The sequence below is a fragment of the Chiloscyllium punctatum genome, chromosome 2 (genome assembly GCF_047496795.1).
Source record: "Chiloscyllium punctatum isolate Juve2018m chromosome 2, sChiPun1.3, whole genome shotgun sequence".
Classification (NCBI taxonomy): domain Eukaryota; kingdom Metazoa; phylum Chordata; class Chondrichthyes; order Orectolobiformes; family Hemiscylliidae; genus Chiloscyllium; species Chiloscyllium punctatum.
In genome coordinates this window covers 51,168,221-51,416,910 of record NC_092740.1, presented here as the reverse complement: position 1 = coordinate 51,416,910, position 248,690 = coordinate 51,168,221, and the positions used below count along the sequence as shown (strand labels likewise).

Below are 248,690 nucleotides of genomic sequence, written 5' to 3'. Positions count from 1 at the left end.
CCTCTACATTGGGGAGACTGGGCGCCTCCTAGCAGAGCGCTTTAGGGAACATCTCTGAGACACCCGCACCAATCAACCAAACCACCCCGTGGCCCAACATTTCAACTCCCCCTCCCACTCTGCCGAGGACATGGAGGTCCTGGGCCTCCTTCACCGCCGCTCCCTCACCACCAGACGCCTGGAGGAAGAACGCCTCATCTTCCGCCTCGGAACACTTCAACCCCAGAGCATCAATGTGGACTTCAACAGCTTCCTCATTTCCCCTTCCCCCACCTCATCCTAGTTTCAAACTTCCAGCTCAGTTACTGTCTCCTTGACTTGTCCGACCTGCCTATCTTCTTTTCCACCTATCCACTCCACCCTCTCCTCCTTGACCTATCACCTTCATCTCCTCCCCCACTCACCCATTGTACTCTATGCTACTCTCTCCCCACCCCCACCCTCCTCTAGCTTATCTCTCCATGCTTCAGGCTCACTGCCTTTATTCCTGATGAAGGGCTTTTGCCCGAAACATCGATTTCACTGCTCGTTGGATGCTGCCTGAACTGCTGTGCTCTTCCAGCACCACTAATCCAGTATTTGGTTTTCAGCATCTGCAGTCATTGTTTTTACCTTGTAAAACATGTCACATCCTGAGATAAGTAGCTTATTGTGATTGGTTGCTTGCAAACTTATACAAAAGAATGCAAAATGCTGTCTTGTCCTTGTTATTGGCAGTGTGTTGATATTAAGCTTTCTTAACTTATTCCATTGAATTTCAAAATATATCATCCGACATCCTCTTCCTGCAAGAGCACTATTTTGAATTCATCCTTATTTCCTTCTTCCTCCATCTCCTTTCCTTCCTCCTGTCCTTCAATCCACCCTCCCTCCCTTCCTTCCTTCCTTCCCTTCTTTCTTCTTTCCTCCCTCCCTTCAACTTTATCTTGAGCTCATTTAAAAGTGCTTTGTTGCCAGAAAACATTTGGTAAATCAATTCACAGATAAGAACACAGAAGCATTATGACAGAGAGGGAGACTCTTCAGCCCATCATGCCTGCATGACTCTAAATGAGCATTGTAACTCAATGCCAATCTCCTTCCATTTCCCCACAATTCTGCACATTGTTTCTATTTAAATAATCATCTAATGACCTTCTGAATGCTTCAGTTTTACCTACTCCAACACACCTCCAGGCAGTACACTCCAGATCCTAACCACTTGTCGTGTGAATTTTTGTTTTCTCACATTAAATCACCCTTGCTTCTTCTGAAAATCATTTTAAATCTATCTTATCATCCTTGATTTTATTAGATGTGCAAACAGTTTCTTCCAATCCACTCTATCCGACCACCTCATTTGGAAAACTGCTACCAGTTTGTTCTGCTATAGATGCATGTTTTGTTAACACAGATTCGCTATAACACGATTGACGAGTTGGGGACACTGTTTCTAAAGCACAAAGTTTTAAAGCGGTATTGGTTATAATGTGATTCCGGCCCCATTTGTTTAAATGATGCTGCTATTACATGATTTTTTAATAACATGGAATTGCACAAGAATGGAACTACCGCGTTATAGTAGAACAGACTATGGTCCCATTCTCTCCAACTTATTTTGATAGCTAAAATGCCTATCATCAAACCACTCTCATAAATCTCTTCTGCACTCCCTCCAATGCATATACATCCATAAAATAACACGGAACATAGAACTGTATTCAATACTCCAGGTGAGGTTGTAACAAGTATCTTGTATAAGTTCAATTCCACTTCTTTGCTCTTGTATTCTAGTCTCTATTAATGAAATCCAGGAAACTGTATGCTTTATTTACTGCTCTCTCACATGTCCTGACAACTTCAATGATCTGTACATGCATACAACCACATCCCTCTGCTTTTGCATCCCTTCAGAATTGTGCCTCTGATTTTATATTGTCTCTCTATGTTTGTGAGGAACAAAGCTCAGGTATCAATAAATTTCATTCTGAGTCAAATTCTGAAACAGCGAATTTTATTGAAACATTCTTGCAAGACGGGTGGCTAACACGTAGGCACACCAATCCAAAAATTACTTCACAATTTATACAGTTTAACTGAGTCTCTCTCGGTACTTCCCCGTTTATTTCATTGGTCTAGCATATTAAGCGTCAATCCTATCACTATTCCTTACTGTATTCCACCCCTGCCTAGCTGCGCTCTGCCCTTGTTTACTTCTCCCACTATTCTAAGCCTGGTGCCCCTTACTCTTGTTTGTTTTATCCCTTATTTGTAACTAACTTGGCTCATTCTGGTGCCTACGTGAAGGCAATCTGCTGAGCTGGCATGGCTCAGTGTCCTTTTCTTCCTACTATCCTCCTTATCTACTTGTCCTAACATATTCCATTGTTGATCGTCCTAATCTTAACTGACTCCCTTCATATAGTTTCATCTTTGCATGCAAGTTTAGCAAACTCAGCTCTTTGCTGAAACAATTATGCAATTGTGTGTTAGCTCATCACCATGCAGAAGCAAATATAGCTGCAGAAGCAACATTGCTTTACTTACATCCCACAATGTTCTTCCTACAGAAATGGGCAGCACGATGGCTCAGTGTTTAGCACTACTGCCTCACAGCACCAAGGACCTGGGTTCAATTCCACCCTCAGATGATTGTCTGTGTGGAGTTTGGACATTCTCCCTGCGTCTGCATGGGTTTCCTCCAGAAGCTCTGAGTTCTTCCCACAGTCCAAAGATGTGCAGATTAGGTGCATTAGCTATAATAAATTGCCTGTGGTGTCCAGGAATGTGCAGGCTAGGTGAATTAGCCATGGGAAAAGCAAGGCTACATGGATATGGGGAGGGGGGTGGAGATGCTCTTTGGACGGTTAGTGTGGACTTAATAGGCTGAATGGCTTGCTTTCATACTGTCAGGATTCTATGAAAATGCATCACTTCACACTTTGCATTGAAGTTCGCCTCCAACTACCCGTCTACTTCACCAGCTTGCTGATGACATTTGGAGTTCTACATTGTCCTCATTACAGTTTACAATGCTTCCAGGTTTGTTTCATCCAAGACCAATGAAACTGTCCCTCATGCACTAAGTTCTACATTGTGACCATATATCAGGAAAAGCAAAGGTTCCAATACCAATCCCTGGGCAACACCACTACAAACTTTCCTCCAGCCTGAAAAACATATCCATTGACCCATTCTGAGGAAGGGTCACTCAACCCAAAATGATATAATTAATGACCACATGGAAAAAGGTAGAGGTTGATTGGGAAGAATCACCATGAATTTCAGGATTCTAAAGCCCAACCTCTTTTGCCATCTTTTCAGCCACACATTCATGCCTTATCTTCCTCTTCCTGTTGCACATCTGGAGAATAATCCAGAGATGAATACATTTGAGGTCCTGCTTGCTAGTTTTTTCTTCCTAGCTTCCTAAATTCTGATTGCAGGTCTACATTCCCCTCCTACTTAAGTCATTAGTGCCAATGTGGAACACGACCACTAGCTGTCCACACTCTCCATGAGAATGCACTGCACCAACTCTGTAACATCCTTGACCCTGGTACCAGGAGGGCAATGCACCATCCGGAGTCACATCTATGGCAACAAAAACACCAGCCTGTTCTCCTCACTAGTAAATCCTCTATCACTGCTGTTATGCACTTCTGCTTTCTTCTATCATGGGGAGCTGAACGACTCGTGGTGTGACAAACTTGAACTGAATCACCCAACTGAAATAATCATTGACACAGTACACCATCTCATTTATCAGTGAGTCAAGAGGTCAGTTTCAAGTCCCACCTGCTCCAGATGTGTGTAATAACATCCCTGAATAGATTGTTTTGAAAATATCTCAATTCTAGCTGCTATATCTTGAAAACAGGAAACAATTCACATAATCCTCAAATATTTGCTATAATGCCTATTTATCTGTTATAGAACATTATCTGCAGCAAAGTAGAATATCACACATAACAATGCAGTAACTTCAGAACATCTCTCAGAGTTGAATGCTCTCCTTTGTCAAGTTGACCAACTAGGGCATCACTAGGAATGGGTGTCATAAATAAGTTGATTTTAGCATTCTAACTACCAATGCACTCCTTTGCTGTTGTTGATCGGGTGAGATAGTATACCTATGTTTGAAGACCGAAGATGATGGAGCAATGTCTCTCTTGTCAATGACTAAGTTGACCTTATCAGTAAGAGTTTTCATTGAAAGAGTTTGACTTGAAAAGCTAGCTATTTTGTGGTAGATAACATTAATTTTTAGGAGTTCTGAGATCACTCCCTTCCAAATTATCCTGAGATAAGTTAGTTTTATCCTACTGATGATGTGTTGTTGCAATAATAATGCTGCTCAGTCCACACAGAACTGTAGGTTCAGACATTTGGTGTTGTGCGTGGCTAAGGAGCCAGTGATATGAGTTGTGGGATTGTGGGATTGTGACTGAATGGGGGGCTTCTAAGTCAAAATCCCAGCTAAATGTACCCTGGCACCGTGGATTGCTGGTTGGCCTTAGATATCCCAGTGCGCTCTTGTGTGCTATTTGATTCAGGGCAGGAGTGTGGCTGTGCAGAAGTTGTCTCTCTCCTGCAAACACACAACATGTTTGTGGGGAACCTGGTGCTAAATTGTGCATAAATGACCCGATTTCGGCTCAAGGTTTTATAAGGAGCAGAGCAGCTGTCTCACTGCTATTCATTGAAAGTCGTCCCCAAAACCAACCTTTTGTTACTTTTTTTTGAGCAGTTCAGTGGTTAGCACTGCTACCTCACAGCACTGAGACCTGGGTTCAATTCCGGCCTTAGTAAACTGTCTGTATGGAATTTGCACATCCTCCCCATGTCTGCGCGGGTTTTTGCTGCATGCTCCAGTTTCCTCCCACAGTTCAAAGATGTGTAAGTTAGGTGGATCGGCCATGCTAAGTTGTTCGTAGTATGCAGGATGTGCAGATAGGTAGATTAGCCATGGAAAATGTGAGGATCATGAGCTGGTTCTGGGTGTAATGCTCTTCAGAGGGTTGGTGCAGACTCGATGGGCTGAATAGTCTCTTCTTGTACTGCAGAGATTCTATGATTCTAGTTGTACATTACTGGCCTGTCCATGGAACAGGATATGTAGAAATGAAGATGATTAAGGAATATGAGTTGTTGACTGAAATGTATCATTCTCTGTGTAGGACAATATCAGGTTATTATTGCTTAGCTAGTCTGTGGGACACTTTGGGGAAGGAAATGGTGCAATGAGATCTCTGAGTCCTCATGTACCACTCAGTGCAAGTCAGCATGCAGACACAGCAGGCAGTGAAGTAGGGAAATGACATGTTCCTAGACAGAAGATTCGAGCATAGGTGAAGGGATATAACTGTACAAGGCTTTGGTGAGGTTACAACTGGAATATTGTGTACAGTTTTGATCTCCTTTTCTGAGAAAGAATATTCTGGCTATTAAGGGAGTACAAAGAAGGTGCAGACTGATTCCTGGGACATCAGGACAGACAAAAGGGCAATACTGGATCAGTTAGGACAATATTCAATGGAGTTTAGAAGAATTCTATTAGAATTCTCATACAAGCCTATAAAATTCTAACAGGACGAGACAAGGTAAGTGCAGGCCAGATGTTCTCAATGACTAGGGAGCGCAGAATCAGGGGTCACAATCTAAGGATATGGGGTAGACCATTTTGGATAGATTTGAGGCTAAAATTCTTCACCCAGAGACTGGTGAGCCTGTGAAATTTTCTGCTAAAAGAAACAGTTAAGACCAAAAAATGAAGACTTTCAGGAAGAAAGGACTCAACACATCAAAATAAAGGGGCAGCTTTCCCATTTCACTAACAACTTAGTGAGGTAGATTCTCCAGGATCAAGTCAATTGGATGCACTTTGTCTTATCCAAATCCAGTCCTCAAGTTGGTGGCAGGTAGTCCATCCCTTATAATATGCTTATTATAATTTTTGTAGCACTTTGAATAATCAGTGGCTTGCTAGCTCATTGAAGAGGGCAGCTACATAATTGGCGATCTGAAGATGCATACATAAATACAGCAGAAATCCTTTGTTAAGGACATTAGTGAAATAGGTGGTATTGATGAAGTTATTGGACTCCATTACTGATACTGGGCCTTTGCTGAAGTGCCCACATTCCACAAATGAGTATAAAAACAAACCCTCCGTGGCACAGTCACTGCTGCCAGTGCTGTGGAGCAGGATTCCCACTCATGTGACTACACTAACACTAACTCAGTTGTACTTTATTCCCATTTTGACTGCAGTTGAACTTCAATTAGAAATATTGTAAAACAGATTGACTATTCACTATTTCCCACTTTACACTGTTACTAAAAGAAAAATCTATACCTGTAATGCTTGTAAAATTGCAACTCAGTATGAGAAAGCTAAAACTGCGGTTGGATGGAATTGAGATACAAGCCCAGTCCTCCAGGATCTCATTCATGGGTTTCCAGACTGTAGGTTGTGACCCCCATTGGGGTCATGGGCTGATCATTTGAGCTATAAGCTCTCATGTAGTAATAGTGAATCAAGATTCTGGATAGAATGTGAACTTTCTGGCCAAATGATTTCTGAATGGAACAACTTCTCAGTCCATTCATCAGTCATTCTTTTAGTCACCTGACTGACCATTTAATTCTATAGTCCGACGAATCAATTAGGGACATCCTTGGACATTTCTGGGAAAGGAGAAGAATCTATAATGTGCATTACTGTCAATGGTGGGACAGTCCCCGATCTGCACTGAAGCTCCATTACATGCTCACATGAGACCCTTAGCTCTGAAACCTTATCAGAGCCTTCAAGACTATTGTAGACAAAGCTATTTGCCTCCATTCAACAACTACCCTGTCTGGCTCAACAACATTCCCTTATTCCTCTCACAATTCCCAATACCACACCCCTCCCTGACAATTGCTACTATGCGAATTTCTCTTCCCCAAATGCAATGAAAACTGGGCTATTGAATGTTTTTTTAGGGTGAGTTGGATAACATTTTGATAGCAAGAGAGTCAAGGGTTGCGGGAACAGACAGGAAAGTATCACCCATGATCAATGGGGAACCAACTCAAAAGGCCAAGTGGCCTAAGTTCTATATCCCTATTACCATTCTAGCATCATTTTACCCTCAAAATGTAAACAATGATGCATTTGAACACCAGTGCAAGGTTTGTGTCTTATTTCTATTTACATATCATCAATATAGTGCAGCAAGTTAGTTTCATATTCTTCAGGTTATCTTCAATGGGTTCATTGTTTTGTCAAGTTGAGAAGAAGTTTTAAAGAAAAGGGCCAACTTATGCATGTTTCATGGATGCGAAATGTTTGTTTTTCACTGCAGGACTTATCGCAGATGTGTCCTTTTCAGTGGTTCGAGCAGATGTTATGGGATTTGGAGCATTAAACTTGAAGCAGTCCAGAATACAAGTGGGCCTCCAGTGCCGCGCGTCATACCGGAACTGGGCATGGTTAATAATTTTTTCTGGCATTAGCTGTGTGCCAAAACGCCTGATTACAGGTCCGTTGAGTCTAAGTCACAAAGATAATCTTGTACCCAAACAAAAAAGATTGTTTTATATTCTAACCTGAGGCTGTAAACATTGCAGTTGCAAAAGCTGAACTTCAGTAAGTACATCAAGATATTAACTTTAAGTCACTTCAATTACGAACATGGTACATGTTGAAACCATTACTCCCTGGCATGAGTTATTCACTTTCTTTGTCTGCAGGGAGAGAAGGAGGTGATATGTAAGCACCAGCATTGACTTCATATGCCTGCTGTTGCTACAGCCAGAATTCTATGAAGCTATGAATCTGGGAACGCATTTTACAGATAAGTGGCAACTTTCCAAAATGGCATGTTGGCCCTGGTAAAAGTGCAGCACTTGCCACATGATATAAAAGAATAGAAGAATGTATTGTGCATTGTATCTAAAAAGTACATTCTTAGTACTTCGAAATCATTCATTTTCATTAGAAAATAATAATTCTTGGAACAGGTAACAAGTAAATAAGTAACAACTTTGGTTGAATTCAGAATTGTTTTTAAGATAGTGGTTCACATTACAATTTATTAATTACCTTTTCTCTCATTGTTTTGGGATTTACTTAACTCTTCGACCCAAATGGATGGTTCGGGAAACTCAAGTGAAAATGCACCCCGAAGTTTTTTTGTCATTGCAATGTGTAACAGTCCCTTGGTCTACATTCTTGTCAAAAAGCTTAGAAATAGTCTGTGCTGAACATAACTATACAGAAGGAAAGGTAACAGAGAATATCTTCTGGAAAGCTTCAGACTCGGGTTCTATTTCCATGTAATCTGCATCACTATGACATGGTACCTTGTACACATCCTCGGTAGTTATTCTCAGGTCAAAGGTATAGTTAACCCTTTACTTCACATAGTCAGGCAGTGGACCAAGTGAGGATAAACAAGTAGACAAGCAGGAAGACGATGACAAAAATTTGCTCTGACACTCTTAGCCAACAGCTCAAATATTGGCATTGAATGAATTTTGGAGGAGAACATAGCGATTGAATCTAAACATGGGGAAGCACTGGGGACAAATGAGCTGCAGCGAGGGCAGTGAACAAGGGTAGTCGAGATCCAATGTAGATGTGCTGGAAAAGCACTGCAGGTCAGGCAGCATCCGAGGAGCAGGAAAATCGACGGTTCAGCCAAAAGACCTTTATCATGCATTTTGCCCGAAATGTTGATTTTCCTACTCCTCGAATGCTGCCTGACCAGCTGTGCTTTTCCAGCACCACTCTAATCTTGACTCTAATCTCCAGCATCTGTTGTACCCACTTCTACCTCTCCAATGTAGAGAATTCCCGTGAGAACACCAGTGAGATGGTCAACAAAAGAAGACTGATACATTAGCGGATTGAAATATTTGGTGCCATTGCCAGACCCATCAGAAAGCCAGGGGTCAGTCAAGAAACTTTGAGGAGTCCAGTATCAACTTGGAATAGAGCTTTATGCTTGTTTTATGTGAGGAACTTGAGACCATTCTTGCCTGTGTGGAAGTGGTGGTTAAAATTCCATCAGCAAAGCTATGGGTCCTACTGTGCTGCAGCTTGTAATGGTCAATGTTTCAGCTCCACTACATCACAAACAGGAGCTAACTAATTTTTGGATGTTACATTGAAAGACCATAAGGCATAGGAACAGGAATTAGGCCATTTGGCCCATCAAGTCTGAACTGCCATTCAATAATGGCTGATGAGTTTTTCCCACTTTCTCTCCTTAACTTTGGATCTCTTTAGCAATCAAGAAATGATCTATCTCTATTTTAAATATTCTCAATGACCTGGCCTCCACAGCCTTTTGTGGCAATGAATTCCACAAATTCACCACCCTCTGGCTGAAGAGGTTTCTCCTTTCCTCTGTTCTAAAAGGTCCTCCTTTTACTCTAAGGCTGTGCCCTTCAGTCCCCACCTCTCCTACCAATGGAAACATCTTCCTGACATCCACTCTGTCCTGGCCATTTAGTATTCTGAAAGTTTCAATCAGATCACCCTTTCAACCTTCTAAACTCCATCAAATATAGTCCCAGAGCCCTCGAAAGTTCTTCATTTGTTAAGCTTTTCATTCCTGGAATGATTCTTGTGAACCTCCTTTGGATCTGCTCCAGGGCCTAAAATTGCTCATAATATTCTAAATGTGGTCTGACCAGAGCCTTAAAAAGCCTCAGAGGTACATCCCTGTTTTTATCTTCTCGTCCTTTCGAGGTAAATGACAACATTGTATTTGCCTTCCTAGCTACTCACCCAACCTGCAAGTTTACCTTAAGAGAAACCTGGACAAGAACTCCCAAATCCCCTTGCACTTCAGATTTCTGAATTTCATCCCCACTTTGAAAATATTCCCTGCCCCTCTATTCTTTCTACCAAAATGCATGGCCACACACAAAGCTCAGACAAGCCATGTAAGCTGACTTTGCACTCAAACTACTCACATCCAAAGCTAAATTCGTTGCCACTATCATTCAGTTTTCTGCTATTATAACAGCAGGCATCAATGTTCAAAGGTACAGCAGACTCTCACAGTAATCCAGCATTGTTTTCTTGAAAACCTTGCTAGGTTTGTTGACCTATTGCCTGGGAGTAGTGACAGTGACACCACAGAGCATGACATGTAGCCTGCATTCACGTTTGCAACTTACATCTTCTCAGAAGGGCCTATAGAAGGGCCTTTACTGTTGTCTATCAGCCAACCAGCCCAGACTGATGCCACACATGCAACATTCCAGCTGATGAAAGAGCACTACGTAGGAGCATAAGGATCGACAAAGGAAAACAGTCAGTAAGCTAACTAGAAAAATGAATGGGGATCTCAAAAAAACCTATAAAATTCTGACTGGAGCAGACAGGGTAAACACAGGAAGAATGCTCCTGGTGACCAGGGAGTTCAGAACCAGAGGTCATGTTTTAAGTACACAGGATAAGCCATTTAGAACTCAGATGAGGAGAAATTTCTTCACCCTAAGTGGTGAACCTTTAGATTTCTCTGCCACATAACACAACTGAGGCCAAAACACTGAATATTTTCAAGAAGGTATCAGATAAAGTCATTAAAGCTAAAGGGAATATAGATATAGAGAGAAAGTGGGAAACAGGGAACAAAGTTGACTGATCAATCATGACCATTTTGAATGGTGGAGCAGATTCAAAGGGCCAAATATCATACTCCTGTTCCTATTCTCGATGTTTCTATGCTTCTAAGCAAATGTTCTGAGGTGTTAACATGATGCTTATGAGCATGTAACATGATTTGAATCATGGGTCTTATTTGAAGCACTTAGTTATTGGTGGGTTTTATTTTTACCTTGTGGTCGATAGACACTCTGATCGTCAGTGACAGAGTGAAAACTGGATGTATGGCTGTTGGGGCAATGGAATTTAAGGTTGCATTCATCGGTATCACAGTTGAATGAATTGATAGTGGCCAGCCTGCCCAGTGTTACGACACAGGGCAAGCCCTCCTGTTTAATTTAAACCAGCAACATAGAAAAGATTTGTCCCATCCAGTAATCTGTAAAAAAAATCGAGGGGCTAAGAACTATTTAAAGTAAAAATGAACAACTTGATTTCTTAAAGTATAATAGAAAATAATTAACTAACAACTACGGACATGTCCTTATTATAACCTACCTTTTACCTTCCCTTCTATAATACTAGTCCAATAAAACTCACAATTAAGGTTTAGAAAACAGCACTTCTTGTCTCAAAACAAGGCAGCTTTTGGTTCTTCTATTCGGATCTTCCTGTGTCTTCTTTTCTTCTTTTTAGGAATTTCTGCGTCACAGATTACTGATTGAAATGGTACCTTTTAAGACAGCTATTTTTCAGACAGTCTGTTTACATGCTGGCCTTGGCAGTTCTATCCCCAACTGTTCAATTATCCCCCGGTCTGATACCCCAGAGCATCGGATTTTAAGATTGTCAATATAATCAATTCAAACTTGGCCGGAAGTTGGTATTTTTCGGGGTATAATTTAAACTGATTTGTCTAATTCAAATCTGTTTTTTGTTGTTTCCAGGCAACCAGCTGCTCCCATAGCTGGAACACATGTTACGTTGTGTCTTATTGAGAACACTTGGTGCTGTCACTGTTAGCTTTTAACTCTCTTAAAAGGTATAGTTCACCCACCCTTTATAACACCTCCCTCCTTAAGAAAAAATGAACCATCATAATGAAAAGATGCTTAATGTTTTTCTTTACTTTTTATCCGCATTACCCTAACATAGAGATGACTTTAATATAAGTTCACCCTAATTTATTTCTATATTATATATATATATAAAACATTAAATAAAGACAAATCTCATCTAAACTCTATCAGTTAAATGCACAATAACGCATCTGTGATTACATTCTTCTGACCTGCAACATGTATGATTTTTAAATTAAAAGTCTGTAACATAAGACTCTAATTAAATTGTCTGATATTTTTGTCTTTAAAGCATTCTAAGAATGTAAGTGTATTGTGGACTGTCTCCGACACATGTGGTCGATATGGTGGCACAATGGTTAGCACGGCTGCCTCACAGCACCAGAGACCCGGATTCAATTCCCACCTCAGGCAACTGTCTGTGTGGAGTTTGCATATTCTCTCTGCGTGGGTTTCCTCTGGGTGCTCCGGTTTCCTCCCACAGTCCAAAAATGTGCAGGCCATGTTAAATTGCCCATAGTGTTAGGTGAAGGTGTAAACGTAGGGGAATGGGACTGGGCGGGTTGCTTTTCGGAGGGTCAGTGTGGCGGAAGGGCCTGTTTCCACACTGTAAGTAATCTAATCTAAGTCACATTAAAATGTTGCAAAGCCAGTACCAAACTCAATAGTTCCTTTTCGATTGTGGAGTTTCCTTTGGTGAATGTGAAGCATTCTTTCTTCAAAAAATAATGAACTGACAGTTCAATCCCATCCTCATCTTCCCGTAAGAGTACAGCTCCAACTCCAATGTCACTAGCATCGATGGTTACTTTAAAAGGTTTTGACAAGTTTGGTGTAGCTAAAACTGGTTTGGTAGTTAATATTAATTTCAAATGATCGAATGCCTCCTGGCATTGTTCTGTCCACCTAAACTTTGTGTTCTTTTTCAGCAAATCAGCAAACGGTGCCACTATACTGCTGAAGTTTGGAACAAACTTCTGATAGAATCCGCTGAGTCTGAAGAATCAAAACACCTCTTTCTTTGAGGTTGGTTGTGGAAATTCCTTGATGGCCTTCGTCTTTGAGTTCCATGATCGATGTTATGTCCCAAGAACGTTGCCTCTGCTTTTGCGAATTCTGTTTTATTTAAGTTTATCACCAGTTTTGCTTCTCATAGTCATTCAAGGAGCTCTGCCAACTATACCATGTGATCTTTCCAGATCACCTACTAAAGTGACCACTACATTGTCTAATAGACTGCAGTTTGTTAACCCAGCCACAACTCTGTTCATGAGTCTTTGAAATGTGGCGGGTACGTTCTTCATTCCAAAGGGCATCACTTTAAACTGATATAGCCCATTTGGGGTTACAAATGCAGAAATTTCTTTCGCCAACTCTAATGAAGGTACCTGCCTGTAACCACGCATTAAGTCCAACTTGGTGATGTAACTGGCTTGTCCGACTTTCTCATACAGTCCTACGATCTAGGAGTTGGATATGAGTCCAATTTTGTAACGGCGTTGACCTTCTGATAATCCACGCAGAATCGTTGAGTCCTGTCTGGTTTGGGAACTAAGACAGTCAGTGAATTCCACTCGCTCTGGCTTGGTTCATGATGTCTTCACCAAGCATGGCCTCCACCTCCTTCTGGACCTGTCTGGCTTTGAAAGGATTAAGCCAATAGGGGTGTTGCTTTATCAGAACAGCATTTCCTATGTCTACTTCATGTATAAAAGCATTAGTCATCCCCAACTGATTCTTACATATGTCCTTGCACTGCAGGAACAAATCTTTCAACTCCATTCTATGTTCCTGAGACAAAATCCACATCATCTGGATTTCATTCCTTACTCTGCGGGGCAGTAACTAACACCTGTTTCTCCAGTTCTTTCTCTCTAGTGTAATATCTATCTGGCATTTTTACTAGATAGTTCACCTGACTTAACTTTATCTCAATTTGATAGGGACCACTAAACCTGGCTTTGAAGGATCTCTTATCACTGGTAACAGGACTAACACCTTATCCCCTTAGGAAAATATCCGAGTCTCAGAGCTTTTATCTGCCACTTGCTTCATTCTATACTGTTCCCTCCTTAGAGACTGTTTAGCTAACTCACCTACTTGGTTTAATCTCTCCCACACCTCCGATATATAATCTAAGCGTGAGATCTCTGACTTTGGTCCGGCCAATTTTTCTTTAATTAATTTCAAAGGGCCTCTCACTTCATGCCTGAATATTAACTTGAAGAGAGTGAACTGAGTCGATTCATTTGGGGCATCTCGAATGGCAAAAATTATGAATGGGATACCTTTATCCCAATCATTCAGGTAATCCTTACAGTATGCTCTCAACATGGTCTCAAGGTGCCACCTTTCTAACGCTCCCTGGGATTCAGGATGATACACATTGGATTTAAAGTGCTGTATACCTAAGCTATCCATAGCCTCCTTAAACAGCTTAGCAGTCAAATTAGGCCTTTGGTCTGACTGAATCTCTCTAGGTAACCCATACCGTGTGAAGAAAGTTACTAACCCCTACACTAGCCTTTTTACTTTGATATTCCATAATGGAATTGCTTCCAGAAATCTGGTAGACACATCCATTATGGTCAACAAGTACTGGTTCCCACTTTTAGTTCTCAGGAAGGACCTACACAATCAATTATAACGCACGTGAAAGGTTCTTCAAATGCAGGAATTGGCAGCAAAGGTGCTGGTTTTATTACCGACTGTGGCTTACCTACCATTTGACATTTATGACACATATGGCAAAAGTTAACCACATCCTTGTTCATTCCAGGCCAATAAAAATGTTTTTGTACTTTAGCCTGAGTCTTTTGTATCCCTAGGTGACCTCCTATAGGTAGTTCATGTGCTGCCTGTAACACTTCCTGTCTGAATGCTACCGGCAACACAATCTGGTGCACTTCGGCCCATTTTCCCTCCGCACTAACCAGCCATTTCTGTCTTAGGATTCTATCTTTCAGATAATAACCATCCGGAATATTCTCTGCCTCCTTTTCAAAGTTTGCATCCACATATATATCTTTTATTGTCTTGTCATGCTGTTGCAAGTCCCTTAGCCTTTCAGGACTAAACACTTCTGTCTGACCCTTTGCCTGTTCAGTTTTTTCTTGCACCATTACATCAAACAGGGTATCCGCTAACAGAACCTCAACTCCTTCATCTTTCTCTTTACTTTTTGCATCGTGCTGTGACTTATTAAAGTGGGATCTGGTAAAAACACAGTCTGGGAAAATACTAGGACATTTCTGTTTTAACTCCTCAGTTTCTTGGTCTTCCTTGGGCTTCTCCACAACAAGGGGTGTCACTCCCACCTTGGATCTTGCCAAATCATTCCCAAGAACAAACTGAATTCCTGGAACTGACACTCTGTCAATCACTCTCACAGTAATTTCTCCAGTCTTAGGTTGGCACTCCAACCTAATCTTCCACAGAGGAATGCTACATTTCTGTCCATTTATCCCACAAATTACCACACTCTCAGATACCAAATCAGAAAGAATGCATACTCGCTCATCCCTTACTATCAGCGCCTGGTTAGATCCTATTTCTCTCAAAATTATAACTTCTTGTCCTTCTCCCCCTTATCTTTCTGACTAAACTTTATCCACAGAGACGAATTCCTTGTAGAGATCAGGTGCTAACTCCATACCCAGCCCCTGTCTAGGCTGCGCACTCTCCTGCAGCCTCTTGCCTCTTCTTGGAGTCTCCTTTACTACCTTCACTAATGCCACTGGCTTTGCTTCTTTTACCACATTTTTTTTTCCACAGCACCTTCTTTTAACAACCAGCACTATGTCTTTATGTGTCCCACCTTCTGGCAGTGAAAACACCTTTTCCCAATGCCCTTCTGAAATCACTGGCACTGTAATTTTCTGAGTCCCACTCCATTACAGTGAAAACACCTGAAGCTTTCACCTCCTGTCTACCCTCTTGGGCTTCTTTAACCTGTGGTAAAATATAGCCAGTGCTCTCTACTCTTGGTTTAGTAGTGTAGAATCTCCCTTTCTCCTAACTTCTATCCTTTACAGGACGAAACTTTGGCTGGAAGCTTGTCTTATGCACCAACATGTCCTCATCTGCTAATTCTGCTGCCCTTCTCATTTCCTGAACATTGTGTTCCTCCACATGAATTCTTACCATCTTCTGGAAGTGAGTTTTAAACTCCTCTAGCAGAATAATCTTTCTTAGAGCCTCAAGTGTCCTATTTACTTTCAAAGCACTTATCCATCGATCAAAATGACTATGTTTAACTCTTTCAAGCTCAACGTAAGTCTGATCTGGCTCTTTCTTTGTGTTTCTGAACTGCTGTCTGTATGCTTCTGGTGCCAATTCATAAGCAATTAAAATAGTCTGTTTAACCTCTTCATAATCTCTTGACACCTCATCTGACAGTGCAGCAAATACCTCAAGGTTTTTCAAGGAGCCCAGGTTTTGGTTCCTTGTCTTTTGCCCTTGTTGTAATGCACATTCCCAGTAACTGAACCATTTTCTCCTTAATCATTTAGTGTTCTGCAATAGTTTTTTGCTCTCAACCTTTGATTGCACATTAACCTTTCAGATCCTTTCTCATCAAAATTAGTTATCTTCAAATTTGGATGTTCGAAGTTAGATTGTTTCTTACTCTTCTGCATTACTTCAGTAAACCAAATCATACGTTTATAAGTCTTACTCAAGTGTTTTGCCACAGATACTTGGTCCCCTTAACTCAGCTTATGTTCCATCACCAGATCCAACAATGCTTCCCTTTATAGTTGGACTGAGAGTATACCAATTAAATAAGTTCTCCTGAGCGCTAAAGTTTTTCGTCCTTGCCCTTTACTTTAAAAATATCACAATAAATATTTAGATAATTAAAGTGCCCCGATATCTCCACTCCATAGGTGTTGTAAATCTCTGTGATTTTGATGCAGATTCGATTCTCTATTTTTCTTTCTCTCACTATCTGAAGACCAATGGTTTATATTTCTTGATTCATGCAAGGCTTGTGGACTTCACTGGCTGAACCAGCATTTATTGCCTATTACTTCTTGCCCTGGAACATAAGAAATAGGACATAAGAAATAGGAGCAAGAATAAGTTATCTGGCCATGAAAAAGCTGTTTTCTTGATAGTAGTATTCTCATTTATCTGCTGCCATTATCCTAATAGATGTTCATAGTCATGGGTGAATTTCTGCTGTGCATATAGGAACAGGAAAAGGCCTTTCAGCCCTCAAGCCTTTTCCATTACTCAATTAGATCATGACTGATCTGTGGCCTATCTCCATTTACCTGCCTTTGGCCCACATCCATAATATTTTTAATATTGATGATTACCATGTATTTAATATTGCTGTATAATAAATAATGTTACTTTGAAATCTAAGCCTGAAGACAATTCTTGACTTTACTTCTCCTCAACCAATCTGGACATACCCGAAACTCATAAAATGGTATGACACCACACAATAAAAGACCAGATCCCAGGATAAGGCCCAAACAAAGTCATGCAGCCCTTGCTGAAGTGATAGAAACCTCTGGGTTGATAACAGCCACAATTCTGTCCGAAACAGCAGGGCATCAGAATGAAATCAGATATGCACAGAAATCTGATGAAGAATGTGATCAGGTCAGAGAATTGTCTGACATAAAATACCCAGTATCAATGTCAAAACTCCTAGTCTCATACTTCACTATTTAAAGAGAGGTTATCAAAGTGCAGTGGATGTTTTGTTCATCTACACTGAGAGAATAGTCATTCTGGGAGTTCTGAGATTCAACATATTGCAACAATTGCATCAATAATAGTTGGGCATTACATTGAAACAGAGCAAAATATACTGTTCAGCGGCTATGTCTCTCAACATCACTCGAAGAAAAGATATCAATCTGTATTACTTATGCTTTTGATCATCAAAAGACAAGACAAGAATTTATGTCGTCTTCTGTCCCATTACAATCATGGAATGAGTTGAGATGGCATGTGGTAATCAGCAGGACGTTTCTTTGCCCATGATTAACCTATGCCACAAGACTTTATGCAGTCCAGAGTTAATATTGAGGACTCAAAGGCAACTCCATTTGCCATTAACTCTGCTGGGCCTGTCTTGCCAGTGAGACAGGAATATCCTAAGATAGTGATGGTGATGCCTGGCATATTGTCTGTAAGGCATGATTCCATGATTATGACTATGTCAGGTCGTTGTTTGATTAATCTCCTAGGTTTAGCTCTAGCCTTGAGATATTAGTAAGACGGATTTGACTGCGTTGATAGGGCTAGGCCAGCAATTATTGCTCAACACTAGTTGCACTGGAGTAGGTGGTGGTGAGTTGCCTTCTTGATTTGCTGCATTCCTTGGAATATAGGGAGACCCACAATGTTAGGAAGGGAGTTCCTAGACTTTGAACCAGTGACAGTGAGAAATGGAAATTTTGTTCCATGTCAAGATGATATGTGGCATGGAGGGGAAATTGCAGGCAGTGGTATTCCTCATCACAAGGACTTTAGAAGTTTGAGGACTGACAACTTTTCAGGCTAACTGGTAACATACAATGAATACAATCTTGTTTGTCTCACACTTATCCCAGGCAGAAATAACAAAATATTTGTTCCATGTGTAACAGGAAAGGCCCTCCACAAAGAAACACCACTAGATGGAGACATTGTGATAAGATTGCAAAATATTCAGTGGTTTGTATTTGTTCATTAGATTAATACCATGTGCAAATGACACAAGAATGTTTTGGTGACTGAGTGATGTATTTCAACATAGATTGTGTCAATACATTGAGTGCTTGGCAAATGAACTGTAAAGGCTGTCTCAAAGCTTTTCAAGTGGCTGTTTCTTTGTAAACAGTCAAACTGATCTTGGAATTCATCCCACATTTGCTTTCTTGTTAATATGCCCTGTAATTAATTGGATAGAAACATTCAGCACATTAGGACTGCTCCACATTTCAACATGATCATGGCTGACCCTTTATCTTCCACACTGCCATTCATCCACACTTTCCCGATACTCCTTAACACTTGTAGCTTCAAGATGGCTATTTATTTATTAAACATATTCAAAGACTTGGCCTACAAAGTGGTCTGTGGTAGAGAGTTCCTCATGTTCATCGCCCAAGCGTGAAGGCATTTCTCCTTCTCTCAGTACAAACGATCCAACCCAATATCCCAACCCTGTATTTCCTTCTTCTGGATACTCCTGTCAGGAGAAACATCAACTTTGCATTCAATCTGTCCAGCCCTGGAGTTTTACAGGTTTTAATAAGAATCCCTCTCATTCTTCTAAACCCCAATAAATATAGACCGATTTGACCTTGTCTATCCAAACCTGTCACCTCACAAATTCGTCTGATGAGACTTTACTGCACTTCCTCCATAGAAATTATATCGTTTATTAGATAAGGAGACCAAAACTGCACAAATACTCCAGGTGTAGGTTTACCAAGTCCCTGTGAAGATGCAGCAACTTCCTTGTTCTTGTACTCAAACCCTCTTACAATGAAGGTCAACATGTTATTTGCCTTCCTAATTGCTTGAGAAATCTGCATGCTTGCAGTCAGTGACCAGCATATAAGAACATCCACATGCCTCTTTTCATCAACATTTCCCAGTGTATCACAATTTAAATAATGCTGTACCATTCTATTTTTCTAACCAAAGTGAATATCTTCACACTTATCCATGTTTTGCTATATCTGCCATGCATTTTCCCAATTGCTCAACTTGACTATATTGCCTTGAAACCCTTTATATCCAACTCACCACTCACAATCCCATTTAATGTAGCATCATGAGAAAACTTAGAAATATTACCATTGATTCCCTCATCCAAATTTTTTATATTTATTGTGAATAGCTGGGACTCAAGAACTAATCTTTGCAGTATCCCACTTGGGATTCCTTTCAAATTGTCTGAACTTTTCTTTATTCAGTCATGAGAGTAGGCATTGCTGGCAGGAAGAGTATTTATTGCCCACGTCTAGTTGCCCTTGAGAAGGTGTTGGTAAGCTGCCTTCTGAAACCACTGCAGCCTGTGTGCTGTAAGTAGAACTTACACTATTTCCACTCAAAATATATAATGTTAAAATCTTGAATTAATCATACAGAACCAATTATGGTGTGTTTCAATGAATGTTCTTCAAATGTACAAAATATCTAAACTTACAATCAAAAGTTCTGCTAACAAGTTTAATAGCTATGATTTTCATTGGCTGTTTTCAGTCTGATTTTCATCTGGTGATGTAGAGAGAATGAAGTCAGAAATTACAAATATATTCAGGTTTTTTTGTAGTAATAGTAAATTTGCAACGCCCTCCAAACCAACAACTTTTACCACATGTATAGGCAGAGCACACACAGAGCAGGACCAGACACAGGACTGTTGGGTTAGTGAGGCTTTATATTTGAGTGGTTGCTTTAACCTAAACACTACTCAGGTAGTAAAATTCTGGATGAGTGGTGCTGGAAGAGCACAGCAGTTCAGGCAGCATCCAACGAGCAGTGAAATCGACGTTTCGGGCAAAAGCCCTTCATCAGGAATAAAGGCAGTGAGCCTGAAGCGTGGAAAGATAAGCTAGAGGAGGGTGGGGGGGGGGGAGAGAGTAAAATGGGTGAGTGGAAGCGGAGATGAAGGTGATAGGTCAGGGAGGGGAGGGTGGAGTGGATAGGTGGAAAAGGAGCTAGGCAGGTCGGACAAGTCCGGACAAGTCAAGGGGACAGTGCTGAGCTGGAAGTCTGAAACTAGGATGAGGTGGGGGAAGGGGAAATGAGGAAGCTGTTGAAGTCCACATTCATGCCCTGGGGTTGAAGTGTTCCGAGGCGGAAGATGAGGCGTTCTTCCTCCAGGCGTCTGGTGGTGAGGAAGCGGCGGTGAAGGAGGCCCAGGACCTCCATGTCCTCGGCAGAGTGGGAGGGGGAGTTGAAATGTTGGGCCACGGGGCGGTTTGGTTGATTGGTGTGGGTGTCTCGGAGATGTTCCCTAAAGCGCTCTGCTAGGAGGCGCCCAGTCTCCCCAAAGTAGAGGAGACCACATCGGGAGCAACGGATACAATAAATGATATTTGTGGATGTGCAACTAAAACTTTGATGGATGTGGAAGGCTCCTTTAGGGCCTTGGATAGAGGTGAGGGAGGAGGTGTGGGCACAGATTTTACAGTTCCTGCAGTGGCAGGGGAAAGTGCCAGAATGGGAGGGTGGGTCGTAGGGGGGCGTGGACCTGACCAGGTAGTCACGGGGGGAACGGTCTTTGCGGAAGGCAGAAAGGGGTGGAGAGGGAAATATATCCCTGGTGGTGGGGTCTTTTTGGAGGTGGCAGAAATGTCGGCTGATGATTTGGTTTATGCGAAGGTTTGTAGGGTGGAAGGTGAGCACCAGGGGCGTTCTGTCCTTGTTATGGTTGGAGGGGTGGGGTCTGAGGGCGGAGGTGCGGGATGTAGACGAGATGCGTTGGAGGGCATCTTTAACCACATGGGAAGGGAAATTGCGGTCTCTAAAGAAGGAGGTCATCTGGTGTGTTCTATAGTGGAACTGGTCCTCCTGGGAGCAGATACGGCGGAGGCGGAGAAATTGGGAATACGGGATGGCATTTTTGCAAGAGATAGGGTGGGAAGAGGTATAATCCAGGTATCTGTGGGAGTTGGTGAGTTTGTAAAAAATGTCAGTGTCAAGTCGGTCATCACTAATGGAGATGGAGAGGTCCAGGAAGGGGAGGGAGGTGTCAGAGATGGTCCAGGTAAATTTAAGGTCAGGGTGGAATGTGTTGGTGAAGTTGATGAATTGCTCAACCTCCTCACGGGAGCACGAGGTGGCGCCAATGCAGTCATCAATGTAGCGGAGGAAGAGGTGGGGAGTGGTGCCGGTGTAATTACGGAAGATCAACTGTTCTACGTAGCCAACAAAGAGACAGGCATAACTGGGGCCCATACGTGTGCCCATTGCTACGCCTTTGGTCTGGATGAAGTGGGAGGATTCAAAGGAGAAATTGTTAAGGGTGAGGATCAGTTCGGCCAAACGAATGAGAGTGTCGGTGGAAGGGTACTGTTGGGGACGTCTGGAGAGGAAAAAACGGAGGGCTTGGAGGCCCTTGTCATGGCGGATGGAGGTGTAGAGGGATTGGATATCCATGGTGAAATTGCGGCATTGGGGGCTGGGGAAACGGAAGTCTTGGAGAAGGTGGAGGGCATGGGTGATGTCTCGAACATATGTGGGAAGTTTCTTGACTAGGGGGAAGAGGACAGTGTCGAGGTAGGTAGAGATGAGTTCAGTGGGGCAGGAGCATGCTGAGACAATGGTTTGGCCATGGTGGTCAGGCTTGTGGATCTTGGGAAGGAGGTAGAACTGGGCAGTGCAGGGTTCCCGGACTATGAGGTTGGAAGCTGTGGGTGGGAGATCTCCTGAGGTGATGAGGTTCTGTATGGTCTGGGAGATGATGGTTTGGTGATGGGGAGTGGGGTCATGGTCGAGGGGGCAGTAGGAAGAGGTGTCCTTGAGTTGGTAGTGTCTCCTACCCAATCTCCTCTTTTAACCAAAACAAAAGGTTTTGTGCGCCAATTGGTAAGGTGACTGGTTTATTTCTTTTTAGTTTTTCCGTAGTCTCATTGGGAATTTAGAATAGTGGGAGTGGAGGTTAGGGCAGTTGAATGTTCCTCTGAAGAATGTGGGAGGTAAGGGTCACCAATAGTGTCCCTGCTGACTGTATCTGTGGAAAGTGCACCCAACTCCAGCTCCTCGAAAACTGCGTTAAGGAACTGGAGCTGGAGCTGGATGAAATTCAGATCATTCAGGAGGCAGAGGGGTTACAGGGAGGTAGTCACACCTCAGGTAAAAGATGAAGGTAAATGAGTTACCATCAGGAGACAGAAAGGGAATCTGCAGGCAGTGCAAGAACCCCCTGTGGTCATTCCCCTCAACAAGTATAATGTTTTGGATACTGTTTTGGGGGGGGCGGGGGGGAAACTTACCAGGGGTAAGCAATAGGGCACAAGTCTCTGGCACAAGGTCTGTCCTTGTTGCTTGGAAGGGAAAGCTGAAGAGGACCAGGGTATTAGTCATTGGGGACTCCATAGTTAGGTGGACAGATAGGAGGTTCTGTGGGAATGAGAGAGATTCACGGTTGGTGTGTTGCCTCCCAGGTTCCAGGGTTCATGATGTCTCTGATCGTGTTTTTGGGATCCTTGAGAGGGAGGGAGAGCAGCCCAAAGTCATGGTCCACATTGGCACCAAAGATATAGATAGGAAGTAAGATGGGGATTTAAAGCAGAAATTCAGGGAGCTTGGGTGGAAACTTAGAGCTAGAACAAGCAGAGATGTTATCTCTGGTTTGTTGCCTGTGCCACGTGCTAGCGAGGAAAGGAATAGGGAGAAAGAGTTGAACATGTGGCTACAGGGATGGTGCAGGAGGGAGGGTTTTGGATTCCTGGATAATTGAGGCTTTTTCTGGGGTAGGTGGGACCCCTACAAACAGGATGGTCTTCATCTGAACCAGTGGAATACCAATATCCTGGGGGGAGAATTTGCTAATGCTCTTTGGGTGGGTTTAAACTAATTCAGCAGGAGGATGGGAACCAAAATTGTAGTTTGAGTATATGGGTGGATGAGAGTAGTGAAGTCAGAATGAAGATTTCAAGATCACAAGAAGGCAACAGCAGGCAAGAGATTGGTTTGACATGTGTCTACTTAACCCCAGGAGCATCCAGAATAAGGTGGATGAACTTGTGGCATGGGTTCGTACCTGGGATTTTGATGTTGTGGCCAGTTCAGAGATGTGGGTAGAGCAGGAACAGGAATGGTTATTGCAAGTTCCAGAATTTAGATTTTTCAGTAAGAACAGAGAAAATAATAAAAGAGGGGGTGGTGTGGCACTGTTAGTCAATGACAGTATTACGGTTGCAGAAAGGACGTTTAAGGATTCATCTACCAAGGTAGTATGGGCTGAGATTAGAAACAGGAAAGGAGAGGTCACCCTGTTGGGAGTTTTCTATCGGCCTCCAAATACTTCCAGAGTTGTAGAGGAGAGCATAGCAAAGATGATTCTCGATCAGAGGGAGAGTGACAGGGTAGTTGTTATGGGGGCTTTTAACATTCCAAATATTGACTGGGAATACTATAGTTCAAGTACTTTAGATGGGTCAGTTTTTGTCCAAAGTGTGCAGGATAGTTTCCTGACACAGTATGTAGACAGGCCAACAAAGGGCAGGGCCACAATAGATTTGGTACTGGGTAATGAACCCTGCCAGGTATTAGGTTTGGAAGTCGATGAACACTTTGGTGATACTGACCACAATTCGATTATGTTTACTTTAGTGATGGAAAAGAATAGGTGTATAACGCAAGGCAAGAGTTATAGCTGGGGAAAAGGCAATTACAATGTAATTAGGAAGGATTTAGGATGCATAGAATGGGGAAGGAAACTGCAGGGGATAGGCACAGTTGAAATGTGGAGCTTATTCAAGGACCAGCTATTGTGGACCCTTGATAAGTACATACCTGTCAGGCAGGGAAGAAGTGGTCGAGCGCAGGAGCCGTGTTTACTAAGGAAGTTGAATCTCTTGTCAAGAGGAGAAGAAGGCCTATGTTAGGATGAGATGTGGTGGCTTTGTTAGGGTGCTTGAGAATTACAAGTTAGGGAGGAAGGACCTAAAGAGAGAGCTAAGCAGAGCCAGGAGGGGACGTGAGAAGTCATTGGTGGATAGGATCAAAGGAAACCCAAAGGCTTTGTATAGGTATATCTGGAATAAAAGAATGACTCGACTAAGATTAGGGCCAATCAAACATAGTAATGGGAAGTTGTGAATGGAGTCAGAGGAGATAAGGGAAGTGCTAAATGAATGCTTTTTGTTAGTACTCATATGAGAAAAAGACAATGTGGTCGAGGAGAATACTGAGAAACAGGCTAGTAGACTAATTGGGATTGAGGTTCATAAGGAGGAGGTGTTAGCAATTCTGGAAAGTGTAATAATAGATAAGACCCCTGGGCTGGATGGGATTTATCCTAGAATTTTCTGGGAAGCCAGGGAGAAGATTGCCGAGCCTTTGACTTTGATCTTTATGTCATCGTTGTCTACATGAATAGTGCCAAAAGAATGGAGGATAGCAAATTTTATTCCTTTGTTCAAGAAGAGGAGTAGAGACACCCCTGGAAATTATAGACCAGTGAGCCTTACTTCAGTTGTGGGTAAAATGTTGGAAAGAGTTATAAGAGATAGGACTTATAATCATCTAGAGAATAATAAGTTGATTAGGGATAGTCAGCACGGTTTTATGAAGGGTAGGTCATGCATCACAAATCTTATTAAGTTATATGAGATGATATGAGTTATATACAGGTAGATGAGGGTAAAGCAGTTGATGTGGTGTATATGGATTTCAGTAAGGCATTTGATAAGGTTCCACATGGCAGGCTATTGCACAAAATACAGAGGCATGGGATTGAGAGTGATCTACTGGTTTGTATCAGAAATTGGCTAGCTGAAAGAAGACAGAGGGTGGTGGTTGATGGGAAATATTCATCCTGGAGTTCAGTCACTAGTGGGGTACCGCAAGGATCTGTTTTGGGGCCACTGCTGTTCATCATTTTTATAAATGACCTGGATGAGGGCAGAGAAGGATGGGTTAGTAAATTTGCAGATGCCACTCAGGTTGGTGGGGTTGTGGATCGTGACAAAGGATGTTGCTGGTTACAGAGAGACATAAATAAGCTGCAGAGCTGGGCTGAGATGTGGCAAAAGGATTTTAATACAGAAAAGTGTGAGTGTTTCATTTTGGAAGGAGTAACAGGAATGCACAGTACTGGGCTGATGGTAAGATTCTTAGTAAATGAGCAGAGAGATTTCGGTGTCCATGTGCGTAGATCCTTGAAAGTTGCCACCCAGGTTGATAAGGCTGTTAAGAAGTCATATGGTTTGTTAGCTTTTATTAGTGGAGGGATTGGGTTTCAGAACCATGAGATCATACTGCAGCTGTACAAAACTCTGGTGCAGCCATATTTGGTGTATTGCATGCAGTTAGCGTCACCGCATTATAGGAAGGATGTGGAAGCTTTGGAAGGGTTCAGAGAAGATTTACTAGGATGTTGCCTGCTATGGTGGGAAGGTCTTACAAGGGAAGGCTGAGGGACTTGAGGCTGTTTTCGTTAAAGAGAAGAAGTTTGAGAGGTGACTTAATTGACACAAAAAAGGTAATCAGAAGGTTAGATAGGGTGGACAATGAGAACCCTTTTCCTTGGATGGCTAATGGCTAACATAAGGGAACATAGCTTTAAATTGAGGGATGATAGATATAGGACAAACGTCAGAGGTAGTTTCTTTACTCAGAGTATAGTAGGGGGCATGGAACGCACTGCCTGCAACAGTAGGAGACTCGCCAACTTGAAAGATATTTAAATAGCCATTGGATAAACATATGGACGAGAATGGAATAGTGTAGGTTAGATGGGCTTCAGATTGGTTCCACGCATTGGCACAACATCGAAGGCTGAAGGGCCTGTAATGCTCTGTAATGTACTTTATACTATGTTGTATGTTCCATGCTGCACTTCTGAGTGGCAATTTTGCAGGTCACGTACGCTTTGGATCGCAACACCATGTGTATTTTTTTTGAGATCAGGGTAACATTGTCAGTCCTATATGAAATCTTTGAATTCTCCTCCACAACCACAGTATTTCTGTGTAATGGTGTAGCATGTGTCCTCTGTAGGAAGCCTGCTCAGGAATTGGGAACATTCTTACAGGTACGTCGGTGTTAAAAGGTATAATAATTTCACATTTTACTATTAGATGCTGTTTTGTAGCATTTTGTGTTCTCATGGCTTTTGTAATAGTGCTCTGTTATGAAAAGTTAAATTGACCATTGCATGGATTTCAACAGCTTCCTCATTTCCCTTCCCCCAACATTATCCCAGTCTCAAGCCTTCAACTTGGCACAGCCCTCCAGATCTGTCCATCTCTCCCCCCTCTGACCTATCACCTTATCCCTCATCTTCATCCACACATCACTTTCTCAGTTACCCTCCCCTCCCCCAAATCCCCCCATCTCCCATTTATCTCTCAGCTCTGGCCCACAAGCATCATTCCTGATGAAGAGCTTATGCCCAAAATGTCAATTCTCCTGCTCCTCAGATGCTGCCTGACCTGCTGTGCTTTCTCAGCAACACACTCTCGACATTGTATGGACCTGCAATTATAGAGTTGTAGAGTCATAGTGATGTACAGTAAGGAAACAGACCCTTTCGTCCAACTTGTCCATGCTGACTACATAACCTAAACTAATCCAGTCCCATTTTCCAGCACTTGGCCCATAACCCTCAAAGCATTTCCTGTTCATATACCCATCTAGATGCTTTTAAAATGGTGTAATTGTACCAGCTTCCATCACTTCCCCAGCAGCTCTTTCCATACATGCACTACCCTTTTTATAAAAAAGTTCCCTTTTAAATCTTTCCCTGCTCACTTTAAATCTATGCCCTCTAGTTCTGGACTCCCCTACCCCAGGAAAAAGAGCTTATCTATTTACCTTTTCCATGCTCCTCATGATGTTATAGACCTCCATAGAGTCATCCCCTCAGCCTTTGACACTTAGGGAAAACAGCCCCAGCCTATTCAGTCTCTCTCTGTAGCCAAACTCTCCAACCCTGGCAACATCCTTGTAAATTCTTTAAGTGTTGTGATTAGAGTATTTATTAGAGTACATTTCTCATTGGAAAAAGTGCCATAATACATTCAAGATTGCATAAACATGCTGGAAAACTTTCTTGCCATGTTGTGATTTAAATGTGCAGAAATCATTGCCTTTGATTAAAAAAATTGTTTTGCTATTGAATATTTTAAAAAGCCCAATGACTTGCTCTATTGTAGTGTTTGAGAGGCAGTTTGTTTTGAAATGGAATTTAAAAAAAACACAATTTCATATTTCAGCTTTATTGTCTGCAGCTGCAATGGCCAATTTGAAAGCTTGGCTGAGTTTCAATTCAAAAATGATTGGAGATCACTAGGTAGTCTATTGTTGCTGTTGGTAAGTGCGATAAAAGAGTGGTTTAAATGAGAATTTAAACAGGTTGTAACAACACTATCAGTCATTGATCTGGCTTCAGAAGGGATCCTTATTTGTTTTCATAACTGAATGATCACTTAACAAGATTTACATTAGTTTTAGTGGATTTTTTTCACTTGAAGTATCAATGGAATTGTGTAGGAATTACAGCTTTAACACCTTGTTGATGGTATGGCACAGTGGTTCAGTGGTTAGCACTGCTGCCTCACAGCACCAGGGACCTAGATTTGATTTCATTCTCGGGCGACTGTGTGCACCTTACACATTCTTCCCATGTCTGCATGGGTTTCCTGCAGGTGCTCCAGTTTTCTCCTGCAGTCAAAACATGTGCAGGTTAGGTGGATTGGCCATAGGAAATGCAGATTTGCAGGGATGGGCTGGGTCTGGGTGAATGCTTTTTGGAGAGTTGGTGTAGTTCCGATGGGCTAAATGGCCTGCTATAGGGATTCTTGGATTCTAATTTTGTTTCCAAATTTTGAAGAAATTACTATCCCTTGCCTGTTGAAGACTGTGCATAATGGATACTATGTGAGAGGCTATGGAGGATGGCATGGGAAATATGAGTTGATATGGAGGACATGTAGGAAATGGAAAGGAGATAAGGTAACATGACAATATGAGGGCATGACAGATGCATGGTGGGTATAACGGACAAGGAGATGGGTAGGGACTGAGGAGTGACGTTTTGAGGATTTAAGAATGATGTTGGAAGCTGAGCTGTTGTCCATGAGAAGAAAGACAGGTGTTCGAACCAGCCTATCTATGGAGCCACACTCCTCCCACACTGCGTCATGACTTGCAATACACAATCGCTGCCCACATCTCTCAGAGTCAAAATATGACAAGAACAGGTCTCAGTTACTGAACACAAGACAAAACCCCAGCTCAGACACCAGTATTTTAGGCCATATGGATCCCATTTTGGGTTCAGGATCTATACTGAAGCGGTTGGTGGTGTTGGAAGCTGATTTACTCAAGTTGCTGGCAGAGGAAGAGGGCACACAAACTGTAAACGTGCAGATTAGGCAGATCAGAATGTGAGTCCATTTAGTTCTAGCATTTCCATTTCTGACCTTCAGCATTTGCCATCTCTAAAACTTGCACAGGAGAACATGCAATGGCAGCAGGAAAGATTGTACACAGACACAATTTAAGTGGATTGGCAATTATTTCCAGATTAATTCCTGATTGATTTCTATTAACTGTTGTTATGTCAGTAGACAGATTTGGAGGCTTATTAAGTTGCTGCAAGGAATGGTCTGGCATATTGTTAACCCCTTGGCTCTGAATTTAAGGGATTAGCTCAGACAACCTGCTCCCAAACATGCATTCAGTGGTTTATTTTTCCCTTGCTTTGATGTTTAACTTGGAGCATGAGCAGAGAATATACAAGGGAGGGAAAGTTGCTCCAAAAAGGAGGAGAAAGAGGAGGGAAATGGGCTATAGCAGAAGGCCTGATCAACCCAGATCCTTCAGGGAGCAAATCACCCACCTCAGCCTCAGTAAAGAACAGTGTCTGATTTCTGTGTTTGACTAAGGAAATGATCGAAGGGATCTGTCAGCTGTTTTAGACAGACCGGCTGCTTGATGGGATAATGGAGATTGCATTACCAGTGTCTGCAATGGTGCCTGCAGCCATGAATTTCTTGAAATCGGCACATTGCAGATTGGACAGGAGACATTTTTAATTTCTCGCAGTTTAACTTTCTCATTGTGGAGAGTGTCACTGCCTGTGCATCTTACTGGGTACAACGTTTAAATTCTGAGAAGTAAAACAGATGTAAATATTCATAGTTCTTTGAAGTCGCAGGTAGATAGGACAGTGAAGAAGGCGTTTGGTATGCTTTCCTTTCTTGGTCAGAGCACTGAGTACAGGAGTTGGGAGGTCAAGTTGCGGCTGTACAGAATATTGATTTGGCCACTTTTGGAATATTGTGTGCAAATCTGGTCTATATAAAGGATGTTGTGGAAGTTGAAAGGGTTCAGAAAAGATTTACAAGGATGTTGCCAAGTTTGGAGGGTTTGAACAACGGAGAGGCTGAATAGGCTGGGGCTGTTTTCCGTGGAGAGTCGGCGATTGAGGGGTGACCTTATAGAGGTTTATAAAATCATGAGGGGCATCGATAGTTTATATAGTCAAGGTCTATTTACCCTATAGACAAGGGAGTCCAGAACCAGAAGACATAAATTTAAGGTAAGTGGGGAAAGATTTAAAAGGGACAAATTTTTCACACAAAGGGTGGTGCGTGTATGGATTGAGCTGCCAGAGGAAGTGTGGAGGCTGGTACAATTGCAACATTTAAAAGGCATCTAGATCGGTATATGAATTGGAAGGTTTTCGAGGAATATGGGCCAAGTGATGGTAAATGGGACTTGATTAAGTTAGGATATCTGGTCAGAACAGATGAGTTGGACAAAAGGGTCTATTTCCGTAATACATATCTCTATGACTCTATGTCTCTGTCAAAGTGTCCACATATTATAACCAGCCTGGGAAATGCTGATTAGATCCTCCTGCCTGTTTAACACACACTGCTCTACAAGAAAGTGGAAAATATGCTGTGAATGTGGGCAATGTGATTGGTAGAATAAAAGTTTGAAGATTGAAGCTAATAGTATCTGCAAGCTCTGAAGGTGCGTGTAAGAATTGCAGCATACCTAGGTGAGGATGGCATTAAAAAATGTGAGAGCTGAGTTGTGACAGTGTTTTAGGGTAAGTGAATGAGGAAAGTGTATACAGTGAACGAAATTATAGTTCATATAGAACATAGAACATAGAACATAGAACATAGAACATAGAACAATACAGCGCAGTACAGGCCCTTCGGCCCTCGATGTTGCGCCGATCAAAGCCCACCTAACCTACACTAACCCACTATCCTCCATATACCTATCCAATGCCCGCTTAAATACCCATAAAGAGGGAGAGTCCACTACTGCTACTGGCAGGGCATTCCATGATCTTACGACTCGCTGAGTGAAGAACCTACCCCTAACATCAGTCCTATATCTACCCCCCCTTAATTTAAAGCTATGCCCCCTTGTAATAGCTGACTCCATACGCGGAAAAAGGTTCTCACTGTCAACCCTATCTAACCCCCTAATCATCTTGTACACCTCTATCAAATCACCCCTAAACCTTCTTTTCTCCAAAGAAAACAACCCCAAGTGCCTCAGCCTTTCCTCATAGGATCTTCCTACCATACCAGGCAACATCCTGGTAAACCTCCTCTGCACCCGTTCCAGTGCCTCCACATCCTTCCTATAGTATGGCGACCAAAACTGCACACAATATTCCAGAAGCGGCCGCACCAGAGTCTTATACAACTGCAGCATGACCTCAGGACTCCGGAACTCAATTCCTCTACCAATAAAAGCCAGTACGCCATATGCCTTCTTCACTGCACTATTTACCTGGGTGGCAACTTTCAGAGATCTGTGTACATGGACACCAAGATCCCTCTGCTCTTCCACACTACCAAGTAGTCTACCATTAGCCCAGTAATCCATCTTTTTATTACTCTTACCAAAGTGAATCACTTCACACTTAGCTACATTGAACTCCATTTGCCACCTTTCTGCCCAGCTCTGCAGCTTCTCTATATCCCGCTGTAACCTGCCATATCCTTCCTCACTGTCTACAACTCCTCCGACTTTCGTATCATCCGCAAACTTGCTCACCCAACCTTCTAACCCTTCCTCCAGGTCATTTATAAAAATGACAAACAGCAATGGTCCCAAAACAGATCCTTGCGGAACACCACTAGTGACGGCACTCCAAGATGAATCTTTGCCATCAACTACTACCCTCTGTCTTCTTCCAGAGAGCCAATTCCTAATCCAAACCTCCAACTCACCCTCAATGCCATATCTCTGTATTTTCTGCAGTAGCCTACCATGGGGGACCTTATCAAACGCCTTACTAAAATCCATATATACTACATCTACCGCTTTCCCCTCATCTACCTCCTTCGTCACCTTCTCAAAGAATTCAATAAGGTTTGTGAGGCACGACCTGCCCTTCACAAAACCATGCTGACTATCCTTGATCACATCATTCTTATCCAGATGTGCATAAATCCTATCCCTTATAATTCTCTCTAAGACTTTGCCCACAACAGAAGTGAGACTCACTGGCCTATAGTTACTAGGATTATCCCTACTCCCCTTCTTGAACAAGGGAACCACGTTTGCTAGCCTCCAGTCCTCTGGCACTACTCCTGTAGACAAAGAGGTCACAAAAATCAATTACAAAATAAGACATTTGTCATATACAATCAGTTACCTCAACTACTTGTGTCAGGTTAATTAACATCTTGTGTCATGTCCCAAAGCCTGAGCTTACATTAAGTGCAGCAATTATCTGTTCCCATTGCCTTTACAGTGTTTGTCCGGATGGCCTCCTGGGACCTTGCAGACAGAAAGCATCTCTCGATTTGACTACCTCCTGCTTCAATGCTTCTAATGCTAAATTGAAGAATCTTGAAGCACGATCTCTGCTATATCACTACAATCTCTCTCATAGCAGGCCACACATTCTTCCTCAGTCACTTCCAGCAACGTTTCCCCAAAAAATACATCTCTTCCTAAGGAGTACAGATATAGTTAAACTCATAGTTACTTTTCATGATATTTTCAATTCATTCTAGAAATGTGACTATTACTTGAAAGATAAAAATTGAATGCCTGTCTCCAAGTACCCTTGAGAAGGTGGTAATCAGTAAGCTTCTTAAACTACAGAGTCCATGGTATAAATACATTTATGGTGCTGTTAGGAATTTGTGGGTTTTGATTCCTAGATAGTGAGGGAATAGCAATATACTTATGCGTCAGGGTGGTATGCAGTTTGGAGGAGAACTTACAGCAGTGGGGTTCCCACACCTCAGTTGCCCATGTAGGTGGTAAGAGTGGTCACTTTGAAAGATTTTGTTGAGGGAGCCTTGGTGAGTTGCGAATCTTGTAGAAGTTACGCACTGCTGATCTTGTGCATTGTTGGTGGAGGATGGGATTATTTAAGGTTGTGGCAGATCAAGTGTCTATTTTGTTTTGGAAGGTTTCAAACTTTTTGAATGTTGTTGGAGATGCACTCAACCAAGAAATTGGAGATTATTCCATCACACTGCTGAACTGTAGTTGGTGACCAGCTTTAGGGTGTTTGGGAGTGAGTTACTCATACAGTGTTCTCAGTCTTTGACATACTTTTGTAGCAAATTTATTTTTGCAGCCTCTGGTCAGATGAGAACTATTCAGCAATCTACTTAGTGTTGGAAGCACATTGTAATCATGCAAATGAGCATTGGAAGTGACAAGAGTGATCATTTATCACAATGCCAGTATCCATTTTCATTCTTTATTGAATTTTGCACTACTGTTTTGGTCTTATTTATTGGAAAATTAAATCAATTTTGCCCCTTTTCTCTCTTAGGTTTCTTACATGAAATCAAAATAACTTGGATTGAGGTAGCTTACATAACCCACCATGAGCAACCAACTTGTAGTAATATGCTACAATATAGAAAAAAAATCTCCCAAAAAACAGAGATCCAACTAAAACACACTTGCAGAGCCACAGAAGATACTCAAAGACGTGACTTGAAAGTATAACCAGAGGTGAGTTTTAAGGAAGCTCTTGAAGGGAAATTTCTTCTTGCAAAGGGAAGAGGGAAAACAGAAGAAATTAGGTCAGAGATTCCAAAACAGTGGAGCTGAGGGCTCAGACAATAATGATGAGACAAAGCTGGGCATATACAGGCTGTACTGTCCTGGCTCAGAAGTAGCTGCCATCATCATAAGAGGCCCCTTTTTTCATTTGCCACCAACGACTGTGGTGATATTTGAATCTGCATCCCCTAACCATTAACCTGGTCCCGAGATTGCTTGTCTGGTGTCATTACTGAGGATCCTGTATGCTTTATTTCATGCTCTGCCAAAATGTCCTGATACCTTCAATTATTTATGCACATATATATCCAGATCCTCAGCTCGTGCATCCCATTTAGAATCATAGCCTTTATTTTACATTGTCTCTCTGCATTTGACCTACCAAAGTAAATTATTTCACACTTCTCTTCATTAAGTTATATTTGCCCCCCAGTTGGCCTTGTGTTTCAACTCGTTTATGTCCCTTTAAATTTCGACACTATCATCCTCACAACACACAATGCTGTTGAGTTTTGAGTCATTGCAGATTTTGAAACTGTGCCCTGTATATCATGGCATAGACTATTAGTATGTATTAGGAAGAGCAAGGGTCCTAATATTGACCTCTGGAGAACTCTGTTGTAAACCTTCCTACAACTCCAAAGATGTGCAGGTTAGGTGAATTGGCCATGCTACATTGCTCACAGTGTATGTTATTAGTCAGGGGTAGGTCTGGGTGTGTTACTCTTCAGAAGGTCAGTGTTGACTTGTTAGGAGGAAGGGCCTATATCCACACTGTAGGGATTCTAATTCTAGTTTTAATTCTTCTAACTCAAAAGTAGCCAGTAACCACAACTGGTTCCTTGTGACCAACCAATTTTATATTTATGTTGCCATTATTCTTTTTATTCCACGAGCTCTAACTTGGTTCGCAAGCCTGATAGTCCATACATGACATCAGTAACATTAGCCTCGTCAATCCTGTCACCGCATCAAAAATGCCAGCAAGTTTTTTAAACACGAGTTGCACTTAACAAATACATTAAAGCTTTCTTGGCAGATCATCCGAGGTGTAGATGGAGGCAAGGGATATTACAAAGGTTGACGTAGGCAGTATTTGTGATGAAGAGGCTTGGGAGATGTATTGTCTTACAGTCAGTATAACTGAACATCTTTAAAAGACATGACAGCGGGGGGGATCCAAGATGGCGGCGATCTGTGGCGCACTGCAGAGCTCCACATCGCAGCACAAGCCAGACAAACCTTTAACCCACCTAATCCAGACCATCGCGGTATCTTGGGACTCTGGAAAGATCGTGGAGTCCCAAGAAACTTATAAAAATTAACTTACCTGTGTTTCCAGATGTCCAAAGATGCTGAAAAAGAGAGGAAGAGCATCTGAAGCCAGGTCTGCAGTTCAGCCTGCAGAATGCTTAGAGCCGATTACTCTCCAGAACATGGTGAGCAAGCTCCTGAACTCTCCCGAGATGCTGGGGAAACAGATTGAAGAGAAGCTGGCTCCAATCTCTCTCATGCTGCAGAAGCATGAGCAGCAGCTGGGAGACCCGAAGAAGAGGACGGATGAGGTGGAGCACAGTGTTACAGTGGTGGAAGCTGATGGCAGTTCATTCAAGGATAGGATACAAGCCCTGGAGATGCAGGTTCATAATTTGTGTGACCAAGTGGATGATCTTGACAACAGGGGCAGGAGAAAAAGCATTCGGATCATTGGTCTGCCTGAGGGTAAGGAGGATGAGCAGCCTGTGGAATTTGTTGAGGATTGGCTGCCAACATTCCTTGACTTGGAGGCTGGCATGAGAGAATTGAGGATAGAGAGGGCTCACCCGGTTGCAGCGCGGAGCTGGGGTCTGAGTCAACGTCCTCGTCCTCTCCTGGTGCTGTTCCATCATTACCAGGATAAGGAGAGAGTCATGGAAGCTTCCAGAGTCCAGGGGAAGGATCTGAAGGCCCTAATTTACGAGGGCTTTAAGATCATGTTCTTTCAGGACTTCTCAGTGGCGGTGATCCAGAAACGAAAATCTTATGACAGTGTCTAGAGAAGACGGAGGGAGCTTGTGATTCAGTATTCCCTGAGGTATTCGGTAGTGCTCCGGTACACCTTAGATGTACATCTCTTTGACACGTTGGAATAGGCAAGAAACTTTGTGGACAAACTAACCTAATTTGAACAATTTCAGTATGTATAAATAGTGTTGTTTGGGTAAATGTTTATCATTCTGTCAAAGAAACGGAAGAAGTCTGGTTGGAGCTTTATCTTTTTTTTTAACTCTATTGATAATAATTTGGCTTAAACTATGTTTGGCGGTGGTTGAAACGTAATTTTCAATTTCTAAGTTAGGGTATACTAAAGGATGGGTGGGGTATGTATTCCCCTTTTATTTAAAAAAGTGTTTTTTATTCATATTGGTTTTCTATGGGGTGTTTATTCTTTTCTGCTTGTGTTTGTGGTGCAGCTTTAGCTGGGAGAAGTGAAGGTGGTTGAGATGGTTAGATGCCTACTTAAGGGCAGTGTGGGATGGGTAGTTGCCCCCTCTGGGCAGGGGGTGAGTTCCCCTACTCAGTGCTGTTGGTGCTTTATATGTTGGTTTGTTTTTTGGTTTTTGTTGTTTTTTTATTCTCAATACTTTTGTAGCTTTGTTAAATGTAGTGGCTTTAGTTTATGTAGTTTTTATGTTCGGTGGATCATATGACATTAAGGCTCAGCAGTTTGTGGTTCGGGTTCTTCCTCTCTGGAATTTAAATGTATTACAGAAGATTATGGCTAATGACTTGATTAAATGGTGTACCTGGATATTCAAGGGAAGTCACTCACCAATTAAGAGGAAGAAGATACTCTTGAGTCTTAGAAAGGAAAAGGTGGATATTACTTTGTTACAGGAGAAACATTTGGACGACAAGGAGCATCTGAAATTATAACATATTGGTTTTGACCGAGTTTATTTTTCATCATTTAATACCAGAAGTAGGGGAGTGGCTATATTGGTTAGCAAGAATCTCCCATTTAAGTTGTTGGAGTGCATTAAAGACACACACGGGAGGTTTGTAATTCTTAAAGCCTTGATAAATGGGGAAGAATACAGTGTTTTAAATGTTCATTACCCTCCAGCTCATCCCCTTAAAGTTTTGGTAGACGCTTTTTCTCAACTGATAAGTCTCGAGTCCCAGCATGTCATTATAGGGGGAGATTTTAACTGTGTCATGGATCCCACAGTAGACAGGTTGCCCAAAGGTCCCTTGATACGCTCTGTACAAACTAAACAGTTAGTGGGTCTGTGTGGGGAATTAGGGTTGGTGGACATCTGGAGGCATCTCCACCCTACAGGTAGGGATTTCACGTTTTTCTCCAATCCGCACAAATGTCACACTGGGATTGATTATTTTCTGACCCCTGCGGTAACCCTGGATTTGGTGGCATCTTACACGATTGGTAATATTACCATCTCTGATCATGCTCCAGTGTACCTTATGGTTAAGATTAAGGTCGTTACAGTGGGTTCAAGGTACTGGCGAATGGATTACTTTATCCTCAAGGATAATAAGTTTGTGAAGCATTTCTCTTGGGAATTTCAGGCTTTCCTATACATCAACAAAGGCTTGGTTGATAGCTCATCCATTCTCTGGGAAACTGCCAAAGCCTATGCAAGTGGGTTAGCTATTTCATATTCTGCTAGTAGGAAGCAGCAGAAGGGTGAACAGCAATGTCTCCTTGAAACATGATTGAAGGCAACCGAGAAGGCCTACTTTGACAGACCCTCACTGGTCAAACTACAGAGGATTACAGCGCTATGGTCTGCATTATAATCCATGCTCACACAGACGGCAAAGAAGGAGCTGGCTTTTGCAAAGCAAAGGTTATACGAACATGGTGACAATCCAAGCAAATGCTTAGCATATCTTGCCAGAAAGCAGAGTGCCCCACAAGCCATTACAGCGATTAGGGAAGGGTTTGGGAACCTAACATGTGATTCTAGAAAGATTAATGTGGCGCTCCAGAGATTTTACTCTAAGTTATACCAGTCTGAGGATTGTGAGGAGGGGCAGGCCAAAATGGAATCCTTTTTTAGGGATCTGAAGCTCCCAGGTATGACTCCCGAACAACAGTCCTTTTTCAATGCCCTGTTATCAGAGCAAGAAGTGCAGGAAGCTGTGAGGCAGCTTCAGAGTGGAAAGGCACCCGGTTCTGACGGACTTCCTTGTGATTTCTATAAGGAATTTATAAGTATACTGTCTGGCGCGATGCCCAATATGTTTAATGATTCATACAGTCATGACTGTCTCCAACCAGCTCTGAGAGGCCAATATTTCACTTACCCTTAAAAAAGGGAAGGACCTGGAAGATTGTGCTTCATACAGGCTCATCTTGCTCTTAAATGTGGACTTTCAAATCCTCCCTAAGACTCTTGCATTAAGGCTGGAGAATGTGTTACCTTCTATTTTAAAGAGGATCAGATGAGCTTTATAACGGGTCACAAATCTTACAATAATGTTAGGAGCCTGCTTAATGTAATTCAAGCATGACAACAGCAGTCAATACAGGGATTGGTTATTTCTCTAAATGCAGAGAAGGCATTTGACCGAGTTGAGTAGCTGTACCTTTTCTATACTCTAGAGAGAAGACTTCAAAAGATGGGTAAAGGTTCTCTACATGGCCTTCTCGCAGGGGTCATCACCAATGCGGTACAATCTAGCAATTTTAATATTTTTAGGGGCAGCTGGCAGGGCTGCCCCCTATCACCACTGCTTTGTGCGTTGGTGATTGAACCATTGGCAGAGGCCATTTGTGGGGATCCCAATATATCAGCTCCAAAAGTGGGGTCAAAATTACATAAGATTTTGTTGCATACGGATAACGTCCTAATTTTTTTGACAAATCCAGCAGTTTTAGCGCCTCGCCTGATACAATGCATTCATATGTTTGGTGCTTTTTCTGGGTACAAGATAATTTTGGAAAATCAGAAGCCATGCCTATGGGTGGTCTTATAAAGGAGCTAGCTCTTGACGGCAACTATAGATTCCCATTTAGCTGGTCACAGGGAGTTTTGTATATTTGGCTTATTCATTATTCCAGTTCTGGATCGATTGTTCAAAGCCAATTATTAAACAAGATCTTCAAAGATGGGAGGCACTTCCAGTCTCATGGTTGGGTCGGATAGCCCGCTTATTAAGATGGATATTCTCCCCTATTTGCTGTACCCTATATGATGCTCCCCCTGATTTTAATAAGCAAACTCTCAGGAGGCTGAACGGCTGGTTTAGCTCCTTTATTTGGTATCATAAGCGGCCCCTCATTAAATTAGCCAAACTGCAACTGCCTCATAAACTGGAGGGAATGGACCTTCTAGACATTAAGAATTACCAATTAAGCTCATTTTTGTCCTACGTGAGTGATTGGGTTTGTGGAGATCCTCTTTCAATATGTCTAGATATCGAAGCCTCCCAGGCGAGGTGCCCCCTTACCAGTTTGCTGATTTTGGACAAAATGAGGACAGTTAGGGAATATTGCCATTACCCAATAGTCATCAATATTGTTAAAGCATGGAGGGCAATTCAGCAGAGGGAAGGCAATATTGGCAAAACATCTTTGTTTACACCTTTAGTGGGTATGCTGGGTTTTCAACCAGGGATGATAGATTCAGGATTTAAACGTTGGGCAGCTAGGGGTGTGTCTTGCATGGGTGATTTATTTGACGGAGACATAATGATGTCCTTCGATCAGTCCTTCAATGGAAGTACGAGTTGTCTAATAGCGATCTCTTTCATTTTTCTCAAGTTAGGAATTTTATTCAAAAAAAGACCACACTTTTGATTGATTCCTGCAAATCCAACATGGGGGGTGGGGGGCGGGGTGTGCGGGGGGGAGGGGGGGGGTGGAGGCGGAGGTGGGGAGAGCTGCTAAGTGCTAAGAGTACACTTTCTGTCAGTACTTTATATCATCAATTGGGGGTGCCCCAATTGACTTGACTCTGCAAGATGTGGGAAAGAGAGCTGGGTGTTAAAGTCTCCTCAGAGGCATGAGAGGATATTCGGGAGAATGCAAGGAAGATATCAATTTGCAATAGGACCCATGCTTTACAGTTGAAGATTCTCCACAGGGTCCACTTGGCTCTGGACCGTATGTCAAAATTTAAACCAGGAGTATCTTTAGCATGTCCCAAGTGCAAGGTCTGCATGGGCACTCTCACCCATTGTCTTTGGTCTTGGGATAGGCTTCAAACATATTGGAGCGCTGTGGTGGGCGCAATGGAGAAAACTTTGGGTGTAAGGGTGGAGAAGGACCCTATCTCTCTCCTTTTGGGCCTGCCCACTGTACTTCCTGCACATGTGCATAAGAAAAAAACTTTTCAATATTCTTACGTATTGTGCAAGAAAGAATATCTTGCTAGGTTGATATCCGAAAACGCTCCCCCTCCCCCCCACCCCCCAGACCTGTCAGGTTGGTGGAAGATTGTTGTGGAGCATATTCCCCTGGATTTTCTCACAAATGTGGTACACCACAAAACTGAGAATTTTTACATGACATGGCAACCCTGATTGGAATACCTTGACACAGAATTATCTGCCACGCTAACAAGGGTTTTAATATAGCCATAACGATTGTGTTTTACGAGTCCAATATCCAACGAGGAGGAACTGTGAATATTTGAGCATTTTGTTTGGCTGGGCTGAGTTATTACTATTTATTAGATTGTTATTGGTTATTTAATTATTTAGTTAAATAGCCAGTTTGGGTTTCTTTTTATTCTTTTTTTATATGTGTTTTATTTGAATTGTATTGTTTTGTACTTGTTGTAATATTTAAAAATCTATTCTTTCAATAAAAGTATATTTTTAAAAAAGACATGACAGCTATAATTACCGTACTATATCATGTGACTGAGGGTCCAGAGTTCTCATACTCTAACTTGCATTGATTACTTAAAGCATAACATTCTATTGGAAGCATTCTCCTCTGGCTTAACCAAATAAACCTAAAATTAGTCCAGATACTTATTTATCTGAGGAATGGAATGTTTGTATATATAGTGTATAACATGCAGATCAGCCATGATCTCATTGAATGATAGAATAAGTTTGAGGGGCTCAGTGGCCTCCTCCTGTTCCTAATAACTAGTTGGAATAAATGTCTGTTGGATTCTTCAAAACCACATTTAAAGCCCAGTTGCTTATGTTGCAGAAGGTAACATAGGCATTGCCACATCAGGACAAATACACTGTTGGAGGCAAACTCACACCAGTGTGGGTTATGCATTCTTTTAGAAATGGCATCAGAATCTCAGCTTTTGGATGTATAAAACACTGATGATGTAATGAGTCTATCTTAACTTGTTGAAGTAGCTAGAAAAAGTAAGGGGCTTGTATGGTACTTGCCTGTCAGCTGTGACATTTATATTTGCTATATCACTGCAAATGGAGCTACTGAATTTCAGATCTTTACTGCTTTTAACAGTTAATCTTTCTGAAATACCCTGGCAATGGAGATCCACAGGCTGACAAATCTGTCTGGCTCCACCAGCCCATAGGCTTCATTAGTGATTCCAGCAAAACCCATGGGATTGGGAGGATTACAATTAGCTGTTCTCTGGCTCCATTCCACAAGGCAATCCCAAAGATGTTGTCCCTGTAACCTGAATTACATATACTGTGAGTTGCTGCTGATTTTCCAGATTATTTGATGGACATTCGGTATCAAAGAATGCCAAATCAGTGGTTGATTCTTGAAGTTTTAACATTATATTTCAAAAAACTCTTGGGAGAAATTTCCTGAGGTATCTGCTCAGGTATACCTGACTGTATAGGAGTAGGAGTAGGAGTAGGCAGTTGGGCTTTTGAGCGTGCTCCATCATTCAATATGTTCATGGGTGCACCCTTCTACCACTTTCTCCCCATACCTTTAAATCCCTTGAGATCTAAGAGCTATATCAAATGTTTTCTTGAAAACATTTAGTGTTTTGGCCTCATCCACAATCCATGGCAAAGAATTCCACAGGTTCACCACCCTCTGGGTGAAGAAAGTTCTCATCTCAGTCCTAAATGGTCTATCTTGCATCCTTAAACTGTGAAGCCTGGTTCTAGACTTCTTGGTGATTGGGAAAGTCCTTCCTGCATTTATCCTGTCAAATGCTGTTAAAATTTTATAGGTTTCTATAAGATCACCCTTATGGTCCCAACTGATCGAGTGTATCTTTATATGTCAGTCCTGCATCCCAGAAATCAGTCTGGTAAATCTTTGTTGCACTCCCTCCATAGCAAGAATATCCTATTTTTGACAAAGAGATCAAAAAAGCACACAATACACCAGATGTGGTCTCACCAAGCACAATTGCAGCAAGACATTGCTGGTCCTGCAATCAAATCCTCTCATTATGAAGGTCAATATAACATTTGCCTTTTTCACCTGCTGCACCTACATGCTTACCTTCAACAACTGGTATCTCCATCTTCCTCACAGGGTCACCCTCCCATCCAACTTTGTGTTATCTGCAAACCTGGACATATTTCATTTAGTTCCCTTATTTCTATCATTAATGCATTTTTGAATAGCTGGAGCCTAAGCACCTATCCCTGCAGTATCCCATAAGTCACTGCCTGTTACTCAGAAAAAAGACCTGTTTATTGCTCTTGTTTTATCCTTTTTGACAACTAGGTCTCTATCAATAGCAGTACACTATCCCCAATCCCATAGCCTTTAGTTTTACCCCTTAGTAACTGAAAACCTTCTAACAGTCCACATAAACCACCTCCACCTCTCTTATCATCTTGAATTATATCCTTACAAAATTCCAATTGATTCATCAAGTGTGATTTCCCATTCATAATTCCTTGCTGCTTGTATCTAATCTTGACTCTGTTTTCCAAGTGCTCTACTGTTAAATCTTTCAGAATGGACTCCAGCATTGCTTACCATGTGGCACCTCAAGTATTGGGAAACGTGGCAAAATTAATGGAATGAAAATTGGCATTTTTGTTTACTGTCACATACTGCAAGCCATCCAACTTTTCAAAAATAATTGTGGCAAAATCATCCAGATTATCTATTTGCAGACCCATATTTGTTATAGCCTACTAAGTTCTGTGATTCATTTAATCTCTTTCAACATAAATTTAAAAGGGACCTAAGGAGCAATTTATTTTCAAGCAGAGGGTGGTGTGCATATGGAATGAGCTGCCAGAGGAAGTGGTGGAGGATGGTACAATTACAACATTTAGCAGACACCTGGATGGGTATATGAATAGGAAGGGTTTGGAAGGATATTGGCCAAATGTTGGCACATGGGACTAGATTAATTCAGGACATATGGTCGGCATGGACAAGTTGGGCCGAAGGGTCTGTTTCCAAACTGTACATCTCTAAGACTCCACATTACAAAATTTCAGAGAGCATATGCAATTCCAAGAATTAATTTTTAGGTGAATGATGTCCAAGTATAAATACTGTATATCCAATAAAGTCCCATTTCAGATCCACTGATCACTAAAAGTAACCTATTTTGCTATATGGATAACAAGACCAAAAACAACAGGATCACTCAAACTGAAGTGGGGCAGATGAAAGGGGCATATCCAATCTATCACTACCTTAATTCAGCACACTATCTGCCTCTCTCTCTTTCTCCAGATGCCAAGTCTAAGAGAGTAAGCATTTCATTAGATTGTACTGTTGTTAAGCTTGAGCATGTATTACAGTGTCATGCTGGAAAAGCACAGTCAGTCAGGCAGCATCCGAGGAGCAGGAGAGTTGACGTTCTGAACATAAGTCCTTCATCAGGAATGATTCTGCAGTCCTCAATTACTCCTAATGTACTACAGTCAAATGCTCTTCTGACTGTTGGGGCAACTCTCCCATTCTTACCACCTGTCATTGAGTGTATTTAAAGGACTTATAGGGTGATCATCAATCATTTGGGTCACATTATAAATGCACTTTCTGTGACCTTGAAATAGGACTTGAGCATGGAGTTTCTGGCCCAGAGGTAGAGGATGCTAAATATTGCACCACAATACCTTCTTATCCAGTACACTAAGAAGTTTAAAAGCTCATAAGGTTAGCAAAGGTGAGTTCAATGACTATAACCAGGACCAAGATTTCAATCCTGCCTGGTGGCAAGTACAAAAGTGGGCAATCCTTTAAAATAATCCTGAGGGGTGATGTGTCAGTGTATCAGCTCCTCTTGAATATGCCGCTGTTTTCAAAGCAAGGGCAGGGAAGTCAGAAACCTACTCATCTCCAATTAAAGCCCCATTAAACAGGCTGAAGATGGCTAGGCCATTTTCCATGCGTAAATCACCAAAGCCACTTTGCTATATGTAGGTGCATGACTGTTGTGGTCAGTGCAGGATGGCGATTATTTTACACAGAAACATGTTTGCCACCGTGATTTATTGTCAGATCAGATGCACTAATAATTCTTCACAGTTTGGCATTTCTCTCTGTACAGTAATGAGACACCTCCAATATGCTGTCTCCTCTCTCCTGCAAGGCAGCAGCAGCCTTTGTAAAGATTATCACCTGTCCTTGAAAATTATGCTCAATCTATTCCAGAAATGTCAGCAACCCAACTCAGCCATCTATATTTGAATAGTGTGTTGAGGGAGTAATCCACATGAAACATCGGATCACGACCTGAAAATTATCCGTGTGTGCTTTGCTGACAGTAGACTGAAAGCCGCTGTCTAACCAGTTAAAATCAGTGCAACTAACAACTGACATTAGATGCAAGTTAACAGTAAGAGTCTGTAAGCTAAATTATAAAGAACATGAATATTACATCACTGGAGAATGCTGCAGTGCATGAGGACCCTTTGAAGAACCATTTCCTTGAATGAACAGATGCACATGTCACATAGCCTTGTCTGTGATAGAGAATATTCAACCATTCTGTTCTCTTGCAGAGAAAAAAAATGTGCACATCATTTGCAGGAATAACAGGCAATTGGAAACCATAAGGGCATTAAATATAGAAGCACAACTAGGCAATTTGGCTCATCAAGTCTGCTCCACCACTCAATCATGGCTGATGTGTTTCTTAACCCCATTCTCCAGCCTTCTCCCAGTTCCCTTGATCCCCTTACTAATCAAGAACCTATCTTTCTCTGTCTTAAATAAACTCTGTGGCTTGGCTTCCATAGCCTTCTGCAGCAATATGTTCTAAAGATTTACCAAGTACTGGCTAAAGAAATTCCTCTCATCTAAAAGGGTCATACCTCAGGTCCTAGTCTCTCCTACTAGAATTAAAATCTTTTCCACATTTACTATATCCAAGCCTCTCAATACTCTATAACTTTCAATGAGATCACCCGTCATCCTTCCAAACTCCATGAATACAACCCAGAGTCCTCAACCATTCCTGATATGACAAGCCCTTCATCCCCAGGATAATTCTCATAAACCTCCTCTAGACCCCCTCCAAAGTGTCCTTCCTGAGATATAGGGCCCAAAAGTGCTTACAATAGAGACACTATGATGACGGTAAATGGAAAACAGGAGAAACACACAATCAAGGACAGGAGTAGGTCACTCAAGTCTTCCATCTTGCTCCAATATTCAACAAGATCATGACTGATGAAATTTGAACCTTAATTCTACATTCCTGCATATCTCTGATAATCTTCCAACCTGTTGTGAATTAAGAATCTATCCAACCCTGCATTAAAAAAAATTCAGAATTCTATATTCGCTACCTTTTGAGGAAGGGAATTCCAAAGGTTCACAACCCTTTGAAAGAAAATATGTTTCTTCATGAAAATATGATTTAAATGGTCCACCCCTTATTTTATAAACTATGACTGTATTATGACTTGTACATAATAAATTACAATGTGTAATGACCAAAACGCTTTTTAGTAACCTGATACTTGTACTCTTTTTAAGAGATTTTCATTTATAGAATAGAAAGAATCCACAGATTGCAAGAAACACTATCCACTCTGCGGTGAATTTGTCTTCAAAATAAAGTAGAGAGAGAAAAAAAAGACCAATAGTAAAGCCCTAAACAATAAGAATTAATAATGAGTCATTCACCTGAATTTGGTTCGATCTATTAGCTCCCACATTGTAACTTGGAAATATAGATTGCTGAGAGAAGGAATGGACATTGGGTAGTGTATAAGGAAGGTAAAAACAATGACTGTAGATGCTGAAAACCAAATACTGGATTAGTGGTGCTGGAAGAGCACAGCAGTTTAGGCAGCGTCCAACGAGCAGGATTTCGCTGCTCGTTGGATGCTGCCTGAACTGCTGTGCTCTTCCAGCACCACTAATCCAGTAGTGTATAAGGAAGCCTGTGGCTGGGGCCACAAAACAGAGATGGACATTATTAGGTGTATCATTGTGTATTTCATGAATGCTTGAGTAATCATTTCAAGGATCCTATTACGAAGAAAATGGGTCAGGATCATCAAGCATCTGTCTGAAAATATACAACAAGTATTAGCAATGAACAATGGATCCTGGAAATCTGAAATACAAACAAAGTATCGGAGAAACGGAGCAGATCTGGCAGCATTTGTAGAGAGAAGCAGAAGTAACATTGAGTGATCCCTGGACTCTTCAAAATTAACACGGCTTCTCTCTGTACAGATGCTGCCAGACCTGCTGAGTTTCTCCAGCACTTTCTGTTTGTGTGCAGCAGTTGTCAGAACAAAGGAAGGAGTTCAGCGCAACGTCAGAGTGGGATCCTCAACAATGCAGGGCAACATGAAAGACTTCATGGGATAGATGCAAAAACACTGTTTTCCCTTCTGGGAGAGTTTAGGACCAGAGGGTAAATACTCACAATAAATGGTTGCACATTTATGATAGGATGGAAAGGAATTGTTGCACTCAAGAGGGCTGTGAATCTCTGGAATTCTTTTTCACAGACAGCTCTTGAGGCTGGATTGTAAGTATATTCGAGGCCGAGAGAGACAGATTTTTAATCACTAAGGGAATCAAGGGTTTGGGAAAAAACAGGAAAATGGAGTTGAGTATTATCAGATCAGCCATGATCTCATTGAATACTGGAATATACTTGATGGACTGAATGGCTTACTTTCTTTCCTATATCTTATGATCTTGTGGGTGATAGTTACAGGAACATTTGACTATATGTCACTGAAAACCAAGGCCTGAAGGGATGCTATCATTTCCAGTATGCAGGCTTTGACTAGTTGCTTTCAGTCTTTGTATAGTGAAATGTAGGAAATTGGCAAAGCAAATTCCACTCAAGCATGACCTCCTGAGCACTATTTTAGACAGTATACAGAATACATAGCATTCACTTTCCTAGTACAAAGCTGCTAATTTCATCATTAATTGGGCTCAAAAATCGCTGATTAGCTGAAATGTTAAATGGCTCAGATCCCTCTACCCAGAGTGCTACAGTGCCCCCATGATGCCAACTGATTTTATGACCTCACATTGCCCTCCAACCTGCTGACCTGCTCCTATAGAGACCATAACATTCTGGTCACTACTTCCAAATCCTGTTTCGATTGATGGAAAAATTCTGTCTGCTTGGAGAAGAGTATTTGAATTCTCTCAGGATCCTCATCAATAGATGGCTTTCAACCAAAGTAGATTGGATGGGTATTTACCTAGAAATGTTTATGGGATCTTACTAAGCAAATTGGCTTGAACATTTGCTCACAAAATTTACAATGAAGGTTCTTTGAATGTAACTGTTTGATTTTGAAATGTCAGGGCATATCCTCAGCTAATGAAAGATATAGTAGAATAATGCATATTTGCTTTCCTGATCTCTTTTTACTTTTATTACTGTGTAGACACTGTGGACACTAAAAGAACATAGGATCAATACCAGAATGTTTCTTTAGAAGACTATGTACATAATGCATGGCTAATTCCCAACCAGATTTGCCAAGTTGCTTAGACACACTCATTTTGGCTCAAGAGGATCTCGACCAGCTATTTGCTACTTGTCTGTGTGTGCAGGAGCTTTTATTTTAAACTCATTGGTATCTCAGAAATTCTGTATTAGCACTTGGATTTTCTACAATTCTATACAATGGTTCAATGGCCCACATTCCTCTACTCAATGTCATCAAATATTTGTTATAATCCTATATGAGTCAAGATCAGGACACTGTTCTGCCCTCCCAGGACTGACTCACTTCCCCTATTAAGTTATTCACTATACCCAGTTCACTAAGTAGTAGGAACCAGATTGAAGGAACTTCTTACAGGGCTATATTTCTTCTACGGTCAGTACCAGTCCGGGCGCAGTTGTCATAGGACATTCCAGAGTCTATTTCCAATAGGTCTTCTGTAATCAACTTGCTCCCTGCGTCAATTGTTGAGATTTAGAATTTTCAAACTCTCGTATAAATATATTCAAAGTAATATGCATAATCACATACTTGCATGATCATTCATATTAATTAAGAATTTCTTGCAGTTCCATTTTAACATTGTTTCAATCATCTGTAAGTCACATTTTCCTTTATCTCCTTTCAGATTCTGAGTCATCATTAGTGTGCTTATCCGCCCACACACAGGAAGCATGGTGTGGAGTTTAGTTAATAGATATCTCACCTGACCTATGAAGGTCAACTTGTCTTTCAATCCAAGATAAGGTCAAAAGTAGTATTTCGGAGAGCTTTGGCTTCAACCTTTGATATTAATCCTTCCACAACTGCACCTTCTGGATCTTTCATTTGAAACGGAGACCGTATTATCTGCCTGAGAAGCTAAAGCTACCCATCCTAACATGGCAAACATACCCTGATTGATCTCTTTCAGCAGGTTATTCTAGTGAGTTTGTGAGGGACTATCCAGAAGAAGCCAGTCAATCAAATACACCAGTTTGATTGACAGGAGATATTCATGTTCAGAAATAGAAGATATGTACATACCTATCAGTAAATGAATTGGAAATTCGCAAACAGAATTTGATAAACTATTGAATTAAAACAATTCACAGGACCTGGGGGGAATATCAGAGAACTGGAACGAATTGTACAGATTTCCTGGAGGCTGAATGGCCTCCTTTGTGCAGTATTCTTCAAAATTTCTCTGATTCTTTTCTTACATACACAAAAATGTTACAAAACATATTATGCCATATTTCTGTCAATAGTTTACTTTGGAATGTTAGTTATTTTGTTCTGTCTTTTTATTTAGACTACAGTACTCGAGAAATTAGCTCACAAAGCAGAATTTGAATTCTTGTAACATTAAATTGGCTACAAGAAATTCAAACCTATTGATGTTTCACATCAAATACATGAACAGTGCATATACTGCTGTCTAACCTATCTGAGAAGCAGTATTCTCTGATTTCAATGGTAGTGAGCATTGCAGGCATAGCCTCAATAGAAAATTGTGGTACTGAGACAATCACAGAATTTTGAATCTAATTTTATCCTGAAGAGAAGATGTTACACTGTGAACTGCAAGAAAATGGTCAGTCAGTAATAATCATAGCTCAAGACAATTATGAAAACATGTCTGATAAATACTAGAGATATCTTATAACTGATAAGTAATCACAATTCTCAGGCTATGCAGAGCTTATTGAATAGTAAGTCACACCATTTACTGGAAAATCCTGCAGCATTGGAAAAGCTATAGTACAAGTATTTCATGAATGCTTGGCAAAACCAAAGACAATTTTGTGTTGATAATTTCTAACTTCAACAGGAAACCTAACCAAATTTTATGTTGCAGATGAATTAGAACATTTCAGGGAGGATATTTAAGGTCATTTCATTTTTTGGCCACATTGCTACAATGATCTGAGGTACTGAAATTTAAGTCAAAGAAGAGAAAAAAGGATAAATATACTGTATCTGGCAAGACAATATTACAAAGTTGTACTGTACTATATCACCATTATGTCAGAAAAAGAGAATTGAGTAAGGATGTATAATACAGGAAAATCACAAAACAAAATGGTTAATGATGTTCAGGTCAATGATCTGCTGAGGAGGCAAATTGTATTTGGTTGGATTTCAGAGCTCCTGTCCTACTATAAAGCGAACTGGTATATCATAAATTATGTAAATTTACAAATGGAAAATGTTGCGCTTTTTAATACATTTCAAAAGGTTGATTCATATTGCCAAACCTGGTTGGATAGATTGCTGGAAGTTTAACCATATGGTTTTGCATTTCCAATGACCTACATGCATCACTGACAAGTTCATCCTCACAGAACACCACTATTCATTATCCGATTCAATAATTGTTGACTGTCAAGTCACATCTTCAATTTATTTTATAACTAATCAGTGGAAGTGTCCAAAGAAAGTGAAGACAACATCCATTTTTTTAAGTTGTCTGTTTTTTTTTCTCCCAGGTTACACACAAAAATGTCTTACAGATTAATATTCAATTCCTGCAGGCTTCAGGACAATCCAAGAGCATTGGCAATGATGTAAATTAGGGCATCAATATACAAGAAAATAACTAATCGTCACTGCATCCCAACATTGCAATATAGCCAAAGGCTTCAAATTTTTTTTAATATTGCTCTTCAAGTCAGTTCTATCAGTAGGTCTAAGGCATGAAAATAGAAACAGCATGATCAAAATTTGGTTTGGTTTCTTTGGTGAACCACAGTAAGTAAAAAAAGTAACAAAAAGGTTTTCACTATTTCATTCACAAAATCCCAAACGTTCACATTATACACTATACAAGTTAAAATATAAATACAGCATTGTTCTGTGTGCATTGTCAAGAAATATAAAGCAAAAAAATCATACAGTGATTTTTGTTGATGCTGATAAAAAGAGGAAACTGAAACGGCTGAAGCAACCAACATATTTTCTATTTAGAAATTAATTTACTGCTGACCATATTAAGTTTCATTTTCAGAAGAAGTCTTTGTTCTTACCACATGTTAACCATTGGATTTACAGGTCATTTAATTCTTTCTTTCTGCCATAATCTCTCCATGATGGATTTTAAATCGATGGGATTTGGTTCTTCTCAGTATAAATTCTAAGTGGTTTCTGTACAATCTTTCCAATCATATCCACAGATTTGAATGATAATTAGACCTCGAGAATATAAAATACATTGCAATGAAATCTGAATCAAAATGATGTACTTAGATCTTTTCCCACAGTGCAAATTATAAAAGCCGGTGGTGCTTTATACAGATTCCCAAGGGTTAACAGCAGAAATGTTACAAAAATATATAGTTCATTTCTTCTCAATCCCATCCTTTCAAAGTAAATAAAATCCTAAGAATTAAACTACATTGCCATATGTGATGACCAACATATGCTACACAGCTGTCACATTCAGACATAAACATTCATTTTAAAAAATGCACTAAGATGGTTATATATACAAAAATTAATTTATTTTTTTGTTTTTTTTTACAAAAAAAGTAGGTTTATATTCACCCTTAGAAAAAGGCAGCTCCATATTGTAGTATGGTTAGTGAGGGCTGCAAAAAGCTGCCATATCTGAGAAAGTTAATATATTAGCACTTGTGACCTCAGAAAGAACCAACTGTCTTTTGGTAAGGTCATGCAGCGTCCTTTTGCACTTGCTATTCTGATTGCTTGTATCCAGGTGAGTTAAAGAGCAGCTTCACAATGCAGTCTCTGGGCTTGATCCCACCTTGCATCCTTAGAAATACAATACATAGGGGTCTTGTGGCTGTAGAAGTGAGAGATTGATTGAGGAAGAGGATGTTCAATGTTTTTGAATCAGACAATTAATCATCCAGGTTCTGCAAAAACAGGTTTCACTCACATTAATGCACCATAACTGCCTCTATTTTCTGTTCACCTAAAAATGCTTATTATAGTGATCAGTATATTTGGAGCAGCAATCAAAATGACACTTGTGCGACCACCAGATTACTACAAGCAGCATGTTAACGCCTTCACATCCCTGAACATGACTACTTGAAGCAATGTAAAATTTGGAAAGAAAGTAAGTTGAAATAGCCACAAGGGGTCACTGAAACCACAGGTAATCATTTTTCATATACTGTATATCAAATTGGGTCGGTTAGCTCCCTTGGCCAGATGGCTAGTTTGCAATGTAGAGTAAGGCTAACAGCATGGGTTTAGTTTACACACTGACTGAGGTTACCATGAAGGTCCCCCTTCTCAACCTTGCCCACTTGTATGGTGACCCTCAAGTTAAACCACTCCCAGTTATCTTTCTCTCCAATGACAGCACAGACCTCTGGAACTATGGTGACTTAACCTATGTCTCAAATGAGTGCAATAAATAATGAAATGAATTTATAAAATATATGCCAAAGTTAGCCCAGTAAAGTGAAAAGATACAACTGAAATGGTAATTTATGATTGATTTGCAAAAACTGCTGAAAAATGTAACTTTTCCACATGTAAGAAACAGAAAACTAATGACATGAAAAGGTGCAAAAATGCTCTAAAATATTTTATATTGTTAAAATAATCCTGCAAAGACATGTGCAGTATATGCACGCATAAATAAAAGGAGTTGTTCAATATTTGTGAAACAACATGGAGAATTGCAGAACTGTAAAATGCTGAATGTTAGAATTATGAAATTACAATGAACTATGAACAAACAACAGGGCTTCAGCTTCTATTCAATTTAACTTATTCAGATCATCATGAAATGAATGATTTACAATTGTTTTAACAATCACATTTTTGAAGACACTGCCATTTGATCTTTCCCGATGTGCTTTGTCTTTTAAGAAATATTCCCCATCCCAATGTGTTACTAATGGCACTGTTTGGATCAGATGTGGCTCGAATAGCAAGGAACAGTTTCCCACCATTCAGTGGTGCAGTCAGTGCCCTGAATGGAATTTCCTGATCCAGCGATGATGGTGTCGGATCGGTTCTTGCGAACTTTTCATTCCTTTTCGGTACAATCCGTGAAAATACCTTCGGGAGTTTCGCTGATACGTTGAAGCTATCGGGTGCAAGGAAGAAAAGAGAGAATTAATGGAGTTGACAAAAATAAATCAAATGATGAAATATTTGCAAACACTTTGTAAATGTGGGTTAAAATCATCAAAAGACAACTAATGCCGTAGGAGGTGAAACACACCACCTGTTGTGGTACTGAGATACACAGACTAAATTCTGCATGCAGCCCTTGGCCAGCATTGAGTCTGTGGTAAAGTTAAGATGCTGCATGTGGGTTCAGTCCTTTTAAACAAGGGAGAAGATAAATTAGTCAAATTTCCAATTCTAGTCTTTATTGATTGATTCCTACTAGGAAATGTGGGACCATGGATATTGGATTCAGTCAGAAGTAAACTTGACTGTTATGCATCTTTAAAACTGGCAGAATACCTCATGAAGTAAGTTAATTGGAAGTTATTTGCTATGGAACCAAACCCCACCATGAGCAGGTACCTTCTCAACAAGATAGGACTGCATCTTTCCTACAGGTCATTTTAAGCTAGCTGTCCTCAAGCATCATTCTACTGGAAGGAAAACCAATTACATGAGCTTAAAAAGTAGGTGGCTTTTTCTTGAATCTGGATTTAGTTAAAAGTAAAATAAATATATAAAATAGTCAGTCTTAATAGGTCACTCCCAACAAAATATTTTTGTCACACCTTATTTCTTATGTTTTGCTGCAATGCTGTGAATTCAAATAGTATTGTTTACATTCCCAACATCAGGACTAAGTAATGATGTACTGCTTTCTGAGAGAATGAATAGGAATGTGACCCAACATGTCCTTTCACTTCAAACTTACAGGTGCACAATAATATTGTTCAGATTATGGCCTCAAAGAAATATGAACCTTATTTAGGAGTTCAAATCATTAATAAAATTTAAAGCCCAAACTAACTACAAGCTATGATTTTACTGAAGTTAACTTTCCAAGAATAAATACCAAAGGAGCTGCTTAGTATGAACCTGGTAGTAACACTAGTGTTATTTTATGTATTGAATTTTGTACATCAAGTGACATATAAGCGGACTGGGGAAGGCAGCAGGTGTCATTTGATGAAATCCACAATAAAAAAGAAAATTAAGTGAAAATAATAAAATCAACATCCACTTAAGCAAGTTACAACAATCCTGAAGCAAATACATATCTAGCAATGCACAGGGTCTGGGAACAGGGGTATAAATCTCATTTTGACAAGTGCAACAACTTAAATTCAATTACTAAATCTGAAATATAAAGCTAGGTCAGTTATGCGGACTATAAATATGTTGATGATTATTGTGAAAAGCTGGTCCACCAAAGTCCTTGAGGGAAGGAAATCAAAATCCTTCTGAGAAATCACGAGTGGTGATAAATACTTGCTTTAGATTGTGTTGGGGCTGTTTTCATGCAGTGATTAGCTTGGAGAAGTTTTCACTTATCTACCTGAATTAGAGGAAAGCCTGCTAAGAATTGTGATTTGGAGATGCCGGTGTTGGACTGGGGTGTACAAAGTTAAAAATCACACAACACCAGGTTATAGTCCAATAGGTTTAATTGGAAACACTAGCTTTTGGAGCACCGCTCCTTCGATCAGGCGTTCCTTCATCAACCACCTGATGAAGGAGCAGCACTCCGAAAACTAGTGCTTCCAATTAAACCTATTGGACTATAACCTGGTGTTGTGTGATTTTTAACTCTGCTAAGAATCAGCTTATTAGAGGCAAGTTTGCTATCAACAAAATACCTAGCTGATCTCTCTCATTTCTGAATGAGAAACCTCCACATCAGTTCAGGTTAAAACCTATTTGCTCTTTTGAAAAAGTGATGGCAAGAACATGTTAAGATAGTATTTTCTGAGCAAGTTGTGTCTGTACCAATTGTGCAACTTCAGAGGCAACAGTGCATGATTATTGACTACCACATATGCGAGAACATCATAGTAATAGGTTCCACAATACCCTATACTTTATCCTTTTGTCTCTAAGTTCTTTGTACACAATTAAAAAAAAATGTACAAAATAATGGGCTCTATACTGCAGGATTTAACAGGGGTATAGAATACAAGAGAAGGGTGATTGTGATGAATTTATTTCAGACACTGGTTGAACCTCAGCTGGAGTATTGGGTACAGAATGCACTGCCTGATAGTGTGGCACAGGTCGGTTCAGTAAGGCATTCTCAAGAGGGTATTAGATTTTTATTTAAAGAGAGACAATTTGGTGGTTGGGGCGGGGGGGGGGGGGGTGCTATGGGAAAAAGCAGGAGATTAACACTGACTTTTAAATCTTCAGGGAGGCCAGTGTAGACAAAATGGGTTGAAGGACCTCCTTCTGCATTCTAACAGTTTTCATTGGCTAAGAGTGTGTGATTTGTGAACATTTAGAGGAGTATACATTTTTATTTTTATATGATTACCTGTTAACCAATTAGTGCAATTTTATTGAATACATTTTATTTTGACAATAAACTAATAACATGTTTATAAAGAAACCTGATTGTTTGACCGTCTTCCTTAAAACCAATATAGTTAAGACATTTAATTGGTAATCTTGCTACCTTAATGAAATATTTTTACCTTATGTTTCGACTTGTGGACTGGTGGGACTAGAACAATCATGCAATCCTCCAGCCTCAGCAGTAACAATATTTTAAACATCAAAAAAACTTTTCTCCTTTTTACTTTCTATTTTCCTCTCCTCCAATCTCATAAAGTATTTACGCAACTTACGTGTTATGCAGGCGACTTTTGGTTTATCCCAGTATCCATTGGTTCGACACTTAATGACTGGAAAGTGGCGTTGGATAAAGCCCGCACTGCAGTGGTACCTGATCATAGAATTTATTTCATATCGAGGTTTCAACTTCCCAAACATCCTAGCATTCTTCACAACAGGCGGTTGACCACAGGCAACTAAATTAAGAAAGGAATGTCTTCTGTATCATTAATGACAACTTATTAGAGGAAATTTACTTCTTAACATACAAAGTAATGGCAATCACTTTATATACCATAGGCTGAGCAGAATTATAGAAGAAAATTAGGAAGCAACTTCTACAATTGATGAGATAACAGCTAAGAAACTAGTATAAATAAGGTTTTAAAAGAAAACTCTGGTACAAAGTTGCAAATCACCTATCATTTTCTATAAATATAAATAGAAAGATATAAATAGAAAGCAGGAGACAACAGCTTTGCTTCACTTGGAGGTTGCCACTGATGATGTTACCTAGCCAGGTAATGAAACGTCTGGATATCAAACCTACAGCTCAGCGAGCAAACCTACACCCTCAACCTCAACCTGAGCTACAAACCTTCACAAACCTTGCAATAATTTTCTATAAAGTAAGGAGTTAGCATCTAATGTAAAAATCTTTAGTTATTGATAAAATCTGTCTTCTATTAAGTCCAAACCAAGGAGGAACAAAACACTATTCTGCTCATTTTAAGGTTATAGGGACTAAGGCTTCGACCAGCAGCTAACATAATCGTAAAAAGACTATTATATCTCTGGTACACTAAGATATTTTAAATGAAAATCAGAGCATGTGTAAATACTCTTAAGATTGAAGGACCTAACATTTAGCAATGAACACATTCTGAAAAGCAGAGGCCTAAATTATTATAGTAAAACCAGTAAAAGAACAGAACCACATGTCAGTTTGTACTCTCGTCCATTATGTAGTCATCACTCCTGCGAAATGTCTATAAATCTCAAATGATGTCAGGGTGAGTTTAATTTTAATGCCCTCTAGGGTGAAAAACCTGTCATCACCCGGCTGAGGTGGAAGATACTGAAAATGAAGCACTGTAATATTGCAGGGATCCATTTTGCATGGAGGGGATGCTTCTGAAGGATGAGTGAAAAATATTTTGACTACATAAGCAGAATATCAAGGAGTTTTCTACTTTTGTATTCTAGGGGCATATAGCAGCATATTATGTGCACCCTTAGCCTATGACTTTCCATCCATTAAAATGAGTGAATAAAGAGTCACAGGTTTGGGGTATGCAGATCACTGGTATATGTTTCCAGTATATAAATGAAGGAATGTCTTCACAAACCTCTTTACTACATATTGCTGTTATACTTTATGCTTTCATTTATGGGTAAGGTTTTGAAGAAATGTTGAAGGATAGGTTTGAGAAAGAAAAGGGGTAGAGCCAAGTACATGCAGTCAATGCCAGATCTTACCTGTGCCTTTTTTACAAGTGTAGGTTAGGTGGTAGTTACATGGAACATCATTCCACTGGCCACCTTCATGCCAGATCATAACAACACAGTCTTCTCCAGTAGAAAAGAAACTGTCAGGCTGGTGTGGGCGCCAATTTTCGTATTGCTATGTGAGAAACAAAAATGACAAAGTTAAGATAAAAGCTAAGTACTGCAGATGCTGGAGATCCAAAATAAAAAAGAAACAGGAAGTACTGGAGAAACTCAGCAGGTCTGCCAGCAACTTCAACTTCAAAGAAGAAAAATCAGATTCAAAATGTTAATTCTGTTTGTGTCTCTACAGATTGCTGAGCTTCTCCAGCACTTTATACTTTTTATATGACAAAGACTTTGAATGGAATCATCTGGTTTATCAATAACAATACCCATCACAGTATTATAATGAGTGTGCAACAGTTTTTGAGAACTGAATTAGCATGGTGACATAGTGTGGTACAGGTGTAAATGAGCTTCTAGACCCTAAAAGTAGACATTGTTTTTCTGCGTTCTAATTGCTGTGATGTTGATACTGGCAAACAGCCATGCCTAATGTTAATTCAATTTATAGCAATTATAATGAACTGTCACACTCAATGCAGAGATTAAGTATATGTAGACAAGGCAGATACCAGAATAATAATATTTTGTTTTGAAAGGTAGAGTAATTTCATTGAGAATTGAATTTTGAATAATAGAAGATTTACTAAACTGTAACATTCTCGATTCAGTGTCTGATGGCTACCTTGTGTTCAAGACAATAAGAACATACTTGCCACATGGTCTTTGTGCAATAGATACAATGCTTCATTAGCCCTGTGCTTTAACATTGCAGTGACCCTTGCTTTGAGGACACAGACACTGGTGTTTTATGTTTTTGCGCTATAAAAACATGGGCCTGACTCATATCCTGTGAAATAAGATTTACTGCCCATCTCATATCTTGTAGCATATGATTCACTTTCTAAGTGCCCTCTGTCTAAAGCAAGTGATCACATTTTCTTGGAATGCTTTCATTTGATTTCAATGGATGCCTGCCATTTTTCTGGAATCAGCTTCTTTTGTATCTCAATGCACAAAGGCTCTAGCTTTGAAACATTAAACTGGAATTTATTTTACCGAATAAATGAAGCTCTGAAGATAACGTTTTGCTTAGACAACTTCAACATGACATTGAACAATTATATCTTTTTAGGTATTGGTTAATGTAATAGTCTTTGCCTGCTGCAATTCAATAATAATACTCAAGGTATGAACAGGCCAAGAGGTAATAATTCACCACATTTGCAATACAATTTGTACTCTATTCCTCTATTTGCATCAACAAGCACATCCATTCTCCTGATTCCGTGGTCACTAAATATGCTACATATGTTGTGAATAACTATTCTCAATTTAATATCTCAGCTCCCACATTTTGCAGGAAAATCTAAGCTCTAGTTTCACCATAAAGAGGCTGGTATCTTTAAAACTGATTTACTTTACAGTATGTAAATATATATAATTAGCTTGCTCAAATTAATCAATTAGAACAAGCTAATTAGGCCATCAATTGAACATCCCATGTAACTGAAAAGATAGCAAAATAGCTGCATTAGTTTACGAGTGTCACAAAATGAGTCACTAATGCATTTAAGATAAAAGAGAAATAAAATACATTTTAAAAATAGAAACTGCTGGGAATTCTCAGGCCCTCAGTCAGCACAGAATGAGAAAAATAAGTTAACATCTTGCTCACAAACGAACTTAAAATTTCCAGCATTTTAGCATTTTTAAAAAATCTCAGATAATTGCTATCTTCATTTTTTTGTTCAGTCCTCAACCTATGTATTTTAATATCAATTGTTAATAAAATCCAACAGCATTAGTGAGATAGAAAACAATGTATATTGCTCTTTTTTGGGGTGAGTGTTTATCAACTTGCTCAGTTTTACTCCTCTCATCCATGCCAGAAATCCTTATGTATATGTGTTTAAAGTAATTAATATCTGCCACCCATTTCTCTTAACCTTAACAATGACATTCACAAACCTTAATCATGTGATTTGCAAGACACTAACATTAGTGTCACATTATGAGTCTTGTGCTCAATCATGAATTGTGTTTTACCAATTTAAAAATACAATTTATACAAAACAATATTGTTTATATAAACACAATTCTCACAAATCTCAACCATGCCTCATGATTTTTAATTCAAATTAATCATTCTCTTCAAAGCATTCCTTCCTCAGTTGACCTTGTTTCTACAATATCCTTTAATACACGTGCAACTTTTCTGTCTAATCTAGATTACAAAATCTCCTACCTCGTTCTGTAAAACCAATGTTAAATCATCAGGTACTATACCCCCGTATCAAAACCCCTCTCTCAACCCAGCTGTTTTTAAATTGAACTAACATGTTATTAATGTCTTTCCAGCACACTGCCTTTTACAACCATGGCTTCGACCACATCCCAACCAGACTTTTTTGTGTAAGATTTTGCTTCCAATGCAACACCTTAGGTCAATTCTTAGATTAAAGATTGCACATAAGTTGTTGAAGTTATAAACTATAATACCAAATCGATTTCTTCAATCATAATATTTTACTAATTTGCATCAGCTCTTTACTTAATAAGTTTGCAGGAAATAATTATAATGAGTTTTATGTGCAGATGCAACTTTAAAATGAGGTCAATGTTTCTGAAAGCATTGAGATTTCAGAATAATATTTTAAACCATGGATTCTGAACTGTCTTGGCAATGTTGCTTTTTATGGCCGTTACTAGACTGTAATAAGTGCCAGGACAATAAATCAGACTGCAATGCCTAGTCAAAATTTGGCCAAATCAGATAAGGCAACTTATTAAAAGGCTATTCTAACTAAGCTGCTTAAATTTAGCTGGAATTATATACCTAGATAAAATTTAAGGATTTTCTAGTAACCGTAACTTTATTTTACTTCAGAATTATGGGTTTTACACAAGACCTATTTTACATTTTATTGTACCTTTATCCGATCATTTACAATGCTATGGCTCAGTTAGCCAGACAACTAGCATGTAATACAGAGTAATTTGCGTTCAATTCTTGCATCAGCTGAGGTTACCATGAAGACTTGTCTCATCAACTTCTCATTTTACCTCTCTCTCACAGACACTCACAACCACCGCCCCCCCCACCCCACACACACACACACACACACACACTCCCACACTCAGACATGCACCCCCTCACAGACTTAAGACACTCTACACTCACTACACACACACACATACACTCTCTCTCACACTCACAACCCCCAACCCAGATACACACACACACACACACACACACACAGACAAAGATGTACATGCACACATATATTTTGTGGGGTGAATTTATACTTGCAGAATTACATTGTACTTTGCTCAAAAGCTGCATGAATTCATGTAAAACTCTGTTATCTCACTTTTTAGATTAGAATCAATCTACACATCATGGCATAGACAGAGAACACAGGGGGCCAACACCTTCAACATATTGTCTAGCTATCACCCATTGTTACATCTAACCTGAGAATGCAATTTTTAAAAAAAAGGTTTTGTGATTTACACATGAAAGAAGTGAAACTATCATGGTATTCAAACAGATGAAAGACTCACCAAACAATCAAGGTATTTTTCAGTGTATAATTTCAGTTACATCACACTGTAAAGTTTTGCTATAAATTCTGTGTTTTAGGATTGAGTCCTCCACTATCACCTGATGAAGGAGCGACACTCCGAAAGCTAGTGTGCTTCCAATTATACCTGTTGGACTATAAGCTGATGTTGTGTGATTTTTATCATTTTACCTGAGGTATGATGACCCTTAAATTCAATCACCACCGCTCTAATCGGGAAGGAGCACGATGCTCCAATTGGACTATGGTGATTTTACCTTGATGCCCAGTGAAATGTATTACAAAATCTTAAATATTAATGCTATTTTCCATTAATGCCATTAATAAACCTGCTCATCTGAACTGAGAGGTAGCTACCTGTTAGTAATTCAGGCTTTCTGCTAAATAGGTAACAACATTTGGGTCGGAAGGGGGGAACCCTCTTAAAGTTCAAGAGCATTACACTTGAAACAGGCAGCAAACACACAGCATGTTTCAAAAAGCATGTCAGCTCAGGTCATGTACATTACTATAGGCACATTCCATTTGATGGTCCAGAATGTATTTGACTAAAGCAAGAACACTGACTGAGGGACAGCTTGTTTTATAGCTTATGATTTGGTACTGGGTGTAAGCAACCTGCAAAGTTTTCCATGGACTAAATGAATTCAGACCACCCATTCACACCAGAATGGATTGATACACAGTGTGAAGCCAAGTGGAACAGGAGATGTGGGGAGTCTCACACTTCACGATATGTTACATCAATCACACCAGGACCTGATTCGCAAGTTATACTGCTCCTTTTCTTTGAATGTGCACCTGAAAATTCTTGAATCACTGCAAGAGTAGCAATCTAATTGGCTATAAGCTGCAGTTGATTTTATCTTAAGTGTGCTGCACTCAGATTGTGCCTCAATTCAAGCACAAACTAATTTCTAGACTGTGAAGTTTCCTTCCTCGTTTCGCACATGGTGAAAACTAATTTCATGACTTGACACAACTGAATCTCTTAAGTACTGTACGTACTATGAGTAAATTGATATATATTTAATGATAAAGTGAAAAATGATTTTACCTTATCTCTGTGGTGCTAAAATATATTTGCTTCAGATAAATATATTTAATGAGCTCCTAGTGACAACATATGTAGGTTTCATTAAGGCATCACTAATTGTTCAGTCACTAATTAAGAATTGAGTTCTATCTGCCTCTGTTCTCATCTATCTTCCACAAATCTTCATAACTTCATAAAATTTGTACAGTTTTCAGGAGACTGCAGTGAATGTTTCATGAGTGTTCTTTAATTATGTGTACATTAATTTGTACATAAAATAAAAATGATTATAGATGATCACCTTTTAGCAGTATGGTTTACAGAAAAGTAACATTGGGAAAAGATTTCTTGTGCAATCCGAAAATTCAGTGGGAGCACATCCCCACTGATATCAGCTGCCCCATAGCTATTTGATGCTTGTGGCAGAAATTAGGTTAGGGGAGACTTCCAGTGAAGAGGAGGTTCTGTCTTAGAGAATTGCTGCTCAGTTGGATGGCAAGCAGCTCTGTCTTCCCAATGTTACCGAGATCGAACAGTAGTCACTGCTGGAATTAGAGACAGTCCCTGAAGAAGAGTAGGCCAGAATGTCAGTAAATCCAGAGTATCATTGGGGCCTGGATATGATGTGCCAGGGAAGAAAGTGAAGGCTTTGCAGCAGATGGGCTTGGAAGGTCAGGGGTGGAAGGATTAAAATGGGACATGACCTTGAGGATAGTCTGCTTCTGATGGAAACCACCTCCCCCCAGAGCAAGTCCCTGCCTGCAATACCCCACCTTCCTCTGACCAACATAAGCATCTGCAAGGAAAGCTACCCAGTTATCTGCTTAGCATGGGCCTCCACTTGCTGTGGGTGTAATAAAAGTTGGGTGGGATGATGCATTTTAAGTGACTGACAACCTCAACAAACTCAAGGCTGGCAGACCACCAAAGGCCTTCACCATTCCCAGTGAAAGTTTAGATCATGTACATACACAATGGGCAGACCATGTACCATATTCAACAAGTTACCTCCTACCTCACCCCTGACTTCAAATTTGCCAGCAAGAATTGTTAATAACTCCCACAGATGGAATCCCCATTTATTTTCTTCAAGAAATTTGGTATTTATCCCTACTATTTTTCTAATGAAGGTGGGTAACTGTTTAGTGATATATGACAAAAACTGAAGAGACTGAATCTCAACTGGGAAGAACTTTATGAAAAACCTCCAGTGCATTTTTGATTAAACATTAAAGCCTGTTCATGCTAACAATAGAAAACTACATGGTACAGTTTAATTTAAATTACTCTGCATGACAGCATAGCATAGTTGACAGCAGGGTATAACATTGACAATGTGATAGAGAGGGGTCCTGCTGTTATAATGAGAATCATGCCAATAAATCTCTGTACTGTCAACACCTGTTCTTACTTGGGAATGAACATTCATAAGGGGAAATTTTCTCTTCTGTTCGGCATCAGGAGCCTATCACAATTTAATTGTGCCCTCCTGTCTTTCACTGCGAGTAATATTCACCAGGCACTGAAGACTATGCTCATGCAGTTTGCCTGCTTTCCATGCAGGTGTTGACAGGGTTAAGTGGTAGGGCTGTCAATTACCAGAGCTTGACTGTCCCTGTTGGGTGGAATGCATGAGTTGTCAATTGGGCTGCCAAACAATAACTTGATTACTTCAGATGATCCATCAGTGCGAGTGAAAACTGAAAATGCTTGCTGTAAATTTAACTCCTGCTGGGTTACAAGATGACACTAGGAGTAACTGTTGTAAAATCTCATGTTCACTCATCAAAAAAGAGGAAAGGAGAAACAACAAACAGAACTGTCACTTAAAAAAAAGTCAATATTTAAATTTCATGCAAATTCTTAAGTTTCTCAATTAATTTGTTTCATCAAGACCACTATAGATTGTATAGAAAGTCATCTGCCTTCCTTAGCTTTTGGTCTCCTTGAATTCTCCCAACTATGATTCTCCCTACATTAACAGGGCGATTGAGTTTAAGAGCCACAAGGTTTTGCTGCAGCTCTTAAAAACCATAAACCATAAAAACCATTAAAACTTAGTTAGACCACAGTTGGAATATTATGCCCAGTTCTGGTTGTCTCATTATAGGAAGGATGATGCTATAGAGAGGGTGCAGAGGATATTTACGAGGATGCTGCATAGATTGGAGGGCTTGTCTTATGAAGAGAGGTTGAGTGAGCTCAGGCTTTTCACACTGGAGGAAGAAGGAAGAGAGGTGACTTGAGAGAGGTGTACAAGGTAATGAGTGGCACACATAGAGTAGATAGCCAGAGACATTTTCCCCAGGGCAGAAATGGCTGTCACGAGGGGTCATAATTTTAAGGTGACTGAAGGACAGCATAAGGGAGATGTCAGAGGTAGGTTCTTTATGCAGAGAGTGTTGGGTGCTTGGAATGCACTGCCAGCGGTGGTAGTAGAGTCAGAGACTTTAGGGACATTTAAGCAACTGCTGGACAAGTACATGGACGGCAATAAATTGGAGGGTGTGTAGGTTAGGTTGATCTTAGATTAAGATAAATGCTCGGCACAACATAGTGTAACAAATGGTCTGTACTGTGCTGTACTGCTCTATGTTCTACATTTATTATACCATCTCCACCACAAGATGTAGGACTTTTGCTTTTGCTGAAAAAACATCCCATTGTTCACTGTGAAACGTGGAAGGGTGGAGATGCTACATCCCCAGATCTTTTTGCTTTATGCATGCAATTATCACTGAACATGCTGGATGGTGGTCAATAGGTTAATTTCAATATTAAAATATACCATTTAAAGAGTATGATGTATACTCTTTGACTCCTGTTCAGAGCAGTCATGACATGACGAATTGTATAAAGAAAACTCAATTGTTGTCTGAAGTGCAACTCAATTTCACTATGCGGGAGTTCCATTTAATTTTATTTTGCTGTATTTCCGACTTGTAGACAAATTTATTGCAGTGACTTAGGGGTTTCCTCACTATATGCAAGTTACAATCCTTTTCAGTGATACATTTTCTGTCAGTTCCATCATGTGGGGCTACTTAGCAGCATCTGGTGATTGCTGGAATCTGCAGCCAGAAAGCGTACAACATTTAGGTAATTTCAAATGTGCTTTTAGTAATCAACTTACCAAGGGATAATTACCCTATGAAAATGGGAAGCTGTGAATTCATATGTGCTAATAGCTGGTACATCTCCAACAGCTGTTAAAAACTTGTCAAGGTTACTGCCAGTCTGTAAAAGTCATTTCAGTCAAACTTGGATTTTACTATGGTGATTTATTTACTAACAAATATAATTTTAACACAGCCCTGCTTTAAGCTGTACCTAACATGGATGCTGGAGATCTGAAACAAAAGCAGAAATTGCTGGTGAAATGCAGCAGGTCCAGCAACATCTGTGGGGAAAAAGTTAACATTTTGAGTCTGGTCTGTGTATAGGTGGAGATGGAATCAGAGAGAAAGAGAAAGAGACAGATTTAAACCTGGTAGGCAGATATAGAGATTATTGATAGTTGGCCATTAAAGTTAAAGTTAAAGAAGACAATGTCAAAGTGAGGATAAACTGGACAAGCATAGGAGATGGTTGTGGATGGGGACAGTTCAAGTCTTTCCAGGAAGAAGCAGAGAGACCTAGTCTTCACACTTCTGTCCTCACCCCTTCGCTTCCTCTCCTGTCCCCAATAAAGCCTCCACATACAGAGGATCAGAAGAAGCCATTTCCGTCACCTCCAGCAGGATATTACAACCAGATACATATTCCCATTCCTTGTCAGCATTCTGCAGGGATTGTTCCCTCCAGGACACTCTGGTCCGCCCCTCCTCCACTCCCAACACTTCCCCTCACCCATGCAGGTACAGAAGGTATAACACCTACTTGTTTATCTCCTCTCTCCTCACAATCTAAAACTCTAGACACAGGTGAAACAGCGATTTACCTGCATTTCACTCAATCAAGACTATTACATTTGCTGGTCACAATGCAGTCTTCTCTACATTGGAGAGACAAACACAGACTGACTTACTGACTGTTTTGTGGGACATCTACAGTCTGTCTATAAAAAATGACCCTGACCTTCCAGTTGGTTGCGACTTCAATACACCACTGTGTTCCCACACCAACATTTTTCTGTTGCCAGCCTGCTGCAGTGTCCCAGCGCAGCTCAGAGCAATCTCGAAGAACAGCATCTCATTTTCAACTTGGGAGCCCTGCAGCCTCTGACACTCAACATTGAGCTCAATAATTTTAGAGACTGATTCCATTCTTCCATGTTTTTAACCCACTCCATTCCCTGGTCTTGTCATGGCATGGGATGCTTTCAGCACAGCCAACCCATTCCTTCCTATCCTTGGGAATCATTTATTCAGCTCCTCTCTGTACTGGCCCTCATCAGCTTACCCCTTTCATACCCCTGTCTCCATCTCCATCTACCCACTCACCTCTCCCCCCTACCAACAGCACTCCCTGGTCTTCAGCATAAATACCAATTTCTCCAGACTCAAAACGTTAACTCAAAATGTTAACTCTGCTTTATCCCCACACTGATGCTGCTCGGCTCAATAAGTTTTGCCAGAAATTTCTAATTTTGTCTTAGTTGTAACTGTCTGGTGAGCAATGAATAATACGATTTGTTTAAGAATCGTCAGCATTTCGACAGACTATTCAGATCTGTTTGGGGAATTGTTTTAACAGTTCCTAGAGCAGATGAGAATTAAAATATGGTACACATTTGGGCCAGGCTGGGTTGAAGTATCCACATGTGATCCCTGTTTGGTGCCATGTTGAGCTGCTGGGTTGGGAAAAGTTCCTATTCATTACTGAAATTGTGTGGAACGAGCTCAGTTATGATGCGCTCACTCAATGACTATAGCACTGGAATGAAGAATGGCTGCATATGCCAAATGGCAGGCTCTTAATGGCACCCCAAAACAGTTGGCCACTAACAGTTAGGCCCTGGAAAGAAAGGAAAAGGAGAATGCAGGAAAATCTAGCACACCTCACAGTCTGATGTCTCCACAGCATCTCAACTGATCCACCTGTAATTGCTATATTGGTTATGCTCGACTTGCAGAACTGGCCATGGTCCAGACCTTGGGCTGCAAGAACTGAGCTGATTCCTGAACACTGGTTGAACCAAGCGTCTGACTAATTGTGGCCAATTCCCTTGGTGTGGAATTGGATGAGATCCTTGACAGGCTGTGGTGGTATTTCCTGATTGACGGTCATCCCCCTTGACCTCACTATGGACAGGTCTCTTTTAGACTTGCACTTAAACCATTTTCTTGAGGCACATGCAATGTGTTGCCATGTAAGCTGCTGCCACCTGTTGGTCTAACATTGAAGTAGCACAGTGCCACACAACGACATTGATTGATTGGTTCTCCCCACCCTAACAAGCTCTCTGCCCCAACATCTGCACTAAGCATGCAATATGAAGTATACGAAGATGGGCAGCCTCCAAGTATTCACAAAGTGAGTGAGCTAAGAACCAACAGATGCATCTTGTGCAGGTGCACGAGGTGCACATCTGTCCCTGCTTGCAAAGTGCCCTGGCAGAAGCAAGCAAGTCACAGGTGTTACTGAGTTTCAAGATAAAGCATGAAGGAACTGAAGTCGCTTGTGAGTTTATCCAAGAGCAAACCTGATGAAGCTGGTGGCTTGTCAATGCTGACTCATGTGAACTAAGGGTCAAAGACTATGATGGCCATGCAACGCACAGGGGCATTGTGCTGAACAGACAGTTGGATGATGATCAGTAAGCTGTGTTACTCATTCTGACTTACATGTCAGGAATTCTCTCTAGGGGAAAGAGGGCAAGAATTAGATGTAGCATATAAATGAGGTAAGATAGTGGCAGGGGTTGGGGTAAGAAGTTCCACATAAAGTCTTTGGCTTTTCCAATATTCTTCCATTCAGGTAAAGAGTGACTGCAAGCAAGAAATTGGAGGATCACTGGAATTTATATCCATCCATGACCTCGAAAGGTTCCACAGTGCTTCACAGTCAATTTAGAGCAATTTGGAAATATAGTAAATACATTTCAATGTTTTCAAGGACAAGCTGTCGGAGGAAGAGGAAGGAAGTGTGAGCTCCAAAAGCTTGTGGTTTCAAATAAACCTGTTGGACTCTATAACCTGGTGCTGTGTGATTTTTGACTTCAAGGAATAAAAATAGGAGAAAATTTGGGCAAAAATTTGTATTGAAGTCATTTTCTACTACCATTAATTAATGAGAGTAGCAGTGTTCTTGGTGTTAGTTGTGAGAACAGATGAGAGAAAATGGGGCTCTTCACTTGAACTAAGTCAAGAGGAAACCTTTTCAACGTGCTAAAAATTACCTTTTTCAGAGATACATTGAGAAAAACAAATTTCCACTGACCAATCAATAAGTGGGATCAAAGGAATTAGTGTCATAATCCAAATGGATGAAAGGAGAGGTTAAGATGATTGTTAATATATGGTCTCAGTGAATAAAAACACAGATGGAAGCAGAATCAGTCTTTGCTTTCAAAATGGAATATACATAATTCAAGAATATGAGTTTTCACCAGTCTGGTGAAGGGAACAGGGGCTGGATTGGAAAGCAGCAGGCAACACCTCTATAATGAACTGAATAGTCTTTTGCTACCCTGACGGAATCTGTTCTACAATTTATGCAAGTAAAATGATCGTGTGACTAAATGCTAAAAAGTTTATTTGAAGAGAGATAGAAAGTGTGCTTCTATCAAAGATTTTAACAGTTTTCAGCAATTGTAAGTCACTCATGCATTTTCTTTCCCCATCAGTGCATGACTCAGTAATATAGTGCAGATTGGATGGGGTTTTTTTTTTACTGATTTTCCATGCAGTCATTATTACACAATGCTCAAATCGGCCAATTATACTAGACTAATTATGCTGCATCAAAAACAAACATACCATCAAGGAGGCTTTTCTTCTCTGAAGAAACCAACTGAGAACTTCTCCCACTGGATTTCGTCTCAGTGAGGGTAAATCTGTCATTTACACCACTTCTGTGCAATGTCTTGGGAGTTTTATGTCTCAACTTACACTTACAATATTGGTGATCTGAACTATGTTACCACATGCAGTGGTGACTCACCTCTACATAAAAGCTCATTATATTAGCAACTGCTGCTGGAGCACATTGTGTGTACCTCAGCAACAGGTCTTGGGAATGGCTCAGTACAGAAATCTATAAATATCTCTGCCAGATCACCAATAACATTTGGCATAAAGCACTGAATGCTTTTTGGCCTGTACTCAGGAACAAACTTGAAATGAAAGTAGCAGAATCACACTGAAATACCTTATATAGTCAAATAATGCTAATAATTCAAACAGCATAATGTGTAAAGTCAGTGGAAGTGCAAAGAATTTTTAAGGGAAAGAATTATGTTCTAAATGTATTTCTGCCAGGTTTTTAATAATGCGGATTGTTTGATGTTTCACCTTATAAACTTTAGTTTTTAATAACATGCTAAAGTGTCAACAGTGGAGTTTCTTTTGGCTCTTCATAACTCAGTCAAACTGTAACTCTTAATTTATATCTATGTTGTATTAGTGGTTCACAATCAAATGCTAGAATGAACAATATGAAAATCATTATGATTCATAGTGTTGCTGTACTGATCATAATTAAGAATGAGCACAAAAATAGTTTGAATTGAGCCATCATAAGTCAATTAAGAAAATTATTTGGGCAATTTACTTCCAAAGGTAGACTGCCACATGTTTTCAGTGCTGTAAGAATTTCTCTTCCCCTTTTCTTGTTTCTTTAATTCTCAATAGCTTGGAAAGATCAAGATAGATACAGGCTGCTTGGTACATAGTCCTCATTCTTTAGTGAGGGAGTCATGGCCTTGGTAGATATATATCCGATTAATTTCTGATAAGGTAATGTATTATGTGGCTGCAGTGAGGATTGTGATTATCGCACAAGTGTGTTTGCCTAACCTATTGCCATTAAGTAGACAGGTATATGGGTGTTAAGTTTGCTTCCATCTGATAGCAGTTATGGTACAACAGAACATGCAATTCACAAATAATTACATAATGAATTTGTTTTATCTACAAGTTTAACTATCTCCACTGGGACGTTTAACGGTTCTTGATGAGTTAAAGAACCACATTTCCTAATGCAATCTGAAAATCCTTTCTCTGTATTTAAATGACTCAAATTTCTGATCACATGAATTACAGTCAAAATCAGAGACTGCAGTTTATACAAGCACATTTTCTTGGTTATAATAGTCAAGGCTATTACATTAAGTGATATTTCAATGTACAAATGCATTATGTAATCATAAGCAATTCTTTCATATGTTTGTTATATTGAAGAAACTAACCCATCTGCGGATTAAAGTTGGCGGTGTAGTTTTTATAATGCTTGTGCATTTAACAATGATACTTGTCTAGAACCTTGTGGTTAGGCCACACTGTCTGCTCACAGATCCCTGAGGGGTTTCTCACTTGAATGATATAAAACTGAAAAAAAATTTCAAAGACTAACCAGAGGGCTTCCATCAGTCCAACGGAAATCATGTTCAAACATTTTGTCATTTAGGCCAATCCATTGGTAGTCCTGGCCAATACCTATGGGGCAGATAAAACAAGGAAAGGATGTGTTTAAAAACAATTCCATGTATGGCAATGATTAATCCAGCAACATCAGGAAGTTTATATGTATATATAAATTGCCCTTCCTGTTCTGTAGATCTCAAACAAAAATCTTGATGACTGGGTGTCTTTCATCCAATCTTTTTGGAATTTCTATCTTAATATAAGTAAACTGCTTTCATCGTGCTTTCCTACCCTCCTTCTCTCCCGAAATTTTTAAAAAATTATCTTTGTTAATTGTCGTGGTTTGGCTATTCCACATTTCTGTTTATTGGCATTGTCCTAGTATGATTACTGAGGTACTGGTAACATTTCTGGCTGACTTTGTTATACAGGTAAAAACTGAAAGACCTGCAGATGCTGGAAATCAGAAATAAAAACAGAAATTGCTGGAAAAGCTCAGCCGATCTGGCAGCTTCTGTGGAGAGAAATCACCAGAGTTAATGTTTCAGGTCCAGTGACCCTTCCTCAGAATGCATGAAATGTTAACTCTTGATTATTCTCACAGATGTTGCCAGACCCACTGAGCCTTTCCAGCAATTCCTATTTTGGTTTATATGAGTATTGCTAGGCTGCACTAACTTGTAATAGTAGGTACTGTTGTCAGAACCATGTTAAATCTATTATTAGATTACTTACAGTGTGGAAACAGGCCCTTCGGCCCAACAAGTCCACACCAACCCTCCGAAGAGCAACCTACCCAAAACCATTCCCCTACACCTAACACTATGGGCAATTTAGCATGGCCAATTCACCTAACCTGCACATTTTTGGACTGTGGGAGGAAACTGGAACACCCAGAGGAAACCCATGCAGACACGGGAAGAATGTGCAAACTCCACGCAGGCAGTTGCCTAAAGCAGGAATTGAACCCATGTCTCAAGTGCTGTTAGGCAGCAGTGCTAACCACTGTGCCACCGTGCCTCCCACGAAGTACCATTATCAGACTGTGCTAATTCTATTACTCATCTGTGATCAATAAGCAATGTTAACTCTAATATTCAAGCAATATTATCCATGGCACTAGGTAAAAACAAGGACTGCAGATGCTGGAAACCAGACTTTATATTAGAGTGATGCTGGAAAAGCACAGCAGGTCAGGTCAGGCAATTACTGATGAAGGGCTTTTGCCCGAAATGTCGATTTTCCTGCTCCTTGGATGCTGCCTGACCTGCTCTGCTTTTCCAGCACCACTCTAATCTAGTATCCATGCCACGATAACTCTATTAGCTAGAGACCATTATCAGTGTTATATTGAAGGTGCTAGATTGTTCATTTTTTAAAACATTTTTTGAGACATCTTGTCAACTCTTTATCACACCCAAAACTGTCAACTGTAGGCATGGAGGAGAGGAAAGTAAGAATGCACTTAGAACTTAAAAACAAGTTAATTAAATACATTTGCACCAGCCCTCACAGGTTTCTGGCCCACGTCAGCTTTAGAGACAAAACGCATTCACAAGGGGTCCATGTGTTAGAAAATTAAGATTCTGGTTCTTAAGAATTTTACCTATGCATTAACGTATGCACTGAAGGATTTTGAATCGAATTACTCACGCTGTTACATGTGATTTTAAAAACCTTATGGACTCTTAAATGCATAGACAGGTTAATGCTCAAAATAAAATGTATTCTGAACCATGCTCCCCTAGTGTTTTGCATCTCAGAACTACTGACCCTTCAGATGTGCTCACCTCTGTCAGTTTCAGTTTTGTCATGCTTCCACTGGGCTGTCAGATGGAGCATGTGCAGAAATGTGATGGCCTCCTCTGAGGAGGTAAAGATCACTGACATGTTCCAGCTGGCCCGAGTCCAGTCATACCCTCCCGCTGGCTGTCAATGGAGTTCCACTGCAGTCATGAGGAAGGCAAAAACCCAGGTTCTGTAACTTGTGAGACAAAGGATGAGGTGCACTCATAAGCAACCTCTGAAAAAAGGAAACGGGACCTAAATGTAAGCTTTCCAAAGCTGAACTATCTTTTATGTTGGACAACTCTGCATGTTATTTCTTTGTGTTTGTACTTTCAGACTTGAGCTTTAGCTTTGACCTTGAATCTATTGTCTTGATGCAAGGAAGTAGATCCATTGCATTAGAAATATCCTCTCAAGAAGGAACCATTTCAGAGGCTACTTTCCCTGGATTGTCGGAGCTGAGGGGTGACCGTACAGAGGTTTATAAAATCACGAGTGACATGGATAGAATAAATAGACAAGGTCTTTTCCTCAAGGTAAAAACAATGACTGCAGATGCTGGAAACCAGAGTCTAGATTAGAGTGGTGCTGGAAAAACACAGCAGTTCAGGCAGCACCCGAGGAGTAGTAAAATCGACGTTTTGGGCAAAAGCCCTTCATCAGGAATACAGGCAGAGAGCCTGAAGCGTGGAGAGATAAAAAGGTCTTTTTTTCAGCGTAGGGGAGTCCAAAACTAGAGGGCATAGGTTTAAGGTGAGAGGGACAAAATTTAGAAGTGATCTAAAGGACAACTTTTTCATGCAGAAGGTGGTGCGTGTATGGAATGAGCTGCCAGAGGAAGTGGTGGAGGCTGGTAAACTGACAACATTTAAAAGGCATCTGGATAGGTACATGAATAGGAAGGGTTTAGAGGGATATGGGCCAAATGCAGGCAAATGGGACTAAATGTATTTATGATATCTAGTCGGCATGGACAAGTTGGACCAAAAGGTCTGTTTCATGCTGTACATCTCTATCACTCCATGATTAATTGTCACAGAACATACGGTTCACAAAAAGTTGCTCTTCATGTGTGAGGATGCTAGCCAAGTGAGCACCCTGCAGGCGACATTCCTTCTCTGCATCTTCCCAAGCTCGCCGGTGACCGAAGTACTTATAGCAGTGTCCTTGGAATTTGTGCCAGCCAAAATCACACACCTGCGTATCTGAAAATCAAACAGACCCATCCATCAAAACGGCATTGCTTTTCCAGACTGTTACACTAACTCAAAGCACAGCAGATACATATTTGCTTTGAATATAATTTAACTTTTAGAAGATACAAACTATGCAACTACCAAGGGGAGATTTACATTATGCAATAAATTAATTTCATTTCTTCAAATATATCATAGCCCCATACAACAGAGTTAAAACATGTCAGAAAAAACATATTAATTTACTGGCAGTTTAGAAGAACCTCATGACTCTGTAAGGATTTGTAGTAATGGCATAAGGGTTATTTTTGACATCCAGTTTCATCCATTTCTGATCTATACCATAAAATGCCTGCACACCATGGCAAATATTTTTGTTTCATTTAATCAACACCAACCTTAGCCAAAACAATTAAAATAGTTTAAAAATAGTTAAATTGTACTGGCTTTAATATTATGCTGTTTCAACTTTTGCTATTCACTGTTTAATACTTTCATGTTTGATTATTTATCCTGCTAATTTAAATAGACAAATAAATTATGCACAAATAGTGATATATCATAATTTCAAGAGAATCAGATTTAGGACAATAACGAGGTGGCTGATTTAAAATGCAAAGAACTCAATCCCACTTTTTAAATTTTATTTTATTAACTCATGGGACATGGGCATTGCTGGCTGGGTCAGCATTTATTGGATATCCCTAGATGACCTTGAGAAGGTAGTGGCAAGCTGCCTTCTTGAACCAATACAATACATATCCTGTACATAGACCCACATTGCTATTAGGGAAGGGATTCCAGGACTTCGACCCAGTGGTACTGAAGGAATGGTGATATACTTTCAAATCAGAATAGTGAATGGCTTGGAGAGGAATTTGCAGATGATAGTGTTCCCTTATATCTGCTGCTCTTGTCCTTCTAAATGGAAGTGGTCATGGGTTTAGGAGTTACTGTATAAGGATATTTGGCGAAGTTCTGCAGTTCCTTTTGTGGATGGTACACACCTTTACTGCTGAACATTGATAGTGTCAATCATGTTGGCTGCTTTATCCTGGATGGTGCCAAGCTTCTCAAGTGTTGTTTGGAGCTGCTCTCAGGCAGTCAAGTGGGGAGTATTCCATCACAGTACTCACTCGTGGCTTGTAGATGGTGGATAGGTTTTGTGAAGTTAGGACCTGAGATACTCGCTGCAGGATTCATAGACTCTGCTCTTATAGCCACTTTATTTATATGATGAGTTGGTTCCTTCTCAGTGGTAACTCCCATGACATTGATAGTGGCATATTTAAAGAAGATAATTGAATGTCATGGGACAATGTTTGGAATATCTCTTATTGGCCACCATCTTTGCCTGGGATTTGTGTAGCATAAATATTACTTGCCACTTAAATATCCCTAACCATCATTCTTGTCATCAACCTTGACATTTAGTGCCATTGTCATCACTTAATTTCCCTCAAGATCAGCCAGACCATTGACTAAATCAAGCCACTCATGAGACAGCATGTTAGCCTGAATGGCAGCATGAATATCAGGTCATTGGGGTCAATTTCTATAAAGCTGTAGAGATACATCTAAACTGGGTCATCAAAAACTGAACATGAGTGAACATAATGCAGACCAAATGCAGATGTAGTTTTAACTATGATGTGAAAAAGGAGGACTTTTCAGGGGAAGCACCCAAGTTGTCACTTCCAAATCTCTACCTGCAATTTTTCTTTGGCTGTTTTATTCAGGGAAGCTCATTTTCAGAAAAAAAAAGAATTGGTAAATGGCCCTACAGTCAACCCAAATGCTTTGTAGTGCCAATGTACCTGACCTCAACTGGGTGGCACTCAGGATATTATTACTGGCCTGAATGCCTCTTAATGAGTGAGGCAATATCTGAATAATTCCTGATTCCAAACACTCTGAAGTTACTATTGTGAAAAAGACACTGCACAGTCAGATTTTCTGATGAGGAAAGGATTAGGTTCAGAGGTGATGCCCCTATAGTCATATGAGACACTTACCTGTCCATGTTTATGTGGAAACACCTGTGTAGAAAAGATACTGAGCACACACAGCACTTAATGACATCGTAATTGTATAATGGATCAATATATTGAGAAGAGAATGACAACACAAAGACAGAATATTGGCAACATTTAAAATTACTTGAGGTATATTTCAATAAGGGCTTGACAATAAATCAAAAGACAAATTAGAGGACAGCTCAGTTTATTTATTTTGCGATTTAAATGTGTGGTGACTTTCAACCTCCCAACAATAAACTAATTACTAATTAAAGCAATTTGTCATCCCGATGATTTTTAATAATTCATTTTCTAATTCCACTGTATCACTGACAAAGCTAGCATTTGTCCTTCTCTAATTGCTGGGTTAATATAACTCAATGCTTTTCTGGTCACATCAGAGGCCATTTTAATTAGGGGAATAGCTTCTAACTGTTGAGAGTTCAATGGGTTTTGACTGTTGTCTGTTTATTGTTATACAGAGTGAACCTTTCCTTGTAACGAGTAGTTTACAAACTCAAACAAAAACTCTGGGTGGCAGGATTACACTCAAATATTGTCACCCTTACAAGGTGTCCAGGTGATGAAAATGAATTTGAGAAATAGCAGCACTCACACTGAGGGCCTTTAAATGGGCATTCAATACTTCCATGGAGGTCTCTGCTTGTGGATGCAAATCTGGGTTGACTTCAATGGCATTGTCCAATGGCACTAGAACTTTGGGGTGACTGTGCATCCATGACCACACGGCAACACACATGCGCACAGTTCCAGGCCCTGTACATCATTGTGTCATACACAAAACCCCACAATGTGTTTGCATGCATTACAGGAGCGAGCTTGAAACAGGAATCAAATGAAATTGGAGGGAAGGGAATGGGTGGGGGGACAAATGGGGCTGAGGCGATGATTGGGTCCACATTAAAGTTGGGGGGAATGGGAGAAGGGCATCATCTGACCTCTGTCGCCCCCTGCTGATCTCTTTCTCTCTCTCCTCCCTCATAATCTCCCCCTCCCCGATTTCTCTCTCCATCTCCACCCACATCCCAATCTCTACCTCATCCTTAAAAGATGAAAATAGTTAAAACTATCTGTTCAAAAATATAACTAAAGTCTGAAAGTGCGTTCAAACCAAAGGGCGGCACGGTGGTTCAGTGGTTATCACTGCTGCCTCACACACCAGAGTCCTAGGTTCGATTCCAGCCTCAGGCGACGGTCTGTGTGGAGTTTGCACATTCTCCCTGTGTCTGCGTGGGTTTCCTCCGGGTGCTCTGGTTTCCTCCCACGATCCAAAGATGTGCAGGTTAGGTGAATTGGCCATGCTAAATTGCCCGTAGTGTTAGGTGCTGGATTAGATGTGCTAGAAAAGCACAGCAGTTCAGGCAGCATCCGAGGAGCAATAAAATCAATGTTTCGGGCAAAAGCCCTTCATAGTGTTAGGTGCATTAGTCAGAGAGAAATGGGTCTGGGTGGGTTACTCTTCGGGGGGTTGGTGTGGACTTGTCAGGCCGAAGGCCCTGTTACTGCACTGTAGGGAACCTAATCTAATCAGCTACAGATATGTTTCTAAAGACAAAGATGTGTATGTGGACACCTTTCAATAAATCTTATTCACTAGCACATGTGCAAGCATCTCCCTAGAGCATACTGCATATGCTTATCGGTATCACCAACTGCAGCCATTTGCAATTTCTAAGTAAAAATGGAGCTACCGCACAGCTTAAATGCAGTTCTTAAAGGAAACATGATTGCAAACCATTCTGTGACAGATTGCAGCAATATTGGAATTGTAGGAGCAACAAGGCTGTTCCTGCTCCCACAGACATACTGCAGCCCACCAATAATCAATAGGCAGATCTGAGGAAGGGTCACTCGACTCAAAATGTTAATTCTGATTTCTTTCCACAGATGCTGCCAGACTTGCTGAGCTTTTCTCGCAATTTAAATTTTTGTAGCCAACAGGCAGGATAGCCTGACTATTATAGTATTTACACTGAATTTTTAACTTCTCACCCAATTTTTAATTTATTGAAAGTGTCGAGAGGAGGCAGTAAATGTGCCACCAACTTCACATCCATTTTGTGCACAGATTACCTTACATTCCCCTGGAGCAGGTTGGACCTAAACCCAGGCTTCCTTGTCTAGAGGTAGATATGCTAACACTTTGCCACAAGAGCTCTCCATTTTAGGTTTATGTTTAATATCACCCTTTGGGTTTGCCAGCCAACTATGTGAACGAAGATAAAACAATGATATCAGATTAAAGTCAACTGAGATAGTTCAGTGGAAAGGGGTTGGCGGTGGGTTGGGGAAATAAATTGGACCAGTCCTCCACTAACTTGTGCTCAGTGTCAAGCTGTATTTCTCATTAAAACCATCAAAGAGACTCTCAAAGCAAGTGGGTCTTCAATAAAAACAAAATTCCATTTCTGGATACAGCAATAAAACTGATGTATGAACAGCAAATGTTCCTCTTGAATGATTAACAGAGGAGAGGGTACAGATGACACACTCAACTCCTCCTATCATGGTGTAAGATCTTTCAGTCATCTAATTTTTAACTATCTACGAACAAATGAGTTGTTGGCAAATGGAATTAACTTAATTCTGGAAAATTGAATAAAGGTTATTAAAATTAACATAAGAAATTGTAATACATACAATTTTAAAGCCTCGTTCCTGACAATAAAGTGCTTCATGAGTTTTGCCTGGTCAAGGTCACAGACTTCTAATTTCACTGAGACTGATTTTATGCGTATCACTTTCAAAGACAAGTATCTGAGGGATAATTTTCTGCTCCTCGAATGAAATATTTCCCAATGTGTTTGAAACTACCTTGCTCTTTTATCTCAAAAGCACACAGTAATTCTTCAGAACAGAGTATTCTCCCCACTCCAACAGTGGTTTAAGATTTATTGCCTGAGCCCGTTTAGAGACTCTTCAACAGCTCACAGGAAGGAAGTGGCGTGTAACAATAAAGCCTGTGGTAACTCTGAGAAACCATAAGCCACGTCTAAAGAGTGCAGGCTACCAACTACGCAATAGAGAAGAGAAGCAGTTTAAAGGAGTCTGTGAGAAAACTATTTAAGATCATTTGTTCTTGTTTTATTGAAGTGAAAAATAAATAGAATATATAGGAATTAAAAACTGTGGAAAGGGAGTATTGGAAATTAATCCAGAACAAATGCAGTTTATAGACTAAACTCAAACCTCAAAAAAGATGAAAGGTATAATTATAGCCTTAGCATCAAAGGAGTGGGGAGATTTTTTTGTGCTATCTCCATCAAAACTGCAAACTTTTTTGACACAATTCATAATCCATTCCTGATGCACAAAGCACACAGTGTTGTTATTTTAAATATTACCGCAAAATGTTGTCTTATTCTCATCCTGTTTAATGTTACTAAATCGAATAATAATAATAATCAATCTTTCCAATACTTGAACCTTGTCTGATTTTGGTTAAAATGGTCTTTTGCAGCTGAGTTGGTAATGATACCTTTTGAGAAACAGATTTTCTTTTGGCTTGAATTTTGCCATAGCCCAGCACTCATTTGTTACAATTGTCGTAAGTCAACAACAGCAACTGGCGTTTATGCAGCATTTTAAACTCATTAAAATGTCCTACTTAGGCATCTTAGGAGATGAATGTACTCATTCTGATTCTATGTTTGAGTGGGGGTACCATTAACAATCTTGAAAATAGAGGTAAAGGGCATGTGCCCAGTTAGGAAGCCACCCCCAACACCTTCCCCACCAACTAATCATACTGGGAGGCTGCAAGGATTTATCTAACTGTCTCCCTGTATGCCAAAGAGTACTATGCTTCCCATCCACACTGTCACACTGTTGTTAAAATACCAGCTGAAGGGGAAATGGTCCTTAATTGCCACTTTTGTGGTTGAATTGACCTCTGATGCGATGACTGTGTGCTGCCTTCCCCAGTCCTGGCAAAATGTCGTGAGAGCATCCCCCCATAAGGAGGTGAGGATGACTCGAGATCTCCCAGCCTCCACCTATCTCCATATAATTTCATGGTTTTTTAAAATTCATTCAACTGACGCAATTATCATTGATAAACCCAACATTTATTGCCAAAGAAGGTAGTGGGTAGCTGACTTATCGAACCACTGTAGAGGTAGTCCTTGGGGTGTTGGAATACCCAAAATGCTGTTAGACACAGAATTCCAGGATGTTAATCCAGCCTCTCAATTCAGTTAAAAGTCAGCCTGCTGTTTAATACATACATGAATGTTTGCCACGCATAGAAAATACATATTTTTTATGTTAGTCTTCACTCTTCTTTTCCAGAAGGTCACAGAACTGTTGCAGTACAGAGGGAGACCATTCAGTTCATTATTTCTGCACCAGCTTGCCAAATAGCCATCATGACTCAGTGTCATTCTATTGCCTTTTCCAAGCAACCTTGCACATTGCTTCCATTTAAATAGTCAGCGAATACCCTCTGGAATACCTTCATTGAACGTGCCTCCTCCAATACACTTCTAGACGGTGCTTTCCACACTCCAGCCACTCGTTGAGTGAAAAACTTTTTCTCACATTGCAAATCTTTTGCAAATGGCAAAGATGTTGATTACTTTAAATTCTTCTCTATCTGCTAAGTAGAGACATGTGAGCATACAACATGTCAAAGTAATTCATGTGATTGGTATTCCTGCCACTAAATTCAATGTCCACCTCTCCCCTACAGACACATTGCAGTTGCAGTGTGCAAAATGTGCAGCCTGTGTGGCATTAGCGTTTTGAGGTTTCTTAAGACAGTACCTCTTAATGCTGTGACCAGCAGGAGATCCAATGCCATAGGAATGCAAGAATCTTCAGGTACCCTCCAAGTCACATAAAATTCCTACATTGTTGCTAGGTCACAATTTTGGAATCCCTTACCTAAAGTCATGGCAATCCCCAACTCTGGCCTAATTGCTGCAACATGCATGTCTATCATTCTATCAACATGCTTGCTTGGATTGAGGCTTAGCAACACCAGAAACCACTTGAAAAAAGGCCAAACTCCATCCACTTTACACATTCTGTTCAGGTACTTTGATTCTACAATAATAATGGAGTTATTGATTAATCTCTGCAATTAATTTCTGTCAAATACCCCAAGACAGTTACAGAAATGAAATGAGGAAATCCTGATGGTATGGAGCTTTCAGAATCATTGGTCCTAAGTAATCTTTTTCTGACCAAGTAAGTTACATTCACCAGATGTCTCAAATTACTCATACATTCCATCTTTAAATATGACTTTTTAAAAAACGACCTTATTTTCATTTGAATGAATCAGTACTGAATACTGGCACTATTTCCCAGGGAGTCTGTTGCACAGATCAAGCACATACGTATGTTTCCAAAGATTTCAAGAGAAATGGTTGATGAATCAAGTTTTGTATGATGAAATTGGAATAACCCTCATTACTTAGCTCTTCATTTTTAAATTTAAAACTGATTGATTGATGTAACTCTCTCACTCATTGATCAAAAAGTAGCAGCTTATTAATTCATTAGAGCTGATTTGCTCAGATCCTCCAAGTTGGTTTTAAACAGCTTTTAAAAATACAATTAACTGTGTGCTTAAACAGGCAGACTGTCCTCAAAGATTAAACAGACATCTGATTTTATAACACAGATGTTTCAATGGCATTTGAAAATCTTCCCTCATTGCAAAGTGAAAGAAATACAAAATCACAACGCAAACTTTGCTGACTTTTACTCAATTGGTTCCATTCACTATCAGAAAAAAGTAAAGGAATCCATTAATTATGCATCAGAATAAGAGGAAAAGCTTTTGTTTGAAGAAAGTGATGTTACAGCTGTGAGAAAATCTTTGATTAATCAAGATGTCAGTTTGTTGGCTGTGGGTCCTCAGCATGTAACAGTAATGTTAATGCAAGTTAGTGTGATTGGATGCTCTGTGAACATTAATCACATTTGGTCAGTCCTGTCTCACACGCACAGGCTTGTTTAGGTAATGGAGCAGTGCCTGAAGGTCAGCAAGGCCACCGCCCAGTTTAAGATGGACTGACAGACCATGTGGGCCCAATCAAGTCAGACAGGAAACTCATTATGATAGTTGAAATGGACAATTATTTTAAAACTTATCCATTATTTACAACAACTCTTCGAAAGAATGATTTGTATGTGGGAATATATTGATGGTGAATAAAAAGCCCCTTTAAGGCATATCATACAAAATGATCTAGTCCTCAGAGCTTAACTCTGAAAAGAGGCATAAACGTACCATTTCCCTCAAGCTACTAGGTTGCTGCAATATTATAGATGCCTAAAAGTGGATTAATCAATGATGGTAAAGAAGCAACTGCATGCATCGCACTCTCTTATTTCAGTCAATTTTACAATTTTGCTGGTTATTTCTAAGTAGATATAACATCTACATAGAGCTGGAAGATCAGCATCTCACTTTCCACCCTGCAGCCTTCAGCACTCAATATTGAGTTCAATAATTTTAGGGCCTGAGCAACTTTGCCCATATCCTTCCACCAACCCCACACACCAGGCCTTGTCATCACATGGGCTGCCACCACAAACAACCTGTTGTCAGCGATTAGCAGCTATTGACTCTCCCATGCTGACCTTTACTCATTTTTCTGTCTGCTCAGTTCTCTCTCTCTCTCTGAGCTTAATCTCTACCTATCGTTTACTTCTCCCCACTCCCCCAACCCATCTTCAGCATATATACCAATCTTTTCCTAGCTACGATCAGTTCTGAAGAAGGTTCACTTGACTTGAAACATTAACTCTGCTTTCTCTGAACAGCTGTGGGCAGACTTGCTAAGTTTTCCCAGCAATTTCGATTTGTGTTCCACATAGCAGGTGCTATTCCTTAAAAGTGTTGGACTGTACGGTTGGTTGATAATGAATGATGAAGCATTATTAGTAGCAAATTAAAACAGATGAGATAAATTATTGGATTTTTCTTTGAATCCTGTATTGTCACATACACCGAATGTGGCACTTATAGTGTCTTTATATTTGAAGTGGAACTCCAGTATGTTGACTATCAGAACAGACCCAGAGGCTACATACAGAGAAAGGATCCCACCCGGGCACTGGCAAATCATCTTACAGAATTCCTGGTGACAGAGTCATAGGGGAGTAGTGCACCCCAGCATCAGCCAAGATACACACTGAGCCAATACTAGTTTCTTACTCATGGAGGAAAATATATTATAACTGCATTTGCTGCGGAGTAAAGATTATACTATACTGTTACAAATTTCACAGTGTGTTGATTCAGTCATAGGATCACACTCAATTAATCAACAAAAGTGAATTCATGTTTTCCTAATTGGCCAAAGGGTTATCCCATCTTTCGTGTGCTTTTCCCATTCTCTTTCTCCACAAGATGGATTTGAGCCATGCCACTACTAGTGCAGTGCCTTCACAGGACAATTTATTTTATTGTGAAAGATTATAATCATCATATAAACTAATGGAGAGAGCAAATTCAAAAGCAAAGTAGATGGATAAGTTGAGATGCTAAGTTTAATTTAAATACAGATTTCTTTCATTTGAATTTTAATGAAAAGGAAGAGGCTGAAGAAGGGAATGAAAAAATGTTCTAAATATTCTAGAGCAGTTAACGTGGTGAAATACTATGGCAGGTCATATTGATAATGGTGTACCATTTCTACTCAGGTAGGACAAACACCAATAACAACAACTTAGTCCTATACAGTATCTTACATGTAATGAAATAACCCAAGTTGCTTCACAGAAGCAATACGTAATAGCAAATCTGACAGTAAGCCACTTTAAATGATATTAGATGACCAAAAATGAGGTAGGTTGTGAAAGGTATCCTACAGGAGAAAAATGTGGTTGAGGCAAAGAAGTGTGGAGAAGGAATTTCAGAGCTTGAGGCCAAGGCAACTGAAGACACGACCATCCATGGCAGAGTAAACATGATCAGCAATACATTGAGAATTAGGGGAGGTCAGTCATCTCCAAGAATTGTGGGATTGGAGATTTCCGAGTAAGGGAGAAGCAAGGAATTTGAAGACATGGATGAGAGCGTTAAAATCAAGATACTGCCTAACAAAAGGCCAGTGAAGGTTAGCAAGCACAATGCTGCCTATGTCCTAACTTGCAATTAGGACACGGACAGCAAGTTAGTCATCCTGAACATCACATTTACAAAGGGTAGAATGTGGAAGATCAGCACAGTGCTTTGGAACAGTCACATCTAGATGTAACAAAGATATAGGGATGTTCTCATTAACAGATGAGCTGAGACTGGGATTAAGTGGAGTATTGTTATAAGGTGTAAAAGGAGGTTTTTAGCATAGTATGATTGTAAGATCTCAGGATCAAATGTGACACCAAGGCTTAAGGTTGCCAGGCAAGAGGTACAGGCTGCTAGATAGGGAATGGATTTTGAACAGATACTCAAAACAATGGGTACATTTACCCCAATATTTCATTTGAGGAAAACTCTGCTCATCCAGAACTGAATGCTAGTTAACAGTTTGATAATTTAGCAACAGTGGAGAAGCCAAGAGATGTGGGGAGGTGGAGCTAGTTATCATCAGCATATGTGTGAATGCTAATTCCATGCCTTTCAACAGTATCACCAAAATGGCGTATGTAGTCGAGAAATAAGAGGGGAGGAGTTGAGGAGAGATCATCAGCATATCAACAGCTTATTGTGAAGCAAAGGAGCAATGATTATACCAAGAAAACTGCCTAAAATATTAATGGATATGAACTAATTTGAGAGCTCAATATAATGTTAACTTACCATAATCCTCTCCTTTAAGAAAAGTGAACCAGCATATTGGACTATTGCCTTTGCACAGCACTGCCATAAATGGACTTCTACATATTTTGAGCAACTCCTACAATTCTGAATTACATGTGACTAACAGATTTAGCATGCATTTCCTGGATAAGCATCTACAGACACAATTCAGATTTGGAAACCTAAATTTTCCCTGAACCATTACCCCCAAAGGTCATTTATCACAAACTTATGTGGCACGAGACATGGATTCAGTAGTATTTTGTGATGACTTCCACTCCTGTGGTCGTATCCTCACACCAGACAGCTATGTCTGTGCTTTGAAATACATTTTTGTCTGGTGTGGTGGAAATCTGGCATGAAATGCTTTGCCCAGAGAGTTCTGCTGGATCCTGAAGTCTGAGCTGCTTTATATCTCAAAGACTGCAGGCAATAATTATAACTTATAATTTCATACCCAAATTGCTGCTGAAGAAACAGATACTTCTCAGGTGAGAAACTGCTTTAGAAAAAAGTTAATCAGGGACTACAGATCATCAGACAAATATAAAGTATACAGACGTTTAGATATTATTTTGTTTTGCAGTCATGTCCATAGTTACTACTACTGTCACTCCTTGGCTAAGAAGCACATTTGTGCAATGTGTGATAGGATTCTTCCCTAACGAGACTTGTCTCCCCGCCCAGAGACTGTCTATGCAAGGATGGAAATCCTGATGTATTATTTGTAATTATGACTTCACCAGGTTAACAGAATATTTAACCCTTATAATGCATGGATTTTTTAAAAATGTGTGATAATGAATGGAAAGCGAACAAATATTCTGAACTCAAAGATTTAGAAGTTAATAATCTGGAGGCTTGTTATTTTTTTTTTAAAAAATCAAACACAATTCCTGTCTGTTATATGTAATCAGCAAATATGTTGGTTGGCTGCACATTCACCCTCACTGAAATGAATTGTATTGTTTGCTGTCTGTGGGATAATTTGGCTCATTTCTTATTTCTTTATGTCTAAATTCATTTTTTTTTATAGATCAAGTGAGTTTTGTGCACAAGAAATTACTCTTCATTGCCACATGATCACATCCTATTTGCAAATTGAAATCGAAGACAATGACTTCAACTGCTGCCTGCAAATTTGGCACTGGCTCAGTTAACAGATTGCTGAAAAGTACAGCTGTAAATGTGCTGAGGAACTGACTTTAGAATAGTGTTCAGATCTCAGTTAACATTGTAGGAACATTAGATTCAAATATAAAATGTCCCGGTCTTGAAAGTAATTTATTAAGTGTATCTTTTCCTCAGATTTTACAAGTACTCATTAAAGGCCTCATCTAAGAAAACATTCTTCTAATCTAAGCCCAAATAGTGAGTGTCAGCAGATGATTTGATTCTGGGGGCATATCACAGCTGGAACAGATTATTAACAACAACAACTTGCATTTTTGGTGCACCTAAAGTAGCCAACTTGCAAGTGGTAAACTCCAACAAACAATGATGCAATTTGTTTTTAATTAATTGACAGGCTATGGATGTTTTAATCAAGGCCAGTGGTTATGGCCATTCCAATATGACTGCGTGATTTGTTAAACCATTTCAATAATCCAAAGCCAACAGTTCTAATCATGGAATACCATTCAAGAATTTGGATAAAAATTTTGGAACCCAAATTATCTCAGTCACTAATTAACAAATGCCTTGTGACAAGTTACTATGTTTTGGTGAATAGATATCTCTGACAAAATGCTACCAAAGGGAGGTTTAAGTTAGAAAGAAAGGCTGGGACTGCTTTCGCTGGAGTATAGGAAGCTCAAAGGTCAAGGACAAAAGGGTAACTAGGGAGAGAATAGGGTTCTTCAAAGATTAGCAAGGCAGCCTTTGTGTGGAGCTGCAGAAAATGGGGGAGATACTAAATGAGTATTTTGCATCAGTATTTACTGTGGAAAAGGATATGGAAGATATAGACTGTGGGGAAATAGATGGTGACATCTTGCAAACTGTCCAGATTACAGAGGAGGAAGTGCTGGATGCCTTGAAACGGTTAAAGGTGGATAAATCCCCATGACCTGATCAGGTGTACCCCAGAACACTGTGGGAAGCTAGAGAAGTGATTGCTGGGCCTCTCGCTGAGATATTTGTATCATCGATAGTCACAGGTGAGGTGCTGGAAGACTGGAGTTTGGCCAACATGTTGCCACTATTTATGAAGGGTGGTAAGGACAAGCCAGGGAACTATAGATCGGTGAGCCTGACCTTGGTGGTGGGCAAGCTTTTTTAGATTACTTACAATGTGGAAACAGGTCCTTTGACCCAACAAGTCCACACTGACCCAACGAAGCGTAAACCACCTAGACCCATTCCCCTACGTTTACCCCTTCACCTAACACTACGGACAATTTAGCATGGCCAATTCACCTAACCTGCACATTTTTGGACTGTGGGAGGAAACCGGAGCACCCAGAGGAAACCCACGCAGACACGGGGGAATGTACAAACTCCACACAGCCAGTTGCCTGAGGCGGGAATTGAACCCGGGTCTCTGGTGCTGCGAGGCAGCAGTGCTAACCACTGTGCCACCATGCCACCCACTGTTGTTGGAAGGTATCCTGAGGGACAGGATGTACATGTATTTGGAAAGGCAAGGAATGATTAGGTATAGCCAACATGGCTTTGTCTGTGGGAAATCATGTCTCACAACCTTGATTGTTTTTGAAGAAGTAGCAAAGAGGATTGATGAGGGCAGAACGGTAGATGTGATCTATATGGACTTCAGTAAGGCGTTCAACAAGGTTCCCCATGGGAGACTGATCAGCAAGGTTAGATCTCATGGAATACAAGGAGAACTAGCCATTTGGATACAGAACTGGCTCCAAGGTAGAAGACAAGAGGGTGATATTGGAGTGTTGTTTTTGAGACTGTAGGTCTGTGACCAGTGGAGTGCCACAAGGATCAGTGCTGGGTCCATTACTTTTTGTCATTTACATAAATGAATTGGATGCGAGCATAAGAGGTACAGTTAGTAAGTTTGCAGATGACACCAAAATTGGAGGTGTCGTGGACAGTGAAGAGGATTACCTCAAATTACAACAGGGTCTGGACCAGATGGGCCAATGGGCTGAGAAGTGGCAGATGGAGTTTAATTCAGATAAATGCGTGGTGCTGCATTTTGCGAAAGCAAATCTTAGCAGGACTTATACACTTAATGTCTTAGGGAGTGTTGCTGAACAAAGAGACCTTGGAGTGCAGGTTCATAGCTCCTTGAAAGTGTAGTCGCAGGTGGATAGGGTAGTGAAGAAGGCTTTTGGTATGCTTTCCTTTCTTGGTCAGAGTATTGAGTACAGGAGTTGGGAGGTCATGTTGCGGCCGTATAGGACATTGGTTAGACCACTGTTGGCATATTGCATGCAATTCTGGTCTCCTTCCTGCCAGAAAGATATTGTGAAACTTGAAAGGGTTCAGAAAGGATTTCCAAGGATGTTGCCAGGGTTGGAGGATTTGAGCTATAGGGAGAGGCTGAACAGGCTGGGGTTGTTTTCCCTGGAGTGTCGGAGGCTGAGGGGTGACCTTATAGAGGTTTACAAAATTACGAGGGGCATGGATTGGGTAAACAGGCAATTTTCACTGGGGTCTGGGAGTCCAGAACTAGAGGGCATAGGTTTAGGGTGAGAGGGCAAAGATATAAAAGAGACCTAAGGGGCAACTTTTTCACACAACGTGTATGGAATGAGCTGCCAGAGAAAGTGGTGGAGGCTGGTACAATTGCAACATTTAAGAGGCATTTGGATGGGTATATGAATAGGAAGGGTTTGGAGGGATATGGGCCAGGTGCTGGCAGGTGGGACTAGATTGGGTTGGGATATCTGGTCAACATGGACGGGTTGGACGGAAGGGTCTGTTTCCATGCTGTACATCCCTATGACTCTTATAAATTTTTATAAAATCATGAGGGGTATAGATAGGGTTAATGGTAAGTGTCTTTTCCCGAGGATAGGGGCGCACATTTTTAAGGTGAAAAGAGAGAGGTTTATAAAAGGACATGAGGGACACATATTTTATACATAGGGTGATTCGCAAGTGGAGTGAACATCCTGAGGAAGTGGTGGATGTAGGCACAATTACAACATTTAAAAGACATTTGGATAAGGACATGAATAGGAAGGGATCGGAGAGATACAGGCCAGGAGCAGTCAGTTGAGACTAGTTTAGTTTGGAGTTATGTTGGGCATGTTTGGACTTAAAGGTCCGATTCTGTGCTGCATGACTTTATGACTCCATCATAAAGTAGGGGGTGTGGCATTATAATTGCCATGCTTCTAAACCCAATAAGAAAGAGTGCAGGAGGGCATGCCAAAAGCAGAAGGTATACCTAAAAATGAGGTGTCAACCTTTGGAAGCCACTACACAGGACTATCTGCACGCCAAGCATAAGCAGCAAGTGACATAAGCAAGCCCAAGGCCAATAGATCAATTCTAAGCTTTGCAGTTCGACCATATTTAGTCATGAATGGTAGAAGACAATTAATCAACTAACAGGAGATGGAAGTTCCAGCATTAGCTCCACCCTCAATGATGAGGAAGCCTAGTATGCAACTGCAAGTGATGAGGGTGAAATATTTGCATTCTTCTTCAGCCTGAAGTGTTGAGTGGATGATTCATCTCAGCCTCCTCCTGAACTCCTCAGCATCACAGATGCCGGTCTTCAATCAATTTCACTCACAAGTTATCAGGAAATGGCTGAAGGCACTGGAGACTGGAACATCTATGGCACTGACAACAATCTGGCAATTGTACTAAAAACTTGTGCTCCAGAACTAACTCGACCTCTAATCAAGCTGCTAATAACATTGCCACCTGTCCACATCCTGGTAATTACTGGCCAAACAGTGGACTCTAGATCATAAGCAAAGAAACAAAAGGAGGTGCGGACTGTACAATCAAACAGCACTTGCAAATGATTAATCAGCTCACTGACTCTCAGACTGAGCTGAACTCAAGGTGTGAGGCAAGAGTGATATCAAGGCAGCATTGGATCAAGTGTGACATCAAAGAGCCCTAACCAAACTGGAGTCAATGAGAATTAGGGCAAAAACTTTGCAATGTTTAAAATCAATACCTATCACAAAGGAAAATGGTTGTAATTGTCAGAAGTCAATCATTTCAGCTTCAGGACATCAGGGGAATGACCTTGACTCAAATATCTTTAACTGCTTCATCAATGACCTCTTCTTCATCAGAATTGGGGATGTTTTCTAATGATTGCATGATGTTCAGTATCCTTTACAGTTCCTCAGATAATCCTTGTCCATATGCAGCAAGATCTGGTCATCAGGGCTTGGGTTGCGAAGTGGCAAGTAATATTCACGCTACAAGTGCTAGGCAATGACCATTGAAAAGAAATAATCTAACCATCACCCCATTGATATTTAGTAATATTACCATCACTGAATCCCCCATCTACATCTTGGAGGTTAACATTGACCAGAAATTGTACTGGACTACCCAGATACATACTGTGGAAGAAAGTGATGACTGCAGATGCTGGAGATCAAGGTCAAGAGTGTAGTGCTAGAAAAGCACTGCAGGTCAGGCAGCATCCGAGGAGCAGGAGTTTCCTGATGAAGTGTTTTTGCCCGAAACATCAATCCTCCTGCTCCTCAGATGCTGCCTGACCTGCTGTTCTTTTCCAGTATAACACTCATGTACATACAGTGTCTACAAGAGCAGTCAGAGGCTAGGCATTCTGTCCTCATCTACAAGGCACAAGTCAAGGGTTAGTCTAATGGAATACTGCCCATTTTCCCTCCCTAATGGCATTGTGAGTCCACCTACATCACATGGACTGAAGCAGTTCAAGAAGGCAACTCACCACTATCTTCTCAAAGGCATCTGGGGTGGGCAATGAATGCTGGCCAGCCAGCGATGTCCACCTCCCATTAGAAAATAAAAAACATTGCTTGGAATGTGCAGCTCTGACAAAACTCAAGTAGTTTGACACCATCTAAAACAAAGCAGCAACCTTCAACATTTCTCCCAACAACAGAGCACCAGAGGCAACAGTAGACACAATCGAAACAGTGCACTGTAGCAACTCATCAAGACTTCTTTGAAGACGCCATCCAATTCTACAACCCTCACCATCTACAGGGACTAGGAAACAGATATATGGGAATACACTACCTGCAAGTTTTCATCCAAGCCACATGCCATCCTGACTGGGAACTACATTGTCATTTTGTTAATCTTGGTGGGTCAAATTCCTGCAACTCTTTCCCTCATAGCATGATGGGTGCAGCTTCCTGCTACTGACTGCACTTGTTTAATAAGGTAGCTTAGCACAACATTGCCAATGAATGTTAGCTTTGCCAGTGAATCCACATCCCATGAACAAATTAGAAACTTGAAGGGTCAGAAATCAGGTTCTATGTAACAGACAATTACGATGTCGATTTCAGAATGTCTACCTACCATAGGCTTTAAAGTGGCATATTCTTATATTCATACAATCCCTGTCATGCAGAAGCAAGTCGTTCAGCTCAAGTCCACACCCATCCTTCGAAGAGCATCTCACCTAAACCCACCCCTCTGTGGTATCCCTGTAACCCTTATTTCCCATGGCCAATCCACCAAGGCTACACATCTTTGGACTGCAGGAGGAAACCCACGCAGACACAGGGAGAATGTGCAAACTCCACACAGACAGTCATCCAAGGCTGGAATCGAACTCAATCCTTGGTGCTGTGAGGCAGCAGTGCTAACCACTGAGTCACTATATTCTTCATTGCAAAGCATCTGGCTTTTGCCAGTTTACCAAATGCTTGAGCAAGATGTTACAATTTGTGATAAAAACATGAAGAATAAATTGCTATTTAAAAGTTGTTTTCCGTATGCCCATCATTACGATATTGTTTCTAATCATCATCATCCCATTATGGTAAAGATATAATGGGTTTACTTGAAATATGTGATGAATTGTTCATTTCAACACTTCAAACAATGAGCTTTCATAATTAATACATCTTTAGGCTTACCTTGTTCACACAAAGCACCACCATAGCTTGGTAAGCAGATACAACTGAAGCAGTTGGCACCATCAATACATGTGGCTCCATTACGGCAAGGATTGGATTGACATTCATCTATATCTGTATGAGATATAAGTGGTTAGTGATTAATTAAACCGAGAATTGCTTTCATTATTGCTGTATCTTGTGTGCACCAGAACTAAAGCAGCCAGCAAACCGAACCATGTGAATTGGCATCTTCAAAGAGCAGAACCAGGAAGTGGCTTCTTTGAAAGTTTAGACCAACTTCCTAAAAGCTGAAAGCATCCCTTAATTAATCAGGATGGTATTACTGCTCAAAACTTTACTGGCTCTTCCTGTGTCTTTATCTAAACAAACAGTGGCACTTAAACTATTTTAAAAAATACTGCCGCAACTTAACATGAAAAAGCTTGAGCTGTCAGATGTACTTGGGACAAATCTGAAACTCAAAGCAAATACAATAAATAATTAAATTCAAACGATCAGAAACAATTCTTCCAGGTAACCAAGGCTTCAAGTGGATATTTTGCAGATAAAAAGATTGTAAAATGTCCTTAAAGGATCAGTATTAAATGGATGTCTTAGGCACATAATGGCTATCCCATCTAGCATGGGATAGCATGGTAAATAAGGGGCATGTGTAGAGTGGATGGAGGTGAAGGTGTGAGGACCTGATGTTGATCATTAAATCAGTGGTTAGCACTGCTGTCTCACAGCGTCAGGGACCCAGGTTTGACCCAGCCTTGGGTGACTGTCTGTGTGGAGTTTGCACATTCTCCCCGTGTCTGCGTGGGTTTCCTCCAAGTGCTCTGGTTTCTTCCCACAGTCCAAAGATGTGCAGTCCAGGTGAATTGACCATGCTAAATTGCCCGTGGGTTACTCTTCAGAGGGTCGGTGTGGACTTGTTGAGCTGAAGGGCCTGTTTCCACACTGTAGGGAATCTAATTTAATCTATTCTAATCTAAATCTGGGTTAATGTTCCAGTAAAAAGTGGTAGACATTCCACCTGCTGGCCTCACCATCTTCCTTGAATGAGAATGTGGTGGCTGTGTACCCTTTAAGTTGACAGATCTCCTGACTTGGGAATGCTTCTGACTTGACCTCCCAACCTCCGCTATGAAAATCTATGATAAAGAGTCTTGGAATCCCTATGGCACAGAAAGAGATCATTCAGGATCAGTGGAATCTAATCTTTCTCACTCAGTCCATTCCCCTCTGAATCCTTTAGCCCGAGAGTTTCAGTACTCTCCATTGTCCACCCCATTTCCTTTGGAAATCATCCATCATTCCCACTTCTACCACCCTCATAGGCAACGAGTTCCAGATCATTACTACTTACTACATGAAAAAAGCTCTTCCTGACTGCCCTTCCCCTTCATCTCACACACATAACCTTAAATTTGTATTCCCAATCCTTGTAAAATGAACTAATGTCAAAAAGCATCCAAAATGTATCAATTCTTTTACATATATCAAATCTTTAATGTGGCAATATGGGAATGTTCTCTGCCCTATTAAATCTGCTTTAATATTCCCTTAATGCATTACTTCCTCCAGTGGTAGTAACTTAAATATGCTATTCTTAATCTTACCAGAGGATGGCACTAGTACACTCTGAATGAAAAGCATGCAGCTTGTTCTTGATGTTTGCTCCAGACAAGCTGCCTCTTTCTTCAGCAAATCACAAGAAGCTCACCTAAAGGTAATCAATTCCTCTGCCTAATTATGAGTAATTCTATGATTCAATGATGAAATTCAATTGGACCCTCAGTATTAAATTCATTCTGAAAGACTAAACGGTTTTGGGCTACAGTTTTGGTTTACTACAACAAGGAGATTTGTTGTCCCTGGGGAAGTATAAGAGGCTGGCTAAAGTTCCTGGGTGAGTAAAGATGTACTTTATTCCCTGTGGACTTTCTTAAATCGTTTCTTCCATGCCTGGAGACATCAGAAATGCCCTGTCACTCCTGTATCCTGCCCCATTATGGCAAAAAGGATGGAAAAGGTGAGATCTGGAATCACTGGATCATTGATGTGTCATCTGAATATGTGGAGGGACTTACTCAATGACTGACATAGCTTTTATTGATAGCAGTTAGTGGAAAGCTTATGGAATTTAGCACAGGCTGATACCTTACCCTCATCCATCAGTGATTCACCAGAATTGGTGTATAAACAGAGGATAACATCTAGCTTAAATACATGGAGTGCATTTGTGAAGATTGTTGCTATGTCAGTGAGATAAGATTACTAGTTGTGAGACTGAATTCTGAATTTATGAACAAAAGATTTGCATATGCTTGGAGCAGATTTGTTTTTTCTCTGACACAGTATATTGAATTGTTTCCCGCAGTCAAGATTTGTGACTTGCATTTTATAGCTGCATCAGACCCAGTAGTACCAGTAACGAGAGTGTACTTCAGATTACATTAACACTGTGCATGAAATGCAATTCCCGTGTCATGATGGAAACAGAATTGGATTGCTGCATTACTTGTGGGTATCACCTCTGATTAAAAAACATAAAATTCCTATAATCTTAGCATTCTAATAATGAATATATTGAAAGCATTGTATATCACTAAAACATTGCAGAGTGTCCTGCCCTTACCTAGTTCACAGTGCTCCCCAGTGAATCCTGGCAAACAGGTACAAATATAACTTGTTTCTCGTGGGTAACAACTGCCTCCATTTTGGCAGGGGAATTCTTCACATGGGTTAACCTGTGCTATGAGAACTGAAAGCATAAAGAACGCATAAGCATGGTTACTTCCTTAGCTGGGTATATTTCCTTTTTGCAGATAAAGAGAAGAAAAATCACAATATGAATGATTACAGCCATATACCATTATTAAATTTAATGGTATATACTGAATGGAATTCAGTTCATTGATGTTTTTACAAGATAGTTGCTTAATTTCAAATGCATAAAATTGGAATACCACTTCTGCAAATCAATCCCACATTTTGTTTTTCATTGAGGAGGACAACCAGGTTCCGTAAAAAAAACCTTCGGCGAACCTGTCACAAAAGGGTTAACATCTTTGCAAAGTGTTTTGTAAGATTGTCAAAACTTCAGAGAAGGTGATAATCAAAAATCTTATTCAGTGACTCTTTTTCTTTTGCATATATGGTTCATTCTTAACAGCAGATAGAAAATAGTTGCAAGTTCAAGCAGAACGTCAAGTGCACAGCCACAGCACAAGCAGAAAGTCCAGTTTTGGAGAAGAGTGATTTTAGGGACAAGTTGCCGAATGTTAATATTGTAATCTTGCTAATGACATATAAGTTCTCTCCTTAGAAACCATTAGTCAGATATTTTGAGCATAAGTCAAAGAAAATACATTTGAGAAGAACAAACGATTAAGTAAGAAAATGACTGAAAGAAAACAAAATCTGCAAAAAGGTGCATTGATTTATTTTAGAGCTTTGTGAAGTATTTCCTTCATGCAAGAGTACAAATATTTGAAAGCTGTTAGATGAACATAACTAATCAAAAAAAATCTGACAACTGATCATTTGTCAGAGCACCCCGGTGGTTTGAACCAATAGCTTGCAAAAGCAGAATTGTCAGTTCCATAACCATGCGCTAAGGGAAATAAGGAGAAACTTTTTCAGCCAGAGGGTGATGAATCTATGGAATTCATTGCCACAGAAGGCTGGGGAGGCCAGGTCATTGAGGATACTTAAGACAGAGATGGATAGGTTCTTGAGTAACAAGGGGATCAAGGGTTACAGGGGATAAGCACGAGAATGGTGTTGAGAAACTTATCAGCCATGATAAGTTGATGGGCTGAATGGCCTAATTTCTGCTCCTATATCTTACGGTCTTCTGGTCTTATGACATATGGGACTCAATCAATCAATTTCCTTAACCAATGAGGATTAAGGATTCAGAGGGAAAAGCTATATGACTGAGGAAGGAGGAGAAATGAGAATTAAATTGGTTATAGAGAAAAATACAAAAAGAGGGAAAGATAAACCAAATCTCCCACCTGAAGGAATGACTCCACAATTTTGGGCCAAAGGAGTCGATGAGCATTGTATTAGCAATTGACAATTAGGTACATGGTATCTTAATTACTGGATTTTAACATTTTGCAGTGAATTTATCAAGCTATTCATGTGCTAAAACAGTAGGTTCTTAGAACAAGAAGGCTGAGAAAGAGACAAGCTTATGTGAAGTAATTGGCAGAGTGGTGTAAAACAAATAGCAAGATCTGAAGATAACACATTTCTTGGTGCAATTAACCTGTTAACTGATCTGCAGTTATGATTTGGAGATGCTGGTATTGCACTGGAGTGTACAATGTTAAAAAAATCACACAACACCAGGTTATAGTCCAACAGGTTTAATTGGAAGCACTAGCTTTCAGAGGGTCTCTCCTTCATCAGGTGGTTGCAATTAAAATAAGCATGTACCAGTAATACATTGTGTATTGGTCAGTAGGTTCCATGACACACTGCAGGCCAGCTCAAATATTGAAGAGTCAGACCTCCATCCCTCAATGGGAGTCAGTCCCACCCTCTGGTGCTTTCTGGTCATTTTGACTGGCTAAGTTTCAGAACCCCAACAGTGCCAGAACTCCATAATGAATACTGCAACCAGTTAGAGTCAAAAACAAAATGCAGATGCTGGAATCCAATGTGGACAAGAGGCTGGAAGAACGCAGTAAACAAGGCAGTATTAAGAGATGGAGAAGTCAACGTTTTGGGTATAACCCTTCTTCAGGAATGAGGGTCAGGGTAGGGAGAGCTCCCAGCCTTCCCCTACCCTCAATGCCATTCCTGACGAAGGGTTATATTCGAAACACTGACTTCTCCACCTCCTGATGCTGCCTGGCTTGCTGTGTTCTTCCAGCCTCCTGCTAAACTGCAACCAGTGCGAGAATGAAGGCTCCATTGAGCCCCAGATCCAGGTAGGTAAGCATTGGATGGGGAGGATTTGGCAACATGAAAGAAGAGGCAAGGGTGATACATTCATGGATTAGTCTCTAATTCTAAAGGATGATACATGTCCACTGTTAGAACTGATTAAAAGAAACATTAGAACACCCCAAAACTCAAAGGACGAATTGAAATATTCATTAACCTTGAGGATTCCAGATACCAATCATGTGACTGTGGTTCCAAGTTAAAATTTTACACCTCAAGGATACCCTAAAGTTTAGACCGTATATTCCTTTCATCTTCCTCGCCTGATGAACTCTATCCACTTTTAAGTTTGGAGTTGTCTGCATATGTGCTTGATACTGTGTCTTTATGAATTTCTCTTTATTTCACTTAAGAAAATATTGTATTTGGTGCCTCATAGGCAGACTAGACTTTGGGTAATCTCTTTTCTATTAGGGAGTAAAGTAGCAATGAAAGGAGTTCTAGAAATAGTGTTATTAGTATTAATAGGAGGGTTAAAAAGAAAGTGCATGATGCCTAAAAATGAGTTCTGCAGTTCCCACTCGATTCTAAATTGTCACAATATACAATAACACATATTGCAACACAAAGGAAGGAGATAAGAGGAATTAAAAATCCAGACAAGACAACGGAGTTACCATGGAAACTAACAAACCCAAGGTCTAAATATTGAAATAAAATGGGCTTGCATGAGTTTGAGAATGATAAATACATGCTGATAATTCTATTCTTCTTAGAAGTTCTTTGGTTAACCAAGATGAGATGTTCCCTTGCATATACTAATATCTTTGCTTGAATCAACCACACTAACTGAGAGTGGTTGTTTTTCACCACAACAGAGAGAGAGGTATAGACACAGACTTAAATGAACATAAATGTTTGTTGGCAGTCAACTGAGTACGCTAAAAACAAGGGAACTAAATCACCCCTCTTCACCTTGGAATAATACATTATCCCCCAAAAATTCCTGCACACTTGCTTCTTTTCTCTCTTCCCTCCCAGCTTAAATTTGTTTCGTTACATTTTAAATGTTGTTCCTTTGTAATGTCCTGCAATCCTAAGGGAGAATCTTATATTAGAAACATAAAACTTCCTGATGGGACTGAACAGGCTAGATGTGGGAAGAATGTTCCTGATGTTGGGCAAGTCCAGAACTAGGAGTCACAGTCTAAGAATAAGTGGAAAGCCATTCAGGACTGAGAGGAGGAAGAATCTCTTCACTCGGAGAGTTGTGAACCTCTGGAATTCACTCTTGCAGGAAGCTGTTGGGGCCAGCTCGTTAGATATATTCAAGAGGGAGCTGGATGTAGCCCTTGCAGCTAAAGAGATCAAGGGGTACAGGGAAATACTGAGATTACCTGATCACCCATGGTGGTATTGAATGGTGTTGCAGGCTCAAAGGGTCAAATGGCCTACTCTTGAACCGGTTTTCTATATTTCTATCCAAATGTTGACTGACTATTTTCTCCACACATGCTACTTAAACATTTCCAGATTTTTCTTTTCGTTGCTGAAACCTAAGATACCTTCTTGGTTGGTCAGTAGTTAATAGCGTTCATATCATTTAATGTTAGTCAATTCAAAGCTAATTTAGGCCTCACAAGCAAACCACTAAAAAGCTTGGCTAAACTACTATTCCTACAAGACAACTCTAATTAATAAGAGCAAAGTATTGTGAATGTTAGACTTTGGAAATAAAAACAGAAAATATTGAAAAAACTCAGCAGGTATGGTAACTTCTTAGGAGAGAAAACCAGAGTTAACATAGTGATTGGACTTAGGGCGGCACGGTGGCTCAGTGGTTAGCACTGCTGCCTCATAGTGCCAGGGACCCAGGTTCAATTCCTGCCATGGGCAACTGTCTGTGTGGAGTTTACACATTCTTCCTGTGCCTGTGTGGGTTTCCTCTGGGTGCTCCAGTTTCCTCCCACAGTCCAAAAATGTGCAGGTTAGGTGAATTGGCCATGCTAAATTGCCTGTAGTGTTAGGCGAAGGGGGTAAATGTAGGGAATGGGTCTGGGTGGTTTGCTCTTTGGAGGATTGGTGTGGACTTGTTGGGCCAAAGGGCCTGTTTCCACACTGTAAGTAATCTACGTTTTGTACTGCACAGATGCCACTAAACCTAATTTATTAGGCCTCTGTACAATTTCCATCAACGTTGTGCTTAAGCTATATTAGGTGTTCCTACGTGAACTGAGATCAATTCTACCTTGCATTTTACTAAGTATTTCATTTGCCAAAGCCTTCCAAACAGAAACTAAAATTTCTCCATAGAATGGAATAAGAGTTTGAATGTACGATCACTTTCAATGCTCAGATTGGCCTATGCTGGGATCACTTCTCAAAAAAGTATAGGTAGAATTCCCATTTTCCATTCATTTGACGGCAAGGATTCTGCCCAGGAATGTTCATGCAGAAAACGTAATTTCAAGCAATATTAAGTTACCAAAAATAATATGATGTTTACACCAAATATTCCTAATGTTGTATTTTTCTTTGCATCACTAACTGACTTTAAAATTCTGGGGGAAAAAATAATCTGACTGACATTTCATACCTGGAACATGAACAGTCTCACCGTCCTCTGGCACACCAGTAATCATTGGTTCACCCGTTTTACTATGGTCCCAAGATTCAATTTCAGAGGTGGTCTTTGAGCGAGCTGTTGACACCAGGGTGGTTTCAGCAGTTTTGTTATCAGTTTGTACCAAATGAAAAATAATTTTACCAGAATCATCAGTACTCTTTATCAATAGTTGAGGCGTTTGTGTTGATCTCGTATCACCTGATCGGTCAGGATGTGACGGAGGAGGAACATCTGTGTGAATGTCAGTGCCATCTGTTAGAGACTGTTCTACAGAAGGGGAGGCAGGGATTGAAGGAAGAGTCCTGAATTCACTTATTTTTGAATGTGTCTGAAGTGACACTACTGTTGTATCCTTGAGATCTTGCTTCACTAATAGATCCAGCTGCTGTGAAGTGTTCTCATGTAAAGAGGATGAAATTGTTGTAACTTTAATAGATTCTTTAATATCCTTTTCAGTATCCTTTTGCTCTGTCGATGGCCATAAAGATGTCGCACTGACTGACGTTTCTTTAGAAATTTCGACATAATTATCCTGTGCTGGTGATGCATCTCCTTCTACAGGTATAGCAGTGTCTGCATCTGGTGGCAACATAGATCCTGTAATGTGTTCTATAGCATGTATGTAAATATCATATAAAGGAATTTCACCCACTGTGCTTGGGGAAGTGGCTGTTGGTGGCACAGGTGATTCTTTTCCAAATATTTTGATGGGCATTGAGGCTGTGGCAGGACTTCCTACTGACTGTAATCTTGAACTCAAATCTAACAAAGACGTTGCATTAGTCACAGTCTCCTCAGTCCTCTTGTCCATTGCGTGTGAAAGTTCTTGCTGACTAATAGTTGGTTGCATAATAATCTGACTTGCTCCAATTTCCTCTTTTGTAGAAACACTGTCAAAGGTCGATGCTGAAGGCAAACTTTCGAGTTCTTCCGTTTTATTTTGCTGTGTGGTTGGTTCCATTGTCACAACCATCACCAATTCTTCATCATGCTTCTTGTCTGGCAATTCTATTGATATACCTTCTTCTGCAGGAGAGGAAGTAAAGTTACTAGTAGATACATGTTCTGTAGGCAGCTCTGTTACAGTTAGAGCTTGTTCTTCAGCAGAATACACAGAAGTTGCTTTTGTTGATGAACTTACTGTGTTAGTAATATCAAAGCCAAGTTGAGATGAAGTCTGTGTTTGGGCAGCCTTATCCAATAAATGGGTAAATGTTCTATCGTCAGTACTTACGAAATCATCCCCAGAGAATTCCTCTTGAAGTAAACTGGATGCTGTTGAACTTTCAATGTCCTTACGTTCTGTCATAGTATGAATATATTCTTCACTGACATGGGCCTTTGAATCATTGACTATTTGATATGTAACTGATTTTTCTGAAAGTGTACTTGGACTATGTACATACTTGAAAGGAGTCTGTGCAGTGGATGTGTGTATGTCACCACCTTCTTCAACTGAAATTATTTTTGACACAGTTTTCCTTATGCCTTCAGTGGGTGAAACTGGTACATGTTGAGGTAAAATTGTAGTCTTAAATATTTGCGACATATCCTTTTTTATCTGTGGTTCAGACACATCTTTCTCAATTTTATCCAAGGAAACAGTTGTGGCAGCTGTGCTCCTGATAACGCTTGGCTCAGGTGTTACTGGTAATAAAGATGAAGGCAGATCTCCGGATCCAACAATATCTGTCTCAATATCACTCAACGCATAAGTGACAACGTGCTCCAGTTCCTCCGTTTGGATAATTTCCAATAGCTTTGTAGTGTTATGAGTTGGCAAATGAGTTGGAGACACCTTATCAGGTTTATCCACGTTTATACTTTCAATTTCTCCTTTTGCATCTTCTAATTTTTTGTCAATATCAATTATAAAGTCTGACACTGTAGTGGTTCCAAATTTCTGTTCTTCTATAATACTAATGCCATTTTCTTTACCATTCACGTAAATTACACTAATGTTTTGAGGTGCTAGAGAACTATCTGTAATTTTATCTTCAGATAATTGGTCATCTCCCCAATCCCAAACAATGTCTATGGTTTTTACTGTCTTGTCATCAGGTTTTATAGTTCCCTCTTGGGTTTCTTTCAGCTCTGCTTTAACTGTTTTTAACAATGCTTCAATTTTTTTATGATCCTCTTCACTCCTGGCAGTACTAGAAATTATTTGTTGTGTATAATTCATTTCATCACTTGTTTGGATTCTCGTCCTATCAACTGACTTTGGTTGAAATTTATCCATTACTCTCTCTGTTGGAACAAGAGTTGGGGTAGTTACCTGTGAGGTTTCTTTTACAGGTATGCTACTGGCAAACACTTCTGGTTCTTTTGATGAAAACTCTTCACTGATCAGAGCAGAGGTTGGTGAAAACTCTTTGTCAAACTGCACCGTTGTTAATTCACCAGAACTTTCTTCTCCTGTAAAAGGAGATACTGTTTGTTTGCTTGCTTCAGTAGTAAATATGAATGGTTCCCTGGGAGTTGATGAAGGCCTAGGATATTCGACAGATGGTTTTGGTTGTGGTTTACCAGTAACCTCAATTTTCTCTCGTCCTTTGAGTGTGGACATGTCAGTTTTCTCCTGATGTGCAGCCACAGTAACGGACTGAATTTCCCCTTCTTGTTGTGATTCCTTACTGTGGATAATTTCAACAGAACTTTCCTGCTCATGTAATGAAATTGTTGTGTGGAAGCCAACTTCCACCGTTTCTTCTCTGCTTTGCATTGTGCCAGCACTTGTTCTCTCAGTTGAGGCTTCTTCACTTTCACTGCTATCTCCAACACCAGGATGAACTGATACCGAAATATGTTCTTGTTCAACTTCTCCACCAGAACTTTCTTCATCTGAAAAAGGAGTTTGCTTGTGGTAAACTTTCATCATTTCTGTGGTTTCTTCAATTGCTGCAGAGGTCCCTGAAGGTTTTGTAATCACTTTTCCAGGCAAACTATACATTCCACTGATGGATTTTGTTAAATCTGATGTAAATGCTTCAGACTTTTGTTCAAATGCAGGTGTAACTGTGACACGGGGAGCTTTTGTTGAGACTGAAAATAATGTATCAAAAGTTTGCTCCTTGTCAACCACAGTTATTGCTGGAGATTTGTCTGATGCTTCAGTAAATATTTTGACCAAAGTTTTTTGTGTTTCTGACTCTATCTCAGGTAAATCAGATGTAGATATTCCAACTTCTGCCTCATGGCCAGCAGTGACAGCTGTATAACGAGCTTCCTCATCCAGTGATGTTTTGCTAATCACTGGGACTCCATGGCTGCGTGTTCCTGAAGTGGAAACATCTGTAACTTCTTGTGTGAGGTTAAATAATCTTTCACCAGAACCTTCTAAACCTTCAAATGGCATTTGTGTCTGTAAATCTTCTTCTGCTTTTGTGCTTTTCTCAGTAACTGGAGATTTATCTGACGGCTCAATATCCTTCACTGGCAGCTCTTCAATCGTAGTGATCACCTTTGTTGCTTCTGTTCTGGCACGTTGAGACAGTTCTTCAATTGCTGGCGCAACAGAGACATGGGGAATGCTCACATCCATTCTTTTTGTTGGGACTGACAATAGTTTATCCACCTTCTCATCAACCCAGGCTGTTTCAGGAGATTTGTCTGTCACATCCATAAGCACTTGAAGAAATATTTTTTCTGTTTCAGATCCAGGCACGGGTGATCCAGATGTGGTCAATCCAGGCTCGCCATCATGTCTGGCTGTAACAGTTGTCTGAAGAGGATGTGAATCTAGTGGGATTTGACTTGTCACTGGAGTTTTTTGGCTACTTAGTTCAGAAGAAGAAAGAACTGGAACATGGCTAACTGTGTCTTTGATGCTAAGTAATCCTCCACCAGAGCTCTCTGTTTCCAGTAAAGAAGAAGTGGACAGTTCTACATCTCCAGCATGAGTTGATGTAATGTTGCTGTGGAGAGTTTCAGCATCTAAAGATATGTTGCTCGTCACTGGAAACACATGGCTGGTCAAAGTAGAAAAGTCTGGACTATCTGGTTCTTTGACGGCAAACATTTCTTTACCTGAACCCTCTATATCTGCAACTGGTATTTCTTTTGGAAAATCCTTATCTATTTTTGTGGTGCTTTCAGTCACTGAGTATTTTGCAGAAGGCTCCATCAACTTTTTCCCTGGCAGTTTTCCCGTCGCTGCAGTCACATATATTCCTTCAGATGTAGGTTCTTCAGACCTTTCCTCAGTTAGTTCTGAATGCATCTTTACAAAGGTAGTTTCTGCTTCTGATTTTATCCTTGGTAATCCAGATGTGAGCACCCTAGCATCTGTAACAGCAGTACTCACAGCTTCTGCATCTAGTGAGGTCTTGCTTGTCACTGGAACTATGTGGCTGCTTGTTTCAAAATCATCTGGAACAGGTCTCACATGTATCTTGATGGTCAGGAATCCTTCACCAGAAGCCTCTATGTCTTTAAATGGAGTTTCTTTTTGAGAATCTTCATCAATTTCTGTGACTTCATCAATTTCTGGAAATTTTTCAGAAGGTTTAGTGATTACCTTTTCTGACAGCACTTCAGTCTTAGTGATTATATCTGTAGCTTCGGTTGTGGATTCTTCAGACATTTCTTTGATTGCTGGTATAACAGACACATGTGGAGCTGGCAGATCTAATTCAGCCAATTGCCTCTCAGTTCCCTTAATGGTCAATATTTCTTCACCTGAACCCTCCACATCCAAAAATTGTGTTGATTTCTGCAAATCCTGATCAGTTGTTGTGATTTCCTCAGTTGCTGGAGGTTTATCTACAGGCTCCACGTCCCTATCTGGCTGCTGTTTCATTTCCTTCGTCACTTTTGTAGCTTCAGTTGTAGTTTCCTGAGACATTACTTCGATTGCTGAGGTAACAGTGATACGGGGACCTGGCGTTTCCAATTCTCTTGGTGTGACTGAAACTAATCTATCAGCAGTTTCCTCCTCACCAACCACAGGTGTTGCTGGAGATTTGTCTGTTCGTTCCGTCGCCACTTTTCCTGTTAAATCTACTATTTCTGACTTTGTCTCTGGGAGTTGTGATGCAGTCAATCCGGCCTCTCTGTCATGTCCAGCCGTAACAGCTGTATGAACAGATTCTGTCTCTACTGATTTTGTCCTTGTCACTGGAGCTACATGTGTGCTTGTTTCAGTAGTGTAAACATCTGGAAAAACTTTGACTGTTTCTCCTTCACCAGAACCCTCGCTATCTGTGAACGGAGTTTGTTTCTGTGAATCTGTTCCTGTGGTTTCTTCAATTGCAGGAGATTTTTCAGAAGTTTCCATTACCGTTTCTGGCAGTTCCTTTTTCTCTGTGATCACTTTTATTGCTTTTGGTGTGAATTCCTGAGACCTTTCTTCAATTCCTGATGTAACAGTGACACGGTGAGAACCCACATTCACTGTTGGGACTGAAGTAACAGTCTTAGTAGCTTCCTCCCCATCAACCAGAAGTGCTGTTGAAGACTTGACTACCAGTTGTGTATGTACCTCGCCCATTTCTGATTGTGTTTCCAGTAAAGAAGATGTAGTCGGTTCCTTATCTCCAGCATGAGTTGCGGTAACATTGATGTGGAGAATTTCCACATCTAAAGGTATTTTGCTCGTCAGTGGACCCACATGGCTGGTCAAAGTAAAAACATCTGGACTGTCTGGTCTTTTGATGATAAACATTTCTTCACCTGAACCCTCTATATCTGCAACTGGTGTTTGTTTTGGCAAATCCTTATCTATTTTTGTGGTGTTTTCAATCACGGAGTATTTTTCAGAAGGCTCCATCAACTTTTTCCCTGGCAATTCTCCCGTCACTGAGGTCACATATATTCCTTCAAATGTAGATTCTTGAGACCTTTCCTCAGTTGGTTCTGAATGTACTTCTACAAAGAGTGTTTCTGCTTCTGACTTTGTCCTTGGGAATCCAGATGTGAACACTCCAACATCTGTACCATCTGTAGCAGCTGTGTGTATGGCTTTGACATCTAATGAGATTTTGCTTGTCACTGGAACTACATGACTGCTCATTTCCAAAACATCTGGAACAGTTCTGCTTGCTGCTTTGATGGTTAATAATCCTTCACCCGAGCTTTCTATATCTGTGAATGGAGTTTGTTTCTGTGAATCTTTCTCTGTTCCAGTGGTTTCATTGATTGCTGGAGATTGTTCAGAAGGTTTCATAATCAGTTCTGGCAGTCCTTTGATGTCTGTCATCATTTTTATTGCCTCTGATGTGGGTTCTTGAGGCTTTGGTTCAATTCCTGGTGTCAGAGTGACTTTGGGAAATCCCACATCTACCGCTTTTGTTGTGAATGAATCTAATGTATCAAAAGTTACCTTCTCTTCAGCCTTAACTGTAGCTGAAGATTTGTCTGCTCTTTCTGTATGTACTGTCACCAATAATGTTCCCATTTCTGATTTTGTCTCCGGTAATCCAGATGTGGGTGTTTCTGTCATTCTATCATGTGGAGCTGACATCACAGTGTGTAGAGATTCTTCTTCAAAAGGCATCTTCCTTGTCACTGGAACCACATGACTGGTCATTGTGGAAACATCAGCAGTCACCTTCTCTGTTTCTTTTAGTATAAATATTTCTTCACCAGAGCTCTCCACGTCTGCAAATTGTGTTGATTTCTGCAAATCTTGATCTGTTGTTGTGATTTTCTCAGTTGCTGGAGATTTATCTACAGGCTGCATTTCCTTTCCTGGTTGCTGTTCAATTTCCTTGATCACTTTTGTAGCTTCGGTTGTGGATTCTTGAGGCATTACTTCAATTGCTGGTGAAACAGTGACATGGGGAACTGCTGTATCCAATTCTTTTACTGTGACTGAAACTAATGTATCACCAGTTTCCCCTTCATTCATCAGAGGTGTTGCTGAAGATCTGTCTGCCAGCGTTGTATATAATTGTACCAATACCTTTCTCGTTTCTGAATGTGTCTCCAGTAATGAAGGTGTAGTCAGTTCCTCATCTCCAGCATGAGTTGATGTAATGTTGCTGTGGAGAGTTTCAGCATCTAAAGATATGTTGCTCGTCACTGGAACCACTTGGCTGGTCAAAGTAGAAAAGTCTGGACTATCTGGTTCTTTGACGGCAAACATTTCTTCACCTGAACCCTCTATATCTACAGCTGGTATTTCTTTTGGAAAATCCTTATCTATTTTTGTGGTGCTTTCAGTCACTGAGTATTTTGCAGAAGGCTCCATTAACTTTTTCCCTGGCAGTTTTCCCGTCGCTGCAGTCACATATATTCCTTCAAATGTAGGTTCTTCAGACCTTTCCTCAGTTGGTTCTGAATGCACCTTTACAAAGGCGGTTTCTGCTTCTGATTTTATCCTTGGTAATCCAGATGTGAACACCCCAACATCTGTATCATGTTTACCTGCAACAGCTGTATGCACAGTGTCCAAATCTAGTGTGGTTTTGCTTGTCACTGGAACTATGTGGCTGCTTGTTTCAAAAACATCTGAAACAGGTCTCACATGCACTTTGATGGTCAGGAATCCTTCACCAGAAGCCTCTACATCTTTGAATGGAATTTGTTTTTGAGAATCTTCAGAAATTTCTGTGGTTTCATCAATTTGTGGAGTTTTTTCAGAAGGTTTAGTGATTACCTTTTCTGACAACACTTCAGTCTTAGTGATTATCTCTGCAGTGAATCCTTGAGATATTTCTTCAATTGCTGCTATAACAGACACATGTGGAGCTGGCGTTTCCAATTCTCTGGGTGTGACTGAAACTAATGTATCAGTAGTTTCCTCCTCACCAACCACAGGTGTTGCTGGAGATTTATCTGTTTGTTCCGTCGCCACTTTTCCTGTTAAATCTACCATTTCTGCCTTTGTCTCTGGTAATCGTGATGCAGTCAGACCAGCCTCTCTGTCATGTCCAGCCGTGACAGCTGTATGAACAGATTCTGTCTCTACTGATTTTGTCCTTGTCACTGGAGCTACATGTGTGCTGGTTTCGGCAGTGTAAACATCTGGAAAAACTTTGACTGTTTCTCCTTCACCAGAACTCTCGCTATCTGTGAACGGAGTTTGTTTCTGTGAATCTTTCTCTGTTCTTGTGGTTTCATCAATTGCAGCAGATTGTTCAGAAGTTTCCATTATTGCTCCTGGCATCTCTTTGATCTCTGTGATCACTTTTATTGCTCCTGATGTTGATTCCTGAGACTTTTCTTCTATCCCTGGTGTTACAGTGACTTGAGGAAATCGAACTGTTTTTGTTGTGAATGAATCTAATGTATAAACAGTTGCTTTCTCTTCAGCCTTAATTGTAGCTGAAGATTTGTCTGCCCGCTGTGTAGGCACTGTTACCAACAGCGTTCCCATTTCTGATTTTGTCTCCAGTAATCCAGATGTGGGTGTTTCTGCCATTCTATCGTGTGTAGCTGTCATAATAGTGTGTAGAGATTCTCCTTCGAAAGGCATTTTCCTTGTCACTGGAATCACATGGCTGATCATTGTGGAAACATCAACAGCTTGCTTCTCTGTTTCTTTGATGATAAATATTTCTTCTCCTGAACTCTCCATATCCACAAATTGTGTTGACTTCTGTAAATCCTGATCAGTTGTTGTGATTTCATCAGTTGCTGGAGATTTATCGACAGGCTCCATGCCCCTTTCTGGCTGCTGTTTCATTTCCTTTGTCACTTCTGTAGTTTTGGTTGTGGTTTCTTGAGGCACTACTTTGATTACTGGTGTAACAATGATACGGGGACCTGGCGTCTCCAATTCTTTTGTTATGGCTGAAACCAATGCAGGTTTCTCCTCAACCAGAGGTGTTGCTGAAGATTTGTCTGCTCGGTCTGTAGCCGCCTTTACTGACAATTTTATTATTTCTGACTCTGTCTCTGGGGATCCTGATGCAGTCAGACCAGCCTCTCTGTCGTGTCCAGCCGTAACAGCTGTATGAACAGATTCTGTCTCTACTGAGATTGTCCTTGTCACTGGAGCTACATGTGTGCTGGTTTCGGCAGTGTAAACATCTGGAAAAACTTTGACTGTTTCTCCTTCACCAGAACTCTCGCTATCTGTGAACGGAGTTTGTTTCTGTGAATCTTTCTCTGTTCTTGTGGTTTCATCAATTGCAGCAGATTGTTCAGAAGTTTCCATTATTGCTCCTGGCATCTCTTTGATCTCTGTGATCACTTTTATTGCTCCTGATGTTGATTCCTGAGACTTTTCTTCCATCCTTGGTGTTACAGTGACTTGAGGAAATCGAAGATCTATTGTTTTTGTTGTGAATGAATCTAATGTATCAACAGTTACCTTCTCTTCAGCCTTAATTGTAGCTGAAGATTTGTCTGCCCGCTGTGTAGGCACTGTTACCAACAGCGTTCCCATTTCTGATTTTGTCTCCGGTAATCCAGATGTGGGTGTTTCTGCCGTTCTTTCATGTGGAGCTGACATTACAGTGTGTAGAGATTCTCCTTCGAAAGGCATTTTCCTTGTCACTGGAACCACATGACTGATCATTGTGGAAACATCAACAACTTGCCTCTCTGTTCCTTCTCCTGAACTCTCCATATCCACAAATTGTGTTGACTTCTGTAAATCCTGATCAGTTGTTGTGATTTCCTCAGTTGCTGGAGATTTATCGACAGGCTCCATGCCCCTTTCTGGCTGTTGTTTCATTTCCTTTGTCACTTCTGTAGTTTCGGTTGTGGTTTCTTGAGGCACTACTTTGATTACTGGTGTAACAGTGATACGGGGACCTGGCGCTTCCAATTCTCTTGGTGTGACTGAAACAAATTTATCAGCAGTTTCCTCCTCACCAACCACAGGTGTTGCTGGAGATTTATCTGCTCGTTCCGTCGCCACTTTTACTGTCAATTTTACCATTTCTGTCTTTGTCTCTGGGAATAGTGATGCAGCCAGTCCACCCTCTCTATCGCGTCCAGCCGTAACAGCTGTGTGAACAGATTCTGTCTCTACTGAGATTGCCCTTGTCACTGGAGCTACATGTGTGCTTGTTTCTACAGTATAAACATCTGGAAAAACTTTGACTGTTTCTCCTTCACCAGAACTCTCGCTATCTGTGAACGGAGTTTGTTTCTGTGAATCTTTCTCTGTTCTTGTGGTTTCATCAATTGCAGCAGATTGTTCAGAAGTTTCCATTATTGCTCCTGGCATCTCTTTGATCTCTGTGATCACTTTTATTGCTCCTGATGTTGATTCCTGAGACTTTTCTTCCATCCTTGGTGTTACAGTGACTTGAGGAAATCGAAGATCTATTGCTTTTGTTGTGAATGAATCTAATGTATCAACAGTTACCTTCTCTTCAGCCTTAATTGTAGCTGAAGATTTGTCTGCCCGCTGTGAAGGCACTGTTACCAACAGCGTTCCCATTTCTGATTTTGTCTCCAGTAATCCAGATGTAGGTGTTTCTGCCATTCTATCGTGTGTAGCTGTCATAATAGTGTGTAGAGATTCTCCTTCGAAAGGCATTTTCCTTGTCACTGGAATCACATGGCTGATCATTGTGGAAACATCAACAACTTGCCTCTCTGTTCCTTCTCCTGAACTCTCCATATCCACAAATTGTGTTGACTTCTGTAAATCCTGATCAGTTGTGATTTCGTCAGTTGCTGGAGATTTATCGACAGGCTCCATGCCCCTTTCTGGCTGCTGTTTCATTTCCTTTGTCACTTCTGTAGTTTCGGTTGTGGTTTCTTGAGGCACTACTTTGATTACTGGTGTAACAGTGATACGGGGACCTGGCGTCTCCAATTCTTTTGTTATGGCTGAAACCAATGCATCAGCAGGTTTCTCCTCAACCAGAGGTGTTGCTGAAGATTTGTCTGCTCGGTCTGTAGCCACCTTTACTGACAATTTTATTATTTCTGACTTTGTCTCTGGGGATCCTGATGCAGTCAGACCAGCCTCTCTGTCATGTCCAGCTGTAACAGCTGTGTGAACAGATTCTGTCTCTACTGAGATTGCCCTTGTCACTGGAGCTACATGTGTGCTTGTTTCTACAGTATAAACATCTGGAAAAACTTTGACTGTTTCTCCTTCACCAGAACTCTCGCTATCTGTGAACGGAGTTTGTTTCTGTGAATCTTTCGCCGTTCCTGTGGTTTCAGCAATTGCAGGAGATTGTTCAGAAGTTTCCATTATTGCTCCCGGCATCTCTTTGATCTCTGTGATCACTTTTATTGCTCCTGATGTTGATTCCTGAGACTTTTCTTCCATCCTTGGTGTTACAGTGACTTGAGGAAATCGAAGATCTATTGTTTTTGTTGTGAATGAATCTAATGTATCAACAGTTACCTTCTCTTCAGCCTTAATCTTCACTGGACCCACATGGCTGGTCAACCTGGAAACATCAACAACTTGCCTCTCTATTCCTTCACCTGAACTCTCCATATCCACAAATTGTGTTGATTTCTGTAAACCCTGATCTGTTGTGATTTTTTCAGTTGCTGGAGATGTATCTCTTGGCTCAAAGTCCTTTTCTGGCTGCTGTTTAATTTCCTTTGTCACTTTTGAAGCTTCAGTTATGGATTCTTGAGATATTTCTTTAATTGCTGGTGTGATATTCCCTGCTTGAGTTGGCACTGAAACTGATACATCAACATGTTCTTCCTGATGAACCTGAGAGGTTGCTGCAGGTTTGTCTGCTCGCTCTGTATGTAATTTTGCAAATGCTTTTGTCTCTGGTGATTCAGATGTGGATATTCCAGCTTCCTCATCATGTGTAGCTGGAATGGCTGTCAGATGGGTTTCACTTGTCACTGCAAGTACATGGCTGCTCATTCCTAAAGCAGAAAGGTCTGGAACTGACCTTACTGGTTCTTTACTGGTTAATGTTCCTTCACTTGGGCTCTTACCATCTAAAGACGGAGTGAATTGTGGTTCTGTTTTTCTGGGTTTTTCAGTAAGTTCAGTGTGTGTTTTTTCTGTCAGTTTTTCTATCCTTGTGGTTGGTTTCATTGTTGCCAGAGTGAGTACTCCAACCCCTCTGTCAGTTCCCGGTGCAACACCATCAGTCTGGCTTCCCTCACTTTGGAATGATCCAATGGTACTGGATATTGTTACCGTAATGTCTGACACAGAGCTAATCCTTTCTCTACTGATAGTCTCAGTGACTGTAATTGGAGTAGATATGGGCAAAGTGCCTGCATACACTTCAGTCAGGGTTGCAGTTTCTAGTTTTGGTCTTTTTTCTGAAACATCAGAACCTGTTTCCGGTTTCCTCAAAATAACTATTTTTGTTGTTGCTTCTTTGACCGCATCAGAATCTACACGGCTAATTGTTTCACGTTCTTCACTCGAACTCTCCACCTCTTTTTCAGTGCTGACTACTTCCAGTGATTTGCTATCTTCACTCTCAGTGGACTCCAATCTCGTTTCTGCTCTAAATGTTGGAACAATGATTTCTGCTGATGACCCTTCTGTTGGCAAGACATCTGTTTTTGTATCTGTTGTTGTGACCTCTACTTCAATTGTACGTGAAGCAGTTTCCTTTGATGCAGTTGTAACAGCCAAATGGTGCTTGTCTCTCAACTGATCCATTGCTGAAAGCTCATCATCTTTCTCTTGAGTGCCTCTGGTTGAATGGGCATAATCCTGTGTGACTGAAGAGATGATCCAGTCTTTGTCATGTTCTACCCCAGAATGAACTTTAGTTGCTTCTTTTGTAATGCCTAGAATTTCAGGTTCTTTACTAGTAGAAACAGTTTCCATACTCTCAATAGTGATTTCTTGTTCCTGTGTTCCAGTAATTCCAGTTATTAAATGAGGCTTGCTATCATCGTGTGTTTGTATAATATCCATATCTGGAATTGGTCTTAGAGCAGGCGATACGCTTTCCAGTTGGCCACCCTTTGCTTCCTCTCCATTTGGTGTCTCACATGGGGGATCAAATTCCATTCGGCTCTTGCCAATAAGAAAGCTGGGCGATGGAGGCACATCCTCTCCTGTACCTGCTGTTGGTGCTTGTTGTCCAGAAAAAGATGGAAACAAGCCAAAGTTTCCACTGCCTTCTATCCTATCGTCATCCACTTGATGAATGTGAATGTGTAATATATTGATCTTGTCAAACATTTGAGATGTCACGTCTTTAGTTGATTGATGATGTGGTAATGACATTGATTCAGTAGAAGTGCTTTTTCCAGTTTCAAGTTCTTCAGGTTCAAGCCCTGAAATTAAATCAATAAATATGTATCAATGAAAGAGACAGAAACATAGGAATAGCAGTAAATTACTCAGCTGCTCAAGCCTTATTTGCCTTAATATCTCAACACCTCTTAGCCACCTCAGTTCCAAGTCCCTGAGTATTCTTAACTAACAAAAACTTGCATGCTACATATTTTCATAGATTGAATACTATTCACAGCAGACAGAAAAAAATGTACATGCACAAAAGATGTATTTCAACTCAACAAAACAGTGAACATCCATTCTCTGATTTGTTTCTCAGGGATTGGTCAATCAAAGTCAAATTGCCTGGTTTAAAACTTAAAGAAAGTATCTCTTTTGTCAGTCATCACTAACTGAAGCAGTGTCCACGGAAACGCCGCTATTAATTAGAGGTATTCTCCTCTCTTAAGTATAAGTGTTACTTTTCCTTTACTTTGGTTTTTCTTGCAACCTATCCTGATGATTCCAGAATGAACAGCTTTCACAAAATTTGCCTTTTTTTTGCAATACTCAAATTCTGTACAGTTAACTGAATATTTGTAACAAATCTCTATTGCTCTGCATTTGACATTTTTAATTAGCCCACCATCAGCTTTGTGAGAGACAAGAGTTCCCGGTTCCCACATTCTGAAATAATGTGCTTCTGTTTTGCTTGTGAAGAATATGAAAGAATGCTGGATGATGTCAAGCTTCTTGACTGTTGTTGAAGCTGCACTTATCTAGACAAGTGGGGAGGATTCTATCACCATCCTGACTTGTGTCTTGTAGATAGTGGACAATTTTGGATGGTCTGTAGGTGAGTTACTTATTGCAATATTTATTACTTCAGTAGCCACTGTATTTATATGTTGAGTAGAGTTAGTTTCTGGTCAATGGAAGCCCTCAGGATGTTGATTTTAGGGGATTCAGCAATAGTAATGCCATTGAATGTCAAAGGGCGATGGTTAGATACTCTTTTATTTGAGATGGTCATTGCCTAGTGTGATATAGCATGCCACTGTTCAGCTCAAGCCTGGATATTGTCCTGGTCTTGTTGCATTTAACATGGGACTGCTTCAATATCTGAGGAGTAGCAAATAGTGCGGATGATAAGGCAACATTTGACCAAATATGGCATCAAGGAGCCTGAGCAAAAGTGGACTCAATAGAAATCAGAAGGAAAAATTTCCACTGGTTAGAATCATACATAACAGAAAGGAAGTTGAATTCCCCCACTATCAACATCTTGGGTAACCACTGACCAGAAACTGAATTGAACAGCAGGTCAAGAAGCTAGGAATTCTGCGGTGAGTAACTCACCTTTGCCTCTCAAAGTCTCTTACCATGTGAAAGTCGCAATTCAGAATGAGATAAAATACTATATGAGCACAACAATATTCAAGAAACTTATCACCACCCAGGACAAATAGCCCACTTGATTGGCACCCCATTGAACCCCTGCAATATTCACTTCCTCCGTCATCAATACACAGTAGCAACAGTGTGTAGAAGAACAATAGCAATCCAGGGTAACAGATGCAAGGAGCATTCCACCTACAACCTCTTCAAGCCGCACACCAGTCTCACGCAAAATTATTTCATTATTTCTTCACTGCTGCTGGTTCAAACTCCTTTCTTAATAGTGCTCTGGGTAGAACGAACTCACAGTTCGAGAAGGTAATGATCCATGGAAAAAGCTCCTCTCTCTGCCCTACTAAAGAACTCTATAAAGGCCTCAAGGGCTCACTAATTTTCAGGGAGGCAGTCATAGTTTGACAACTGCTTGCCTTCAGACCAGTTGCATGGAACTATAAGCCCAGGATCAGTGAAGGGAAGATTTTAAAAGTCAAGAAGAAATGGTTTTCCAATTTAAAAGAGTTTAGCCCAATTGTAGTTAAAATTCCATCACAGGTCAGTGGAGGAGACAGATTGAGAAACTCAAGGGATCCCTACTCTTCTGGCATTGCTTGGCAGTGCCTGCTAAGATGAGGGCACCACAGCAGTGGGTATGGCTGTGTAAACGCCAGCTGAGCACCAGGAAGGATACAGGTGGAAATGGGAGGTTCATCCCCAGAGCTCAAGTCTACTGTGGATAAGCAGCAGTAGGCTGCACGGGAACTGCACAGCTCTAGGCATCAGGATGCCAAAGGAGAGGAACAAGAGGCATGTAGAGAAAGAGATACTACCATGAGCACAGGATCTATGTACAGAGGAGAAACCGCCTGTCAATGACCAAGAACCAGTGGCGTAAGAGGCGGTGACACTTTAAGGAGATAGCCACAGACATAAGTACCCCTGAGAGTGGCAGATCTCTGCAGAATCGCACAGGCGACTGCAGCCTAGTGTATCATTCAGGATAGACGGCCCCTTTTCTGATGTTGGATACCACATTAGGATTACAACTGATGAACCATTGCAGAATCAGAGGGCACTGCAACTGTTACCTTGGGTGGTGTCCTGCAACACCAGCAGGTCATGGAGGATGACCCTATTGCCTGACAAGGTGGTCTCCAATCGGGACCCTTCAGGAAGAGGACTTCCTACCTCTCCCTCGTGTGTATCAGGTCTGTAGCTCTCCATGCCATCTTAATTCCTGTGAGGCAGTGGCAGGCTTTGGTATAACCTCCCTTCCTTAAGACAAGCAACAGTCTCAGTGATGTCTGCCCGAAGCCAGATTCTGTTCCTGCCCTCCCTAGCTTTAATCAGGTGGGAGACCTGTTTCCAATGCAACTCGGGGTTCACCCCCATGAAAATTGCAACTGGACTCAGTTATCTGGTAGAGAAGAGTTTCTAAACTTAATAAAGTCCAACCTCCTGTTTCACATCTTCAATGGGAAAATCCAACCCTGAGAAGTCGAACAGTATATTCTTTGTTTCTGCCATTTCCAGAATTCATTGAATACTGCCTTTGCAACATCTCTTTCACGTTAGAGTGATGTAATTAATTCATCATGACTGGGCATGCTTATAGCTTGGTAATCTCAGGGGTCTGATGTAAATGCTGTGGCAGGGATAAAAAGGTACTGACAGACGCACAGCAGTAAGTTCTAGGTTTCCTGAATGCGAACAGACACACTGTCTCACAACTCCCAGGACATCTTTAAGTTATAATTCTATTCAAAAGTTCAGATGTTGTCCCCAAAGTTGAAATAAATAATGACATCAATTGAACTTTGTCATCAAAAGCACATATTTCTTGATCTAATCTCATTCTCTGTTTTTCAATTATTTCTTGATCTAATCTAATTCTCTGTTTTACAATTATTTCTGCACAACAGTGTCCTATAAACTGGGCCTGCTTGTTCATGCCTGTCTAATCTGCCTTAGGACATTGCTTATCTGGCTAATCTGTTCCTTTCAGATCTCACGACTAAATGGCCTTAGTGCAGCTGTGACAAAAATTAGATACTTTAAAAAAGCATCAGATCACTAGGATAAAGAAACACCTCGAGTTGAAATTATAGTTCTCAGCTCTATAATTGTAGTGGATAATTGGTATGCTTTATTATGCTGTACAAAGGGTAATGGCTACAAATTATATTTAATTATTTATTGAGGCCCAAGATAGCATTGGTACTTTTTGACCTGTACAATCAAATGCTTTTGAAACATTTTATTTCATGATCGGTAAGTAAGTTAAGTAGACAAATAATCGTACTGATCTGTACCAATGTTCTCTGGTAGTTTTCACAAGGTCCTCCTGAAATGCAAAGCCCATGCTTAATGATTCGACACCTCCACTTCTACCAAACAGCAAGGTCATCATTATTCTTACCTACCAACAGTCCCATTACACTACATTGAGTTCTACTAAAAGATGACTAATCAAGAACATTCACTGTGTCTCTCTGCAGATGTTGTCTGATCTGCTAAATGTATCCAATATTTTCTGCTTTTATACAACATTGGAGTTTTCAATCATAATTTCTTTTGAAGTTTGGGCACTCACCAACTCGACTGCATGCATTACATTCCTGCAAAGCAGATTGTAAGTCATTGCAACTGGAGATGGTACAACTCAATATTGTTGCTAAGAATTCAAAGTGTGATTCATAAGGAAGTTCAAAAGTTGTAATAATATAAGAGCAGGAGTACACTACTCAGTCTCTTGAGCCTGGTTTGCCATTCAAGATCATGGGTGAGTTGAGTATATATACCTTCTTTCACCCCATATCTCTTTGGGTAACAAAAGTTCATTAATCTCAGAATTAAAACTCTCATTTGATCCGCCATCAATTGCCATGACAGAAGAGACTTTCAAACTGTTACTACCTTTTGCATATGGGAATGCTGATAATTTCATTCTTGAATGATCTGGCTTTAAATTTTTGCTTATGTTCACTTTTCCTTAAGTTCCCAACCGGTAGTTTCTTTCTATCACCTATTCGTTCCCATTAATATATTGAAAATTTCAATCAAATCACCCCTTAACCTTCCAAGTTCCTTGGTATATAACTCTTGCTTCTGTAATCTTGCTGTATAACCAGTGGAGTCCAGGTATTATTCTGATCAATCTAGCCTGCACTCCCTCCAGGCAAATATGTCCTTATTGTGCTGTTCAGAACGGCTCAAGGCACTCCAGGTATGAGTTTTTGAAGCATCCATGTCATCTATGTAAATGAAACAGTTTCAAGCCTTTTGTACCTCCATTACTTCTAGAATTTTCACAAATTTTAGAAGTGTTCTGTTCTTTCCTACCTTGCCCATTCAATTTACCCTTCTTTTCAATTTTATGATTCCATCTATAATGCTGCCTATCTAAGTGTTTTCAGTAAACTTGGTTATGTGCCTTTCAATTCCATTATCTTAGTTATTACTAAACACACTATATCATTGAGGCTCTAACCACAAAGCTCTGTGGGACTCTACTCATCACATCATTATCTCTCCTGGGGGTCTCCTCCTGCTCAGCCACATGCCTAACTGTGGTAATCATTTGTCCTTGATTGTATGAGCTTCAACATTAACAAAGAGCTGGTAAAATAGTTGAGGTATTTCTCTGCCCACCATTTTACTCATATCTTCACAAAATTCAATCAAGTTTCACCAGAAATGACATACCTTTACAAATCCATGTTGGCCCACTTTGACCAGCTTAATAATTTCAAGGTGTTCAATCTTTCCATCCTTTTAATTATTAAAACTTATAAATTTCCTAACAATAGGCATTTGTTAAGACGTTGGAAGAGCACAGCAGTTCAGGCAGCATCCAATGAGCAGTGAAATCAACGTTTCGGGCAAAAGCCCTTCATCAGGAATAAAGGCAGTGAGCCTATCTCTCCACGCTTCAGGCTCACTGCCTTTATTCCTGATGAAGGGCTTTTGCCCGAAACGTTGATTTCGCTGCTCGTTGGATGCTGCCTGAACTGCTGTGCTCTTCCAGCACCACTAATCCAGTATTTGATTTTCAGCATCTGCAGTCATTGTTTTTACTTTGTTAAGACGTTGACAACCTACTTGCTTTCCTTAGATAAACACATCTGTCTTGAAGATTTGCTCTTTATTCTTCATTATTATTCATTTGCTTACATTAACTTTGATGAAACCCATTTACAGTTTCAATATTAGCTTCCTAACCATCTCTAGAATACTGTTTCCTCCATTGCAAATACCAAGGCAACACAGTTAACATGTCTGCCATGTTATTTTCATGGAAGCCACCTAAACCACTCTCTTTTTTCTAACATAATAGTAAAACAAATTGATTTATGTTCCTTGTAAGTTCTTTTCATGCAGTTTTTGTGGCTTTTACTATCTGTTATGCAACATTTTGCTATTCTTTGGATTATTTGCATTCACTGAGATCTGTCTTTTTGTTTTGCATTCTTCGGTGCTTTTTTTTTGTTTTCTGTTATCCCTTACCACACCTTAGGAAGGACATATTTGCCTGGAGGGAGTGCAGGCTAGATTGATCAGAATAATACCCAGACTCCACTGGTTACAAGACAAGATTACAGAAGAAAGAGTTATATACCCAGGAACCTAGAAGGTTATGGGGTGACTTGATTGACGTTTTCAATATATTAATGGGAATGGATAGATGATAGAAAGCAACTACTGGTTGGGAACTTAAAGAGAAGTGAACATAAGCAAAAATTTAAAGCCAGACCATTCAAGAATGAATACTAGCTTCGTATGGCTGCCTTTTTAACTGGCAAATAAAAGTCTTGCATTCTTGGAGGAATGAACTTGTTCTGTATCTTTTTTTGATATCATTGCGATTCTGTTCCTTTACCAAATAAGAAACTTTCCAGTTACTGTGGATAGGCTCACACCATCCCATTGAAGTTGGCCTCAACTAAATCTGCAATCCTACTGCCTGTTTGTGTTTCACATTTTCAAACAATACATTGATCTCAATCTTATTAAGGTTATTATTAGAATAATGTTAACGCACTTTTCATATGTTACCCAAAAGTGTATAAAACTCATGGTTAATCAAACATGATCATGAGATATAGTAGCAAAATTATGTCATTTGGCCAATCAAATCTGCTCCACCATTCACTCATTGCTGATATGTTTCTCAATCGTTGAGAGTGCGGTGCTGAAAAAGAACAGCAGATCAGGCAGCATCCTAGGAGCAGGAGAATAGATGTTTCAGGCAAGATACTGCCTGACCTGCTGTGCTTTTCCAGCACCATAATCTTGACTGTGATCTCCAGCATCTGCAGTCCTCACTTTCTCCTGATATGTTTCTCAACCCTATTCTCTTGTCTTCTCCCCATAACGTTTAATCCCTTTACTAATCAATAACCTATCTATCTCTGTCTTTATTACAAGAAACAACTTGGCCTTCTGTGGCAATGAGTTCACACAGATCCACACCTTCTGGCTGAACAAATTCCTCCTCATCTCAGTTTGAAAGAATCGTCCCTTCACTCTGAGGCTGTGCCCTCAAGTCTTTGTCTTTCCCACAATAGAAACGTCTTCTTCATGCCTGCTCTATTCAGGCCTCTCAGTATGCTGTGAATTTCAATGAGATCTCCTCTCATCCTCCATTGGGCAAAGGGTCAGATTCCTCAACTGCCCTCATATGTCAAAGGTTGTTCAGCCACTCCTCATTTGATAAGTTCTTCACCCCGGGATCATTCTTGTAAACCTCGTCTGGACCGCCTTCAAGACCCTCAAACCCTTCTTTAGATACAGGGCCCAAAACTGCTCTTATATTCCAAATGTAAGTTCCAACATTCAATCCAGAGCCCGACACAGTCTCAGCAGTACATTCCTGCTCTAGTTTTCGATCCCTCTTGAAATGAATGCTAACTTTGCATTTGCCTTTCTAACTGCCAACTGGACCTGCATGTTAACTTTAAGAGAATCCTTAACTCGAACTCCCAAGTCCTTTCATGCTTCAGGTTTTAAAAGCCTTGCACCATTTAGAAAATAATCTATGCCTCTATTCTTCCAACCAAAATGCATAATTTCACACTTTCCCACATTGTTCTCTACCTGCCACTTCTATCCCCACTCTCCTAGCCTGTCCAAGTCATTCTGCAGCCTTCCTGCTCCCTCAACACTATTTGTCCCTCCACCTATCTTTGTGTCATCTGCAAACTTAGTAACAACGCTCTCAGTTCCTTTGTCCAGATCATTATGCATAACATGAATAGTTGTGGCCCCAAAATGACTTCTGCAGAGCTCTGCTAGGCACCGACTGCCATCTTAAAGAAGACCCCTTTATTCCCACTCTCAGCCACAGTACTCAGTACTCGACAATCTCATCCTTAATAATGGACTCTAAAATCTTACCAATATTGAGGTCAAGCTAACTAGGCTACAATTTCCTTTCTTCTGCCTTCCTCCTATCTTAAACTGGGATGTTACATGAGCCATTTTCAGGCTTCTGGGACACTTCCTGATTCCAGCATATATGGCCCTAATTCCTTTTGGTGTCCAAAACATTGTCATGGAAAACTATCCTGAATACACTCAAGATATTTGCAGTCTTTTTGAATACAAGCATCGCTGCTTATCCCAGGCTGTTCAAAAGTTAAAATTTTACCTTCACCACATTAAGCAGAGCTGCTCAATGCAACATATTTGTACACTTTAAATATTCATAATTTTACAATTATTTTATTTTTTGTTTCATGCTTATGTATAATTGTTATAAATTATGATTCATTGTTTTGTTTGTAGCACCATCACAGTTCAGCACATACCTCCATGAAGATTGTGAATAAATTAGTTTGAATCTACCTGGACAGTGTATCTGTGAATCAGATCATCCAACCCTTACAGATGCTTCCTAATTTCACCCCATTGCAGTGAAGGTAAAAATGTATTATTGAGGATTTACTTAACTTCAATAATACACCCTTTAGCTATATCACCAAGTAACAAAAATGACAGCAGCCTTTCAATTTAAAATTATCATCTCTATCATCATTTTTTTCCTCTTGAAATGACTAAAATGCACTCAACTCAGTACAGGTATCTCCAAATCAGTGATACAATACACAAACCATTTTAACTGAAATCATATGTACAATATTAGTATGTCATTGGATTCATATGAAATATTTTGCCTATGAGGTAGGTCTTTGTTAAAGAAGCAAAATAAAAGATTGTCTTTTAAATGTATTCATTATCAATATTACTGATTTCAGCTTCCTATGAATGTCCCTTAATTCATATTCAGACCAGAAATTACAATCAAAGCACACCCAAATTACACCTTTAGTCATTGTATGCAGTTCAGAAATCTAATTCTGTTTCAGCACATTTGTTAAGTGCCATCTGAAGTTGAGATCAAATTCTTTCCTCTGACAAAAACTTACCAATGGTTCACTTAAATCCCTGTCTAAGGTAAAATTTTTGGCAAATTTAGAATATAATAATTAGCATGCAACTCAACTGTGAATCAGATAATATTAACTGTATAATGACTCATTTCCAATGCTAGGCAGTATAAAATAGAAAATAGATAAACTGTAAGAAATTTTCATAAACTTAAATATATTATAATCTCATTTGTTTTACTTTGGTGCACATTTCAGTTATAATGAGCCGTACATTCTATTTTTGCTTGACAAACTGAAACTATGTACACATTTGATTGTAGTTAGTAGCCTGCTTATTAAATTGTGATATTGTGCAATTACTGACAATGCAATTTCATTTCAGGGAATAAAAAAATTAACATTCCCAAGCTGCCTATGCTAATTAATATTTAACATATTTAAATCTATTAATAAGTGACTTAAATCCTATAAGTCTTGCAGATATTGCTCGCACAACTTTAAAATGTTGTGTAGATATTTAATGGCCACTTTGGTCGCTTGCAGCAGAAGTAAACCCACTTCAGTCAAAGCTTTTTAAACCTCAAGTTCCTTCATTCACTGCCATGACACAGATGTGGAATTTCCTCAGGGCTACTCTCCAGCAAGTAGTGGGAGGAAGCAAGAGGGTTCGACCCAACCATAAATGAAGTTGCCACGGTGGGAGCTCCAAGGAAATTCAAGGCTCAAAACTGTTCAGTGTCTATTCTGTGTCTGTTGAAATAGTGCACTTTCTATACCTCTGTGCTCTTAATCATTCTTGCTCATTACTGTATATCTGTCAATGACTACTGCAGTCATGCCATCAGGTAGAGAATTGTTCAGTACTTTGCAGATGCAAAAAAGCTGAGAAGTACTATTCAGTTCTGATGTGGCAATGATTTGAAATGTCTGACCTTAAATGCACTTCACAGCAGGTCTGGCCAAGTACAAAATCATAACATTTCACTCCATGTTGCTAAGTAACATTGTTTCAGACAGTAGTAGAACAAATGAGCGTGGAGCCAGAGGAGGAGAATGGTGGCATGGTGGTAATGTCACTTGACGAGTAATCCAGAACTTTGTGATGATGTTCCCTGGGGTCATGGGTTTGAATCCCATCATGGTAGATGTTGAAATTCAAATTAAATAAAATCTATAATTAAAGCATTTCTTTTTACTGTTGTGGTTTTGTCACTGGATTAATAATCCAGAGACCCACGTCCAAATCCAATTCGCAGATGGTAGAATTTGAGTTGGAAAAATCTGGAAATAAAAGTTTAATTATGCCCATGAATCAGTTGTTGGGAAAAACTAGTTTTCCAATGTCACTTAGGGAAGGAAGTCTGCTGTCCTTGCTTGATCTGGCTTATATTTGACTCCAGACACATGGAATATAATTGACTCTCAAATGCCCTCTGAAATAGCATAGCAAGCCACTCAGTTGTATCAACTGCTAAAAGGAAAAGTGTGAAATGAACAGACGATCTGACATCCACCTAGGGACCAGAAATGACAAGGGCACACTCAGCCATGTTGACCCTTCAAATGAAAAGTGCATGCCAGGAGCACCAGTAGGCATATCTAAAAATGACATGCTAACTTGGTGAAGCTACAAAACAGGATAACAGGGCTAAATGATCCTACAACCAGCAATGAATGGTGGTAGACAATTAAACAACTGACAGCAGGTGAAGAATCTACAAATGCCCCCAGCACATTAATGTAAGACACACAGCAGAAGTATTTGCATCCATTTTCAACCAAAACTGACAAGTGAATGATCCATTTTACCACCTCCGGAGTTCCCCATTTTCGCAGATGGCAGCCTTCCAACAACATCAAGAAATGCCTGAAAGTGCTGAATGCTGCAATGGCCATGGACACTGACAACAATCACTGACAACAAGACACTGACGACGGTACTGAAGACTTGTGCTCTAGCACTAGCTGCAGCTCTAAACAAGATGTTCCAACATAGCCAGAATACTGGCAACTACCAGCAATGTGAAAAATCGCCTCGATAAGCAGGTCAAATCTAATCAGTTTAATTACCACTCCATCAGTCTACTCTTAATTATCTGGAAAGAATTGGAAGTGTCATACATAATATTATCAAACAGTGCTTGCACATGATTAACCCGATCACTGAGGCTCAATTTGTGTTCTGCCAGAGTCACTCAGCTCCTGAGCTCATTGCAGCTTGGTCCAAACATGTGTCTGCCCATGTGCAGCAAGACCTGGACAACATCCAGATTTGACCTGATAAGTGACAAGTAACTTATGTAATTTGAGTTCCAAGCAATGACTGTCTCCAACAGGAGAGAATCTAACCACCTCCCCTTGAAACTCAATGACAATAGTTCCGCTATAAGTTTCTGTCCAAAACAGACACCATTCTATCAACATTCCTTCACTGTCAGTGGGTCAAAATCATTAAACTCCCCTACTACTAGCATCCTGCCTGTTACCATTAACCAAAATTAGAGTGGTGCTGGAAAAGCACAGCAGGTCAGGCAGCATCCGAGGAGCTGGAAAATTGATGTTTCAGGCAAAAGCCCATCAGGCTTTTGCCTGAAAAGTCAATTTTCTTGCTCGTCGGATGCTGCCTGACCTGCTGTGCTTTTCCAGCACCACTCTAATCTTGACTCTAGTCTCCAGCATCTGCAGTACCCACTTCTGCCACCATTAACCAAAAGCTAAACTGGAAAAGTTGGTCACAACCTATGGGTTCTACAGCGCAATTCCTTACCAGTCCAATGGCAACCTATCATCTAGAAGACACATATCACAAGTTTTTTTTTTGTAATACTCTTGTGCTGTCTTGCAGGTCAAAGCAGCACACTTGGTTGGCACCCCATCCACCAACTTCAGCTTTCACTTCCTTTATGCTCCAATGGCTGCAGTTTGTACCATTTACGAGATGTACTGCAGTAATTCACCAAGCAACATTCAACAATACCTTCCAATCCATGACCTCGACCATCTAGAAAGACAGGACCAACAGATTCAGAAGAACATTACTACCTGTGAGTTCCCTTCTAAGCTACATGTCATCTTGATTTGGAATTTTATCGACATACCTTCACGGTCACTGGGTCAAAAATCTGAAATTCCATTCCTAAGGCAGAAGGGATTGCCAATTAGTACAGGCCTGTGAGTAATAACTGTCAGCCAGTAATGCCCAAATCTCATAAAAAAATAAGTAAAAGATGTATCAAGCAAAGGAAATGATTTCAACCAAATCATTAATAAAGATCAAGCATCTGGACACAGAGCCTGCCTTGACTCAGAGACAAAAGATTCAAGCCCCGCTGTAGCATCTTGAGCAATAATCCAGGCTGATATCCAATGCTGAAAAGTGTGGTGCTGGAAAAGTGCAGCAGGCCAGGCAGCATCCGAGGAGCAGGAGAATCGACGATTTGGGCATAAGCCCTTCTTCAGGAATGAGGCTGGTGTGCCAAGCGGGCTGAGATAAAAGTAGAGATAACAGGCCTATCACCCTCCCCCTCACCTCCTTCCACCTATCGTATTCCCAGCGCCCCTCCCCAAACCCCCCCCACCAACCTTTTATCTTAGCCCATTTGGCACACCAGCCTCATTCCTGAAGAAGGGCTTATGCCCGAAACGTCGATTCTCCTGCTTCTCAGATGCTGCCTGGCCTGCTGCGCATTTCCAGAACCACACTTTTCAATTCTGGTCTCCAGCATCTGCAGTCCTCACTTTCTCCTACCTGATATCCGATGCTGCACTGAAAGGTACCAAGTTCTATGTAAGTGGCCACCTTCTCAAATGAATACAAGTATTCTATAGCAGTATTCACAGAGATGCCTCAAGTCCTTTAATTTCAACATATGTTTGTCATTTGTATGCACAAATTGTTTTGCACCAATTGTCTGCTCTGTTCCCTTACATTACCTACCGCCTCATTTCAGAAGTAGTTCTTCGATTGTAAGCACATCAAGCAGAATATTGTTCTGCTGGGGATGGCAAGGCAGAGGAAGCACTGTGGTGGCATACCTTAACTCTGCTGTCTTCTCACCTCCACAAGAATTAAGTTCTGATTGGAAAGGTACGTGAGTGGGGTCATCTTGCTTAGTTGCCGAATGAGACCCTAAAGTGGTCTAGTAAGGATCGCTTAGGAGCCTGCCCAAGAGTGCTGGGTTTAAACCAGTGACAAGTGCAACTTGCAGTTCCCTATCAGCTGGGAGTGTAAGAGGTGCCCTCGATCATAGGTAATCAGAGCCTGATCAAGGACATGGATATAAGGCAGGGTGTTGTCTACTGAGAGCTTTTCTAACAGCCTTGTCCCCTCTGCCCATATGTCTGATGTCTGAAAACTACAACGACCACCACAAATGAGTCTCTTACCTTGATTCTGAATCATCGGACTCCAGGGGTCTACTTCCAACACCAACCCTGTGACACTGTCAAGCATAGGAGCTACCAGCGTGTGATTAGTCAGCAGTTCCTGGTGAGCAGGATCTCTATTTCTGGGATTTAATCCCAAAGCTAGGTCCGTTTGTATCTTCTGACCTGACTGATTGGCAGAAGATTCAACGGGTCTTACTTTGAAGATGCAAGTCATTGCTTTATTAGGTTACAACGCTCTTGAACAAAGGCTGTCTTTCTTCAATGATCTTTAGAGTCAGTTTTCAAATATTGCATTCCTGGAATTTTGCCGGTCCAAAGTACTGAAACAGTACCTTTTGGAAATTCAGGCAATATTATGCATGATTTTCCAACCAATTCAACAAAAGCAACAAGATGTCTCACTATGCAGTTCCCGCAGACAAGACTGGGAGTGTAAAGTATCTCAGCATTTCTTCCATTATGTTTTCACTGTTTAATTTCCATCAACCAAAAACAAAATGTTTGGTTGAATATGTCAATCTTTTTTGTCTGATATTTTGCTTCTCTCTCATTTGTTTCTCTTATTCTTCTCTTCTTTTATAAGCTACCAATACGATGGTTGATAAATGCTTTAGAATGTTTTACGGGTAAAATATATCATGGAAAAGAATAATAAAAAATAACTAAATCAAGTAGATTAACCAATGCTGAATAACTGCGTAACTGATTTAAAATAAAAACAGCAATATTTATTTTTAATGCATTTAATATACCAGGACAGGCTGTCTGTTAAGTCATTGCTGACCTGTTCAAAACTTCAGAACCTTTGTCTCATTGCTGAAGAGAATTATTGCAAGCTATGGGAAATAAATTATGCGTAGCCACCTGGACAGGTCAATAGTTTAATTCTTAATCAATTGAAGAGACAAAATGCCCTCAAGATTAAATCATCCCTAAAGTAAAATCAAATATTGTTAATGACGTCAGCAATTTATATCGATTCATTTGAATTATGAGCAAATTGGAACCTGATGTTTGAATGCTTATACAGTATGGACGTAAAGGTGATGTAGCATGCAGTCATGGGTAGAGACTGAACTTAAAAGTGGTGTTTGCTCTGTAACAGGACACTGCCAAGCCTTAACATCAGAAAAGCTTCCAGTGTGGGGTTCTCAATTCCTGGATAATCACATCAGCTCTTTCCACAGTGCCTAAGGCTCTGTTTCAGATGGAGGAAATGGCTGGCTGGTGATTTAACCTGTCAATAAATCTCACTGTTAAAAGCAAATTTAACCCATTGTTGCCCACATGTGACAGAATTCCTCTCGCTAACAGTAAGATCCTGTGATTCGTTAAAAGAAAGGAAACATGGGTTTGGAGAGAACAAAGCCATGAGGAGACATGATGGAAGTTTTCAAGATTGGGAGGGGCTGGATAAGTAGAAAGGAAGAAACTCTTCCTGCTGAAGAAGCTGGGTGCACAGATTTAAAGTGATTTGTAATAGAAATAAATGTGAGGTGAGAGAAAAAGACATTTCACACAAGTGGTTTGGGTCTGGAATGCACTATCTGTAAGTATGGTAGAAGCAGGTTCAATCAAAGCATTAAGATGGCATTGGGTAAATATTTAAATAGAAGTAACCAAGTGAGGGTACAGGAAAAAGATAAGAATATGGTTCTAATTCATGATGTTAATTCACAGAGAGCCAGTGCAGACACAATAGGCCAAATGGCCTCCTTCTACATTAGCTCCAGTAGTTTTGATGGATGGGATGGATGGATAAAAAGTATTAGCGGGCAGCTCTAAATGCCCAACTAATCCTGCAGGAGTAGACAAATGTATGAGATAGGAGATTGTCGGAGACTTTGCTGATGACATGGATAAGAATAATGTGATCAAGGATAGTCAGCATGGTTTTGTGAAGGGCAGGTCGTGCCTCACAAACCTTATTGAATTCTTTGAGAAGGTGACTAAGGAGGTAGATGAGGGGAAAGCGGTAGATGTGGTATATATGGATTTTAGTAAGGCGTTTGATAAGGTCCCCCATGGTAGGCTACTGCAGAAAATAACAGAGATATGGCATTGAGGGTGAGTTGGAGGTTTGGATTAGGAATTGGCTGGCTGGAAGAAGACAGAGGGTAGTAGTTGATGGCAAAGGTTCATCTTGGAGTGCCGTCACTAGCGGTGTTCCGCAAGGATCTGTTTTGGGACCATTGCTGTTTGTCATTTTTATAAATGACCTGGAGGAAGGGTTAGAAGGTTGGGTGAGCAAGTTTGCGGATGATACGAAAGTCGGAGGAGTTGTAGACAGTGAGGAAGGATGTGGCAGGTTACAGCGGGATATAGAGAAGCTGCAGAGCTGGGCAGAAAGGTGGCAAATGGAGTTCAATGTAGCTAAGTGTGAGGTGATTCACTTTGGTAAGAGTAATAAAAAGATGGGGTACTGGGCTAATGGTCGGATACTTGGTAGTGTGGAAGAGCAGAGGGATCTTGGTGTCCATGTACACAGATCTCTGAAAGTTGCCACCCAGGTAAATAGTGCAGTGAAGAAGGCATATGGCGTACTGGCTTTTATTGGTAGAGGAATTGAATTCCGGAGTCCTGAGGTCATGCTGCAGTTGTATAAGACTCTGGTGCGGCCGCATCTGGAATATTGTGTGCAGTTTTGGTCGCCATACTATAGGAAGGATGTGGAGGCACTGGAACGGGTGCAGAGGAAGTTTACCAGGATGTTGCCTGGTATGGTAGGAAGATCCTATGAGGAAAGGCTGAGGCACTTGGGGTTGTTTTCATTGAAGAAAAGAAGGTTTAGGGGTGACTTGATAGAGGTGTACAAGATGATTAGGGGGTTAGATAGGGTTGACAGTGAGAACCTTTTTCCACGTATGGAGTCAGCTATTACAAGGGGGCATAGCTTTAAATTAAGGGGGGGTAGATATAGGACTGATGTTAGGGGTAGGTTCTTCACTCAGCAAGTCGTAAGTTCATGGAATGCCCTGCCAGTAGCAGTAGTGGACTCTCCCTTTTTTATGGGTATTTAAGCGGGCATTGGATAGCATTATAGAGGATAGTGGGTTAGTGTAGGTTAGGTGGGCTTTGATCGGCGCAACATCGAGGGCCGAAGGGCCTGTACTGCGCTGTATTCTTCTATGTTCTATGTTCTATGTTCTATCAGCAAGCAGAACTGGCTGAGTTGGGTGGACAGACAGTGTGGATCAGATTGGTGCCATAACATGTGTTTAAATTCTGGTTCCAACTGAGATGGATTCAGGACATGCCTCCTTACCATACTCAGTTTGAGGACATGGTGCTACAAGTTGGACATGCCCTCGGTCATTATTATTCAGTTGCTGTAAATAAACATTCTATGAGGATAGAGCTAACTGGAGTTGTCTTTGCTGCTCCCACTTCACTTATAGACTTATTCAGATTGCAATGGTATTAATTAGCCGTGGTCAAGTAAAATGACACACGAGAGTTCCGCTGTTCTATAAGTCCATACCCAACGTATTAAACTAATTTAAGTAATTGTGGCGATGGTGTAGTGTTATCAATACTGAATTAACAATTTTACAAAAATCAGTAAATGATCTGGGATCTTATGTTCGAATCCTGCCATGGTAGACGGTGGAGTTTGCTGTTCAATAAAATCTTGAGTTGTGAGGGTAAGATGAGCTTGAAACCATTATCAATTGATTAGGGTTCTTGGGTTACAGTGGCAATGTCCCTTCCTTTGGGCCAGAGGCCTGGGTTCAAGATGTTCTGGAGATGTGTCATAATGGTTTGATTTAAAAATTTATATATGGGGCATTTGTGGTGCAGTGGTTATGTCCCTCCATCTGGGTTTAAAACCAATTTTAATAAAAGGGGAGTCAGAATAAAAAAAACTGGAAAAGGTCGAAGGTTGAAAAGGTTATTTATTTTAACTCATTGAAGTTGTCACATTTTACTTTGAATCTTTTACCTGCAATTAATGTATTGTGATAGGTGGTGAAGCTTAGAGGCTGAGTTCCAAACGAACATTTTTTATTGTTTATATGCAAGACAAACAAAAAGACAAATCTGAGAATAGCCTTTATACACTGGGAGCTCAAAATACTGAGCTGGGAAGGAAGAACACAGAAAGCATCACAATCTTTGCAACACAACCACCAATTGTGGGATAATTGATGGGCCTGGATTTAATCAACCAGAGTAATTGTGCACACACTCTATCATTACAAGCTTTCTTCAATCAAAAGAGGCTTATTGAATACATGCAGAATAACACCAGGTGCAGTTTAGATATGATTTTTATACTTGTTAGATATGACTATAAAAGTGGATTTTTATGCAAGTTCAGGCCATTTTTCTGTCGAACGTACCAAATTTGGGCACTCCTCTACCATTTTTTTGTAAGCCATTTACTTGCAGGAAAAAAACTAAATCATATGATGTCTGAATAATTCTGTGATTTAAAAATAACTTTTTTTATCCCACTTTAGTTTTTATCCAGCAGTTTATTTTACCAAACCTATGAACGCTACCTCCTAGAAAGACAATGACAGCAGATGCATGGGAACACCACCACTTGCAGTTTCCCGTCCAAACCATGCACAATCCTCAGAAATACAGAACTATGGAAGCATTAATGCACAGAAGAAGGTGGTTCAGCTCATCATGCTCATATGCCTGAATAATCCAGCTGACTATTCTGATCCCACTTATTAGCACATGGTCCACAGACTTGCAGGTTACAGTACTTCAGGTTCAAATCAAGGTTTCTTGAAATGATTTGACAGTTTCCACCCCAACCATTAAACTGGGCAGCAAATTCTAGGCAGTTCCCCACCCTTTGAGTAAAAAAAAGAGTTTCTTCATATTCCTCATGGGGCGGCACAGTGGCTCAGTGGTTAGCACTGTTGCCTCACAGCACCAGGGTCCCGGGTTTGATTCCAAGCTCGGGTGACTGTCTGTGTGGGTTTCCTCCGGGCGCTCTGGTTTCCTCCCACAGTCCAAAGATGTGTTGGTTAGGTGAATTGACCATGCTTAAATTGTTCATCAGGTGCATTAGTCAGAAGGAAAAGGGTGTGTTACTTTTCGGAAGGTCGGTGTGGACTTGTTGGGCTTAAGGGCCTGTTTCCACAATGTTACCTAATCTGTCAGTAATCTAAATGGGCGGCACGGTGGCTCAATGGTTACCACTGCTGCCTCACAGCGCCAGGGTCCCAGGTTCAATTCCAGCCTCAGGTGACTGCCTGTGTGGAGTTTGCACATTCGCCCCGTGTCTGTGTGGGTTTCCTCTGGGTGCTCCGGTTTCCTCTCACAGTCACAAAGATGTGCAGGTTAGGTGAATTGGCCATACTAAATTGCCCATAGTGTTAGGTGCATTAGTTAGGGGTAAATGTAGGGGAATGGGTCTGGGTGGGTTGCTCTTCAGAGGGTCGGTGTGGACTTGTTGGACCAAAGGGCCTGTTTCCACACTGTAGGGAATCTAATCTAATCTAATCCCCTCTAATGGTTGAAACAATCCCCTTAAATCTGCGTCCCCAAGGAACTGATTTCTCTACAAAGGACAAAGGTCTTCCCTGTCCACTTTATGAAAGTCCCTCATTATTTTGTATATTTTGATTAAATCACCCTGTATAGTCCTCTGTTCTAAGGAAAACAACCTTAGCTTCTCCAATCTTTCCTTATGCTTGGAATTTTCAAGCTCTGTCAATCTTCTTGTAAAATTCCTCAATACTCTATTTTGAATAATTATGGCTTTCCTATAATGTGCTGATCAGAACTTGACACAAACTCCAGATGTGGCCTAACTAGTGTCTTACTCAGTTCCAGTGTTATACCCCTGCTTGTATTCAATGCTTCTTCTAACTGACACAAGCATCCCACATGCTTTCATTTATCACCTTATCCACCTACACTGCTGCCTTCAAAGATCTGTGAATATGCAATCCAATGTCTCTCACTTCCTCTACCTCTTTCAATATCCACCCATTTATTATGTATTCTGCTTTGTTTGCCCTTCTCAAATGCACTATCTTGCACTTCTCCAGATTGATTAATATTTGTTATTTTTCAATCCATTCAACCAAGCAGTTGCTATTCTCTTCGCTATCACACATATACCGAACTTTTGTTGGATTTGGAACTGCATCACTGTTCTTTCACCATTGTGAGATCAAAGTCCTGGAACTCCTTTCTTAACAATACCATAAGTGTCCTGACATCCCAAACCTGCAGTAGTTCAAGAAGGCAGCTCACGACTATCTTTTCCAGGCTTCAACAATATAGATTGGCCTAGCCACATCAGATGAGCAAATACAGTTGTTTTCTGCTTCTTCTTCTGAAACTAGTGATTAATTTTGGGTATAACTTCACAAATAACAGAGCACTCTTGCACTCATTGCACTGAAGAAAACTTGGCAAAGCCTATAAAACCCTTGTTAAAAACATCTCTAACCAAATGTTAACCTATATTTTCTCTGTTCATTCACTGTTTGACTGCTATTTTTTGCATGCATCTGTTCTAAATTCAATATTTCAACATTATTTTTAAAAATAAGAGAATCTATTATTAATACTTGGCCGACAGGTCACAGCCGAAAATCTTCGCACCTAAGATTCAACCAGTGTGAATAGCTCTGATTAAAACTGAATTATTGAAAGTAAAGTAGTTCCAGTTACCAGGTTACCAAAAATGACAAGTTCAATTGCTTTCAATGTTCTAAAGGGAAAGCCCTAAGGTTTTTAAACAAAGGGCTAATCTTAGCTGTCCTCAACATATCTTCCTATTCTTCAATGAAGTTTCGAGATAATGTGTAGTGCAGTGTTCAAGAACTTCACCTAGCTACAAAAACATGTAGACTACATTGTCTTTACCCGATTAATCTCATGTTGTATGAAAGACAAGCAGCTTGATATACTCTTCTACTGCCTTCAAAGGGGATGGTCTATGGTTTTAAAAGGACATAAATTCCTTCTGTGATAACACAAAACCAATTTCCTGCAGGCTTCCCCTATTAATTTTAAAGGTTTTTATGGAAATAATTTAGTAAAAACAGAGAACTTACAAGAAACTTGCAACAGAAAATAAATTTGTGTATTGATATCATGTATATCTTTTAGTGTCACCCTGGTATTTTCAAAGCACTTGCAGTGACCCATAAATGTGTAGCTTCATGTGGAAGTATTCAACGGAAATCATGGTTAATGTCTCATATATGTCAATCTTGCTGCCACCAGGGGAAAAAAATAAATATCAGTTGAGTTGAAGTCATTGCAATTTGGTAGTATCAGAAACTTTAGGAACCTGCCTTTGAAAATTGAAAGATGAGCAGGAACTGGCTAGAGGACTACTGGGACAAGCTAAGATACAAATAGTTGATTCTTTCTCTTTGCGGAAGAACAACTATCAAGCTTTTGGAAAGGAAGTTGCCTTAAGGCAAAAGTCCATTGACAGCTTATTTAAAGAAAACAAAGACTTTTTATACTCCCTCACTATGCCTACATCAACAATAAATAAGGACCTCTGCCACTGCAGTTACATTTTGATTAGGAGCCAGCTGGGAAATTGAGTACAGTTTCAACTGGGCACTAATTGCCAGAATTAAGCACCCCCAGGTAAGATGTTCTGTAGAGCAAAGATCTCTGTTTCTGCTGAACAATGACTTTCATCTCCAATCACAGAAGAGCAACACAGTAATGCAATTATTTCCATTTCCCAAGCCAACACACGTTGTGGTCTCTGTAGCTGCCAACTTGTTGCTGCATGGGAAATTTTATGTTGTGTACTCTAACACACTGGAACTAAGTTAAGACAAGCCAACCACATTATTTTCACTTAGGTCCACTTCGGTCAGCAACAAGAAACTTTCATCCATCAGTCTGATCTGGATTCATGCCCAGCCTTTGACAGTAAAGGACGGTGCTTGGTGCCAATACAGCATCAAGTCCTCAATTAGAAGTATATATTTTAAATATAAAGCTTCTTTGCAGGAATAAATCTATTGTTCAATAACAAAATGAAATTACAAAGATTTTCAAACTCAGATCATTAAAAAAATTCAGCTGTATTAACAGGAAAAGTAGAATTTCCTGATTATACTGATCTCTTCAGATTCCGTTAAAGAATAGCCACAGATTTAAATTTGGGAAATGTTTTGGGGGAAGCATTTTTTTTCCCCTCTCCAATAAGTACTCACCCTTTCCAGTTCAACCATCTTTTCATCACAAATGTATTGGGCTATTTGCATCCATTTTTGTGAAAAAACAATTTTCAGAAAATGAAACATGTTGTAATCAAGCTAGCCAGTATACAGGAGAAACCAATTACAGTCAAGTGTTCCTTAATTACTGTGAGCAGATTGAAGACTCTGAAGTAATATTTTGCAGGATTTATTCTTTGAAGAGATTTTGACTCAGAGGCAGAAGCAATCCCCAGTTTAGCCATTCAGTTACTGTGCACCCCTATTACAGCTGTGAACTCCAATTTGTGACAGTAATCTGAACGTAGGTGCACACAGTTGTTTAGTCAATGTTGTATAGCCAACAGCATTAATACTCCTAAACAGTTCAATGAAATGACTCACAAAGGCAAGTTGTCAGGTGGTTAAAATGATAACGACAAAGGCCAAACAAATTTAAAAGCACTGCATGCACCAAATAACCCTCCACCATGACAGCTGAATAGGGCATTTAAACAGACTAGAGGGTGGTTGATGGTGACTCTGCTTCCTTCACATCACCATCCTGATAAAGTCAGTGACAGAAAGGACTTTGGACAGTCTTCCATTCCACCATAACAAATGCCCCTTTTGAAGCTCATACTGTCATCACTGGTATTAACCCAGTAGTGCGCAGGGAGGCAAGATGGGAAACAAGCCTTTTTGGGATTACTTACGGCTCTGATCGGGTCCTTTCCTCATTACCTGATGAAGGGACTCAGCATCAGGAAAGCGATGTTCCTGAGGGCCACCCTCTCCTTTTGCTGCCAAACCTCTCCTCTCATGATCTCCCTTTCCACCATTACTACCTGTGGTCTGAGTTCCAGTAACATCGCTAGGTCAGGCAGATGTAAAATTGGCAGCAGTCACCAACTCCCTGGTGACACTTATGTTCAATAGAGCTGCCACTGTCTGACTGGTTGGCAGATCTTGGCAGGCAGGATTTCTGCCTGTGGGATTCTTGATCCGTGGGAAATCCCATTGCTTTAAGTATCTAATCTGACAGGACTTTCCTAAAAGAGGTGACACAAATGTCTCACTGGCTTTCCAGCTGGCCAGCAAGATCCCTGCTGACTCCATCAAATATTACCCAGCGATCCTTTTAATGGTGGTCATTTGTGAGAAGGTTTACTAAAGAAATACTTTTGGTTATTACTGTAATTTATTGATTCAGTTCAATGAAATGGTCCTAAACAAAAAAAATTGAGAAAAATGGAAATTATTAGAGACAATATCAAAATTCCCTGTGAGACACTTGTGAATCTGGATTCCTTGGAAGTAGGATCCCCATACACAATGATATCAATGAAAAGAAGACGAGAGATGAGTTGTATGAGGTCAAGGGGCAAAAATCATACAATAAACATTTATATAAAAAGGAGGCTAACACTTCCTAACCGAATAGCAAGTTGGTTGTCTATATAAATGTATTAAATAATCTGGTGCTGTTAAAAGAATGACTACACGCTTTGCTGAAGGCCAAGTAAAGTTGATTCAGTTGCAGGAAGACCCTGCATGGTTTTCCAAATGAATTACAGATAAGCAGAGGAGTGTACTCCGAGACTGACATGCTGGAGTCCTGCCAATATTGAAAGATCAATGACAAAATATGGCTTGAATACATCAGCTAGGATAGGCCTAGAATCAACCCACACAATTCAAAAATCAAAACATCTGAAATGATTTTTAAAATGTTATATGTGTGTGTGTGTATCTGTGTGTGTGTTGATGTGGAGGTGGGGGGAGAGAAAGAGCAAAGTCACCTATAACATATGTTAATGAATTTTCAATTTGCATCCTGTTTGGCTGAATTGTCTGTTGTAAAGATGCCAGTAATGATCTAGCACTGCTTAATTTATTTAAATATACACACTCTATGAGACAAAAAGTTCATTTGCATCAAGTACAATTTGTGAATAAGAGACTTTCAAAAGTAAAAGTCAAGAACAGGATAATTTAGACTGGCTGATTAATCTGTTGATTGATGTTTAATTGACACAGCTTCTTTTGCCTGAAGGCAATTCTTTCTGTTGGTCCTGAGATGCTGGGAAAGAGAGAAGGTTTTTGTTTCATACTGCAATTAAAGTTGAGGCCTCCTGTATGACTGCATGCGACCATACCCTCACCTCCTTTGACAGGCCTTTGTGCAAGATGTAATTCATTCATATTTCAGTTTGTTTGCAGTTAAGGTTAATATACTCCAGCAAAGAATGTGCCTGAAGGCTACCATAGAGATTTCATAAACAAAATGGATATCACATCTTTTTTATATTCTGTACCTGAACTGGAAGTTTGTGCTGAATGAGCAGAAAATTCACAGCACGAAGTCTCATATCCCAAAGAGGTCAAAGGTTAAAACCAAACTATAAAAACACTAACATAATTTAAAGAGAATTTGGCTAAGACATAGAGGTAAAACTAGTTTTAATCATTCTAAAATTCATTCATTTTCTATTTGCCAAAAATTAGACAGCAGAGTAAGTATTTTATATGAAAAACACTTGTTTGAGACCTTTATTTGCTGTTCTCTTCTAATGGTTGTCTCTCTTTAAATCTCCCATCTCTCCATCACTTTTCATCTTTTGCAACTTACAGACTTTGCTGATTCCCCTGATAAGACACCTTCACAGCTGGCAGATCCATCAATCTAAACCTGACAAATCTTAAAACACCGGTAACTAGCTGTTTATTATTGATTACAATTGTTCTTCCACAGTGGAAGTGCTGGGGACCTTGTTTTGATATGGTATTATCATGCCCCATACTATTCCCTCTATGGTAAGATTTTAGTGTTATTGTATTGAGTATGTAGTCTGTACTGAGTGATAGACACCACTCATTGCAGGTTCACAAATTCCAAATGTATTTCAAATGTACATTATACAAACAACCTTATTGGATTAGTTTTCCAAGACTGATATAAAAATTCTGTTTTGCTCTCATTCTTTCTCTAAGTTTCTCATTTCATTTTTCTCAAGATCCTCCCCCTTTTTTTTCTGTGTCTTCAAGTACTTCACATTTAGTGTTTCAGGTTGTGCATTATCAATGTGTATGAATCTGCAATTTCATTGTCAAAATAAGGAAAGCAGTTTAACTAAGTATGTGCAGAAAACTAGCATGCAAACATTAATCCAATGATCCAAACTACTGAAAGAATAATTATCTAAGTGACTTTTCTGCCGTCTTGTTTCCTCTTTCTCTTGCATCTGTGTTCTTTGTCTCTGACTATTTCACCTTCTCTTTCTTTATGCCTCACCCTATTTCCTCTAACATCCCAATGAAGCCTAGAGACAGCTCAAGAGCAACAGTTCCCTGTGGCGTGGAACTAATCTTATCTTCCCTCATTACAATTCTTAAAAGTTCTCCTCTTCAGCATTAGCCAAATCCTCAAGCATGCTTTTCTGAACAGTGTTACACCACAGACGTTCCTAAGGACAAAGGATATGTGCATAATAGGATTGGACTTGGACAGGGGGAAGAACATGAGGCAAGTAGAGATTTATTTGTCCCAGTATATGATCAATAATGCATTCACAGTTACATGATTACCTCAATTCAACAAGCTGTCCAAAAATGGCCATAAACCTTTATAGCTAACAACTGTACAATTTCTATTATTAAACATTTTATAATATAAAATTTATAAAAATATTAACATTGGTAAAAATGTTTCAATACTAAAATAATATACTATTTTGTAGTAAAATGATAACTATTGCTAAAATAAGTTCATTTTTGAAAAAGTTTACAAAAAATTGTTTTCCTTATGAAGGAAGTTGGAGCAATTTCGGGCAAGCTCATTGGATTTTAGAAGAATGAGACGTGATCTTATTGAAACATGTTAGATTCTGAGGGGACTTGATGTGAAGAGGTGTTACCCCACATGGAGTTATCTAAAATGTTTGTGGGGGGTGAGTTTCAATACAAGTGGCTTCACATTTAAGGCGAAGATAAGGAGATTTTTTTTCACTCAGATGCTAACTAACCTTTGGAATTCTCTTCCCCAGGAAGTAGAGTTGCCTGGGTCATTGGATATCTCATGATTGAGTTAGACAGATACTTGATTTACAAGGGAATCAAGAGTTATGGGGGACAGATAAGATAGTGAAATTAAGGCCACAATCAGATCAGATATTACGGAATTGTGGGGCAACTGAAGGGACCAAATGGCCCCTTCATACTTCCAATTTAAGTTTTTGCTATGTTCTTATTCCCAGACAATTTGTTGTCTCACCCAAGTGACACTTCTACTCTGAATCAGTTATATCTTAGATAAATTCAAAAAGTTCATGTAAAATATGCTTCGGCTATAAATCCCTCAGCTAACCTAATAAAGCTAATCAGAAAGGTTTATAAATAGGTTTCATATTTGCAATTTACTTTTAAATTATATGTACATCATGCTTATAATAAAATGTCTAGTCTTGCATCTACTCAAAACTAAAACTGAGAAGTGAATTGTATTTCATGATGAAGCTTGAAGCCAGAGGGTATCATACCTGGTGCTCAAGCTGGGAGCAGTACCAGGCCAGTGCTGAGGCTTGTATCATGAGACTATTTAGGTAGGAATGGGATAAAGCACCATAAAGTGGCTAGAGTTAAAAACTGAGCCCCAGGGTGACTCAGTGAGTCCCTTTCTCACTGCCACAATGGCGTGACCTCCTCAACCCTCCAGCTCTTCCACCATATGGTGAAACAAACTCACTACCTCAACCATGTGACATTCCTCAGCTGCTGTCTTCACAACCATCTCATCCCTCAAGGCCTAAAGGTATACCTTCTACCTGTCTTCACCTATCCCTACTTCACCATCCTGCCCCCACCACCCCCTTTATCTGCAGCTCTCCCTACACCCACCCCCAGTCTTAAAGGAGAGTTACACCTAAAATGTCAACTTCTCTACCTCCTGATTCTGCCTGGTTTGCTGTGTTCTTCCAGCCTCCTGCCTGTCTACCCAGGGTCACTCAGAGCATGAGTGTTTAATTCCAAAAAAGCTCATTACAAAGAAAGTCCAATAGAATAGCAAGAAATGGTCGTAGCCAGCAGATATTTGAAACGACATTTAACAGTGATATTGTTCAAAGACTGTTGAGATAAAAAAGAGACATAAGAGTTGACTCAGGTTTTATAAATCTAGATTTAGAACACTTTTCTTTTTGGCTAAGGAGTGACAAATATCCAACATTACTGAGATCTCTTTTATTGGGTGTTCTATCTCTTTCACAATTTGATCAAACATGCTACACTTTTTTATTCTATAAGTTTTCTGTCATAGATTGCAGAGCTAGATCCAATTCAAAAAATGTAGTAATGTCCTCTGCAATCAATTTCTCTCAATTTGTTCTCCAAGTAGCTACTGCAATTTTATTACTTGTCCCACCATAAGTCAGAACAGTGGTGGTGATTCAGGGCTAGCATTAGTGTCACTTCTTGTTTATGATGACCGGGATTGAGATTGGTAACAGTGATATATAGTCCACAAACTGATCTCCTATTCACTAAGGTTAAATTTTAACTTCATTCCATTCCAGAATTGCACTTGGAAGAACCAATGTATGATTCCTGAAGAAGGGCTGATGCCCAAAACATCGATTCTCCTGTTCCTTGGATGCTGCCTGACCTGCTGCGCTTTTCCAGCAACACATTTTCAGCTCTGATCTCCAGCATCTGCAGTCCTCACTTTCTCCCCAATGTATGAAAAGCCTACTCATTGTCTTAGAATAGTTGTGATTTAGTTCAGAGGTGATTAATCCATTTCCCCTGATGGTATCTTGAAAAAAATGGCAATGATGACCATCACTGTTTAGAATTATCCTTTATACAACACCAAGTCACATCTATGTTACATGTCACAAAACATCTAATGATTCTTTACCTTAGTAATTCCAGATATGGGGTTTGCAGCTGAGGGCAATGTTGAGAATGAAAACAATTCAGTCTGAGCAAATTACCCTGGAAGGAGGAATAAATCCCAGGAACCATCCACATTAAGAAATGAGAATCTTACTTCCCAAAGGTTACTCAATTAGTAAATGAGCTCAGACTGAATAAAAGTCATTACAAATCAGAAAGGTCTCCACTGTGCATGAACTCAGCTTGTCTGGAGCAGCAGTATGAGTGCAGCAAAAGGCAACTAAGGATTATAGGAGAAAAGAAACAGATGACTCTAGTTTATTGATCATGCTTTTGCATGATTTTGTGCCAGAATGTACGTGTGTAGATTTTAAGTGTGTTCACATTCTAATTTCTGTATAATGTTCTAAGAATTTAGTAATCTGTCTAAATTCACCAGCTTGTTCCACACATCAATAACAGTTGCTTGAGCAAAACATTAAACAGTGGCTAACATCCATAAACCACTTGGAGCTTAATTTAGGTAAATACAAGGTATTGCATTTGGATAACACGAACAAGGGCAAGCCGAATGGGAGGCCCCTGGCAGTGCTGGAGAATAGAGAGACCTAGAGGTTCCAGTACATAGTTCAATGAAAATTGCATCACAGGTAGACAGAGAGGTAAAGAAGGCAATTGAAATGCTTGCCCTCATTGCTCAGACTATTGAGTTTAGGAGTTGGGACATCACGTTGAAGTTATACAAGAGGATGATGAGACCATTTTTGGAGTACTATGTATAGTTCTGGTCAACCTGCTTTAGGAAGGACATTACTAAATTGGATTGGATGCAGAAAAGATTTCCAAGGATACTAACAGGATTGGAGGATTTAGGTTATAAGGAGAGACTAGATGAGTTGGGACTTTTTGCCCTGGAAAGTAGGAGGCTGAGAGGTGACTTTATAGAGGTTTATAAAATTATGAGGGGCATAGATAAGGTGAATACCAAACGTCTTTTCCCTACGGTTCAGAAGTAGAGTGCATTATTTCAAAGTGAGAGGATAAAGATTTAAAAGGGATTTGAGGGGCAACTTTTTCACAAAGAGGGTCTTTCTTATGTGGAATGAATTGCTAGAGGAAGTGGTAGATGCAGGTACAGTTACAAGATTTAAAGACACATTTAGATAGGTGCATGAATAGGAAGGGTTTAGAAAGATATGAGCCAAGTGCAGGCAAATGGGACTAACTTGGTTTGGGAAACTTAGTTGGCATAGACGAATTGGACTGAAGAGTCTGTCTCCTTGCTGTATGACACTTATGACTCTAGGCTGCCCCTTTTCAAATGGCCCATATGTTTTCCTAATGGATATTTCTGCTAAACATTGTTAAAATCAGGACCATTCTTCAAACAAATCATTTAATTAAAGTAAGTGAAAGAAGACTTTGTTATTTTTAAAATAATACAACCTATTTTCATATGTGTGTTGTATTAGTCTTATGAATTTGCATTGGAGCATCTTATCCTAAACTCTAAACTAATGTTGATTTTCCAGCATCACCAATCCAATTGTGATCAATGCACCAATCTAAGCATGATGTGGAGGTGCCAGTATTGGACTGGGGTGGACAAAGTTAAAAATCACACAACACCATGTTATCATCCAACAGGTTTACAGCATATTTGGAAGTACTAGCTTTTGGAACAATGCTCTGAAAGTTTGTAAATCCAAATAAACCTGTTGGACTATAACCTGGCGTTGTGTGATATTTAACCAATATAAGCAGCCAAACTCATACAACACCACCTTCTAAATTTACACTGGTTGACTCTATACTTGAAGTACTTGCCCTCAAATGTGTAAAGCAGATCCTAACTTGCATAAGAAAAAGCTATTTGACTGGGTTCATGCATTTTGGCCATAGCTGGTTATGGGCCAATTACTAACATTTAATAAATTGCAATCTGTGTAAAGGTACTGCACCAAATGAAAGTTGTCACAATTTGCAAAACATTTCCTCCCTCCATGCTGGCCCTATTGGAGAAGTCATTTTTGTATGCCTGCTTTCAAGAATATTTAAGCTTAACTCAAGGTGGGTGGGAAGTTTTTATGGCAACTGGTCAAATTCTGTGCAGCGGAAACTATATAAATCCCTAGTGATATCTCTCCAACATGCAGAGCTGGATTTGTGTTTAAGAATTCACAGTGTACTCCTTCACTCACATAACCTCCAGACTGACCTTGTTCCTGGCATCCACCAGGAGCACCTGTAATGGGGGATGTTACTCAGATGAAACACCTGTTCTCCAGAGGGATTTGGACTAGGAACAATTTAAAGGGACTTCAGCCAGGTCTGTGATTCATAGGAAGAAAGGACAGGCATACTGGGAAATAACAAATGCATAATAAACAAGAAATCTCTTTTATTACTGATATGACCTTACATTTGGAAATCAGACTAAATAAATAACATTACTACGAATTGCAAAACCAAGTTTCACCCAACTCTGACCTCTTTTAAAACTGCTAACTTCCTGTGGCTTCAACTGATCTTCCAAGTTTCAACAAGATTGCATCTGGGCTCTCAAACACGAGGTAATAAAATATTAGATTTGAGGTTCAACAATAACTTTACTGTCTATTCATTGCTGGCTACTTATGAATCCACCAGAAGTGTCTCCAGATGAATGAATGCCCCAATACTTTTGAACAGTATAATCTCAAAGATCAGCTTCATGATATGTCAAAAGCATAATTTTGAATGTAATTCAATCATTATGCTGCCATTTATTTATTTATTTATAACTGTTACAGATTTATAAGTTTGTATAAGACTTTTCCGAAATGATTTTGAAATTTTAGAATTCTGTCCAGACGGATCGATAATTGGGGTGGAAATTGTTAGCTGTAAACTGCCATTTCCTTTTGGCCCTGTGACCATAAAATATGCAGTCGTGTACTTGAGAGCTTAATGGGATGCATATACATAATCACACCTGTGGTGGTATATTACAGCTGTTTGTTCTCTTGGGTCCAAGATCTATGAGTTATACAAGCGCCAGAGGCTGAAGAGAGACTTTGAGCCCTTTCGATTGAAAGACCATTCAGAACAATTCATTAGCTTGAGGAACTTCAACTCAAACTATAATCATTACTAAGGTTCTGAAAGTGGGGTCAGCGCTATATCTTGTTGATGTAGCTTTCTGGAATTTGATATTATTTCTGTCAAATAAAATGGGTCATTTGCAGATGATGTAACTGTGACAGAATTGATGTAGTTTTAGTTTCCTTCCCAAATGGTAAAATTATCAGATCATAAGAGATTTCAAAACATTTTGCAAACTAGTAAACTGCTGCACTGAATGCATTTTATTTTTCTTTTGCTACTGAAAAACAATGTGAATGATGGAAACACTTATTTTCAGAGCGCTGCTCCTTTGTCAGGTAGTCGTCAACCACCTGATGAAGGAGTAGCGCTTCGAAAGCTAGTGCTTCCAATTAAACCTGTTGGACTAAAACCTGGTGCTGTGTGATTTTTAAATTTGTATACCCCAGTCCAACACCTGCATCTACAAATCATGTGAATGTTGATGATGAACTGCAAGAAGAGTAGACAGTAAATGAACCCTTCGTGCAAAAGAGATGAAAGAACAGCAGATGCAACAAAAACAAACACTAATAATGCTGGAAAAACAGAGCAGGTTTGGCAGCATCCGTGGACAGAAATCAAGAGTTAACATTTTGGGTCCAGTGACTCTTCTTCAGAACACTGAAGAAGGGTCTGTGGACAAAAAAAGACTCTGATTTCTCTCCACAGATGCTGCCAGAGCTGTTTAATTGTTTATGTGTGCTCTAAGACACGGATTTTACACAGAAGGCAGGCTCAGCACACTTTACCATAAAGGTCGAGACTTGCTCAGCACTACTTGGCCAGCTCGCCCTGCATTAACTTTTTTGGACTTTAGTTATTCTGAAGCAAGACATTCAGCCCTCTCCAGATTCAGAAAGGTCCTGGCTGGGTGGCAAACCTTAGAGATAGGAATAGTAAGGATGTTGAATGCTTTGGATGGAGGACAAAAAAAAGTTTTGGTATAGCTCTGGGAATGAAGGTATTCAACTACAGTCATTTAAAGTACCATATTAAACAATTTCTCTTTGATAAATAAGAATTAATTCCTATATTTTTCTCCAAAATTTGTATATCACAGATCTTCTGCATTTTCTGTATTTGACTATAAAAATAATTTACTTTTGTAGTAATTCCTCATTCTTGTCTAAATCTTCTTAAGGATGGCAGATAAGTATGTCCAAAGACAATTGAAAAATGTCTCAGAATGTTATGATATATTAGAAGTTGGCTCGGCTGGTTGCAAGTAAGCCAAGGTCAAAAATAAATTCAAAATTGCCACATGACATTAATGCTGAGATTGCTCAGCTAGACGTTAAAAATCCAGGATTCAAAGTTCCTCCAAGCCACTTAATCAGATAAAAGAAAGGAGCAGAATTCCCATTCCTTGTGTACCTAATAAAATAGTGTTCCAAATTGCATGATTTGTGTGACCTATCTAGTCAGATAGTTTCTCCAGTCACCCTTGCCCTTGATCTGGCATGGGAAGGTCGAGTGACACATTTCCACACTGCTGAAGGTAGAACCTCAGAACCAAGATAAAACTGATTTGAAATAAGAATGGAAAATGCTAGGCCAGCTCAGCTCAGAAGATGAGTCAAAATTCAGCTCTGCTTCTCTCTGCATGGATTACTGCCAGACCTTCTGAGTTCTTTCAGCACTTCGCAAATGATTCAGATTTCCTGCATCCACTGTATTTTATTTTTATTTCAAAAAAAGAATATTTTTTCACTTTGACAGGAGACATCATGTGCTGAGGCAGAAAGTAACTGCTCTTGGAACAATCTGGATTCAATTTGATGAATTTCGAAAGGTTTTCATGCCATCTGTGGACTAGCCTGAATAGAACTGAAATATGAAAGAATATAAAAAGTGAAATTCCTACACCAGTTTGGCAACTTCCATGCAGAGGTCTCCTTGATATAAGTCTCTTTGGATAATCTATCCAAGGCTCCACTACCAGAAAGAGAATGGGGGCCCAACTGCCATTATGCCTCTGATTTGACTAAATCTGGTGCAGGGAGAATAAATGCGCATTGTGGGCCTCATCGCAGAACTGATATCTTACTGATCCTGAGCCTCAGGGATACAGTTCTAGCACTGCTCCTGTTGTTATGTTGTCTGCAATGAAAAACCTGCTGATTTTTGATTGACCTATTATTTTCATGGAATGGGGTTTCCATCCCCAGCATCATTGATCCCTGGGATGGCCTGTTGCAGGCCACTTCTGTATGCCTGACTGGCATTCAATACAGCAGCACTTTTAATATGAGGTAATACAACTGGATAGGGACGGCTCCTGTCCCCTGTACAAATACAGCCCCTGAATTTCTCCATCCAGCAGAACTAGTTTTTTGTCCATCCTATTAGTTCCTCTTAAAATTTTAAAAACTTTGATCAAATTACAACTCAACATTCAATATTACAAATAACATGTTGCTAGTTTGTGTTTATTTTTCTCATAATTTAACTGCTGGTGGCCAGGTGACATTCTGGTAAATTTAGCCCGCACTCCTTCAAAGTCAATATATACTTCTGAAGCTATGGTGCCCACAACTGCTCACAATACTCCTGCTGTGCTCTAATTAGAAGCTGGCTTTCTTTTTAAACTAAAATTCATTTTTAATTATTTGGGATTTGCTATTTCCTAAATATCTATGTTGGTATCTGTGGTTTATATATTACATACATCTGTTAATATACTGAAAGTTTTACAAATGTAATTCATTTTAAATGTGCCCAGATATATTTTACTTGAAGTTATGAAACATATTCCATTTATATTGCTACATTTCTTATTTTTCAATACAAGAAGTGCCTTAGAAGAGGACTTAATTTATGCATTTTACATGTAGAATATAAATATTTAAAAATCTAAATTAAAACATTAGTGTGGTTCAGAGTATTTTCTTCATTTGTGGGGGAAACACAGAGATGCAAACTGTTTGGAAGATTTAGTTTACAGAGAGTTATTAAATTCTATACACTGATTTTATAAACCCATTCAAGCCTTCCTAATATTGAAGTCTATACATATAGCTGAACAATCATACTTCAGCTGTCAAATTATGCTCACAAAACTGCAACAACTTTCACCAAGAAAAACACAGCACAGGTTCAGTGGCACTAAGATGGATGCAGAGAGAAAGATATCTGAAAGTAAGTGAGGGTGGGAGTTCAACTCTCTAAACAGCAGTTAGAACTTTCAAACAAAAACTGACACTACCTCAAAGTCCAATTGTGAACTTTAGGTGATTGTTACATCACTCACCCTTGCACCAACACTGAGAGCTAACACAGGAGTCAATAATAAAATATTTGAAAAAAATGTGTGTTCTTTCAGCATAAAGAAAATCAATTATATAGGATATCACCACACGCCAATTTGTGAAGAAAGCTGCATTTGTATCTTTTGTTGAAAAGAGGCAGAGTGCACTAAACTAAACTTCAGTAACGATTTGCGTCTGACATATTTGCAGAGACAGAAATCTAAACAAGAATATTATGTCAGTGTCAATGCAGACAACTGGTGCTGTAAAGATATTTTATGGCACCCAATACTACAAGGTAGTTATTGATGTGTGTATGTGTTAAGGGTACGAGGAAGGATTAGATTGGAGTCACTATTGTGCAACTTAAGTTCCACAGGTGGTCCGACATTGTCCTTTTGTTACCAAAGTAAGCAAGTCTGTTGTGTTTGCAAGAGATAATGCTGAAGATTCTAGGGGAAGCAGGATGTAAGAAGAGGATTTTTTCCAGAGCCCACACAGCCATTTCAATAGGGTTAAGTGCTATTTCTTTATATGTAATTATACAGTAATTAGTCGAAACACAATGTGGTCGGTTACTGGAGTTCTGGATGCTGAAAGGAATCTGCCAGTTGTTGTTAGTTATCATGATTTAAATGCTGGGGATGTACCTCGTGAAGGAAACTCGAGGTAGTGAAGTTGACACAGTGAAAAGAACAGCAACTGCCAAAGTACACATGCACACTTCAGATGTTTAATGGCTTGACTGCAACAATCTACAGTCGAAAATATAAAGATTGTTAGAGTAATTTTATAATCTCTCACATGTGCTGTCAAAGTTTGAACTTCTTTTGCACAACAAGCTTCTATACAATCCAATTTGTTTTAACTCTGTTTCAGAATGAAAACCAACTTCTAGGTTTAAAAATATCGGTCACAAAAATGTTCCAACGTTTACTGCAAAAACTCAGAAGAGATTAAACAATAATATCTAACATCTATTGTTAGTCTTAGGTTTGCGGGCACAGACTAATATATACTTGAAATCTGAAGCACTTGTAATTAACTGAACGCCATTTTCACACCCACATTGTCTGGTTACTCTGCAGTAACACCAGAGAATATTTTCCTTCCCATGGAGTCTGGTCGCACTTGTGACAGATCAGAATGGGATGCTAATTTGACAACATCGAGGTTTCTAAATTATATTCCACAGGGAGTGAAACAAAGACCTTTTGTTGAAGTGATGTTGTTAAGTTTCAAACAAAGTCTGATCTGAATTTAAAATTAAATGAAAGTTAATTTCATGAATTAAACTAACACATAGGAGGATGGGTGATGAGCTGAGAGATAGAGTTGGAATTTCTCTGGGGAGGTAATAGTTGCCCCCAGTCAGGTTGACCAGTAATTAGTTTAGATTAGAGTAAAAGTTCATATACGTGAACAAAAGAAATATGACTGATTGTTGGCCCGTTCCATTTTATTAGCATGACGAATTAAAACTGCAGGAGGTTTTATTGTGGTCTGGCATGGAGTGGGAATTTTATTCAACACCTGGGTTGAATTATCCATAAAGCTGTGAAATGTCCAGCAGCAATGCTTAATACCATTGTTTTCCTTGTCAGAATCAAGCACTTCAAAGCAACACCCACAAAGCTCCTGGATACTGTTCCTTTTGTTGCTTTGAGCCCTAAAAATAAGTCCAATTCTTTTAGTCGATTAACCAGAGGAGTCATGTGGAAAGTTACACTAATTCTAACTTTGTCAAGCATGAAAATGTAGCTACACTCTAGTAGAAGGCAAACCCAGGGCACAAAGGTAGTTACTTAATCCACTGACCCACACAGACCCTAAAGCAATCACTGGATGATCTGCAGGATTCCTGCACAGTTTCCTTTTCTACAATGGTTGTCTTACACTGGTAAGGTTTCCTCTGCTGAATGAAACATTTTAAGTCTTTACTGCAGGGTCAACTTTTGCTATTAAATTAATTTATGAGGCTCATGTTGGAGAGGTTGCATGGGGAAACAGTGGTGTTTTCTTATCATCTCAGTCTTTCTTTGACTAAAGACCCAAGATTAACGTTATACTGAATTTAGAATGGCAATGAAGAGCGTCCAACTCTTCCTGTGTTTGTTTTATTACTGCTACAAATCTGCATTTTAAATTGCCCCTCTCTTTTCCTGATGATTGTTCATCTATACCTATAAGGAATCTAAGTTTATTGGTATAATGAGGAATGTTAGATACTTACAAGTTAATGTTGCTCAGCGTACAGGAGCAAGTGGTTCGTTTTACAGCCATTTTCCATGCTGCAAATGGAGAAAAGGGAAAGCTGTTTTTTTTGGATGGCTGCTGGTGCAATGGACACCACATCATTGGGATTTCCAGTTTTGTCGGCATCCTGGAGAGCTGACTTAAACCATTGTTAGCGCTTTTGAATGAGTTTACGAAAGAAAAGGCCTTGTGTCTGCTTAAGAGCCTCTCCTGAAAATTTGTGTGTGTTGACATGTCATGCCACAGCTGGGAATCCCACAGGAATATACTCATGACAGGATAAATACCTGTGAGGAACTGGGGGACAGAAATCACAGGCAGGGGAGGGGTTGCCCCTGCTTCATCTGGAGGAGATTTGGATGAGTTTCAGATGGAGATTTAAAATTGCGTTTGATCAGTTTTGCACAGAAACGCAATAGCTAAATGCATCACTCAATTTTAACTTCTCTATTGCTTGCTTTCCACAGGGAAACGGTGTTTAAAATGCTTCTTATTATGTAGCCTAGGAAGGAAGAGGCAATTTCTAAACCAGTGGTGAAGCTTATGTGATGGACAATTAAAAAAATACTAATCAAGAAACTGGTTTGCATTGACAATGGAGCACATTGCCAATGCACTATATACACTTATTGAGACTGGTGCCAAGATCACAACAAAATCATCTGCCAGCACTGCTGATTCACAGCTCCAGATTGAACAAACAGTTAAAGTGTGTGTGTGTGTGTGTGTGTGTGTGTGTTGGGGGGTTGGTCAAGGCCTCAGGAGAGTCCAGGAAAAGGAAATTGTAAGTTAGGAGGTGCTTAGCACAGGCATTACACACTGTTCAGCAGTAACCCAGAGCAGCGTTGATGTGGAGCAAGGATGGTCAATAAAACCTGTTAGTCTGAAAGGGTTAATGGCAAGGCATGCCAAAAGCACCACCCACTATGAATTATGGACGTGAGTGCAGAATAGCTTAGGATATTGGAGTGATACCTAACATGTGGTCCTCCTCAAAGTCGCTGTAACTTGTAACTAATTGATAACTTATAATAAACTGTCTGGAGTTAACTATAAAAGACTCTTCTTGGTAGACCAAGAAGTGATTTTTCTGTACCAGCAGGTCATACAGTCATAGAGATGTACAGCATGGAAGCAGACCCTTCGGTCCAACCCGTCCATGCTGACCAGATATCCCAACCCAATCTACTCCCACCTGCCAGCACCCAGCCCATATCCCTCCAAACCCTTCCTATTCATATGCCCATCCAAATGCCTCTTAAATGTTGCAATTGTACCAGCCTCCACCACTTCCTCTGGCAGCTCATTCCATACACGCACCAACCTCCTTGTGAAAAAGTTGCCCCATAGGTCTCTTTTATATCTTTCCCCTCTCACCCTAAACCTATGCCCTCTAGTTCTGGACTCCCCAACCCCAGGGAAAAGACTTTGTCTATTTACCCTATCCATGCTCCTCATAATTTTGTAAAACTCTATAAGGTCACCCCTCAGCCTCTGATGCTCCAGGGAAAACAGCCCCAGCCTGTTCAGCCTCTCCCTGTAGCTCAAATCCTCTAACCCTGGAAACATCCTTGTAAATCTTTTCTGAACCCTTTCAAGTTTCACAACATCTTTCTGATAGGAAGGAGACCAGAATTGCATGCAATATTCCAACAGTGGCCTAACCAATGTCCGCAACATGACCTCCCAACTCCTGTACTCAATACTCTGACCGATAAAAGAAAGCATACCAAATGCCTTCTTCACTATCCTATCTACCTGCGACTCCACTTTCAAGGAGCTATGAACCTGCACTCCAAGGTCTCTTTGTTCAGCAACATTCCCTAGGACATTAAGTGTATAAATCGTGCTAAGATTTGCTTTCCCAAAATTCAGCACCTCACATTTAGAACATAGAACATAGAACATAGAACAATACAGCACAGAACAGGCTCTTCGGCCCACGATGTTGTGCCGAACTTCTAATCTAGATTAAGCACCCATCCATGTACCTATCCAAATGCCGCTTAAAGGTATGCAGAATTAAGCTCCATCTGGCACTTCTCAGCCCATTGGCTCTTCTGGTCAAGATCCTGTAGTAATCTGAGGTCACCTTCTTTGCTGTCCACTACACCTCCAATAAGATGGTGACAGCAACCTTCATCATGAACAGCAGCTCATACTGTGGAGGGAACTGGCATGCCCATACCAAGTAAAAAAATCTTTAAATTTATTCTCTGTGTCAGCTGCCAACTGGCGTATTTGGCACAGAGACTGAAACTTAAGCAATTAAGATCATGGCTTGTATTTGTAACAGACCTAATACTAATTTTCAATAGATTCCTGATGAGGGTCTCCTGCCCAAAACATCGATTTTCCTGCTCCTTGAATACTGTTTGACCTGCTGTGCTTTTCCAGCACCACTCTAATCTTGACATTAATTTTCAGCAAACAACTAGGATGCCCACACCGCTAGCCAATTGGACTGATTTTGCCAGCAAAATGGGGAATAATCTTATCAAATTTCAAGGACCTGCATGTTAGACAACAGCATCATATTTACAAGTGTAATACTTACTAATGCTTTTGCACATTTTTCATTTAATTAGAGCTCAGTAATCTGTAACTCTCAAGGCACCATAAATAATTTTAAGAAGGCTAACAGTGATCTACCACCCATATGGAGGCCATGTGCTATTTGTGTGCATCGACAGAATGCAGCCACACACAACTAAAGCAGGCCTGCAAGTTTCATTAGGCTGCTAGGAATGTAGGCACTTGGGAACTACTACTGTCTAGTCAACAGTAGACTACCTCACCTCCGCAAATAAGTTCTAGCAGCCGTGGTTTAACAATTGGTATAACCTCATTAGTAAGTTTGTATCACATTGCTCAACAGGGATCTAAAGCAGCTCTAAAGGATTAATGTGTTTCAGTAATGACAAAATCACATGTACAGTGTTGTAAAAGTAGGTCAGTCATAGGGAGATAAAGGAACAATAAACAGTCTATTGGGGGAAAAAATGTTTTCTAGTGACAAGTTGCTAGAGGAAAAGTAGATCAATCTGTGCTGCAGATGAGACAGAAGTTTTACAATAAGAAATTTTATGATAACAGAACAAAGATTTCAGACAATATTACAAAATAACCTCCCCTGCATTTCATCAAGGTATCTGAACCTTTCACTGCTTTGCTACATTTAACTGAATTCTCCAATTATTCCACATTGGCAGCATTTAAAATGCTTGACAGAATTGATCACACAGGGAACAAATTACAGAAGAGAAATGGTTAAGATATTTCAAAGGCTTGGGTTTTTCCTAATTTCCCTGTGTGCTAGTTTTCTGATTGTAATTAGTGTTGGTAGCTAATGCTTCTCACTTTCAACACATGGAACTTCATAATCTCCACCCTTACAGTTTTGTCTGGTCTCTACCATGAGAATAAAGTTGTTTCATTTGTTTTCATGAATTCATCTTGAGCATAACTCAACCAAAACAGTACAGGCATTTCAGACATAACTTTTTTGTAAGATACACTCTGATGCAACATGTCTCATTTCTTGGGTGGGGAGGAGAAAGAATAACGAAACAATATATTAAGAGAGATGGAGCCACGAGAAAATTTCTGTAGCTGTAATCAAAATCTGGCTCATTGGGGTGTTTTAGTTTGCGATTAGTTTACATCAACAAATTACGGTCATTAAATAAAAATATAAGCCATCTGTTTAAGAATGAACATTTGGAGCTATCTAGAGTCTCGGACATAGACTTGGAATTTTTGGCCAAGTTGTGCCGAATCAGTCCTGTGGAAAGCATAACATCTGTGTCCTGGGATGTATCCTTCTGAATGAGGACACACACATTTACTGAGTCACTGTGAAAACTGGGAAAGTTCTGTACTTAAGTCATACTCAAAGCAGGTGGCCAAGCTGCAAAATTCATCTAGGCAGGATGAATTATTCCTAATTTTCTCCACAGAGTCATAAACATTAACCTACATGTTCTAGGCACAAAACCCAAGCTTCATTCTTGTTTCTTTGCAGAAATGTTCTGTTGATTGATTTACATTTTCTCAATTTTTAAAGCTAATTTTTCATTTTGTAGGAAACAGTTTTGTCTCTGCATCTGCATGTGTAATAAAATGTATTTATTCAATGTTTCTCATCACACACCACCTCCCCTGAATCACAACAAAGATTTGTTTAAAATATTGTTATGGCTTTTCAATTTAATGCTGTTTTACTTTGGTGTCAGATATATTCAATTCTTACAATAATAGAAACATAAGAAAATTTAAAAAGCATTTACTGCTAAACTAAGTGCAGGCTTAAGCTTTGATATAACCAGTTAATCCAGTCACCAGATATTCCACTGTCTTCAGTTGTCCATCTCTCTATTTATTTAAAGGGATTATTTAACAGAATGGAATGCATTTTCATTGTGCACTTTTGATCTTTTAAATAGTGCTTCCTTGCACAGTTAAAACATCTCAACAAAAGCAGCTAAGGTTGCTGTGATTAGCTGCTACAAAAAAAACAGCCGAGCAAATATTTGATTAAGAATGGGAATGAAGAATGAAAACGAACAGGACAGAGATAAGGATCAAGACAAATGTTTGATTGTTCCTTGGAATGCAATAGTGTCTATGCCGCTAGCATCATACAAATTTGGCTTTATAAACTAAGTGGCCAATTGAATGACATAAATGTTAAATTGTTATATTATTTGTAATTTGCAAGTTATGGATATAGCCTAGGCTGCTGAAACCACTATCACACAATCCACCAGCCACACAGTCATAGAGTCATAGAGATGTACAGCATGGAAACAGACCCTTCGGTCCAACCCGTCCATGCCGACCAGATATCCCAATCCAATCTAGTCCCACCTGCCAGCACCCAACCCATATTCCTCTAAATCCTTCCTATTTATATACCCATCCAAATGCCTCTTAAATGTTGCATTTGTACCAGCCTCCACCATTGCTCATTTCTGGGATGGAACTGTACTCCTATGATGAATGCTGTTGCAAAAGCAACTGTTACTGCTAATCTCTCTCTGTTGTTGGGAAATGGTAGGACTCTGACCTGAAGGAAGTTCACCTGATGAAAACGCAGCTGCATTTTGAGTCTAAAGTGTGATTATTTCTAACTTATGAAAATTGGAATGACAGTAACAGATGGCAAAGTATAGTTTTGGGGCAGATAAACCCACCTGTCCTTGCCTGCAAAAGCTCCTTCCAGTACTTCAGCAGATTAATTATCAACTTATCCCCTCATTTGAAAGGCAGGCCGCATTCTCTGGTTCTAGTATGATGAACAAGCTGAAACCACCAGTCCAAACCTGTTTTTCCCAGTTCCTTCAAAATCCTGGGAGAAACAAACTTTTCTTCTCTATTCCAGTTGAGATCATGTACTAAATTTGTGGGTGATATCCAAAATAGGAGGTAGAGTATGGAGACGATCAACTGAAACTGCAAAGAGATGTTAATAAAATGAGAGATTTTAAAATGTGACAATTGTAACTCAGTGTCAGTAAATGTGAGTTGTTGCATCATCAGGAGCAGAATTTTGCAGGTGAAAGGGTTAACCCCCACTTCACTGAGTTGGCACAGAGCACATCCCAATTGATCACTGCTCCCATGCAGCAACCTAGCAATGCAAGAAGCATTAATTGGCTGAAGGCAAGCATTCCTCCTCCTCCCCCTACCCCCCACCCAACACTGGGAGAAAGTCCCAGAGTTTCCAATCAATCTGATTGACATGGAGCTGCATAGTTCCAGAAGACTACAAGCAAAGCGAATGAGCCCAGATGGAGGTACGGCGAGCATTGCATGTAGGGACAAGAGAGAGGATCATGGGATGGTGGGGAGAGGGAGAGAAGAAGAAGCCATGATGGCAAGGCCAGGCAGAGAGGGAGCAATTTGCAGGGTGGGGACGAGTGGGGGGGGGTTGGTGGTGTGATCCTAAGTGGATGACATTTGAGTCCTGAGCTGGGTGATCTGCCATGCTTTCTCTGATCCCTGAACTCCTCTCACTGGCTGAAAAAGGGTGATCGAGGAAGCCCTTTAGTGGCCACTGAGGGATCTTAATTGCATCTTTTTCTGTCTGTAACTGTAAAGTTGAGGACAATTCAAAGGCGGAAACGAAGAAAGAATACCGAAGGAATTTTACAGGCCTCCTCCCCGCCTGAAGCCAATCAGGCAACGTAAACTTTTAGCTTTTTCTAACTTGAATGAATGCAGACTCGGTTCTGTGGAAGGCCAGACGGGTCAGTTCATGGAATACTAAAGGCAACAACTCAGGATGATAAGGCACCATTGGGTTCCATACTATAATAAGGATGTATAGAGAGAGTACAATGTTGATTTGAGAAGACTGCTGATATTACTTGAACAATTGGGTCTTTTCTCATTTGGATGTAATGATTGCATGATAATACAACTGAAGTACTTAAGAGTAGGAAAGGCTAGAGCAGGGTAGGTAAAAGTGGATTGTTTATAGATGCTGAGAATCATGAAAAAATATGTATTGCTACAAGATTAAATGCAAGATATTCAGATCAGATGGCAAGAGAAACTTTTCACATGCACATTTCTGAGTCATAGAATTTACCTTTAGGGTTAGTGAATGAGACAAAAATTATACATATTCAATACTAGATTTGGTAGATGCTTCATTAAAGGATAGAGGACCAGATATGCTACATGTATGGGTCTACTTTAAAATATGTGCAATCATCAACAGGAATAATGGCTCATGACTTTGAAAAGCTAGACAGCAAATCAGGATCTAACACGATCTGGGTGGTTTGAATCACACCCACAAACATTTTCACTCTTGCAGTGTATAGTATAGCATCCAAAGCCTTCAAAAATGCTCCACTATTACAATATGCTATCAGCCATCTGCTGTCTTCTAAACAGAAGATGTTAATTAATATTCTGATTACATACGATAAATAAATAAGTCTCTGATTTTCTTTCCGTCACATGCTGGCGTCCAACTGGCAAAACTTGGCAAGGGTAGGGGAAAACATTGGCATAAATGGCAATTGGAAGGTGGTTTATTAGAAGAAACAAAGAACTTTCTTGGATGGGTGTTACAAAACTGCTGTGTTGTTATGTTTTATGGCTTCATTTGAACCCAGGGATTGTAACTTTCTCCGGGGCAACTGTTACTCTACTTCTAATACGCTATTGTTACTAGATGCACTGTTTGGGTGCTTCGGTTGCTTCTGAGTAGAAACTGACCTACTTTGAAATAAAACAAAACTTAATAAGTCCATTTATAAGGTTAACAATTCAAAATGAAAATAAATTGTCCATGAAAGCCACCCAAAGCGCACACAAGAATAATGATTAAAGTCCAAAGGAAAGGGATGTACAAAGTAATGTAGAGATTTTGATTAATAATAATCATGAATCCCTAGTGGAGTATAAGGGCAATAGGAGTATACTCAACAGGGAAACCAAAGGGCAAAAAAAGGACATGAGATAGCTTTGGCAAAGAGGGTTAATGAGAATCCAAAGAGATTCTACACATACATTAATGACAAAAGAATAATTAGGGAGAGAATCAGGCCCCTTAAAGATCCGGCAGGCAAAAGTGAGGACTGCAGATGCTGGAAACCAGAGTTTAGATCAGAGTGGTGCTGGAAAAGCACAATAGGTCAGGCAGCATCCAAGTAGTAGGAAAATTGACGTTTCATTCCTGATGAAGGGCTTTTGCCTGAAATGTCGATTTTCCTGCTCCTCGGATGCTGCCTGACCTACTGTGCTTTTCCAGCACCACACTGATCTAAACCCCTTAAAGATCAACAAGACCATCTACATGTGGAACGAAAGGAGATAGTTGAGATACTAAACAAGTATTTCATTTCAGTATTTACTATGGAGAAGGATATGGAAGCTGGAGAACCTGGAGAAATAGTGATATTTTGTAAAGTGTCCATATTACAGAGAAGCTGGTGCTGGACATCTTAAAATGCATATAGGTGGATAAATCAGGTGCAGCCCAGAACTCTGTAGGAAGCTAGGGAAATGATTGCTAGGCCCCTTGTTGAGATATTTGTATTATCGATAGCCACATATGAGATGCCAGAAGACTGGAGGGTGGCTAACGTGGTGCCATTATTTAATAAAGGTGGTAAAGAAAAGCCAGGAACTATAGGCTAATGAGTCTTACATCCGTGGTTGAGGGGATTCAGAGGGACAGGACTTACATTTGTTTGGAAAGGCAAAGACTGATTAGGGACAGTCAACATGGCTTTGTGCATGGGAAATCGTGTCTCACTAACTTGATTGAAGTGTTTGAAGAAACCACAAAGAAGACTGATGAAGGCAAGACCAATGGATGTTGTCTATAAGGACTTCAGCAAGGCATGCACAAGGTTCCACAAGGTAGACTGGTTAGCAAGGTTGAATCACATGGAATCCAGAGAGAGCTAGCCATTTGCATACAGAATTGGCTTGAAAGTCGGAGACAGAGGGTGATGGTAGAGGACTGTGACCAGTGGCGTTCCACAGGGAACAGCGCTGGATCCACTGCATTTTGCCACTTATATAAATGATTTGAATGTGAATATAGGAAGAATGATTAGTAATTTTGCTAATGACACCAAAATTGGTTATCTCAGAGTACAATGGAACCTTGACCAGATGGTTTGATGAGCCAAGAAGTGGCAAGTGGAGTTTAATTTAGATAAATGTGAGATGTTGCATCTTGAAATGGCAAATCAGGGCAGAACTTACACACTTTTTGGTAGGGTCCTGGGGACTGTTGCTGAACAAAAAGATCTTGGGGTGCAGGTTCATAGAGAGGGAAAAGATTTAAAAGGAACCTAAGGGCCACACTTTCATGTAGAGGGTGGTGCGTGTATGGCATGAGCTGCAAGTGGTAGTGAAAGGCATGGATACATGAATAAGAATGGTTATAGGGATATGGGCCAAATGCTGGCAAATGGGATGAGATTAGGATATCTAGTTGGCATAGATGAGTTTGACTGAAGGGTCTGTTTCCATGATGTACAACTGTGTTCAGGACTGCAGGAGTTGCTGCAGAGTAGTGTCCCAGGCCTAACTAACTTCAGCTGCTCAATGGAAGTAATGTTTTGGATGAAATCAAAAGTGATGATGTATGATTGCTATGTTTCATTTCCTTCACAGCTCTGCAGATGTGAAGTAATCTGATGGCCATGTGCAAAAAGATGTGAACAAACCTGAGCTGATAAGTGGTGAGTAGCAATTGTGTCATGTCATATAAGTGCCGGGCCATGACCGTTTCAAATAAAGGAGTGGTTAACTGCCTTCCCTTGATACTTAATGTTATTGGCATAATTCCCCTAGCGTCAACAACCTGACAATTACTATTGACCAGAAACTTAACTGGAACAGCCATGCAAATACTGTGTCTACAAAGACAGGTCACTTTGTTGGAAGTAGCTCTCTATTTCAACTTCCCAAAGGTTTCCATCATTTGCCAGGTACAACTTGTGAGTGTAACAGAAAGCCCTCTGAATGTCTAGTTCCAAAACCATCAAAAATCCTTCTTTTGAACATGGATTGGCCCAGGCAAAGAGTCCTGGCTCCTCGTCCAGCACCAATACTTTGTGGTTGCAGTGTGCAACATTTAAAAGATGTACTCCTGCAACTCACAAGATCAGTTGATGAGCCAAGAAGTGGCAAGTGGAGTTTAATCAAAACGCGAATCTACAGGTTGGAAGAATAATGGCAGCCACTGCATTGAAATACTCCCATCTGCCAGTTCTCTCTGAAGTTGCATACTATTGTTTCTTGGAAATATATTGACATTCCTTCAGCAGTGCAAGTTCAAAATCCTGGAACTCCCTACTTAACATTACTGGGGGAGGACATTCACTACATAAACTGCAATAGTTCGAGAAGAAATATTTAATATGAGCTTTTGCAAGAAGGTGCTAAGGATGGATGAAAGGAGGTTTTGAGACTGCACTGAATCAGTTAAAACACAAGGTGAGATTTTGAATTGATCACCTGACAGGAAGTTGGTACTGAAGTTTGGTCAGTCATTATGTATGCCATCATAATTAATTTAAAAAAAGACAATTGTGTGGTTTTTATAGCAATTGTTGAATTACATCTGAAATCGATTATTGAAAACACACCGTAGTCAGTAAAGAGACCATAGAGCCATTCTCTCACTACAGAAAGATGACTGGTGGTGGTTTAACCTGATGGTCACATACCTCAGGTGAGGAGTTAGATGAAGAAAGTGAGACCATCATGATTATCTCAGCTGGTATGGGAATTGAACTTTCATTGTTGTCATTACTCTGCATTAGAAACCAGCCATCTGGCCAATGGAACTACAGGGCATACTGATACAATGTGACAGTTCGTGTTCCTGCAACCTTGCACTATAAAAAATTGCACTACGGAAAACCACTATAGAAAATTGCGCTGTAGAAGATCGTTACACCCGTTCAATAAAAAGTTCACGCTATCCAAATAGGTTCCACAACTTCTCAATCGCATTATGTTCAATTCGTGTTGACAAAACACATATTATACCAGAACGACCTGTAACTGAACCCCATGACTGAACTAACAGACACTCATCTATCCATTAAATCTGCATTAAAACTGGGGCAGAATCAACCTGCAGGCTTCAGAAAATGAAGGGATATGATGCGTGATAGGCATTGAAGTTTAGAACCGACAATGGGGAGAAGATGGCTTTACATCTTGGATCAAACAGACCACAGAGATTACATGTTCAATTTCTGGATTGCAGTAAATTAATTCATCTCAGTAACACAGTTGAAGTGAGAGATTAGTAAGAGGTTCTAAAGCTGACCATGAGCGTGGCGTGCATTGAAAAGAGCTTACAGGTGAATGTTTGGTTAGAGGAGAATAGCATTTAATTCTGATCACAACTGTACCAAATGCCACTATCTTACGGATTGCCACCAAGTTGGAGAAAATATTGTCAGTTCATAAAATTGATATAAATAAGTTTTTTTAAAGCTGATCCATGGGATGTGAACATTGCAGGCAGGAGAGGTATTTATTGCCCATTTTCATGATTGATCTTGCAGAATTAACATGAAATAACAAGATTTGTGCTGATTAGATTAGATTAGATTACTTACAGTGTGGAAACAGGCCCTTCGGCCCAACAAGTCCACACCGCCCCGCCGAAGCGTAACCCACCCATACCCCTACATCTACATCTACCCCTTACCTAACACTACAGGCAATTTAGCATGGCCAATTCACCTGGCCTGCACATCTTTGGACTGTGGGAGGAAACCGGAGCACCCGGAGGAAACCCACGCAGACACAGGGAGAACGTGCAAACTCCACACAGTCAGTCGCCTGAGGCGGGAATTGAACCCGGGTCTCTGGCGCTGTGAGGCAGCAGTGCTAACCACTGTGCCACCGTGCCGCCCATAAATTAATAAATTAAATTTTGAACTGTGCTTTTATTAAAAGGGGGTTGCAGTATGAAAGGAGGGATAATAAATTAAATTTTGAACTGTGCTTTTATTAAAAGGGGGTTGCAGTATGAAAGGAGGGATGGTTTACTGATCTGCACAAGATACTGTTGAGATTGCAGCTGGAGTACTGTGAGCAGTTTTGGTCTCCTTATTTAAGGAAAGATATTATTTCATTGGAGGTAGTTCAGACAAGGTTCACTAGGATGATCCCTGGTATGGAGAGATTGTGTTATGAGTAAAGACTGAACAGGTTCAAAACCTATTCACTGGAGTTTAGAAGAATGAGAGGTGATCTTGTTGAAATAGAAAGGAATCTAAAGGGGCTTGACAGGGTAAATGGATGCTTCCCCTCATGGGAGACACTAGGGGCAGAGGGCATAATCCTTGAATAAAGGGCTTTATTCAAATTAAGACTGAAATGAAGAGAATTTTCTTCTCTCGATGAATTAAGAGTCTTTGGAACTCTTCGGCACAAAGTGCTGTGGGGGCATAGGCCTTATCTATCTCATACTGAAATAGATTTAGGGGAAACAAGGGTTATGGGGGAAAAGAAGGAAAGTATATATGAGGAATACTGGATCAGCCATGATCCTATTGAATGGTGAAGCAGACTCATAGGGCTGAATGGCCTACTCCTGTTCCTATTTCTTATGGTCTTATTGTCTTATAATAGAAGATGTGTCACACAATCAGATTGGTGATATCACGTAGCTTCAAACTTTAGTATTCAGGGGATGGTGCCAGATTCTTCAAGCACTGGATGTAGGTGATAAGAGCATCTTAACAATCACCCCAGGTCAACGTGGGGTGGCACTTGGATGGCACCCCACCCACCACCTTTAACATTTACTGCTTTCTACACTGATGCAGCAGTAGCAGCAGTGTGTACAATCTACAAGATCCACTGCAGTAACTCACCAAGGTCTTGCAATGGTACCTTCCATCTAGAATAATAGGAGTAGAAGATGCAAGGGAACACCCCTCCAAGCTACACACTGTGCAGACTTCCATGATATTGTCATTCCTTACAGGGCTTACCTTCTCTTAGGGGTGGAATTCCCATTTTCAGCTTACTGTGATGGTAGCCAATGGATCATCACTGTTTCTTTTGAAGGTGGGTTCATTCAAAGATAGACTTTTCAACCAGAACCCTCAGCAGTAATTTGTCACACCCCTCCCCCCACCTTCCCCCCCCCCCCCCCCCCGCCCCGCCACCCCACCCCATCCCATTTAATTTACTCAATGGTATCAGTGGTTGATTGCATTTTTGACTGAAGAACTTCAGACATTTGATGTTTCCATGATTTCCTTTTATCTTCTCCCACCCCTTCTTTCCACAACATCCCTTAAGTTAATGGATGCCTTACCAATTCTGGAAAGTTTGATACATTTAAAAAACTAAGCATACTTACACTGCTAATTATGAAAATGTGTCCCAGCTGGAAAGCTCTACATCAGAATTTATAATTGTGACATAGGAATTACATTTACCTCCCTTGATCCCCATATTGCATTTCCTATTTTTAACAGCACAATGAGCAATGGAAGATATTGTATAATGTGGTGTTTATATTATATACACATATATGTGATAAATAATATAGAATAAAATGTGGGGGGATAATTTTGTAGATTAAATCAAGATTGGCCAGGTGGTTGACAAAGAGGAGGAGGGTCTTAGATTACAGATGGGTAGAGATGGATTTGGCAGATGGATGGATCAGCAGCAATGGAATTGAACCCTGATAAGTGCAAGTGATCCACTTTGGAAGAATTAACAAGACAAGTAAATGCTCAATGAATGGCAGGACACTAAGAAGCTCAGAGAAACGGAGGGATCTTGGGGTGCTTGTCCACAGATCCCTGAAGGCAGCAGGTTAGGTTAATAGATTAATTAAGAAAGTACAAAGGATGCTTGCCTTTATCAACTATAGCACAGGGAGCAACTGTGAGAGCAGGGAGGTTATGTTAGTGCTATACAGGATATTGATTAGACTTCAGCTGAAGTACTGTGTGCAGTTCTGATTTCTGCACTATATGAAAGATGTGATTACACTGGAGAAGGTGCAGAACAATTTACCAGTTCTGTTGCCTGTGGTGGAATATTTTAGCTATGAAGAGAGGCTGGATAAGCTCAGGCTGTTTTCTTTAGAAAAGTCTGAGAGAGGAACTGATTAAGGTTCATAAGGTAATGAGGGGATTTGACAGGGTGAATAAAAAGTAGCTGTTGTCCTTAGTTGAAGGGTCAAGAAGAAAGGGGAACAGTTTTAGGGTGAAAGGCAGGAGGTTTTAAGGAAAGGTTTTTCACCCAGAGGATGGTGGAAATCTGGAATGCATTTGAAATCGAGAAGGGTAGTTGAGATGCAAAACCTCATAACCTTTGAAAGTATTTGTATGAACACTTGAAATGTCATACATTCAAGGTATGGGCCAAGTGCTGGAAAGGGACCAGTGTAGATTTAGATTTAGTTTTTGCTGGCGCAGACTTGATGGGCCAAATAGTCTCTTCTGTATTGTATGATTCTATGATGACAGGTGATACAGAAGTTACAGTTTTAGGATTTTTCTCATGAATCTCGCCACTTCCCTACTCCTTGCTCCTCTCTGTAGAAGCTTTCCATCAAAAGCCTGACTATCTTCTTTATGCAGTTCAGGGTCCAAGTTTGTCAGTAAGAACTCTTGTGAAATACTTTGGGAGGTTTTACTAAGCTTTGTAATGGTAACAGGACTATGTAAATACAAGTTGATTTTGTTGGCAGTTTCTGGCTTCCCATCAACAAGGGAAGGCACAGATCACCAAGATGAAGGCTGACAGAAACCGTGAGAAGGCAGGAGGGAGTGTTGAAGGAGGAAAGTTCACTTGTTTTTGAGAGGTCTTAAAAGCAGGACATGGTAGCCAGAGGGAGTGTGTTGATGAGGGTCCTGATATTTAATGATATCAGATGGATGACACAGTGCTAACCCAAACAGTATAAGCAATAGGGATCTCAATCTATGATAAGGATAACAAACAGATAAGTTTAATTATGACAAGTGCACTGTCAAAAAACAAAAATTCTGTAACATAAAAGTTCAAGAGAAAATAGGTGTTTGACTTACAGACAGTGTACATTATTTGAAACTTCTAAAATGTTAGAGAAATATGTCAGGCAGAAAAAATAGCTGGTTGTTAAATTAATTTCAAACCTTTGGAAATTGGCTCCACACTGATCATGTTGTCATTTCATTACATTCAGCGTTTTCCATTGCTCTCGGTCATGCTGCAGCTGCTCAATTTATTTGGACACTTTCACTGGTTACAAAGGTAGATGCCCCACTCCCAATCTCAGATAAAACATATAAAATATCATGCATTTATGCAGTGTATTATAATAACATTGCAAGGAGTAAATGGATTTTAATTTCCTATTACCCTGCCACAGTTAATGCTAGGAAAAAGGAAAACAACACAGATCTGTTAAGTTCTTTCAGTAAATTGATACTGTTAGCCATATCTTGACTAATTTAATAAGAAAAGATTGTTGTAGCCTCTCCTGGCAGAATTTAATTTAAAAATTAGAAAATAGAACAAACTGAATTTAAACAGTATGTTGAAGAAAGGAATCAATCTCATTACAAAAACTTTGCAGAGTTAAAAATATGCTTTTGAAAAGACATTGTGTGTGCACTTTAAAGTCAACAGGAGCTCTTACAAGCTATTCATTAGTGACTGGCTATGTTGTCATTATGTTCTGACGTGAAACAATTGTGTTTATACATGCTTATCCTTTTCTTAATGTTTTATTCTAGAATACACAAATAAAAATTCTGTATCATATATAAAGAAATTCTATATCATGTCTCTGTTACTGTATATATTGTCAAATTATTTAGCAAATAAGTATTCCATGAAAAAGAAAGTTACTACCTAAATAATTTTTTTTGATGACAGAGAAAGGCAGATTTATTTTTTAACATATCAATGTGAACAACCACTGTGTTCCAGTTGGCAGCTTTATTTTACACATGTATTATTACTGCCGACCAGCTGGAGTCTAAATAAAGTCTGATGTGTAACTTACACATACATAATTATTTTCAAGTTATAATGTGAGACTACATCAAATCATTTTTCAGGTGGTTCTTCTATAACATGATGGGTGTATTCTTGTGCAAACTCGCATGATAGAAAAATCATGCTTTAGAAACAGTGCTTCAAGTGTTGGCAGTGTAATTGCGATACTGCTAACACACGTTTTACAAGTTTGCACTTTAGAAACTGTTCCCAATTCGTCAATTGCATTCTTGTGAATTTGCGTAAACAATATGTGCATTATAACAGAACGACCTGTGTATCTTAGATAGCATCACCAGCTCTGGCCTCCAATAGTTAGTATTTGTTTTCATTGATGTTACTGCTGGGGACAGTGCTGCATCTTAAAGTATTCACAGATCAGGTTATTTTGATGTTGTACATGGTCTGGTTCATTTTTCCGCTCTTCTACCAATGGGAGGACCATGACAATGCAGCAAGTGCTCTATCAGATCAACACTGAATACTCTCAGGTTCTTTGATATTGGCAAAAACAGACATAAAATCAGTTCCATATAGTTGTTTCCCTTTATTCAAAGTACAGGAGTGTCAATAGCAAAGGCAGCATTTATTGTCCCTTACCAAGTGTCCCTTGGGAAGATGACAGTGAACTGCTTTCAATAATACAACTGACTGGCTTGCTAGAAAATTTCAGAGGAAGGGTCAGCCAAGTATCTATTTATTTGGAGTCACCTGTGGGCCCCAGACCACATAGAGACAGCTGATATCCTTCCCTGAAGAATATTAGTCAGTGGGAAACTGGTCTGGGTGGGTTACTCTTCGGAGGGTGGTGTGGACTGGTTGAGCCAAAGGGCCTGTTTCCACACTGTAGGTAATCTAATTAGTGAAGCAATGTATCTTTGACAACAATTCAATCATGGTATTTGAACTAGGTCTCTGGATCAATAGTCCATACTCCCAAGATTATTGGTTCATTATTATTATGTTACTATTCAGTGGAGATAAAGCAGCTCATAGTAAACTTCAGAAAAGTCGGATCCACTGAAGCTGCACCTGAATTAAATTATTTTTTCTTCATTTTTTTGTTTTGATACTCTCAGTGACATTATTTGCTCATTTGGAAATAAACCATACCAAACATCTAATTTTGTGACCAAGTAACAACATGGATGCATATGTACCCTTTAACATAGTGCAATGTTCCAGCACAAGGACATCTTTCAGACAAGATTTGACATTAAGCCATAAATAGGGAATATTTGAACAGATGATCCAAAATTGGTCAGAGAGATTTTAAGGTGCCTTGAAGAAGAGAGGAAGGATGGTGGAATAGTTTAAGGCAGGAATTCCAGAGTTGAGGACCTCAGTAGCTGAAAATGTTGGTACCAATAAAAGCAGGGATGCATACAAGTCTTGAAATATAAAAATATAGTGGTCTTCGTGATTAATGGAATTAGAGGAATTCACAGACACAGTGAGCTGCAAGGCCAATGACAGATTAGGTTCCATACAGTATGGAAACAGGTCCTTCAGCCCAACAAGTGCACACCAACCCTCTGAAGGGTAACCCACCAACCCACTCTATATTTATCCCTGACTAATGCACCGAACACTATGAGCAATTTAGCAAGGCCAATTCACCTGACCTGTAATTCTTTGGATCATGGGAGGAAACCCACACAGGCACAGGGAATCAAACCTGGGTCCCTGGTGCTGTGAAGCAGTAGTGCTAACCACTGAGCCACCATGCCACAGGTTAAGTAAATTGGCCATGCTAAATTGCTCATAGTGTTAGGTGCACTGGACCACGAGCCATCATAGTTTATCAAGCAGACCAGCAATTTAAGCTGTGAGATATAGAGTTTTGGATGAGCTCATCTTTATGAATGATGCAGAAGGAAACCTATCATGAGTACGTTGGAATAATCAAATGAAGCGATATCAATGGCACGGGTAATGCTTTCAGCATGAGATGAATAATATCAATCAAGAAAGAGAGTGCAATGATTCAGTTTATTGATAAATAAGGCAGCCTCTGTGTTGCATGCTGCTGTAAAGCAACTTAGGATTGATCAACAATTCCTCTGTGCACATACAACATGAAGGTTTCCTTGGGTTGCAGGAGCACAGGGGCTGGAACAACAGCTTTCTACTAATAATAAAATGTTTCATAAGTTCTCAATTGATCAAAGTAACCACTTGGGTACCCTTGTAATGTTGTATTCATGTGCAGAGTGTGATGAAAGAAAAATTTTAGTATTTAAGAACTTCAACATTCAAAATGATTGCTTTAAAATGGTAGATCATCCTTTACTAGCTACAAAATAATAAATAGATGACAGTCAAGCCACAGACAATTAGTTAACATAATAATGCTTTAAGTATGAAGTGAACTATAGAGGGCAGTAGTAGGTGTTAACTGTTCAGGTGTTAAGATACTATGTGCTTAAAGTTCATGGAATTGTGTTCACAAGAGCTTGAATTCTGATGACCACAGGAATATGAGTACATCATTTTAGTTCCTCAAGCTTGTTCTATTATTCAGTGAGATCATTACTAATCTGTGAACTAATTCAATAAATCACAATTTGACTCATATTCCTTAATAATTTTCAAACACAAATCAACTTCAACTTTAAATTAAAAACATAACAGCATTAATTTAAAGTTTGTGAAAGAGAGTTCGAAACTTCTATTACCCTATGTTAATTTCAATTTTGGAAATCACCTCTGATTTTCAGACTATACACTCGAGTCCTAGATTTTTCCATTAAATGAATAAATTCTCTTTAGCCATGTATCTTTCTTCTCAATACCATGAAACATTTGATTAAATTATTCCTTCACTTTATAAAGTCCATACAATAAAAACATTTCTATAATGTCTCCTTAAAATCCAGGTAAAATTCTGATTAACAGTATTCCCTCCAAAGCCAATAGCTCCTTCCTAAGAATTGCCCACAGTATTCCAAATGTGGATGAAGTAATGCTTTGTAGATTTGATGCATGACTTCTAACCATTAGTACTTTTGATTCTTTACATTGTCTGTTGACATTTTAACGATCACTGATCAGATCTCTTAGAATCCCAATTGTTTCTGACTATTCACCATTCACCACTAGGGTGATCATCTTATGGAATTCACTACTGCAGAAGGCTGTGGGAACTGGGTCACTTATTACATAATTTTTGTAATAGCCATTTCTGGGATCTGGGCATTGCTCACTTACTAGCATTTATTGTACGTCCCTAGTAGCCCTTAACAAGGTGGTGGTGAGCTATTTTCTTCAACCGCTGCAGTCCACCTGCTATGGGTGGATCCACAACATCGTTAAGGAAGGAATTCCAGAATATTGATCCAGCACCAGTGAAGGAACAGTGATATATTTCCAAGTAAGGCTGGTGAGCAGCTTGGAAGGGAACTCGAGGGAGTTAGAGTTCCTGTGTATTTGTTGCCCTTGTCCTTTTAGGTTGAAATGGTTATGGGTCTGGAAGATGCTGTGTGTGGATTTTTGTTGAATTTCCACAGTGCATCTTGCAGTTAGTACACACTGCTGCTGCTGAATGTTAGTGTGAACAGAATCTTTCTCAATCAATCTTTATTACAGATAATAAACGTATAAAGGAGAATGGAGAGAAAACTGGAACATGACGTTGCAATAGAGGTTTAACCATGACCATATTAGAGTCATAGAGAGTCATAGAGATGTACAGCATGGAAACAGACCCTTCGGTCCAACCCGTCCATGTCGACTAGATATCCCAACCCAATCCAGTCCCACCTGCCAGCACCCGGCCCATATCCCTCCAAACCCTTCCTATTCATATACCCATCCAAATGCCTTTTAAATGTTGCAATTGTACAAGCCTCCACCACATCCTCTGGCAGCTCATTCCATACACGTACCACCCTCTGTGTGAAAAAGTTGCCCTTTAGGTCTCTTTTATATCTTTCCCCTCTCACCCTAAACCTATGCCCTCTAGTTCTGGACTCCCCGACCCCAGGGAAAAGACTTTGTCTATTTATCCTATCCATGCCCCTCATAATTTTGTAAACCTCTAGAAGGTCACACCTCAACCTCTGACGCTCCAGGGAAAACAGCCCCAGCCTGTTCTGCCTCTTCCTGTGGCTCAGATCCTCCAACCCTGGCAACACCCTTGTAAATCTTTTCTGAACCCTTTCAAGTTTCACAACTTCTTTCTGATAGGAAGGAGACCAGAATTGCACGCAATATTCCAACAGTGGCCTAACCAATGTCCTGCACAGCCGCAACATGACCTCCCAACTCATGTACTCAATACTCTGACCAATAAAGGAAAGCATACCAAATGCCTTCTTCACTATCCTATCTACCTGCGACTCCACTTTCAAGGAGCTATGAACCTGCACTCCAAGGTCTCTTTGTTCAGCAACACTCCCTAGGACCTTACCATTAAGTGTATAAGTCCTGCTAAGATTTGTTTTCCCAAAATACAGCACCTCGCATTTATCTAAATTAAACTCCACTTCTCAGCTCATTGGCCCATCTGGTCCAGATCCTGTTGTAATCTGAGGTAACCCTCTTCACTGTCCACTGCACCTCCAATTTTGATGTCTTCTGCAAACTTACTAACTGTACCCCTTATGCTTGCATCCAACTCATTTATGTAAATGACAAAAAGTTGAGGGCCCAGCACCGATCCTTGTGGCACTTCACTGGTCACGGACCTCAAGTCTGAAAAACAACCCTCCACCACCACCCTCTGTCTTCTACCTTTGAGCCAGTTCTGTATCCAAATGGCTAGTTCTCCCTTTATTCCATGAGATCTAACCTTGCTAATCAGTCCCCCACGGGGAACCTTGTTGAACGCCTTACTGAAGTCCATGTAGACCACATCTACTACTCTGCCATCATCAATCTTCTTTGTTACTTCATCAAACAACTCAATCAAGTTTGTGAGACATGATTTCCCACGCACAAAGCCATGTTTACTATCCTAAATCAGTCCTTGCCTTTCCAAATACATGTACATCCTGTCCCTCAGGATTCCCTCCAACAACTTGCCCACCACCAAGGTCAGGCTCACTGGTCTATAGTTCCCTAGCTTGTCCTTACCACCCTTCTTAAACAGTGGCACCACATTTGCCAACGTCCAGTCTTCTGGCACCTCACCTGTGACTACTGATGATACAAGTATCTCAGCAAGAGGCCGAGCAATCACTTTTCTAGCTTCCCACAGAGTTCTCGGGTACACCTGATCAGGTCATGGGGATTTATCCACCTTTAACAGTTTCAAGACATCCAGCACTTTCTCCTCTGTAATCTGGACATTTTGCAAGACGTCACCATCTATTTCCCTACAGTCTATATCTTCCATATCCTTTTCCACAGTAAATATTAATGCAAAATATTCATTTAGTATCTCCCTCATTTTCTGTGGCTCCACACAAAGGCCGCCTTGCTGATCTTTGAGGGGCCCTCTTCTCTCCCGAGTTACCCTTTTGTCCTTAATATATTTGTAAAACCCCTTTGGATTCTCCTTAATTCTATTTGCCAAAGTTATCTCATGTCCCAGTTTTGCCCTCCTGATTTCCCTCTTAAGTATACTTCTACTTCCTTTATACTCTTCTAAGGATTCACTCAATCTATCCTGTCTGTACCTGACATATGCTTCCTTCTTTTTCTTGACCAAACCCTCAATTTCTTTAGTCATCCAGCATTCCCATATTGAATAGCACAACTGGTTTGAAGAGCCAAATGGCTCACTCCTGCTCCTAGTTTCTAGGTTTTTGGTTAGAAAATACCCTGTTTTAAACTTTCCAGATCCAAAGTGGATAATATTGCATTTGCCAACATTGAAATCCATTTCATCAAATTTTATCAATTTGGGAAATCTATCAATCTATCAATGTTGGCATATCGATCAATCTTCCATTGTAATTTGGTGCTTCCATCTGCACATCTGACAGGATTGGAAAGACTACCCAGTATTGACCTACAATACCAAATGTAAAATAAAGACCTACAAAGGCCAGTCAATCCTTTAAAACTCTCTTCCCCAATACCTCAGATAGTTTACAAAAGTCAAAGGCTGGCAGACAGACTGATCAAACATCAGTCTTGACATATTCATGGAATCAGACCTTACAGCCAATTTCCAAAATTTCGCCATCACTTATTCCTGGACATATGCTGCTCCATTGACTTACCCAAGTTGGCAATAGAGTGATTGGCAGTCATAGAGAAATTGCCAGAATCCTCAACATTGTCTCCAGAACTCACAAAATTTGATGACATCAGGTCAAAAATCAGTGGAAAAATCTCCAACTGATTACCGTTGACCACCTTGACTCAACTGCTCCGCCATACAACTCACATGTTGAAACTTACTTGGATTATTAACTGAGGGTAGCATAGAATGCACTCGAATGGTTTAAGAACATGGCTACTGATTAAGTGGTCGACAGCCTCGAGTGAGGTGCCAGAAGACTGGACGATGGTTAATGTGGTTCTAATATTTAAGAAAGGTGGTAAGGAAAAGCCAGGGAACTATAGATTGGTGAGCCAGACATCAATGGTGGATACGTTGTTGGCCATTCTGAGGGACAGGATTTACATGCATTTGAAATGGTAAGGATTGATTAGGGATAGTCAACAAGGCTTTGTGCTTGGGAAATTGTATCTCACTAACTTGATTGAGTTTTTTTGAAGAGGGAACAAAGAAAACTGATGAAGACAGAGCAATGGACATGTCTAAATGGACTTCTGTAAGAAGTTCGACAAAGTTCTTCATGGTAGACTGGTTAGCAAGGGTTAGATCACATAAAATCTGGGGGAGCTCGTCAACTGTATACAAAATTGGCTTGTAGGTAGGAGACGGAGGGTGGTGGTAAGAGGGTCATTTTTCAGACTAGAGGCCTGTAACCAGCTCTGTGCTGCAAAAATCGGTGCTTTTCATCATTTATATAAACCATTTGGATATGAATATAGGAGGTATGGTTAGTAAGTTTGTGGATGACACCAAAATTGATGGTGTAGGGGATAGTAAATGTGGTTATCTCTGAGTACAATGGGAACTTGATTAGATGAGCCAATGGGTCGAGGAATGGCAATGAAGTTTAATTAGATAAATGTGAGGTGTTGCATTTTGGTAAGACAAACCAGGGCAGGACTTAAACAGTTAATTCTAGGGCTCTAGGGAGTGTTGCTAAACAAACAGACCAAGGGGTGCTGCTGCATAGTTCTTTGAAAATGGAGTTGCAGGTAGGCAGGGTAGTGAGTTTAGCATGCTTGCTTTCATTGACCAATACACTGAGTATAGGAGTTGGGACCTCATGTTGCAGCTGTACCAGACATTGTTGTGGCTACTTTTAGAATACTGCATTCAATTCTGATCTCCCTGCTATAGAAAAGATATTGTTAAACTTGAAAGGATTCAAAAAAAGATTTACAAGGATTGAATGGTTTGAGCTATAGGGAGGAGTCGAAGAGGCTGAATTATTTTTTTTCCCTAGATTATCAGAGGCCGAGAGATGCCATTATAGAGGTTTGTAAAACTATGAGGAGCATAGATAGAATGAGTAAACAAGGCCTTTTTCCCAGAGTAGGGGAGTCCAAAACTAGTGGACATAGGTTTAAAGTAAGAGGGGAAAAATTGAAAGGGACCTGAGGGGCAACCTTTTTCACACAGAGGTTAGTGCATGTATGGAACAAGTTGCCAGAGGAGGTGGTGGAGGGTACAAATATAACACTTTAAAGGCATCTGGATGGGTATATGAATAGGAAGCATTTAGAGGGATATGTACGAAATGCTGGCAAATGAGACTTCATCACTTTAAGGTACCTGTGCGGTGTGGACTAGTTGGACGGAAGGATCTGTTTCTGTTCCGTATAATTCTATGACTTTATCAGTGAGTCCTGAAGGATGTATCAATGAGAAAGGTTTGCTGCTCATGGTTTGAGTTACTAGATCTGATCTGAATCTATCCCATTGAGCACATCAGTGATGCCACACAACACACTGGATAGTTTGAAAATAGAATGCCTTTTTCACAAGGACTGTGCAGTGGTCACTTCCATAAACGCTGTATTGGATAGACACAGCAGTGACAGGTGGATTGATGAGGACAAAACCAGGTGCCTTCTTATCCTTACATTGTTTCTCAAAACACAAGCAGCAAGCCTTTCTCGCTGAATTTGATTCAGTGCACATGACTTCAAGGTAAAGTTGAACACAATGGATACAGCAAATGCTATGAGCCTAGACAATATCCTAGCTGTAATACTGAAGATTTGTGCTCCAGTGCTAATGGTGCCCCTATCCAAGCTGTTCCAGAACAATTACAACACTGACAGCACTACCCAACAATTTACAAAGTTCGGCATAGTTGCCTGATACACAAAGGCAGGGCATGTCAACTTTATCTTGATATCATGTGCACTGAATCAAATTCAGTAAAAAGGTTCTGCTGTTGATGGTTTGAGAAACAAGGTTAGGGTAAAAAAGTTCCTGTTCACAAAATGTGTCACAAAAGTAACATTGCCAACCAGCACATCATCAGTTTGTTCCCAGTCTTAAGTAGGTTAATAGCAGGAGAGATGTGGAAATTCTGTGGCGTGTAACTCAGGGAGCGTGATGGATTCTGACAGCTCCCACATGTCTCCAGAAATTCAATACCATTGACAATAAAACATTTTTTTAAATGATTCCTCTCACCTTAAACATTTACTCTCTCCATCATCAATACACCCGAGTTGCACTGCTGATTACTGCACACCTTTCTATCTCATTAACAAGATTGGATTAAATTAATTCCGGAAAATAGCTGACGTCCAATCACAAATCCTGGCAGGACATCACTATTCATATCCTGCCAATTAGAGTAAGTATCTATTATTCCTGTTGTCTGTGTTATGTCTCTGAGCCAATTTCTTAACTAATGGTGAGATGAAGCCTGTGTAGCCACTGATTTACCACTAAAGGACCTTAATTTCTGAAAAGTGGAGAAGATTGTCCAAGGAACCTCCTGCCCAGTATTTAATTGCTGAGGTGGTATGAAGAAGTTGAGGATCTATCCAATGAAACTATCCTTCTCACCAACTTCTTCAACATATCCAGGGAGGGGAAAAATGAACATGCAAATTCTTTCTTCAACATGGTTTCTGCCAAACCCGTTGACTATTTCTAGATTGACAAAACAATAGAGAGATATGGGCCAAGGGCTGGCAAATGGGACTAGATTAATTCAGGATAGCTGGTTGGTATGGATGAGTTGGACCGAAGAGTCTTTTACTGTGCTGTACATCTCTATGACTCTAATAGTTTGTCAATATATAAATGCAGAGCAAGAGTCAGCATCTCAGTCCATCGAGCCTTCTCTGTTATTTTATATGATTAAGACTGTGTCCTCTACTTTCCTGTCCATCCCACATTATCTTTAACACCCTTGTCAGTCAAGACTCTATCGAACACAGCCTTATCCTTTGATTTATAATAGATAGATAGGTCATTCCTGTGGGACCTGTAGCTCTTCCACTGTCATTTTCAGTGAATATATTTTATTATAATCCCAACAAAACACTTGATTTCTTTGCTTTGCTACTTCATGGTGAAGTAAATTAAAATGCCATATCCACTTTCTTCTTTATGGATTAACTTAATTCTAGATCCCATTGAACAATGTAAATGCAGAAGGAATGGATTAATTTGCACACAATCTTTTAGGTCTCCCATTAGAGTTAGAAATCAATGCTAAAATTCAATATCAATGAGTGCAACCTATGAATGGCTACACTTCAGATATGAATAGTGCCCCTTCCATGAAACATTAACTATGAGCGAATACTACAGATTCAGAACATTAACACTCCATGTTTTGATCCGATTGGAATTCTATTCTTGTTAAAATCCCTCACAGTTTGATCACAATCAGAACTTCACTAGAATCTTAAGTAAAGGTAAAATTGCCATGGTCTTACCAGACCATAGAGCTGGTCTCTCATTAGCAGGTGAGGGGAGAAGTTAAGAAGAAGAATCCTCCATGGTAACCTCAGCTGATGCAGGAGTCAAACTCACACTGCTGGTGGCACTCTGTACAACAACTCAGTCCCCAACTGTAACAACTACTAGAAATTTGTTGTGTTTTGAAAGCAGTTCCTCCAATCATGCTCAATGTCACATTCCAAGATTTGGGGCCACTTTCAAATATTGAATTACCAAAGTACAATTGATTCCATGATAATACTAAACAGAATTTAGTTCTTTTGTTAATAAATGATTTGATGAGAGGACTATTAGTGTAACACTTGAGTTGAACTGAATTGAATTTATTGTCACATATACCGAGGCACAGTGAAAAGCTTTGTCTTGTGGGCAATAAAGGCAGATCAGAGTTAAGTCGCATAGATAGTAAATAATAGGTAAACAGCAGCAAGAACAAAAACACTTAATGTCCATGATGTGGGCTGCACCAGCTGATTGTGCTTGGTGGATTAAAGAATTAAATTACAGATCTCATACAGAGTACAAACCAATGATGGTGTGGTTATGAATTCAACAGAAGCCTTGATATCATTATCTGAAACTTGAAGCTGTTTCATATATTTAATTATTGTAAATTAAAACCACTCAACGTTCTTTTCTAAGTCCTTGATGAAGGCAACTTATAAGTTCAAGCAATATTTATACTAGTACTGATTTAGCAACAAGCCATTTTGTATTACATACAGTAAAATAGATTTCTGAAAGCTGAATTGTTAGAATAATGGTCAAGTGAAATAAGTAACACACAGCCACAGATTAATTGGTACATCTATAAGGAAGCCAAAATGTAAGGAGAAACTGCACGCAGTATTCAAGATGTGGTGTTACCAACAATCTGTATAAGTGAAGCTTAATATCCTTCCTTTTATGTTCAATTTTGCTTCATCTAAAGAATAGCATTCCAGTAGCTTTCTTAATTCCTTTTATCAGCATTCTAACTTTTGTGACCTGATGTACCAAAACAATTATATCACTCTGCATCTCGAAATTCTGCGGTCATTCTTCATTTAAGAATGACCACGGTGGCACAGTGGTTAGCACTGCTGCCTTACAGTGCCTGAGACCCGGGTTCAATTCCCACCTCAGGCGACTCACTGTGTGGAGTTTGCACGTTCTCCCCGTGTCTGCGTGGGTTTCCTCCGGGTGCTCCGGTTTCCTCCCACAGTCCAAAGATGTGCAGGCCAGGTGAATTGGCCATGCTAAATTGCCCATAGTGTTAGGTAAGGGGTAAATGTAGATGTAGGGGTATGGGTGGGTTACGCTTCGGCGGGGCGGTGTGGACTTGTTGGGCCGAAGGGCCTGTTTCCACACTGTAAGTAATCTAAAATCTAAAAATCTAAAATCTTAAGTTCTAAATTATTTGATGATTCTTTCTGCCAAAGTGAACAACTTCACATTTTCCCAAACTGTACTTCATCTGCCAGATTATTGGCTGCTCACCCAACCTACTTGTATCTGTCAGCATCCTAGTTTTGTACAATTCAAAACATACCTTCCTAACAGTTTTTATGTCACCTGCAAATGGAGCTACCAAGCCATGGCTCCTCTCAGCTAAGTCATTGATTTAAATTATAAAAAGCTAAGGCCCCAGCATACACCCTTACAGTACTCCATGCATTACTTCCTGACTATGAGAAAACACCAATAATGCACACACTCTGTTGTGCCAGCAATCAATTTTCTATCCATGCTAATATGTTACCCCTATACCATGAGCTCCTACTTTCCACAATATCCCTTGATGTGATACGTTGTCAAATGTCTTCTGGAAATCTAAGTACAGTACGTTTTAAGACTCTCTTTATCTACGACATGTGTTGTAGATCAATCAAACAACTTTAAAAAATTGGTTTAACATAATTGCCCTTTCACAAAACCTCACTGACTTTTCCTGATTACTGTGATTCCTTTCTATGGGCCAAGTTTTAATTGCCTTCATGATCAATCTAACACCCTTCTACCACAACAGATGTCAAGCTAACTAATGGTTTTCTGTTTCCTGCCTCCTTCCCTTCTTGAATAGAAGAGTTCTTTGTGCTAGTTTTCATTCTACTGAAAATTTCCAAACCTAATGAATTTTGGTAAATTATAGCCTAAGCATGTATTGGCCATCTTTTAAGAACCTATGGTAAGTTCACCAGAAACCAAGGACCTGCCAGTCCGCTGTTCCATCAGTTTGCTCAGCACTACTTTTCCAGTGATTGGCTTTTCAGCTTGTTCCTTTCATCTTTCCATTTCTTGATTAACAGTTAATCCTCAAATGTTAACTATTTTTTCAATTGTAGAGACAGAATCAAACCACTGGACTTCTTTATCCCCACTTCCTTATTATCTACAATTAATTCCCCATTCTTATTCTCTAGAGAACCAACATTCACTTTCCTCACTATCTTCCTTTTAAAGTACAAGTAGAAACACTTATTGTCTGTTTTTACACTTCTAGCCAGCTTTTCTTCAAACTTTCAGTATTTTTCTCCAACTTAATCTTTTTGTCATTCTCTACCATCTTTTATACTCTATTTAATCATCTGACCTGCCACTCATCTTTGTAATTATTTGCTTCTTCCTTAACACTGAATCTTCCAAAATTATCTGAATGTGAGGAACATTCCAATAGATTGGTAAAATGCTGATATAATTTATCAAAAAGGGGGGGAACCAAAAAGTAGAAAATTGTAAACCAGTTAGTTTAACATCTGTCAGAAGGAAATAGTAGAATCCATTATTAAGGATGTGATAACAGGACATTTGGAAAGTCCAAAAACAATTCATCACAGTCAGCATGGTCTTATGAAGGATAAGTCATGTTTGATTAATTTGCTCAAGTTCTTGGAAGATGTAACAAGCATAATGGGGATCCTGCAGAAGCAGTTTATCTGGACTTCCAGAAGACATTTGATATGCTGCCACAATAAACGTACATAAGGTAAGATCACATGGTATTCGGGGTAATTTGTTAGCTTGGACAGAGGATTGGCCAACCAGAAGAAAGCAGAGAGTCAGGATAAATGGACCTTTTTATGGTTGGTAAGGTGTAGCCAGTGGGCTGCCGCAGGGTTTGGTCCTCAAGCCCCAACAATTTTCTATCTATATTAATGATTTGGGTGGAGGGATAGAAGGTGTAATAGGCAAATTTGCAAATGACACTAAAATAGGAAGGAAAATAAGTTGAAATAAATATTTTCACATGGATGGGTTAGGTAAATGGCCCAAAACTTGGCCAATGAAGTTTAATGTGATTAAGTGTGAGATTATCCATTTTGGTCGGAAGAATAGAAAGGCAACTTACTACCTAACTGGAGAGAAATTTTAGAGTGTTTGGTGCACAGAGATCTGGATGTCCACATGCATAAATCGCAGAAAACTAGAATGTAGGTCCAGTAGATAAAAGAAATGTTAACGGAATTTTATAATTTCCTACTAAATAAATGACATATAAAATAGGGAGGTGTTGTTGCAAATGTACAAGGCATTAGTGAGACTGCATCTGGAGTATTGTGTACAGTTTGAGTTCCCCCTACTTGAGGACATAGTAGCATTGGAGGTAATTCAGATTTACTAGATTGATTCCAGAAACGAAGGGTTTGTCTTATAAAGAGCAGTTTAAGCCTACATTTTCTACAGTTAGAACAGTGAGAAGAGATCTAATTGAGGTACACAAAACACTAAAGGGATTGACAACATAGATGTAAAGAAGATATTTCCTCATGTGTGGCAATCTAGAATGAGTGGTCATAGTTTTAGGATGAGGCAAAACAGATTTAAAACAGAGATGAAGAGAAAGTACATCCCTGAAAAGATTGTGAATCTGTGCAATTCACTACTCCAAAGTGCAGTTGATATTGGGACATTGAGTAAATTTAAGAAGGATAGAGACAGATTTTTAATTAGTAATCAGGTTGAAAGGTAGTGGACAGCAGACATCAAAAGTGGAGTTAAGGCCGAGATGAGATCAGCCATGATTGTATTTAATGGTGGAGCAGGTTCGAGGGGCTGAATTGCCTTCTCCTGTTCTTAGTTCTTATGCTTCTAACTTATTTAATTAACCTCGAATGATGGGTCCTCTGTTTAAGAACTTTACTGTAGGAATATGCTTATTCTCAACTATGATTGGTGATGCACTGAATTCCCTGCTTTTCTTCAACATGCCATGTATCTTCTACATCCATCTGAAACTCTGGACAATGCTTTAGTTTTGTATTTTTCTGTAATAATGAAATAGTTAGTCACTTGGCAGTACAGAATTTGAATATCAATGAAAAAGTACACACTGTCAAATCGTTTTGTCTGTCACTCATCAGGTCATTTGAAAGAATATCAACTTCAAAGGAGTAGCAGTTATAACGCATGAGATAAGGATACTGAACGGTTGCAAGTCAACTCTGATGGATTGTGGTGTTGCCTTGGAAAAAGTTCCAGGAAACTACTGCCTCTATGTTTTTAATTATGATGTACTGTTAATGTTAGTTCTACCCTTCACTAAAGTGATAATGACAACTTCGTACCCCAGCCTATTTGTGAATCTGGAATTCATCATCTACCACACAAAGAGGCAAATCTGCTAATACTCTGGATGTAGGTATACTCGCTGAGCTAGAAGGTTCATTTCCAGACGTTTCATCACCCTACGAGGTAACATCCTCAGTGAGCTCAGGTGAAGCACTGTGGATTAGTCCTGCTTTCTATTTATTTATGTTTGGTTTCTTTGGGTTGGTGATGTCATTTCCTGTGGTGAAGTCACTTCCTGTTCTTTTTCTTAGTGGGTGGTAGATGGGGTCTAACTTGATGTGTTTGTTGATAGATTTCTGGTTGGAATGCCATGCTTCTACATGTCATACGTGTCTTTGCTTGGCTTGTCCTAGGATGGATGTGTTGTCCCACTCAAAGTGGTGTCTTTCCTCATCCTTATGTAAGGATACTAGTGAGAGAGGGTCATGTCTTTTTGTGACTACTTGGTGTTCATGTGCCCTGGTGGCTAGATTTCTGCCTGTTTGTCCAATGTAGTTTGTTCCAGTCCTTGCACGGTATTTTGTAAATGACATTAGCTGTCTTAGTAAGAGGATTAAATTACAACTGCCAGGATGTGGACAAGAAAGATTTCTTAGCAGCATTAGAAACAACACTAAAAGACAACTAACTCACAGAAGAAACCCAGCAAACCATCAGATAGGTAGTTGCACCAACATTAAGCAGAAAAAAGGAAGGAAACACACTCAGTACACAAGAAAGGAAAGCACTGGAAAGACTTAAAAAAAGATAAAAACATTGCTATCCTACCTGCAGACAAATCGAAAAGACTACATTGAAAAAGCGAAGGCACTACTTACAGATAGCAACACTTACTAACAAGTGGCGATAGACCCAACCTCACAATTAGAGAACCGAATCACAGCCCCACTCAAAACAATTCAGAAATCTGGAGACATAAATAAGACCGACTTACAAAAAATGAAACCAGATGGCTCCAACACACTACACTTCTATGGATTACCCAAAATTCACAAACCAGGAGCCTCCCCTCAGACCCATAAGTCTCACTACGTGGAACACCAACTTACAGATTGGCCAAGGAGCTACACCGAAGACTAAAACATTTAGTAGAAGATTCACACCACTCCATCCACTCCACCCAAAATTTCCTGAAGACCATCAAAGACATGAAGATAGAAGAGGATGAAATAATGGTTTCCTTTGATGTAACAGCCCTGTTTACATCAATCAACATTAACATGGCCAATGAAACACTGACTACACTATTAGAAGACCCAAAGACACATACAGCAAACACCACTAACTTCATCAACAAGGACTGTATCATCAAGTTAGTGGACCTATGCCTTAGCACTCACTTCACCTTCAACAACAAAACCTACAGACAAACCAACGGAACACCCTTGGGATCTCCAATATCAGGGTCCTTAGCAGAGGCAGTAATGCAGAGACTTGAGCAAATAGCTCTGTCAAGCATCCAACCCAAACTTTGGGTCCGCTACGTGGATGACACCTTTGTCATCACTAAACAAAACAAATTAGAGAAAACCTTCAAGTCCATCAATAATACTCTTACTGGCATAAACTTCACTAAAGAGGAGGAAAACAATAACAAACTGCCATTCCTAGATGTCACAGTAGAGCGAACAGCTAATGGGGAACTTCAAACCAGTGCCTACAGGAAAACAACACATACCAACCAAACAGTGAACTACAGAAGCAATCATCCCAACATCCACAAACGAACCTGCATCAGAACATTATTTCAATGAGCCAACACATACTGCAGCACAGAACAGAGGAAAATCACCGATATGATGCATTCAAAAAGAACGGGTACCCAATGAACATAGTCTGCCAATTTCTTAGCAACAAACCCAAACAAGCAGACAAACCATGTCCAGAAACCCTAGCCACTCTCCCCTACATCAAAGACATCTCGGAAATGACCGCCAGACTAGTCAGACCCTTTGGCATCATGGTAGCCCACAAATCCACTAACACACTAAAACAGCAGGTAATAAACTTGAAAGACCTTATACAGGCAACAAGCAAAACTAATGTCATTTACAAAACACTGTGCAAGGACTGTAACAAACTCTACATTGGACAAACAGGCAGATGATGAAGGGCTCTTGCCCGCAAGGTCAATTGTCCTGCTCCTCGGATGCTGCCTGACCAGGACAATTGAACACCAACTAGCCACAAAAAGACATGACCCTTTCTCACTGGTATCCTTATATACAGATGAGGGAGGACACCACTTCGACTGGGACAACACATCCATCCTAGGACAAGCCAAACAGAGACATGCATGAGAATTCCTAGAAGCATGGCATTCTAACCGGAACTCTATCAACAAACACATTGAGTTAGACCCCATCTACCACCCCCGAGAAAAAGAATAGGAAGTGACTTCACCACTGGAAGTGACATCACCACAGGAAATGGCATCACCAACCAAAAGAAACCCAAACATCAATAAATAGAAAGCAGGACTTATCCACAGTGCTTCGCCTGAGGCCCACTGAGGATGCTACCTAGTAGGGTGACGAAACGTCTGGAAATGAACCTTCCAGGTCAGCAAGCAAACCCACATCCAGAACCTCAACCTGAGCTACAAGTCTTCTCAAAGCTTGCTAATACTGAATTAAGCCGTGACTTATAGTGTGACTTTAACATCATCCTTTCACAAGGCCCAATATTGCTAATAAATAGAGAACACCTGTTTCAGTATTTGCACTTTTTACAGAAGTTTTGAAATCCACATGAATGAAAAGGATAACTCCAGTGAAACCAAAGCAATGACTTCCATCAATCTGCTGACAAGTCACTCAGTGGTAGAATGCAGTAGTTCAAGAAGGCAGCTCACTAACACCTTCTCAAGGGGAACCAGGGACAGGCAATACATGCTGGCCAGCCAGTGATGTCCACATACCACAAATGAATTTTTAACTAACTTTCTGCAGTTTAACCATTATATCCACTTCAACTATTGTCTTCATAAATTTTCATTAACAAAACAAGGCACAAGTCATAATGCTGACATGGTAGAGCGCAAAAACAACGTAATGGCATACTATCAAAAACTGTACAGCAGCTGTGATAAAATAAGCTTTCAGCACTCTTTGGATTCTCAGTATTTTAAATAGGATCAACCACCACTGTACTTCAAATGGGATTACAGGTTGAAATTGAAAAAATATCACTAAGCCATAAATCCCTAATAAAATTTAAACAACTGATCCATAATACATACAACAAATTACCTCAACTACAGGAAATATATGAAGTTTTATTATTAAGAAACAAATAAAAATAACTTGCCTTGATCAGTTGGTATTTTCTTCTGCGCAGTCATATTAGCAATTAACTTTTCTTCAACTGTCAGAAGCTGCTGATGCTTCTCCTCAGTATCTACTGAACTTGGAAAAGCTGTGGTTGATGATGAAGCAGTGGGAAATGTTGAACTTTCCACAGCCCTTTGAGTAGCTACTTTCTGTGCAACAGAAGGTTTAGAAGTTGCTGAAACCAGTCTAGTTCTGGATGACGGCGTTGTGAAATATTCATGATCGATGTCGGGTTGTGAGGCTGTACCAGTCATATCAACCTCCAAGATATCAGGAGGCTGTGTACCTGATTCATCAATAATGACAACCTCTTCAGCTGTTGTCTCACCAGGCTCATTTTCAATAATAATTGGAGTTGCGCTCATTTCCACACGCTTAGGTTTCGCTGAAGTTTTCATTTCATGATCAGTCTTAGAAGTACCTGTACCAGGCTTAACTTCAGCAAGAGGAGCCGTGACTGTTGATACCATTTCAGGTACTGTTGAGGTTATGTTTATCTGCGATGCAGTGGTAACAACAGTGGTTGCCGTTTTGACGTCAGTAGGCCCTGCTGTTTGATAGCTTGTGGGATATTCCTTTTGGATAGCTGTTGACTCTTCCATGGTGTGTGAATCCTCTTTCTTTTTTACTGCTATAGATGGGGTAACAGGAACTGATTCATTCTGGGAAATGGAAATTTCTTGTTCCAATGTAGGTGTTTTGGTAACTGTTGGCATTTCAGTAACTATTACAGAGCTTACTTTCTCATGGGTCCTCTCAGTATCATCTGAAGTGGGAAACCTCATAGAAATGTTGGTTTCAATCTCAGGGATTAAAGTGGCCTCCTGTGTTGAGATAGGGTGATAGGATGTTGCTTTCCCTGACTCATCCTCAACCTTAGCAGAAAATGTGGATGTTGATGGACTGGCTGGATGTAATTCAGTGCCTGGACTCAATGTACGATCTTCCTTGCTCACATGTTCAAATGAAATTGTTTCAACAATACTAACTTTTAGTTTTTCTTGGGAGCTTGCAACTGTGAAACTTTCAGTCAATGACTTTGTAGCACCTGGCACGACTTTTATTCTCTCATAATCAGTAGATATTGTTTCAACTGGATGAGTTTTGTCTACAGATACCAATCTAGTTTTTGCTGTTTCCTGAGGAGTTATCACTGTGGAAATATGGTCTTCTCTTTTTGCTTCTGATGTTTGAATGATTGCAACAATGTCATGTGTGTCATTTTTCTGCCTAATTTCTGGAAATGGTGTCTCAAATGTTACTTTGTGTTCAAAAACAGAAAAGTGGATTTTTTGACTTTCATCAATAGGTTTTGTTTGAGAACTCAGATCAGCGGTGATGGGCTCTGGTGCATCAGAAGATGTGGATTTATACTGTGGCAGCTGAGTTGTCATATCCACTTCTCTATCACGTTCAACAGTAGAAATATCTGGCTCTACCCTAGAGTTTGTAATAGGGTGCTCTACACTCATCTCTTTTCCCAACTGTTGTGTGGCATGTTCTGGTTCTTTTTCCTTGTCTGCATCTGTTTGATGACTTACAGAAACTATGTGATCAGTATCTTTTGTGCTACTTTCTACTTCTCTATCTACATTCAGAGTTACAACAGTACCAGCTGCAGGTTCAGCTGTTGGTGGGCTAATTCTTAACACAATTGTTGGCAGTGTGACTTCTTCAACATGTTTGGTTTTTCCATCTTTAGTTGTTATGGATTGGATTGTAATGATGTCCATGTCTCTTATAGAGGTGCTCATCTCTTTCTTGCCATCCTGCTCTTTCTTTGGCACGAAGCTAACATCATCTGTTACCTTTGTGGCCATCTCTTTTTGAGTACCATGTTCTGCAGACTCAGTTTCATAAACCACTGGAACTGGCGTTATTGATGATGTAATGAATTTCTCATCACCCTTATCTTCTTTTTTCACATACTCTTCAATCTTCATTCCATCCTGCCGTGTTGAAGCTGGTTCACTAACGTCAATCCCTGCAGCAGTAACACTTACTGTTATCTTCTCAGCTATCTTTTTGGGTTCCAGCTTTTCCCTCTCATCCTCTGAAAAAGTAACTGAAATATCAGTGATGTGAACCTTTTCAGTTGGCTGCAGTTTACCTGTGGTTGAAGTTCCAAATGTTGCAATTGTTTCATGGTCATCTTCTCCCACCAGCTTAACACTCTCACTTGCACTCTCTATTGTAGTTTTCATAGTGTCTGGTGATCTTGGCATTGTTGTGCCACTGGTGGGTTCCTTAACCTTTTGTTGTCTAGCAGTCTGGGTGTCTTTATCTGAAATTTCTATTTTCTCAGTACTGGCAGTCACAGGTAGTTTCAGCTTATTGTCGTCCTCTGTTACAATATCCATTTCAGTAAACAATGTGGTTTGTATGCTAGGCTGAGCTTTTTCTTCCTTGTGGGCAGGAGCACTTGTAATATGAAATTCTTCTTTGACTGATGGTTGAAATGAGGCAGCTAAAGTCGCTGTCTCTTTGACTAACACCTGGCTAATGTCTTCAGGATGCCCAGTAACACTTTTGCCATCTGGAAGTTTTGCACTGTATACAGCTTTGGGAATTTCAGTGCTCGGACTTTGTTCAATTGTTGTTTTTACAGCAACTTCATCACTCGGCCTTTCTTTAATTCTTGGAAGGATGCTGTGGCTTTGTGTGGTTACTTTTTCCCCAAGGTTCTCAATATCAATTTTGACTACATGAATTCCAGTTGTCAATTCTTCTTTTGATGTAGATTTAGGGGTTAAATGAGTACTTATCTGCCCTTCTTGAAAAGGCTTTGAATCAAGGCTCATGCTTTGATTATAATCTTCAATAACTAATGTTGGAGATAGTTCTACTTTCTCAACAATCAAATCAGTTGCAGCTTGATGCACTTTCTTTGGGCCAGAAGCTATTTGCGGTGGTTTTTTCCTTAAAGGCTGACCTATGAACACATAAAAATAAATGTTGAAATTTCGTCAGAATACCACTTTGGGGTTATTTTCCATATTACACGGGACTAACATGAAAAGTTTCAAAATTCATATAATTTTCCATTTAATTCGACAAAAGTAATGCAGACATTGCTGAGGTTCTTTGGAAAGATGCTATGAAAACTTTAGCAGAGGATCCATACAACTTTGAGGCTGCAATGCTTGTCTGAATGAAGCTTGCAGGAACCCAAGATGTACTATGAGTGACATGGGCTCCCAAGACCCCATAGAATTGGGAGTCTTCCCCCTCTCCACATATTCAGGCGGTGTCAGTACTTGAGGGGTATAGTAGCTTTGAGATCATTTTAGTTTTCTGGAGGCTTAGATTGATGATCCAGAAACATGAGTCAAAATCTCACCATGGGGAATTTAAATGCAATTAATAACACAAACCTGCAAAATAACCCCGGATAGTGATGGCTAGCATGAGGGGACATAGCTTTAAATTGAGGGGTGATGGATATAGGACAAATGTCATTGGTAGGTTCTTTACTCAGAGAGTAGTAAGAGCGTGGAATGCTCTGCCTGCAACAGTTGTAGACTCGCCAACTTTAAGGGTATTTAAATGGTCATTGGATAAACATATGCTTGATAATGTGTGTGTCGCCACAGTCTTACCAGACTACAGGAGCTGCTCTCTTATTAGAGAGAAGTGACTGGTGGTGATTTAACCTGAGGGCCACCAGACTTCAGGTGCAGGAAGAGGTTGAGAAGGAGAGTCCTTCATGATAACCTCAAACCAGTGATGGGAATTCAAACCACACTGTTGGCATCACACTGCTCCATAAAACAACAATCCAGCCAACTGAGCTGAACCATTCCCATGAATGATAATGGAACAGTGTAGGTTAGATGGGCTTCAGATTGGTTTCACAGGTCAGCGTAAAATCAAGGACTGAAGGGACTGCACTGCGCTGTAATGTTCTATGTTCTAGGAGAATATAAATCTGTTGTTTTTTATTCATCTTTATCTGGTGATTCCAAACCCATAAATGTTATTGACGCTGACTGGCCAGTGAAATGACCTAAAGAGCCAGTGAGTAGTATAAGGATGTGCCACAAATGCTGACTTTGCCTGCATTGTCTACATTCTCTGAATTAATTAATAAAAATAGGATAATCACATTTCAATTACTGGCATCATATGAAAATTCAGGCACTGTTAAATGTTGCTAACCCAGCATCGAACATTCTAATAAATGCAGCCTATTAAAATGCACCTATGATCGGCTCTTGGTAGATGTGGTACCTGTCAGAAGAAAATCACCTTTCTAACAACCATCCATCACATGGGATAAAAGAACAGGCAGTGTAACCATTGTACAGTTATGGGTTATGGCTTCTGCTTTTTTTTCACCCAGTCATTCACTTTATAGTCAGCAGGGATCAAAGCCAAATCCATCAGGTCAGCATGTTAAGCATGCAAAACCAAACAATCCTAGTGATTCCTAGTAAACACAAAAATATAAATAGGGTTTCTCCAAAGTTTTCGCAAGACATCAGCAATCGTCAGGATAAATTCACCACCCAAGATATTTTCAGTATGAATTTTATGTTAAACATTAATTTTCTCCTTACAAAATTGATAGCCTTCACTTAGGATCTGAATGCTAGCAAAGGAGTCCATTCTGGAGCACTGCCTTTTGTGAATGTACATTGATGATCCATTTGTTAATGTTTACAGTTGTTTGGCAACCAGGAAGCGTGAAGCCCATTTTAGACGTCGGGTCCTAGTCATCCCAAAAGGTTGGCTGTCGGCCAGTAACAAGGTGATAGAAACACATGCTTAAGTGATTCTTTTCCATTAATACTGAGATTTGAAAGCTGGGGTTATTTTGAAATGCACTTCAGAATGTAATTTTTGGTTGAATAATTGTAAATCTTTACAGCATTGCAGTGATAGTTCAACAGCTTTGACAGCACATTGAAGTAAATTTTGCATGAATGTGTTTCGTATAAAAACACAGAGATGAATTACATGAGAACTTTTCTTTAATGATAATGATTAACTTTCATTTTTCAAAGTTCTTAAAATGCACATAAAACCAAGAATTGGCTTTTTTGCTTTCATACTTAAACCCTGCCATTTCCTGACATTCTAGACTGGCTCCAAAATGACTAAAAATCGTAATTCAATCAGACAAAGCTGCTTTTGGCACAGAACAGCAACTCATGATCAGGCATAAGTCAAAATTAATTATTCATCACAAACATTTTCAGAATGATTCAAAATAACTTTGTACATTTCCCAGCACTACACTTTTTGTGACATTATGAGTAGGTGATAAGTTGTGACAGTTAGAACATAGAACATAGAGAAGTACAACACAGAACAGGCCCTTTGGCCCATAATGTTGTGTCAAGGTTTAACCTTAATGTAAAATATAGTAACTTAACCTATGCACCCCTCAACTCACTGCTATCCATGTGCATGTTCAGCAGTCACTTAAATTCCCCCAATGACTCTGCTTCCACCACCACAGCTGGCAACGCATTCCATGCATTCACAACTCTCTGCGTAAAGAACCTTTTTCCTAATATCTTCAAACTATGACTCGTCGTACCAGTCAATCCTCCCCGGGGAAAAGTCTTTGGCTATTGACTCTATCTATTCCACTCATTATTTTGTACACCTCGATTAGGTCTCCTCTCTTCCTCCTTCGCTCCAGAGAGAAAAGTCCAAGCTTATTCAATATTTCTTCATAAGGCAAACCCTCCAGTCCAGGCAGCATCCTGGTAAACCTTCTTTGCACGCTCTCCAAAGCCTCTGTATCTTTCCTATAGTAGGGCAACCAGAACTGGACACAATATTCCAAGTGTGGTCTCACCAGGGACTTGTAGAGTTGCAGTAAAACCTCACAGCTCTTAAACACGATCCCCTGTTAATGAAAGCCAAAATACCATATGCTTTCTTAACATACCTATCCACTTGGGTGACAACTTTGAGGGATCTATGTACTTGCACACCCAGATCCCTCGTGTTCCAAGATCCCTCTGCCAAGAATCCTGTCTTTAATCCTATATTCAGCATTTGAGTTGAACTTCCAAAATGCATCACTTTGCATTTATCCTGGTTGAACTCCACCTGCCATTTCTCAGCCCAGCTCTGCATCCTGTCTATATCGTGCAGTTACTGTTGACCTTCTTCCTAATAACTTAATCCTAATATATGGATAACCCCTAGCTACAGTAGGAGGTATGTTTTTATACCAAGTGTGCAATTCAGGAACTCACAGTCTGAGGAGGATTGCCACAACTATATATGATGCTATGAGTTAAATTATTGATGTGACAGCACACAGAAAAAGATAGGTTTTCCAATTTCAAGCACATGCTGCATTTAAATTTTTCCCCATCTCATTAAGATCAGTGATGCCAACTGGCTAATTCAGCAGTAATGTGCAATTGGAAAAATTACAACTAAGCCAGTATACCTTACCTTTATGCCAAATATGCTTGTCTGTTCATTTTAATTGATCATCTCAAATTACTCTTTAGAACACCACAATGGGTGTAAATATTTCATCATAGTTTTATTTAATTTCAAATGCCTCTTCTAACCAAAAATTTGGAATAATACATTTATATTTATTGTGCTTTTGAATCATTTCTAAATTTTAAATTTTAAACAGAGCAGAGTACACAAAATTCAAGTACCGACTATTATAATGCACTGAAAGCCTTGTAAAAAATGTCTAGTGCAGCCTTATGGAAACTTCATATGCTTAAAGTTACACATTATTTCTTACTCTGCAATTAACAACTTCTGGCAAAGAGCTGTAACCTCATAGAGAACACACCAGAAAACTGTGTGGGTATGTAGTCTGTGGCTTTCTTATTCAGTGTGAATACCAGTCCTCACAGGCAAGAAACCATCTTAGAAATATACTCCTTATATTCTGATGTCTATGTTTGTCTTAAGGTCTACTTTATGCTAATAGAATTTGCTTCAAAGAGTCAGGTGCACCTTTCTCATACCTAAATGAATCTTACCCCAGCTGAAAAATAAAACTCCACAAAACATAAGCCTTTGATCTATTTTCTAAGCATGGAATATCATTGTGTTAAAATGTAGATGTTTCTATGTAGTTGTACAGCGTCCTTACAGGCTTACAACTAGGAGAAAGTGAGGACTGCAGATGCTGGAGATCAGAGCTGAAAAATGTGTCGCTGGAAAAGCACAGCAGGTCAGGCAGCATCTAAGGAGCAAGCGAATCAACATTTCGGGCATAAGCCCTTCTTCAGGAATGAGGAGGGTGTGCCAAGCAGGCTAAGATAAAAGATAGGGAGGAGGTACTTTGGGGAGGGGCGTTGGGAATGCGATAGGTGGAAGAATGTTAAGGTGAGGGTGATAGGCCGGAGAGGGGGTGGGGCAGAGAGGTCGGGAAGAAGATTGCAGGTGAAGAAGGCGGTGCTGAGTCCGAGGGTTGGGACTGAGATAAGGTGGGGGGAGGGGAAATGAGAAAGCTGGAGAAATCTGCATTCATCCCTTGTGGTTGGAGGATTCCTAGGCGGAAGATGCAGCGCTCATCCTCCAGACGTCGTGTTGCCATGGTCTGGCGATGGAGGAGGCCAAGGGCCTGCATGTCCTTGGTGGAGTGAGAGGGGGAGTTAAAGTGTTCAGCCACGGGGCAGTTGGGTTGGTGGGTGCGGGTGTCCCAGAGGTGTTCTCTGAAACATTCCACAAGTAGGCGGCCTGTCTCCCCAATATAGAGGAGGCCACATCGGTGCAGCGGATGCAGTAAATGATGTGTGTGGAGGTGCAAGTGAATTTGTGACAGATATGGAAGAATCCCTTGGGGCTTTGGAGGGAAGTAAGGGGGGAGGTGTGGGCGCAAGTTTTGCATTTCTTGCGGTTGCAGGGGAAGGTGCTGGGAGTGGAGGTTGGGTTAGTGGGGGATGTGGATCTGACAAGGGAGTCGCGGAGGGAGTGATCTTTCTGGAATGCTGATGGAGAGGGGAGGGAAATATATCCTTGGTGGTGGGGTCTGTTTGGAGATGGTGGAAATGACGAAAGATGATATGATGTATCTGGAGGTTAGTGGGGTGGTAGGTGAGGACCAGTGGGGTTCTGTCCTGGTGGCGATTGGAGGGGTGGGGTTCAAGGGCAGAGGAGTGGGAAGTGGAGGAGATGTGGTGGAGTGCATCGTCAATCACGTCTCAGGGGATACTGTAGTCTTTGAAGAAGGAGGCCATCTGGGTTGTTCGGTTTTGGAATTGGTCCTTCTGGGAGCAGATGCAGCGGAGGCGAAGGAATTGGGAATATGGAATGGCGTTTTTACAGAGGGCAGGGTGGGAGGAAGCTTACAACTAGGCAGAGCATTATATTCGTGGGGAGGTTCATAATGTCACAATCTGACTTTGCAGAATCCTAAGCTCCTATGTGGAGGAAAGGGGTTCAAATCTCAACATGGGCACTGAAAAGTGAAAGTAAAGCTCATCACATAGTCCCATCAAACACACCGTGGTTAGGGACAGCATGGACCAGATACAGAGAAATGTTACCCCATATCTTTTGAACTGAAAGTAAAGCTTCCTCTACACAATTCTCATCAAACACATAATGATTGTTTTGCACTGGCTCAGGGGCAGAGCAAAAAATAAAAACAATCCAACTGGACAATTTTCATGGAACCTGGTGACCATGGTACCTAGTGGAACTTAAATTCATTTAAAATCTATCTAAATTATAATGTTACTCTCAATAATGGTGGCCATGAGAAGCATCACTGATTGTAATAAAATCTCATTTGGTTTATTAAGTGTCTTTTTGGGGGGGGAAATTGGACTATTCTTATCTACAAATCTACATGTGACTCAGACAGCCTCAGTAATAACTGCCCTCTGGAACAGCAAACACATATTTCAAAGCAATGAGGGATGGGTAACAAGTCTGACTTTGACAATGGCACTAACATCCAATGAAATAAGTTTAAGATATACAGGAGAGATCGCAATATGCTTTAGTGTTGCATATGTGAAATTCATATCTGACTCTTTAAATTTATGGCCTCAAATTGCTTCAATTGCTACCACTGGTGGTATAAGCATTGGAATATTAGAACAATGTCTACATTAAAGAACTACTTCAATGTCTGTAAAGCTCATGGAGATATTGTAAAGGTGCTATATAAATGACACCTTTTTTTGCATTTTTTACTTCGCTCCGGCTCAAAATATCTTAAAGTAATAGCATACATTTGGAAAGATGAACTTTAATGTTGCATTGCTGGTAGATTCCACAATTCAATGGATACAATATGAACATTTGCATTACAATCATTATTGTCAGTTCAACAACCGTATCAAAAATGGGCTATGATAGCTGTGTCTCCTGATTCAATCAGGAATTTGGTTGGAATTCCCAAATTCAACAATACAAGCTTATTATCTTAATTTGAATGTGCAATCTATATTGTTGTAAAACAATGCTTTGGAAAGATTTAACTTTGAAGTTGCATTATCTCCAGTCAAATGCTGATTGTCACAGTCTTTGGGTGTAGTCGATGAGCTGTACATTAGCCTTCATAGTGAGTAGACGTAGTTGGTAAAGCTCCTGAGAGCTCTTAGTAATAATTCCTGACAAATAATGTAAACTTATTCCCATCATGGCGTAAAATGGCGTAACTAGGATAAGTGGCTTTTCTGCAAAGACTCTATACTTGTGTGTCCTCTGCCACTAATCACTAATTGCCCCTAATCAAAATATCGATGAAGAATAATTCGTAGCAGTGAACTACCTCAAACAACCCTAGTTTGTACTACATATTGAAAGAGGTGGCAGTTATTACATGATGCTAGTAGTGGAAACAGCTCTAATATTACTTTTCATTCACTTAAGTGTTTTCCATGCATTAAACGTAATAGAAGTAAGGAAAGTCAAGAAGTGCACATAACAAACTACCATAGAGATGATGGTAATTTGTATATTCTGCTTGCAAGGCCAATGATGAAAATGGTCAAAGTTGGGACAAGCCCTCTCTCAGCTACAACGTGCAGCAAACATGATTCATAAATACTATTTTCCGCATCCAAAGCTCAACTGAAAAGGTTATTAGACCTGCAAGTTAAGCTAATGCTATTAATAGGCAGACTACACAAGTTAAAACTATGAGCAAACTCTACCTGTTTTGAATGTGATATAATATCAGGAATGAAGATGGGAAGAGTTAACACAATTTCTTGAATTTTTCACATAACTTTTTAAAATTCTACCATACTTCAGCTTCACCTTTGTGGCTGGCACTAAAAAGGTGCTCCCATCATCTATTATTATATTTTTATAGGTTACATCGCCAAAAATATTTTGCATCTGATATTCTTTAAGAAAAGATGTAAATAGATTTGAAATTAATCCTGGCTTATTTATGTGAGACCAACTTAATTATGAACAAGAGAAGTGCTGATGTGCTCTCCATGCAAAGTCCCTGAGAGGTTTTGAAAATTTAGCTTCACCTAAATTTGACACCTCAAAATCTGGGGTATGGACCTGGCAGCTCAATTTGAAGAGGTAATCAAAACATTTTTCTCCAGCTCCTTAAAGACTGGTTCAACCCAAATCACCACGACCTCAACCACAGGTAGCACAAGGAGGCAGGTCACAGCTGGAAAGGAAATTTAACCCTATGTTGTTGGCACCAATCTGATCAACATTAGCTCTTCAGCCAACTGAGCTAACCTGAGGTGCAGCAAGATACATTTTTTACATGCATGTGATAGTTTAAAACTATGAACAGCTGACAGATTTGCTGTCCATCACACAGCTGACCAGAATCTCCTCCACTTTCATTGTCTGCTATTGTTGTGTGCTGGAATATTTGCAGACTGATCTTCAACCTTTTTGGCCTTGTTTAGCGCATGCCTTTCTTGGCCATCAAGTTCTGGAGTGGATCTTGAGCTCAGAGCTATTAGCGCAGAAGCAGGGATACTACCCAATGCACCACAAGACCTCCTACCCAGGACATGCAAATCACAAAATTGATCCCAATCCACTTTACTGAAACCCTAATGACACTCTGTGTTGCAAGACTTTATTATAAATAAGAAAGCAATTTCAAACTATTATTGTTTTAGTTTAAATTAAATGTTACTAAAAGTGAAGCAAAGCCAATCATTTGGCAGTCAACAGAAAGGAATCAGTAATTAAATAATCAAATGGGAGTGAGAGGGATGTCTATTTTTTGACTAAGTGCAGGTTATTCTGCTATAATGGGCATTTCGTTAATGTGAATTTGGCATAAAACAACTGACAAATTGGCAACACTGTTTCTAAAGCGCAAACTTTTTATGTTTGTATTGATTTTAATGTGATTCTGCCACATTAGTTTAAAATGGTGCAGCTATTATGCGATTTTCTTATAACACGGGATTGCAAGAGAATGAAACTACTGTGTTGTAGCAGAACCAACTGTATGCAGTTCTAATAGATACTTAGATTGACTCTGAGCTGTATTATAGAAAATATATCTTTTTTAATGAAGGGTTAAGTGGAAATTTGTGAAACTTCAAGGGCTGGTTTAGCATAAATATGATGAAATTAATATTTAGGTATATCAGACTAGGATAAGAAATTGGAGCCTATATCATTACTTTAAATATTTCATTACACTAGTCTTACATGAAAATAGTTATTTTAAAAAAAGAAGAAGGTTTTGTGTTTCAAATAACTTAAAAGCAATTTTTCTGGCTATTTTTAAGTATGCATATTTTGTGTGAAACTGAGATTTTACCTGAATAAGCCCATACACAGCATCATCAATGCAGTATAAGTTTGCCTGCTGTGCAATGTACTATCTTTGGGTGTAAAATACCCCAGAGAACCAAAGCAGAAAGTGTGAGCTCATTTCCATGGAGCAGTCTGGGAACTTTTTAAACTTACATTTCATTTTGTTTTTACTGTGAGCACAAAGCCAACAGGAAAAATCTGCTGGCGTTAACTGCAATCAGATGTTAGTGAGCAAACCAATTCTGAAGGCCATCTTCCAAATCTGTGTTGGAAAATCCTGTGCAACTCATGTCCGAATTTCCAACATGTGTGCTCAGGGGACAAGATCCCCTGTTTGGACTGTGAAAACATAAATGTACCCGTTGATACCTCGGCTTTAAATTATTACAAGCTCCAATTTACCAGGCTGAGGAATGAAGAAGGAGCAGTAATATTATGAATGTATGCCTACCCAAGGTCACTTAAAAGTTTTGCTTCACAACCATACTCACAGTATCATAACATTCTAAAAGTGCTGTCAGTGGCTACACTTGCCGAATTATTAATGATCAATCTCAGCAACAGACCAGATGGAATCAATATTGCTGTATGATTTCCACTTGATTCTCACTAGAAGACCAGGAAAATCACTGAGAAAATGGTCAGGGGTCAGATATGTTATTCTGATCTTTGCTGGGGAATCATAAGCAACTGTGCAAAGGACACCGCCTAAATTTCACACCCATAAGGAGACAGTCCGTGTCATGGGAACAGGGATTCGCTGACTTTGAGAGTTCACAACTTTCAGGGCAGATCACAGACCTGGCATAAGTCTAAGTGAATTGCAGCTTGGGGAGTGTGGGGAGAGGGGGGAAAACAAGCGAAATGGATTTTATCTTCCAAGCTGATTGCTTCTCCCATCCCAGCTTCCAGAACGGAGCTGCATGCAGATTCCAGAGGATGCCAATCAACACAGGTTACTCTGACAGAAAAGTGAAAGAAGTTGCACACGATGTAGCTATTGTGACAGAGCAGTTGTCGACTTCATGGGCATGAGGTGTCCATCACTAACCTCTGAAACACTGGCAGGCTCAGGACAAGAGGGTTAGTGCCGTGATCATTTTTCAAAATGTTGGGGGCTGTAGTATTTATTATTTTGCTCTACACTCACTTTATAATCAAAGTTCCACATTCCTTAAAGGTTTAATAACATTGTGATGATTTGGACTCAATAATGAAGTGCAGGGCTGAGTAGAAAAGGTAACTTAGAGCATCTTTGTGAATAGATTAGCAAACAATTTGGTAATGCTGATGGCATTATATTCCTAAAACTGGAGCATATGAACTCTGTATATTACACAGTTGAAATGAATTGCCAATTACATCAATCAGAATATCCTGTAGCATTTTAAATTTGTTACATGAAGGCCACGTAAATAGTTTTCCTCAATGTGTTTAGAAGGTCAATCCTCAGCTTTTGCTGCTCATTCCCAGATGCAGCTGCTTTTCATTATTTTAACCTCCCCTCTCCCTATCCCAACCCCCACCCTTGTATTCTATCCTCAGTGGTGTCTTCTAGTAGCAGTCAGTGAAGTAAGATGTGAGACAGATTTTCCCAATAAAAAGAACATGAATGTATTAACTCTCCACATCCAACTATCTCACCAACATCTGTTGAAATGAAAAGCCTTTTTGTTTTGTATTTTTGTTAAACTTCTAATTAATAAAACGGAGGCAGAAACATGTTAACAATAAAGGCACTGGGAAAAGTATATATGAGACTATAAGGTGAAATCTATAATTTTTCATGCACTTATGTCTTTTTTCACAATGAGACGATATTTAAAAGTACACACTTTCTCACAAATTCAGTATGATACAAAGACTATGAGCATTGTCTTGACTGAATTAGAAATAAGTTGCTGATTTAATCCAGAATCCCCAGAAGTTATTAAACAAGACGTAAGACGCCTGTGAATATATTTTACTTTACAAAACTACACTTCCTCTCCCAAATGTATACTCAGGTACAATTTTACTTGTGTTGGTAGCTTGCCCAACTCAATTAAATACACACCAGCAGTCAAATCTGAGACCTTCATGATCTGAATGGCTTATCACAGCCTAATATGTGTTGCTGGAAAAGCGCAGCAGGTCAGGCAGCATCCAAGGAGCAGGAAAATCGACATTTCGGGTATGAGCCCTTCTTCAGGAATGAGGAGGGTGTGCCAAGCAAGCAAAGATAAAAAGTAGGGAGGAGGGACTTGGGGGAGGGGCGTTGGAAATGTGATAGGTGGAAAGAGGTTAAGGTGAGGGTGATAGGCTGGAGTGGGGGTGGAGGTGGAGAAGTCAGGTCAGGAAGAAGATTGCAGGTTAGGAAGGTGGTGCTGAGTTCAAGGGTTGGGACTGAGACAAGGTGGGGGGAGGGGAAATGAGGAAACTGGAGAAATCTCAGTTCATCCCTTGTGGATGAAGGGTTCCTAGGTGGAAGGTGAGGCGCTCTTCCTCCAGACGTTGTGTTGCTATGGTCTGGCAATGGAGGAGGCCAAGGACCTGCATGTCCTTGGTGGAGTGGGAGGGGGAGTTGAAGTGTTGAGCCACGGGGCAGTTGGGCTAGTTGGTCCGGGTGTCCCAGAGGTGTTCTCTGAAACGTTCCGCAAGTAGGCGGCCTGTCTCCCCAATATAGAGGAGGCCACATCGGGTGCAGCGGATGCAGTAAATGATGTGTGTGGAGGTGCAGGTGAATTTGTGGCAGTTATGGAAGGATCCCTTGGGGCCTTGGAGGGAAGTAAGGGGGGAGGTGTGGGCACAAGTTTTGCATTTCTTGCGGTTGCAGGGGAAGGTGCCGGGAGTGGAGGTTGGGTTGGTGGGGGGTGTGGACCTGACAAGGGAGTCACGGAGGGAGTGGTCTTTTCGGAATGCTGATAGGGGAGGGGAGGGAAATATATCCCTGGTGGTGGGGTCCGTTTGGAGGTGGCGGAAATGACGACGGATGATATGATGTATATGGAGGTTGGTGGGGTGGTAGGTGAGGACCAGTGGGGTTCTGTCCTGCTGGCGATTGGAGGGGTGGGGCTCAAGGGTGGAGGAGCGGGAAGTGGAGGAGATGCGGTGGAGAGCATCATCGATCACGTCTGGGGGGAAATTGCGGTCTTTGAAAAAGGAGACCATCTGGGTTGTTCAGTATTGGAACTGGTCCTCCTGGGAGCAGATGCGGCAGAGACGAAGGAGTTGGGAATATGGGATGGCGTTTTTACAGGGGGCAGGGTGGGAGGAGGTGTAGTCTAGGTAGCTGTGGGAGTAGGTCAGTTTACAGTAAATGTCCGTGTTGATTCGGTCGCCCGAGATAGAAATGGAGAGGTCTAGGAAGGGGAGGAAGGAGTCTGAGACAGTCCAGGTGAATTTGAGGTCGGGGTGGAAGGTGTTGGTAAAGTGGATGAACTGTTCAACCTCCTCGTGGGAGCACGAGGCAGCGCCGACACAGTCATTGATGTGGCGGAGGAAAAGATGGGGGGTGGTGCCAGTGTAGCTGCAGAAGATGGACTGTTCCACATATCCTACGAAGAGGCAGGCATAACTGGGGCCCATGCAGGTGCCCATGGCTACTCCTTTGGTTTGGAGGAAGTGGGAGGATTGGAAAGAGAATTGTTCAGAGTGAGAACCAGTTCAGTCAGTCGAAGGAGGGTGTCAGTGGAAGGGTACTGGTTGGTACGGCGGGAAGGGAAGAAGCGGAGGGCTTTGAGTCCTTCATGATGGGGGATGGAGGTGTACAGGGACTGGATGTCCATGGTGAAGATAAGACGTTGGGGACCGGGGAAGCGAAAATCATGGAGGAGGTGGAGGGCATGGTTGGTGTCCCGAACGTAGGTGGGGAGTTCTTGGACTAAGAGGGACAGGACCGTGTCAAGGTATGCAGAGATGAGTTCGGTGGGGCAGGAGCAGCCTGAGACAATGGGTCGGCCGGGGCAGTCAGATTTGTGTTTTTTGGGCAGGAGGTAGAAACGGGTGGTGCAGAGTTCTGGGACTATGAGGTTGGAGGCGGTGGATGGGAGATCCCCTGAGGTGATTAGGTTATAGATGGCCTGGGAGATGATGGTTTGGTGGTGGGAGGTGGGTTCATGGTCAAGGGGGCAGTAGGAGGAGGTGTCCGCAAGCTGGCGTTTAGCCTCAGCGGTGTGAAGGTCGGTGCGCCAAACTACTACCACGCCTCCCTTGTCTGCCAATTTGATAGTGAGGTTGGGGTTGGAACGGACGGAGTGGAGGGCTGCAAGTTCCGAGGGTGAGAGGTTGGAGTGGGTGAGAGGGGTGGAGAGGTTGAGGCGGTTAATGTCACGGCGGCAGTTGGTTATGAAGAGATCAAGGGCAGGTAAGAGGCCAGCACGGGGTGTCTAGGTGGATGGGGTGTGTTGGAGGCGGGAGAAGGGGTCGTCAGAGGGTGGGCGAGAATCCTGGTTGAAGAAGTAGGCGCGGAGGCGAAGGCGGTGGAAGAATTGTTTGAAGTCTCGCTGCGTGTTGAACTCGTTAATCTGAGAGTGTAGGGGAATGAAGGTGAGGCCTCTGCCGAGGACTGATCTTTCATCCTCAGAGAGGAGTAGTTCTGGAGGGATGGTGAAAACATGGCACACCTTATCATAGCCTAAGGCTATGATTTCAAAGAGCATTATTTTCAAAAAGCATTAGAACTTTAGATAAGTTAGACAAAGAAAAGAATCCTTTTAGTGTAGATAGAGGTTATTCAGCACATCAAGTCTACTCCAGCCTTTCAAACAGCATCCCACCCAGACCCACCCCATCACTGTTACTCCAAATTTACCATGGCTGACACATCCCTGAATGCAACAGACAAGACAGCATGGCCAATCCACTAGCTTGCACATGAATGTCAGCAAATAATTTGACTGCAGAGAGATACAATAGCAGGGAGGAAATCACAACACCCAGCAGAAACCCACACAGACACAGGGAAAACACACAATCTCCACATGGACAGTCACCCAAGGCTGAAATTAACCAAGGTCCATGGTGCTATGAGGCAGCTGTACTAACTATTGTGCCATGTTACCCAAAAGCTGTTCTCAATGTCAAATCGTAAAAGGACAAAGAGATGTGTATTTAGAAACACTGAGCAGGAAAAGCAGGGCAATGTGAAGAAGAACTTTATTTTGCAATGAGTGATAATGACCAGGAACTCACTACTCACAAGAATGGTGAATGTGGAGATAATGAATGATTCCAAAAGGAAATTTATTGATGCTTGAAGAAAATGAATTTACAGGATGGATTACTCTACGCAGTACTCAATGGGCTCAATGGGTTGAATGGCCTCCTTCTGTGAAATAAAGGTTCTGTGATCCCAGGATAATTTTGTGTACTTCAAACAGACTAGTTACAAAGTTTCAGTTCTGAAGAAGAGACATACTAGACTCAAAATGTTAACTCTGCTTCTCACTCCATAGATGCTGCCAGACCTGCTGAGTTTGTCCAGTATTCTGTGTTTATTTCAGTTACAAACCAACACTGGTCTGGTAAACAGAACAGACCACACATTTTCCCAGTTGCTGTATCAAATGAAAGTGGGATTGAAATAAAGATAGTAAGAAAACAAAATCTGAAAAGAGCTGAAGTTTTGGCTAATTTTTAAAGAAACTTTCATCTTGTTAATTTGTATTATCCAAAAGACTGTAGTGTCTCTAGTCTGAGTGAACTCTGGAGAGATATATTAAAAAATTACATCATTTGGAATAACAGGAAGAACATGTGTTCCACAGACGCTGACCAAAGTAGAAGTACCTGCCTACTTGAAAGGGCTCGTTGGCAATGTGCTTTTATGTTCCAACTTAACAAATGCTATCTTTACATGAAAGTAAATCAGCCATTTTAATTTATGACATTCTTAGTTAAAACAAATATGACTTATACATCTTCCTGCTCTTTCTTCGGAAGAGATCCTGAAGTAGCAAAGCAACAAATCTAGTGCTGGACTCAAACACCAAACAGTCACAAAAATATGGAGTACAAATGGTTCAAAATGTCCTTTCAGTTAGAAATGTAATGTTAAAGAAGCTACCTCAAACTTCAAAGGTAGGTCTTTACTAGACTTTTAAAACAACATTGAATGTAGAAAAAGCTGTTTAACAGCAATTCAAAAAGATAGCCCACTACCATCTTTTCAAAAGTAATTAGAGATGGGTAATAAATGCTTAGCCAGTGACACCCACATCCCGTGAATGAGTGAAAAAGATCCTTTGTTTGAGAAGAAACCACTTTTGTCTTTTGTGTCCATGTCACATTCTCAAGCATGCTAATGAATATCAGTGTGATTTATGTTGATTTTTTTTCATTTGTTCACGGGATGTGGGTATTGCTGGTAAAGCCAGAATTTATTACCCATCCTTAATTGCCCTTGAGAAGATGACGGTGAGCTGTCTTGAATCAAAGTGTGTAGGAGCTCAAGGACTTTGACCCCATGGCATTGAAAAAACAGCAATATAGCTCCAAATAAGGATAGCATTGCAGGTCATAGTGCTCCCATGCATCTGCTGCTTCTAGGTGATCTAGCTCATCAGTTTGTAAGTTGCTGTCCTGAAAGCAATTTCTTGCAGTGAACTTTAATTTCCTAGCTGGTTTATGCCTTAGGTGCTTCAGTCAATAGATAACCTTGATATATTAGCTTTTATATATGTGACAGAAAATGAACAGATAATGGGAGGGATCACAGTCAACCTAAACCTATTCTGACACCTACAGATCACTAAATCTTATGCACAGCAGGAGGCCTTTCAGACCATTGTACCTGCACCAACTCTTTAAAAGAGCTATACTTGCTTACCCAGTCACAGGACATGGGTGTTACTGACACGACCAGTATTTGTTGTCCATCTCTTGCAAAGGCAAAATCCATATAGGTTATAGATTATTCGAAGCTTTCTGGTCCAATTCCACAGCGCTTTACCATTGACCTGCAAATTCTTCCTCTTCAAGGCACAGTGGTTCAGTGGTTAGCACTGCTGCCTCACAGTACCAGGCCCTCAGGTTCAATTCCACCCTCAGGGTCTGTGTGCAATCTGCACATTTGTCCCGTGTCTGAGTGGGTTTCCTCTCACAGTCAAAAGATGTGTAGCTTAGGTGGATTGGCCACATTAAGTTGCCCACATTGTCCAGGGATTTGCAGGCTATGAATGTTAGCCAATTTGCAGGGTTACAGAAATAGGGGAGTGGGTCTGGTTGGGATGCTGTTTGTGGAGAGTTGACATGGGCTGAATGGCTTGCTTCCTGACTGTGAGGATTCTAGTTGTCATTTCAATTCAGTTTTAAATGTTATAATTCAAACTTTTTGCACCATCCTTTCAACCAATGCAATCCAATTAATAATAATTCACTGAATTAATTATCAAAGGCATGATGGGCCAAAAGTCCTTTATAATTCTAAGATTTTGAACTTCTCTATTAAACCTCCACTTAAACTTCTCTGCTTGATGGCAAAAAATCCTAGCTTTTCTTATCTTTCCACATAGCTAAAGTCACCTATCCTTGGTACCATTTCATTGAGTCTCCTCTGGACCCATCTTCAAAGTCTTGACTTCCTTCCCAACATCATGATGACCCAGGATTGGATAAAATACTGCAGCTGAGGCATAATTAATTTTTTCACGATTTCAATGATTTATAAAGCTTTAGTACTTATTCCAACTTTTAGCAATTATTGATCTTGACACTCCCTGTTATCGGGATAACAAATTAATTGTGACCCTCCAGCTGCTACTTAATCTTTCACCAATCAATTTTGTACTGAAAAGGATTCAAATCAGACCAGGGAAAAATCTGAATGATTGACTCACATTGGGAAATGCATTTTCCAACTGAGTATTTATAAAACTGCAGGCCACATATAGTAACACAGGAGAAGCATTGTGCATGAGCACATTTATTTCCAAACAAATGAACATTACTTTTTATGAATACTCGCTTGGTCATGGAGAACTTCTCAGTATTGCTGAAAAACAAGACATGCTATCAAAGCTATTATCTTGCACTCATCAGACATAAGAATGCCAAATTTCAAATTGCTCCTTTTTTGAATTAAACAAAAGCATAGGGGAATAGAGTTTCTCCACATTCTCCACGGTAATGCCTTTTCCAAATTAAACTTGACAGTCAATCAGAAGCCTACTTTCAGGCAGAATAAATTGTTGCCGCTTTTAAATTTGATGTGGAGGTGCCGGTGTTGGACTGGGGTGGACAAACTTAAAAATCAGACAACACCAGGTTATAGTCCAATAGGTTTATTTGGAAGTACGAGCTTTCAGACTGCTGCTCCTTCATCAGGTTAAAAAAAATTGGCATTCTCGCCAAAGTCCTGATGAGTGCAAGGCAAATATGGCTTTGACAACATTCCCTTTTATTCAGCAATATTCCTGCTGCAAGCAACCTTCTCTGATTTGTTTTAATTAGTGTGTCTGTGTGAGTGTGTGACACATGCGCATCTGTATGTATCTGTGTGTCTTGAATCAGTCGATGTGTGCATATATCTCGTGAATATAGACAGAAAGGAGCAGAAGAGTGATGAGGGAGCATTACAAGCAAAAAAAATATAAAAAGCAGAGATATAATAAACTGACATGAGACACAGGAAGGCCAGAAAGGTGAAGGAGAGATAGTGTGACAAGAGAGAAAGACACAATGAAATGGGAGATAATAGATAACAGAAAGCAGAAGAGACAAAATTGCAGACAGAAAATAAAATAAGTGTTACACTGAGACAAATCATAGTCACAGAGATTCATACAACATGCGAAATTAATTTACTGTTTCTCATGTCTCACATTTGTGTCTGGGTGAAATAATGTGGTTTGAAAGAAGAAGAAATAATATCACAAATTTTAAGGCATAACCCCTTTAGCCACGCCAAAACTAAGTGGGAAGCAATTCTGCCAGCTCCTCGTCACCTACAGTGAGTTCCACAAATCTTCAGTGGATGTGGAAAGTAAAACTTTTATCTATCAATTTTAGTTATGTGTATTAAGACGTTATAGCAATATCTCATACATTATAGATTCTGTCAACTTTCTCCATTGTAACATATATATTCCCGGCAATCAATTACACACCCATTGATCTCAGTTTTGTCAGTTCCATAATAAAAAGTTTTAAATTACTATCTGCCCACTTTGGAGGTACAGTGGAGGCTTCCTGATACTAACAGGATCTTTCCATTCAAAGTGCAAGCTCAGAGCAGATGGTAGGGACTGGGAAGCACAATGTTTGGGACTGGGAAAAGAATTGTCACCTTTGCATGTATATGTTTGATGTGAAATCTCCTCAATAGTCATATTGCAGAAGGTGTGACTACAATCCCTTTAAAAAATCATGACATCCTGAACACCACTACCTAAAAACAGTCGTGAAAGATAGGGACAATTCCACAATTATTGCACATTTCTAAATTGTATTTTCCTGCATGTTGCATAGCGGTCTAAAGGAATTTTATGTTATATTCCCAACAGGGGTTTTCATCCACCAGGAATGCAAACCAAGAGATAAAATCTGGTGAGGCTCATTGAATACTAGATCCATGTTCACAATGCATGGTGAAGATAAATTTATAAAATTTACCCTCCTATTCCATCAACTTCTTTTTAGTTCAAATTTCCAGAAATTTATTTACCTCGGAAACAATAGGCATCAAACTTTGAGTTCGCGTCTGGAAATCCAGTCCTATTGTTGAATCGATACTTGGTCCTCACTCCAACAAGACCCCCTCCACACTGACTTCTGGCATAGACAACTGGGTAACGTACGCTACCATCTGCCAGCCAGCCGTAGTCACAGCGATCCAGTCCTTGCTTCCATGCAGCATGTAACTGTCCGGTGGTTGCTAACTGTGCATTCCTACGCTTGCATTCCAGCTGTGCTTGAAGAAAGGTCAACTTTCCAGGTGCTGACACATGGAAGACAAACCCTATTAAATAAAAGAGAGAGACCAGCCTGAGTTAGTAATGACATCCTGAGAAATAACACAACTAAAAAAATGCTTACCTGAATTAATAAATTATTAGAGCATTTTAACTCCTTCCCGAAGCCACTTTCAATAAATTGGTGACAAGTACATTATGTTGTCCTCTTTTCCTCTCTGGTTTTATACTTGTCCCCAGCAAATAACATGTGAAAGTTAAGAAAAGCTACAGTTATATTTTTCTCTTTACTCTTCACAGTCTCACCAAATAATTCTCCTGAATTCAAGCAATTATTTCTGTCCCTGTGTTGATGTTTAGTACGTAGAAGTTAAAACTTCTGTATCTGGAGATCAAAATGGGATCTTTCTGTCCCTATATCTTAATACCACAACTTGCAATGCCCATCCTCACCTTGTCATGAGGGGGCATATTTATCATTACCATATCTCATCAGTATCCATAAACTACATAAAAAGAAACCTCAACCATTTTCATTGGTAATGCCTTGAAAACATGGGAAGATTTCCCAATTCCAACATTTAGTTTATTTGATCACTTCGATGCAACACAGACAAAGAAAAATACAAACAGGAGAAGATTATGTGGTTATATATTCTTCCTGTCTAATATTCCTCTGATTTGCCCAGATCTGTCATAAGTGTTCACATCTACTTTTACTTTGCCCTTTGCCATCTGCCTGTCATAATCCTCCTTTAGGATGAAGCACCAATGACTTTCCAAAACTGTAATTTGTCTTGTGCTTAGTCAATGAGAATGTGCTTACAGAGCAACATCATATGAAGAGATCCATTAAGGTTTTGGTACTTTATCAGAAAATTTTAAGAAGCCAATACCCTAACCCGTCTTTCTCTATGCAATTGTTGACAGTATATTTCATTTTTTTGGCTTTTGTTGTAGATTTTAATCATTTTAATGATTTTTTTGAATGCATTAGCCTATCACCATCAACCCTCTCTTATTTTAGTAAAGATCTTGGCACTTCACCTCCAAATTGTTCGCAACAAAGGCCTGAAACTAAATAAACATGAGACAAAATTCAACTCAACTTATTGTGATTGAATCTTTTTTTAAATCCAGTAGTTTCGATACTGGGTTGTTGAACTGAAAGGCCAGGTTTCTGCCTGAGTGCTAGTTAAAAAAATAATTCCCACTAGTGACTGAAGTAGATAACCATAAGTTCTTGACAGCTCTGAAACTTACATTCACTTCATCCCTGCCACAGGACAATTACTATGCTGGACTGAAACTGTATTTAACCTATAACATCAAAATCCCCAAGGAACAGTACAAATACTGTAAGAAAACCTCTGCTGAAATAATATTTGATTTATGGGAGAGGAGTAAAGTCGACTTGTAACTAGATCTTAAGGAGGCAGCATAGAACAAAGAGACTCAAATAATAAAACTTAAAACAAATGCAGAAAGTAACCTGCTGTGTTTGAGACAAATCTCAAACTTTGAAGTCACAACTAATTAATGATAACAATCTTGTTATTCCAATCATCAAAGGAGTCAAATATTTCAAGGAAATCTGTCATCCAATTCAGACAGCAAATATATCCATTCAAATGTGGGCTCAGCTGTATGACCTCATTATTTTCACCAATAGTACCAATTATTACTGAACCATGCACCTCATTTATTAGAAGTGATAACCATCATTTAACTTTAAGAAACTCAACTTTAATCCTTAGCACCTACAGGGAAAGTATAATCCTTTCATTCAAAAAAAAATTCTCCTTTCTTGAGGTTTTAGCACATGCCACTAGTATTGCAGTCATATCAGGTACATCACAACAATGACATATTCTTTAAAAGTGAGGTCAGGCAGTGATGGAAGGTTGTTCAATTTATAAGATCCTCAAAGGCAAGTTCAGTTTTGTTTCAGCTTTATGCATGCCTCACTATACAGTGATCCCCAGCAAAACTGATTTTTTTTAAAATGGTGTTTTTAGCTTATTGACAGTCTGGGCTGAGAATAGCACAAAGTCGGGATGAAATCAAAACCTTCTAAAGCTTACATAAGCATTTTAATGCATAGGAAACTTGCTAAAACATGTTGCGTAACATTCCCTTGCAATCCCAAGCATAAAACATTGACCTTAGATATACACTTTCATTAATTGATTTTTTTTAACATATTATAAATACTTTCGAAAACATCCTGATCCAAAATAAAATAAGATATTATTATTGCTTCATTAGGATTTCTCACTTTGAAAACCTACACTCAGTTGAACCAGCACAGTCTGCAATTCAAAACACAGAATAATAAATGCTTGACCTTATTCTTTCATTTTCCACATGCTGTTAACAGCAGGAGATATAATGCTTTGCAAGTTTATAATGAACCTTTCCTTAATTTGTGTGCAAAGGATTCATTAAAATTTGAATTTTATTTGGCAAAGGTGCAATCTATGAAGAAATATCATTTTGGGGCAAATATTAGAGTTGGTACAATGTTACAAACAATTTAAAAGAGAGTCAGTAAAGAATGTAAAATTTTGAAAGTCAAGGTTAGAAAGGTTCAGCCAATGTATGGTGAATGTCCCTCGCCTCTTCATCTATACCAATATTAACAAGTATTTGATCCTGGTTCTGATAGCAAATGCAAAATTCACTCAGGTGGCCCCATGTCTGCTGAAACTTCTCTGGACCCTCTGTTTCACTAAACTAACATAGCGAATGAAAACAGAAAACATGACAATGTCTTAACTTGCTGCCAACAATGCACTGTATGTTGACACTGGCTGAGAGGGTAAGAGAGGGAGACCCTTTCCCTTATTTCAGGATGTAATTTGTATTTGAAAGTATCTCAAGTATTTCCCAAGTGTACATATAGCACCACTTTATGTGGGGCTTGGTTTGAAGAATGTCTGGCTTTCTCCGCTAATACATCAATGAAATTATCTAGTGAGTTATTGAGCTATATACAAAACAAGAAACTCACAGGTTTCTTTTCAATTTAGCATGTGGTGCCAAGTTAACTGATCCCTGCTGCAAGAACATAAGGGTGCTACAATTTGTAATGCTACCCTGGGTTAAGGGAAAGAAAAGTCAACCCAAGATTTTTGCTCTTGATCATTATTGAGTAACCCTTGCTAGAAACATGACAGCATATAAGGCTAAAGTAAGACTTGTTGGATTAGTGGTGCTGGAAGAGCACAGCAGCTCAGGCAGCATCCAACGAGCAGCGAAATCGACGTTTCGGGCAAAAGCCCTTCATCAGGAATAAAGGCAGTGAGCCTGAAGCATGGAGAGACTGCCTTTATTCCTGATGAAGGGCTTTTGCCCGAAACGTCGATTTCGCTGCTCATTGGATGCTGCCTGAACTGCTGTGCTCTTCCAGCACCACTAATCCAGTATTTGGTTTTCATCATCTGCAGTCATTGTTTTTACCTAAAGTAAGACTTGGCCATGTGGTCAAATATCTTCTGACACTCACTTTTAAGGCTCATACGTAAATGCTACTGTCTACTATAAGTGGATTTATGGAACCTGTGGAATCAATCAACTAGACTTATTTGTGCTCCTTGACATTACTTGGTGAATATTAGTACTGTGGACCAATGGAAGAAATTTTTTCATGAAATGTTATTCATTAAAGTAGCAACTTTTGAACCAAATGAGTATCCACTTCAGGAATTCCAGACTTCAAAGTTACTAATTAACACAGATGGCCAACCGTGAACAAACCCCATAACAGTAAATATAATTGAGAAAAGGTTTATTTTGAGAAATGTCAGTTTTGTAATGTTTCATTTCACAGAAGCAAAGAATCTGGATGATCCGTTGCTTTCACATTGTGATTTTTGCTTATATTAATTCCTCAAATCATACATCATCTGATTAGGGACAGCCAGCACGGATTTGTGAAGGGTAGGTCTTGCCTTACAAGTCTTATTGAATTCTTCGAGGAGGTGACCAAGCATGTGGATGAGGGTAGAGCAGTGGATGTAGTGTACATGGATTTTAGTAAGGCATTTGATAAGGTTCCCCATGGTAGGCTTATGTGGAAAGTCAGGAGGCATGGGATAGAGGGAAATTTGGCCAATTGGATAGAAAACTGGCTAACCGGTCGAAGTCAGAGAGTGGTGGTAGATGGTAAATATTCAGCATGGAGTCCAGTTACAAGTGGAGTTCCGCAGGGATCAGTTCTGGGTCCTCTGCTGTTTGTAATTTTTATTAATGACTTAGAGGAGGGAGTCGAAGGGTGGGTCAGTAAATTTGCAGATGATACAAAGATAGGTGGAGTTGTGGACAGTGAGGAGGGCTGTTGTCGGCTGCAGAGGGACTTAGATATGATGCAGAGCTGGGCTGAGGAGTGGCAGATGGAGTTCAACCCTGCCAAGTGTGAGGTTGTCCATTTTGGAAGAACAAATAAGAATGCGGAATACAGGGTTAATGGTAGGGTTCTTGGTCAGGTGGAGGAACAGAGGGATCTTGGGGTCTATGTACATAGATCTTTGAAGGTTGCCACTCAGGTGGATAGAGTTTGTAAGAAGGCCTATGAAGTATTATCGTTCATTAGCAGAGGGATTGAATTCAAGAGTCGTGAGGTGATGTTGCAGCTGTACAGGACTTTGGTTAGGCCACATTTGGAGTACTGTGTGCAGTTCTGGTCGCCTCACTTTAGGAAAGATGTGGAAGCTTTGGAGAGGGTGCAGAGAAGATTTACCAGGATGTTGCCTGGAATGGAGAGTAAGTCGTACGAGGATAGGTTGAGAGTTCTCGGCCTTTTCTCGTTGGAACGGCGAAGGATGAGGGGTGACTTGATAGAGGTTTATAAGATGATCAGAGGAATAGATAGAGTAGACAGTCAGAAACTTTTTCCCCGGGTACAACAGAGTGTTACAAGGGGACATAAATTTAAGGTGAAGGGTGGAAGGTATAGGGGAGATGTCAGGGGTGGGTTCTTTACCCAGAGAGTGGTGGGGGCATGGAATGCGCTGCCCGAGGGAGTGGTAGAGTCAGATTCATTGGCGACCTTTAAGCGGCATTTGGATAGGTACATGGATGGGTGCTTAATCTAGGATAGAAGTTCGGCACAACATCGTGGGCCGAAGGGCCTGTTCTGTGCTGTATTGTTCTATGTTCTATGTTCTATGTGCTCAGTTTTATTGAACTGGAGATTTAAACACCAACCAAAACAGGACATGAAAGGGTGTTGCCATTTACAAACAATACTGTGACAGGCTAGCTGAAATAAAGCCCTTTTCTGGTCAAAAACTCTAATGAGTACATAAACATAGCTAACATGGGATACTTTTAAGATTCAAAAATTGTTTTTTGTTTTTATTCCCTCAATTTCCCTGTAAGACTTTATTTAAAAGATTATATCCCTCATCAGTTGCAATTAGCAGCCAAAGCAATTTCATCACAGTGATCATGAAGTAAGCTATGGCCTAGATTGCTGGTTTTAATTTACTTGTAACTTGATGCAATAACAAATAACAAATGGCACACACAATTCTGCTAAATCAGCTTATTGGGCAGAATGAATGGCCAAATCAATAGATTGCAACTGAATCCAGAATATTTTAGTTTAATCAATATCTTTACCAGAACAAAATTTAATGAATGACTGAGTTTATACAACAACAAACTGTGATTATGCACACCAGGTTCTTAGCCATCCTCATTTAACTAGCTGTGATCCACATGACTTTCCGACATTTGGATAATGTATGTCAGAGAGTCCTGCTTGACTGGTATTATTTTAAGGAGCTTCATGAAATGAAACCAGAATTGGAAGAGTCAGAATCAGTAAAGAATGGGATGAGAATGAGGCGAATAGAGCAGAATAGGGATAGGTTGTGTAAAACAAAACCACAGGTTCTTTTAAATTATAGGTATGCAGCTGACACCCATTCCCCTGGTGTTGTCTCTATAAACTGTTGTTCTTCAAACTTTCCATTGCAATTAGGATGCCCACTTCAGGAATATAAATGTAGCAGACCACTCTCCTGTATTTTCATTTACCAGGGGATTCATACCCTTGCCAGCAAGGCAAGCAAACAGATGTCTGATGCCCAAAAAGAGATAGGTGCCAACAAGCTCATCTCCGTTATTTAAATGATTCCTGATGCTCAAAAGACCAAATGTTAGAACCATAGAACTACAGAAATGATCCATCAGAGAAGGGGACCATTCAGCCAGACTGACCCAAAGACACCCAGATGCCCTTTCTAATTCCATCTTCCCTTGCCCCAGCTTATAGCACTAAAGGTACAGATCCAGGTACTTTATGAAAGAGTTTAGGGTCTCTGCCTCCACCACTAACTCAGACAGTGAAGTCCAAACAGCCACTACCCTCTGCATAAAAACATTTTTCCCCACATTCCCTCGAATCCCTCTTCCACTTTGCTTAGATCTATCGCTCTTGGTTTTAGAACTCCCTATTAAGGGAAACAGGGTCCTCCTGTTTACTCTATCTTTACCCCTCATAATTTTATATATATCAATCATGTCACCCCTCAGCCTTCTCTGATTCAAGGAAAATAATCCCAACCTCTACAATGTCTCCTCGTGACTACAATTTTCCAGCCCTGGCAACATTCTAGTAAATCTTCTCTGCACTCTCTCCTGAGATATTATGTCCTTAAATTTGTTTTATGGGTAGAATTCCCTCCATAACGGCACAGCGACTTCAAGAAGACAGCTCACCACCACATTTTCAAGTGCAAATAGGAGCAGTCAATAAATGCTGGTCAGCCAGTAATGCCTAACTCCCAGAAAAGCATAAACAAAACCAGAGAGGTATGCTGTATCAGTGTAGTACTGCAGAACACTGAAGACATCTTTCAACTGAGGAGTTAACTTAAGGCCCTCTCTGACTGTTATGATGGGTGGAAAAGTTTCCCGTTTCATAGCGAAGGTTCACCAAGAAAATGACTCCAAAAATAAATTCACTGAGCCCAAATAAATCTCTATCCCATTGACAGTACCAAACCTTCTAGTACTTTTCTGAAGTATTACCTCAAGTTTTCCAATAAGAAGGCAATGTTATTATTGAAAAAGTTCAATTATCCTAGAGGGTTCTTACCATGTATGTCTCCCACATAACAGTAAACATCATATGTCTCATTGGGATCTCGTATTCCATAAGTCCTGACACCTGGTTGTCCCCTTTTATCTGCATAGCAACCAGGTCTTGGTTTGGTGATTGGATATCTAAAAAGCAAAAAAAACAAAAAAAAATCACTGTAGTCAGTGAATAACTGAATAACAAACTTAATCAACAGAACTCCGTAAATGAAGTCTCATTCTTTTCCTTTTGGTTTTCCAAATGCAGATGGTACTGGAAAAGCTGCATTATTGTTTAATACCACTTACCCTGAGAAGGTAGTAGAATATTTTATTGAATAACAATTGCTGAAGAGAATATAAGGGGCTCACAGTATTGCTTAGGAAATCAGGTAGGGGTGCGAGATTCTTTCTTTTAAGGGCATAAGTGTAACAATTAGCTTTTCACAACATTCCAGCAATATGTATGCTTTTGTTGGCAGACTTGGCTAGAATTATCAGATTAATTCAGATTGTACAGGTTCCAATGGTGAGATTTGGACTCATGGAATGGAATCTTGCTGCCCCCATGGAGATGGGGGTTGCAGATGGACCCTTCAAATCCTCCAATGGTGCAATGGGTTAGCTCCTCAAGCATTCCCATCTTCAGAAACAGGATGTCCTCACAGTTCTCTATATGTTTCAGCTCTCCTGGTCAGTATGAAATCCTCCTGGTATGAAATCAAGTCTTTTGTTAGGCTTCTAGCTTCTGGAGTCTATCCATCTTTATTAATTGAATGGCAACTGCCTCCATGGACATGGAACTGGCTGCTTCCTGTAGGATCACAATGTTGTGCAGTCAGCAGTCAGGTCCAGAAGCAGGTACTGATTCAGATGGTATCTCTTGAACCTTATGATACCACCAGGATCAGTACTCGGTTTTGGTCTCAATATGACATAGAACAGTACAGCCCTTTGGCCCTTGACCTTGTGCCGACCTTTTAGTCCAGCCTAAGATCAGACTAACCTACATACCTTTTATTGTGCTATCTTCCATATGCCTCTCCAAGAGTCGCTTAAATGTACCTAATGTATCTGACTGTACTACCACTGCTGGCAGTACATTCCACCATCACCGTCTAATCACCTTAAAATTATGTTCCCTCATGATAGACATTTCTACCATGGGAAAAAGTCTCTGACTATCCATTCTATCTATGTCTCTTATTACCTTGTACATCTCGATCAAGTCATCTCTCACCCTTCTTCACTCCAATGAGAAAAATCATAACTCTCTCAACCTTCCTTCATAAAACAATCCAGGCAGCATCCTGGTAAATCTCCTCTGCACCCTCTCTAAAGCTTCCACATCTTCCCTACAATGAAGCAAGCAGACCTGAACACAATATTCCAAGTGTGGTCTAACCAGGGCTCTATAGACCTGCAGCATAACCTTGCAGCTCTTAAATTCAATCCCCCTGCTAACAAAAGCCAACACACAACATGCCTTCTTAACAACGCTATCAACTTGGGTGGCAACTTTGAGGGATCTGTAGACATAGACCTCAAGATCCCTCTGTTCCCTCACATTGCCAAGAATCCTGCCTTTAACCCTGTATTCTGCATTCAAATTCGACCTGCCAAAGTGAATTACTTCAGACTTATCCAAGCTGAACTCCATCTGCCACTTATCAGCCCAATTCTGCATTCTGTCAATGTCTCGTTGCAACGTACAACAGCCCTCCACACTAGAAGAAATAATTAAGAGGTGATAGGACTCCATCTTGCCTTTCTGCGTTATTGCTTACTATTCTAATCACAATGCTACCATAGTGAAATAACACTGTGTGATAATGTGAAGTCTTATAAATTGTCTCAATAGAGAGGTGCAAAGTAGAGCTAAGATATAGATATACATCAATAATGGCCCAAACAATCTACAATCTCGATTAAATCATCACATGGAAGCATAAAGCTTTCTTTTGAAGGGTGAAAGTGAAGCTAGCATTTGTATAATGCCTTTCCCATACTCAGGATGTTCCAAAGCATCTTACAGCCAATAAATCACTTTGAAAGTGTAATTGCTATTTTACAATCAAACCTAAAGCTCTTCATTAAAGTGTCATGATTTTTTTTACATCAATCTTAATAGTCAGACAGTCTTTTGTTAATTTCTCAATTAATAGACAGCATCTTCATCAGTGCAACACTCCTTTAGTAGTACGCTGAAGTAGCAGCCTAAATAAGAATGTAAGGACATAGGTAATCGAAGTCAGAGTAGGTTGTTTTGTCCCTCAAACTTCCTCAACCATTCAATAAAATCATGACTGCTGTTTTATTGCCATTTGCTTGCAAAATCTGTATTCCTTTGTCTACACAGTAGTAGTTAGCAACATTGACAGCACTTTGAGATCATATATTGGACATGAAACACTTTTATGCCCTGAGAACTGACAGAAAATGATAATTAACTTTTCCACTTTGAATTTGAAATACCTGTATGGATGTTCCTATGACGACAGTGAGCCACCTTTTGGTGGGAATTGTGAGCTGCTATTGAGTCTATTGACTCCAATTTTCACCAGCTTGATTTTCACAGCCAGTTTCTTTCTATCACAACATCAACATCACCATAAAATCAGTACCATCACAGCTACTGAATGAAGATGTTTGGATTGAAATGGAGAACCACATTCACATCATTACATTGTGTGCATATCGTTAAACAAGACCTTATATCCTCAATCTGTTTCTGGTGAGAAAATAAATAACCTCTTCCAAATCCAGGTTTTATTACAGCACTAATTTAAAGGTACCTTCTAATTGCAAAGCAGACAGTTGCATAGAAGAATTGGCAGAATCATCAAAGCAGTAGCTAACATTGTTTTCTCAGTGCACAGCTCTTAACATGAGAAATAACTGGTTGAATTGAAGTTGTAGAGACAATCCATCATTTTAACTGTTATAAATGCAATAGGGGCAATTAAACTTTATGTGCCAATATAAAGGCAAAGGAAGTGGCTCCAATTCAAAGCCCACAAGCAGATAGTCAAGCTTCCTTAATCAGGATTCCAACAGTAGAGTTCACATGTGTTCTCAATCACAACAACAACTTGCATTGATAAAGCATTTTTAATTTAGTAAAATGTCCAAAGGTACTCCATAGAATTAGAGAATAATAGCGTTACAGCAGAAGATCATTCAGCCCATTGTGACCATGTTAGTTCTCTATCAGTGCAACTCAGAGATAGTCCTGCAGCCCCAACTTTTGCCCTTAATCTTGCAAATTGTTTTCCTTTTGTGTTCCTGTCTAACTTCCTTTCAAACTGAACATGCCTCTCTCACACTTTTTGGGTAATGTATTCCAGATCTTAGCCATTAGTTGTTTTTCCAATTCACATTAAATCTGTGTCTTCTGGATCTTGACCTTTTCACTAATGAGAAAAACTTCTCTCTGTCTCCTCTGTCTATGCCTCTCATGATCTTGAACATGTCTACTGAGTCTCTTCTGTAAGGAGAACAATTGTAGCATCTCCAAAGGATTCATGCAACTAAAACCCATCACCTCTGGAATTACCTTTCCAAAATCTTCACATCCTTCCAAACGTACAATGACCAGAACTGGACCCAATACTCTAGTTGAGGCTAAATCAGAGTTCAACATAACTTACTTGCTTTTGTACTCTATGCCTCTACTCAAGAGTCCAGGATCCAATATGCCCTTCTTAATCACTTTATTAACCTGCCTTACCATTTCAATGATTTATGCAATCTCTGTTATTGCACTCCATTTGGAACTGCACCCTTTATTTCGTATTGCATCTTCTCATTCTTCCTACTATTTAACGCTAAATAGCTAATCTGTCATTTACCAATTTACAACAAACACCAGTTTTGTACGCAGTAATCAACCGCTTACCTGACACTTCGATCAGAAAGCCAGCCAGCATCACAATGATCAAACCCATCTTCATACGAGGCTTGAAGCTGTTCTGGGGTTGCAATGGTGGCACTGTTATCCTGACATACTTGTTTGGCCATCTCGAAGTTCAGTGCATATCTGCTTGCTGCTGCCCGATAGTGGAATATTACACCTGAGGATGGAATGGCACCTCTCAGTAAATGTATTATAGGTATGGGTGCAGTTATTTTCTTCTCTTCCCTTCCCTTCTGAAAGTAGTAATCCTTGCTAGCGTATATAGTCACAGTTATCCACAGTTCAGTAACCTCTCATTGAATTGTTCATTAGCACAGCATGTTAGTGAGTCAAGATAATGAGAGACCAGCTTTTCTCTACTTTAGAAAAAACATTGTATGGACCAGCATGTTATGCCAACTGTCAATAAGTACTGGGGACAGGATGGCCTATTGGTATTATTGCGAGTCGATTAATCCAGAGACCCTGGTAAGGTTCTGAGGACCAAGTTTTGAATCTTGCCTTGGCAAATGATGGCATTTGAATTCAATAAAATAGCTGGAATTAGGAATTTAATGGTGACCATTAAACCATTGTCGATTGTCATTTAAAAAACCCATCTGGTTCACGAAACTGCTGTCCTGACCTGGTCTGGTCTACATCTGACTCCAGACCCACAGCAAAGTGGCTGATGCTTAGCTGCCCTCTGTGCAATTAGGGATAGGTAATAAATTTGTACCTGGCCAGTGACACCCACATCTCACGAATAAATGAAAAAAAAAGCATTGCATTCACATTTCCTTGGAATGAGTAAACTGGCAGTATTATGAGATTTCATCCACATCAGGAAGTCAAACAGGGGAAAGCACAGTAAAAGGGATTTAGAAGCTGTGCTGTTAGACTCCACAGATTGAAAGATTTCAGAAACCATCACTGGCTCCTGTTTGCCTTTATTTCAAAGCCAATAAGAAGAAACAGCAAGGACTATAAATTTTCCAGTTGGCTCTTTGGACAGTAAGTTAAAAACACATTTACCAACTTGTGTTTGAGAAGGATTACTGGTCATAATTCAAAATCAAGTGGCTCAATAACCAAGTTGGTAATGCTCTGCCCAATATGTAACTGATGCTGTGGGGATGCAACCCATTCCCAAGCCTGCTGTGTGCTGAATATGTTGAATTTAGCCGTCTGCTGCAGTTCAGGAAGAATAAGTAGTCTCAACACTTCTGTAATAGGGAGTGGAAAATTCAGCTCATCAGCCATTGACTCTTGCTAAAATTTCATGCAAGTGTGGGAAAAGAGATTGACTTTGTGTTACTCATGTTTGAAGATAATTTAGATGTGTGAGGACAGTGGTAGCGTAGCTATAGTGAGAAACAGAAACTGTACCTCAGTGCTTACAGGAAATAAGCGATGAGGAAGTACTTTGGAAAGGGGTAGATAGAATGTTTGTGATTAATGGTTGGCACTTTTTAAATTGTATTCATGGGATGTGGCTGTCACTGACTAGGCCAGCATTTATTATCCATTTCTAATTATCCAAAGGACAGCTAAGAATCAACCACGTTGCTCTGCGTCTGGAGTCACATGTAGGCTACACCAGCGCCTACCTCACCAGACATAAGACAAAATGGAATGAAAATACTAAAACAGAGCAATAGTTGATGAATTTTTGAAGCATATGTGCAAAGCAAGCACTAGCTATAATGATTTTAGTGCTACCTAGGTTGCATTAACCACAATTGATTTGCCTTAAAAATCCCTCGACTGTTACAATCATTATGTACATCTCATAGTCTACTGTTTGAATGTGATTTAATCCCTAGTAGCAATACATTCCTTTGGAGAAAGAATGTTTTCTTAGCACCTCCAGAGATGGCCTCAAATAAATAGGGGCAGGTCTATGTTCATAGTTTGCCAATTCCTTGCATCAATGTAGCACACTTCTGATGTGTGTTCATCAGTTTCATTCACTGATCACAGAATGCCTGAGATGTCTGTAATCTATACCAACACTCCCTTTCAGCTCAAACAAGGAAATAAGAGGCAGGATACAACAATTCTCCAGTGAATGTGTAAAATGGACTGGGGGTTTGTCATGCTGGATTACTACCAATACTGGGCTCTGATGTATTTTCAAACAGAAAACAGCAGACTTATATGAACCATATTTATTATCATTATTGCCTGAGAAGCACTGAAGCAGATGAACACTGTGGAATACATTGTTCACTATTCTTGTGCAAACAGAAGGCTTTAATCAAGTTAAATGCCCATAAGAATGAGGAAAATCAATGCAGGTCATGAATCCTTCATCAGGTTTTATTTTGGCTGTTTGCTGCAACTTACCTGCTCTTTAAACTGCTGCATGTACTGGATTACCACAGTAACAATCTTACATCCCACCCCAGGTTCACAGACAGGGGCACGAACATCACCCAGTACCTACCTAAGAAGTGATACGGCTATGTCCAGGAAAGTCACCTGAATCAGTGACAATGCAAGCTGAAATTTCACCAAGTCATCCTTTCAGCCTATCTCAAGAGCTAGGTCAGATTAGATTAGATTACTTACAGTGTTGAAACAGGCCCTTCAGCCCAACAAGTTCACACCGACCCTCTGAAGAGCAACCCACCCAGACCCATTCCCCTACATTTACTCCTTCACCTAACACTATGGGCAATTTAGCATGACCTAACCTGCACATTTTTGGACTGTGGGAGGAAACCGGGGCACCCAGAGGAAACCCAGAGGAAACCCACACAGACACGGGGAGAATGTGCAAACTCCACACAGACAGTTGCCCGAGGCGGGAACTGAACCCGGGGTCTCTGGCACTGTGAGGCAGCAGTACTAACCACTGTGCCACCGTGCTGCCCTTGATTTCTCAAGGCAAAAATATTTGAAATTAAACAAAAGATTGGAAATTCTTTCTTTAGAAAAGGTGAGTAGTTATCGAAAAAGACTATTGCACATTAACCGTGTAAATTAAGAACAAAAATGCAGCTTGGCTCTATTGGCAAAATTTATTTCTCAGAAAGGTGGATTTAGACCCTTCTCAATCTAAGACAAACCTCCACTATAGTATCAGAGTCAAAGAGTGCGATGCTGGAAAAGCACAGCCGGTTAGGCAGCATCCGAGGAGCAGGAGAACTGACGTTTCAAGCATAAGCTCTTCATCAGCTTAAGGTCAAAACGTCAATTCTCCTGATCCTTGGATGCTTCCCGACCAGCTGTGCTTTTCCAGCATCACACTCTTTGACTCTGATCTCTAGCATCTGCAGTCCTCACTTTCTCCACTATAGTATCTTGTTACAAGAAATGAGAAATGAAAACTACTTTTTTTCAGGTAGGAAAGATCCAGCTGACCAGGAAATTCACCAGATGCCATGGCTGACAATTTTTCTGAGTGTTTACTGAAGTAACAGATTATTGGTTTGTGGAATCTTACTGTACGTAAAATTGCAGCTACATTTACCCCAACTTAACATGATGACTTTTACAAGTCACAACTTGAAGGTGCTGGTATTGGACTGGGGTGGACAAAGTTAAAAATCACACAACAATAGGTTATAGTCCAACAGGTTTATTTGGAAGCAGTAGCTTTCGGAGCACTGCTCCTCCGGCAGATGATTTGTCAACTTGGTCACCTGATGAAGGAGCAGCACTCCAAAAGCTAGTGCTTCCAAATAAACCTGTTGGACTATAACCTGGTGTTGTGTGATTTTTAACTTTTTAAAAGTCACTGCACTTAAGTGTAATTTACTGTATACAAAGTCTTTGGACATTGCAGAGAGATGTGATAAAGTACTTTAAAAATGCAAGTCTTTTTTACAATGTAGTGGATTAATTCTGGAAAACGTATTTTTAAAATAGAAATCTGAATGTGGACTGTGCAATTTGCCTTTGTAGTTAGCTAACTTCTATCCATCACCTTGAGGCTACTCATTAATATTGAACACTTGGACAAGAAATACCACAAGAAAACAGAGGTAATTAGCGAAAGAAATAAATATGGTCTATTCTTCTTTCTTTACTTATCTCTTCACTCATATTAGTCTGCAGGTTTTCGCAATACCCTGCTCTTCCTTTTAGTGTTATTACATGCTGTCTTTCTGGCCACCCACTGTTGCTATAGAAGTATTAATGAAACTTTTGAGCATTAGAAAACCAAAATCAGATACATAATCACATGTTTTGGAGGTGGTAACTGCCATTATTGGGTGGCAGTGAGGGCGTTCAGTAGCTACTCAAATTGCATCCACCAATTCAACACGTGGAGCTGAATAGATAAGGTAAAGATTAGATATAGCAAACAATAGGTTAATATGTAGATCTACACTGTTATCAGGAGGGTGGTGACAATGCATATACACATTATATGGGGTTTGTGCAGTTCACCATGCCTTGTGAGGAGCTCCTGCTACCTGCTGTTTATCAAACAAAGGTTCAGCTTCGTAGGTTATTGCAGCCTGTCTGCCTTGGAGCTAAGTAGTCAGAATCCCTTTGTGTTGTGTGCTTTGCAGTAGAAAGTCAGAATAGTTAACTCCATGTGGTAGATTTAGTAATCTGATACCTGATCCAGGCAGTCAACCTGCCTCACTAATAAAACTTGGAGAGCCTGTCTTTGGGGCTGGGATTCTCTTCAACAGCATCTGAATAATTTTGCAGGCAAAGGCTCTGACAAATAATGTTCACAAGTACCGGGATGCATGCCATTGTCTGAGGTTACAGAAGCTATTTGTAATCTTAATGTTTTATTTGATCGAGAGGTCAGTTTTTGATGTTACTTCTCCCTCACAAAACTGTCTGCTTTCAACTTTGTAACACTGTTTATGTCTGTCCCTATCTCAATCCCTTTGCTACTGAAACCATTATTTAAATCTTTGTCACCTTCAGACTATGTTACTTGAATAAATTCAGAAAATACTTGAAATACACAGCAGGTCTGGTACCATCTGTGGAGAACGAAACAAGAGTTACTGTTTCATGCTGTCAGACCTGCTGAGAACTTCCACTTTCCAGCAAGTTCAGTTTTTATTTCGGATTTCCAGCTTCTGCAGTTTTTGCTTGCCTGGTCAGTTTACCTGGTCAGTTTGCTTGCCATGCAGTTTATGATCCTAATTCCCACACAACACTGCTGACAGTATCCCCTACAATACCACATGCTGCACATCGCACACGTCTCTGCTCACCAATCAAACTTGGTTCCCAGAATCCTGTGCCTCACATTTAACACTCATGTATTTATGGTTAAATGTCAAGCTCCTCTGTAACTCATTAACCACCTTGTTTCATTGCTTTATCCTTGTGAATCTAGCTATTGAAGACCCTTTCTTCCTGGCCCCACATTACAGTGCTTTCAGTTGCCTTGTATATTGTTTTTTGGATTTTTTAACTGAGCTTCTCTACTTGTAAAGCTTTCAACTTCCTTTTAAATTTCTCCTTAAAATCTACATCTTCACCTTTCCTCATCTCTCTCTTTTGATTTACAACAGTGAATTATGGCTGTAATAATAAGTATCCCTGACTATGCCATACAATTTGTTGTGTGAATACTGGCACAAAATTATATTTCCATCCTTTCTTCAAGTTATACAGTTTGCACTTAGTTAAACTGTACTTTAAAATTGAAGAAAATTCAATTTTCTTCTTCTCCCAAACTGGAATACAGCAATTTCCAACCTGTCTTTCTTTTTCTTCAACTTTTATGTACTTATGATCAGCTGAACTAATATCCAATGAAACCACGAGGAATCATTTATTTGCTAGCAGATTAAACAGAGGAAGGTTTGCATTTATATAGCATCCTGTCACAAATCCCAGAAGTGTCTCAAAGTACTTCAGAGGCAATTGTTTATATTGGACTGTGGTGGCTGCTGTTACAATGCTAATCAAGGTGTCTTTTTCCCTGTATCCAGCAAGATTTCACAAGCAGCAAATACTTTTTGGCTGAGGGAGAACATTGGCATGATGAGGATTTCCTGCTCCTCTTTTGATTATCTTATTGAGATCTAAACATCACAATAAAACAGACAGGCTCTTTGGCTACTGTGTCATCAAAAGAATCGATCAATAGGGTGTCTGTCAATACTAGTGTAATGCCGGTCAGATTATGTACTTGTATCCTGGGTTGACTTGATAAGAAAAGACACTGTGACAAATTATATAAGCCTATATGTCTGGGTCAAGTAATGGTACATTTAATTAAATGAGAGACTTCTAAACCAAATAAAATGAAACCTAAGTAGCTTTACAGACCCATTTCAGCAGTAGGATCTACATATGAACACTAAATCTGTAACTAAAGATCTGCGATCAATAGAAGAAGATGTCAGTCTAATAGTCATTTGCCTAATGCCAATGTCACTGCAATCCATGAGCTGAAAATCACTTGACATGTTGAAACTTACCAGTAACATCTAATGAGACAGTGTCTTGCTCATCTTCGATGCCAATCATTACCTCACAGCGGTAAAGACCAGTATCACTTGCTCGCAGTCGGCAAATGGTTAGTGTTGCATCACTCAGACTCTCAGGATGCTTGGGCACTGCAACTCGACCATCGTAGTCAGCAGCAATTTTTATCACACCATTCTGCGCCACCAGAATTAAGGTTTCTTTCTTGATCCTTCCATCTTTTCCTTCCTCTATTTTTGTCCACTTAATCCGAGGAAACTCCTGGAAAGAATGGTTGGATGGTGAAGGTGTGGCCAGCATTGAATAGTGACATGGAAGAGAGACAAAGCTAGAAAGGGAGCCTTTCACATAGGAACTCCTCTTAATCTTCATTCTCATCATCTTCCCACTATCGTGTGCTAAGGACAAAGAAAGAAAGAGTTGTCATTTGTGAATTAGAAACAGGTTGACTTTACAAAATCACTCTATGTAACATTTAACTTGAAAGAGAAGCCAGCCACATTTGGGTTCACCTTTGCTCAATTGGAAATATTTATTACTTTTAGGTTTCTGTCATTTGAAACCTGTCAGTGAAATGGATACAGGAGCTGCCAGTTCCTCAGGCTTAGTGGCTGTTTAATCAGTTTTGCTGGCCAGAAAGAGAAGGAGTACTTCTCTGGGCCTCTCGTTAGAGGTCTTTGATGTTCACCAACAGCAAACACCAGGGTTCTTTACTCCCATATTGATTGCTGTTTCCATCACCACCATTTGCCAGAGACTGGCCCCAGGAATATGCAGCTAAACCCTGCTGTTGCTAGTGTCCATTTTCCCAACAAACAAGCCGTTCTTCGGCCAAAGTGCCATGCAGGAAGCTAAGGAATATTAACAATGTTCTATTGTCCACAATATCCAACCAGGTTCTTCAGCATTTTCGAACAGTACCCTACCCTCCTCAGCTCCCCATTATTAACAGCGACAAAATGTTTGTAGCACCTGCATTGCATTTCCTCCCCAACCTATGCAGATGACCTAGGAAGTGCAAAAATAGCACCTAGAGTCTTCTATGAGTATGCAATGAGGATAACTGGGCTGCTTCTCAGCTGTACATCATTGGCAGATGGAAGAACAATTCTAGTGCACTAGTTCTAATAATGCTCTCTATGAGGAACCTGCAGCTCTCAATGCCAATTATGGTATTACCAGATCTTCATTGTTATTAGATTTTAAAATATCTAATATTGTTTCACCTAAGCACTTGAATATTGCTCCATTTAGAAAATTGAAATTATGCAGTTTTCCAACTACTATATTCTGGCTAATGCCATTATCTTTGAAGTTGTAAAATTATGTACACACATGGACTCATGTAATACTTGCAGACTACTTTAGAATATTTAAGGGCAATAAAATTACTCTTGTACATAATAGAGTCATTGAGATATACAACACAGAGACAGACCCTTCAGTCCAACTCGTCCATGCTGACCAGATATCCCCAAGCAATCTAGTCCCACCTGCCAGCACCCGGCCCATATCCCTCCAAACGCTTTTTTATTCATATACCCATCCAAATGCCTTTTAAATTTTGCAATCATACTAGCCTCCACCACTTCCTCTGGCAGCTCATTCCATACACGTACCACCCTCTGCGTGAAAAAGTTGCCCCTTAGGTCTCTTTTATATCTTTCTCCTCTCACCCTACACCTATGCCCTCTAGTTCTGGACGACCCCACCCCAGTGAAGAGATTTTGTCTATTTATCCAATCCATGCCCCTCATGATTTTATAAACCTCTAAAAGGTCACTCCTCAGCCTCCAACACTACAGGGAAAACAGCCCCAGCCTATTCAACTTCTCCCTATAGCTCAAATCCTCCAACCCTGGCAACATTCTTGTAAATCTTTTCTGAACCATTTCAAGTTTCATAACATCTTTCTGGTAGGAAGGAGACCAGAATTGCACACAATATTCCAACAGTGGCCTGACCGATGTCCTGTACAGCCGCAACATTATCTCCCAACTTCTGTACTCAATACTCTGACCAATAAAGGAAAGCATACCAAACGCCTTCTTCACTATCCTATCTACCTGCGACTCCACTTTTAAGGAGTTATGAACCTGCACTCCGAGGTCTCTTTGTTCAGCGACAGCCCCTAGGACCTTACCATTAAGTGTATAAGTCCTGCTAAGATTTGCTTTCCCAAAATGCAGCACCTCGCATTTATCTAAATTAAATTCCATTTGCCACTTCACAGCCCATTGGCCCATCTAATCTAGATCCTGTTGTAATCTGAGGTAACCTTCTTCGCTGACAACTACACCTCTAATTTTGCTGTCGTCTGCAAGCTTACTAACTATACCTCTTACGCTCACATCCAAATCATTTATGTAAATGACAAAAAGTAGTGGACCCAGCACAAATCCTTGTGGCACTCCACTGGTCACAGGCCTCCAGTCTGAAAAACAAAGCTTCACCACCACCCTGTCTTCTACCTTTGAGCCAGTTCTGTATCCAAATGGTGAGTTCTCCCAGTATTCCATGAGATTTAACCTTGCTAACCAGTCTCCCATGGAGAATCTTGTCGAATGCCTTACTGAGGCCCATAATAATCACATCCACCGCTCTGCCCTCATCAAACCTCTTTGTTACTTCTTCAAAAAACTCAATCAAATTTGTGAGACATGATTTCCCACGCACAAAGCCATGTTGACTATTCCTAATCAGTACTTGCCTTTCCAAATATATATACACCCTGTCCCTCAGGATTCCCTCCAACATCTTGGCCCACCACTGACGTCAGGCTCACTGGTCTATAGTTTCCTGGTTTGTCCTGACCACCTTTCTTAAACATTGGCATCACATTAGTCAATCTCCAGTCTTCTGGCACCTCACTTGTGATGATCGATGATACAAATATCTCAGCAAGGGGCCCAGCAATCACTTCCCTAGCTTACAATAATGATCTTTTATATTTCATGCAGGCAATGTAGAAACGTAGGATGGTGCAAGAGGTAATACTATCTTACCTGAGTGTACTGACGATACTATTGTCAACGTGGAACATATCCACAAGATATGCATTAAATGTAATATCATTTTGACCTAAAAAGAAAAGAAAACACATTGCCAATCAACTTGCACAGTAGTCTCCACTAAATAATTAACATTAAAACAGAGGAACATTCTACATCATTTAAATTCTAGAAAAATATTCATAGCTACATGATTTACTTCTGCCTGCAACTGAGTATGCTGTTTCTGCTTCTGAGTACCTGCTTTCTCGGAATGAAGAGCTGAAAGTGATCAGCACTTACACTACACTGCAAACTCTCAAGATTACATGCAGTAAATTAAGTGTAGAACTATTTAATCATAGAAGTCAAGTAGCTGAACTACAGAGTAAAAGATAAATCAGAATCTGTTAGAAATGGGCAACAGTTGAATACACTTGAAAAGCACTTCACTGAAATTGCCATAGTCAAGCAATTTATTCATAATTAGTTTAAATACTGAAAGATTGTAGGGAAAGAAAAGGCATTCCTCATGTCAAGTGAATACAGCAAGTTTCCAGTGTAGCTACCTTGATGACAATAGTGCAATATCAATAAGTTAGAAGTTGCAAGTATTAAGGCAACAAAAATTATAGGATATCTAATCAGAGGATGTTCAAGCAAAGAAAAGAACAGGTGAACTGAATTGTACATATTTAACAATTGACTGACCAGCAATGTATTTAGATTTCTATCAAAATGAAGATGATAAAAGACAAATGACGGAGTTGACCTTCAGGGAGGTAAAAACAATGACTGCAGATGCTGGAAACCAGATTCTGGATTAGTGGTGCTGGAAACCAGATTCTGGATTAGTGGTGCTGGAAGAGCACAGCAGTTCAGGCAGCATCCAAGTAGCTTCGAAATCGACGTTTCGGGCAAAAGCCTTTTGCCCGAAACGTCGATTTCGAAGCTACTTGGATGCTGCCTGAACTGCTGTGCTCATCCAGCACCACTAATCCAGGAGTTGACCCTCAGACAACCTGTGCTCGATCTAAATAATTTTCAACACAATCATCAAAAATCAAACAGATCATGCAGGATTTCTGTGTATTTTGTGTAAACATTCCAGCTTTCACTTCCAATCTACTCACGAATTGGGCAGCTTAAGAGTCTGTGGAAGGGTCGCTCCACCCAAAATGTTAACTTTGATTTCTCACCATAGATTCTGCTCAGACCTGCTGAGGTTCCCCAGCAATTCCCCTTTTTGTCCCTTGTCGGGAATAATGACTATGAAACGTATTGCTGTCCTTTGTTGGATCAAACTAATGGAATCCTTTCCTAACAGCACTGACTGTACTTAAACCACATGGACTGCACTGTTAAGAAGGCAGCTCATACTCACCTTCTCAAGAGCAATTAAGGGAAAATAATAAATATTGTTCTTGCCACTGACATTCATACCCCAAAAATGATTAAGAAAATATCCACATTGAGATAGCTGATCTCACAAATGCTGATTGCAACTTCTGCCCCAGCACCCCCACCCCAGCTGAGACAATACTTTTATCCAATGTTAAGTTCTTTGAAGTGGTTTATAGTCTTCACAGAGAGGCTAGCTGCACTTTCTAATGTCAAAATTAAAATGTTGAAATTGAGGAACAAGATATTTCAGAGGTCTTAAGAGTAAATAAAAAGACACAGGAGCAACAGTCAGGTGAGAGAGAGAAAGGATTGCATTTGTTGTTGGCTGGTTTATTTAAATATTTTGCGTGAGAAGGCGAAAGCTAAATGCTCCTCAGACTAAACTAGCTCCAACATTGTCCTGGGATAACAAGTTCTCAATTCACAACCCTAACCAATCTATAATTCAATATGCAATCTATGATCTGAATATCCCCGAGGCAACAAGAAAAAGAAAATTATTCAAAATGACTGATTATATCAGTTCCGTATGTTATCACAGACTCCCTACAGAATGGAAGGCAGGCTATTCAGTCCAACGGGTCCACACCAACCCTCTGAAGATCATCCCACCCATACCAACCCCCTGACCCTATTTCCCATGGCTAAACCACGTAACATTCACATCCCTGGATACTATGGATAATTTGCCATGGCCAATCCACCTGACTTGCATGTCTTTGGACTGTGGGAGGAAACCAGAGCACCTAGATGAAACCACACAGACACTGGGACAATGTGCAAACTCCACACAGTCAGTCACCCGAGGGTGTAATCAAACCCGGGTCCCTGGTGCTGTGAGGCAGCAATGATAACCACTAAGCCACTTTGCCTCCTTTATAGTACTATAAAGCAAAACTGGCAAAACTTCTTTTGGCCATGGGCCGAGATGACTGATACGGCCACGTTTGCAAGGAACTCCTGAGAATGGGACTACGAGTATGGAAAATATGGTAAAGTAGGAGATGTTAAAATCTATTCTATAGTGATGTAATTGTTTTTTTAACTACAGCAATGTTGAACCAGGTGCTATTTGCAAGCCATAAATTTTATTCCCAGTATTTAGGGTTTGAACTTTGAGAATCACCATATGGTTAGGTTAATTTATCAATTTTACATCGTATTCTAAGCAAATAGTGAGACAAGCAAACTTAAAAGAACACTTTTTCTAATTAGTAGAGACTATACATAGAATGATGCAATGCAAAACTAGAAAGACATTAACTATTTTGACAGACACATTTCTTAAATCTCATTTATTTTGGACAAACAAGTCTTTTGCCCATAAAATGTTAGCTGCATAGTTATTTAAATGAAAGCAATAGCATGAATGTTTCACCTTAAAAACAGAAAGAAAGCAAATGACATTTGCTAGAGACTTGTCTATAAACCTCAAAAGCCACATTCTCAAGGGAAGACAGACAAAATTAAAGGCTTTGTAGACTATTTCGTTCTGACATGAATCCAATAAAAACTTGCATTTATGTATTACCTTTAATGTGGCAGACAATTCTAGATTTTTAACAAATTGGGAATTGGATGCTAAGTCACAACAACAGAAAGCGCAGTTGAAAAGGTGGGATTTTGAGGCTGTTTTTAAAAGCCTTAGGAAAAGTATCCAGCATGTTGACTTAAGAGATGAAAGGTGACAGAAAATATTAATTAAAAGATTGGAGAGTGAAAACTGGGTTACAGAACGAAGTGAAAATGTGTTGCTGGAAAAGCGCAGCAGGTCAGGCAGTATCCAAGGAGCAGGAGAATCGACGTTTCGGGTATAAGCCCTTCTTCAGGAATCTTCAGAAACGTCGATTCTCCTTGGATGCTGCCTGACCTGCTGCGCTTTTCCAGCAACACATTTTCAGCTTTGATCTCCAGCATCTGCAGTCCTCACTTTCTCCTTACGGAACGAGGGGCAAGCTCAGAATCAGGGTGAAGTAAAAAAGGAATGATTTTTAATTCAGACTTCCAGCATCAACAGTATTTTGTTTGATTGAATGAAACAAGGACAGGCAATTAACCATAAATTCCACACAGTAACTTGATAGTGTGAAAGCTCCATATACTTTGACTGCCATTTTCATATTTTACAAACACTGGTAAAGCATTTATAGCTAGATGTTTTTGATTTCTTTGTTCTGAAGGAATAATTTCAGTAGCAAAGTTAAATACATTCAGATGATTCTAATACCAAAACAAATGGAAGTAAACTGTTTTACCACATGGGTATTGCTCTTCTTACATTATTAATAATCTCTGACAGGAGATTAGACATGAAAAAAAACTCTCCTGTCAGAACTTGTAATGGGACTTAAAGGGATCAATTGAGGTTTCCTCCTACTGTGCAGTTTACCTGCTCCAAACTCGAAAATCTGAGAATTCTTTCAAGATGGAACTAATTCAAAGCACACATTTAAAATGTGTATGTGACACCATTTCCAGTGTGTCATGCATGTCATTATACAATATCAGAACAGCTGTATAATCGTTCATGGAGGGAAGGATTTAGCAGAAACATTTAAACGTAAATAAGATTCAAATCTTTGGCTTCTTCAACCCTTAGCAGCCCCAGCTTCAGCCCTGACCTCCACTTCATACAATTAAAAAGATGGGCATGACTAGGCTTGCACAGTCTTGTGCATTGGTGTACAATTCCTATCATCTGTAAGTGACAAAATGAATACTATTTCTCATCCCACCTGTCAGCACTGCTCTCTGTTCATAATGCCCCAGTAGTGATGCATTTTTAGTGGCTCAGTATTGTCATGATAGATTTGCAGATCAAAACGGTGGATAGAGGGGAGGTGTCTGTCTTTGTGTTTTGATGGGAGAACACCTGTGAAGGGGAGAAATCTAAGGAAAAAGAAATGTATTGAGAGAACTAGATGGATCTGACAGGGTTTGGAGAAGTAATGACATTGATATTTTGTTCCAAAAGGATAATTCCAAATACCACTTTTTTTTAGATTAAAGATCCATTAGTTGTTATTATAAGAATGAGCCAGAAGCATTGATAATGAAAAAACTCAAGGTTTTCCAGGCTAATATGCTCTTGGACCCCTATAATAAATATCCAGTAGTGGGTATAAGGTGGGATGCCATAGTTCAGGATTCTCTTAAAGTTAACATGCAGTTTCAGGTGGCTTTTAGGAAAGCAAACTTAATGTTCATATAGATTTGAGAGGGCTACAATACAACAGCAGGGATGTACAGCTGAGGCTGTATAAGGCTCTGGTCAGACTGCATTTGGAATATTGTGAGCGGTTTTAGGCCTCATATCTAAGGACAGATGTGCTGGCTTTGGAGGGGGACCCAAGGAGGTTTACAAGAATAATCCCGGGAATGAAGGACTTGCTGTATGTGGAGTAGTTAATGACTCTGGGTCTGTACACAATGTAGTTTAGAAAATTACAGAATACTGAGAGACCTGGATAGCATGGACATTTTAAACTTGGTGCTTTCTCCACATTTGTAACATAATGATAAAACAGTCGTAACAATGTACTTGTTCTATCACGTCGGAGGCTGAGGGGTGACCTTATAGAGATTTACAAAATTATGAGGGACATGGATAGGATAAATAGACAAAGTCTTTTCTCTGGAGTCAGGGAGTCCAGAACTAGAGGCCATAGGTTTAGGGTGAGAGGGGAAAGATATAAAAGAAACCTAAGGGGCAACTTTTTCATCCAGAGGGTGGTATGTGTTTGGAATGAGCTGCCAGAGGATGTGGTGAAGGCTGGTACAATTGCAACATTTAAGAGGCATTTGGATGGGTATATGAATAGGAAGGGTTTGGAGGGATATGGGCCGGGTGCTGGCAGTTGGGACTAGATTGGGTTGGGATATCTGGTTGGTGTGGACAGGTTGGACCGAAGGCTCTGTTTTAATGCTGGACATCTCTATGACTCTATGACTTCAATCATGACAGAGTCAATTATTATACCAGGTCAGTGAATGATAATATTAATGATTGACATGCTTCCAATGCTAAAACAAAGAACATAAATTGTTTTAATTTATGAGCATCACTTTTCTTGCAGCACTGAAGATTGCCAATATAAAGGTAGACATTAGACATAGTTCTGACAAAAAGTCATCAACCAGAAGCATGAACTCTGTTTCTCTATCACAGAGGTTGCCAGCTTCATCAAATATTTCCAGTATTTTGGTTTCTAAAACGATAGTGAGCTCAACACCTCAATTGGATCTGCATATATCTCCAAAAATGCTGTGCATTGAAAGTCAGTCAATGTGCTGGATAAAGGGTCCATTCTAAAGGTATATACAGAACTGGAGCCGAGTTTGTCTCCCAGGTACATAAATACCCCACACTAGTGAAGGTACATATGTAATTCTTTATTCACCTCAACAACCCAGTTCTTCACAGGTTTATATGTTTCCGTGTTCATATGAAAGTTAATTTTTGATTATCTGGAAGCCCTGAAGTTACCCTTTCTGATATCAAGTAGTGGTTTCCTCTGGGGGAAACTGCTGAAGTATGAGGTAATAACTCTGAAGGGTTAATATTCATGTTACATTATGTCTATCCACTCTCCTGATGTCACACAGTCTGTGGGTGAAGACAGGGAGTTCCAATCTAGTTTTCAAAGGGAACAGAAATATCTCTACCAGCTCCCTCATTTCTTGTTATTATGTCTATTAAGTTTTACTTATTGCTATTCTGTAACAAACCTTCTCCTTTTCTCGTAACAGTGCCTCTTCAGTAGTCATTTGAGAAAATACCACAAGTGCAATATCTGTGTTGTTTGGTGTAATGTCTGAGAGTAACAGCATTGACGCTGGGTCACAGAACGAACTCAATTCTAAAATCTTTCCACTGATTTTTAAAAAAATTCATTCACAGAAATGTGGCATTCACTTGTTAGACTAGCATTTATTGCTCATCCTTAATTCTGCTTGAGTCGATGGTAGGAGCTGCCTTCCAGAGCTTTTGCATTTCACTTGGTGAAAAAACAACCATAACGCTTTCGGGATTATGACCCAACAACACTGAAGGAATGGCAATTTAGTTCCAAAGTCAAGATGGTGTGTGAGCTCTGTTGCTGTGTTGGTGGAAAATGTTGATTTTGATGGATAGGCTGCTTTGTCCTGGATGATGTCAAGGACCTTGAGTGCTGTTGGAGCTGCAACCACTCAGGAAAGTAAAGAGTATTCCATCACACTCCTGATAAGTGCCTTGTCAATGGAGAACAGGCTTAGAGAAGTGAAGACTAGAGTTACCCAATGAAGAATTTCTTGTTGTGACCTACCGTCACAACATTTACGTGGCTGCTCCAGTTCAGTTCCTGGTCAACGGTAGCCCCCAGGATGTTGATATTGCGGTATTACAAAAGTAGTGTCATTGAATATCAGGAGACAATTCTGTTCTGAAGAAGGTCACTGGACCTGAAACATTACCTCTGATTTTTCTCCATAGATGCTGTCAGACCTGCTGACTTTTCCAGCAATTTCAGTTTTTGTTTCTGATTTTCAGCATTTGTAGTTCTTCTGGTTTTTCATCAAGAATCAATTGTTGGGATTCTTTCTTGCTGCAGATGGTCTTTGCCTTGTTTTTGTGTGCTGGTTACTTTTGACTTAAAGAGATCAAGCCTAGATGGTAGTCCAGGTCTTGCTGTATTTAGACATGGATGACTTGAGCATCTGAAGAATTCTGAATGGTACTGAACATTGTTCAATCATTAGTGAATATCTCCGGTTCTGGCCTTATGTTGGAGAAGGTTTACCAGAAGGTTCATTAATAAAGCAGCTGAAGATGATTTGGCCCATACATTACCCTGAGGAATTCCTGCAGAGATGTCCTGGGATTGAAACAACTGACCTCCAATAACCAAAAACATATTCCTTTGTGCAAAGTATGACTCCAACCACTTGATATCACTATCAACAACACTTTCATTAATTGTGTGATAATACAAAGTCGACTGATAGGACCAGGTTGGCTTTGTCTTGTGTTTTGTTGACAGGACATACTTTGGCAACTTTCCGGATTGCCAGCAGATGCTAGTGTTATAATTAGATTAGATTAGATTAGATTACTTACAGTGTGGAAACAGGCCCTTCGGCCCAACAAGAACACACCGCCCCGCCGAAGCGTAACCCACCATACCCCTAACCTAACACTACGGGCAATTTAGCATGACCAATTCACCTGACCTGCACATCTTTGGACTGTGGGAGGAAACCAGAGCACCCGGAGGAAATCCACGCAGACACGGGGAGAACGTGCAAACTCCACACAGTCAGCGGCCGAGGCTGGAATTGAACCCGGGTCTCTGGCGCTGTGAGGCAGCAGTGCTAACCACTGTGCCACCGTGCCGCCCTTAAAAATTCCCTTTCCCCTCCCCACCTTCCGATTCGACTTCCCTTCCTTGTTGAAACAGCTTGGCTCAGGGCATGGTTAGTTCTGGAGCACAAGTCTTCAGTGCAGCAGGATGGTGTGTGGGTAGGGTAGGGGAGTCCAGAACTAGAAGGCATAGGTTTAGGGTGAGAGTGGAAAGATATAAAAGAGGGTGGTACGTGTATGGAATAAGCTGCCAGACGAAGTGGTGGAGGATAGTACAATTACAACAATTAAAAGGCACCTGGATGGGTATATGAATTGGAACGGTTTGGAGGGATATGGGCCAGGTGCTGACAACTGGGACTAGATTGGGTTGGGATATCTGGTCAGCATGGACAGGTTGGACCAAAGGGTCTGTTTCCATGCTGTATATCTCTATGACTCTATGACTACACTGAAGGAATGTTGTCAGGTCCCATATCCATTGTAGTAATCAACACCTTTAGATTACCATGTTATCCATTTCAAATACAGGAAGTGAGCACAAGGACATGTCAATGTCAAACCAGTGGTGACTTATAAAAAGCACTCTGCATCAGCAAAGTTAGTGTTTGGCTTTACAAAATGAAAAGAAATAGCTATTTGACTTATGGACCTCTAGCACAATTTAGTATGAAGTTTGTTTTCAATAATATAACATAGTAATTTATGGAAACTCATTGATGAATATGAAAGGCTAGCAATGAATACAAAAACGCATTGCTGAGTTATGGTTCTTTTTTCACAGCTGAAAGAATCTCTATGATAGGAAAAATAATTAGAATGTCCTATTTGTTACAAGGGCCTGTGAAGCATTCTAGAATCCTTCACACAACACAGGCAATTAAACAATTAACTGCTGTAATTAGGCATGACTTTTATTTTGAATGCAATTGCTAACGATACTTTGTGTGGGAAAATTACCAGTGACATCTTTAACTGCAATGAATAACTGTAATGAATACAACACCCTCCTGCTGTTTTAATGGTGCTTTAGTAGCTGTTGATACACAGCATTTCATATGGTTTTAAGGCTTGGGCCACAGCAGGGTAGTGTGGCAATGTGGGCTGTCCTGCAATAGTCTAGAGCACAGCTTTGAGAGGCCTCTCAGCTGGAAAAATGAATAAAGCAGAAAGACTTTAGAAATGGAAACAGATGAAAAAAGAGCATATCTAATTGCCAAAACCAAGATTTGTTTTAACTTTGCTGGAAAATTTTGAACTTAACAAAATGTTGCTATTGCAGAAAGCTTGAAATGATGGAAAATAATATGGAAGGTATATTGCTACTGGTCACAGAGCATGCAACAGCCAGAAAATATTCGATTTAAGGTAGTTAGAAAATGTGATGATACAAATTAAAAATCTATGAATCTGCTCTTTCTGAACATGGGGCTTTTACCCAAAGTCTCCATGTGGCATTCTCAATTGGCCTTTCCTGAGCAGTTGGTAAGGAGTATGTCACATTTCTCCTTATGGATAGGTCAGGAAAGTGAAAGTCTAATGTTAATAGCTATAGAACATTTACAGTGCTATGATAATTGTTCAGTAAATTTAGCCAGTGAGTACTCCTAGGTTGAAATCAGGATTCCTGTTGAAATAGCTGGCTTATCCACAAAAGAACTGAAGCACTACAATTTTCCACAGCTCCTAGTTCAGTGAAAGGAAAACCCTACCAGGTTCATCATTTTGGATTTTCATTTTTGTTTGTTGGGCATTAGTGAGGAATTCCATGATGATTTCCCTCTCCAATGATAAAGTTGAACTGCCAAAAATCACTGCTGAGGGTCATTCCTGAATGGCCCTCTTATATAATATTGGTCCACGTAGATCATATCTCAGCAAAGAGACAGCACTTCAAGAAAGAAACCTGGTTTAGCAGTAGGCCATTCAGCCCTTCAGACATATTCTACCTTTCAAATAGATCATGACTGACGTGTATTTCAACCCCATTCACCTGCCTTTGTTACATCTATCTTAACACCTGCATCTAAAGATAAATATTTATCAATCTCAGTCTTAAAAGGCTCACTTGTTCCAATATCCACAACCTTTTGGAGGAGAGTTGCAGACTTCTACAACTTACTGTGTGGGAAATTATATTAATCCTAAATGGCCTGACTCTAATTTTAAGATGATGGGTTTGATTCATTGCTCCCTCTACCAATGGGTTTGAAGGCTGAAGGTAGTGTGTGTGTGTGTGTGTGTGTGTTGTCTACCTAGATGTCCCACTCCCAATGCTTTTATACTAATGTCTGCATCAGCGACCTGAGACTCCTAGTCAATTTTCATCTCCCAAGAAACTGAGCACTCAATATTAGTTATAATTAGGCACACCATTTAACAACACTGCAAAGTTGAAAGCTGATCTTTCAAAAAAAGTTGATTCAAAAGAAAAAAATGAACAAGGACGCTTATGATTTAAAGCGGAATTCACAGTCTGTTGTTTAGTATTCTGTTAATTCTATAATGCTCATGTCTGAAATCTGTGAAATGCACAGAATTTGAGTACTCCAACATGAAGAAATACAATAGGTATGGTGCCAACTTAATTCAGTCTAAATTAAATTTTAACACTTAAAGTCATTCAGACAAGTAAAGCAATACTTTAGAATGAAACAAATACCACCTACATTTATTAAAAAAACCTCTCAAATAAAGGGGATGTTATGAGGCATAAGCAGACCTAAGGTTTTGTCATCAACTACCAGTGGGAAATCTGGCTGCTCAGCAGCAATGAGCTGGCATCCATGTTCATTAGTGCAGAATGGATTGTCACCCTCAGGAACAGGAAGGCTGAGTGGCCCACAACTCTGTAGACCCAGCAGCACCAGAAGGCGGTAGTGGTCATTGCTGCTGGGACAGCTATTCTCATAAAGAATTTGAAGTATTTGGATTGGCGTAGATGGGACACCCCAGCCACAGGGTTGGAACAGGGGTCACTTTGGAGAGCCGGGGAAGAGGGTCAAACAGGGTACCATTTGAGGAGTTGACCAAATGGTACAGGAAAGGAGGTAGTCATGGCCCCACCCATTTCTTGGCCACACTGTCACGGCTGCTGGTCTGCCTTCCTTTACAGACCAAAAAATTATACTGGAAGTGGAAAGAGACACTCAAGTGTCAGTTAATTGTCCATTCAGGGCCTTAATATGCTTAAAGACAGGGAAGGTGGCCTGATTCTTTACCTCAGCCTCAAATACGTGAACACTGGTTGCCTTCTGCTCACCTATTTTGTTTTATGCACCCACATACCTGCCCCTGCAACCTCACACAACCTTCAAGTCAATCACTGTGGTCTGTAAATTTCAGCCCCATGAAACCATACTAAGGCAGAAGCATTAATAACCAAAATTACAAATAGAAATGTTAGGTCAGATGGCCAAATGTTTGGACAAAGCAATAGGTTTTTAGGAGATTATTAAAGGACAAATGTCTACTAGAAAGACAGAAAGGTGGAGGGAGAATATTCAGATTTTGAGGCAGAAGCAATGAAGGAACAGACACTAATAGTGAAAGAATTAAAAATGGGGTGCATAAAAGACCAAAATTGGGACAGAATGTTGTGTGGCTGTAGTAGATAACATTTTAACAAAAGTTCAAGGCCATAGAGGGATTTGAAAACAGAATGAAAATTTTAAAATCGAGACAGAGTTTGATTGTGAACAAATATAGCTCAGTATAGGAAGAGAGTGGATTGGGGAAAGGAACTTGCTGCAAGTTAAGACACTGGCAGTAGAGTTTTGGATGTTCTCAAGCTTACAGAAGCTAGTATGTGGAAGACCAGCCAGGAGTGCAGTGGAATAGTTGAGTCTAAATATTAAAACAGCATGAGCGAATGTTTCAGCGACAGCTAAACTGGAACAAGGTGACATCCAATGAGATTACTGACGCAGAAATACATGATCTTATTGATGGCACACATCGGATGTTGGACGTTCATCTCAGAATCAAATGTAAAACAGACTGGTTTCATCTTAGACTGTTGCCAGGGAGAGGGTTGAAGTCAGTAGATAGAGAACGAGTTTGGATCAGGGACGGAAAACAGTTGCTTCAGTATTTAATTGTAGGAAATTTATGATCATGGTGTTGGAAAGGCATTCTATAATCTAGCCACTGTGGAAGAATTGAGAGAGATGTGATGCAGAGCTGGGTGTTGGCACTCTACATGTGAAAACTTATGTCCTGCCTTCAGATAATGTCACCAAGGGCAGCATTTGGATGGGAAGTTAAGAGGGCCAAGGATAACTCTGTGACAAATACCAGATCAAGCAGTGTGGATGCAGGACCAGAAGCAATCGCAGATGATCCTCTGGTTATGATTAGAGAGATAACAATGTAATCCTCGAGAGGTGTCTCACTCAGCCAAAAATAGTGCAGATATTTTTGACAAGGATGAAGTCAACCATGCCAAAGGCTAAAGAGTGGTTCTAGAGGATGAGGGCATAAAGTTTCCCTTTATCACTGTTACATAGATGTCATTTGTGACTTTGCTAAGAGTTATTTCATTACTATGGCAGGAATAGAAATCTGATTGAAAGGATTCAAACATGGAGTTCTGGAATGATGGAAGATTTAAAGATAAAAGGAACAACTCTTGAAAACAGAATTTTTATTATAATGGGCAGCATGTAGACCAGGAGAGGAAGTGGAATAATCAGCAGTATCTTGGAACAGGATCAGGGAACAGGCTTTGAGACGGATAAGGTGAAATCAGAGAGATGAGTGAAAAGCTAACAAATGTTATGAGTTCAGGACTGTGGCAGGAGAGAGCATTAAATGTAGTTCGGCCAGGTAGCCTAGTGAGAGGAAACATGAAATGTTATTTGAACAGGTCAGCCAGTAAAAGGCATGGTGCCACAGAGGCAGCTGACCAAAATAGCTTGATCTCAGCGACAGAGAAAGCTCTCACATATTGTTGGATGTGAGGTTGGAAGGAAAAATGGAGAGAGATTTAAATGGAAGGTTAACAGAAATGTAGCCAGGAGATAACGGTACTCCCAAGATGTTCTGGGAAAAGTGAGCAGTTTTAGATGATGACAGCAAGTGTTTGGATCAGCTATTCATAATAAATATTAATGATTTAGATGAGGGAACTAAAGGCAATATCTCCAAGTTTGAAGATGACTAAGCTAGTTTGGGGGTGGGGGGGGGTAAACTGTGAAGAGGATGTAGAGATTCTTCAGGGTGATTTGAACAAGATGAGGAGGAATATACATGGTAGATCAAGTACAATGTGGATAAATGTGAGGCTAATTACACAGGCAGCAAAAGCAGGAAGGCGGATTATTATCTGAATCGCAACAGATTGGGAAAGGCGGAACTGCAAGGCGACTTTTGTGTCATTCTACACCAGTTGTTGAAAGTAAGCATGTGGGTGCAGCCGATGGTGAAGAGATCTTCATGGTGAGAGGATTTGGGTACAGCAGTAGGGATGTCTTGCCGTGATTGTACAATGCCTTGGTGAGATCACACCTGGAGTCATTCCTAAAGAAGGGCTCATGCCCGAAACGTCGATTCTCCTGCTCCTTGGATGCTGCCTGACCTGCTGCGCTTTTCCAGCAACACATTTTCAGCTCTGATCTCCAGCATCTGCAGTCCTCACTTTCTCCTTGAACTGGTTTCTGGGATGGACTAACCCTTTCATCATTTATATAAATAGTTTAGATGTGAACATAAGAGGGATACTTAGTAAGTTTGCAGGTGATATCAAAATTGGAGGTGTAGTGGACAGTGAAGAAGGTTACCTCCGATTAAAACGGGATCTTGATCAGATGCACCAATGGGCTGAGAAGTGGCAGATGGAGCTTAATTTAGATAAAGCAAGCTGCTGCATTTTGAAAAAGCAAATCAGAACAGGACTTACACACTTAATGGTAAGGTCCTGGCAAGTGTTGCTGAACAGAGACCCTTGAGGTGCAGGTTCGTAGTTCCTTGAAACTAGCATCACAGGTAGATAGGATAGTGAAGGCAGCGCTTGATATGTTTTCCTTTAATGGTCAGAGCATTGAGTATAGGAGGTCGGAGGTCATGTTGTGGCTGTAAGCCAATTTTGAAATATTGTGTGCAATTCTGGTCTTATTGGACGGATGTTGTGAAACTTGAAAGGGCTCAGAAAAGGTTTACAAAGACATTGCCAGGGTTGGAAGGTTTTAGCTATAGGGAGAGGCTAGGGCTGTTTTCCTCATTCCTGATGAAGGGCTTATCTGATTCTCCTGCTCCTCAGATGCTGTGCTTTTCCAGCAACACACTCTTGACTCTGGCATCTCCAGCATCTGCAGTCCTCACTTGCTTGTCCCTATTTTCCCTGGAGCGTCAGAGAATAAGGGGTGCCCTTACAGAGGTTTATAAAGTCATGAGGGGCATGGATAGGGTAAAATAGACATGGTCTATTCCCTGAAGGTGGGGAGTCCAGAACTAGAGGGCACAGGTTTAGGGTGAGAGACGAAAGATATAAAAGGCATCTAAGGGGCAACTCTTTCACACAGAGGGTGGTGCATGTATAGAAATAGCTGCCAGAGAAAGAGGTGGAGGCTGGTACAACCACAGCATTTTAAAGGCATCTGGATGGGTATATTAATAGGAAGGGTTTAGAGGGATATGGACCTAATACTGGCAAATGGGACTAGATTAGGTTAGGATACCTGGTCAGCATGGACGAGTTGGATTGAAGGGTCTGTTTCCATGCTGTCCATCTCTATGACTCTATGACTATAACCTATAAAGATAGACTGGATCAGTTAGGACTATGTTCACTGGTGTTTAGAAGAATGAAAAAGGATGTCATAGAAACTGTAAAACTCTAACAGGACTAGACAGGGTAAGTACAGAAAGGGTGCTTCCAATGACCATGAAGTCCCAAACCAGGGGTCTCAGCCTAAGGATATGGGATAGGCCATTTAGACTGAGATAAGGAGAAATTTCTTCATCCATAGAGTGGTGAGCATGTGGAATTATCTGCCATGGAAAGCAATTGAGGCCAAAGTATTCAATGTTTTCAAAATGAAGAAAGATATTGTACTTAGAGCTAAATAGATCAAAGCGTATGGGGAGAAAGAAGAAACAGGTACTGAGTTGGCTGATTAGTCATGGTCATATTGAATGGTAGAGTAGACTCGAAAGGTAAAAAGGCCTATTCCCACTCCTATTTTCTATGTTTGTCGGTCTTTTTATAAACATAGAATCATACAGCATGGAAACAGTTCCTTCGGTCCAACTCATCCCTGCTAAACAGACATCCCATTCTGACCTAATCCCATTTTCCAGCATTCGACCCGTATCCCTCTAAACCCTTCCTATTCATATACCCATCCAGACGCCAGTTAAATGTTCTAACTGTATATGCCTACACAACTTCCTCTGGCAACTAGTTCCATGTACAAGCACCATACTCTGCATGAAAATGTTACTCCTTGGGTCCTTTTTAAATCTTTCCCCTCTCACCTTTAACCTATGTCTTCTAGTTTTGGACTCCCCCACACTAGGGGAATACTTTGGCTACTTACCTTATCCAAGCCCCTCATGATTTTACAACAATGTCTCCCCTCAAGTCTCCAATGCTCCAGGTAAAATAGCCCCAGCCTATCCAGTCTCTCTCTATAGTTCGAATCCTCCAGTCCCAGCAATATTTTTGTAAATCTTTTCTGCACTCTCTCATGTTTAGCAACATCCTTCCCATAGAATGATGATTAAAATTGTGCTTTTATGCCTGCACTAGATCTCTACTTGAGCATCTTATATACTGCCATTCTCCAAGTAACCCTGCACATTCTTTCTTTTTTAAATAACCATCCAATTCTCTTTTAAATGAAATGATTAAACTTGCCTCAACCCTACTCTTACAGAGTTTGCATTCCTGCTCTGAACCACTCTCTGTACTTAAAGACTTTCCTAATATCAGTTTTCTTTTTTTTTACTGAATACTTCAAGTCTGTTCTCTCTCTCTCATTCTCAATTGGGTTCGGAAAGTCCATAACTCCAGTAAGTTAGTTAAGCATGATATTTCCTAAAGACATTCACCTGCATTTGTCCATGAGACAAATTTCTACAAGTTTCCCAATTATCAAAGTTAAACTCACTAGGCTGTTGTTGCTTGGCTTTTCTTGACAACCATTTTGAATGTTTGTAATTCTTTAGTCTTCTGACTTCAAACCTGATTCTTTAATTCACATTTCTTTCAGTATCCTTGAAGGCATCTCATGCAATGCCAGTGCCTTTTCCTCTCCAATCTTCTTGGGTTGGAGAACAAAATCACCTTAACTTTCTACTTCTCACTTGTATGCTATGACCCCAAAGGAATGTGCAAATATTGAATGTCAAGCAAAATTCTAATGCAATCCACAATCAAAAAATCTCTCAATATGTGTTAACAATTGCATTTATTACTGGTGTAAGCTACTTATTAAAAACCGATTGTACTTGTCAAAATGCTAATATGTGAGCCCAATGTTCATAAGTCAGTTGAGCTGCATAATTTCACAGGTTAAAGCACTGATATGGATTTTTTTGGAATTATACTGACATCAAGAAAGAAAATTGTGTGCATGTGATGCTTAGGTGGGTTGTAGACCATTAAAAGGAAGTATTGGAAATGTGAACTTAATTTTAGTAGCCTTTGAAAAGTTCAAAACACCTCCCAAATCACTGGCAAACTTTGACAAGGTTGAAGAGAAATATGATAGGAAATAACAGATGAAGGGCAAAGTGACCCAATGTGTATGCATGGGTCAGTAGATAAATGGCAAAAGTTGTTCAACACTTAACTCTCTCTTTGATCACTCATGAAGTGAAGCTGTTATGGCATGAAGTGATTGCAAGGAGGGCAGCCCTGTTTTCCGCTCCAAGGCACCATCCTACCAGATAGAAATTTATGCAAGCCTGAAAGAAAAGTGGAGAGAGACTGGAGGTTGTGTCTGACAGTTAGTCTCAGTGATTGTGCTAAATGTATGCTCTGTCTTAGTTGCAGCTGATGACATTATTTCATATTAAGCTCCTAGCTGGCACATAGCCTGTGCAGATTACTCTTGGTCACTTCTAGCTGGATGCTCCAATACCTGTACAGACAATTCTATAAATTGGGGCTACTTTTGCATGTGCAGACGTTAGGCTGTGCTGACATTTGATAACTGATGTGTAAAGCAAGATATGGGGGGAGTGCTTCTGAATATTATCCCACAGTCAAGTTACATACAATTTTATAAATTGCAGTACATATGGCCTGAAATGGCAAACCACCTGGACAGGGGAAACTTCTCCATACCACTCCTTAGCTGAGACAAATTACTTGTACCTATATTTATAACTGAAGATGCAAAGGGACCAGAGAACAAACATAGATATTGAGCCTGATAGACAGGAATGACAAAGGTACGTTTTGAATGTGATGAGTTATTTTTTTTTTCAAATTCATTTAGGGGATGTGGGGCATTAATGGCTTGAGAAACATTTATTGCATATTCCTAATAGCCCTGGAGAACACAACTGGAGATTTCCTTTTTAAACCACTGGTCAGATGTTTCCCAGAAATTTGTGGGAAGCTAAGGAAGAGATTGCTGGGACCTTTGCTGAGATATTTGTCTCATCGATAGCCATGGGCAAGGGGCTGGTGGAATGGAGGTTGACTAATTTGGTGACATTATTCAAGAAAGGCAATAAGGAAAAACTAGGGAGTTAAAATTCAGTGAGCCTTATGTTATTGGTGGGTAAGTTGTTGGAGGGAATTCTAAGGGACAGGATTTATGTGCATTTGGAAAGTCAAGGACTGATTAGGGATAGTCAGCATGTTTTTGTGCATGGGAAATTATGTCTCACTGACATGATTTGAGTTTTTTGTAGAGGTGACAAAGAAGATTGATGAAGACGGAGCAGTATTGTTATCCAAATGGACATCGACAAGGTTCTGTATGGTGGACTAATTAATAAGGTTAGGTCACAAGAGATCCAGGGGGAGCTAGTCAATTGAATACAAAATTTGCTTGAAGGTTGGAGATGGAGGGTTATAGAGGGTGGAGGTTGTTTTTTGGATTGGAGGCCTGTGACTAATGGTGTGCCACAAGGACTAGTGTTGGGTTCACTGCTTTTTGTTATTTATATAAATGACTTGGATGTCACTATAGGAGGTATGGTTCGTACGTTTGCAGGTGACACCAAAATAGGTGGTGTAGTTGACAGTGAATAAGATTAAGAGTGCACAGAACCATCAGATGGGCCAACTGGCCAAGGAGTGCAAATAGGGAGATTAATTCAGATAAACATGAGGTGTTGCATTTTAGTAAGGCCAACCAGGGTAAGACTTATACAGTTAATAATAGATCCCTGGGGAGTGTTGCCGAAAAAGGAAACCTAGGTGTACAGGCACATAGATCCTTCAAAGTGAATTCGCAGATCGGTAGGGTGATGAAGACTTGCTTGCTTTCATTGGTCATAATTCTGAGTATTGGAGTTTGCAATACTGATAAAAATCTGCTTGCCTCTCTATAGGAATGATATTGTTAAACTTTAAAGGGTGCAGAAAAGATTTACAAGTATGTTATTGGGACTGGAGGGTTTGAGCTATAGGGAGAGATTGAATAGTTTGGGGCTTTTATTTCCTTGTGGCTTCAGAGACTAAGGGGTGACATTATAGAGGTTTATAAAAGCACAAAGGGCGTGAAAAGCATGAATATCCAATGTTTTTTTCCTAGCGTAGGGGAGTCCAAACTAGACGACATATGCTTAATGTGAGAGGGAAAAGATTTAAAAAGTGCCTGAAGGGTGATTTTTCATGCAGGGGGTGGTGCATGTTTTGAATAAGCTGCCAGAGGAGGTGGTGGAGGTGAGTACAGTAACAACATTTAAAAGGCACCTGGATGAGTATATGAATGGAAAGGATTTAGAGGGATATGGGCCAAATGCTGGCAAATGGTTCTAGATTAGTTTGGAATGTCTGGTCAGCGCAGATAAGTTGGACCATTTCTGTTTCTGTGCTATATGATTCTACGACACTGCAATCCATTTCGGAGGGAGTTCCAGGATTTTGACTCACCGACACTGAAGGAATGACTGCATGTTTGACAGCCTGGCTGATGAGACGCTTGGAGCAGAACTTGTTAGTAGTGGTGTTCTGATGAATCTACTGCCCTTGTCCTTAGATTAGATTACCCACAGTGTGGAAACAGGCCCTTCGGCCCAACAAGTCCACACCGACCCGCCGAAGCGCAACCCACCCGTACCCCTACACCTAACACTACGGGCAATTTAGCATGGCCAATTCACCTGACCTGCACATCTTTGGACTGTGGGAGGAAACCGGAGCACCTGGAGGAAACCCACGCAGACACGGGGAGAATGTGCAAACTCCACACAGTCAGTCGCCTGAGGTGGGAAATGAACCCGGGTCTCTGGCGCTGTGAGGCAGCACTGTGCCACCATGCCACCCATTTTTTAAAGAAATCCCCCACTGCAACTTCTACCACCTGGTCTGGCTCATTCCACAACACCAGGTCAAATATGGCCCCTTCCCTTCTAGAAGATAGTGGTCATGGGTTTGGAAGGTGCTACCTAAAGAAACCTTAATGAACTTCTGCAATGTGTTGTGTAATAAAGGAATAAATTAGCTTCAGATCCTGTATGCACAAGGAAACTCTCAGCAAGGTCTCCTGATTGTGATTCCTTGCAGGTGACCCAGCTATACATGTGACTACATTGAATAAGGACAAATTGGGATAAAGACCATGATGCCTTGCACAGTCAAACAGCCCGCTAATACCTTTGACCTTGAATATGCAAATATTGAATTACCACTCGGATAAGCAGATATCCAGCATCAGTGGAACTGCACAAGTCCAAGAATCAACTGTCTGGAGTGTCAGAAATTTGAAGATAAAAAAGGGCAAATAAAATTTTAAAACTTAACAACTTAAACAATACATCTAAAGACTTCTGATGTTTCATTATGGTCCAGTATACATTAAATAGTGTTAACATTTCTATTTTAAGTCATCATATTTTCATAATAAAAATCTATATTCAGACACTTCCGACCAGATGTAGCCTTACCCAACAATCCAGTAACTGATACTGTTCCAAAACACAGACAAAAAGAGACAATATCACCCTAGCAGTCACCAGTCTTTCACCATCCTTCTGAACACCTGGTAAAACTTAGCAGTTTGAATGCTAATGATTAGAAAATAAATTCCTCGTCAGTCCTGGGAAGAAGCCTGCGCCAGACTTTGTTTAATGTAACACAGTCATTGTCTGCATGATCTTGACAGGCTGCTGCTCAGATTTCAGTGACATATTGAGCTACAACCATTGAGCCTTAGAGTCATAGAGATGTACAGCATGGAAATAGACCCTTTGGTCCAACCCGTCCATGCCGACCAGATATCCCAACCCAATCTACTCCCACCTGCCAGCACCCAGTCCATATCCCTCCAAGCCCTTCCTATTCATATACCCATCCAAATGCCTCTGAAATGTTGCAATTGTACTAGCCTCCACCACATCCTCTGGCAGCTCATTCCATACACGCACCTGACTGAAGAAGTTGCTCCTTAGGTCTCTTTTGTATCTTTTCCCTCTCACCCTAATCCTATGCCCTCTAGTTCTGGACTCCCCCACCCCAGGGAAAAGACTTTGTCTATTTATCCTATCCATGTCCCTCATAATTTCGTAAACCTCTATAAGGTCACCCCTCAGCCTCCGATGCTCCAGAGGTACAGTCTTTCTTCACCTGTTCTGCCATTCAGGACTTTGTGGACAGCACTTTGTCTGGCACCTCCTGCGATCTTGCTGCTATCAGTGGCCCTACAAGGAACAAGGAGCTCCCGAAGGGATGTACAAGTGATCGTCAGACTGCACAATTTTCTCTGCAACCGTGTGGCAATGCATGGATGCAAGTAAATGTAATAAATTTCAATAAATAAGGCATATATTAGAGATCCATTCATATTGTTGTGTAATTATATGCTGAGATAAAAACTGTCATTAAAGTGGAGTTGAGGATCATCTCATCAACTGCAATCTTATTGAATGGTGAAGCAGACTCAATGGGCTGAAAGGCCTATTTCTAAGAATTGATAAAACAGCACTTCAGTTCAACTGGTATGATTTAATAACAAGAGCGTGTGAATTGATTATGGAAGCTAATTAAACATAGGCAACTATCAAGTGACAAAAAGCCTTGTTGAAACCCAAAACAAACTTAACCTCGCGTGGAAATTTATGACCGAGATAGAACAAGTAAAGTTTGCATTAAGCCAGCACACAGGTTAATGACAAAACCTGAACTCATCGTTTGGCTACAGTGTGGCTAGTTAGCTAAGGTGGCTAGACAATGGTTTCTGCTGCAAAGTAATGCCAATAACTCAGGTACAATTCCTTCTCTGGTTTGCTCACACTCAGGTTTAACTCACCACCACTCTCCTTAATGAGAGAGAGTGGGACAGTGCCATTTTTTTTAACCTTCGCTGTAGATGTTAACTTTCCAAAGATCGTCCCATGCAGAATGTATTAAGCTTTGTATTGGAAGGTTGGTTGCACGTTCTGCCGGGTTAACAGCTGGTTTTTGTTGTTTTGAAATCTGCAAGCACTTACCTGAAACCAGATCCGACACCAATGTTGGGAATTCTAACAGTTTTCTTCCCCACTCACAGCCTACAGGAAAATTACACGCCTGTCCCGAATCAGGCGTATTTCTCTTGGAGGGGAATCCACCAGCAATCCAATGTTTGGCGTTTCCAACCGGATTAGGAAAGATGCCTGTAACAGACAATTGATTGAAATGTTATCGATTAGACACCGTGATGTCTCGCTTCATCACCCCAGACAGGACGGCGTTCTTCCTTTCTGGGAGAAAGGGGGGCTGGTGAGGTGGATAATGTTGCTCAGTGAGTTTTGGCGCGGGGGTCACTTTAAACATTGATGAGAAGAAAGGAAAGCGACACGTGGGAAGTCTGGTTCCAACACACATGGTTCCGGGATATTTCCCTGCGCGCTGCACCATGAGATCAAAGACTTTGGAACAGACAGTTTATTGCATTTGATTCATTTGCCTGTCTCCCTCTCCTCCCAAGTCCCTCCCCACCTCATAAAACAAGACTTGCGGAAAGACTCTCTCCTCACATCACTGTTAGCAAGAGCAAGACATACTCTGGGCTTTTTTTTGCTTAAAATGCTTATCAACACCCTTGGAGTTCTCTAACACATTTCGTGAGGGCTTTCAGCATCGAAGCACTGCATTTCAATATGTTTTTCATAAGGAAATCTAAATTATCCAGTCACGCTGAGGAAATCTGTTTTTTTTGTTCTGACAGATGTAGAGTCTTTAAAACTGAGAAAAAGAAGTACAATTCGTCATTTCGATGTTTAAACCATGCCTCTAGTTCACAGTAAGTTGAAAGACAGCCCATGTCCCGAAGGCAGCGCTGATTGTCCATGAGGGGGCGCCACACCCCACCATAAACCCTGTCGTTCCTCAAACAGCTCCTAGTCCAAGTCTGAAACGAGGTAATGAAAAGGCAATCACAGTCTGTCATAAACGCTACCGTTCTCGTGTCGACCCCGCACCAACGCAGTGAATGGCACCGATGGAAATCTCGCTGAAAGAATCCAGCAAGGCTTCCAGTAACGAGGGCGCACAAAGAATTTTGTCTTCGTTTTAATGAACCTCTGGGATGCTGAGGGGGCTCCTATTAAAAGTCTTGCCCATTGCTGTCTGTGAGACGGCGTTCTGTGTGCACTTTTAATTTTGATTTGCATTCTAATGGGACTTTTACCCGTTTTAGCTGGTCACTCTCACTCTCACTCTCCACCCTCCCACCCCCCACCCCACACACACACCCAGTGTTGTTTAGGTACAACATGAGGCAAAATGAGAGACAGTTTAAGAAACTGGACACAGTTCAGATTTTCAGATGTCACACACAGGCGTATGTCACTCACTCGGGAGTATCTGGAGTTCAATTCAGATTTGGGGGAAGCAATGTCACCTTACTGTATCAGAATACATAACGTCCAAGCCCTGACGTTCAGGGATGCTACATGCAAATTCTCGCAACGGGATCACATTTCCTTTTTAAGCCCTGGGTCCTGCTAATTATACGGAGGTCCTGTTTGGAAAAGTTTCGCGAGATAATGCTAAATTATGTTTTATTGTGGAACTTGAAGCCGTGCCCAGCATCATGCTGTAATCGCACATTTAATGAGCTCTGGGAAGGAATACTGTATTGGATTCGAATGTAAAGAGGTGGAGGGCGGTGAAAATCAAATAAATCCACCCAACAGCTTTCTGCTCGCTGATCCGTGCCCAAATTTGAACAAAATGGATTGGTTTGAAACGGAATTTATTCCGTTATAATTTTCGTTTGTCACCAGGATCCGTGCACAGTCACACAGATATTTATCAAGTGGTAGATGATTGAAGTGTGTTTTTTTTACGGAATGCTTTATTCCCCAGTGACTGTTTGTCTGGGTGTTGTTTTGCCAAAGGTAAACAATGGAGAAAGAATGAAAAGGGGCTTTTTTTTGTCCTACGATCAAAAGCATTTGCTGGTTTCTGCAAGGGTCTGTTTGCTCCAGTGCATCTCTCTGAAAGCGTCTGTTAAAGAGGAGCTCTCCCTCTCTCTCTCTCCCTGAGCGACCCTCATTTATTAGATTGTAATTTGCATTCTGTCTCTTCACAACCACCCCCCCCAACCCCACCCCCTCCTCCCGAAATGACTCTGAGCAGAATCAACGCTGTCGAGGAATTATCCTCCCCGTACATCCGACCGCACAAGGAACCGACTAAATGATTGAAACATTAAACTCTGCAGTCGCCATTCTTTCTTTACCTCCTTTGTCTTTCGCTGCCCTCTGCTTTTCCTCGTCTTTTGCAAATGTTTATATGAACTCTGGACAATGCCCCGCACAGCTACACACAGCTTTACACAGAGGCGTGCATGCAGACTCGTTCCCACAGTCTCGCCACAGACACACCGCTAACATGCACAGAACTCACACCGCACACTTGCAATACACACCTCAGCTCTGCATCCCCTGCGCGTCGTCATACTCTGCCAGACACACAAGCCGGCTGGACACACACATGCAGAATACTCACGCGGCAGATCCAGTCAGACACACACACAGCATGTTCTCGCACACGCCCTCACACTCATTCACAGAGTTAGGGAGAGGATCGCGTTCACCCTGAAAGCACACACCCCTCCTCACTCCCCACACTCCTGCTTGCAGGCTCTTACATTCATTCTCCTCAGTTTTCCAACATGTGCTCGCCGTGCCTCTGCCAACCTCCTGCGTGTTTTCTTTGTGTTCTCTCCGTCCCTCACATCCCTCTTGCTCACTTAAAATCAGAATCTCCAATACTCCCTCCCCCAGTCCCATTAGAGCGGATATCTCCCAACATTTAGCCTTTGGTCAAACCCATTTCAAATTTTTGGAGCAATTTCACCAATGAATATTCATAAGCACAAATCACAGCATTGAAGTTCTGCTACAATGGGCTAATTCAAAAGTCAGCGTTTACCTCTCGCAGGTCGGATGCTCAAGAAAGTCCCTTTGAAACGCGATGTACAGTCCAGACTCGAAAATGGTAGGAGGTGCTGCACAAGCCGGTGGTGAGGGAACGGTGTTCCGAGCAGAGACTCGACTTGCCCGGTCACTCTCTGAAGCGCGACCGGGAGCAGAGTGTGTAATCGTGGGCACCAGTGGCTCCCCTCAGCCGGAAGGGAGGAAAGAAGTACAATTCTAAATTGCAACAAGTTCAAATGCGGGATTTGACACCTATCATTATTCCGTCAGCACTGTGGAGGGTGGAGCCCCCACGTCTTTGGGGCTGGATTGCCGGGAAAAAAAAGGACATCTGAATCTTGGATGAATTACAAAGAGCCAATTGATGAAAAGACTCCCACGACCACCTTTAACCCTTAAAAGGAATATTGTCCACTCTATAAAGTTTCCTCCTCTTCCCCCCCGCCCCTCTCCCTAAACCAGCAGGTCGCTTCTTCCCATGAAGGGACCTCTTTGAGATATCCGATCTCTGATGAAATGTATCTGCCCTATCAGTTCTTCAAAGATTAGGTTTGAATGAGAGTGGGAAAAAAAAGCGGCTCCATTTATAGCCAATGCCGAGCTGTGATAGGGCTGATTGCCCGCGAATAGTTAGGAAGTGCAGGTAGGACAGGAAGCGATCTCTCTGCAATGGCTCTTACTGACCATCTTGTGTGAATTGACGATAATTTAGTTATCTGCCTCTCACCAGCACCCCCAGCCCACCTACCCCTCCTCCCCCTCCTTTCAGTTTAATGTGATTGTAAGGTTTCGGGCTGTCTAACAGATACCTAGACGGTGTAACCGAATTGTCGTTAAACGGCTTGTGAGACAAAGCAAATGATGGTCTAAAGTGGGTTTTTCCCTGATAATAAAGAGTTAACTGTGCAGAAAGGCATTGACAATCTTGACTGAAAATGAGAGTGAGTTTGTTAGGAAAAATGAAGAAAAAAGCTATAAACAATTAAAATGGCTTATTTAATGTGGATTCATTATTAAATGCAAAAAATTTAGTGGGGGGGGGGATCAGAAATTGCTGGAAAAAGCTACAGCTGGAAATTGCAGAAGGGTTACTCGAGCCGAAACGTTAACCCTGGCTTCTCTCCGCAGACCTGCTAAGTTCTTCCAGCCATTTCTGCTTATGTTATTAAATGTGGATTTTCGTTAGCATTCCTGTGTGAGCACCGTCTTCTAAATGAATGTGCCGACTGCGAGACGATTGAGGGTAATTTCAAATCTCCAGGATTCACTGGTTTGGAATATCACCTCTCATTTATTCCGCCAGCCGAGTGCCAGCAATTGAGGAGCTTTCACCGAAAGAACCACAGAGCACAGATGGCAAATTAAAGGACAGGAGGTTCAATATTTCTTATTGGATTGGGGTCCCACTGCCGCGCAACTCGCGTGTGTCTAGTGAGAATTGTTAATATATGATTCAAACCCCGTGACCATAAGCAAGCTGTCCCTTTTGGGGCTCAATCAAGTATCGAATCACAACGGTGGAATCTGCCAGTGTTAATATGAGGTGTCCCCCTGCCCAATGGTGGATTGCCGCCACTCCTCACTGGCAGAACCAAGTCCTCCTCCTGGTTAGACTGAGCGCCGAGAACTCCCGAGATTCATCTTAAAACGGGGAGAGTGAAGGAAACGTTAATGAAGCAGCGTTAATACCAATACCAGCAATGCGGACACAAAGGATCTCACTGAAATACAGCCGTCACGATGGGGTATTGTAAAAGCGGGAGAGGGGGTAACACACAGGGAATAACGGCGGCTCCCAGTGTAGCAATAGAACCAGATAGGAAACAGAAAGTGGAGCAGTCTTTCAGCTCGCATCTTCCCTTGCAATGTGGCAATACTTTAGGATAGACAACACGGGGAGTCACGAGTTCCCCCTCGCTGCTTTACACAGTGGTTTCTCCTTCTTGGACAGTCATTTGAGTTGAGGATGGACTAGGGTTAGCAAGAAAGTGCAATCTCGCTTTAGTTTTGGAGATCGTGCTTTAAGAAGAGTTAAATGAATGGAAACGCGGTTCTCGGGACGAACTGAGGGTTCTGTCTTGGTTTATGGGTTAAACAGCCAGCGGGAAGGGTGGCTGCCACTTTCGGGACAAATAGCAGATGGGAGATCGATAAAAGGCGCGCTGCTTG

General features: G+C 40.3%; 1 protein-coding gene across 4 annotated transcripts; it reads right to left on the bottom strand.

Moving 5' to 3' along the window:
- Positions 1-49,790: 49,790 nt before the first annotated feature.
- Positions 49,791-247,045, bottom strand: LOC140483890 (uncharacterized). Of its 4 annotated transcripts, none has more exons than XM_072582704.1 (17): positions 246,517-247,045; positions 243,585-243,749; positions 222,245-222,320; positions 219,233-219,637; positions 212,823-212,997; positions 208,944-209,071; positions 201,589-201,882; positions 180,217-183,171; positions 97,934-111,097; positions 93,074-93,199; positions 90,448-90,561; positions 72,467-72,625; positions 69,622-69,704; positions 56,410-56,554; positions 54,945-55,127; positions 52,098-52,237; positions 49,791-51,047 (listed from the first exon to the last, which is right to left on the bottom strand). In XM_072582704.1, the coding sequence occupies exons 3-16, from the start codon at positions 222,312-222,314 to the stop codon at positions 52,113-52,115; spliced, it is 18,126 nt and encodes a 6,041-aa protein (XP_072438805.1). In that variant the 5' UTR covers positions 222,315-222,320; positions 243,585-243,749; positions 246,517-247,045; the 3' UTR covers positions 49,791-51,047; positions 52,098-52,112. The 4 variants fall into 4 exon arrangements, with proteins under 4 accessions (XP_072438805.1, XP_072438814.1, XP_072438787.1 ...); XM_072582713.1 differs by having other exon boundaries at positions 49,791-50,974; XM_072582686.1 differs by lacking the exon at positions 246,517-247,045 and adding an exon at positions 246,011-246,108 and having other exon boundaries at positions 49,791-52,237.
- Between the last annotated feature and the right edge of the window lie 1,645 nt (positions 247,046-248,690).

Excerpts from the sequence above, each read along its gene's own strand:
- LOC140483890 (XM_072582704.1), bottom strand. The coding sequence starts at position 222,314 with ATGATATTACATTTAATGCATATCTTGTGGATATGTTCCACGTTGACA. Across the intron at positions 201,883-208,943 it reads TTATGTGGGAGACATACATG|GGTTTGTCTTCCATGTGTCA; the intron begins GTAAGAACCCTC and ends TTTATTTAATAG. Across the intron at positions 72,626-90,447 it reads TGGTGCTTTGTGTGAACAAG|ATACGCAGGTGTGTGATTTT; the intron begins GTAAGCCTAAAG and ends TTTGATTTTCAG.